The sequence below is a fragment of the Vipera berus genome (assembly GCF_964194415.1).
Source record: "Vipera berus genome assembly, chromosome: 2".
Classification (NCBI taxonomy): Eukaryota; Metazoa; Chordata; class Lepidosauria; order Squamata; family Viperidae; genus Vipera; species Vipera berus.
Window position 1 is genome coordinate 277,964,640 of NC_138203.1, and position 279,711 is coordinate 278,244,350.

Sequence of the window (279,711 nt, forward strand, 5' to 3'; positions counted from 1 at the left end):
TTGTTGTTGTTGTTGTTGTTAGTTGCGAAGTCGTGTCCGACCCATCGCGACCCTATGGACAATGTTCCTCCAGGCCTTCCTGTCCTCTACCATCTTCTGGAGTCCATTTAAGCTCACGCCTACTGCTTCAGTGACTCCATCCAGCCACCTCATTCTCTGTCGTCCCCTTCTTCTATTGCCCTCAATCTTTCCCAGCATTAGGCTCTTCTCCAGTGAGTCCTTCCTTCTCATTAGGTGGCCAAAGTATTTGAGTTTTAGCTTCAGGATCTGGCCTTCTAAAGAGCAGTCAGGGTTGATCTCCTCTAGGACTGACCGGTTTGATCGCCTTGCAGTCCAAGGGACTCGCAGGAGTCTTCTCCAGCACCATAGTTCAAAGGCCTCAATTCTTTGGCGCTCAGCCTTTCTTATGGTCCAACTTTCACTGCCATACATTGCAACTGGGAGACCATAGCCTTGACTATACGCACTTTTGTTGGCAGGGTGATGTCTCTGCTTTTTAGTGTGCTGTCTAGATTTGCCATGGCTTTCCTCCCCAGGAGCAAGCGTCTTTTAATTTCTTGGCTACAGTCCCCATCTGCAGTGATCTTGGAGCCCAGGAAAATAAAATCTGTCACTACCTCCATTTCTTCCCCATCTATTTGCCAGGAATTGAGAGGGCCAGATGCCATGATCTTGGTTTTCTTAATGTTTAGTTTCAACCCAAGTTTTGCACTCTCCTTCTTCACTCGCAACAAGAGGCTCTTTAGTTCCTCTTCACTTTCTGCCATTAGAGTGGTATCATCTGCGTATCTTAGGTTGTTGATGTTTCTTCCGGCAATCTTAATTCCAACTTTTGATTCATCTAGCCCTGCCTTTCTCATGATGTGCTCTGCATATAAGTTAAATAGGCAAGGCGACATTATACAGCCTTGCCGGACTCCTTTCCCAATTTTGAACCAATCAGTGGTTCCGTGTCCAGTTCTCACTGTTGCTTCTTGGTCCGCATATAGATTTCTCAAGAGACAAATAAGATGGTCTGGTATGCCCATCTCTTTAAGGACTTGCCAGAGTTTGTTATGATCCACACAATCAAAGGCTTTAGCATAGTCAATGAAGCAGAAGTAGATGTTTTTCTGGAACTCTCTAGCTTTCTCCATGATCCAGCGTATGTTAGCAATTTGATCTCTAGTTCCTCTGCCTCTTCGAAATCCTGCCTGTACTTCTGGTAGTTCTCGATCCACATACTGCTGGAGTCTAGCTTGTAGAATTTTAAGCATAACTTTACTAGCATGAGAAATGGTGCGATAGTTTGAACATTCTTTGGCACTGCCTTTCTTTGGAATTGGAATGTAAACTGATCTTTTCCAATCCTGTGGCCACTGTTGAGTTTTCCAAATTTGCTGGCAAATTGAGTGTAGCACTTTTACTGCATCGTCTTTTAAGATTTTGAATAGCTCAGCTGGAATACTGTCACCTCCACTAGCTTTGTTGTTGCTCAGCTTTTCTAAGGCCCACTTCACTTCACATTCTAGGATGTCTGGCTCGAGGTCAGTGACCACCTCATTGTGATTATCAGGGACGTTAAGCTCATTCTTGTATAGTTCTTCTGTGTAATTTTGCCACCTCTTCTTAATCTCTTCTGCCTGTGTTAGGTCCCTGCCATTTTGGTCCTTTATCATGCCCATTTTTGCATGAAACGTTCCCTTCATCTCTCCAATTTTCTTGAAAAGATCTCTGGTCCTCCCTATTGTATTGTTTTTTTCTATTTCTTTGCATTGTTCATTTAAGAAGGCATTCTTATCTCTTCTAGCTATTCTTTGGAATTCTGCATTTAATTGGGCATACCTTTCTTTTTCTCCCTTGCCTTTCGCTTCCCTCCTTTCCTCAGCTATTTGCAAAGCTTCCTCAGACAGTCATTTTGCTTTCTTGCATTTCTTTTTCTTTGGGATGGTTTTGGTTGCTACCTGTTGTACAATGTTGCGAACCTCTGTCCATAGTTCTTCAGGCACTCTGTCTATCAGATCTAATTCCTTAAATCTATTTGTCACCTCTACTGTATATTGAACAGGGATATGATTTAATTCATACCTGACTGGCCTAGCGCTTTTCCCTACTTTCTTTAATTTAAGCCTAAACTTTGCAACAAGAAGCTCATGGTCTGAGCCACAGTCAGCTCCTGGTCTTGTTTTTACTGCCTGTATAGAGCTTCTCCATCTTTGGCTGCAGAGCATATAGTCAATCTGATTTCTGTGTTGACCGTCTGGTGATGTCCATGTGTAAAGCCGTCTCTTGGGTTGTTGGAAAAGAGTGTTTGCTGTGACCATCGTATTCTCTTGACAAAATTCTATCAGCCTGTGCCCTGCTTCATTATGTACTCCAAGGCCAAACTTGCCTGTTATTCCGGTTATCTTTTGGCTTCCTACTTTAGCATTCCAATCTCCCATGATGATAAGGACATCATTTTTGGGTGTTAGTTCTATAAGGTGCTGTAGGGCTTCATAGAACCGGTCAATTTCATCCTCTTCAGCACTGGTGGTTGGGGCATAGACTTGGACTACTGTGATATTGAATGGTTTGCCTTGGATTCGAACTGAGATCATTCTGTCATTTTGAGGGTTGTATCCCAGTATTGCTTTTCCTACTTTTTTATTGACTATGAAGGCTACTCCATTTCTTCTGAGGGATTCTTGCCCACAGTAGTATACCTGATGGTCATCTGAATTAAATTCACCCATTCCTGTCCATTTTAGTTCGCTGATACCTAAGATGTCGATGTTTAGTCTTGTCATCTCTTGTTTGACCACATCCAGCTTTCCTTGATTCATGGATCTTACATTCCAGGTTCCTATGGAGAAAGAATCTTTACAGCATCGGACTTTCCTTTCACCACCAGACATATCCACAGCTGAGCGTCCTTTCGGCTTTGGCCCAGTCGCTTCATTCTTTCTGGCACTACTAGTACTAGCCCTCTGCTCTTCCCCAGTAGCATATTGGACGCCTTCCGACCTGAGGGGCTCATCTTCCAGCGTCATATTGTTTTGCCTTTTGGTACTGTCCATAGGGTTTTCATGGCAAAGATACTGGAGTGGTTTGCCATTTCCTTCTCCAGTGGATCACGTTTTGTCAGAACTCTCTGCTATGACCTTTCCGTCTTGGGTGGCCCTGCACGGCATAGCTCATAGCTTCATTGAATTACGCAAGCCCCTTCGCCACGACAAGGCAGTAATCCATGAAGGGGATTATTATTATTATTATTATTATTATTATTATTATTATTATTATTATTATTATTATTATTATTATTATTAGAGATGAAGATTTGTCTGAAATGGTATAGGGTTTCCTGCCTTAGCAGGGGGTTGGACTAGATGACCTCCAAGGTCCCTTCCAACTTATTATTATTACTTATTATTATTATTATTATAAGCAGCTGTTTCATATGTTAAAACTTGTGTATTGCTTTAAGAGATAGGGTTAAGGCTGGGAGGAGGAAGATTGTACCTCAAGGCCCTCTGAAATTAAAGAAGATAAGAACTTGGGTTGTCTAACGGAAGAGAAACTAATTCTTTAAGTTAATTGGAGAATATGATTAATGACAAAAATAGGTGGAGAATTGTGTTTAATATATTGTGCAAGGGGGCGGAGATTTATTTATTTATTTATTTATTTATTTATTTATTTATTTATTTATTTATTTATTTATTTATTTATTTATTTTCTACACCACCCTTCTCCCGAAGGACTCAGGGCGGTACACAGGGCAATGAAAATACAATAAAAATACAATATACAAAAGTTAAAAATAAGATTAAATAGAACTAGCCCATTACAATAAATAATTAACAATTACTAATTAAAATACCCCAAACCCATTAGACCAGGCCGGCTTGTTCAAATAGGTAAGTTTTCAGATCACGGCGGAAAGAGCGAAGGTCGGGAGCCATCCGGAGCTCAACTGGTAATTGATTCCAAAGGCCTGGCGTGCCCACAGAGAATGCTCTCCCCCTGGGGGCCGCGAGCCGGCACTCTCTGACCGGCAGCACCCTGAGGAGGACCTCTCTGTGGGAGCGCACAGGACGAAGGGAAGATGACGCCGGCAGCAGGTGCTCCCGTAAGTAATCCGGACCCATGCCATTTCAGATTCCAGCTTCCTTCAAGCAAGCATTTGCCGGTGTATTGGGCTAATAAAGGACCTTTAAGGTAAACAATGCCTCAGAGTCACTTGAAAAGCTCATACGTCGGAAACTTGACGTAAGGGTTTTCTAGTCCATAAGGATTTTCCCTCTTGTCCTTGGGGCACTGTGGAGAATTAACCCCAACCTTCTTCCCTTCGAATATTGCAAGACTGATGTCTCTCCTTAGCTTTTGCTTTTTTCAGCCGTTCTTCATCGGATTTACAGGGAGTCCTGGCCGTGCTTTTTGACCTCTTTCCGAATGAGCTAAGTGTTGTCATGTTTGGCGAGCAAATTTCCTAAACATACTCTTAAAATCCAAGAGTTTGGGGGAAATGAAGAATCCCTGTTTCTGCCCAGAACGAATTGACTTAGATTTTTCCCTTGTTGGAGAAGGAATGGCAGAATGTGGGGACGGAGCCAAAACTGGAATCAGCCTAGAATCAGTACATAGCCACAAATGGTCTTAAGTCCAACCCCTCTTGAATTCTGTTGACCCTTATCTAGTGCGAAAATAGTGCTATCCGTTAACTTGACTAGATTCCTGTGCATAGGCATGAGCAATAAGTCAATTTAATGGGTGGCCCTGATATTTCGAGCCTGACATTACCCTTTTCAGACAGAATTAGGTTTCAGAGATAACTACAGGGGTGCCTACAATAAAATCTTGATTGTTGTTGTTGTTAGCTGCGAAGTCGTGTCCGACCCATTGCGACCCCATGGACAACGTTCCTCCAGGCCTTCCTGTCCTCTACCATCTTCTGGAGTCCATTTAAGTTCACGCCTACTGCTTCAGTGACTCCATCCAGCCACCTCATTCTCTGTCGTCCCCTTCTTCTCTTGCCCTCAATCTTTCCCAGCATTAGGCTCTTCTCCAGTGAGTCCTTCCTTCTCATTAGGTGCCCAAAGGATTTGAGTTTTAGCTTCAGGATCTGGCCTTCTAAAGAGCAGTCAGGGTCGATCTCCTCTAGGACTGACCGGTTTGATCGCCTTGCAGTCCAAGGGACTCGCAGGAGTCTTCTCCAGCACCACAGTTCAAAGGCCTCAATTCTTTGGCGCTCAGCCTTTCTTATGGTCCAACTTTCACTGCCATACGTTGCAACTGGGAAGACCATAGCCTTGACTATACGCACTTTTGTTGACAGGGTGATGTCTCTGCTTTTCAGTGTGCTGTCTAGATTTGCCGTGGCTTTCCTCCCCAGGAGCAAGCGTCTTCTAATTTCTTGGCTGCAGTCCCCATCTGCAGTGATCTTGGAGCCCAGGAAAATAAAATCTGTCACTACCTCCATTTCTTCCCCATCTATTTGCCAGGAATTGAGAGGGCCGGATGCCATGATCTTGGTTTTCTTAATGTTTAGTTTCAACCCAACTTTTGCATTCTCCTTCTTCACCCGCAACAAGAGGCTCTTTAGTTCTTCTTCACTTTCTGCCATTAAAGTGGTATCATCTGCATATCTTAGGTATGGAGACGTATTATAAAAAAGGTCCTTCTTCACGAGTCATTTTCCTGCCCCCCCAAAAAAAATAGTTAAGAAGTGGCACTCTGAATACTATTTCTTTTACCTTACTGTGCAATTTGTATGCCCTTAGAAAGCCAATCAGTGAACAGTTGCCTCAGTTAGAACTGTCAGACCTGCCACCACTTAAACTTCTAAACAGAAAGAATCCTTGGCTCCATTTGCTGAGAAAGGCATAGTTTTATTACAAGTCAAGTGTACTGTAGTAGTAAAAAGGTAAAGGTAAAGGTTCCCCCGCACATGCGTGCTAGTCGTTTCCAACTCTAGGGGCCGGTGCTCATCTCCGTTTCAAAGCCGAAGAGCCAGCACTTGTCCGAGGACATCTCCGTGGTCATGTGGCCGGCATGACTAGACGCCAAAGGCGCACGGAGCGCTGTTACCTTCCCACCGTAGTGGTCCCTATTTTTCTACTTGCATTTTTATGTGCTTTCGAACTGCTAGGTTGGCAGAAGCTGGGACGAGTAACAGGCGCTCACTCTGTTACGCGGCACTCGGGATTCGACCCGCCAAACTGCCGACCTTCTGATCGACAAGCTCAGCGTCCTAACCCACTGAGCCACCGCGTCCCTTATTGCAGTAGTGCTTAGCCATAAATGAGAATCTCGCACCAAAATCCCTAAGTTCAACGTTTCCCTCTCTTATCTGCCTCCCATCGCTGAAACCCTCCTCCCCTCAATGACCAATCCGGTTCAAGTAAGATGTTTTCAGAACGGTCATTTCAAGCATAGGTTGGTATTTAGCTGCCTTTGTCTCCCAGCCGGGTGAAGTGACCTTTAAGTAGCATCTCGGGGACATACAGCAGTTACTTTCGTTTGCCCCCAAGCATCCACCCTCCCCAGAGTTCATGGCATGGTAGCGAAGTGTAAGGTGACGGGGCAAAAGACATTTAATACTACTTCTATTCTATACTCGCGTTGCCTTTACATTGCTGTTGCTCATTTTATGCTCAGACGTATAAGATGGTTCAATAAAACATTTTATTTTCTCGGATTTTATTTTTGTACTAGTTCTCTCGCTCACCGGTTTGGGTCCAAACTCCTGGATGGAAGAAGAAGACCAAGCTGTTTTGGGACTACGCTCTCAACTTTCTGAGAAAGGGGACAATCAGGAAGTCGGCATTACAGGTGGGAAAAATGAAGCTATGGATCATGTTAACATCAGCTTAGGGTAGACTGTCCCCAAGAAGACAGGAATCTGCCCAAAGGCTGCGTTTGCAATTGTTTGAATGGGAAATGATGGGGATCAGCAAAGGAACTAAGTAAGGGTCTATATTTAGGCAAGAAAAACCAAATGTACAGGTATAGTATAGGTGGTAACTTGCTCAATAGTAGCAATTGTGAGAGGGATCTCGGAGTCCTAGTGGACAATCACTTAACTATGAGCCAGCAGTGTGCTGTAGCTGCCAAAAAAGCTAACACAGTGCTAGGCTGCATTAACAGAGGGATAGAATCAAGATCACGTTAAGTACTAATACCACTTGACAATGCCTTGGTAAGGCCACACTAGTTTTGGTCACCACGATGCAAAAAAGATGTTAAGACTCAGAGTACAGAGAAGAGCAACAAAGATGATTAGGGGATTGGAGGCTAAAGCATACAAGGAACGGTTGCTGGAATTGGGTAGGTCTAGTTTAATGAAGAGAAGGGCGAGGGGGGACAGGGTAGCAGTGTTCCGATATTTCAGGGGCTGCCACAAAAAAGAGAGAGTCAAACTGTTGTCCAAAACACCTGAAGGCAGGACAAGAAGCAACGGATGGGAACTAATCAAGGAGAGAAGCAACCTGGAACTAAGGAGAAATTTCCTGACAGTTAGAACAATTAACCAGTGGAACAACCTGCCTCCAGAAGTTGGGAATGCTCCAACACTGGAAGTTTTTAAGAAGAGACTGGACAACCATTTGTCTGAAATGGTATAGGGTTTCCTGCCTGAGTAGGGGGTTGGACTAGAAGACCTCAAAAGTCCCTTCCAACTCTATTATTGTTATTATTATTGTTAACCTGCAGCTAACAAAGGGTGTTTTCCTCTGCTCTGGCTTGCTCTAATTTTGCATGAGAGGTAGGATGTTTCAAACTCGAAGTCATATCTTTCCGATTCAAAGTGTCGATGAAGTTTCTCAGTGATAAGGATGTGCAGAGTACCTCTTGAGCTAACAAGAGCTTGCACAGAAAAAAAGAATACTGAGAGTAGTCAAGTTTACGCAGCAACCACACAGATACACTGAGGTGTGTAAAAAATTTTTACTTGTGGAATAATACAATAGCACAGTCCAAGAAAAAAAAATCAGTCCAGGTCATAAATGAGTAAAGAGATGATAGCAAATAACATTAGTCCAAGGATTATCCAATACAAAATCTTCTTACCAGTCGGTAAGTCAAAACACAGTTCTTCAGGTTTAGCAAACAGTAGCAAACCCACAAACCACAATAATCAGTAAGTAACAGCAAACGTAACAGAGAGAAAGAAGCTATGTCTCTAGCTCCCTCTTATGGCCGTTGGAAAAACAGTGTTGGCCAATCATCACACATTTAAAGTGATACAATACAGTTCTATTACAACAATACAATCATAGTTTATTTATATTGCCAACCCAACCAGTTAGGCCATAGTCATCTACCTAACACTCAGTCACCCAGCTAGAGTTGTCTGGAAATTGAGTCATGGCAACTGGACTTCTTTTCGTGTTGATTCAAAACATTGCGCTGCTTATCCAAGAAGAAGCTGCTTCTCTGAAGAAGCTACTTGGATAAGCAGCAAAACATATTAACCGACAAGAAAAGAAGTCTAAAACAGAACAGAATAACAGAGTTGTAAGGGACCTTGGAGGTCCAACCCTAGTCCAACCCTCTGTTCAACCAGGAGACCCTATACCAGTGATGGCGAACCTTTTGGAGACCAAGTGCCCAAACTGCAACCCAAAAGCCACTTATGTATAGTCGGGTGCTGGGTGGGTGTGGCCCATTGGGTGGGCGTGGTAACGGCAGACTGGGTGGGACTAAAAAGTTCAATCAATCAATTCCAACTTTCCGAGATCTTTTTTTTTTCCTGCGAGAAGTTGAAATTGATTGATTGATTGAAACTTTGTTTTTTTTTGCACATGGCGTCAGAGGCCTAAAGCGAAAAGGTTTTATAAAACCCAGCTGAAAGTCTAGGACTGGGCCGATGGCGTGCATGCCCACAGAGAGGGCTTTGCGTGCCATCTGTGGCACCCGTGCCATAGGTTCACCACCACGGCCCTATATCATTTCAGACAAGTATCTGTCCAGTCTCTTCTAAAAAGGCCCTAGTGACTACTTCTGAAGGCGAAGCTGTTCCACTGGTTAATTGTTCTAACTGTCAGGAAATTTCTTCTTAGTTCTAGGTTGCTTCTCTCTTTGGTTAGTTCCCATCTATTGCTTCTTGTCCTGCCCTCAGGCTGTTTGGAGAATAGCTTGACTCCCTCTTCTTTGTGGCAGCTCCTGAGATATCGGAACACTGCTATCCTGTCCCCCCTCGCCCTTCTCTTCTTTAAACTACACTTACCAAATTCCTTGGACCATAAGAAAGGCTGAGCGCCAAAGAATTGAGGCCTTTGAACTCTGGTGCTGGAGAAGACTCCTGCGAGTCCCTTGGACTGCAAGGCGATCAAACCGGTCAGTCCTAGAGGAGATCAACCCTGACTGCTCTTTAGAAGGCCAGATCCTGAAGCTAAAACTCAAATCCTTTGGGCACCTAATGAGAAGGAAGGACTCACTGGAGAAGAGCCTAATGCTGGGAAAGATTGAGGGCAAGAGAAGAAGGGAACGACAGAGAATGAGGTGGCTGGATGGAGTCACTGAAGCAGTAGTCTTGAGCTTAAATGGACTCCAGAAGATGGTAGAGGACAGGAAGGCCTGGAGGAATGTTGTCCATAGGGTCGCGATGGGTCGGACACGACTTCGCAGCTAACAACAACAACACACCAAATTCCAGCAGCCGTTCCTTATATGTTTTAGCCTCCAGACCCCTAATCATCTTGGTTGTTCTTTTCTGCACTCCTTCCAGAGTCTCTACATCTTTTTTATAACATGGTGTCCAAAACTGGATGCAGTATTCTAAGTGTGATCTTACCAAGGCATTAGCAACGTCCATTTGCCATGGCTCAACTTACAGACTGATTCAAAGTGATTTGAATTTAAAGCACTTTGCATACCCTTAAGAAATAGCTGGAAGTGATAAGCTCTGATAGCCTAGTGCGAATGAGCTAAATCGCTTTCAGCTCCTATATGAGATTTGGGTGTCAACTAAATCCTGGGGTGACCAATGGGGTGAACTTACTCACTGAGTTTTTTTCTCCCCCCCCCCCATTGTTTATGGTAGTATCCCAGGAGCAAGAGAAGAGCAAGGAGAAGGGAAAGACAGAGGAAGAGATGGAGAAGGAGAAGTCAGAGAAGGAGAAAGAGAAAGAGAAGGAAAAAAAGGAGACAGAGAAGGAGAAAGAGAAGGAGAAGAGGCAGAAAGAGATGGAGAAGATAGAGAAAGAGAAGGAGAAGATGGAGAAGGAGAAAGAGGAGAAGAGGCAGACGGAGATGGAGAAGATGGAGAAAGAGAAGGAGAAGATGGAGAAGGAGAAAGAGGAGAAGAGGCAGACGGAGATGGAGAAGATGGAGAAAGAGAAGGAGAAGATGGAGAAGGAGAAAGAGGAGAAGAGGCAGACGGAGATGGAGAAGATGGAGAAAGAGAAGGAGAAGATGGAGAAGGAGAAAGAGGAGAAGAGGCAGACGGAGATGGAGAAGATGGAGAAAGAGAAGGAGAAGATGAAGGAGAAAGAGAAGAAGAGGCAAAGGGAGAAGGAGAAGGAGAAGATGGAGAAAGAGAAGAAGAAGAGGCAGACGGAGAAGGAGAAAGAGGAGAAGATGGAGAAGGAGAAAGAGAAGAAGAGGCAAATGGAGAAGGAGAAGGAGAAGATGGAGAAGGAGAAGAAGAGGCAGATGGAGAAGGAGGAGAAGGAGAAAGAGAAGGAGAAGAGGAAGATGGAGATAGAGAAGATGGAGAAGAAGAAAGAGAAGAGGCAGACGGAGAAGGAGAAGATGGAGAAGGGGAAAAAGAAGGAGAAGAGGCAGACGGAGAAGGAGAAGATGGAGAAAGAAAAGGAGAAAGAGAAGGAAAACAATCTCCAGCCAGCAAATGTTGAGGAAATGGTAGCTCAAGGTGCTTTGAGAAAAGACGCGGGGCTTCGCCCAGAGGAGCCCACAACTTATCCTCAACGCAAATCTGAAAGACAGAGGGAAGCTGGACAAAGGACCAGAGAAGAGAAATCAATTCTTTCTCCCATTGACCAACAAAATACCAGCGAAGTCCTCCTTCGGCCAGGAATCGGCAAAGGAAGGAAACCAAAAACGTGTCCCAAATGTGGGAAAGTGTTTAATCAGGGTATCCCCTTTCTGAAACACAAGCAGATGCACCAAAGGACCACCCCCTATCAATGTTCGGATTGCGGGAAGGTCTTCAGCCAGCCGTCCCATCTTACCGAACACAGGAAAGCGCACAAAAAGGAGAAACGGTTCAGCTGCTCCGACTGCGGGAAAACCTTCCACCGGAGCTCCCATTTCTATTCCCACCAACGGACCCACCGGGGGATCAAACCTTTCAAGTGTTCGGCTTGTGGGAAAAGCTACACCCGGATGCCCGACCTTCGGAGGCACCAGAAATCCCACACGGGTGAGAAGTCGCACAAATGTTCCGACTGCGGGAAGAGCTTCGGCTTGTACTCGTCCCTCGTCAAGCACGAGAGGATCCACACGGGAGACAAGCCGTACAAATGCTCCAGCTGCAAGAAGAGCTTCTGCCAGAGGACCCACCTCATTGTGCACAGGAGAACCCACACCAAGGACAGGCCCTTCAAATGCTTGCTTTGCGAGGCCGGCTTTGTTCAAAAGGCGCACCTGATTTCTCACCAGAGGTCCCACACGGGAGAAAAGCCCTTTCGTTGCCACAGCTGTGGCAAAAGCTTTAAGCGCAACTCCACCCGCGTGAAACACGAGAAGAGGCACGAGGAGGAAAGCGTGGAGCCTTCACTTCCTTGCAGCCTCTCCCCGTCACGTGGTCCTCCAAGACCAGACTGGAGGTCCAGATTGAGAAATGTGGGAAGACTTGAAAAAGCTGCTGCTTAGCCCACTTCTTAGCAAAAAAAGAGATGGAAACGAGAATGGCAAGTCTGACCGAGGGATAGCTTGGACAGGATTTCCCAGTTAATTTTGGGAAACCTGAGAGGAACAGTGGGAGACCTCAAGTAATGTCTGGAAAAGTCGACGCTAGAGGAAGGGAAGGGTTATGACCACGGAGATACTCAGCCCTCCAAGTCACGGTTGTCCCAAAGGTGCTTTTTTCAGGAGGCAACTGGATTTTCTTGTTTTTCTTTTTGCAGACGCTTCACTTCTCACCCGAGAAGCTTCTTCGAAGAAAACAAGAAAGTCCAGTTGCCTCCTGAAAAAAAGCAGCTTTGGGACAAGGGTTAGGGTTTGCCTTTCTTCTCTCCTGGGTCACTTCCTGGATCAAAATGGTGCGTCTTCCCTGCCAAACTGCAAAGAGATGCAAAGAGCTGGGGAAAAGTCCTGGAACAGGTGTCCTCCGCTCATTTTTCCACCGCAAGCCTCCTACCAGCTTTGTAGGATTTAAATCGGGGAAATTACTTTGTGGAGAATGGGTTAGACGACTCTGTTCAGATCCGTCTTGAAGAATCTCGGGTTGATCTTTATGCACAAATTATCTCCCAAACATTGAGCAATTCGGTGATTGACTAGGATGTGGAAGGAAGGAAGGAGAGGGAGGAAGGAAGGAAAAGGAAGGAAGGAAGGAAGGAAGGAAGGAAGGAAGGAAGGAAGGAAGGAAGGAAGGAAGGAAGGAAGGAAGGAAGGAAGAAAGGAAAGTGAAGTCCCATCCACACACATGTGGAGTCCAGGCAGTGCATGAAACCACACACACACATGTGCAACAAAGGTCGTAAAATGGGGCAAACACACTTAGCAAATGTTGCACTTAGCCACATCAATTTTGCCCTCAACTGTGGTCCTAATTCAAGGACTACTTGTACGTTACGACATCCTATGCATGTACAAAAGGGATAGAGAGCTGCTGCTTTCCACATTTGGGCCCTGCATGGACCTCCGGAGTCTCTTGTGACTTTTGGTGTTTGGTCTTCCCAACACCACTAAACAAATAACTGGCTTGGATTCAACTCTGGAGTTTATTTCCTTCAGTTTGACTTGAAGGGACATGGGTACCCAGCCACCTTGATCTCGTTTACTGTGTTGGGTGAATCCCATGAATTGTGACTTATTCAGCACGCCAGGGTTCAGCCGTGGAGTAGCACGATACGTGACTGTATCCTATTTATTCATTTCATCCTAACGTAATGAGTAGAAAGCAGTTTTCTGGTCTGGCGCTGAGTGGATAGAAGTCTCTCTTCTGCTCAGCTTTTGAGGAGACTGAAAAGCTTCACAGCTTTATAGCTGCATCTCTTTTGGAAAAAATTAATACTGTACGTGCATTCTGTTGCTGGATTTTTTTTTCACAAGCGGGCCAGTTTTATAGAAGAAGGAATGTTTTGACCTGTAGAAATTGCAATAACTTGATTCTAGTGGCCTTTTTGTATGAACTGTCATAGAGAAGATGTTAGAAAAGTTGGGATTTAGGCAGCTAATTCTAAATGACATCAGGACTAGACCACAGATTCAGGCTTTATTAAATTTCAAATTCAAGGGCCCGCATATTAGATCTGAAGGCGGCTGGCACGAAGCAAAACCAATGGATTTACTGCTCAGGGTTGGAGAGTTATTAAAATGCCATTTTTAAAATCTAGCTTTCAATTGGACCGCTCTTGAATGTAGCCACTCCCTTGTGATGAATCGGAACATACTGTAGCTTGAATTAATTATAAATATCCGATGACCATTTCATTATATGCGTTCTGTACGGTACGTTTTTAATTGTCCCGTATTTCTCTGGGACGTGGTGGCTCAGTGGGTTAGGACGCTGAGCCTGTCGATCAGAAGGTCGGCAGTTTGGCGGGTCGAATCCCGAGTGCCACGTAACAGAGTGAGCGCCTGTTACTTGTCCCAGCTTCTGCCAACCTAGCAGTTCAAAAGCATGTAAAAATGCAAGTAGAAAAATAGGGACCACTACGGTGGGAAGGTAACAGCGTTTCGTGCGCCTTTGACGTCCAGTCATGCCGGCCACATGACCACAGAGACGTCCTCGGACAAGCGCTGGCTCTTCGGCTTTGAAACGGAGATGAGCAGCGGCCCTTAGTCGGAAACGACTAGCACGCATGTGCGGGGGTACCTTTACCTTTACCTATTTCTCTGGTAGCATCTTGTAAGTGAAGGATCCTTGTTACGATGCCAGTTCGTTGCCTCTTGGTAATTATATGAGTTTGTGCCTTGATCCGAGGCAATCGATTCAAGGATGTGTACAGAATTGTCCTCGACTTACAACATTTTGTTTAGTGACTGTCCAAAGTTACAACAACAGTGAAAAAAAGTGACATGACCGTTTTTTGACAAGACCATTGCAGCATCCCCATGATCAGGGGTAGGTCACCTTAGCCCTTTTATGACTTGTGGACTTCAACTCCCAGAATTCCTCAGACCATAAAAGGGCCAAGACCCCTGCCCTATACCAGGGGTAGGCCACCTTGGCTCTTTTATGACTCGTGGACTTCAACTACCAGAATTCCTGAACCAGCCACACTGAGGGGAAAGGGAGAGGTTTCCAAGCTGAGCCATGCTGGCTCAGGAATTCTGGGAGTTGAAGTCCACGAGTCATAAAAGAGCCGAGGTGGCCTACCTACCCCTGGTCTAATGGTCATCTGATCAAAATACATATGCTTGGCAACTGGCATGTCTTTATGAAGGTTGCAGTGTCCGGGGGTTGTGTGTGTGTGTCACACAATCCCCTTTTGCGACTTTCTGACAAGCAAAAAGTCCATGGGGAAGCCAGTTTCACTTAACAACCGGGCTACTGACTTAACTGCTGCAGTGATTCACATAACAACACCATGGGAAGAAAAGTCGCAAAAGTGGGGCAAAGCTCACTTGACGAACTGTCTCACTTAGTCACAGAAATGTTGAGCTCAATGGTGGCTGTAAGTCAAGAACTGGTTGTACACTGTAACTTGAATTAATTATAGTATCCTATAATCCATTTCGTTATAGGCGTTGTGTACAGTTACGTGTCTTCTTGTTTTCACCTTGTCCATGTTTTTAAGTGTACTGTACTTCTCTAGTAGCATCTTGTAAGCACAGGATCCTTGTTACAATGCCAGTTGCTTGTCTGTTGGTAAATAAATGGAGTTTCTGCCTCCATCCGAGGCAGTAAATTGAAGAGGGTGTGCCGCTGTATTCCTTTCTGTTTCTTTTCTCGGCTAAATACAGCATCTTCCCATTAGAATAACAGTTTGAGCCTTTGGCACCTCTCCATATGTCAAAGACACACTGTTGTGCTCCAGAGAATGCCTCTGCGGTGTCTTTACACCACAAAAAATTCCCGAACGTCCCTTAAAGCAGTGCTCCCCAATTTTCCCAGCTCTGTGGGACTAGCACAGGGGTAGGCAACCTTGGCTCTTTTATGACTCAGGGACTTCAACTCCCAGAATTCCTGAGCCAGCCACGCTGAGGGGAAAGGGAGAGGTTTCCAAGCTGAGCCACGCTGAGGGGAAAGGGAGAGGTTTCCAAGCTGAGCCACGCTGAGAGGAAAGGGAGAGGTTTCCAAGCTGAGCCACGCTGAGGGGAAAGGGAGAGGTTTCCAAGCTGAGCCACGCTGAGAGGAAAGGGAGAGGTTTCCAAGCTGAGCCACGCTGAGGGGAAAGGGAGAGGTTTCCAAGCTGAGCCACGCTGAGGGGAAAGGGAGAGGTTTCCAAGCTGAGCCACGCTGAGGGGAAAAGGAGAGGTTTCCAAGCTGAGCCACGCTGAGGGGAAAGGGAGAGGTTTCCAAGCTGAGCCACGCTGAGAGGAAAGGGAGAGGTTTCCAAGCTGAGCCACACTGAGGGGAAAGGGAGAGGTTTCCAAGCTGAGCCATGCTGGCTCAGGAATTCTGGGAGTTGAAGTCCACGAGTCATAAAACAGCCAAGGTGGCCTACCCCTGGCCTAGGCCGCTTTATGACTCGTGGACTTCAACTCCCAGAATTCCTGAGCCAGCCACGCTGAGGGGAAAGGGAGAGGTTTCCAAGCTGAGCCGTGCTGGCTCAGGAATTCTGGGAGTTGAAGTCCACGAGTCATAAAACAGCCAAGGTGGCCTACCCCTGGCCTAGGCCGCTTTATGACTCGTGGACTTCAACTCCCAGAATTCCTGAGCCAGCCACGCTGAGGGGAAAGGGAAAGGTTTCCAAGCTGAGCCGTGCTGGCTCAGGAAGTCTGGGAGTTGAAGTCCACGAGTCATAAAAGAGCCAAGGTAGCCTACCCCTGGACTAGCAGCAGAAGGGGGGGGGGAGAGAGAGGATGGTTTTGTGAGCACGCGCGCTGCTTGCCACAAATGCAGCTTCGTGCTCATGCACTCACCCACTGCTTGGGGGGACCAGTGGGCTGTGGCCTCACTCCAGGACACGGACCTATGATGTCTCCCTTGGGCAACTCCCCAGATTCCTCCTCCGAGTCAGTTCAGAGGAGGCTGAGCGCATTCCTGGCACGTCAGGAATTGATTTCATTAATGGCTCTGAATGGCCATCCAAAAGATATTTGGGGGAGGCTTCAGCTGGGGAAAGTTGCAGTGGCAGACGGCCAGCAAAGATCCGAGAACAATATGTTCCAATAATCTCAGGGGCTGCCACAGAGAAGAGGGAGTCAAGCTATTCTCCAAAGCGCCCGAAGGCAGGACAAGAAGCAACGGATGGAAACCAACCAAGGAGAGAAGCAACCTGGAACTAAGGAGAAACTTCCTGATAGAACAATTAATCAGTGGAACAACCTGCCTCCAGAAGCTGTGAATGCTCCCAACAGTGGAAGTTTTTAAGAAGAGCCTGGACAGCCATTTGTCTGCAATGGTATAGGGTTTCCTGCCTGACCAGGGAGTTGGACTAGATGACCTCCAAGGTCCCTTTCATTATTATTATTATTGTTGTTGTTGTTGTTGTTGTTGTTGTTGTTGTTGTTATTATTATTATTATTATTATTATTATTATTATTATTATTATTATTATTACAATTAATCAGTGAAACAACCTGCCTCCAGAAGCTGTGAATGCTCCAATACTGGACGTTTTTAGGAAGAGACTGGACAGTGATTTGTCTGAAATGGTCTAGGTTTCCTGCTTGGCCAGGGGGCTGGACTAGATGACCTCCAAGGTCCCTTCCAACTACTACTACTACTACTACTACTACTACTACTTATTATTATTATTATTATTATTATTATTATTATTATTATTATTATTATTATTATTATCACCCAGGGGTAGGGCCTTCTCAGTGGGTGCGCCTGCCCTTTGGAACCAGCTGCCCGTGGAGCTTAGGACTGCCCCCGACCTCCGTTCATTCCGCCGGGACCTGAAGACCTGGCTCTTCGAGCTCTCTGGCCCAGGCTGAGAATTTTAATTTTAATTGGGGTTTTTTATTTTTTTTCAGGGATTGATTTAATCTTTTTTAATTGTTTTTAACTTTTGTACTGATTTTCTTTTAAATACCCTGTAAACCGCCCTGAGTCCTTCAGGAAAGGGCGGTATATAAATCCAATAAAATAAATAAATAAATTATTATTATTATTGTTGTTGTTGTTGTTGTTGTTGTTGTTATTATTATTATTATTATTATTATTATTATTATTATTATTATTATTATTATTATTATACCACAAAGGGCAGAGAAAAGGCAGGAGCAGCCGAGGACAGCCAGACTACTCGAGAGGAGAAAACCCTGCCCATCTTGGATTATTAGGCCATAGCTCTGTGGACTAATCTTGACCTGCTCATGGCTGAACTTAATTGGGACAGTTCTGAGTTTTGGGTGAAGGGAATTGCTAGGGAATATTAATAAACTCACTAAACCACAGTTACATGAGTGAGCGAGCACAGGACCAGGGATTGGGGAACCTCTGCCTTACGGTCGTCATTGGCTCTCAGCTACTTGTTTAAGAACCATCTGAACCACATTGGGTTTAACAGCAGCATCTCTTCACAAAGAATCTTCCAGTTGGTACTGTGGTTGTAAGTCAAAAGACTACGACTTGTATTAGTTGTAAAACAATTCTTCCCCTATCGAGGGATCTCCTTTTAATATGGACGTATCCTTTAAATATCTTTGATCTGCATTCAGTAGAAGACCCTGGAGGGCCTTGTTTTTGGTTTTCCTAAGTGAAGAAACTGGTGATTCGTTCTAAGCTGCTGGCTTTGGAAATCAAAACCATCGTTGGATCTTCTCCTGTTGTTGGTGTTTATTGGGCGAGTTTATTTATTTAAGATTTTTATTCCGCTGCAATTTAGGAGAGTCTCCGCAAGCTTAGAAATACAACAGAAAGCCAATAGAAAATAAAAATGCAAAGATACAAAGAAAAGCTGGCAAATGGTCTAGCTCGAGGTAGGCAACCTCGGCTCTTTTAATGACTCGTGGACTTCAACTCCCAGAATTCCTGAGCCAGCCACACTGAGGGGAAAGGGAGAGGTTTCCAAGCTGAGCCATGCTGGCTCAGGAATTCTGGGAGTTGAAGTCCAGGAGTCATAAAAGAGCCAAGGTTACCTACCCCTGGACTATACCATTTCAGACAAATGGTTGTACATTCTCTTGTTAAAAATCTCCAGCAATGGAACATCTACAGCTTCTGGAAGCAAGTCGTTCCACTGATTAATTGTTCTGTCAGGAAATTTCTCCTTAGTTCCAGGTTGCTTCTCTCCTTAATTAGCTTCCATCCGCTGCTTCTTGGCCTGCCTTCAGGTGCTTTGGAGAATAAGTTAACCCCCTTTTCTTTCTGGCAGCCCCCTGAGATACTGGAACACTGCTGTCATGTCACCCCTAGGTCCTCAATGGAACTGCATCTACATGGAAGGAAGTGTGTAGTGTGTAGTGGGGTGCCCCAGGGCTCTGTTCTGGGCCCAGTGCTCTTCAACATCTTCATCAACGATTTGGATGAGGGGATAGATGGGGAACTCATCAAATTTGCAGACAACACCAAGCTGGCAGGAATAGCCAATACTCCAGAAGACAGGCTTAAGATACAGGAGGATCTGGACAGACTTGAACACTGGGCACTATCTAACAAAATGAAATTTAGTTGTGAAAAAAGTAAGGTTCTATATTTAGGCAGGAAAAATCAAATGCACAGGTATAGTATAGGTGGTACCTTGCTCAATAGTATCAACTGTGAGAGAGATCTCAGAGTCCTAGTGGACAATCACTTAAATATGAGCCAGCCGTGTGCTGCAGCTGCCAAAAAAGCCAACACAGTGCTAGGCTGCATTAACAGGGATAGAATCAAGATCATGTGAAGTACTAATACCACTTTACAATGCCTTGGTAAGGCCACACCTGGAATACTGCATCCAGTTTTGGTCACCACAATGTAAAAAAAGATGTCGAGACTCTAGAAAGAGTACAGAGAAGAGCAACCAAGATGATGAGGGGACTGGAGGCTAAAACATATAGGGAACGGTTGCTGGAATTGGTGGCTCAGTGGGTTAGACGCTAAGCTTGTCGATCAGAAGGTCGGCAGTTTGGCGGGTCGAATCCCGAGTGCCGCGTAACAGAGTGAGCGCCTGTTACTCGTCCCAGCTTCTGCCAACCTAGCAGTTTGAAAGCACGTAAAAATGCAAGTAGAAAAATAGGGACCACTCCAGTGGGAAGGTAACAGCGTTCCGTGCGCCTTTGGCGTCTAGTCATGCCGGCCACATGACCACGGAGACGTCCTTGGACAAACGCTGGCTCTTCGGCTTTGAAACGGAGATGAGCACCGGCCCCTAGAGTCGGAAACGACTAGCACGCATGTGCGGGGGAACCTTTACCTTTACCTAGTTTAATGAAGAGAAGGGCGAGGGGTGACATGATAACAGAGTTCCAGTATCTCAGGGGCTGCCACAAAGAAGAGGGAGTCAAGCTATTCTCCAAAGCACCTGAAAGCAGGACAAGAAGCAACGGATGGAAACTAGTCAAGGAGAGAAGCAACCTAGAACTAAGGAGAAACTTCCTGACAGTTAGAACAATTAACCAGTGGAACAACCTGCCTCCAGAAGTGGTGAATTCTCCAACACTGGAAGTTTTTAAGAAGAGACTGGACAGCCATTGGTCTGAAATGGTAGAGGGTTTCCTGCCTGAGCAGGGGGTTGGACTAGATGACCTCCAAGGTCCCTTCCAACTACTTCTTCTTCTTCTTCTTCTTCTTCTTCTTCTTCTTCTTCTTCTTCTTCTTCTTCTTCTTCTTCTTCTTCTTCTTCTTCTTCTTATTATTATTATTATTATTATTATTATTATTATTATTATTATTATTATTATTATTATATTATTATTATTATTATTATTATTATTATTATTGTTGTTGTTGTTGTTGTTGTTATTAATATTATTGTTGTTGTTATTATTATTATTATTATTATTATTATTATTATTATTATTATTATTATTATTATTATTATTATATTCTTCATCAAATCTGGAGAGGACTCAGTTGAGGTCCTCCACTCATCCTTCTTTCTGTTAAAGTTGAAGAGGGGAAGGGAAATGCCTTTTCACCTTTGCAGAGTGTGAAATTTAATCAGACATAAATTTCATTTATAAAAACACAAAAGAACTTGCATCAAAGAAATGAAATCTACAAATTCAATCAATGGACCTATACATCGGTGTCAATTGTATAAATGTAAATTGCGTTTGTATAAATCAATAATAAAAATTTATCAACGTAAATATATCCGATATAAATACAAAGCAAGATGAATTATATAAATATAAATCAATTTATTTATTTTTTATAAACCAATAGAAAACGTGTCAGTTTAAAACAAACACTCAGCATTCACAGATCTGGCAGCTAATTCTCTCCCTGTCCCATCCCGCCCCCACCTGTAGAATCATAGAGTCGTAGGGCTGGAAGGGACCTTGGAGGTCCATCCTGCATAACTGCTTTGTCCAAACGTCCGGCCCCCTCCCAGCAAAACTGCACCCTTTGCATCTTGCATCTTATTTTTGAAGGGGCGCATGGCAGCCCAGCACTATTATTCCAAAGACATCCGGGCATTTTCCAGGCTGACTTCCGCTGCCGCAGCGATGCTGCCAGCGCGCAGACGCAGGAATGGGAAGCCCGAAAGGAGAGCAGCAGTCACGCCGGCGTTTCTGTAGTGTAGTGGTTATCACGTTCGCCTCACACGCGAAAGGTCCCCGGTTCGAAACCGGGCAGAAACAGCCCTTGAATTTTTTTGCTTTTCCCCTTATTTATTTCTCCTTTTCCCTAACTTAGAATGGCGCCCCGTCAAAATAACGAGAGGAATCATCATTTCAACTTCGCTAACCACGATGATTCCTCCAAAACAGAGGTCTTCAAACTTGGCCCTTTTATGACCTGTGGACTTCAATTCCCAGAATTCCTCAGCCAGGCACACTGGCTGAGGAATTCTGGGAGTTGAAGTCCACGAGTCAAAAAAGGGCCAAGTTTGAAGACCCCCTGCTCCAAAACGAAGCAGGGTTTTTCAGCCACTTTCAGGAGACGTTCAAGTCCAGCACATGTAAAAAAAGCACTCGGACTGGTGGAAGTCTGGGAGTTGAAGTCCCCGCAGGTCAAAGTTGCCAAAGTTAGGAAACACTGATCTAAACTGAGAAAAAAATCCTCCATTGGTTTGCTTCATCTTAGCCTGCTGTACTGCTAGACCAGGGGGGGTCTTCAAACGTGGCCCTTTTATGACTTGTGGACTTCAACTCCCAGAATTCCTCACTCAGCATACCTGGCTGAGGAATTCTGGGAGTTGAAGTCCACGAGTCATAAAAGGGCCCAGTTTGAAGAACCCCCCCCCCCCCTGGTGTAAGCAAAGAAAGACAGAACAGATCCCTGCTGTGACGAGCACACAGATGAAACAGCGGAATGGATGTAAAAGAGAAGAGAGAGACGAATGAATGTGAGAATGAAGAGGAAAGGGGTCGGAGGGAGGAGAGGGAGGGAAGAATAAGAAGGGGAGGGGGGAGATGGAAGGAGGGAAGGGCAATGAAGCCAAACAGAGAAAGTCAAGAGCAGGGGTCTTCAAACTTGGCCCTTTTAAGACTTGTGGACTTCAACCCCCAGAATTCCTCAGCCAGCATGCCTGGCTGAGGAATTTTGGGAGTTGAAGTCCACAAGTCATAAAAGGGCCAAGTTTGAAGACCCCTGGTCAAGAGCTTTATGGCGAACTACCCAACATTAACTTCATAAGGATGTAGCAATGTACAGATCTGTCCTGGGGTGGTTGACCACTGTAGTACACAGTGCTTTTTTTGTAAAAGAAAAAGGTGCCGGAACTCACACGTCATACAACCTGCCTTGCCTACCCTATAAGGTTCCATCCAAAAAAGGTGCCGGAACTTCGTTCTGAGCGTTCTATGAGAAAAAAAGCCCTGGTAGTACATGGCAAGATTTCAGTTCAAATCCAGCCTCTCCCCAATCCCAGCCTTGCACCTCAATATCTGAACCACACTGGCTTCTTTTGTTGTTGTTGTTGTTAGCTGCGAAGCCGTGTCCGACCCATCGTGACCCCATGGACAACATTTCTCCAGGCCTTCCTGTCCTCTACCTTCTCCTGGAGTCCATTTAAGATCACGCCTACTGCTTCAGTGACTCCATCCAGCCACCTCATTCTCTGTCGTCCCCTTCTTCCCTTGCCCTCAACCTTTCCCAGCATGAGGCTCTTCTTCAGTGAGTCCTTCCTTCTCATTAGGTGGCCAAAGGATTTGAGTTTTAGCTTCAGGATCTGGCCTTCTAAAGAGCACTCAGGGTTGATCTCCTCTAGGACTGACCGGTTTGATCGCCTTGCAGTCCAAGGGACTCGCAGGAGTCTTCTCCAGCACCAGAGTTCAAAGGCCTCAATTCTTTGGCGCTCAGCCTTTTTTATGGTCCAGCTTTCACTGCCATACATTGCAACTGGGTGCTTTAAATGCCTCTCACTGCAGGGCTGGAGAAGATCAGCGCTAACCTCAAAGAGGTCTGAGGTTTCTTGCGGTCCAAAGAACATGGGAAGAAGAGTTGAACCTCTCTGCCTCTTTCTGCTGGCACTGAGATCCTAGAGCAGCCCAATGAAAAGGAGCCCGTCTGGGAATGCCTTCTCTTTCATTAAATCCCCTTGGTTGGCAGCCCTTTGCTCTCCCAGGCCCAGGGGAGGATCAGAGAGGGCCACTCAGAAATGGGGCAGGCTTACCTATGTTGGAAAGTTTGGGGTATGGGGGAAAGAGAAGTTGGAACTGAATGCATGAGCTAATATTTTTACACAGGTACCTACCACTGGTTTAGCAAGGAGCTTGGTGGCACAACCTTGTGCAAAATTGAGGCACACTGCGACAAAAGAGTTCCACGCAGCTGGTTTTTTGAACAACGCTAACCCCAGAAATCTTACCATTGCTTTGCGTTGTGGAACTGCCACACGGTACTTCTTCCGGGTCATCAAAATGAGTCTACGCACCACAGCGAGCTTAAACAGGAAATTCAAAACTGGAACGGTGCCATCCTCATCATATTTTTGATAAGGTAAAGGTAAAGGTTCCCCCGCACATGCGTGCTAGTTGTTTCTGACTCTAGGGGCCGGTGCTCATCTCCGTTTCAAAGCCGAAGAGCCAGCGCTTGTCCGAGGATGTCTCCGTGGTCATGTGGCCGGCATGACTAGACGCCAAAGGCGCACGGAACGCTGTTACCTTCCCACCGTAGTGGTCCCTATTTTTCTACTTGCATTTTTATGTGCTTTTGAACTGCTAGGTTGGCAGAAGCTGGGACGAGTGACAGGCGCTCACTCTGTTACGCGGCACTCGGGATTCGACCCGCCAAACTGCCGACCTTCTGATCGACAAGCTCAGCGTCCTAACCCACTGAGCCACCGCGTTCCTTGATTAATTCTATTCTGGTTGGATTGTTGCCTACTCAAGTTTAGAGGTATTTTTTTGGGGGGGGGGGAAATGGCATCCAACCACAGAAAACAGGGGTCTCCAACCTTGGCAACTTTAAGACTTGTGGACTTCAACTCCCAGAATTCCTCAGCCAGCAAAGCCAAGATTGAGGACCCCTGGCCTAAAACACATTGACCTAAATGACCAGGCTCAATTTATCCTACCTGAGACACATTATTAATAGACCCAGCTGTCTTAAAGCCCAGAATACTGGGCTTGGAACTTTGCTCTTACATATGTTGACAGCAGCAAGATTATTGTATGCACAAAAATGGAAGGACATTTCGATTCCCACTATGGATGAATGCCTACAGAAGCTGATGGGAGTTGTCAGAGATGACTAAATTGACCATTTTGATTAAAGTAAAGAATATAAGCGTTTTTGTTTCTACTTGGGAGACCGCTTCTGGATTTTGTGCTTGAGGTGGGGAAAAAAAAACAACTTTTGATTTTAGGTTTAACTGATTAGATTGATTTGTTATAGAAATGGCTGGTTTATACTATTATGGAAAAGTAAAAAGTTGGCTCTAAATGCTCTGCTCTATTCTACTTCGACAGAGATCAGAATTCAACGCCTTCTCTTTTCTTTTTCCCTTCTCCCCCTCACTCTTCTTTCCCTTTTCCTCCCCCGCGGTGTCCTATTTGCTTTTGTATTTTTGCATTTTATAATCTCATAAAATGTTATGAATAAAAAAGAAAAGGAAGAAAGACCCCAGAATGCTGGCAAGGTGAAAGGAGAATGAAGAAGAGGATGATCAGCTGCAAGGGATGGATTCAGTACCGTAGTGATGGCTGCACCATTGGAAGACCCAAAGGAGCCAGTTGGGGACAAGAGCGTCTTGGAGTAAATCTCAAGCTATGTAGTTACTAGGGGCGCGGTGGCTCAGTGGGTTAGGACGCTGAGCTTGTCGATCAGAAGGTCAGCAGTTTGGCAGGTCGAATCCCGAGTGCCGCGTAGCAGAATGAGCGCCTGTTACTCGTCCCAGCTTCTGCCAACCCAGCAGTTCGAAAGCACGTAAAAATGCAAGTAGAAAAATAGGGACCACTACGGTGGGAAGGTAACAGCGTTCCGTGCGCCTTTGGTGTCTAGTCATGCCGGCCACATGACCACGGAGACGTCCTCGGACAAGCGCTGGCTCTTCGGCTTTGAAACGGAGATGAGCACCAGCCCCTAGAGTCGGAAACGACTAGCACGCATGTGCGGGGGAACCTTTACCTTTTATGTAGTTACTAAAACTCACACCGATCTGATGACTGATGGATAATCAATCCATCAGTCCCAGGACCCATTCGTTGTATCTCCAGCATAACGTTGTCGAAAAGGATCTTGTTCCACCCAACTGTGGTTACGCTGGCTGAGGAATTCTGGGAGTTGAAGTCCACAAGTCATAAAAGGGCCAAGTTTGAAGACATGGTTTAAAGCAGGGGTCCCCAAACCCCGGTCCGTGGACCAGTACCTGGCCACAGCTTACCAGCAACCGGTCTGCACAAAAAAGCAAAGCCACATCCATGAGATGCAGGCAGCACACGAAACCACGGACCCTCCAGTCTGCGGAAAAAAACCTCTCAACGGAACCGGTCCCTGGTGCCCAAAAGGTTGGGGACCTCTGATTTAAAGTACAAGTAGTCCTTGACTTACAACCTTTCATTTAGTGCCCATTCAGAGTTATGACGGCATTGAAAAAAAATGACTTAGGACCGTTTTCCCCACTTACGACCATTGCAACATCCCCAGTGTAATGTGATCAAACTTCAGACGCTTGGCAATTGGCTCGTATTTATGACGGCTGCAGTGACTGCAGGAGTGTGTGTGTCATGTGATCACGCTTTGCGACCTTCTGACAAGAAAAGTCAATGGGAAAGCCAGATTCACGTTAACAACGGTGTTACTAACTTAACAGCTGCAGTGATTCATTTAACTGTAGCAGGAGAGGGCGTAAAATGGGGCCAAATTCACTTAACAAATGTCTCACTTAGCCACAGAAATTTGGGGCTCAATTGTGGTTGTAAGTTGAGGACTACCTGTAACCTGATGTTCAAAAGTACAGCTCTGGCTGTCAGTTTTGACAGCCTTCTGGCTTACCCAGATGTATAACCATAATTCAACAGTCTTTATTTTAGTATAACATGTTGTTGTTGTTGTTAGCTGCAAAGTCGTGTCCGACCCATCGCGACCCCATGGACAACGTTCCTCCAGGCCTTCCTGTCCTCTACCATGTTCTGGAGTCCCTTTAGGCTCACGCCTCCTGCTTCAGTGACTCCATCCAGCCACCTCATTCTCTGTCGTCCCCTTCTTCTCTTGCCCTCAACCTTTCCCAGCATTAGGCTCTTCTCCAGTGAGTCCTTCCTTCTCATTAGGTGGCCAAAGTATTTGAGTTTTAGCTTCAGGATCTGGCCTTCTAAAGAGCAGTCAGGATTGATCTCCTCTAGGACTGACCGGTTTGATCGCCTTGCAGTCCAAGGGACTCGCAGGAGTCTTCTCCAGCACCACAGTTCAAAGGCCTCAATTCTTTGGCGCTCAGCCTTTTTTATGGTCCAACTTTTCACTGCCATACATTGCAACTGGGAAGACCACAGCCTTGACTATACGCACTTTTGTTGACAGGGTGATGTCTCTGCTTTTTAGTGTGCTGTCTAGATTTGCCATGGCTTTCCTCCCGAGGAGCAAGCATCTTTTAATTTCTTGGCTACAGTCCCCATCTGCGGTGATCTTGGAGCCCAGGAAAATAAAATCTGTCTAACATGTACTCCGGATAATTCTATCACACACACGCATACAGCTGTTGACGTGTAGAGAAGCAGAGGCACACATACCCAGACACGTTAAGAAACATGCACAAAAACTGACTACAGAGAAGCATGTAGATATAGACCAGGGGTCTCCAAATTTGGCTGCTTTAAGCATGGCTGGCTGAGGAATTCTGGGAACTGAAGTCCACAAGTCTTAAAAGAGCCAAGTCTGAAGACCCCTGATATAGACCCTCAAAGTGGGCATAGCACCCAAACAGGCCAATTGAGAAAGATGACTCAAAAGGTAACAATATATTTAAGATGTTCTCCAGCCCTCTGAAAATCTGCCCTATGTCAGAATGCACCCACATACAGGTAATCCTTGACTTACAACCATTCCAAGTTACAATGGCACTGACTTATGGCCGTTTTTCAGCCTTACGACTGTTGCAGCATCGCCATGGTTAGGTCATCAACGTTTGAATGCTTGGCAACTGATTCATATTTATGACCGTTGCAATGTCTGGGGGGGTGTCACGTGATCCAACTTTTGCAACCTTTTCACAAGCAAAGTCAATGGGGAAGCCAGATTCACTTAACAATTGTGTTATTAACTTAATAACCGCAGCGATTCACTCAACAGCTGTGGCAAGAAAGGTCGTAAAATGGGGCAAAACTCACTTAACAACTGTCTCGTTTAGCAACGGAACCTTTGGGCTCATTCATGATCGTAGGTCGAGGACCACCTGCACCCTAGGAATCTTATTACAGCTTCTTCTCTTTTGTTCTGATCATCCTACTGCACCCTCTGAATGAACTGCAGATCGGTCGTCCCCAAACTTGGCACCTGTTGCGATTCCTCGCCAGGCAGGGGATCCAGCAGCTGAGTCTGAGGAATCAGATGAGGAGGAGGAGGGGCCTGGAGTGACATTAAGAGTCAGAGGGAGACTCTGGGAGCTCCAAGACTTACAGTCGGACAAGGAGCCTGGCCCCTCTACTCCCGCTCAGGCTGAGACACAGCTGTGCTGGGAGTCTGAGTTGGACAGTGATGAAGCACAGTTGGGACAAATCCAGGATGCATGAAAGCACTGGCAAGAGAAGCGAGTAGGACAGAGGAACGCAATGGGGCGGCTCCAAAGGCAAAGGAGAAGGCATTAGGAAAGCCACGCCTTGGCTGAATTATAAAAGGGAAGGTGTGGGAGGTGCTGGTTGCCAAAGGCAACCGTTCGTATTGAGGATCAAGTTTCTGTGAACTGTGTTTGTTTGCCTTGGACATTGACTCAGGTCTGTGAATAATGAAAAGGGTTGGTTTTTTCCTGCGGTTCCTGCCTGTTTCTTGGAAGAGGGGTTTCTCCTTGTGAACATAACAAGGACTCAACGTAGGCTGGAACAGAACAGTACCTTCTAAAGGTGTGGATTTTCAGCGCCCACCATTCTCAGCCATGGTTGAGCCATCAGGAGGAGTTCCAAGGTTGGGGGAAACCCTCGTCCACCATCAAGTTTTAGCCTAGTGGTTTGGTTTCCTTCCTAGATTTTCTGAACACAGCTAAGAAACACGGACACGTAAGCGTATCAGCGAAGAGAATTCAAGGAACAAGACTTGAAATAAAAACCAAAACGTGTGGGACCTGAAACAGTTATGACGATTAGTGTTGTCCTTCATTTTATTCTCTCTCTCTACGCTCAGTTCTCTACACCCTCCCACTAGTATCCCCAATAATCACCGAGTATGCTTAGTTCTCTCATTCAGCTGTTTGGGAGGTGGGATTTTCCCATTCCTGGGTATCTCCACCTTCCAAGATTTCTGTCCTTCTTCAAACAGGGATCTTCTGCTGGGCTGAACCTCCCTCTTCCTTCCACAGAGGTGGCGCTACCTTAACTGCAACGTTCAGACACTCTGAGCCCGGATGCCTGCGGAGATTCTCTATCATCCAGGTCACCGGTTGTCTCACAGGTGCTAATGACCCATCAGATGACTGCAAAGAACATAAATCTTTCCATTCTCCGCCATTCAAGTCAGAACTGAAGAAGCTTCCTTGGATGAGGAGCGAAATGTTTTCAAGGAAAAAAAAACCCAAGTCCAGTTGCCTTTTGAAAAAAAAAGCACCTTGGAGAGTCTTGAGTGTGAATGATGAAAACAGGAGACTTGGTGCAGCGTCTTCAAGCTCTCCAAAGATCAATCACTAACCACTGTGATGGAGAACATTTTGAAGGGTCCTCCCTGATCTGACAAAACACCTGTCTAGTTCTAGTTCTCTGGCCAGGGCAGAAAATTGGTTGTCCACATCCTGGATCTCTTACGGTGACGGTTCTGATTTCGGCGTGAGCTTTCACATGTGCGGAGGACGCAAAGCCAAAAACGTACCTATTTTCCCCCTACTTTATGGATTCCCTGATGTCTAATAAGGGTGGATTTGTGGCTAAACCCCTTTCCACATTTGGAGCAAATGTAAGGTTTCTCTTCCGTGTGATTCCTCTGGTGCCTAACGAGGTGATGGCTGTAAACGAAGCCTTTCCCACATTCCGAGCACTCAAAGGGTTTCTCTCCGGTGTGGATTCTCTCGTGCGTCTTCAGCTGCGATGGCCTGTTGAAGCTTTTCCCACATTCTAAACATTTATGCGGCTCCTCGCCCTTGTGGGTTCTCTCGTGATTGTGAAGGCTTGACGTCTGGTTGAAGCTCTTCCCGCACTCGGAGCATCTGTACGGTTTCTCTCCAGTGTGGATTCTCACGTGGACCACCAGGTTTGATTTGAGGCAGAAGCTTTTCCCGCAATCGGAGCATTTGAACGGTTTCTCTCCCGTGTGGATTCTTTCGTGCCTGCCGAGGCTGGCTTTCTCTCCAAAGCCCTTCCCGCAGTCAGAGCATTTATAGGGTTTCTCCTCCATCGGCATTTTCCCTTCCGGGAGGTGAGTCTGATGATGCTTCATAAAGTAAGAGATTTGCCTGAAGCTTTTCCCACAGTCTGGACACTTATACGGCTTCTCTCCGGTATGAGTCCTCTCGTGTTCTTTCAGGTTTCCGGCCTGGCTGAATCTTTTCCCACAGTCGCAGCATTTGTAGGGTTTTTCTCCAGTGTGAGTCCTTTGGTGGGCGATCAGGTTAGAGCTGGTGCTGAAGGACTTCTGACAGCCTGAACATTTATACGGCTTCTCGCCCGTGTGAAACCTGTAATGGGTAGCCAGCTCGGAGTTCTTTCTGAAACTTCTCCCGCAGTCCAAGCAAGTGTACGGTCTCTCGCCGGTGTGGGTTTTCTCGTGTTCTTTCAGGGACCCAGATCGGCTGAACCTTTTCCCACAGTCCGGGCATTTGTAGGGTTTCTCTCCCGTGTGGGTTCTCACGTGCAAAACGAGGCTTCCTTTGTGGCTGAAGTTTTTCCCACAGTCGGGACACACGAAGGGTTTTTCCCCGGTGTGGATTCTCACATGCGCAATGAGGTTGCCTTTTTGGTCAAAGCTCTTCCCACAATCCAAACACTTGTACGGTTTCTCCCCAGTGTGGATTCTGTGGTGTCTGATCAATTTAAAGTGGGCGTTGAAGGACTTCTTACAGTATAAGCACTGGTATATGGCCTGCTCGTCTTGAGAGGTGCTGCAGACCGAACTCTTCTCGCGCTCACATGCACGGAGTCCCTCCTGGCTGGGGAGTTCACTTCCCCAGGAAGAAACGGAGTTAGCTGCGATCTTTTCCAGACAGTACCCCTGATGCCTCCACAGTTCTTGGGCACCTTTCACGGGTTCTTTGTGCACAACATTGCTGCACCCGTTCTCTTCAGCTGCCCCTTCCTCAGGTTTCCATTGATGGTCCTCACCTTTTACCTCAGACACGTAGCTTTTGCCTGAAAGAATAAAGCAGAGACTTTTTTTAAAAAAAATAATTACAGAATGTCAGTTGTCACCTTATGCTTGCTTGTGTGCTTCACTACCATGTGGTGACAGTCTGCCATGAACTCTGGAGAAGGGAGAGGGGAGGGGGTGATGCTTGGGGGAAAGCAAAAGTAATTGCTGTATCTGCCCAAGATGCTGCTTCAAGGTCACCCGGCTGAGAGAAGAAAGTATCCCCTGTCAAATTTTGAAGCCCAGTTTTGCTGGTGCGACAGACGTTGCTTCTCAACTTGCCAACAAACTCGGGGGGAGGGGAGAGGTTGGAAATGCAAGACTTCAGAGGTCAAAGAAGCAGACTGTGGGAATCAAGGATAATAGCCAGGTGTCTGGCGGGCCCAGAGATGCTCTCTCATAACAAAATTTTCCAACTTGATTGGGCAACGTGACCTGATCCAGAGGGAGAAGGAAGAAGTTAATGCTTTTGGGACGGGACCAGCCAAAGCTGATTTTACTTTCATATGTGCCGATATGGTGTACTCAATAAAGCTTTGCCTTAAGACAGACATGTCAAACACAAGGCCCGGGGGCCGGATCCAGCCCGCAAAGTGGTTTCATGTGGCCCGCGAAGCCATCCTGGAAACAGTGAGGGAACGGCCCCCACTGCCTTGGCCCTGGCCCAGAGACCCTCCTTCTGCCAGAGACCCTCAGATCTGTCCCACTCCTGCCCAGGCCCCCATAGGCACCCTTGATGGGAACGATGTAGAGCTGGCCATGCCCACCCAGTAGGCCATATGCACTCTAGCCATGCCTACCCAGTAGGCCACGCCCACCCTGGCCATACCCACCCGGCCCCCTGAGGGCAACCGCAATGCTGATGCGGCCCTCAATGAAATTGAGTTTGACACCCCTGCCTTAAGAGATCAGAGAGTCTCGAAGATGGTTGCTTGGCTGTGTTTGCCAGTCAGAACTTTGACAGTCCATTCTGAAAACATCTTGCTTGAACCTGATTGGTCGGGTGGGGGAGGCAGAATCAGTGATGGGAGGCAGTTAAGTGAGGGAAAAGTTGAACTTAGAGATTTTGGTGCGAGATTCTCAGCTCCGGCTATGCACTACTGTAATATACTATACCAGGGGTAGGCCACCTTGGCTCTTTTATGACTCGTGGACTTCAACTCCCAGAATTCCTGAGCCAGCATGGCTCAGCTTGGAAACCTCTCCCTTTTCCCTCAGCATGGCTGGCTCAGGAATTCTGGGAGTTGAAGTCCACGAGTCATAAAAGAGCCAAGGTGGCCTACCCCTGCACTATACATTATACCTTTCTCAACAAGCGGAGCCAAGGATCCTTTCTATTTAGAGGTTCAAGTGCTGACAGATCTGACACAGATAGTCCTCGACTTATAACAGCAACTGGAATTTCTGTTGCTAAATGATGCAGTCTTACAGCATAACGACATGACTTAGCGATGACAATCCCCACAGTCCTGGTTGCTGACATCAACCAAATCCCACGGTTGTTAGGCACGGCAACTTCCTGTCAGCTTCCCACAACCAGTCAGTGGGGAAGCGAGCATGAAGTTGCAATGCCCAGGCCAATAGGCATTTCCAATAATATACAGCCACCCAGTCATCTATTTGAGATGGGTGGCCATTTAAATTAAAGGAATACAACATTGCTTCTCTAACTTAAGATCATCTATGGATTTTTTTTCCTCACCTTCAGGATCTTTGGTCTGGTCAAATGTGATGGTTTCCTCTTCCTTTTTAACTCTATCTGGGTCAAAAAGAACAATGCCAGCCTGCAACTTCTGCAAATCTTCCTTTTGACTCATCCTGGACATCTGAACATCTTCATGGAAAATTCTTTTGGAAAGAGGTCACCAGTTTTTCATTCAGCCTGTTCTCAACTTCTTTGGGAGGGCCGTTATTTCACCTATGGCTTCCTAATCAACGACAGGCAAAATTTCTCATCAATGACAGGCAAAACTAAGAGAAGTATTCCCGCAAACATTGTCCCCGGCCACGCCAGACCACCGTGCCCATCAACCTCACCAAAAAGGCAACACCAGCAATAACGGTGTTGTTGGAATAACGGGAGTTTACAATCCCAACAAATTGCCAAAGGGACGATTAGCTGAGATTGATGGAAGCACAACCTTATTTCATTCCGCATATTGTCTGGGAATTCTGGAAGTTGGGGGGGGTGTTTCCCCAAATATTTGGAGACAGCAGGTTAAGAGAGGCTACATCAGACACTTTCAGCTAATAGACAGATAGTCTTCACGTTACAACCGCAACTTGGTGGAGCAGTGGGCTAATGCCTCCTTAAGTAACACCAGCTGCCTGCAATTAGTGCAGGTTCGAGTCCCACCAGGCTCAAGGTTGACTCAGCCTTCCATCCTTCCGAGGTAGGTAAAATGAGGACCCAGATTGTTGGGGGCAATTAAGCTGACTTTGTAATAATGCCGCTTGGGGGGTGTATGAAAGCCCTAATAAGCAGGCATATAGATAGAATGAAGGCTACTGCTAAGCTTGTAAGCCGCCCTGAGTCTTTGGAGAAGGGCGGGATATAAATGGAATTTTTTTAAAAAAAAACTAAGTCCAAAATTTCTGCTGCTTAAGCGAGACCTTCCTTAAAAGTGAGTCTTGCCCCATTTTACGACTTTCCTTGCCACATTTGTTAAGTGAATCGTTGCATTTTGTGAAGTTATTGACATGCTCATTAAGCGAATCCGGATTCCGGATTGACTTTGCTTGTCAGAAGGCCACCAAAGGTGATCCTGGGACACAGCAACTGTCATAAAATACGAGCCCGTTGCCAAGCCTCTGAACTTTCATCACGTGACCATGGGGATGCTGCAACGGTCGTAAGGGTGAAAAATGACCGTAAGTCACTTTTTCCCAGTGCCGACGTGACGTTGAACGGTCACTAAATGAATGGTTGTAAGTTGAGCACTAGCTGTAATATGATGATGGGTGGAGTGAAGGAGTATTAGAGGGGTTCGCACAAGTCAAATCATAGGTTGTAATGTGAGCCTTGGTGGAGCAGTGGGCTAATGCCTCCTTAAGTAACACCAGCTGCCTGCAATTAGTGCAGGTTCGAGTCCCACCAGGCTCAAGGTTGACTCAGCCTTCCATCCTTCCGAGGTAGGTAAAATGAGGACCCAGATTGTTGGGGGCAATAAGCTGACTTTGTAATAATGCTGCTTGGGGGAGGCCGAAAGCCCTAATAAGCAGGCATATGCATAGAATGAAGGCTATTGCTAAGCACATTGGTTTGTGCTTAAATTGTAAGCCGCCCTGAGTCTTCGGAGAAGGGCGGGATATAAATGCGATTAAAATATATATATATATGTGGGAATGACCTTGGGAAAACAGGAGAAACACTGGCTGCCTGGGCAACGGTTTCAGAAGAGGCAGCTCAGGCCTCAGATGACGGAACACGCGGGAAGCATTTCAATTTCCAGAGAATAAAAACTGAGAAGGGGACAAATACTTTCAGTCTTGCAAGATTCTCAACTATATAGTTCAGGGGTAGGCAACCTTGGCTCTTTTATGACTTGTGGACTTCAACTCCCAGAATTTCTGAGCCAGCCATGCTGAGGGGAAAAGGAGGTTTCCAAGCTGAGCCACGAGTCATAAAAGAGCCAAGGTTGCCTACCCCTGGCCTAGGCCGCTTTATGACTCGTGGACTTCAACTCCCAGAATTCCTGAGCCAGCCATCTTGAGGGGAAAAGGAGGTTTCCAAGCTGAGCCATGCTGGCTCAGGAATTCTGGGAGTTGAAGTCCACGAGTCATAAAAGAGCCAAGGTTGCCTAACCTCACAATACAGGTAGTCCTCAACTTATGACCTCAACTGAGCCCAACATTTCTAAGCGAGACAGTTGCTAAGTGAGTTTCGCCCCATTTTACCACCTCTCTTGCCACACTTGTTAAAGTGAACCACGGCAGTTGTTGAGTTAGTAACTCGGTTGTTAAGTGAATCTGACTTCCCACTGACTTTGCTTCTCAGAAAGTCACCAAAGGGGGACCACGTGACACAGACCCACATACCCCAGGACATTGTAGCCGTCATAAATATGCCACCGTAATGTCGGTCACTAAACAAACTGTTGTAAGCCGAGGACTAGCTGTAAAGTAGGATTGATTCATCTGGGTGTGCTTCTGACCTGGACTACCTCACAAGGCCGATGTAGCCCAAGCCACAAACAGAGAGGAAGTTACAGCAAAACAAACGAAGGATATTATTATGGTGTGAGGCATGACAAGTGAGCCCAGCCGCTTTCTGCTGTCCCAAGTTTTGGACAAGGCTGTTTTCACAGTCTGTAGGGAGAAGATCGCGGGTTCAAATCAACACCACAAGCATGCTTCCGAACCAAACGAACCGTTCCCACGTTCCTGTTTGCCTGGGTCCTACTAAGCAGGTCACCTTTGAGCATCCCTGTTCCGCAGGGTGTGCCACGCACGTCTCTGCGCTTCCGTCTTGCAATTCATTCAGCCAAGTGGCCAAGCGCTAAACGACCGGGGAGCCTCCGGGGGGACTACAGCTCCCATCACCCCCGTGGCCGATGGGTTGTTGATCTTCGGCTCTCTCACTCCCTCTGACACACGCACGCCTCTCCGCTCCCGCTCGCTCTACCCAGCCGCCTCCCCGCTCCGGCTTCTTTCTCTTTCCCTCCCGCGGGCTCCATCTTCCCTTTGTGCAAAGGCGAAGAAGCCTCGGCTCACCTTCGCCAGGCTGCGGGCGCCAGGCAGCTCGGCCACGCCCCCACGCCCCCACCCCACCCCCGGAGAAGCAGGAAGAGGGAGGAGCCACCTTCGTTATACTCCGCCGCTCTCAAATGCCGGGGGGCTCTCTAGGAACCGAGGCTCGTTGAATTTAACTCTTAAGGGGTTAAATGTGTGTGTGTGTGTGTGTGTGTGTGTGTGTGTGTGTGTGTGTAATGTATATATATATGTATATATATGTTTTCTGAGGTTTTCTGCATGTATATATATGTATATATATGTATGTGTGGGTGTGGGTGTATATATATATATATATATATATATATATATGTATGTACATCTACATCTACATATACATCATCTACATCTACATCGATCTACATCTACATCTACATCTACATCTACATCTATATCTATATCTATATCTATATCTATATCTATATCTATATCTATATCTATATCTATATATATATATATCCTTCTCCCAGAAGAAGGAAGCTGAAGCCACCAGCCTGAGGATGACGGATGGGACTCCTTCGAAACATTGCTCCTACACCTTCAATTCTACGTAGGAAAAAACCCGAATGACCAAAGGTCCATATATATCTATATCTATATCTATATCTATATCTATATCTATATCTATATCTATATCTATATATCTATATCTATATCTATATCTATATATCTATATCTATCTATATCTATATCTATCTATCATCTATCTATCTATCTATCTATCTATCTATCTATCTATCTATCTATCTATCTATCTATCTATCTATCTAAACTAAAGAGCCTCTTGTTGCGGGTGAAGAAGGAGAGTGCAAAACCTGAGTTGAAACTTAACATTAAGAAATCCAAGATCATGGCATCCGGCCTTCTCAATTCCTGGCAAACAGATGGGGAAGAAATGGAGGTAGTGACAGATTTTATTTTCCTGGGCTCCAAGATCACCGCAGATGGGGACTGTAGCCAAGAAATTAAAAGACGCTTGCTCCTGGGGAGGAAAGCCATGGCAAATCTAGACAGCACACTAAAAAGCAGAGACATCAGCCTGTCAACAAAAGTGCGTATAGTCAAGGCTGTGGTCTTCCCAGTTGCAATGTATGGCAGTGAAAAGTTGGACCATAAGAAAGGCTGAGCGCCAAAGAATTGAGGCCTTTGAACTATGGTGCTGGAGAAGACTCCTGCGAGTCCCTTGGACTGCAAGGCAATCAAACCGGTCAGTCCTAGAGGAGATCAACCCTGACTGCTCTTTAGAAGGCCAGATCCTGAAGCTGAAACTCAAATCCTTTGGCCACCTAATGAGAAGGAAGGACTCACTGGAGAAGAGCCTAATGCTGGGAAAGATTGAGGGCAAGAGAAGAAGGGGACGACAGAGAATGAGGTGGCTGGATGGAGTCACTGAAGCAGTAGGCGTGAGCTTAAATGGGCTCCAGAATATGGTAGAGGACAGGAAGGCCTGGAGGAACGTTGTCCATGGGGTCGCGATGGGTCGGACACGACTTCGTTGTCCATGGGGTCGCGATGGGTTGGACACGACTTCGCAGCTAACAACAACAACATAATTTTATATGCCACCAGAGATGCTTCAACGGGGAAGTGGGGGAAGAAGGAAGGGAGGGAGGGAGGGAGGGAGGAGAAGGAGGGGGAAGGAGAGGGAGGGGGAAGGAGAGGACAGGAGGGAGGGGAGGAGGGAAGGAGAGGGAAGTAGATAGGGAGGGAGGGGGAAAGAGGGAGGGGAGAAGGAAGAAAGGAGGGAGGAGACGGAGGGAGAAAGGAGAGGGAGGGGGAAAGAAGGAGAGGGAGGGAGGGGAGGAGGAAAGGAAGGAGAGGGAGGGTGGGAGGTAGATAGGGAGGGAGGAGAGGGAAGGGGAAAGAGGGAGGGAGGGAGAAAAGGAAGGGGCGGGGGGGGAAGTACCACATCTAAGATGGAGGTTTAAGAGTTCTTCAAACTAAAATCAGAGCGCAACCAAACAAATAAAAGATCAGTGTTAAACCCTCCCCCCATTTGTCAAAGCATGGCTAAATTCTGATTATCCTGTTATCAGCAGTTATCCCACCAAGCTGAGCTAGGCATGTTTCACACAGCAAATTTTTTTTTCAATCTCAGCATTTTTAAAGATGTGTGGACTTCAACTCCCAGAATTCCCCACCAAGACATGTGACATAACAAGGGATCGCATGGGCTGGGATAATTTAAGGAACAATATTCCTTGATCAGGAGGTAGACCGATGATGGACAGCTCACAGAGTCACCCTGTTCCAGTGATGGTGAGCCTTTTAAGAGACCGAGTGCCCAAACTGCAACCCCAAACCCACTTATGTATGTTGGGTGCTGGGTGGGCGTGGCCCATTGGGTGGGCGTGGCTGCGGTGGTAACGGCAGACTGGGTGGGGCTAAAAAATTCAATCAATCAATTCCAACTTTGCGAGATTTTTTTTTCCCCCATGAGAAGTTGAAGTTGATTGATGGAACCTTTTTTGTGTGTGTGCACACAGCGGTGGAGGCCTAAAGTGAAAAGGTTTTATAAAACCCAGCTGATGGCCTAGAACTGGGGCAACAGTGCATGTGTGTGTGCTTCCATAGAGGGCTCTGCATGCCACCTGTGGCACACGTGCCATAGGTTCGCCACCATGGCCCTATTCTGACGTACACACCACTCCCAACAACCTTTTATTCTCATAGAAATTTTGCTGGAAGATCCTGGGAACAATCATTCAGAATGCAGCTGGAAGGGACTTTGGAGGTCTTCTAGTCCAACCCCCTCCTCAAGCAGCACATCCTATTCCATTTCAGACAGGCTGTCCAGTCCCTTCTTAAAAACCTCCAGTGATGAAGCACCCACAACGTCTGAAGACAAAAGTGTTCCACTGGTCAATTGTCCTCATTGTTAGGAAGTTAAGGAAGCACTTTAACCAAACCAGTCCTTCAGTCTGGACATAGAGAGGGCAGTCCTTGGTCTTTCACCATTCCCCCTCCCCCCCTTTCAGGTACTTGGGAATGCTAACTTATTGCCCTTCTGCTTAAAAGTAAGAAAGTCCAGTTAGAGATCTCTCGGAGTCCTAGTGGACAATCACTTCAATATGAGCCAGCCGTGTGCTGCAGCTGCCAAATAAGCCAACACAGTGCTAGACTGCATTAACAGAGGAATAGAATCAAGATCACGTGAAGTACTAATACCACTTTACAATGCCTTGGTAAGGCCACACCTGGAATACTGCATCCAGTTTTGGTCACCACGATGTGAAAAAAAGATGTCGAGACTCTAGAAAGAGTACAGAGAAGAGCAACAAAGATGATTGGGGGACTGGAGGCTAAAACATATAGGGAACGGTTGCTGGAATTGGGTATGTGTAGTTTAATGAAGAAAAGGGTGAGGGGTGACATGATAGCAGTGTTCCAATATCTCAGGGGCTGCCCCAAAGAAGAGGGAGTCAAGCTATTCTCCAAAGCACTTGAAAGCAGGACAAGAAGCAACGGATGGAAACTAGTCAAGGAGAGAAGCAACCTAGAACTAAGGAGAAACTTCCTGACAGTTAGAACAATTAACCAGTGGAACAACCTGCCTCCAGAAGTGGTGAATGCTCCAACACTGGAAGTTTTCAAGAAGAGACTGGACAGCCATTTGCCTGAAATGGTATAGGGTGTCAGAATCCATTTATATCACATTCATAAATGTATGTTTAAAATATTGTGCGTCCCTGGATTCTGCCATTCTCGGGGGGGGGGGGAGAGGTGAAGATGTTTATTCAGCCTGGCCAGAGGCTGCATTCCAAAGACCCCGCAAACCCCTTTGATCTTAGTACAACAAAGGAGGGGAAGGAAGGGAGAAGAGATTTGGTTTGTATCCCCATCTGAAACTGAAAGGAAGAAGGCAATTAGATTCCCCTTTCCCACGAAAGGGTTTGACACCTAAGTTTAATTGATGTGAGTCTGACCAAATGGGGTTGGGGGGGAGGGGGGTTGAAACGGGAATCCTTTATATAGTATCAAAATGTAACACAATGCCAGATCCTGTCTTGTATTTCCACAACCGATTACATCCTAGTAAAATCTCCTTTTTGGACAAACCTGATTCCAAGAGTTCTTATTTCCTAAGATGTGGATTGGGGTGGGTCCTGACATAGGGTTTCCTGCCTGAGCAGGGGGTTGGACTAGATGACCTCCAAGGTCCCTTCCAACTTCTTCTTCTTCTTCTTCTTCTTCTTCTTCTTCTTCTTCTTCTTCTTATTATTATTATTATTATTATTATTATTATTATTATCTCTACAACAAACTATAATGATGCATGCATGCTCTAATTGAAGGTGTCATGTTATAATGTAAACCCATCTCTAGCATTTGTAAGAGAAATGTCAGGATAGGGCAAAGCTTGGATTGCAATGTTGCAATGCGTAACTTTTTAACATTTGCTCTGTTTCTTTAAAAGTCTAATTCAGTTTCTTCCACCTCTCTTTAGCAATATTTCTCAACCTTGGTCATTTGAAAATGGGTGGACATTAAGTCCCAGAACTCCCCAGCCAGCATGGCTGACTGGGGAATTCTGGGAGTTGAAGTCCATCCATCTTCAAGTTGTCAAGGTTGAGAAACCCTACTGTTATATCTTCAGTTCTTTTAGGCATTAAGCGAGATGAAGTGTTGAAACAGCAAGCAAGTTTATTAACTCAGAACAGAAGCAGCCCTAATGGCTGCTGCACAGCTATTTATACTGTTAGCCTCTAGGCAGCAATCAATAGGTTTAAAGTAACAGTTTCCCGCCCCAAGCCTAATTATCAGCTTGGAGACAGCCAGTCTGGCTTTTAGTAACAGCGTTAAGCAATACAGCAATCTAGGTCAGACATTAAGAAAGTGATTAAAACAGTTATGGCCAATACATTACAACTACTTTATGGGAAGTTTAACTCCAGTCCTCTGGAATTCTTCCTCTTTCTCTGAATCCTTGTTAATCCTCAACTTCAAGTAATGATTGGAGTTGAGCAAAGCAGGATAAAATTTAACAATGCTTTCTATGATTGGAAGGTGTTTTGCAATCCACACAGGGAAAAAAATACCATTCAACTTTTTGGCAGTTGCATCATCTTGCTCATATACTCAGATTGTAACCACCTACAATGCCCAAATTTTGTTCCTCAGCCTAGCCAGTTCACAATTCTGCCACAGCAGTCAGTTTCGTTTGAAGTTGAAAAAGGTTCAGCGGTATGGTGGCTGCAAAGGCAACCTAAATTTGAATTTGGGTGTGTCATTCAAATGGTGTGCTAACTAGTCCTTTGCTGCATGGTTCTAAAGCTTCTGTAACATTTTGTTGTGTGACTGCAGCTACTATAGCTTGTTTGACAAATTGTGGTTCAATGTGCTTGGAATTTACTTAGAAATCAAGATGATTCACAGATTTCCGTTCCTTCCTCTCATTTGTGCTCAAATCCAGTTTGCTGCTGGTTAGGAAGTAACCGAGGCTAGATCTCTACCACAGGGGTCCCCAACCCACAGTCCGTGGACCATGCCGGGCCGCGGCATGCCAGCATCCGGGCCGCATGAACAAGCAAAGCCCCATCTGCAGCATGTAGGCAGCACACAAAACCACATCCCCTCCAGTCCGTGGAAAAACCTCTCTCCACGTAACCGATCCCTGGTGCTCAAAAGGTTGGGGACCTCTGCGCTACAAGATCAGGAAGAAGAGGTGTGTTCTGCACAAAAAGTGCCAAGCATTCTAGTTCGTAATGGATGAGATGGACAGATGTTTGTGATTTGGTCACACTTTTGTCCCTGGCAGATTGAGTAGGTTTACATCTAAATGTTAAGGTCTGATCTTGCCTTGTCTTGTAGGTGGTGAGATGATGAACAGCTCAGCAAGGAAGAAGAGTCTTGAAATGAAAAGAGAGGGACAGAAGAGGCGGCCAAAAATGTCCCGGTTCAATTATTCTTTTCCAGATGAGGTACAGATGCAAGAGTGTGATCCTCTTGCCTCCCTCCCGCCCCCGCTCCCACCCCCACCCGGTAAAAAAGCTAGAAGTCCTCCCAAGATCCCAGATGTCTCCTCTTCCAACCGTGGAAGGTCGAGTCATCTCCAGTCACAATTTACCACCCATTAGACCATCTTTCCAGGGCTAGTTTTTTTTACAAGTGTCAGATATGCGGGAAAATCTTCCAGGACAAATTCCAACTCTTGAGACACCAGAAAACCCACACTGGGGAGAAGCTGTACAATTGCCTTCGGTGCGGGAAGGCCTTTAGTCAGAAAGACAAGTTTGTTGAACATGGACGTATTCACAGTAGGAAGAAGACCTTCACTTGCCCTGAATGCGGACAAAGCTTTTCCATTGGGAACTATTTGTTGAAACATCTTTGGACCTGCCATGGGGAGATGAGATTGAACAAGTGTTCCCAGTGCGGGAAGAGCTTTGCTTTGGCTACTAGGCTTAAGAAACATCAGAAGATTCACCGGGGGAAGGAACTGCATCAGTGCCCTACTTGTGGGAAAACTTTTCACTGGAGAAGCGCCATGAGAAGACACCAGAAACTTCACGGATGGACATTACAAAGACTTGAAAGTCTTTCGGGCCAAGAAACAGCCTCAACCGAGTTTAAAAAAACTCCGCATTGGAAGCGTTGGAAGAAAGGTCTTCATCGTGGTTCATCCAAGGTGGGAATAAACATGGCAACTGCTTTGGGAAGAAGGTTGTAGTTTATTGGAGAGGAGAACCAGACAGGAAGATGTCTAGCAGAAAAAAAAGGGACGGAACACATGTAGGGAGTGGGTTTTTATACCCTCTGGAGCCTTTTGTTTGGAGCTGCTTCCTGCTCCTGTTTGAGGCTATTTCCTGTGTCGTGAACTTTTGACCTGAGTCTGAGTGTGTCTTTCTGGTATTCTGATGGTGATGGTTAATCCTATTATGTCCAAAGGTCATGCCCTGCTTCCCTGGGGCTGGGATATGTAGATTTTAGGTCTTTGTCTTCCTAATCTCCTAGCTCCCTGGATTTACATCTGCATCTCTATAGAGCTGGTCCCTGCTTGGGGGAGGGAGACCTGGGGCTATTAAGAAAACTGGGCATGCTTTCCTGCCTTTTCAAGATCCTTTGAGGAAATATATATTTCTTCTGCCCTTTTAACATTTCCTTCTCTGGGGAGCTGACTTTCCACAGAAGGATACAGCAGATGGTCCTAAGGCCTGGAAGCCTTGTGGAGTGGGGTTTCTCCCAACTGGCCGCTTATTCCCAAGCCATATTTAATTCTCACTGCTGTAACCATGATTCCCATTAAATCGGGGGTCTTCAAAGTTGGCGAGTTGAAGACTTGTGGACTTCAACTCCCAGAATTCTGAGGAATTCTGGGAGTTGAAGTCCACAAGTCTTCAACTCGCCAACTTTGAAGACTCCTGCATTAAATGGTGCTGTTTCGTGTTGATTTTTTTTCCTGAAATTATTTCTAGTGGAAAAAAAATAGTGAAATTTAAATTTAAATCATATATCAATAGATTTTAGAAGTGCCATCAAACATTAAAAACAACATGGACATTTTTTTAAAAAAAAAGTTACTGGAAAGGCATACCTAGTACAATGCAGAAAACTTTGGAGTTTAAATTTAAATTCCAAAGTTTTCTGCATTGTACTAGGCACACCTTTCTTTGTTATGTATTGGCCATAACTGTTTTAAATCACTTGCTTAATGTCTGACCTAGATTTCTGTGTTATGTAACGGTTGCTGTTACTGAAAGCCAGACTTGCTTTCTCTAGGCTGATAATTAGGTTCTGGGCGGGGAAACTGTCACTTTGAACTTATTGGTCGTCACCTAGAGGCTAACCATATAAATAGCTGCGCAGCAGCAATTAGGGCTGCTTCTGTTCTGAGTTAATAAACTTGTTTGCTGTTTCAACACTTCCTCTCGCTTAATGCCTAAAGAACCGAAGATATAACAGTGTTGTTGTTTTTTTAAATATCCATGATATTTTTTCTGTTTCATGGCACTTCTAACATCTATTGATATATGATTTATCTATCTTAGATATTATTGATGGAGAGGTATACCATCCGTAAAACATTTTGTACCAATTTTCCCTTAAGCTGTGACTTGTGGTGAATCATATAGATTTAGTCTACTAATACCTCTCACCATTGTGCTCTGTTTTTTTAAAATTTTACATCCATTTTATCATACACTTTTTAATTTGTGTTGTCTCTGCATCGTATCTAAATAAAGGTATATATTAGGTAAAGGTAAAGGTTCCCCCGCACATGCGTGCTAGTCGTTTCCAACTCTAGGGGCTGGTGCTCATCTCCATTTCAAAGCCGAAGAGCCAGCGCTTGTCCGAGGATGTCTCCGTGGTCATGTGGCCGGCATGACTGGATGCCAAAGGCGCACGGAACGCTGTTACCTTCCCACCGTAGTGGTCCCTATTTTTCTACTTGCATTTTTACGTGCTTTCGAACTGCTAGGTGGGCAGAAGCTGGGACGAGTAACAGGCGCTCACTCTGTTACGCGGCACTCGGGATTCGACCCGCCAAACTGCCGACCTTCTGATCAACAGGCTCAGCGTCCTAACCCACTGAGCCACCGCATCCCTTTCAAAAGGTATATATTATACATGCTCTAATAAGTGATGTTGGTTTTGTGTTAGCACAAATTTGTGTTCAAATTTGGTGGGAGGTTTTTTTTCATGTTATTCCTTCCTTAAGATCTGATTTTATCCTCCTGGCTATTTGTAAATGCATTAACCATGGTATTTTTCAGTCTTTATTATGTTGTTCTTGCTCTGTTTTTAATACCTTTGTAGAATCTGAGTGGACCATATCTGCATATGTAATTTATTCCTTTATTTATTATTATTTGCCACCCATCTTGTTTCAAAGTGCCTTCCTTTTACCGTATTTGCCTCGAACAAGAAAAACATTTTAAAGAGAAGCTGGAGGTGAAATTCATGAGCTTATTTTCCCTTTCCTTGTGGCTTGTTTGTTGTTTTTAAACGAAAGGGGATTGGATGCCCCTAAAAATGGGCAGGACGTTGTATCATTTCTCAGTGATTTAGCATATCGTGTGACCCCCCAATTGTACAATCTTCTTTGAAAAGGGGGCCACACAAGCAGTCCTCAAGGCAGAAAGTGGGGATATTGTGGGGCACCCTTTTTCATTTAAAAACTTATAGTCTACCTCATAATACCGACAGACTCGGTGCAGTAGATACGACACCAGTCTGAAAAATATGCTTAGAATATGCTAGAACAATAAGGCACCAATGATTTTAAAATAATATATAAAAGGCATATTGTTGTTGTTAGCTGCGAAGTCGTGTCCGACCCATTGCGACCCCATGGACAACGTTCCTCCAGGCCTTCCTGTCCTCTATCATCTTCTGGAGTCCATTTAAGCTCACGCCTACTGCTTCAGTGACTCCATCCAGCCACCTCATTCTCTGTCGTCCCCTTCTTCTTTTGCCCTCGATCTTTCCCAGCATGAGGCTCTTCTCCAGTGAGTCCTTCCTTCTCATTAGGTGGCCAAAGGATTTGAGTTTTAGCTTCAGGATCTGGCCTTCTAAAGAGCAGTCAGGGTCGATCTCCTCTAGGACTGACCGGTTTGATCGCCTTGCAGTCCAAGGGACTCGCAGGAGTCTTCTCCAGCACCAGAGTTCAAAGGCCTTAATTCTTTGGCGCTCAGCCTTTCTTATGGTCCAAATTTCACAGCCATACATTGCAACTGGGAAGACCACAGCCTTGACTATACGCACTTTTGTTGACAGGGTGATGTCTCTGCTTTTTAGTGTGCTGTCTAGATTTGCCATGGCTTTCCTCCCGAGGAGCAAGCGTCTTTTAATTTCTTGGCTACAGTCCCCATCTGCGGTGATCTTGGAGCCCAGGGAAATAAAATCTGTCACTACCTCCATTTCTTCCCCATCTATTTGCCAGGAATTGAGAGGGTCCCACAAAGAAGAGGGGGGTCAAAGACAAAAAACAATGGAGGGAAACTAATCAAGGAGAGAAGCAACCTAGAATTAAGGAGAAATTTCCTAACAGTGAGAAAAATCAAGCTTTGCCTTCAGAAGTGGTAGGTGCTCCATCCCTGGAGGCTTTTAAGAAGAAATTGAACAGCCATTTGTCCGAAGTGGTATAAGGTCTCCTGCTTGAGCAGCGGGTTGGACTAGAAGATCTCCAAGGTCCCTTCCAAGTCTGTTATTCTTGGGAAGCCCTTTGCAGCATGAAACCTAGCCTTTCACAGAAAATCTTCATAGAAACTCAGCCTGGTCCAGCAGCATGGTGCAAAGCCACAGTTGCCCTGGCCAGTCCCAGCTGCAGTCGCCCTCATCATCCTGCTTTCTGAAGCCTCTACTCTACCACCCCATCTCCCCTTAGCCATCTTCTTGCTCCCTCGGGTGACAAAGAGTGCCCACCTTGTTCTGCAGTGCAACTGCTGGCCACATGAGGCCATCTTCCCCAGGTCTTTCGAGGACACTACCCTGCACAACCTGGAGAAGAAACATTTAATGGGCTCTCGGCAGTGGGGCCTTTTCAGTGGTGGTGCCCACATTGTGGATTGTCCTAGTGGACAATCACTTAACTATGAGCCCGCCATGTGCTGCAGCTGCCAAAAAAGCCAACACAGTGCCAGGCTGCATTAACAGAGGGATAGAATCAAAATCATGTGAAGTATTAATACCACTTTACAATGCCTTGGTAAGGCCACACTTGGAATACTGCATCCAGTTTTGGTCACCACGATGTAAAAAAGATGTTGAGACGCTAGAAAGAGTACAGAGAAGAGCAACAAAGATGATTAGGGGACTGGAGGCTAAAACATATAAGGAATGGCTGCTGGAATTGGGTATGTTTTGTTTAATGAACAGAAGGACAAGGGGGGACATGATAGCAGTGTTCCAATATCTCAGGGTTTGCCCCAAAGAAGAGGGAGTCAAGCTATTCTCCAAAGCACCCGAAGGCAGGACAAGAAGCAAACTAATCCATGACAGGAGCAACCTAGAACTGAGGAGAAATTTCCTGACAGTTAGAAAAATTAATCAGTGAAACAAACCTGCCTCCAGAAGCTGTGAATGCTCCAACACTGGAAGTTTTTAAGAAGAGACTGGACAGCCATTTGTCTGAAATGGTATAGGATTTCCTGCTTGAGCAGGGGGTTGGACTAGATGACCTCCAAGTCCCTTCCAACATCATCATTTTATTATTATTATTATTGTTGTTGTTGTTATTATTATTATTGTTGTTGTTGTTGTTGTTGTTGTTGTTGTTGTTATTATTATTATTATTATTATTATTATTATTATTATTATTATTATTATTATTATTATTATTTCTCCCTTCCACTCTGAGGTGAGATTGGTCTCATCACTTCTGAGCTTCCTTCAGTCCTTTTAACATAGGGGTCTCCTGCCTTGGCAGCTTTAAGGCTTGAGGACTTCAACTCCCAGAATTCCTCAGCCAGCCAAACCCACATCAGAGGATTGTTGTTGTGGGAAAAGAAGAGGAGTGAGTATTAGGTATGTCTGCCGCCTTGAGTTATACATATACTAAAGCTGGGATAAAAATAAACAAATCTATTGTTGTAATATATGGTATAATATATAACAATATTTTTTTAATTGCAAGATGAGTGGCCATAAATTTGATAAAATCAGGGCTTTTTTTGTCATAGAACGCTCAGAACGGAGTTCTGGCACCTTTTTTGGATGGAACCTTGTAGGGTAGGCAAGGCGGGTTTGTATGATATGTGTGAGTTCCAGCACCTTTTTCTTTTACAAAAAAAGCACTGGATAAAATTATCATACACTGTATCTACTATATTTATATACGTACCCTTGTTTGATATATCTACTTTTATTGTTATACTTGTAATATTTTAATACATGCTATAATAATTTACAATGTATTGTCCTATACCGTATGTACTTTTATTGTTAGGTATGATTGAATGGATATCATCATCATCATCATCATTATTATTATTGCTACACTGCTATACCAGTGTTTCTCAACTTCGGTCACTTGAAGATGTGCAGACTTCAACTCCCAGCATTCCCCACCCAGCAAAGCTGTGCGGACTTCAACTCCCAGAATTCCCTAGCCAGCATTGGCAGCTGGGGAATATGGGAGCTGATGTCCGCGCACCTCTTCCAAGTGGCTAAGGTTGAGAAACAGTGTCCTATACCGTATGTACTTTTATTGTTAGGTATGACTGAATGGATATTATCATCATTATCATTATTATTATTGCTACGCTGCTATACCAGTGTTTCTCAACTTCGGTCACTTGAAGACGTGCAGACTTCAACTCCCAGCATTCCCCACCCAGCAAAGCTGTGCGGACTTCAACTCCCAGAATTCCCTAGCCAGCATTGGCGGCTGGGGAATTATGGGAGCTGATGTCCGCGCACCTCTTCCAAGTGGCTAAGGTTGAGAAACAGTGTCCTATACCGTATGTACTTTTATTGTTAGGTATGACTGAATGGATATTATCATCATTATCATTATTATTATTGCTACGCTGCTATACCAGTGTTTCTCAACGTCGGTCACTTGAAGACGTGCAGACTTCAACTCCCAGCATTCCCCACCCAGCAAAGCTGTGCGGACTTCAACTCCCAGAATTCCCTAGCCAGCATTGGCGGCTGGGGAATTATGGGAGCTGATGTCCGCGCACCTCTTCCAAGTGGCTAAGGTTGAGAAACAGTGTCCTATACCGTATGTACTTTTATTGTTAGGTATGACTGAATGGATATTATCATCATTATCATTATTATTATTGCTACGCTGCTATACCAGTGTTTCTCAACTTCGGTCACTTGAAGACGTGCAGACTTCAACTCCCAGCATTCCCCACCCAGCAAAGCTGTGCGGACTTCAACTCCCAGAATCCCCTAGCCAGCATTGGCGGCTGGGGAATTATGGGAGCTGATGTCCGCGCACCTCTTCCAAGTGGCTAAGGCTGAGAAACACTGTACTGCGCTATCCCACAGTACAATGGTCGTCGTCCCTCAATTTCTCTTAGGGCGAATACGATTATGGCCGCCGCCACCGCCGTCATTTCAGTGGTGCCACGTCAGTCCTCCCCAGGCGCTGGCCTCACGAGTCCCTCCCGCCTTCCCGTAGGTGGGGCCGCTGTTTTAAACTACACTTCCCGGCATGCTCTGGGAAAAGGAAGCGACGAGAGAGCGAGAGCGAGCGAGAGGGAGAGAAAGGTCGGTGCGGGCCTAATGGACGTCGCCTGGTGAATTGGATGTGTCCGTTGCCGGAAGAGAGGCGCGTGGGCTCTGCGGCTCGGGGGGGCGACCAGGCCGGGGAGCGCCTTCCTCCTCCTCCTCGCCGCCGCCGGGCGCAGCTTTGAGGAAAGCGAAGGTGAGAACGGCCTTTTCTCCCTCCTTCCCCCGCTTCTTTCGGCGGGCTGCGGGGCTGGTGGGGGCCGGCGGGGTGTTTCCCGCTCTAGGATGAGTCGCGCCTTTGCTTTTTATTTTTTTTTAAATTATTTTTATTTTTAAGGTTTACGCCGCCGCCGCCGCCGTTTTTTCCCCCCCAAGGCCGGGGACATCCCTTCTGCCCGGCGGGAAAAAAAAATGCGTCTTTTTCAGCCATTTTGAAGCCGGGAAAGGGGGAAAGCGGGGCGCCATCAGGCCGAAAAACGTGCTTTATTAGGCCGCCTCGTTTTCTAGAAGGAGGCTTGAGCTCCCGTTCGGAAGGGGATTCGTTTCCCTCCCCGGCCTTGCTGGTTTCTGTCTTGGGGAAAGAGGTTAAAAATTAGGAGGAGGAAGGGAAGGGCCGTGTGTGGGAGAGAAGCGGCCCTACGTGGCTTTATTTCGCCCTACAGGGCCGTCCTCCACTTACGACCACCGTCCAGCCCGACCTTTCTGTTGCTTAAGCGAGACCTTGCCCAAGTGAGGTTTGCCCCGTTTTACGACCTGTTCTTGCCACGGGGGTTAAGTGGGTCGCTTGTTGTTGTAAAATGAATCATAACAGTAACAATAATAATAAGTTGGAAGGGACCTTGGAGGTCATCTAGTCCAACCCCCTGCTCAGGGAGGAAACCCTATACCAGGAGTCTTCAAACTTGGCCCTTTTATGACTTGTGGACTTCAACTCCCAGAATTCCTCAGCCAGGCACGCTGGCTGAAGAATTCTGGGAGTTGAAGTCCACAAGTCATAAAAGGGCCAAGTTTGAAGACCCCTGCCCTATACCATTTCAGGCAAATGGCTGTCCGGTCTCTTCTTAAAAACTTCCAGTGTTGGAGCATTCACCACCTCTGGAGGCAGGTGGTTCCACTGGTTAATTGTTCTAACTGTCAGGAAGTTTCTCCTTAGTTCTAGGTTGCTTCTCTCCTTGACTAGTTTCCATCCGTTGCTTCTTGTCCTGCTTTCAGGTGCTTTGGAGAATAGCTTGACTCCCTCTTCTTTGTGGCAGCCCCTGAGATACTGGAACTCTGTTATCATGTCACCCCTCACTCTTCTCTTCATTAATAACAACAACAACAATAATAATAAAGTTGGAAGGGACCTTGGAGGTCATCTAGTCCAACCCCCTGCTCAGGCAGGAAACCCTATACCATTTCAGACAAATGGCTGGCCAGTCTCTTCTTAAAAACCTCCAGTGTTGGAGCATTCACCACCTCTGGAGGCAGGTTGTTCCACTGGTTAATTGTTCTAACTGTCAGGAAGTTTCTCCTTAGTTCTAGGTTGCTTCTCTCCTTGACTAGTTTCCATCCGTTGCTTCTTGTCCTGCTTTCAGGTGCTTTGGAGAATAGCTTGACTCCCTCTTCTTTGTGGCAGCCCCTGAGATATTGGAAGACTGCTATCATGTCACCCCTCACCCTTCTCTTCGTTAAACTACACATACCCAATTCCAGCAACCGTTCCCTATATGTTTTAGCCTCCAGTCCCCCAATCATCTTTGTTGCTCTTCTCTGTACTCTTTCTAGAGTCTCGACATCTTTTTTACATCATGGTGACCAAAACTGGATGCAGTATTCCAGGTGTGGCCTTACCAAAGCATTGTAAAGTGGTATTAGTACTTCACTTGATCTTGATTCTATCCCTCTGTTAATGCAGCCTAGCACTGTGTTGGCTTTTTTGGCAGCTGCAGCACACTGCTGGCTCATATTGAAGTGATTGTCCACTAGGACTCCAAGATCTCTCTCACAGTTACTACTATTGAGCAAGGTACCACCTATACTATACCTGTGCATTTGATTTTTCCTGCCTAAATGTAGAACCTTACTTTTTTCACCATTGAATTTCATTTTGTTAGATAGCACCCAGTGTTCGAGTCTGTCCAGATCCTCTTGTATCTTAAGCCGATCTTCTGGAGTATTGACTATTCCTGCCAGCTTGGTGTCATCTGCAAATTTGATGAGTTCCCCATCTATCCCCTCATCCAAATCGTTGATGAAGATGTTGAAGAGCACTGGGCCCAGAACAGAGCCCTGGGGCACCCCACTACACACTTCCTTCCATGTAGATGCAGTTCCATTGAGGATACACACACATACACGGTTGTTAAGTGGATCTGGCTTCCCCATGGTCAGAAGGTGGCAAAAGGGGCTCACATGACCACCACCACCACCCCCGGGACACTGCGACCGTCGTAAATGTGAGTCAGTTGTCAAGCATCCGAATGTAAATCACAGGACCGTGGGGAGACCGAAAGGGTCGTTAAGAGTGGAAACTGGTGGCAAATCCCTTTTTTCAGGGCCCTTGTAACTTCAAATGGTCACTGAAAGCAAACGGTTGTAAGTCGAGGACTACCTGTAGAAAATGTGGGTTTCTGCCCTGTTTATTAGTACGGGTAGTCCTTGGTTTACCACTGTGGGTGTGGTGATCTTTCCAAGTTACAACGGCACTGAAAAAAAAGACTTATGACCATTTTTCACACTTATGACCCTTGTACCATCCCTCTAGTCACGTGATCCAAACTCAAATGCTTGGCAACTGACAGTCGCAGTGTCCCGGGGTCATGTGGTTCCCCCTTTGCGACCTCCTAACTAGCAAAGTCGGGGGAAGCCATATTATTAATTTAACCACTGCAGCGATTCACTTAACTGCGGGAAGAAAGGTCATAAAATGGGGCAAAAAATCACTGAACAAATGTCTCTCGCTCACAGAGTGAGTTCAGTTGTGGTCGTAAGTCGAGGACTACCTGTATTTCTCAAAGCGTGCACTTAAGACTCCTGGAGGTCCCCGAGATCCTCTGAGTGCCATAAAACCCATCTACGTTGAAAAATATTAGCATTAAAATCCCACGTAAAAGTAGTGAAGCTGAATGTATCAGTTTTAGTTGTTTCATTTGGTAAATATCCCACGAGGTCACCCATACAAACCGAAGCCCTTTGGGGGTCCTTGATGGTTTTTAAAAGCACGAAAGGGTCAAGAGCAAAAAGTTTTAACTGCTGCATATAAAAGCGAATCCTTCAAAACCTTTAAGCTCCGGTTGAGGAACTGGTTAGACCAGCCATTTGGTCAAGGTTGACTGCATTGTTGATTTATTTAATAAGAGGGTGAAAGTCTTTGATAGCTCTATTTCAGACATGTCAAACACAAGGCCCGGGGGCCAGATCCGGCCCGCGAAGTGGTTTCATGTGGCCCGCGAAGCCATCCTGGAAACAGTGAGGGAATGGCCCCCGATGCCTTGGCCCTGGCCCAGAGACCCTCCTTCTGCCAGAGACCCTCAGATCTCTCCCACTCCTGCCCAGGCCCCCATAGGCAGCCTTGATGCGAACGATGTAGAGCTGGCCACGCCCACCCAGTAGGCTATACGCACTCTAGCCACACCCACCCAGTAGGCCACGCCCACCCAGGTCATACCCACCCGGCCCCCTGAGGGCAACTGCAATGCTGATGCGGCCCTCAATGAAATTGAGTTTGACACCCCTGTTTTATGTATCAAATTTATCCCAAGAGTGCTTTTTCAAAAGGCAACCCAACTTTATTTTTTCCTTGAGGATGTTTTGCTTCTCATTCAAGAAACTTCTTCAGAGCAATGATGGAAATGTGTGTGTGTGTGTGTGTGTGTGTGTGTGTGTGTGTGTGTGTGTGTTTTCATAGATTTTCACGGGTATAGGTATGTAGGTCTTGGCATATTCGGGTCTTTTCACTCTCAATCTTACACGGGAAAAGACCCGAATACGCCAAGACCTACACACACACACACAAATACATATATGCACATAAACACATACATACATGGAATATTTCAAACTTGAACAAATGTGGTTGAGTTTTGAATTATATCTCTATATATCCATATATATATGTGTGTGTGTGTGTGTGTGTGTGTGTGTGTGTATCTGTATACCTATCTATTTGTTGTTGTTAGCTGCGAAGTCGTGTCCGACCCATCGCGACCCTATGGACAACGTTCCTCCAGGCCTTCCTGTCCTCTACCATCTTCTGGAGTCCATTTAAGCTCACGCCTACTGCTTCAGTGACTCCATCCAGCCACCTCATTCTCTGTCGTCCCCTTCTTCTATTGCCCTCGATCTTTCCCAGCATTAGGCTCTTCTCCAGTGAGTCCTTCCTTCTCATTAGGTGGCCAAAGTATTTATTTATTTATTTATTTTATTTTATTACATTTATATACCGCCCTTTCCCGAAGGACTCAGGGCGGTTTACAGGGTGATTAAAAACAAAAATACAAAAGTTAAAAACAAATTAAAAAATTATATTCGTCCCTGAATAAGTAAAACCCCAGTTAAAATTAAAATTAAAACTAAAATTAAAATTCTCAGCCTGGGCGAGAGAGCTCGAAGAGCCAGGTCTTCAGGTCTTGGCGGAATGAACGGAGGTCGGGGGCAGTCCTAAGCTCCACTGGCAGCTGGTTTTAGTTTTAGCTTCAGGATCTGCCCTTCTAAAGAGCAGTCAGGGTTGATCTCCTCTAGGACTGACCGGTTTGATCGTCTTGCAGTCCAAGGGACTCGCAGGAGTCTTCTCCAGCACCATAGTTCTTATCTCTTCTAGCTATTCTCTGGAATTCTGCATTCAATTGGGCGTATCTTTCTTTTTCTCCCTTGCCTTTCGCTTCCCTCCTTTCCTCAGCTATTTGCAAAGCTTCCTCAGAGAGCCATTTTGCTTTCTTTCATTTCTTTTTCTTTGGGATGGTTTTGGTTGCTACCTGTTGTGCACTGTTGCAAACCTCTGTGCATAGTTCTTCAGGCACACTGTCTATCAGATCTAATTCCTTAAATCTATTTGTCACCTCAGTGGGTGAGGACGCTGAGCTTGTCGATCAGAAGGTCGGCAGTTTGGCGGGTCGAATCCCAAGTGCCGTGTAGCAGAGTGAGCAACTGTTATTCGTCCCAGCTTCTGCCAATCTAGCAGTTCAAAAGCAGGTAAAAATGCAAGTAGAAAAATAGGGACCGCTCCGGTGGGAAGGTAACAGCGTTCCGTGCGCCTTTGGCGTCTAGTCATGCCGGCCACATGACCACGGAGACGTCCTCGGACAAGCGCTGGCTCTTCGGCTTTGAAACGGAGATGAGCACCGGCCCCTAGAGTCGGAAACGACTAGCACGCATGTGCGGGGGAACCTTTACCTTTACCTTATTTGTCACCTCTACTGTATATTCAATAGGGATATGATTTAATTCATACCTGAGTGGCCTAGTGCTTTTCCCTACTTTCTTCAGTTTAAGCCTAAACTTTGCAATGAGAAGCTCATGGTCTGAGCCACATTCAGCTCCTGGTCTTGTTTTTACTGACTGTATAGAGCACGGGTCGGCAACCCGCGGCTCCGGAGCCGCATGCGGCTCTTTGAGCCGTCTCCCAGCCGCCCGGTGCGCGCGCACCTCTTCGAACAGGCAGTGGTGCACACGCACCTCTCCAAATGGAGAGTGGCACCGCCCATTTGGAGAGGTGCGTGCGCACCTCCCCGAATGGGCGGAGGTGCGCGCGCACCTCCCCAAACCTTTCGAGAGGTGCGCGTGTACCTCCGCGCAAAGGGGCAGCGGCGCCGCTCTTCGAGGAAGCTGCCGCGGCCCGTCTACAAACCTGCCGAAAGCGGCAGCTTTGCAGACGGGCCGCGGCAGCTTTCTCGAAGAGCGGTGCCCCTGCCCATTCCGAGAGGTGCGCGCGCACCTCTCCGAACGACCGGAGGTGCGCGCGCACCTCCCCAAACCTTTGGAGAGGTGCGCGCGTACGTCTGCGCGAACGGGCAGCAGCGCTGCTCTTTGAGGAAGCTGCCGCGGCCCGTCTGCAAAGCCGCCGAAAGCGGCAGCTTTGCAGACGGGCCGTCACCGTCGGGCAACCGGGAACCGGTTCCATCTCACTTTAAAAAAAATGGCAACCACGTGCGTCCGCGCATGCGAAATTTTTTGCGCATGCGCGTGCATGGACACACGCACGCGGCTCCCACTTTTTTTAATTTGTGATGGAACCGGTTCCCGGTGGTTCTTTTCCTTTTTTAGGTTGCCGACCCCTGGTATAGAGCTTCTCCATCTTTGGCTGCAGAGCATATAGTCAATCTGATTTCTGTGTTGACCGTCTGGTGATGTCCACGTGTAGAGCCGTCTCTTGGGTTGTTGGAAAAGAGTGTTTGCTATGACCATCGTATTCTCTTGACAAAATTCTATCAGCCTGTGCCCTGCTTCATTTTGTACTGCAAGGCCAAACTTGCCTGTTTTTCCGGTTATCTTTTGGCTTCCTACTTTAGCATTCCAATCCCCCATGATGATAAGGACATCATTTTTTGGTGTTAGTTCTATAAGGTGCTGTAGGGCTTCATAGAACCAGTCAATTTCATCCTCTTCAGCACCGGTGGTTGGGGCATAGACTTGGACTACTCTGATATAAAATGGTTGGATTGGAACTGAGATCCTTCTGTCATTTTGTGGCTTGTATCCCAGTATTGCTTTTCCTATTCTTTTATTGACTATGAAGGCTACTCCATTTCTTCTGAGGGATTCTTGCCCGCAGTAATATACCTGATGGTCATCTGAATTAAATTCACCCATTCCTGTCCATTTTAGTTTGCTGATACCTAAGATGTCGATGTTCAGTCTTGTCATCTCTTGTTTGACCACGTCCAGCTTTCCTTGATTCATGGATCTTACATTCCAGGTTCCTATGGAGAAAAAATCTTTACAGCATCGGACTTTCCTTTCACCACCAGATACATCCACAGCTGAGCGTCCTTTCGGCTTTGCCCCAGTCACTTCATTCTTTCTGGCGCTACTAGTACTAGCCCTCTGCTCTTCCCCAGTAGCATATTGGACGCCTTCCGACCTGAGGGGCTCATCTTCCAGCGTCATATCGTTTTGCCTTTTGGTACTCTCCATAGGGTTCTTATGGCAAAGATACTGGAGTGGGTTGCCATTTCCTTCTCCAGTGGATCACGTTTTGTCAGAACTCTCGGCTATGACCTTTCCGTCTTGGGTGGCCCTGCACGGCATAGCTCATAGCTTCATTGAATTACGCAAACCCCTTCGCCACGACAAGGCAGTAATCCATGAAGGGGGAGCACATGTAGGGAGCGGGTTTTTATACCCCTTGGAGCCTTTTTGTTTGGAGTTATTTCCTGTGTCAGGCTTTGTATTTCCTGTGTCACCTATTCTGACCTGAGTCTGGGTGTTCCTTCCTGGTATTCTTGGTGGTGGTGGGTTAATCCTAGTATGTATGTAGATTTTAGGTCTTTTGTCTTCCTAAGCTTCTAGCCTCCTACATCTGCATTTGTACAGAGCTTGGTGGAGGGAGAGCTAGGGCTATTAAGCCAACTGGGCATGCTTTTCTGGTTCTTCAATATCTTTTTAGGAACTATATTTTTCTGCCCTTTTTAATATTTCCTTCTCTGGGGAGCTGACTTCCCCCACACACTGAACCATTACTATGAAAAAGGCTGGAAATTTACATGTATTTCTGCCACTGAGATTGTTGGGGGGAAGCATCAGAACAGAGAAGGTACCAGTCTCACGGTTCCGATAGATGAAACCATTTAAAAGGAACTTCAAGGCAAGGATTTTTTTTTTCCTTAAGAGAACATTTTATTTTGGAAACAAGATATCGGGCAGGTACAAAAGTGAACCCAAGGCTAAATTCCCCTCCCCTAGGTTACAAAGTTGCAAGTTGCATTTCCCGCCCCACCAAACTGCTGTCATAAATCATGTTCACCAATTAGAAAACTCCGGCACTCCTCCCAGCTGCTTCAGCCCGCCCAAATGTTATCAGCAATGACCTTGGTTCCCATACCTTTGAATTGTTTTGGCTAGCTGGGAAATTCTCCCCTCCCTCCTCCTCCTCCTCAACTAAAAAGTGGCAACGGAGACAAAATGAAAATGGCTTCAGTTCGGTTTGTCGCAGCGTTGGCAACCAGTTCTGAGCTGCAGAAATTCTGAAATTTTTGCAGACTTAGGGAAACAAATGCAAATCAAACGCGACAACACTCCTAATCCGACACTAGAGAAAGGCCCACGCGCAGTGTAAAGCAAATGTTAGCAAGGGAAGGTTGCCGGTCGTTACCGACAACTTGTGGGAGGAAGGAAGGATGAGAGGAAGGGGTTGGGAGCGTACAGCCCTACGGTCAGGTCCAGCCCTGTAATTCATTTTATTTGACGCTTCTTTCAAAAATGAGAGCTTGTTTGGAAAGGGTGGCAGACGGACGGCAGACCTATGGCGTAGTTTTAAAAGGGGTGTGTCTGCTGGGAAACCCCCCCCACACACACACACACAAACACACACAAAGGGGAGTTGTAAAAGTTGTAAGGGCCTGCCTCAACTAGGTCTCCCAAGAAAGCAGAACTCTTGAAACAGGCATTGTTTCAAAAGGAACTTTTATTGAGAGTTAGTGATAGCAGTACACTAGAGCAGGGGTCTTCAAACTTGGCTCTTTTATGACCCATGGACTTCAACTCCCAGAATTCCAAAGCCAGGCATGCTGGCTGAGGAATTCTGGGAGTTGAAGTCCACAAGTCATAAAAGGGCCAAGTTTGAAGACCCCTACACTAGAGCAAAGCAACAAGCTCTGAAGATTTCACGCGAAATGTTACATCAAAAGGCTCCTTCAGGTCTCCTCCCCGCTCCCCCAGCGTCCAACCGTCTGTTTGAATTCCAGCCAATCCATAGGTACTAGGTTGTTTTGAGAACCGAGTGATTTAGCGCCCATCTCAAGGTCCCTCTCGGTTTCATTTCCCAACGGTCCCAGCCTCACGTCAACGCTGCTAAACGTCAGATGTTCTTGCTATGACAACAGAGGGAGATGCGGCCTTTTTCTTCCCTAGGCTTTACTCTTTAGAATTAGATGATAGGGAGGAGGAGGAGGAATGTGATGGGAGTTAGTTAGACACAGGGCTTTTTTTCTCATAGAATGCTCAGAACGGAGTTCCGGCACTTTTTTTGGATGGAACCTTGTAGGGTAGGCAAGGCGGGTTTGTATGACGTGTGAGTTCCGGCACCTTTTTCTTTTACAAAAAAAGCACTGGTTAGACATAACAATGTGGTAAGAGTGTGTGAATTTGGGAGCTTTTGAAATAAGAGATGATAAGCTATTCTCCAAAGCGCCTGAAGGCAGGACAAGAAGCAACGGATGAAAACTAGTCAAGGAGAGAAGCAACCTAGAACTAAGGAGAAACTTCCTGACAGTTAGAACAATTAACCAGTGGAACAACCTGCCTCCAGAAGCGGTGAATGCTCCAACACTGGAAGTTTTAAAGAAGAGACTGGACAGCCATTTGTCCGAAATTTATTTATTTATTTATTTATTTTATTTTATTAGTTTTCTATAGCGCCCTATTCCCGAAGGACTCAGGGCGGTTTACAGGGCAATATTTAAAAGACAATATAAATTAAGGTAAAATTAGAATTAAAAAGAATTAAATTAATAATAGCCCAACAATAAAACAATGTTAAAACTTAAAACTAAAAACCCCCTCAGTCCAGGCCAGATAGAACGAAAAGCCCGGTTTTCAGGTCCCGGCGAAACGAGCGCAGGTCGGGGGCAGCTGGGAAATTTGGGGGAAATGGTATAGGGTTTCCTGCCTGAGCAGGGGGTTGGACTTCCAAGGTCCCTTCCAACTACTACTACTACTACTACTTCTTCTTCTTCTTCTTCTTCTTCTTCTTCTTCTTATTATTATTATTATTATTATTATTATTATTATTATTATTATTATTATTATTATTATTATTATGAAATGGTGGGTTGGAGAACAGGAGGGAAAGCTTACGTTTCAAACTAATTGGAGAATGTGATATATGACTGTTAATTGGAGGAGGGAATTGTGCTTTGATATTATGTGCCCAAGGGAGGGGAATTCAGATTTTGGCTTCAACCATGTATGTGCCGATGCCAGGCTACTCGAATAAAGATTCTTTAAGGTAAACAATGCCTCGAAGTTCTTTGGAGAGCTTCATCTGTCGGAACCAAATCTGTTGTCTGGAGACAAGGCAGCTGTTTTCAGGCCACGTTCCTTTCTCACGAAGGGTGGGCATTTCAAAGAGCCAGGCAAATACATTCCCCAAGCAAGCAGGCCCCCTCCCACCAGAACGGCAGACCCCCAAAAAGAATACCTAGGCCAGTGATGGCAAAACTTTGAGAGACCGCGTGCCCAAACTGCAACCCCAAACCTACTTGTAGGGTGCTGGGTGGGTGTGGCCCATTGGGTGGGCGTGGCTGCGGTGGTAACGGCAGACTGGGTGGGACTAAACAAGTTCAATCGGTCAATTCCAACTTTGCGAGATCTTTTTTTTTTCCCCTGCGAGAAGTTGAAATTGATTGATTGAACCTTTTTTTTTCTTTGTTTGTTTTTGCACACGGCGGCGGAGGCCTAAAGCGAAAAGGTTTTATAAAACCCAGCTGAAGCCCTAGGACACAGGTCGGCAACCCGCGGCTCCGGAGCCGCATGCGGCTCTTTAAGCCGTCTCCTGCGGCTCCCAGTCGCCCGGTGCGCGCGCACCTCTCCAAACAGGCAGTGGTGCGCGCGCACCTCTCCAAAGGTTTGGAGAGCTGCACGCGCACCTCTTGGAACGGGCGGTGGCGCTGCCCTTTTGGAAAGCTGCCGCGGCCCGTTTGCAAGTTGCCACCTTCCTCTGAAGGCGGTAGCTTTGCAAACGGGCCACGGCAGCTTTCCAAACCGGCAGCAGCACGTCTGCAAACGGTTGGCGCCGCCGCCCATTTGGGTGGAGGTGCGCGCGCACTTCTCCAAAGGTTTGGAGAGCTGCATGTGCACCTCTCTGAACGGGCGGCGGTTTGGAGGTCCTGGGGGGTGGCTCCGGCAGCACCCAGGCTGAAGGCGGCGCCGCAACCCAGCGCCCGTCTCCAGGGAGACCCGTCGCCGCTCAGGTGCCTCCCGTTTTGCACATGCACAAAACATTTTGTTTTTTGCGCATGCGCGTGCGTGGACGCACGCGTGCGCGCACTTTTTGAGGCTCCCACTTTTTTGTGTGTGTGATGGAACCGGTTCCGAGTGGCTCTTTTGCTTTTTCCGGTTGCCAACCCCTGCCCTAGGACTGGGGTGACCGTGCGCGTGCCCACAGAGAGTGCGCGTGCCCTCTGCGTGCCACCTGTGGCACGGGTGCCATAGGTTCGCCACCGCGGACCTAGGCAAAGCAGTAACATGTAGGCAAATGCATTGGAGGGGGTCTGACAAAAAGTCTTCTGAATTTTAGGCACCCTTACCATTTCTCCCCACCCTGCGGTTATCCCAGTTCCCACACAAACTAGACCTCAAAATTGCTACGTGTTAAACTGATTTGAGAAAACGGGAGTCAGGTTATACGGGTGTGTTTCTCTCAAAACGTTTCTTTTTACTTCCCCCCCCTCTCCAAGTTTTTACAAAAAATCTTTTTTAGAAGTCTTTTTTTTTTAAAAAAAAAAACAAAACAAAACTCATGTTGACAGGCTGTCTTTGTTTTTTTGTCTTCCAGAAACTCCTCCTCACCTCCCTTTTTCCCTTTACGGGGATTTTTTTTTTTTTTTTTGAAGGAGAAAGAGAAAAACGAAAACCCAAACCCCGAAAACTTCCGAAAGACCCGCAAAAGGGCACAGGAGTCGCCTGGGGTGCCTCTCCCATTTCAGAGCGAGGCACGAAACATGGAAAAGGGCTTGGAAGGCTCAGGCAAAGTCCCGCGCATTGTCCAGGTGATGTATTTTAAAGGGATGCCCCGGCAGCTGAATCAACAGCCGGAAGTGGGCTTGCCCCAGCAGTGGGAAGCCCAGTGGCAAGAATTCCTGAACACCCTGCAGCCCCCGGCTCACACGGGCTGGGGAAGCCTCCAGCTAACCGATACCGTGCCCTGGGACGACACCCGGGCCTTTCTGACGGCCTTCGAGCAAGTGGCCGAAGCCTGCCAGTGGCCCCCGGAAGAATGGGTGCGCCAGCTGCTGCCAGCCTTGCGGGGAGGAATGGAGCAATCCTTCTGCAGGCTGGACCCCCGGGACAGGGGCGATTACGGGAAGGTGAAGGCCGCCATCCTGCGGGTGGACGCGCTCCGCCTGGAAATGAAACGCCAGCATTTCCGGCAGTGCTGCTACCAGGAGTTAGAAGGGCCTCGCCGGGTCTACGGCCAGCTCCAGGACCTTTGCCGCCAGTGGTTGAAGCCCGAGAAGCACACCAAGGAGCAGATCCTAGAGATGATCATCCAAGAGCAGCTGCTGGGCATGCTGCCCGCCGAGGTCCAGAACTGGGTGCGGGAATGCGGGCCAAAGGACTGCGTCGAGATGGTAGCGTTGGCAGAGGACTTCCTGACGGGTCACCGCCCCGCCCCCAGGACCTGCGACTGGCAGGTGAGGAATTTACATCGGCGCTCTCCGACCTCGGCAGCTTTACGACCCCGTGGACTTCGACTCCCTTGAATTCCTCAGCCAGCGCAATTCTGGGAGTCGGAAGTCCTCCAGTCGTAAAGCTGCCGCTTCTGCTTCCCATCCAGCCTGTACGGAAGGTGGGAGGAGGGGGTCTCCAAGTTGGGGAAGGCTCTTCTGCTGATTTTAAACCCCTAGGGAGCCAAAACTACGAGACAGCCAGTCCCATGATAATGCTGGAACCAGGTTAATTATGCGATAGTGGCGGATATCTGTAGCTCGGGTGGAGGATGAGGGTGGAGGTTCGTCCTCCGAGCTGGTCAGTGTTGGCGTTCTTCAGCTTCTAAGGCAGGGGTGTCAAACTCAATTTCATTGAGGGCCGCATCAGCATTGCGGTTGCCCTCAGGGGGCCGGATAGGTATGGCCAGGGTGGGCGTGGCCTACTGGGTGGGCGTGGCTAGAGTGCGTATGGCCTACTGGGTTGGCGTGGCCAGCTCTACATCGTTGGCATCAAGGGTGCCTATGGGGGCCTGGGCAGGAGTGGGACAGATCTGAGGGTCTCTGGCAGAAGGAGGGTCTCTGGGCCAGGGCCAAGGCAGTGGAGGCCGTTCCCTCACTGTTTCCAGGATGGCTTGGCGGGCCACATGAAACCACTTCGCGGGCCGCATCTGGCCCCCGGGCCTTGTGTTTGGCATGTCTGTTCTAAGGGCTTCATCACAGGACCCTCACCTGATCTGACCCACACCTGACCCATCACTGGAGCCTCATCTTACATGACACCCCCCCCCCCATCACAAGACTTACTGACCACACAAAGCCCTAGATAGCCAAAGCAGAAGAAAAAGATGTCGAGACTCTCTAGAAAGAGTGCCGAGAAGAGCAAGAGAGATGATTAGCGGACTGGAGACTAAAACAGATAAGGAACGGCTGCTGGAATTGGGTGTGTCTAGTTTAACGAAGAGAAGGGTGTGGGGTGACAGGATAGCAGTCTTCCAGTATCTCAGGGGCTGCCACAAAGAAGAGGGAGTCAAGCTATTCTCCAAAGCGCCCAAAGGCAGGACAAGAAGCAACGGATGGAAACTAATCAAGGAGAGAAACAACCTAGAACTAAGGAGAAACTTCCTGACAGTTAGAACAATTAACCAGTGGAACAACCTGCCTCCAGAAGCTGTGAATGCTCCAACACTGGAAAGAAGAGACTGGACAGCCATTTGCCTGAAATGGTATAGGGCAGGGGTCTTCAAACCCGGCCCTTTTATGACTTGTGGACTTCGACTCCCAGAATTCCTCAGCCAGCATGCCTGGCTGAGGAATTCTGGGAGTTGAAGTCCACAAGTCATAAAAGGGCCAAGTTTGAAGACTCCTGGTATAGGGTTTCCTCCCTGAGCAGGGGGTTGGAACAGTGGAACAACCAGCCTCCAGAAGCGGTGAATGCTCCAACACTGGAAGTCTTTAGGAAGAGACCGGACAGCCATTTGTCTGAAATGGTATAGGGTTTCCTGGCTGAGCAGGGGGTTGGACTAGATGACCTCCAAGGTCCCTTCCAACATTATTACTATTATTATTATTATTATTATAATACTTTTATTCATAAAACATGAAACTCAGTCCGCTGAACACTCAAATTGACTGGCACTAATGGTTGACAAGGGGTGCTGCCAGCATCCTAGGTATCAACCGGGTATCTCCTTAAAATGTGAGATGTTCCGAGTAGCGCAGTTTTTTTGTAGCTTTGCTGGAGTTATTGCAGGAAGCTGTGATTTCTTCATGTATTTTGCAAAGTTTTGCAAAACCTTTTGTCATCATCATCATCATCATTATTATTATTATTAACACTGACGTTCCCTAAATACCTAGTCTGGTCATGAAATGTTGGGGAACCAGCCCGCAAGCTGGGAGAATGTGCCTCCACCCTCATCCAGCCTTAATTAGTTTAGGACTTGCTTGGTTGCACCTGCCCAGGGAACGAAGCCTTCTTAGCTTTAAGCTCGCTTAGCATCCGTCGCGTTGCGCGAGCCTGGGAAATGCTTAATTCAGGAACCAAGCGAACCTGTTGCATCTACCCAGCCAGTGTTACTCAATCTGGATTGTTAACCTTTTTTTCATTGCTGACCAGGTTAAAAAAAAAAATCGGAAAGTGGGGCAGTTGCAACGGGGGGCCGTTATCTGCAGCTCGTTCTTTTGTCCTTTTAGGTTCCTTTGCCAGAGGTCCCAGTTAGCGCCTTGGAGTCCGAAGGGAGGCAGAGGCAGCACCACCCTGGAGGTCAGTTGGAAGGGGGAGGGGGGGCAAAGTTGATTGGGCGGGTAAAGAATTACAAGTAGTCCTCGGCTTACCGACCGCACTTGAGCCCCCAAAATTCTGTCGCTTAAGCGAGACCTTCGTTAAGTGCGTTTTGCCCCATTCCGCGGCCTTTCTTGCCACCGTCGTTAAGTGAATCCCCGAAGTGGTTAAAGTTAGTGACCCGGTTGTTCAGTGAATCTGGCTTCCCCGTTGACCTGGCTCGTCCGAAGGTCGCAAAACCTGATCACGTGATCCCGGGAGACCGCAACTGTCATACATACAAGTCAGTTGCCAAGCTTCTGAATTTTGATCATGTGACCACAGGGATTCTGCAACGGTCATAACTGTGAAAACGGCAACAGCACCATAGCACTTAGACTTATATACCCCTTCACAGTGCTTTATGCAACCCTCTGAACGATTTGCAGAGTCAGCCTATTGTCCCCCCCAACAATCTGGGTCCTCATTTTATCAACCTCGGAACCTTGAGCCGGTGAGGATCGAACTGCTAGCAGTCGGCAGAGTTACCCTGCAATGCTGCATTCTAACCACTGTGCCACCCTGGCCGTTGGCCATAAATCGCTTTTTCCCAGTGCTGTTGCAACTCTGAGCGGGTCACTAAATGAACTGTTTTAAGTAGAGGAGTACGTGCATACTCCATTGTCAGGAAGAAAAAGCGACTTGAGGTCGTCCTCGAGTTACGACAGCAGTTGGTACTGGAATCCATGTCGCTAAGCGATACATTTATAAGACGTGACCGCATCGCTCAGGGTACGGCAATCCTGCCATACCAGTTGCCGTCATCAATTGAATCCTAGATCATTAGGTGAGGTAGCTTCCTACTGGCTTCTTGCAGCCAAAGTCAGTGGGGAAGCCGGCAGGAAGTCGTAAGTCCCAGGCCAGCAGGCTGGTAAATGGCTGCTGCCAGCTGGGAAGGGAGCGAGGGTGGAGGGGGCGCATAGGAGGGCGTGTGAGAGATGGGACAGTTAGGGGGTGCACGGGAAGTGCAACAAGGGTCGGAGAAGGCGTGAAGTGTCCACAAGGGTCACGATACACATGATGGCTTCCCAATGTAACAAGGAATGTCACAAATGACGATCATAACTGGGCGTGTTGTGAAGCACTGAGATCGCAATCACATGGTGGCGAGGGGGCTGGGTGAACTGGAACTCCAAGCACCCAGTCATGACCACCATTTGTTCAGAGGGTCCTTGAATGAACAGTTGTAGGTCAAGGTACTTACCCGTGTGACATTTTTTGCGACGGTAAAAGACCTGTGGGTGGAGTTGCTATTTTCCCCAAGTTTTTTTTATCAACTTGGGTTGTACGTTGTCATAGTGCACGGGTCGGCAACCCGCGGCTCCGGAGCCGCATGCGGCTCTTTGAGCTGTCTCCTGCGGCTCCCAGCCGCCCGGTGCGCGTGCACCTCTTCGAACGGGCAGTGGTGCGTGCACACCTCTCCAAATGGAGACTGGCACCGCCTGGTGCTGCAAACGGGCCGCGGCAGCTTTCCCAAAAAGCGGCGCCGCTGCCCGTTCGTGCGGAGGTGCGCGCGCACCTCTCCATAGGTTTGGAGAGGTGCGCGCGCACCTCCGCTCGTTCGGAGAGGTGCGCGCGCACCTCTCGGAACGGGCAGTGGCGCCGCTTGTTGGGAAAGCTGCCGCGGCCCGTTTGCAGACCTGCCGCCTTCCTCCGAAGGCGGTAGCTCTGCAAATGGGCCGTCGCCGTCGCGCAACCGGGAACCGGTTCCATCACACATAAAAAAAATGGCAACCGCACGTGTCCGCGCATGCGCAAGAAAAAAACGTTTTGCGCATGTGCGTGCATGGACGCACGCACGCGGCTCCCACTTTTTTTTAATGTGTGATGGAACCGGTTCCCAGTGGCTCTTTTCCTTTTTCAGGTTGCCGACCCCTGTCATAGTGGGAGTGGCTGTTGGTTGATTTATGCTCAGACCACAAACCGGTTGGGCATAAAACAGGTGCACACCACCTGACTTGAAAAGAAGATAACCCTGATGAACAAATCCATCGTGGTCTTTTTTTTTGTTCGAAAACGGGGGTGGGGGGGGGAATAGCTTGGCGATTGATGAACTTGCTAACCGAAAAGTATTGATCTGAGAAGTAGGGAACCTGGAGCCAACCCCACGGCGAAACAGGTGGCAAATGAATTTTAACAAATAAACAAAATGTAAGCTTAACGAGGGAGGAGGGATGCTAAGTTTGTAACTGCTATAAAAGAGATGGGAAGTCGCTACCTCGTTTCTGGTTTTTTGTTTTTTTTTACTGTTCTCTGAACTTTTTCTTCACTTTTTCTCCTACTGAATTCCCCCTGTGTATTACCATGTTTATCTTTTAGCTATAGTAGAATTTCTAATAAAAATTATGTGCTAATGAAGACAGCACTGATGAGCTAGGGCAGGGGTCGGCAACCTCGGCTCTTTTATGACTCGTGGACTTCAACTCCCAGAATTCCTGAGCCAGCTATGCTGGCTCAGGAATTCTGGGAGTTGAAGTCCACGAGTCATAAAAGAGCCGAGGTTGCCGACCCCTGAGCTAGGGAGTTTCATGTATTGCCGTTCTAAGATGGCGGCAAAAGCTAAATCGTGTGTATCCCTTTCTCAACTTCTGCATGTATGTGTTTCACAGCCAGTGACGTTACATCCACAAGGAACTCGGCCTTAGCCCAGACATCAGCTGGACTGGAAATGGCTGGGACTGGAACCGCTGAGGTGTGTAGACTCTCCGTATGGATTTGACCAACTGCCCTACCAACTGACTAGGGGGGGGAAAAAGTTGGACTTTTGGCTGAAAATGGGGGGAAAAAAGGAATGGGTGATTGATGGATTTCCTAATTAATGAGAATTATTAATAATGTTGATAATGAGAAGGTAATCTAGAGTAGTTTTAAAACAGAGGTGGGGAACGACGCCTCTTTTATGACTCATGGACTTCAACTCCCGGAATTCCTGAGCTGGCTGGCTCAGGAATTCTGGGAGTTGAAGTCCACGAGTCAGAAAAGGGCCATCGTTCTCCACCTCTGCCTTAAAACAAAGCCAGATGAAATGGAGGTGCTCACGATGGCGAGTCACCATTGCAGAGTGGGTTTAGGTCTTCCGAACCAGGTTACCCTCTTCGAAATGAAGTTGGGTAGCACGTTTGGAAGAAGAAGCTTCTGAACTCGAGATTTCTCTTGTCTCCCAGCCCGAAACAATGACCAAAAAGCATCACTTGTCCATTTTGGTCGCTACGCCAGCTGCGTCTCTTTCCAAAAGAAAATTGATCTTAAAATCACATTGGCATGCTCTGCTAAAACTCATTAGAGCAGACATGTCAAACACAAGGCCCGGGGGCCGGATCCGGCCTGCGAAGTGGTTTCATGCGGCCCGCGAAGCCATCCTGGAAACAGTGAGGGAACGGCCCCCACTGCCTTGGCCCTGGCCCAGAGACCCTCCTTCTGCCAGAGACCCTCAGATCTGTCCCACTCCTGCCCAGGCCCCCATAGGCACCCTTGATGCGAATGATGTAGAGCTGGCCACACCCACCCAGTAGGCCACACCCGCTCTAGCCACGCCCACCCAGTAGGCCACACCCACCCGCCCCCCTGAGGGCAATTGCAATGCTGATGCGGCCCTCAATGAAATTGAGTTGGACACCCCTGCATTAGAGCATAAAGTTCCATTTGGTATACAATCTGGCAGCCAAGTTGATCTCTCTTTTTTTTTTAAAGGCCATGTTAAACTGATCCTCGAAGTATTAACATACTGACTCTGCTTCTGGGTGAAATGGAAATCGCACTCTTAACTGTCAGTTCCATGTTAATTAGAAGGCAAAATCCTGTGCCAGATGCGCCTTTGAAGAAAAGCGTGAGAGATAGTACTGAACCTGGTCTTCCTCCCTCTTTCAGGAGCCTGTACGTATGAAGGATGAGTTAGGTCTTGAACAGAAGCCCATACACTGGGAAGTCATGCAAGAGAGGGCCAGCACCTCCAGTGCTTTGGGTGAGTATCAACTTTGCTTTCCAAGAGTTCACACAACCAACAGCAGGTAAAAATTCTGGAACGGCTGCATGCATTGAAAAGGTCAAGTCCAATCCCTGTCCCAACAGACTGAACCAAGCCAGCTCCTCACAGAGTGATTGGCAGCCTTAATCTCCCTTTGACCTTTTTTAGTGGCTCAGTTTGACATGTTTTAGCCAGCCAAGAGTCACGAGTCTTGGGCTAGAGGTGAAGGGACAGAGAGAGGGAAAAGTGAGAGAGAGAGAGAGAGAGAGAGAGAGAGAGAGAGAGAGAGAGAGAGAGAGAGAAAGTGAGTTTGGAACCAGAGGGAATTGACATTGCTTCCAAAGACTCCTCAGCTTTTGGGAATCTGAAAGAGGTCGGCACTCTCTGCCTTCAGGGGATCCATGAATTGCGTAATTGCTTTTCAGTTCAATATCGAAAAGACAGGACAGGTGAGGGATTACGTGCTAAATTAGGAGACACTCAGACCACCAGTTTCTTAATGAGTTGCCCAGAAATGGAATGGAGAACTGATAGTCCAAGGTGGTCGAGGTGGCCTTAAGCCGGTGTTTCTCAACCTCAGCGACTTTTTAAGAAGCGTGGACTTCAACTCCCAGAATTCTCCAGCCAGCAATGCATTCAAACCATATTCACTAGGGCCGACTTGCCGCAGCCAACTCACCGCGACCCAACTCGGGGACAGCTCGCAATGGGACAAAAGAGTTAACACTAACGTCGAAGAAATGGTGGAATAGAATCATTGAAGAAAGGGGGGTGGCAAAGGAGGGACAAAATGGAAGTGTGAATGACAGAAATTAAAATAGTTTTAAAAGTTATTTAAAATGATAGGCAGGCTCCATTATGGTTGTAAGTCAAGGACTCACCTGTGTGCTGTTTCTATATGTGAAGGCTCTGATCAGCTGGTGCCATCAAAGCTGTTGCCAGCTTGGAATGTGGGGCATTCTGGTTTCAAAGCATCTTGACAATATTGTTTTTAATAATGATTGTTGTCCCATTATTGACGTTAATTCCAGAGTCAGTTCTCTTGTATCCTAAAGAGTTAGAGGAGCGTTATTGTCAACAGCCAGCTCGAGAATCCAAATAAAACTCCAGGTTCATTTCGTTTTCTGAAAAGCTTACTGTTTATCGAATACATAGCTTGGTTATGTCGAAGTAAAACTAGCTTTGAGGTTCCAACACCAATTTGTAGAATAGTTTTATCAGCCAAATCCCCAACATCTTACATCAGACATGTCAAACACAAGGCCCGCGGGCCACAAACGGCCCGCCACATGATTGAATCCGGCCCGCACAACACTCCCAGAAATTACAAAGGTCCGGCCCCCACCACCTTGGTGCCGGCCCGGCTGAGCACTTGCTCAGTAGGAGGCAAGTGCAGTTGGCTGGTGGAACCCAGCACCATTTGCATCTCATTAGTCTCCTGCGGCTCCAAAAAAAAAAGTGGAGTAGGAGGTAAGAGGGAGTGAGGTGGGACGCGGGGGGGGGGGAGGACGAGCAACACCCAGCCGGTGAGGGGGAGAGATGCCCAGGCAGGAAGGCAGACATGAGGTAGCCGGAGAAAGAGGCACAGATGGCTCCTCTGCAGGGCTTCTTTCGTACACAGGCTCCTTTGCCGGGCGCTGCTGAGAGTGAGCAGAGGCGCCCGACCCGGATCCTGCAAGGCCCGGCTGAGATGCGCCCCCAGCAGTGGAGCCGCTCCGGTTTCTCTGCCAGGCTTCTTTCACACACGGGCTCCTCTGCCGGGCTTCTTTCGCGTGCGAGCTACTTTGCCGGGCGCTGCTGAGGGCGAGCAGAGGCGCCCGGCCCGGATCCTGCAAGGCCCGGCCGAAATGCGCCCCCAGCAGCACCAAGCAAAGTAGTTCGCACGCGAAACAAGCCCAGCAGAGGAGCCCGTGTGTGAAAGAAGCCCGGCAGAGGAGCCAGAGCGGCTCCACTGCTGGGGGCGCATCTTGGCTGGGCCTTGCAGGATCCGGGCCAGGCACCTCTGCTCATCCTCAGCAGCTCCCGGCAAAGTAGTTCGCACGCGAAACAAGCCCAGCAGAGGAGCCAGAGCAGCGAGCAGAGGCGCCCGGCCCGGATCCTGAAAGGCCCGGCCGAGACGCGCCCCCAGCAGCGTCAGGCAAAGTAGCTCGCACACGAAACAGGCCCGGCAGAGGAGCCTGTGCATGAAAGAAGCCCGGCAGAGGAGCTGGAGCGGCTCCGCTGCTGGGGGCGCATCTCGGCCAGGCCTTGCAGGATACGGGCCGGGCGCCTCTGCTTGCCGCTCCGGCTCCTCTGCCGGGCTTCTTTCACGTGCGAGCTACTTTGCCTGAGGCTGCTGGGGGTGCGTCTCGGCCGGGGCCTTGCAGGATCCAGGCCGGGCGTCTTTGCTCGCCGCTCCGGCTCCTCTGCCGGGCTTGTTTCACGTGCGAGCTACTTTGCCGGCCGCTGCTGAGGGAAGATCTCTGGAGAGGAGCATAAGGTGGCAGGGACGCTGCATGAGGGAAGGCTGCTCCAACAAGCCAGCATCCTTACCACGCGTGAGTGGAAATGGGGAATCCCTTTCAAGAAGGGCCAGCCTCCCTCATGCAGGACTGGGAAGTGCTGCTCCCTGCCTCCTCTTGCTCTCCAGAGATCTGTCAAGGCAGAAGAAGGAACACACACACACACTCTCTCTCTCTCCAAGCTTGGAGACTAGGAAGCTATCTACATCTGAGCTAACAAACTACCAATCATGCCTGGGCTTGGGAAGAAGGCCCTTTCCATCCTCTGCACATGCTTGGCTGCAGATGTTTGGGGAGGTGAAGAGCTTGTGGGGCAATGAGATGTCCCCACATCAAATTAGCTGGTGCAACTTGTTCTCTCCTGACCCAGGCATTTCGAGTAAGCTGCGCTGAGTGAGCAGCATTGAGCTGGTCACGCCCACCTGGCCACGCCCACCCGGCCCCCTCAGGGCAACCATAACGCTGATGTGGCCCTCAGTGAAATTGAGTTTGACACCCCTGTCTTACATAATCCATGTCAACACGTCCAGTTTGTTATGGGAACCGTCTGCTTCAAATCCACAGCCAATCTGGTGTCCTTGACAAGATTTCAAGCTCTCACGGTCTGCAGCTGAATTGAAGTTTCATTTTCCCATCTACCCACTTGAAAGTAATCTAAAGGCAAGATGAAACGCAGAGGCACATAGCTGCCAAAGTTGACGGTTATCTACTTGTGACTTTCTCAAGTACTGGAGTCTTTTAGGCCAGGAGTCCTGAAATCAGATTTCAGAGCTCCTGGCCTTCAGATGCGACGAGAATTCCCAGTTATACTGACTCCCCATCTGTTTGTTTTCTTTCTCCTCTTTTGTCTGTTCTTCATATATTTCCACCCAAGAGGGACTCCTGGTTCCTACACCTGAACTCAACTCTCAAACTGATCAACCACAAGCCACCTTCCAGGAAAGGCCTGAACACAGGGTCCCAATTCCTGATACCCTCTTTGGTAAGTTGTGTATGTGCGTGCACGTCTGGCTAACAACCACCCAGACTGGGGAAAATATCACTCAAGGTCTTGTTTTATGATCTCAAGCCAACATCTGTAGGTGCTACAAGCCATCTTCAGTCCAAATGTTGATGAGCAACCTGCAAACTCCCAACAACCACCCCCCCCCCACCCCCCAGGGCCAGACTCCATTTCCTGCTCATTAACCTTCTCTAAAATTCAGTAGTGGGATTCGGCGACATCCTTTCCTATCTGGATCATGTTGTCCCAAAAGTGCTTTTTCAAAAGGCAACGGGGCTTTCTTTGTTTTTACTTGAAGACGTTTCGCTTCTCATCCAAGAGAAACTGACCAAATGTTTGGAGGATGGAAGGGATTTATATTTATATTCCTTGCAGTCCTCTGGTCGTTAGCGTTCTTTCTGAGAGCCACTGAGGTTTAATCTGTGCCCTTAAGAGTTGCCTGCATCGTGCAGATCGGTGTGGCACCTTCTTGGATATTGCTGAAAGGACTGTGTTGTGTATAAATCTTTTGACCCTCCTCCACCATGCTGTCAGAGCTGAAGAAGCTTTCTTGAATTTATTTATTTATTTATTTATTTATTTATTTATTTTTCTATACCGCCCTATTCCCGAAGGACTCAGGGCGGTTTACAGGGCAATATTTAAAAGACAATATAAATTAAGATAAAAATAGAATTAAAAGAATTAAATTAATAATAGCCCAACAATAAAACAATGTTAAAACTTAAAACTAAAAACCTCCTCAGAATGAATGAATCTTTATTGTCAAAGTACAACTATGTATACATTGAGATTAGCTGAGCCTCCCTTTGTGCTCCCACCCCCCAACACACAGTGACAACAAACCCTCCATCTTACTACACCATGTGAACCAACTAGACCACACACCGGCCTCCCAAGTCAATTCTGCATAAAATTCACACAAGTTATTTCTCGTTCAAAAGCCTAACAGCCCACGGATAAAAGCTGTTCTTCAGCCTGTTGGTGTGGCTGGCTATACTCCTATATCTCCTACCCGATGGTAGGAGAGTAAAGAGATACCGTCCAGGGTGTGAGTCGTCCCTGAGAATTTTCCTCACTCTTCCAAGGCAATGAGCCCTGGCGAGGTCATCCAGTGGTGTCAGGGGACAGCCCACAATGTCTTGTGCTGTGCTCACCACCTTCTGTAATACTTTCCTATCCGCGGCTGTCAGACCAGCATACCAGACCACAATACCATAGGAGAGGACGCTCTCTATAGGAGACCGGTAAAATAATAATAATAATAATAATAATTTTATTTATATACCGCCCTTCTCCCGAAGGACTCAGGGCGGTGAACAGGGCAGACATATAAAAATACAAAAAATACAAAAGTTAAAAAAGAATTAAACATACGCCCAAGCTAAAAACAGTAAATACATATATTAAAAATGACAATAAAAACCCAACCCATCCCCCATCAGGCCAAGCCGGCTTGTTCAAATAAATGCGTCATTAGCCGTTGTTCTACCCTGTTCTTCCGCAAGACCCTGAGAAAGTGAAGCCTCTGTTGGGCCTTTCTAGCCACCTGGGTTGTGTTAACTTTCCAGGTCAGATCTTCACAGAGGTAGACTCCCAGAAATTTAAAGGAGGAAACTCTCTCCATGCAGTCCTCCCCGATGTAGAGTGGGGCAGGTTCCTCCTTTTTCCTCCGGAGGTCTAGCACCATCTCTTTCGTCTTTCTTGGATGGGAAGTGAAATGTCTTCAAGGAAAAACACAGAAAGTTCAATTAGTTCTTGGAAAAAAACCACCTTTGGGTTACCCTTTCCCGTGATTCTGAGGTAGAAAATAGATCACTGGTGTAAAGCCTAGAACAGGGGTCGGCAGCCTTAAACACTCAAAGAGCCACTTGGACCTAGGGGAAAAAAAAAACCACTGGGAGCCGCAAAATGTGCGCACGCACGCAAGGGGAAGAACTTGATTGAAGAGTTTAATTAAAAAGAAATAGAGGCTGCTGTGCATGAGGTCTCTCTTTCTCTCCCTCTCTCTCCCCCCCTTTTCTCTCTCTCTCCAATCTTCTGCTCACCTGGCAAGCTGGCTTCACGCTGTTCTCGGACAAGCTGACACACGTTCTTATTGGGCTGGCTCTCCTGCTCTGCTTTCTGTGGTGTTGCAGCAAAGGCAGGAGCCTCGCCCAATAAACATGTCAGCTTACACACACACACACACAGACAGAGAGAGAGAGAGAGGGGAAGCACAAGTGCCTCTCTCTTTCCCACTCTCTCCCCTCCCTCTCCAAACTGGGAGCCTCAGGAGAAAGCTGAAAGAGCCATGTGCGGCTCCAGAGCCACGGGTTGCCAACCCGTGACCTAGAATATAAGCTTCATATTCTTTATAAGCTGTAACTTCATATTCTTTATAAGCTGTAGGATTCAGAGAAGTCCCAGTCAGCTCAAAAGTGCAAAAAGATGAGGCAGAGCTAATAAATGTTCTTCCTAGGGGTATTCCCCAGCAATGCAAATTTAAAAAGTATAAAAAGTACAATGTACAGTCATGGCCGAAATTGTTGGCACCCCAGAAATTTTTCCAGAAAATCAAGTATTTCTCACAGAAAAGTATTGCAGGAACACGTGTTTTGCTATACACGGGTTTATTCCCTTTGTGTGTATTGGAACACAACAAAAAAGGGAGGGAAAAAAGCAAATTGGACATAATGTCAAACAGAACTCCAAAAATGGGCTGGACAAAATTCTTGGCACCCTTAACTTAATATTTGGTTGCAGACCCTTTGGAAAAAATAACTGAAATCAGTCGCTTCCTGTAACCATCAATAAGCTTCTTACACCTCTCACCCGGAATTTTGGACCACTCTTCCTTTGCAAACTGCTCCAGGTCTCTCTTATTGGAAGGGCGCCTTTTCCCAACAGCAATTTTAAGATCTCTCCACAGGTGTTCAATGGGATTCAGATCTGGACTCATTGCTGGCCACTTCAGAACTCTCCAGCGCTTTCTTGCCATCCATTTCTGGGTGCTTTTTGACGTATGTTTGGGGTCACTGTCCTGCTGGAAGACCCAAGATCTCAGACGCAAACCCAGCTTTCTGACACTGGGCTCTACAGTGCGACCCAAAATCCTTTGGTAATCCTCAGATTTCATGATGCCTTGCACACATTCAAGGCACCCAGTGCCAGAGGCAGCAAAACAACCCCAAAACATCATTGAACCTCCACCATATTTCACTGTAGGTACTGTGTTCTTTTCTTTGTAGGCCTCATTTCATTTTCGGTAAACAGTAGAATGATGTGCTTTACCAAAAAGCTCTATCTTGGTCTCATCTGTCCACAAGACGTTTTCCCAGAAGGATTTTGGCTTACTCAAGTACATTTTGGCAAACTGTAATCTTGCTTTTTTATGTCTCTGTGTCAGCAGTGGGGTCCTCCTGGGTCTCCTGCCATAGCGTTTCATTTCATTTAAATGTCGACGGATAGTTCGCGCTGACACTGATGCTCCCTGAGCCTGCAGGACAGCTTGCATTCCTTTGGAACTTGTTTGGGGCTGCTTATCCACCATCTGGACTATCCTGCGTTGCAACCTTTCATCAATTTTTCTCTTCCGTCAACGACCAGGGAGATTAGCTACAGTGCCATGGGTTGCAAGCTTCTTGATAATGTTGCGCACTGTGGACAAAGGCAAATCTAGATCTCTGGAGATGGACTTGTAACCTTGAGATTGTTGATATTTGTCCACAATTTTGGTTCTCGAGTCCTCAGACAGTTCTCTTCTCTTTCTGTTGTCCATGCTTAGTGTGGCACACACAGACACACAATGCAAAGACTAAGTGAACTTCTCTCCTTTTTATCTGCTTTCAGGTGTGATTTTTATATTGCCCACACCTGTTACTTGCCCCAGGTGAGTTTAAAGGAGCATCACATGCTTGAAACAATCTTATTTATCCACAATTTTGAAAGGGTGCCAATAATTTTGTCCAGCCCATTTTTGGAGTTTTGTTTGACATTATGTCCAATTTGCTTTTTTTTCCTCCCTTTTTTTGTTGTGTTCCAATACACACAAAGGGAATAAACCCGTGTATAGCAAAACACGTGTTCCTGCAATACTTTTCTGTGAGAAATACTTGATTTTCTGGAAAAATTTCTGGGGTGCCAACAATTTCGGCCATGACTGTATAAAATCAAGGTAGATCCCTGTGAATGAATGGCAGGATCCAATCTGGGTCGGTCACTGGGACCAGAGGTTTTGTAAGGACCTGCCTCATCTAAGCCTCCCAAGAAAGCAGAACTCTTGAAACAAGCATTGTCTGAAAAGGGACTTTTATTAGGGGCTAGTGACAGCAGGGAAAGCAAAGCAAGGTCTGAGGAAAAAACCGCAAAACAGGATGTTAAAAGCAATATTCAAAACTCCTCCCCGCAGGGTCCCAGCGTTCATTTAAATTCCAGCCAATGCACAAGTGGCATAGTGTTTTGGTATAACTGGTTTCGATGGCACGTTCTTCAAGGTCTCTCGCTTTCGTTTCCTTCTGGCTCTAAGCGCAAACCGTCTCCTACATAAGGACGATGCATTCCTTCTCCTGGGGGAAGGGCATAGTGGCAAGACAGTGCAAAGCACCTCCAAAGTGTCCCCCCTCCCAAGAGAATGGCAGGCCCCAAAGAAGGTTTACAAATTCAAGAGCAGTAGGAATAGGGGAAAACAATACATTTCTTTGGGGACCTGACAAACAGCCCCCCTAGAACAGGTGTCAAACTGCCGGCCCAAAAGCCGGATGCGTCATCCGGAAGCCGCGCCCACCCCATTGCCAGCAATGGGAAAACACTCCCGATAACGTTGCGCGATGTCACGTGACGTCGCAAGTTTGACATGTCTGCCCTAGAAGAATGACATATCCACCTGCAAAACACGAGAGGGAGGGAGAGGGGGAGAAAATATTAATCAGGCTTATCAGGAGACTTAGAGTGAAAACGCTTAAGTAACCTAGCAGCTGTAATATGTTCTTTGTATACCCACTCATTTTGAGAAGATGGAAGATTTCTTTCTCCAAGCTGCTAAGTATTGGTTGGAACCATGATGTTTACCGGCGTCTAAAATGTCCCAACTGTTGTTCACCCTCGACCAATATGGGTGTAGTGACTGGAGGTGCCAGAGGTCTAAGATTAAAAATAATCTCAGGTTTGAGTAAACTACAATGGAAAACAGGGTGGATTTGTCGTAGGTTCTTGGGGAGCTCTAATTCAACAGTTACTGGGTTGATGATGCGTTCAATAGGGAAAGGTTCAACAAACTTAGGACCCAATTTTTTAGAAGGGTGTAAAGTTCCGTGCGCCTTTGGCGTCTAGTCATGCCGGCCACATGACCACGGAGACGTCCTCGGACAAACGCTGGCTCTTCAGCTTTGAAACGGAGATGAGCACTGGCCCCTAGAGTCAGAAACGACTAGCATTCATGTGCGGGGGAACCTTTACCTTACCTTTAAAGACTGCAAGTATTTAGTAGAGAGGTAGACTGTCTCCAACTTTAAAAGATTTCTGCTCCACCCTCTTTGTTGGCCTGAGCCTTATAGGCTTCTCTGGCCTCATCTAGTGCTTTTCGTACTACTGGCAAGGTATTTTGAAACTGTTTAATTCACTCTTGCAAAGAGGGAATGTCAGGGTCCTTAACAGGTAGTTCAAGTATGACCTTTGCCAACCTGGAAAGGGGTGTAACCAATACTCGAATGTACAGCATTATTATAAGCAAAAGGCAACAAATCTGCCCAGTTATCTTGTTGATATATGATAAAGCATCTAAGGCAGGGCTTTTCAACCAGTGGTACGGGTACACCTGTGGTACATTGGCACCTACCAGGTGGTACGCAACCATCCTAGAAAAGTGGTAGTGGGGAGGGGAATGAGCTGAACTGGTGGTAGCACCGCATAAGCCTGAGCGAGAGACGGTTGGAGCTGCAGGGCTGTCAGGGCTCAGCGGAAGCGCCAGGATCAGTGCCAGTTTCCAGCTGGAGCTCAGCGCTGATCCTGGTGCTTCTATTGAGCCCAGAAGAAGCGCCGATCAGCAGGAATCTTGCAGCATCTCCAGGGTCTTGTGATTTAAATTCAGATGCTTGGCAACTGATTCATATTTATGACGGTCACAGTGTCCCAGGGTCATGTGAAGTGACCAAAACCTGCTGCAACCACCAACCAAACACCCCTCCACCCCACCCCCGCTGCCAATCCTCAACAGAAATGAAAACCTCGGATAGGAGGGAGAGCGCCGCCAGTCGGACAGGCAGGTGTCTTGCTCGGCTGTGGCTTGGGGGGCACTTATTTCAGTGTCATTGTGACTTCAAACAGTCACTAAGCAAACTGTTGTAAGTCTAGGACTACCTGTACTTTTTTCCCCTTTTTTGTCATCAAGTTTTTGACCCCTTGCTAGGCGATTACTGATACTCGGATGTTGCCATATCCTAAAAGTGGTACAATGGGTGAAAAAGTTCAAAAGCCCTTATCTAAGATACTGTTCTGGAACTGAGTTCAGTCTCTCTGTCCCCCCATTCGTTTGAGGATGATGACTAGATGACAGCCCCTGACTACCATGTTTCCCTGAAAGTAAGGCCCAGTCCGACAGAAAGCTCTAGCTTGATTTTTTGGGGTGAGCCTAATATTAGCCCACCCACCCCAAAGGTAAGCCCTATTTTTGGGTAGGAGGGGTGAAGCTGCCCTGTACGCCTTGCACCTGCTTACCTTACTGGTAGGACCGCCAAAGGCCTCCCACGCCATTGCCATTGTTCGCAGCAGGACGGCACATGGTGCTTCAGGCTGGCCTGAAGCACCACACGGCGTCCTGCCATGAGCAATGACATGAAGAACCATGTGGCATCCTGCCACGAGCAATGGCAACAGCGTGGGAGGCCTGGCTGCAGCAGTTCTACCGGTCAGCTAAGCGGGGAGGCAGGCTGCATGCCCTTCCCGTGCCAAGTCAGCCCCTGCAGGCCCAGGGCGGCCATGGTGGGAGGCAGCCAGGCTGACTAAAGTGGCAGGTGGAGCGGCGGAGGCTCGGGGAGGAAGGGTGGTGAAGTGGGCGGGGTGCATGCCCTTCCTGTGCCAGGCCAGCCCCGCCCGTACAGCCCCTTACCTGACTTCCAGCCCTGTGCTACTTCATGATTCACCGCCGTGGTGTGCAGGGAAACAAAGTTTGAGGGGGGGAGGAGAAAGGTCAATCAATCAATTCCAACTTCTCATGGAAAAAAAAAAGATCTCACAAAGTTGGAATTGATTGACTTTTCTTTCCCCCACCCCCACAAACTTTTGTTTCCCTGTACGCGGTGGCGATGGATCATGAAGGATAAGTGGCACAGGGCTGGAAGTCAGGTAAGAAGATGCAGGGACTAGTCTGGCACAGGAAGGGCACGTGCTCCGCCCATTTCACCACTCTCCCTGCCTGAGCCTTCGTCGCTCAACCTCCCACCCCCACTTCAGCGCCCTTCCCCCCGCCACCCAGCACAGCCACCTCGGAGCTGCATGGGCTGGATTCGCACGGGAAAGGCACGGGCCTCACACACTTGCTTCACCATCCTCCCTCCCCAAACCTTCGCCACTCCACCTGCCGCTTTGGTCAGCCTGGCTGCTGCCCAGCACAGCCACTCTGAGGCTGCAGGGGCTGGCCTGGCACGGGGAAGGACATGCAGCCGGCCTGCCCACTTACCACGGCACAAGCCAGGCGGTGGTAAGGAACCGACATACCGGTACCGTGGGTCAGGAGGGAATCTGCTAGACCTCATGGCAGTGGCATTGGATGCGACGTGCGAGGCGGCAAGTGTCTGCAGCCGGCGGCAAACAGCTGCAGTGCTGCCCACCAAAACCGGCTGTTTGCCGCCTCGCGTATCGCCCCCAATGCCACTGCCACAAGGCCGTAGAACAAGCTAGTAAGGAACCAGTATACCAGTACCATGGGTCAGATCACTCTCCGAGCCTCTGGCACTCCACCTGCCACTTTGGTCGGCCTGGCTGCCCCCACCTCAGCGCCCTCTGTTCAGTCTCAGATAGCTTTTTGGAAATAAGGCCACACTTGGAATACTGCATCTAGTTTTGGTCACCATGATGTAAAAAAGATGTTGAGACTCTACAAAGAATACAGAGAAGAGCAACAAAGATGATCAGGGGACTGGAGGCTAAAACATACAAGGAACGGTTGCTGGAATTGGGTATGTCTAGTTTAATGAAGAGAAGGACGAGGGGGGACATGATAGCAGTGTTCCGACATCTCAGGGGCTGCCACAAAGAAGAGGGAGTCAAGCTATTCTCCAAAGTGCCCGAAGGCAGGACAAGAATCAATGGATGGAAACTAGTCAAGGAGAGAAGCAACCTAGAACTAAGGAGAAACTTCCTGACAGAACAACCTGCCTCCAGAAACGGTGAATTCTCCAACACAGGAAGTCTTTAAGAGGAGATTGGACAGCTATTGGTCTGAAATGGTATAGGTTTTCCTGCCTGAGCAAGGGGTTGGACTAGATGACCTCCAAGGTACCTTCCAACTTGATGATGATGATGTACATGATGATGATGTAATATAAGCATAGGGTTGCAGTTGGCTCTCTTTGTTCCTTTGGAGGAGAACTGCTCTCTCGGCTCCGTCACTAGCGTTGGCCTGAATAACAAAAGCCTTCTCTGGATCTGGGTGCTTCAATACTGGCTTCACAGAGAAAAGTCTCTTTAGTTTTTCAAACACGGCTTGACATTCCCCCATCCATTTCAGTGGCTGGCTGGTTTTTGGCTTATTCCCACCTTTGGTTTTTAACAAATTGGTGATGGGGGAGTACGATTTGAGCAAAAGAGAGAATAAGCTGCCGATAAAAGTTTGCAAAGCCAAAGAAACTCTGGAGTTGTTTTCTGGTGTGTGTGTGGGTGGGGGGGCTTGCGCTTTCTCTGGATCCATCTCCACCCCTTCGCTTGAGATGTGATAACCCAAATAATCAATGTGATCTTTGTGGAATTTGCATTTTGATAATTTGTCATACAGCTTGGCAGGGGGCAGTTTATTTAGGACCACTCTGATCAGTTTGACATGCTCTGTTTAGGTTTTGGTATAGATCAAGATATCGTCAAGATAAGCCAACAACCCCCCCCCCCCGGTACAGATGCTCATGCAGAACCTCGTTGATTAATTGCATGAAAACAGCCGGAGCCCCTTGTCATCCAAAAGGAAGCACCCTAAATTGAAAACAGCCCAGGGGGCAGTTAAAAGCGGTTTCCCATTCGTCCCCCTTCTTTATTCTTATTCGATAATAAGACTCCCGCAAGTCTAGTTTAGAGAAAAATTTCCCTTTTGACCCGTGTGCCAGCACGTCCCTTGTTAAAGGGAGTGGGTACATATTTTCCACGCATGCCGCGTTCAGACCTGTATAATCCATGCACAGACGAAGAGACCTATCTAACTTCTCCCTGAATAGCACAGGGGCGGCTACCCGGGGTCTTGTGGGCTGAATGAAGCCTCGCACGCGATTCTTGTCAATGAACTTGTGAAGTTCGTTCAACTCCCTAGGGCCCATGGAGTATAACTTTGCTTTGGGGAGCTTCACCCCTGGGACAATTTCAATGGCACGTCGGTGGGGCAGAAACTCATCCAATCTGTGTTCACTGAAACAATTGTCATTTGAATTAATTGCAACATAGCATGCATTTCCTCCTGGAAGATATTTGTCTTGTCTTGGAAGTATTACTCCTACAGATCTCTGATATTCCAGACTGGGGATTTTAGAAAAGAATATTGAGTATAGTTTCCTACAACTTTTGGTTGTATATTCAACCTCCATTTTCATCAAACCTACCAGTCTTAAGTTCCAAACCCCATAGTCTTATATAGTTCTTATCTTTCTCAACAATCCAAAATGTTCAACCGCTTAAAAACAGTAGTTCCCACCCGCCTAGAAAAATTGCCAAAAAGTTAAGGTTTTTCTTTCTCTGTCAGAACGTGCACAGTATTATTGTGTAAGATAACCCAGGAGTAAATACAGTAAACGGTGGTCTATATTAAATGGTGGTTTATGTTACACTATCTACAATATCATATACCAGGAACAATATACATACATGTGCTAATATAGCAGGATCCGACAAACCACAATTAAAGCAGGAAACGGAAGAGAGAGAACACGTTAGCAGAGCCTTCCCTTTATAACAGACATGTCAAACTCGCGACACCACATGACGTCACGCAACGTATTGCAGCTTTTTTTGCCATTGCCGGCAATGGGGTAGGTGTGGCTTCCCAATGACGCATCCGGCCCATGGGCCGGCAGTTTAACAGCCCTGCTTTATACAAAGGGTCTTAGAGAAACACAGACCCTGCTGAGTCATTCCCATCATTACATCTTACATTACATACACTGGTTAACTGTTAAATCATTACCTTGAGAAACCTGAGTATCACAGCTCAGTAAGTGTTTATAAACCAAGAGGATCAACAGTTTTTATAACAATTGTGTTTCTAATTCTGCAATAGATAGCCCAGTATATTTTCTTTCCTCTATTCCCAGCTGTTCTCTATTTAGCTCGGAGTCACTGAGGACCAAAGGAGCAAGGTATGCTCTGCTTCTGGGCCTCTTGCCAATTTCTGAGGCAGAACAGCTGTAGTTCTATACTCTGATCCACCACTAGATGTCAGTAGCTATTTATTTTTCAGCTTTTAGGACAAAAAAAATATTTTCTTACAGATTTCTCAATATTCTTTCAAATGAAAAATCATAACAATTTCCATAGTTTTCAGTTTTATCCAGGTTATAGCTTTGCTTTAATCCAGGGCTTTTCTTTTCTTTTTTTTTTCCTTCTGAAGGATTTTCTTTTTATTATTATTAAATTTTTTTATAAAAGTTACAATATAAACCCAGCCCACCCCACCCTTCCCCCTCCCCCTCCCTCGCTTCCCAGAGTTGAATACAGGGTTACAAATAAAATAAACATAATCTAACTAACATTAACCAACTATGTAAGTAACGCGGCGTCGCCTTCCTCCCCCCCTCCGCTCCTTCCCAGCTCACTTGCTGCCGGAAAACATGCTGCTTGGCAGCAGCCTGCAGGAGCCCTACCGAGGGCACGCAAAGAGCGCAGGCGCAGAGCGAGGCCCCGCCCTCCCCGGGGAGTCGTTGTGCAGCAACCAGATTGACTTTTTCTCATGCGGGATCCGTGTCGCCCTTCCCCCCCTCTTCTTACTTCAGAGGGGCGAGTGTCTTGCTCGTCTTCCTCCTCCGCCGCCCAGAAAATAGAGCAGGCCCTGGAGGAAGAGGGGGCCGCCCACTACTAGATAAGGCCTGGCCAGACGGAGGCTCCCGGCCGAGCCAGCGCGCTCCCCCTGCGGTTCCAAGGACAACTGTCACCAGCGATGGGGCCGATGCCTTGCAGCCACCGCTCCTGCCACAGGGCGGAGCACCAGCAGCCATGAGGCTGCACCAGCCCGGAGCGAGTGAATCAGGAGGCTGGCGGCCCCTTCGGCCATAACCGCCCCTTCCCCCCGCTTTGCCCTGCTCCGCTACACCTTCCCAGAGCGAGAAACCGAAAGAGACACCTCCCTTTGCACTGTGCTCACTCCCTGCTGAAAAGGTCCAGGTTTAGTTTGGATCTGAGGCCTGCCAAGGAGCCGATCGGCTTCATCAAATTCCTGCAGTGGATAAGTGAACGGTCTCAGTCGGAGACGCCCAGCCAGCAGGGCCTTGGCAGGCTACATAGCTCAGAGCCAGGGTGCCGCACAGGGCCTGCAGCTGGAGCGGGCTCCCTTGACCCCTCCCAAAGGGTCGAAAACAATGCAAATGAGGCAACCGTGGGGGAGGGGGTGTCACCGCCGTACACCTGGGAGCGCCAGTATCTTCTCCCCGCCACCACTGGCCAGCTGAGAGTCGCCAGCCCGGCCACAGCGCCGCTGAACAGCCGGGAGTGTCAGCATAGTATTGAGACCGCCAATCAGCTGGGAGCGCTGGCAGCCCGGCGTATCTCCGCCAATCAGCTGGGCTTTCCGGAGGCTAGAACTTCCACCTGTTGACCACTGTTCTCTACACCCGGCCTATTGCGGGTGTAGGCTCTGCGATTTCCCACTGCCCCCCCTGTGCCTGCGGGAGGATTGTGGGTGTTTTCGGGGGGGGTGTTGCAGCCAGTTCCTTCCCCCCTTGTCCCGAGCAGGATAGGGTGAACTTTCCTCCTGCTCGCTCTGCTTTTGCCCAGTTTAGCCCCTCCGCCTGCAATTTTCCCCCTATCTCCCACCCTTCCCTTCCCGTTGTTCTCCCCACACCTGCCCACCGGATTTATAAACACAGGCATGGCCTCTGGGCTGCAAAGTTTAATGCTTCGATTCCTTCTGGGAAACGTATTATGGCTTTTCCATACCCTAATCCTCCGGCAGTCTATTTTTGGGAGTTTTTCCTCTCCCCCCCCACCCCACCTTTGTCACATACCGTAGTTGTGCTGTGTTCGCCCCGCAAGCCACGCGCCTAAGCCATGTAATCTGTGGCGAGAGGTCCCGCGGTTCCAATGGGTCACTCTTAAATCCACTAAAAATTCTGCCTGAATCAGTTGGGGTTTCCACACACCCCCACACACACACCTCTTTCCCAGGAACACCAGATCCAAAGTGCCCGTTATGTTGGTAAAGGAATCCAGAGCGGTTTATAATAAGCAGTCTGGGACTAATAGCTGAAAATGGGATCTTTAGCGAAGGGGGGTGGTTTGCAAGGGAAAATGACTGTGTGGGGGTCTGATCCAGGGGGCTGTGGGGAATGAAATTGATATCTTCTCCGAAGAGGCTCCTTCCCCAGGGTGTTCAGTTGAATTCCAGCCAATCCACAGGTGGCATAGTGTTTTGGTAACTGGCTCCGTTGGCGTGCTCTTCAAGGTCTGTCTCGTTTTCATTCTCCAAGCGCAAACCATCTCCTAGATAAGGGTGATGCATTCCTTCTCCTGGGGGAAGGACATAGTGGCAAGACAGTGCAAAGCATCCCCCCCTCCCAACAGAATGGCAGGCCCCAAAGAAGGTTTACAAATTCAAGAGCAGTAGGAATAGGGAAAATAATACATTTCTTTGGGGGACCTGATAGGTTTAGCCTTCTGAGCTTTCAGACTCGTGCTGGAGCCCATCCTGAGGGAACTTCTCTCTGTGCTTTGGGCTATTTTGTGTGTGGTATTTATATAGTGACTGGTTGTGTGGGGTTTTTTAGTTGTTGATTGGGGTGCTGATGGCCGGCTATTAAGCCTATTAAAACGTTGGCTGTTGTTTCCTTGTGCTGCCAAGTTGTTGCCTCCTAAGTACTTGATAAGCTGGTGGTAAGTCAGCGCTCCTGTCACTTCCCTGGCTGTTTTTGTGTCTGCTCGTCCAACAATCTTAGTAGCTCCAAAATTGAATGTCTGTTCTTGTTCATCGCAATGAGAGGCTCCTGATGAGTTCGGGTCTCCTTTTCTGACCCTTCGCTTGGGTTCTTGGACTCTGGTGCTTAGCTTCCTCCGCATCTGTCCTAACGTGCGTGAGTGAATTCATGGCAAACGTTTGCCTGATGTCATTTCACCTCACCGTTCAGCCGAAACAAACTCCAATTGTGCGATTCCTGGTCTGAAAGTGATTTCTCGCGTTTTCTCTTGCCCTTCATACCAGGTGGAAGAATCATAGGGGAGATCAAAATTGAGACTTTTCAGCAGGCCATTTCGGAGGCAGAAGATGGCTTTGCGTCCCTGCAAGGAGAAGAATCCCCAGGCGCCATTTCCTTGAATCCCGAGTCTTCCCCCCTCAAGCCCGAGAAACAACAGGGTGCAAGGCAGCAGGAAGAGGTGCGGAAGAGGAAATGCCCCCGACGTCGGAGAAGAGCCTGTAAGAGAAAAGGCAAACGTTACCCGCTGGAGAAGAAGCACACCTGTCCTGAGTGCGGACATGGAAGTTACTTTTACTCCGACTTGCTTAAGCACATGAAAAGCCACGCAGCAAAAGAGTTGCACAAATGTCTTGAATGTGGGAAAACATACCGGGACAGGTCATGTTTCGAGAATCACCAGAGGACCCACCTAACGCTGGACGATGCCAATGGACTCACGGAAAGAGCCAGGACGAGAAGCTCCGACTGCCAAATGAAAGAGGAATGCACGTGCTTTAAATGTGGAGTCGTTAAAAGTAGCCCATCAGGCCTCACCGAACACATGAAAGTCCACACGGACGAGAGACTTTACGAATGTCCCGAGTGTGGCAAATTGTTCAAGTGGCAATCCAACTTGTCTCGGCATCGGAATCTCCACACCAACAGGAGGTTTTCCTTGCGACAGTTAATGCGCAGAGGTGGGTCTGCGACACCTGGATGGGTGCAATTTATTTAAATGTTATTTATGAGAGACCTGGTCTCAGAAATAGGAAACCTTGCAGCGTGTAAAGCCAAAATTGATCGACTATTACAACTGAGCAATAATGTAGAACTGGCGGAAAGCGTAACATTTTCTTTCTAACAGCGCCAGCTAAATTAACTAAAAAGCATCCTTGACACGTCTGCTTAGTTCCTTTATGCCGGTTTCTCAACCTTGGCAACTTTTAAGGCACATGGACTTCAACTCCCAGAATTCCCCAGGGACGGTTTTCTCCAGCAGTGGTTTTTCCTTGTGACATGCTGCCAAGGTTGGGAAACCCTGCTTTATGTTGTTTGACAGATTTTTGGAGGACTAATAATTTCCCAATGTTATAGCCAGCCTTCCTCTGTTGGGTAGTCTTGATATTTTGCATTTCAGCTTAGGGCATGCTTATTTGGGAACTGCTCCCTCCCTCCCTCCCACCCTCCCTCCCTTCCTTCCTTCCTTCATCAAATCTTTGGCTTTGGCAGCATGCTAGAATAGAATCAGTGGCCAATACTAAATGACGTATATTGTACAGCACTGATGATGTTACCTAGTTTGGTAATCAAACATCTGCAACTAAACAACCAAGCTCAGAGAGCATCAAGGACCCCACAGTTCAACCCTGCCTGAGGTAGAAACATTGTCTTCTATCGCTGCTAAATAATATCTGGGTAAAAATGCTGAAGAGGGACGTGGTGGCTCAGTGGATTAGGACGCTGAGCTTGTCGATCAGAAGGTCGGCAGTTTGGAGGGTTGAATCCCGAGTGCCACGTAACAGAGTGAGCGCCTGTTACTTGTCCCAGCTTCTGCCAACCTAGCAGTTCGAAAGCGCGTAAAAATGCAAGTAGAAAAATAGGGACCACTCCGGTGGGAAGGTAACAGCGTTCTGTGCGCCTTTGGCGTCTAGTCATGCCGGCCACATGACCACGGAGACGTCCTTGGACAAACGCTGGCTCTTTGGCTTTGAAACGGAGATGAGCACCGACCCCTAGAGTTGGAAACGACTAGCACGCATGTGCGGGGGAACCTTTACCTTTACCTTAAAAATGCTGAAGAGTCATTCATTGAAGTTTCTCTGGAAGAGTTCAGTCTTGAAAAGCTTCTGGAAGGCCATCACAGAGAAAGTCGGTCTCCGTTCTGAAGAAAAGCTGTTGCATAATGCAGAGGCCAGGGTGCCAAGCTGCTCGCGTTTTGAATTGCACCTGATAGCTAATGCAGGAACTTCAAGGAAGGTGTCAGACGGTTATAATAACCAGCATCAGTGAAAAACTGGCATTTTGGACCCATTGCAGTGGCTGTTTGAAGGCAGCTCCACATAGAGTAGATGCGCGTAGTTTGAATTCACTCGGGAAAATTAGAATCCCGCAGGCGTTGGCTTTACCTGGGATACGATAGAACTGCAAATGGGATTTTGAAGCAGCAGCACAGAAAAGAGTATGGATCTTTTTGAACTTCGGTATTGGGGAAGACCGTGGAGAATACTGTGCTTGGAAGGAAAGAGATGAAGAAGACGACAGAATGGATGGACTCAGTTACAACTTGCATCGTTGCACCGTTGGAAGACGTGAAGGTTAAGGAGAGACATCACTCTGGATAAAGTCTTGTCTGGTCACTAGGAGTCATCGCTGACTTGCTAGCGCCCAATCAGAGTCTCCTAATCAGAAAGGCACTAGTCAAGTTCTCTTCTTATGGGAATGGAGTCTCTTTCAAAAAAAAGCAAATTCAGAAAGGCTGGGCTAAAGAAAGCAAAGATGGCTCATATGCCCTAAATCTGGAATACTTTTGTGCTCCAATCCAGTACAGGTGAGAGAGTAGATAGCAATAGCACTATAGCGGTTAGACTTAATACACCGCTTCACTGGGCTTTACAGCCCTCTCTAAGCGGTTTACAGAGTCCGCATATCGACCCCCAACAATCTGGGTCCTCATTTTACCGACCTTGGAAGGATGGACAGGCTGACTCCTTCCGCTTTCCAACTCACGAGGCACCTGCCTGGAAAGGAAGAAGTCCAGAAGTTCAGAGCTTGGTTCTGATTCTCCATCAGCTATGGTCAAAGGATCAGCTAGGGCAGAGGTAGGCAACCTCGGCTCTTTTATGACTCATGGACTTCAATTCCCAGAATTCCTGAGTCAGCATAGCTGACTCAGGAATTCTGGGAGTTGAAGTCCATGAGTCATAAAAGCCGAGGTTGCCTACCCCTGAGCTAGGGCCAGAGTTCAACATCCTACATATGTTGTCGGTGATCTTTCTCAGCGGGATAGGAGAGAGTTGATGCTTCTCGCATGTATGGTGGCTTCTGAAGTGGCTGGATGGGGTAAATAGGACATTAGAGAAGGAACACAGGAATCAAGGACGTTGCTGTTGTTCAGGCAAAGCAGTGAATGCCACTCCAAATTAAGAGGTTTTATGTGCATGCGTGTGTATATATCCCTTTCTGGGGATAAAGGTTAAGGAGGATGGAGATTACAAGCCATCAAATCACAATTTCTCAGCCTCAGCAACTTTTAAGGTGGATAGATTTCAACTCCTGGAATTCCCTAGCCAGCTCGACTTGTTCAGTTAATGTTACCGTTTGACTTTCTTTATGTTTGTCTCCATTCATTAAGTTTTTTTTTAAATTCCTTTTTTTGGGGTAGTACGGGTATAAACAAGGGACGCGGTGGCTCAGTGGGTTAGGACGCTGAGCTTGTCGATCAGAAGGTCGGCAGTTTGGCAGGTCGAATCCTGAGGGCCGCGTAACAGAGTGAGCGCCTATTACTCGTCCCAGCTTCTGCCAACCTAGCAGATCGAAAGCACGTAAAAAAAATGCAAGTAGAAAAATAGGAACCGCTATGGTGGGAAAGTAACAGCGTTCCCTTTGGCGTCTAGTCATGCCGGCCACATGACCACGGAGACGTCCTCGGACGAGCGCTGGCTCTTCGGCTTTGAAACGGAGATCAGCACCGGCCCCTAGAGTTGGAAACGACTAGGACACATGTGGGGGGGAACCTTTACCTTTTACAGTTATAAACAGTTTTAGTAACTCATCGCTTTCTCTTAAAATAGAACAAATGTTCTCTTCTTCCCATATCTCGTCTATTAGAAAAAAATAATAAATCTTTAAAGCCTCATTTTTCAGTCTTAGTCAGCAAAAGTCCATTAAGGGTTACCGGAAATAACATATCTGTTTTATTAAATAAATAAAATATTAAATAAAACATTTTTATATTCCTTTTTTTTAACAATCTTGAACTTTTTATTTCCCTTCCCTTTACTTTTAATAATCTTGACACTTAACTCCCCTGATGATAATGTCCTAGAGCTTGATTTTTTCCCCCCTAATTTCTGTTTGTCTCTCCTCACAAAATTTTTCCAAACTTAAAACAAGTCTCTTTTGTAAATCCAATATAAATAAGAAAGTTATCCAGGTCAAATGCTTTTGGCTTGTTTACACATCAGCCAGTTTTATTTGTGTATCCAGTGTAACATCTTTTTTTCACATTCCTGCAGCCTGTTATTTTAAAAGTCCACTTTCAGATCAGTCTTAATCTTTTCAGGTAAAACCTCTTCCATAACCTCTTCTAAATACAGTCTGTCTATAGAAGCAGACCCTTAAAATTAATTTCTCAAGAAACGTGAGCCCGTTGTTCACAAATACTCTTCAATATATCCAATATTAAGGTATCATTCCATTCTATATTAGCAAGTCAAATTTTAAGGGTTTTTCTTAAAGAATTGTGCTATTTGGTTCTGGTTCCTTCTAGTGTCCAATTTTTAAAATGCCATTTTTTTAAAAGTATTCAAAACAATAGCCTTTTCCCACGGGAAGGATTCTTATAATTCAGGGGTGTCAAACTCAATTTCATTGAGGGCCTCATCAGCATTGCAGTTGCCCTCAGGGGGCCGGGTGGGTATGGCCAGGGTGGGTGTGGCCTACTGGGTGGGCGTGGCTAGAGTGGGTGTGGCCTACTGGGTGGGCGTGGCCAGCTCTACATCGTTCGCATCAAGGGTGCCTATGGGGGCCTGGGCAGGAGTGGGGCAGATCTGGGGGTCTCTGGTAGAAGGAGAGTCTCTGGGCCAGGGCCAAGGCAGTGGGGGCCGTTCCCTCACTGTTCCCAGGATGGCTTCGTGGGCCACATGAAACCACTTCACGGGCCGGATCCGGCCCCCAGGCCTTGTGTTTGACATGTCTGACCTATCCGACCTTGACGAATATAATTCACCAGGACCCGACAGATTACACCCCAGAATTCTGAAGGAGCTGGCAGATGTTATCTCAGAAGCATTGCACCATATCTTTCAAAAATCCTGGAGCACTGGGAAAATACCTGAGGACTGGAAAAGGGCTGATGTGGTTCCCATCTTCAAGAAGAGGGGGGGAAAAAAACAGACCCAGGAAACTACAGACCCAATCAAGTCTTAACATCAATACCTGGGAAGATCCTGGAAAAGATAAATCAAAAAACAGATCTGCGAACAATCAGAAGCAAACAAAGATATAACTAGTAGCCAGCCTGGGTTTGTCAAAAACAATCCCACTGGTGACCACTTGTCTTACCATCTCCTCATGTACTACAACTGCCTGGAGCGCATGTGGGCGATCTCAAGCTCTCTTCTTGTCTGGAGAGGAAGCAGTACAAACAGCTGGTTCACTTCCCGGTTCTTCATCCTGCCACCCTTCTTCTTCTTCTCTGCTCTCCATCTCCTCCCCAGAAGTTGTCGCTCTCCTCCTCCTCTTCCTCCTCCTCCTTCCCCCCCGCCCCCCCCTCGCGTCTCCGATTTCTAATGCAGGTGGTTGTACATCAATCTATTTGTTCCCATAGGTGCCAGTGAATCTAATAAGGGCCACAGCAATTCTACGCAGGAGCCAAAGTCCCCGCTGGAATTGCTAGGAGAGCGCTCCACAGTTTTGCTGAGTGCTGTCAGCGATTCTAACCCTGTTTCAAGGCCACATCCGAGGCAGTCTCGAGACGTGGAGCTCTCTCAAATGAATGGGCTGAAAACCTTAAAAGTGATGCTGAAGAAACTCCCAAGCCCTCAGAAAGGGAAATACAAGGGCCCCGATGGTGACCGTAGAGTTACCAAGCCTTCCAAAATCATTAAAGACAGGACAGTCCACACAGGAGAGAGGTCCTACGATTGCTCTGGTTGTGGGAAAGCCTTCAGGAATCCGTATCATCTTTATCGGCATCAGGAAGGCATTGCCTGTCGTAAACAGAGGCCCATTTGTGATTCCATTTTTGCAGATGAGAAAATTACCTGTAGAGGTAGGTGTGATGACCTAGTTAGAGGTAGGTGTGATGACCTAGCTGATAATTAAATTAAACATTCTCCCTTCTCTTACTGCCTTTTATTATGTTGCCCTTTGTACTGCATCTGAGCAATTTGTTTTGCCATTCCACACCAGGAGAGAGAGAGAGACAGAGAGAGAGTGAGGATCTTTGCTAACATTCCTGTTTTCCTCTTTATTATCGAACGATTAGCAGTAAAATGTTGATTTTGGTGGTGAGAAAATCCATCGGTTTTTATGTAGCGGTGTTGTTTATCTTGCACTTTATTTCTCTCGGCGATAAATTATAGATTATATCGGGCAGTGTTGGGTTTCCGGGCTTAGAAGATCAAGACCTTTGAAATGAAATGTTTTTAGCAATCAATAATGGCAGGTAGAGAAATGTATAATCGCTTATATGTTTTTTTTTAAAAAAAACACATTTGATTTATATCGTCCTACCGAATTTTTTTTTTAAAAAAAAATCTTCCCAAAAAGCAAGCGAACGAAGGCCAAGTATTTTTTTTTTCCTTCTTTTGATCAAAAGGTCATTTTATTTTCCCTGGCTTTATTGAAATGGACTTTATTCTGAAATGCAAATACGTGTATCGTTAATAAATTAGAACAATTCCCAAGCACTTTCTACAAGCTTTTAAGGTTCCAGTCAAACCATTTTTGCTCTGTCTTGCCTTGAGAGACAATTGGTAAATAAATAAATAAATAAATAAATAAATAAATAAATAAATAAATAAATATTTTCAGGTTGATACATTCCCAGGTTACTCTATGGAGACTCTCAGCCACCCAGGTCATAGTTGTCCCCAAGATGCTTTTTCACAAGGCAACTGGACTTCCTTGTTTTTCTTTGAAGACGTTTCGCTTCTCATCCACGAAGCTTCTTCAGCTTCTGCTGAAGAGCTGAAGAAGCTTCTTGGATGAGAAGCGAGAGGTCTTCAAGGAAAAAACAAGAAAGTCCAGTTGCCTTGTGAAAAAGCATCTTCGGGATTCCGAGTTTGGTTATGGCATTTACTTCATGGCGCTACTTTCACTCTGATTGGAACCAACAAGCTGATCAGCCGTTACTGGCTGGTATTAGCTGGACTCGATAAGGTTTGCAGCATTGCATATCTAAGCTGTTGATTGTCCTTCTAGGTGAGGGAGAATCCAGAAATACAACTCTTCTGCAGCAAAACATCAAATTGGAAGACGAGGATGGAGCCTATCAAGCTTGCAGTGATCAACCTTCTCTGAGGGGCTATCTGAAGACAGAACAAAGAGAGGGCAGTGCTGCTGGGAACGAGGCCCCCGAACATCAGGACTCCAAAATGCATTCCTGCACAAAATGCGGATACCAGGCGGAAAAATTGTCAGACATTCTTAAACATTTCCGAATCCATAGCAAGGAAAAACCTTACAAATGTTTGGACTGTGGGAAGTCCTTCAGATGGTACTCAGCCCTCATAAAACATCAGCAGAGCCACGTAGCCAGTCAGCCAGCGCCCGTTATTGCCGAATGCGATGTGACACTTAGTGGTAAGTAGAAATTAAGATGTTAAATGTAATATATTATGACCTTGCTGCTTTTTTTCCCTACAAACAAGGCGTTCCAAGCAGTAACGAACGGGAGACCTCTGATCCCCCTTTTCCCGTCCTTTTTCTTCATCTTGTGAGGTAAACAGCAAATCAGGTGTATTGTCATGGTTCTGACTAATGAGACAGTTTAAAGAACATTCCGGCATTGTTTATTCTAAAAAAGTCTATAATAATGAGAACGAAGCATCAGCACTCATGGATCGATGCCAAAATATGAATTCTCCTCCCCTGAACACATCGTATCAAACTCAATTCCCTCCCTTAATTTAACGTCATAAATCACATTCTCCAATTAGTTTAACATGCAAAGCTTCTCTTCCATTTTATTTCGCGCCATTCCTTATGTTATTAAAAAAAACCACCGGGGTAGCATTCTCCTCCCCCTCCCCCCAGCTTCATTTTTCAAAAGCAAAGCAATTTAAAGGAAAAGACTGCCTCTTATATTGTCAAGGCAAAAACGTCCAATGTTTGCAGCGTTGACATCCGCCCCCCTTACAAAAAGGATAGAATCCTGTAATGTAAAGAAAAGCATACATCAGGGATTATCTCTTGGTTTGCTGGGGTTTCTTTCATGAAACGTTTTAATGAGTCAGTCAGCCTTCACATTGCTAGATTTCACCCAAGTAGCTTCAGACAACCAGTACCGCTTCCATTGTACTAGGTCAGGGGTAGGCAACCTTGGCTCTTTTATGACTCATGGACTTCAACTCTATGGTCACATGATCAAAATCCAGACGCTTGCCAACCGACTCACAGTCACAATGGTTGCGGGATCACCTTTTGTGACCTACTGACCAGCAAAGTCAAAGCAGACGCCAGATTCGCTCAACAATCATGTTGCTAAAGTAACAATTGCCGTGATTTGCTTAGCAACTGAGAGAATAAAGGTCGTAAAATGGAGGGGAACTCATTTAAGAACTGTCACTTAGCGACAGCAATTTTGGGCTCCATTGCAATCATAAGTCGAGGACTCCCTGTGCTTTGCAGGTAAAAGAAGTCCATAAACAGCGAGATCTTGGAATAATAATGCCAGTCTGAAAAAAAAAACTTGGCTGGAGTTTGGTTTGACCTCCTCTGGTCTTTGAAGTCAGTAGAGCTTACTGGTTCTACCTGGGAGTGCAAAAAATTGTTGTTTAGGAATTTGATTTATTAATTGATTAATCAAATTTACACGTTTTCTCATCTCCTGGGCAGATTACAACAGTCACCTAAAACAATCCATAAATATTCATGATAGGATAGGATAGAATTAGAATAGGTTAGAATATATTAGAAACAGAATTAGAATCAAATAGAAACCGGAATCGAATCGAAACTGGAATCGAATTGGAATAGAACAGAATAGAATAGAATCGGAACAGAACAGAGTAGAATAGAATAGAATCTGAATGCAATAGAATCAAATAGAATCGGAATAGAATGGAATAGAATCAGAATAGAATAGAATAAGGAATAGAACAGAATAGAATCAGAACAGAACAGAATAGAATAGAATTCTTTATTGGCCAAGTGTGATTGGACACACAAGGAATTTGTCTCTGGTGTATAAGCTCACAGTATACATTAAATAATTGCTAAGAATAAAATGATGGGCTATATACTGTAAATGTCCCATTCTTCTTCAATGATTCTACTATTTCCCATGATAATAAATGAAGGGATAACACCGTGGTGGGTCTCTCCCTGAAGGTGCTTGCTTCCTATCGTAAGAAGACCCAGGGTCACGGTTCCGACTAATGAGACAGATCAAAGAACATTGCATGATTGTTTATTCTAAAAAAGTCTATAATAATGAGAATGAAGCATTGGCACTCATGGATGGATGCCAGAATCTGAATTCTCCTCCCCTTGACACATATCCTACAGAATCTCCCTCCCTTAATTACACATCATGAATCACATCAACCAATTAGTTTAACACACGAAGTTTCACTTCCCTTCTGAAGCGCGCTCTCCCTTATCTTCTCAAAACATCTGGGTTGAATTCCTCCCGCGCTTTAGTGATTCAAAGCCAAACAGTTAAAGCCAAAGGCTGCCTCTTATATATTGTCAGTGCAAAAACATGTCAACGTTTGCAGCATTGATACCCAGTTTGTCGTAGTGGTTAAGGTGCTGGCCTAGAAACCCGTTCCAGTCCCACTTTAGGCATGAAAGCTGTCTGAGTGACTTTGGGCCAGTCATGAGTTTAATAATAATAATAATAATAAAAAAGAATTTTTTTAAAAAAATAAAGCATGTATATGGAAATTCACCATTAGACTCTGTCTCAGAGCCTTTTAATGCAGTTACTATCCAGCAAAACCTCACTACATTCTTGGGAATTTCGGAAGAAAAAGCCAGCAACTCTTAATTTAGGACTCAAGTCTGCACAGTGAATAAGGAGAAAGGCTTGTGAGTTTGAGGGCGGTAGAGTAAAATGCAAGTTCTGGATCTGACCGCAGAGTAATAAATATTAATTTGACTGCTGAGACAAACTTGAAAATCCATGTCTGCTGCTTAACGAATTAATCAAATCCGAAATAGGAACAGGGCTTATTTTGCCGCTGCTGCCTCCCCCCCCCCTCAACCCCCTGTTTTTTCATGATCTGAATCATTTCTGTTTCCCTCACAGATGATGAAGAGTTGATTAACATCTTAGCGAAGAAGCCTTCCCGGCAAGAAGCAGGCGTGCACAACGTTCTAGAGAAGCCATCCAAACGCTCCCCGGCCGCCGTTTGTCCAGTCTCCAAGTCTTCCGGGCTGGAGGCCTCCAGGGAACAGAACGGAAAAGGCAAATCCCCTCGTTGCAGAAAGAAGGTGAAAAAAACCCGATACGAAGGTCTGGAGAAGAAACACGAGTGTCTCGACTGTGGGCATCGCACCTATTTCCTGTCCGACCTCGTGCGGCACAAGAGGGTTCACCAGAACGAAACGTCCTACAAGTGCCCCGAATGCCAGAAGCTCTTCGTCCAGTCCTCCTTCCTCAGAGTTCACCTGAAAATGCACAAGATGGAGGGGAAGACCGTGACGACGCAAAAAGCCCCCCAGGGAGAGAGGAAGTACACCTGCTCAAAATGCGGACACAAAACGTACAAATTCTCCACACACCTCTTGCACCTGCGAGCCCACATGAGCGAAAAAGAGACAGCTTATGTATGCGATGAGTGCGGCAAAGCTTTCAAGTGGAGCTCTAATCTTTCCCGGCACAAGCGGACCCACGCGTCCAACGAAGGCTTGAAGATCAGGAGGCCTTCCTTCACCCGGCGTTACGAGATAAACCGAGGTGGGCACTCCAGATTTCGGCCCTTTGTTAATTTAAGCGTAAGCCGTGGTTTTCTCTCAGTTATAAGCAGGTTGGCAGAATAGCTTTAAAAAAAAGGGACGTACAAGTAAATACAGGTAGTCGTGGACTTAGAGCAGTTCACTGAGCCTTGGTGGAGCAGTGGGCTAATGCCTCCTTAAGTAACACCAGCTGCCTGCAATTAGTGCAGGTTCGAGTCCCACCAGGCTCAAGGTTGACTCAGCCTTCCATCCTTCCGAGGTAGGTAAAATGAGGACCCAGATTGTTGGGGGTAATTAAGCTGACTTTGTAATAATGCCGCTTGGGGTGTGTGTGAAAGCCCTAATAAGCAGGCATATACATAGAATGAAGGCTACTGCTAAGCTTGTAAGCCGCCCTGAGTCTTTGGAGAAGGGCGGGATATAAATGGAATTAAAATAAAATAAAAATAAATTTAGTGACCGCTCAAAGTTACAACGGCACTGAAAAAAAGTGATTTGGGCAAAATGTCCTAAAACCGTGATGGCGAACCTTCTAGAGACTGAGTACCCCAAAACCTCCCCATCCCCGCTCTGCCCCACCCGCCCGCAGGGCCACTCACCGCTTTCACGGCCCGCCGCAGGAGATCGCCTAAGCAGCCCAGCAGCACCATGGCAGCACCCTCCATCCACGCCCCACAGCATCATGGGTGCGTGACGGGGCGCGAGGGCGGAGTCTTGTCCCTGCTGCCCGGCTGCCATATTCTTGGCTGCGCTGCTCCGCGCAGACTGCGCCCTGGGGCTGCTCTCCTCCAGGGGGCGCTGCTGGTGAGAGTGCTGCGGGGGGGGGGAGGCGGGGCTGGAGCGATGGCGCATGTGCCCACAGAGAGGGCTCTTGAGTGCCATCTCCGGCACGCGTGCCATCGATTCACCACTGCTGCCCTAAAACATAGTCACGTGATTGAGGAATGCTGCAAATGGCCTGGTTGCCGAGTGCCCGAAATGTGGTCATGTGACAGGAAGTGGCCCTTGAGTGATACATAATCCCAGGCAGGTCTGCTGTAACTTTGAGAGAGTGGTCGTAAATTGAGGAACACCCATACACTCCTGGACAAAAGGTGAGATATAAATCTAACCAATCGTGTCAGTAGAAGAGAGGTGTTTTTGACACGTGTCCCTTCCAAAAAATCTTCAGTTATGGGAAGTTGCCATTTACAACTAGAGGCAGTCCTCAACTTGCAACAGTTCAAAGTGACCGTGACCGTTCAAAGTTACAACGGTACTGAAAAATGTGACTTACGACCGTTTTTCACACGTACGACCATGGCAGCATACCCGTGGTCAAGTGAGCAGAATTCAGAAACTTAGCAAGTGACTCATATTTATGACGCTTGCAATGTCCCGGGGTCATGTGATCCCCTTTTGCGACCTTCTGACAAGCAAAGTCAAAGGGGAATCCAGATTCACTTAACCGTGTTACTAACTTAACAAACGCAATGATTCACGTAGCAACTGGGACAAGAAAAGTCATAAAATGGGGCAAAATTCACTTAGCAGAAATTTTGGGTTCAATCGCGGTCTTAAATCAAGGACTACCTGTAGTTTTCTTTTTAAAAAAACCTCCCTAAAATAAAACAGGCGTATTGTTTTAAATTGAAAATTCAGATTTAAAATTGTACTAACTGCTATAACCAAATTATTTGTAAGGAATCATTTGGTTGAGTTAGGCAGCTGTAGAAATTAGATTAATAATAATACTAGATACTTAGAACAGGCGTTTGACTTGACTTATTTTGTTTTGTGAAAATACAATGATTGATCTCAATCGTGGCAAAAGGTGTAAAATTAGACATGAATCACTTAACCAGTTTTGGCCCAAATTGTAGTCATAAGTCAAGGACTCCCAGTATATGCCCTCAAGTCATTTAGCAACCAGGTAGATAGATATTCTCCATGAAATACAGCTGATGGAGATGAAGAATATAGAATCACACACGGCTAATGTACTTGATAAGCTTCATGTTAAATGCCATAGTATAATTTTTGAAAGTTTAATAGAAGAGAAATTTAAAACATTTTGGAAATGTTATGCTTTTATCTGCATTTCAGTGGTGCAGTGGTTAGAATGCAGCATCATAAGCTAATTCTGCCGACTGCCAGCAGTTCGATTCTCACCAGCTCATGGTTGCCTTCCATCCTTCCGAGGCCGGTAAAATGAGAACCCAGATTCTTGGGGAGCCAAATGCTGAGACTGTAAACCGCTTAGAGAGGACTGTGAAGCGGTATATAAGTCTTAAGTGCTATTGCTATTGCTATTAATAGAAAGTTCCATTAGGCCTGGGGTAGGCCACCTTGGCTCTTTTATGACTCGTGGACTTCAACTCCCAGAATTCCTGAGACAGGCATGCTGGCTCAGGAATTCTGGGAATTGAAGTCCACGAGTCATAAAAGAGCCAAGGTTGCCTACCCCTGCATTAGGCCAATGTTTCTCAGGCATGCTGTCTGGGGAATTCTGGGATTTGAAGTCCATACCTCTTAAAGTTGCAGAGACACCCCTTCTTTCCCCGGCAGTGTCACATTTAGGCTGTTTCTTTTTCTCGGCAGACGATGAGACCCCAAAGAAAACCGCTCGAGTCCAGCTGAAGAAAATAAGAGGCCGTTTCGTGGGGTCCACCACCTCGGAAATAGAGGCGTTGCGTGAGCATTGGCGCAACTACAAGCGTCAGCAAAGGAAAAAGGCAGCCAGGAAACCCCAGAAAACGGAAGAGAAGGAAGAGAAAGGAAGGAGAAAGGAAGAGCAAGAAAACGTCGCAGAGAAGAAGGTGAAGGAAGAGGAAGAAAGAGGAAGTGAAGAGAAAGAAAACGTCGCAGAGAAGGAGAAAGAGAAAGAAAACGTCGCAGAGAAGGAGAAAGAGAAAGAAAACGTCGCAGTGAAAGAGAAAATTACTCCAGAATTATCACTCCGGGCCCGGCTGGAAAAATTTGCTTATTCCAAAAGTAGAGTGAAAGAGCATAGCCAAGCAGAAGCGGCACCGGATCCGAAAGTCTCAGCACCGGACCTGCCGCATCGTGAATGTACTGTGTGTGGGAAGAACTTCACCTACGACGGTCACCTTGCCAATCACCAGAACCTCCACACCGAAGCGAAACCTCACAGATGCCACGAATGCCAGAAATGATTTCCTAAGAGAGAAGAGTAAGTTGGGCCACGCACCAGATCTCTCCCAACAGGGGTGAATCCACTGTGCTGAGGGTAGGAAAGATTCCTGTCAGGAAGATTACCTCCTGAGGGTGCATTAAAAAAAATTCCAGCCTGTCCCAAAGGTGCATTTTTCAGGAGGCAACTGGACTTTCTCGTTGTTGGGTTTTTTTGTTTTTATTTAAAACATTTCACTTCTTCAGCTCTGACTGGACGGTGGGGAATGGAAGGATTTATGTTCTTTGCGGAGAGCTGGTCCTTTGAGAGAAAGAGAGCGAACCTCATTTTTTTACTGTGGACACAGTGGCACACATTAAAAATGAAATTCTGTTGCTTGCTCTCAAAGTGTACATGTAGATAAAACACACATTTAAACACACTGTATACAACATATGTATAGACCCTGCACCCTTACGTTTAAGTAGCACGTAAATATTAATCACTGTCTATCTTGAATACATAATGGAAGGAGGAAGCTTTAGAGTTCACAAGGTTAATACTGTGTGGAACAAAGCTGTGACTGAATCTGGATGTTCTGCTTCGGATACCACGGAGCCCCCTCCTCCCAGAAGGCAACAAGGAAAACAGGTCGTGAAGAGGATCTGTAGTGTCCCAGACAATCTTACGGGGCCTGTTCAAGCAACGCTTCTGTGCTCTGTCCTGGATGGGAGGGAGGGAACTGCCAATAGTCTTTTCAGCCATCCTCACCACTCTGCACCGCCTTCCTGTCTGAAGCAGCGATGCTTCCAAACCAGACTGTGATGGTGTATGACGGGATGCTCTCGATCGTCCCTCTGTAGAAAGTGGTCAGGACAGGGGAAGGAAGATGAGCTTTTCTCATGCAATGCAGAAAAGGCAGGAAAAGCACATCTTCCTTCCCCTGTCCTTGGTGGAGCAGTGGGCTAATGCCTCCTTAAGTAACACCAGCTGCCTGCAATTAGTGCAGGTTCGAGTCCCACCAGGCTCAAGGTTGACTCAGCCTTCCATCCTTCCGAGGTAGGTAAAATGAGGACCCAGATTGTTGGGGGCAATTAAGCTGACTTTGTAATAATGCCGCTTGGGGGGGTGGGGTGTGAAAGCCCTAACAAGCAGGCATATACATAGAATGAAGGCTACTGCTAAGCTTGTAAGCCGCCCTGAGTCTTCGGAGAAGGGCGGGATATAAATGGAATTAAAATTAAATTTAAAAAATTAAAAAATCCCGTCATACACCATCACAGTCTGGTTTGGAAGCATCGCTGCTTCAGACAGGAAGGCGGTGCAGAGAGTGGTGAGGATGGCTGAAAGCCTTTGTATATTTGTATCCTTTTAGAGAGTCATTGAGGCCACCTGGAGGTTGACCTGTTTCATCAGGGTCACCTGAGTATGGCAAGTGGGTGTGGACCCTTCTTGGCTGCAGGATGTTTTCTGCCCTGTGTCCCTTCACTGAAGAAGATTCTTAGATGAGAAGCGAAACGTCTTCAAAGAAAAAACAAAGTCCAGTTGCCTCCTGAAAAAAGCACCCTTGGGACAACCACGATCTGGATGATGGAGAATCTCCATAGACGTTAGTAGCATGGTTGTTAAGTGAACCTGGCTTCCCCATTGACTTTGTTTGTTGGAAGGTCGCAAAAGGTGATCTCGTGATCCCGGGAGAATGCAACCGTCATAAATACGAGTCAGTTGCCAAGCGTCTGAATTTTGATCTCATGACCCTGGGGAACAGTGGAAAGTGCGAATAACGGTCATAAGTCACTTTTTCCGGTGCCGTTGTAACTTCGAACAGTCACTAAACAAACTGTTGTAAGTCGAGGACTGCCTGTAATGAGGGAGTAGGGTAAGTAAAGTAAAGAAAGGGAGAGGGGCGCAAAGTAAGAGAGAGAAAAAAAACTGGCTTCCAACTTTTTTGGGTGTGGTAAAACACTAATTAGTAAGATAATCGGAAAAGTTATGTTCTTTAATTAAGTTATGTTCTTTAATTAAGTTATGTTCTTTAATTACCCTCTCTGCCTCCTTCATCTCTGGCTTCATGAGCCGTGGTGGCGCAGTGGCTAGAATGCAGCATTGCAAGCTAGTTCTGCCAACTGTTCGCAGTTCAATCCTGACCGGCTCAAGGTTGATTCAACCTTCCATCCTTTCGAGGTGGGTAAAATGAAGAACCAGATTGCCGAGGGGCCCTATGCTGACTCTGTAAACCGCTTAGAGAGGGCTGTAAAAGCGCCGTGAAGCGGTATGTAAGTCTTAAGTGCTATTGCTATCAGTCTTTCCAAATTGGGTTTCCATTTTTACCCATATAGGATTCTTGCTGCAGTCAACCTTACGATAGTTCCACTTTTTATCCAATTTTTTTTTATAAAAAATCTAATAAAAACTTCTGGCTTCAGTTTTATGTTTGTTTTAAGACCCTTCCAAATGAAGGCAAAACTGTGGCCCCAATATTTCCTGTAGGGCAGTGCTCTCGGAAGTAAGCTAAGTGGGGGGATCAGGAGTTGGGACATCACTACACCAACGTGGGAAATGCCTAATCTGGGCGTGCAGAGGTGTGTCTTGATTTTTCTTTCTTTTTTTTCCTCCCTCCTCCCAGTTTGATTTACGCACCTGCTTGCACAGTGTACATCGCTCGTGAAACAAGACAACACTTCAAGATCCCCATTGGACCTCTCTTCTGATGAACCACTCCCTTCGGGCAGCAGAGAAGGCCAACTTGGTGGATCTGCCTGCGAGCACGGTTGGATCTGCAGCGATGAGCAACCCTCCGAATAAGAAGTGGCCGCCGGTTGACCTCTGCAGATGAAACACCCAGCAACAGTAAACTCTCTTGTTTTCGGGCGAGCTGCTGACTCTTTTGTCTTCTCACAGTTGTCTTCTCCCCACTGGTGTTGATGTCCTTTTGAGCATTTGTGAAAACTTTAGAAACGTTCTCCGGAGACCGGAGAACATTGTCGTGCAGGAAGGGGTCAGTCTGTTCTCTGCCGTCAGCCAACAGGATAACAGTATTTCGGATAACACATTTTGTCCCCTTCTGTGTTGCATAGCCCTTCTCATTCTATTACTCCTTTGTGGGAAGAGAATTCACGTCGTTCCACCGCAAGTCTGTTTCTCCGCCTCACAGCAGAATTCAAAACTCACTTTGACTTCAGAGATGCTTCAAGAAAAGGCTCGGGAAAAGTAGTTTCCAAGGATTTGGGGTAGAAGCAAAGGATTACCCACTGAGCAGTGAATTAACAATAATCGTTTAGTATTTAAAAAGGTGAACAGCTTTTTTTTTTAAAGAAATTGATTTTGTGTCATAATAGACTTTTCATGTTTTGTGTTTTAGGTTCCCTGTTGAGTGATGCCACACGATTCCATGTCAAGTATGGATGGGACAGCTGTCCACACAATATACACTGTTAAAAATTTTAACTCCCCCCCACCCACACTTAATCAAAAGTAAAGAAAAGGGCGAAAAGTCCGAGAAAGTAAGAAACGGGAAGTGATGGAGTTGTATTATTAACATGCCCACCCAAGGAATGGTGAAAGGGACATTATAATTGTTGAGCATAAATCTCGGCCTAAACCCCGGTCTTCAGATTGGTTCTTGGACTTGGACTTCGTTACATAACCCAAAGCCTAGTTAAGACTAAGATAGGCTCGCCCTGAAGTGTGTTAGTAAGTGGGTATGTCTCACTCTTAAAGGACCACCCTCTTGGTAAATATACTCCAAATAAAATCTTTCACGGGCTTCATCTAGTAAGGAATTGAGTGTGACACTGGAGGATTGCGGTGGGGAGACTTATTTCAGGTCTACAGCTTCAGCAAAGGCCTTCGGTCTTGTATCTTTCTACAACAGCCTCACCAGGGCACAAACAGGAGTTCCAGCTTCTTCATCTTTATTTTAATCTGCACTGGGTGTTTCTGCCAAGGTCAGTGGCTGTTTTTAGCAGGTGCTAATGCTCTTCTCCTACACAGAAAGATTAATTTCCCCCCCCCCCCCAAGTAGCTTAAAGTCTGAAGAGCAAGCAAAACCAGCCAGCTCAGCTCATGGCTTGGATGTAGCCACCCAAGTCCTACAAGAAACAAGTAAAAAAAAAAAGCTGAGTGGGTTGAGTTGTCAAGGGAAAAGATTGAAGGAATCCAGAGGAGAGATGGCAGAGAGCCAGTTTGGGGCAAAATATTAAGGGAAAAAGCTTTTTTTAAAAATCAAAACAAAACTTTGAGGCAGCGAAGTGGACTGCCTTGAAAAGTACAGCTCCTTGCTGCGATCTGTCAAGAGCAGAGTAATTGTAAAAATGCACAAGGCTGAGTAGGACGGGGATTTATTTAGAAGGACAACCGCTTTAAGTCCTAACTGCTTGACTGGATTTCTAATTCAGATTTGCAACTCCAGACATTTTCCCGTTTTTTAGCTATCCTCGACATCTTTTTTTTTCCCCTTCAATTTTTTAAAACTACTCTCGCTGTAATACAAGAAACAAGAGCCTTCTTTTTTTTAAAAAAAAAAACTTACTTTGATTTTTTTTTTAAAATGGTTGTCAACTGCAAGCAGATTGTGAAACACTAAGCCTGGTTGGATCTGGTTAGTACGTGGAAGAGAGACTTGTTAGAAAATCTCAGGGCTGTAATTTAGGCTGGGGGAAAAGATGAAAAAGTCTCCAATATAGGAAGATTACAGAGAGCGGAAAATATCTGGGGGAATGGACCACTGATTTTTGTAGCCCAGCAGTCTGTTTCTCATAACTGGCTGATTCTAGGAAACCCTCCCAACAAGCCATGAGGCCTACAAGTAGGTTTCTACTGTCCCTGAGCCCAGAAGCTACTGATGTGCACGGGTATACTGCCTCTTTACATGGAGGTTCTTCTTTTCGCCTGACGGCTAAGGTTACAAATATTCAGGGACAAGAGAAATCACTTGACCAAGTTTGTTTTTCATAATTCTGGGAATATGGTAAAACCCATCCTTATCCGGGAAATTCTCAATCCGTTTAATGCAAAGTTTCCCAACCTTGCAAACTTTTTAAGATGCGTGGACTCCAATTCCCAGAATCCCTCTGTACTATGCTGGCTGGGGAATTCTGGGAGTTGAAATCCATACATCTTAAAAGTTGCCAAGGTTGGAAGACCCTGGTCTAATGGGAGCTGCTACTGGGTGAGATCAGGACTGGAGTTACTAGCTTATGCAATTCTTTTAAAAAAAAGTTTGGAAAATTATTAGATTTGAATGGAAACGGGGGGAAAATAGGATGTAGTAGGAGTCACAATCCTGTTTGCTTGTATATTGTGACAGATTTGGAAAAGCTTATTGATGCATTCAACAATAAAAATTTTTTACAACTTTGGAACCTCCAGAATCTTCCTTTCATTTGTAAGCATCGTGTTAGACTGGTTTAGAAGAATAAGTCACCTTTTGGCTTCCATGCTGCAAGTGTGTTGCAAACCTTTTAAACCAGCCCAGTCACCTCAGATGGGTGACATATACATTGAATAAATAAACCTGCAAATATTCTTACTTAATGTTGAAGCACAATAGTTTGTGATGAAATGAATGGCAAACAAATTTAATAAATAATAGGCTTCCAGTGTGCCGACGCAGCCGCCGTGGACGTCTGGAAGCTAATCTCTTTCACGTCCAGTTTCGCTTTGCTGGGGGACCCTGGAAAGGGTTGAAAGCTGCCCTGTAAGGGCGACCAGCAAGGAGGTGGATCCTTGCTTGATCGCAGGAGGGCGGTAGCCCTTCCGCTTGATCCGGGGCAGCCCTCCTAATTGGCGGACGAAAGACCGGCCATAGGAATATGGCTTGTCACTAGCCTGCAGACAGCCAAAGTCACATTTACTATCAGGCAACTTTAAAGCAGCACGGATGACACTGGGTGAGATCTACCTCTCTTAAATCCTAACTAACTTATTTACCTGCATAAGCTGCTCAAAGTACTTTCCCCCCTGTGGAGAGGGAAGGGAGATTCTATCCCTCCCCTTAAAAAACAGTGGCGACTGACTATCCAGGAGAGTTTAAAACATTGCAAGAAGAACTTGATCCTAATTAAAATTTTATTTTTTTAAAGTTTGTGGACTAAAATATTTTTTATTCTTACTGGAGATCTGAGTTTTTACTTACAAAAAAAAAGTAAAGTTGAAAAGATTATAAAAATTTTGGATTTAAAAGAAAACTCTAAATGGTATGGGCAACATCTTGTGGCTAAACCTGAAATTACAATTTGTTATTGCTTAAAAGAGACTTGGCCAGTAGACCAGACTATAGAGAAGACTTTTATAACCTTTTGATATCAGCTGTGAGAAGCCCAGCTATGTTCTATACTCAGTGACATTTTTTTTTACATTCTCTGATTATAAAGCTTTGAACCTAGTACACTACTAAGAGAATATGGGTGAAGATCAGGAATAGATTCTCTTTATGTTGAAAGCAATTTATGAAACACTTCTTACAGCTGCTGATGAAATAAGTTATAGAAAAGAACAAGATGTCAGCCCAGATATACGATCTCAAACTTTGATTACAACTAAAAAAACAACTACACAGAATATAATAGAAAAAGTGGAAAAATTCAATATTATAACAAGATTCAACTGACCAACAAACCCAGTTAATGGAAAACCCAGAAAAGGAACTGAAAACGTGGAAAAAGGAAAAGACTTCCTATATAAATCAGAAGAAACCTGAAGATCAAGAAGAAGTACAGACTGAAGAGAAGATAAACAGTTCAGAACAACTATGTCGAGATGGAAAAATAGACGATTTGTTAATCCTCTCAAAAAAATGGCAACCAGATGGCTTTTTCTACATCAAACAATATACATAACAACACAGGGAAATTTATTTGATGACTCAAAAGCATGGACATGGAAGACGATTTGGCAAAGAAAGAAAGCTAGAATAAGACTAAAGAAAATTGGGATTTTGACTTATTAGTGAGAATTAAAATAGAATATACTCAACTAGATAAGATGTGTACTTTGAATACTAGATATTGTTATGGGTTGAGATAAAGAAAACTGGTCATTTAAAACTTGGAAGTATAGGACTCCCAATTTGCCGACGCGGCTGCCATGGATGCTTGGAAGACAAGCTCCATCTTCCTTGTCCAGTTTTGCATCGCTGGGGGACCCTGGAAAGGGTTGAAAGTCACCCTGTAGGGGCGACCAGCAAGGAGGCACCCTCGCGGGAGAGCAGTAGCTCTCCCGCTAGAGCTGGCAAAACCCTCCAAACCAGCAGACAAAAGACCAGCCATAGTAATATGACTCATCACTAGGCAGCAGACAGCCGAAGTTACACTTACCAGCTTTAAAGTAGCATGGAAGAGACTGGGTGAGATTTTTTTTTACAAATTTTATTAATTTTGTAATATTACTTTCACATATTTGAAAAGCAACATAGTGACTTAAGACGCCCCTGGGTATTTAGTCGCCGCTTTTTCTGGAAGGAGGGCTAAAGTCTCCCTTCCCTCACCACAGGGGGGAGAATGCTTAGAAGCTTAAGGAGGTACAGAAAGTAATTGGTGTAAAAGAAGTAGATCGAGACTGGGTGAGATTTACCTTTCTTAAATCCTAACTAATTTTTGTACCTGTATTTTTCCCCCTGAGGAGAGGGAAGGGAGAATTTAGCCCTCCCTCCAGAAACAGCGGCGACCGAATACCCAGGGGAGTTTAAAATGTTGAAAAAATTAACTGGATCCCAATCGGAATTTTATTTCCTAAAATTTGTGGACCAAACGATTATTTTTTACTCTTACTTTCTATTTTTACTGAAGATCTGGGTTTTTCCTTATAAAATAGAAGCAAAATTGAAAAGATTAAAATAACTTTGTGATTCAAAGGAAATCTTTAAATGGCAGGAGCGACATCTTGTGGCAAAATCTTATACTTCAATTTGTTATTGTTTAAAAGAGACTTGGCTGACAGCCCAGAAAATAGATAAGATACATGTAACCTTGAAACATTAGCTGGGAGAAGTTCAGCTGTGCTCCCTACCTAGTGGAAAGAAAGAAAAAAACTTTCCTTTTGAATTTCCTGATTGTAAAGCTTGTAGTCTAATATATTATTATGGAAGAAGATCAGGAACAGATTTTTCCTATGGAGGAGGTTCAGGAACAAATCCTTTTTATTTTGAAAGCAATTCTTCATACCCTCTTTACAGCTGGTGACGAAATAGTGGGTATAGAAAAAAACAAGGCAGCCCCAATCTGCAAACTCAAACTCTAACTACAACCAAAGAATCACCTATACAGAATACAATAGAAAAAGTGGAACAATCAAATATCATAACAGAAGATTTAACTGCTCAGCAAGTACAGATAATGGAAAATCCAGAAAAGAAACTGACAATATGGAATAAGGAAAAGACTTTCAATATAAATCAGAAGGAACCTGAGGATCAAGAACAAGAACAGACGGAAGAGAAGACAAACAGTTCAGGACAACTACGTCAAGATGGAAAAATAAAGAGCCGACCTGCTAGATCTGCTGGCCCTCTCAAGAAAATGGCAACCGGATGGTTTTTTTCAACATCAAATAATAGACATAATAATACAAGGAGATTTGTTTGACAACTCAAAAGCACGGACATGGAAGATGATTTGGCAAAGAAAGAAAGCTAGAATAAGACTGAAGAAGAATGGGGTTTTGACCTATTTATGAGAATTAGAATATACTTAGTTAAATTTGAATACTGATTTCCTCATAAAGGTTATATTGATGAATGTAATGAGTATGTCTATGTAGCAGTTAGAATAAAAATTATTAGCTTAAACATGAGATAATAGATACAAAGAGGAAGAGAGAGGAAGTATTAAACGGGGGGGGGGGGAAATTTGGTTACTAAATTTAAGATATTTGGAATTATTAGAAAATAAGAATATTATATTGTGTTATTGATTTGTTGATGTAGATGGTGAGAATGTAAATAGATAAGACGTATACTCTGAACAACAGATTTTGTGAGGAATTGTGATAAAGGGAATTGGGGTCATCTAAAATTTGGAAATGATAAATATTAAACATTAAATTTAAATATTAATGGAAAATTAAAATTGGGAAAAAGTCACTAGGTTATTGATTGTCTAAAAGATTGTTAAAAACAATTAAGATACATATAAACTAAACTACTGATAAATGTAAGAAAGTTGCTTTTATTTGATTGTTAAAATAAAATTTGTGTTAATTTAAATAAGAGTACATATTAATGGAAAAGAGAGAAAATATTTACAGTATTAGTTTGAGATTTGTACTAATAATACAAAGGAGCCTTGGTGGAGCAGTGGGCTAATGCCTCCTTAAGTAACACCAGCTGCCTGCAATTAGTGCAGGTTCGCATCCCACCAGGCTCAAGGTTGACTCAGCCTTCCATCTTTCCGAGGTGGGTAAAATGAGGACCCAGATTGTTGGGGGCAATTAAGCTGACTTTGTAATAATGCCGCTTGGGGTGTGTGTGAAAGCCCTAATAAGCAGGCATATACATAGAATGAAGGCTACTGCTAAGCTTGTAAGGCAGTCTTAGTCTTCGGAGAAGGGCGGGATATAAATGGAATTTAAAAAAATATATATTTGTAATTGAATTATTATAATCCAGCCGCCACATTGCTTTTCAAATATGTAATTGTAACAGAAAACCAATAACATTTTTCAAAAATAAAAACAAAACTTGGAAGTATAAATATTAACAGTTAAATTTGAACATTGATTTGTTATAAAGGTTAAATGTAAAGGTAATTAAGATACACATAAGCTAAAAAGCTATTGATAAATGTCATATGTTTTTACTTAGCGGTAATAATAAAAACTACTAGCTTAAATGTGAGAGAGTAGATATTAAGAGAAAAAGAGGAAGTATTAAATGTTAAAATAAAATTTTGGTTACTAAATTTAAGATATTTGGAAATTATTAGAAAATAAGAATGTTATATTGTATTATTAATTAGTTGATGCAAGATGGTGAGAATTTAAATAGATAAAACGTGTATCCTGAACATTAGATCTTGTGATGAATTGTGATAAAGGGAATTGGGGTTATTCAAAACTTGGAAATTATAGATATTAAACATTAAATTTAAATATTAATGGGAAACTAAAAATTGGGAAAAACTAATTAGGACATTGACTAAAAAGATTGAATGTTAAAATAACTAGGATATGTACAAACTAAAAGTTATTGATAAATGAAAGTTATTTTTATTTGATCGATATAATAAGAATTGTATTAGTTTAAATATGAGACAGTAAATACTAAGGGGAAAAGAGAGGAAATATTTAATGTAATAGAACTGTACTAAAGATATTTGTATGTTATTGAATTATTGATCAACTCCACGCTGCTTTTCAAATATTGTAAAATATGTAAAACTAGAAAATCAATAATGTTTTCTTTAAAAAAAAATAAAATGAATAATTTTTTTAAATAAATAATAAAAACATAAGAAATTCCTGATCTAATTAATCCCTTAATTAATTCCACTTTAGCATATTGCTAAATTTCCCTTGGGACGCGGTGGCTCAGTGGGTTAGGACGCTGAGCTTGTCGATCAGAAGGTCGGCAGTTTGGCGGGTCGAATCCCGAGTGCCGCGTAACAGAGTGAGCGCCTGTTACTCGTCCCAGCTTCTGCCCACCTAGCAGTTCAAAAGCACGTAAAAATGCAAGTAGAAAAATAGGGACCACTCCGGTGGGAAGGTAACAGCGTTCCATGCGCCTTTGGCGTCTAGTCATGCCAGCCACATGACCACGGAGACGTCCTCGGACAAACGCTGGCTCTTCGGCTATGAAACGGAGATGAGCACCGGCCCCTAGAGTCGGAAATGACTAGCACGCATGTGCGGGGGAACCTTTACCTTTACCTTTTTAAATTTCCCTTAGGACTTGGTATTTTTCCCAATTCCACCCTGGGCAGTTTCGTGTGTGTGTGTGCGTGTGAGGGATTCTGGGAAATTCAGTCCCAGATCTGTTCTGGATCTCACAAGGACGGGACATCAGGGAAGATTGATGCCGCCTTAGAAAGTAAATCTTGTGATGCATCAGGGATTGTGAAGACTTTTTTTAAAAATAGAATCAGAGGATTAAAAAGGATCATTTAGGTCAACCTGCTGTCCAGAACAAGGGCCAAATTAAAGCCGGTGCAGCAGATGGCTGCTTAACCTCCACTTAGGTCCGCTCTGAGCTTACGCCCACCCGTGCTGGATCACTGGTCCCAGGCTTCAGTGTGAAAATGCTTTCCCTATTTTTTTAAAGAAAAAAATCACAAAAATAGAGTAAGAAAAAGCAGAGCAAAACAAAATGGACGTGTGTAAAGGCTTCTCAGACAACCTTATGTGCATGTAAAGTTTTACAGGTAGTCCTTGACTTACAACAGTTCATTTGGCGACTGTTCAAAGTTACAACAGCACGGAAAAAGCGACTAAAGGCAGTTTTTGACACCGTCATTTGAACATCCCCACGGTCACATTATCAAAATCCAGATGCTTGGCAAGTGACTCCTATTTATGACGGTTGCCGTGTCCCGGGGTCACGTGATCTCATCTTTTGCGACCACCTGGCAAGCAGTCAATGGGGAAGCCAGATTCACTTAACAACCACGTCAGTAACAACTAATCATTTACTTAAAAACTGGTGAGAAAGGTCATAAAATGTGGGAAAATTCACTTACCGACTGTCTCATTTCGGCAATGTAAATTTTGGGCACAACTATGGTCGTAAGTTGAGGACTACCTGTACACCACTGTTTCAAACAAGGATGATCATGTAATCGTCCATGCATACTTTACATCTATAGACCACTCTAGTTTTTTTCCATACGGTCTTTACATGGGATCCACCCGAATTCCTAATCAAATCTTGTCTGGCATGAATTGTGCCCTAACAAGCAAGGATCTGTTTCTGCCATGATACCAAACAGAGAAATGGGGATCTTTTAGGTTTGCATGTTTTTGTGAGGCTGAAACTCACCGTCAGATCACTGATCACTTTGGTGACTTTCGGTCAGGCAGCACAACTGCAGAGCTGAATTTTTTGAAATATTTGAGAAAATAACACACGGACTATTTGAAACTGATTTTTGAACGCCTTTCAAAACGATGTTCTGAGCTGAATTCAGGAAAACTTTACAGATTAAAAAGGATTTGGAATATTTTGGATTACATTTCCCGCAACGGGATTTGCTGATTTTATTTCTGGCAGACACTCATGTTTTGTTTTGTTTTTTTAAAAAATGTGCCAAGGAAAGGTATCGCTTTGATTTTTTTTTTCCTCAAGCTCTTAAACTCTTTTCCAAAGTAGGGTATAAAGGTTCAGTGCTGGACCTGCCTGGACACAAGGTGAGGTTGGTGGAAGAAGCCTTGGAAGATCCCATCAACAGTAGTTAGAAGGGGCAAGCTAGCCTCTCTTGACACACCATGGATAAAAATGCAGGCGCAAAATTGAACAAACTAGCAATCCAGTGATGGCGAACCTTTTAGAGACCGAGTGCCCAAACTGCAACCCAAAACCAACTTATGTATCGTCCATTGGGTGAGTGTGGCCCATTGGGTGGGCGTGGCTGTGGTGGTAATGGCAGACTGGGTGGGACTAAAAAGTTCAATCAATTCCAACGTTGCAAGATCTTTTTTTTTCTCCTGCGAGAACTTGAAATTGATTGATCGATTGAACCTTTTTTTTTTTGCACACGGCGGCGGAGGCCTAAAGCGAAAAGGTTTTATAAAACTCAATTGAAGGCCTAGGACTGGGGTGACGGCGCGCATGCCCACAGAGAGGGCTCTGCGTGCCACCAGTGGCACATGTGCCATATGTTCGCCACCACAGAATCAGGCTGTCGTTGACCACTCTGAAAAGCGCAGGTCTCTCTGACAAACGTATGCCATACTAAACAAACTCAAATTCAAAGGAAAAGAAATCTAGCCTGTGTAACTCATACAATGCCCAACTTCCCTAAACTTAATTACTAGCTTAATTACAATGCTAGTAAATTGACTTTCATTTTCTTTAGACAGTGCACCAGAGACTCATGTTGTCTAGGTAATGTTTAATCGGAACAAAGGACAAACACAAAACGGTTGCAATCAAGTTTTGTTTACAGGGTGCGCAGGTTTTCAGACTACAATTGTTGTCACGTGGACTCGCTGGTGCTTCAGCAGGGCCCCTTTGTGGCAAAAGCTTTTCCCACATTCCAGACACTGATAAGGTTTCTCGTTGACGTGCTTCCTTTGATGGTCGATCAAGCTGTCGCGCCGAGAGAAGCTTCTCCCGCACTCGGGACACACGTACGGCCTTTCTCCCGTGTGGATCCTCTGATGTCGTATCAAATGGGCTCGCTGTCTGAAGAACTGGCCACACTGAGGACATTCGAAGGGTCTCTCTCCGGTGTGAATTCTCACATGCCTTATCAAAGTTTCCCGGGTGGGAAAGTTTTTCCCGCACTCAGGACATTCATAGAGTCTCTTCCCTGCCCGGAGACCCCTCAACAAATGTTCTCTTTGCTGGAATATTTTTCCAATATCGGGGTATTCGTGGGGCATCTCGATCGCGTGCAACTGCTGATGGTGCATTAAATTTTCTTTCTGCCGGAAACATTTCCCACATTCGGGACATCCAAACGGCTTTCCCCCTGTTTGAATTCTCGGACAAGACTCTTGTTGGCCATTTTCCACCCACATTGGACACTCAGAGGGGTCCTCACCAGGGTAACTCATCACAAACCCTGGTTTGTAGTGGTATTTTCTACAATAGTCTGAAACTAAAGGTTCTTCTGCCATAGACTGCAGTTCAGAGGTTTCACTGCAGAGGGCGATAAAATTTTCTAGAGCCTCTCTGGGATCTACATCTAACGGCATCTTCCCCTGTTCCATGCTGGGCTCACAACTTTGCTCGGGAATGGCTGTCGTCGCAGGAATATTCCACTGTGAGAATTCGGTCAGTGTCTCCGTCTCTCCTTCCATCCGGGAGCTCTTCAGCTGCATCCAGGGCCTCTTCACATCACCTGAAGGGGGAGACAGAGAGGAATTTTTGTCTGAATCTGGTCGTCTGTTTCCTATAATCCTTTTTTTTTTAATGGCTATTCTACCTGCCCGCTTCCTTCCTTGCCAACATCCATCTTCTTGGTCGACAATCTGGTTACGTGATACATGTTTACATGCAGGGATTCGGAATGCGGTAATTAAAAGTCAAAATTTATAATGAGGGAATTGCCTTAAGTTGTGCCAGACATACCTGGAAATGTTTGCTTACATCTCACATTGTGGAATTATACCAGGTACAGGTAATCTTCACTTAACGACCGGTCCCCTAGCAACCATCGTTAAGGAGCCCTGATGGCGCAATGGTTAGAATGCAGTATTGCCGACTGTGCCCACAGCCTGGAGTTCAAACCTGACGGATTCAAGGTGGACTCATCCTTCTGAGGTTGGTTAAAATGAGGACCGGGATTGTTTGGGGCAACAGGCTGACGTTGTAAACTACTCAGTGCTTTAAAGCACTATGGAGCGGTGTATAAATCTAAATACTATTGCTATTGCTAACTGTTCAAAGTTACAATGGATTGCCCCCCCCCCGCCCCCCAAGAGCTACTTAAGACCTGGTTCCTTCTGACTGCTGCACGTATCTGCACAATCATGATCACGTTTCAGATGCTTGGCACTTGTATGACCCGTTGCAGCATTCTAGCAATAGCCCTTAGACTTATATACCACTTCACACTCTCTGAGCGGTTTACAATATTAGCATATGCCCTCCCCCAAAAAAGCTGGGTCCTAATTTTACTGAACTCGGAAAGGTGGAAAGCTGAGTCAAACTTGAGCTCGTCAGGATTGAACTGGCTTTGGGCAGAGTAAGCCCGCAATACTGCACTGTAACCACTGCACTACCACAACGCCTGCGTGCTGCATTCACATGACTGTGATTGATGACCCTTTTTGCAGTTTTCCAATCTTTGAGGCTGAATTCTAGCAAAAAAAATGGCTGTAAGAATATGTTGATTTGCTTAACGAATATGTATTCACTAAACAACAAGCTGCAAAATGGTTGCCAAATCAAGCCCAGTTGCACGGGTGCCTCGACGTAGGGACTATCATGACGTACAATCGAAATTCTGTCTCTGTTAACAGTTGTAAGCCTGAGAACGGCCTGTATGCCCTGAGAATCTCTTGCGAGAGCAGTATTGTTTTATTGCAGGAAAAACAGCATTTCTGGGCACCTTAAAGCAAAGGCAGATTTATTATATACGCTGTACATGTTAGAACATTCAAGAGACAAATACCGGTAGCCCTCAGTGGCCACAATTGGAAATGGAATTTCAGGAACTAAGAGATGCGATCGTTAAGCAAGTCATCACATCACCAGACCAGCTTTACTACCATTTTTTACAATGGTTGTAAAGCGAATTGCGTGATTGTGAAGCAAATTGTGTGGTTGTGAAGCGAATCACGTGCTGGTGAAGCAAATCTGGTTGCGAAGCAAATTGCGTGCTTGTGAAGCAAACTGTGTGGTGGTGAAGCAAATTGTGTGGTGGTGAAGCAAATTGCTTGGTTGTGAGGCGAATTGTGGGGTTAATAATAATAAAGTTGGAAGGGACCTTGGAGGTCATCTAGTCCAACCCCCTGCTCAGGCAGGAAACCCTATATACCATTTCAGACAAATGGCTGTCCAGTCACTTCTTAAAAATTTCCAGTGTTGGCGCATTCACCGTGGTTCAGTGAATTGTGGGATTAAGCAAATTATGTGCTTGTTAAGTGAATTGTGTGGTTGTTAACGGGCAGCCATTTGTCCGAAATGGTATAGGCCAGGGGTAGGCAACCTCGGCTCTTTTATGACTCATGGACCTCAACTCCCAGAATTCCTGAGCCAGCCATGCTGAGGGAAAAGGGAGAGGTTTCCAAGCTGAGCCATGCTGGCTCAGGAATTCTGGGAGTTGAAGTCCATGAGTCATAAAAGAGCCGAGGTTGCCTACCCCTGGTATAGGCAGTGCTTTTTTTGTAAAAGAAAAAGGTGCCGGAACTCACACATGTCATACAACCCACCTTGCCTACCCTACAAGGTTCCTTCCAAAAAAGGTGCCGGAACTCCGTTCTGAGCGTTCTATGAGAAAAAAAGCCCTGGGTATAGGGTTTCCTGCTTGAGCAGGCGGGTTGGGCTAGATGACCTCCAAGATCCCTTCCAACTTTTTATTATTATTATTATTATTATTATTATTATTATTATTATTATTATTATTATTATTATTATTATTATTATTATTATTATTATTATTATTATGGATGCCGGTCTTCCCTCTTCTGATAGTTTGTGTCTAACCTCCCTTCCATTTCTTCCCCAGCCGCCCTGCAACTTTTAAACTTGGTAGAAATTTTATTATGGATCAGCTTGATATATAGCCACACATTTCACAAGCGTGACTCTTGGTGATGAACGGTGAAACCAAACATTCAAAAGCATCTTGAATAATCAGCGAGAGCAATTAAACCTAAAGAGGAAAAAAAAAAGCAGCGGAAGGCATCAGAATTTCACACACACCATACAGGAAGTCCTCAATTTATGACCGCAGCGGAGCCCCAAATTTCTGTTGCTAATAGAGACATTGGTTGAGTTTTGTGCCCCATTTTACAGCCTCTCTTGCCACATTTGCTAACGGAATCACTGCACTTGTTCAATTAGTAACACGGTTGTTAAGTAAATCCAGCTTCCCCCATTGACTTTGCTGGTCAGAAAGTCGCAAAAAAAAAAGGGGTGGGTGGGATCGCGTTGATCCCCGGACACTGCAAACGTCGTCAATGTGAGTCATCTGCCAAGTGTCTGAATTTTGATTACGTGACCATGGGGGATGCTGCAATGGTTGGGTGAAAAAAACAGCCATTAAGTCACTTTTCCCAGGGCCGCTGTTTACCTTCGAACAGTCACTAAGTGAGCTGGTCTTAAGTCGAGGACTATCTGTACAAGCAACTCATGGGGGCTCCCTTTTACCAAGGGAGCCTCAGGCCTGCTGGGGGGAAAAAAACACACACCACAATTTAAGAAATTTCTAGAACAGGGGTCTTCAAACTTGGCCCTTTTATGACTTGTGGACTTCAACTCCTAGAATTCCTCAGCCAGCTTTGCTGGCTGAGGAATTCTGGGAGTTGAAGTCCACAAGTTGTAAAAGGGCCAAGTTTGAAGACCCCTGTTCTAGAAGATCATCCCAAAGGTGCTTTTCCAAGAGGCAACTGGACTTTGAAGACGTTTCGCTTCTAGAGAGACAACACAAAACTGCTTGCGCTGTTGTGTTCCCATAAACCCTTCAAGGGCAGCTCCACATCGAAGGCATTGCAGCAGTCCAGGGCACAAAACCTACAGAATACAGGTAGTCCTCCACTTTAACGACCACAACTGAGCTGCTTCAGCTTCCTCAGAGCTGAAGAAGCTTCTCAGATGAGAAGCGAAATGTCTTCAAAGAAAACCAAACGAAGTCCAGGTTGACTCCTGAAAAAGCACCTTTGGGACCTCATCGTGACCCGGATGACCAGGAATCTCTGTAGCCTTCCAGAAATTCACTTAGGATTCTTCTGGCCAATCTCATTTCAGGTGGGGCCCCCCAGAAGAATAAGCTCCTCTCCTGGATTTTGATCAGATGATCACCTGGGATGCTACAAGGGTCGTAAATGTGAAAAAATGATCACTGGTCACTTTTTCCAGTGACGTCGTCACTTTGAACGGTCACTCAGTGAACTGTTGTAAGTTGAGGACCGCCCGTACTGTTCTAGCCTCGTCTGAAGGCAAATCTTGTCAAAAGGTGAGGGTGAAGATCCAAAAAGGCAAGATGGCAGTCAACCGAACCACGATTACGGTTCTTCCGGGCCTCCCGTTAAGGATGGTCTTTGTAATATCTTCCGTTGTACGTGGTTTCATTTATTTATTTGCGCCACATTTAAGTTTTCATATTGTGAGCCACCCACAGGGGATCTGGAATCAGGTGACCCCCTCAATCTAATAAATGACTGGCCGTATGATCAAGCTCAATGTTTTACATATATATGTGACACTGACACCTTCACAAAAAGGGGTGGTGCATTGGCTGCAGAGTGACAATTGTCAATCTAAGACCAGGGGTAGGCCACCTTGGCTCTTTGATGACACGTGTGTGTGTGTGTGTGTGTGTGCCTTTGGTCCCATGGAATCCGTTCAAGTCCTGGGTGATCCTAGGGATCCGCAGAGGTAATTTTGGAAAAAAAAACCTGAGTTAGAGAACCAGAGGATAGCAAGTACCCTTTGCTAATTTTGGTAGTCCACAGTTTGCAACAATGGAGCCCGAAATTTCTGTCGCTGAGAGAGACAGTTGTTAAGTGAATTTTGCCCCCATTTTATGAGCTTCCTTGCCCCAGTGGTTAAGTGGGTCACTTGAGTTATTAGGTTGGTAACATGGTTGGTGAGTGAATCTGACTTCCCCTTTGACTCTGCTTGTCAGGAGGTCGCAAAAGGGGATCGATCATGTGACCCCGGGACGCTGCAACCGTCATAAATACAAGTCAGTTGCCAAGTAGCCGAATTTCGATCACGTGACCGTAGGGCTGCTGCAACAGCCCTAACTGGGAAAAATGGTCACAAGAAGGCTTTTTTTCAGTGTTGTGACTTTGCACCGTCACTAAATGAACTCTTGTAAGCCACCTGTCTGAAATGGTATAGTCCAAGGGTAGGCAACCTTGGCTCTTTTATGACTCGCGGACTTCAACTCCCAGAATTCCTGAGTCAGCCATGCTGAGGGGAAAGGGAGAGGTTTGCAAGCTGAGCCATGCTGGCTCAGGAATTCTGGGAGTTGAAGTCCACGAGTCATAAAAGAGCCAAGGTGGCTTACCCCTGGCCTAGGCCGCTTTATGACTTGTGGACTTCAACTCCCAGAATTCTTGAGCCGGCCATGCTGAGGGGAGAGGTTTCCAAGCTGAGCCATGCTGGCTCAGGAATTCTGGGAGTTGAAGTCCACAAGTCATAAAAGAGCCAAGGTGGCTTACCCTTGCTACAGGTTCTCCTGCTCGAGCAGGGGGCTGGACTAGAAGACCTCCAAGGTCCCTTCCAGCTTCTATTCTATTCTAAGTGAAAGCTGAGGACTGCCCGTGTTCAGAAATCCCATCGGTTCACAAAGGAAGCTGGAAGGTGCCTCCGTTGACTATTGCAGGTTTGGCAAAGCTTGGCCCATGGGCCAAATCCACCCTGCCTGTTTGTGCGTGGCCTGTGAGATACGTTTCTGGGCAGGCAGATGGCAGAGTCAGGCCTGAAGTCCCAGGTGAGGGATGGAGCCACGGATGGGGCATCCTACCATGGCTGGTGAAGTGGCACCATCCAACAGGTGCCGTGGCCCTTGGCTGGTAGGTCTGCCAGATGTGCCCATGGATGCAGAGGAGGGGCAAGATCTGGCCCTTTACGGGAGGAAAAAAATGGCTAACTCCTGGCGTATATGGAAGCTAGTAATTCATTTTGGGGAAAAAATGAGGAAAACCATTCAGGACTGAGAACCACCCAGCTCTAAGTTCTCACCTTAGGATCACAATTGGGGCCAGGATATTCATGGCTAAGCAAAAGACAGTTAAGTGAGTTGTGGCCGATTTGTAATGTTTTTGCCACAGCTGTTCAGAGAATCGTTAAAAACGAATCTGGCTTCCCGCATTGACTTTGCTCGTCGGAAGCCCGCCGGGAAAGTCATAAATGGCCATCAGGATGCGGCAACCGTCACCGAATACGTGCTAGTTGCCAAGTGATGCTGCAAAGATCGTAGGGGGGGACGGACCGTTTGCAAGTCACCATTTCAGTGCCGATAGTAACTTCAAACGGTCGTGAAATGAATAGCTAAAAGTTGAAGACTATCAGGAGTTGCCAGTTTTTAAGGGTCTCTGATATTAACCTGATTTACCTAGTATCAGGAAAGCAGATTTACAGAGTGTTATTTGTCTACTGCAGAGGTCTTCAAACTTGGCCACTTTTAAGACTCGGGGACTTCAACTCCCAGGCTGAGGAATTCTGGGAGTTGAAGTCCCTGAGTCTTAAAAGTTGCCACGTTTGAAGACCCCTGGTCTACTGTAACTGCAGTTAAACCAGTTGTGCTCCTTATGTTGTTACTTTTTTTTCAAAAAAAAAAAAAAAAAGCCAAATTATGCCACCCAAACTCACTGGGAGTTTGATGGCGTATAAATTCAGTAAACTTTTTTAAAAAAAAGGAAAAAAAATTAACAGAACTGCAGAGCTGACCTCGACACCCTGCCTGGATTCCGGGAAGGCTGTCATGTCCTGTCAGGAAATTACCGACACCCCCAAACTCCTCATCGTTCCCCCAAACAAGAAATGACGTTTCATTTATCACGGTTTTATTTCCTCCTGGGGAAGCCAGCATCAAACACACCCCCTCCTTCGATTCCACCACCGTAAAGAAAGAGTTTGTGGGTGTGTGTTTGATCCGACTAACCGGCTAACGCGTGACCCGAAAGGGAAATAAAACCAGGTCAGCACTGAAAGCGGGCCGGGAGAGAACGCTTCCTTTTCAGACGAATGCTTCGGTCCGACAAGCCCCCCTGAGAAGAGGGAGGAAGAGGAGGAAGAGGAGGAGGAGGAGGAGGCGAAGAGGTCGCTGAGTTCTTGCACGGCTCCGAGATTCGGGACTCTGTCGATACTTCAGCGGGCGGCGTCTGGGAAGAAAGAGGGGGCCCTTGGGCAGGAGAAGTAAGAACGGGCAGAGATGCAGCCGTGCGGCCTTTACACACGATGGACAACACATCTTGGAGAATCCCAGTCTGGCTTGAATGCGCAGTCTGGAGTTTCCAGCCTTTCTCTCGTAAGTAGCCTTCCAGCTTCTCCACCGCCTTCCTTTCGCACTCTTCCCACGCCTTCTCGATTTCACTCGAGGGCGCGGGCTTGGCCTTCTGGGGCCCTGGCAAGGCCGGGTCCATGAGAGGGTTTCCCGCCGCCGAGTCCGCAATGCCACCTCGGGATGGACCAACGTCCGCTCTCCTTTCCTGCCGGGCCTTGCGAATGTTTCTCATCCGTTCAGGGCTGGTCAGCGGCGGCTTTTGGCTTCCTGAGGGAGGAAGGGAGAAACACAGGCGTCTTAAAAGGACGGAGCGTGGAGCTCAGGTAGAGACTCGGAGCTGCGTGTGCAAGCATCGGCCCTTTCCTGGCTTTATCAAGGAAAAACAAACAAACACGCAACTAGGTGTGACTGCATGAATGCAGCTGCTTCCTTCGGCTGGCTTTTTAAAAAGGATATTGTGGGAAGAGTCCGAAAGAAGTGGAAGAGCCTAAGACAGGGGTAGGCCACCTTGGCTCTTTTATGACTCGTGGACTTCAACTCCCAGAATTCCTGAGCCAGCCATGCTGAGGGAAAAGGGAGAGGTTTCCAAGCTGAGCCAGGCTGGCTCAGGAATTCTGGGAGTTGAAGTCCACAAGTCATAAAAGAGCAAATGTTGCCTACCCCTGGCCTAGGCCGCTTTATGACTCGTGGACTTCAACTCCCAGAATTCCTGAGCCAGCCACGCTGAGGGGAAAGGGAGAGGTTTCCAAGCTGAGTCATGCTGGCTCAGGAATTCTGGGAGTTGAAGTCTACGAGTCATGAAAGAGCCAAGGTGGCCTACCCCTGGCCTAGGCCGCTTTATGACTCGTGGACTTCAACTCCCAGAATTCCTGAGGTAGCCATGCTGAGGGGAAAGGGAGAGGTTTCCAAGCTGAGCCATGCTGGCTCAGGAATTCTGGGAGTTGAAGTCCACGAGTCATGAAAGAGCCAAGGTGGCCTACCCCTGGCCTAGGCCGCTTTATGACTCGTGGACTTCAACTCCCAGAATTCCTGAGCCAGCCACGCTGAGGGGAAAGGGAGAGGTTTCCAAGCTGAGCCATGCTGGCTCAGGAATTCTGGGAGTTGAAGTCCACGAGTCATGAAAGAGCCAAGGTGGCCTACCCCTGGCCTAGGATAAGTGGCATGGAAAGCAATACAATCTCTTGAGCTTGGTGGTTTTCTTCAGACATTTCATTACCCAACTAGGTAACATTATCAGTGCTGGGTAACGTTGTTAGCAGTGATGATGTTCCCAAGTTGGATAATGAAACGTCTACAAGACAACAACCAAGCTCAGAGCGCAACAAAGACCCCGGAGTTCAACCCTGGGCTACAAATATTCTCTTCTATATTTCCTGTAACCTCAAGAGGATGATAAACCTATACGGCTAGTCCTCAGCTTATGACCAGTCACTTCGCAACTGTTTGAAGTCACAAGGGACCCACAAAAGGTACTTACAACCCAATTCTGCAGTTCCGACGGCAGGGAGCCCCGTTTTGATGCTGGGTAGCCATTTTGTGTCTACGGCCATTTGCAGTCAACCCACGATCATAGGACCTCAATTTATGACATTTTTTGACAGAAGCCGGGGTTTATTTCTGGTTTTTGGCAAAAAAAAAAGTCCCACAGCAAAAAATGGGTTTATTTAATGACCCTAGCATTAATAAGTATGGTGTTCGTTTAACAATCCTAGTCATCAAATCAGATGACCTGCTTTACAAGGATCGTGACTCATGATGATAATGGGCGGGCTCCGTTACAGTCAAAAGTGAAGGATTATCTGTACAGTTTAGTCATTTGGAAGGTATTGAAAGGAATGAAGGAAATTTTTAAGAAGAGACTGGTCAGCCATTTGTCTGAAATGGCACAGGGTTTCCTGCCTGAGCAGGGGATTGGACTAGATGACCTCCAAGGTCCCTTCCAACTTTATTATTATTATCAAACTTTTATTCATAAAACTGGCACTAATGGTTGACACGGGTTGACCTAGGTATCAACCAGGTATCTCCTTAAAATATAAGATGTTCCGAGTAGCGCAGTTTTTTGTAGCTTTGCTGGAATTATTGCAGGAAGCTGCAATTTCTTGATGTATTATTATTATTATTATTATTATTATTATTATTATTATTATTATTACTACAATTATGATTATCATGATTATGATTATGATTATGATTATGATTATTATTAAATAAACTTATTAAATAAGTCCCAAAAATAAATAAATAATAAATTATTATTATTATTATTATTATTATTATTATTATTATTATTATTATTATTATTATTATTAATTGTGTTGAACAAAATTGGGGAAAGGCGCAGCGTTGTCCCTCAGACATTTCAGACCTGGGTTTACTCCATCAGCCCAAGATGAGGTTTTGGAAACAGACATAGCTCGCATTAACTATGAAAGATTGGGCCAAAGGTAAGAAACACATCTGTTTTAGAATAAAATAGGTTGGAGCTCCATTGCTCTTAGCCTACTCGGTTAGAAAGCGCACAGCAGGGTTTCTCAACCGTGCCAGCTTTAAGATGGGTGGAGTTCAAATCCCAGAATTCCCAGAATTAGCGATGCTATTTAGCTAAACCCACACACCTTAAAATAGGTCAGGTTGAAAAGCAGCCCTGAATAGCGGAGAATGTGCTGAATAAGAAGCGCAGAAAATGCTATTGTATTCCACACTCAGCCAGAGCAGCAGTTTGGGGGCAGGATTAGGGGCAGAGAGAGAGACCCAATATCTAGTCTCCATTGAGCTACAGAAGGTCCCTGGAGTGCTCTGAGGCAATAGAATCAAGAATCACGTGAAGTGTTAATACCACTTTACTACGCCTTGGTAAGGCCACGCTTGGAATACTGCATCCAGTTTTGGTCACCACGATGTAAAAAAGACGTCGAGACTCTGGAAAGAGTGCAGAGAAGAGCAACAAAGATGATCAGGGGACTGGAGGCTAAAACATATATGGAATGGCTGCTGGAATTGGGTATCTCTAGTTTAACGAAATAAGGGACGCGGTGGCTCAGTGGGTTAGGACCCTGAGCTTGTCGATCAGAAGGTCGGCAGTTTGGCAGGTCGAATCCCGAGTGCCGCGTAGCAGAGTGAGCGCCTGTTACTCGTCCCAGCTTCTGCCAACCTAGCAGTTCGAAAGCACGTAAAAATGCAAGTAGAAAAATAGGGACCCCTACGGTGGGAAGGTAACAGCGTTCCGTGAGCCTTTGGCGTCTAGTCATGCCGGCCACATGACCACGGAGACGTCCTCGGACAAGCGCTGGCTCTTCGGCTTTGAAACGTAGATGTCGTAGAGTCGGAAATGACGTAGAGTCGGAAATGACTCTACGTCACGCACGCATGTGAGGGGGAACCTTTACCTTTAGTTTAATGAAGAGAAGGACGAGGGGGGACATGATAGCAGTCTTCCAGTATCTCAGGGGCTGCCCCAAAGAAGAGGGAGTCAAGCTATTCTCCAAACCACCTGAAAGCAGGACAAGAAGCAACGGATGGAAACTAGTCAAGGAGAGAAGCAACCTAGAACTAAGGAGAAACATCCTGACAGTTAGAACAATTAATCAGTGGAACAACCTGCCTCCAGAAGCGGTGAATGTTCCCAACACTGGAAGTTTTTAAGAAGAGACTGGACAGCCATTGGTCTGAAATGGTGGAGGGTTTTCTGCCTGAGCAGGGGGTTGCGCTAGATGATCTCCAAGGTCCCTTCCATCATCATCATCATCATCATCATCATTATTGTTGTTGTTGTTAATCCCCACTCTTAGCCCCAGAACAGTGTGGAGTAATAGGGAAAGTCCTGGACTAGGAATAGAAGACCCAATTTTTTCTCACCCCCCCCAAAAAAATCAGGCTCCCTAAAGGACTCGCATTAACCCCCTTCCTCCGTCAGAACAGAGCTGGAAGGGACACTGGAGGTCATCTAGTCCAAACCCCTGCTCAAGCAGGAGACCCTATCCCATTTCAGACAAGTGACTGTCCAGTCTTTCCTTAAAAACCTCCAGGGATGAAGCACCCACAACTTCTGAAGGCAAAGCTGTTCCACTGGTTAATTGTTCTCACTGTTAGGAAGTTTCTCCTTAATTCCAGGTTGCTTCTGTCCTTGTTTAGTTTCCATCCATTGTTTCTTGTCCCGTCCTCTGGTGCTTTGGAAAATAATTTGACCCCCCCTTCTTCTTTGTGGCAGCCCCTCAAATACGGGAATACTGCTGTCATGTCCCCACTAGTCTTTCTTCTCACTAAACCAGCCAAACAGAAAACCTTCATGTTTTACTCTCCAGGCCTTGATCATCTTAGTTATTCTTCTTTGCACTTTTCCCCCCATAAGGTCTCAACATCTTTTTTGCAATGTGGTGACCAAAACTGGGTACAATATTACAGATGAGGCCTTTTGTTGTTGTTAGTTGCGAAGTCGTGTCCGACCCATCGCGACCCCATGGACAACGTTCCTCCAGGCCTTCCTGTCCTCTACCATCTTCTGGAGCCCATTTAAGCTCACGCCTACTGCTTCAGGGACTCCATCCAGCCACCTCATTCTCTGTCGTCCCATTCTTCTCTTGCCCTCAACCTTTCCCAGCATTAGGCTCTTCTCCAGTGAGTCATTCCTTCTCATTAGGTGGCCAAAGTATTTGAGTTTTAGCTTCAGGATCTGGCCTTCTAAAGAGCAGTCAGGGTTGATCTCCTCTAGGACTGACCGGTTTGATCGCCTTGCAGTCCAAGGGACTCGCAGGAGTCTTCTCCGGCACCATACTGTAGTTCAAAGGCCTCAATTCTTTGGCGCTCAGCCTGTCTTATGGTCCAACTTTCACAGCCATACATTGCAACTGGGAAGACCATAGCCTTGACTATACGCACTTTTGTTGACAGGGTGATGTCTCTGCTTTTTAGTGTGCTGTCTAGATTTGCCATGGCTTTCCTCCCCAGGAGCAAGCGTCTTTTAATTTCTTGGCTGCAGTCCCCATCTGCAGTGATCTTGGAGCCCAGGAAAATAAAATCTGTCACTACCTCCATTTCTTCCCCATCTATTTGCCAGGAATTGAGAGGGCCAGATGCCATGATCTTGGTTTTCTTAATGTTAAGTTTCAACCCAAGTTTTGCACTCTCCTTCTTCACCCGCAACAAGAGGCTCTCTAGTTCTTCTTCACTTTCTGCCATTAGAGTGGTATCATCTGCCATGAGGCCTTACTAAGAATTTATAAAGCGGGACTAATGCTTCGCGTGATTTTGATTCTACGTTCTGTTTAGACAACCAAGGATTGTATTGGCTTTTCTGGCTGCGGCCGCGAACGGCGGGCTCACGTTTAAGTGATCGTCCAGTAGGACGTCCTATCTCCGCCCTACCTACCTCATACATTACAGGTAGTCCTTGACTTATGGCTGTTAAGGAAGCCTACCCATTACCGTCATAAGTCGCGACGTCCATAAAATAGATGACCGTGACTGACCTTTTTCTGCGAATGCTGCAGCCGTTAGGTGAATCAGTTTGTTCATTATGGGGCATTTTGGTTAAAAAAAAAGCAATCAAATGCCAGTTTGGGGCAAAAAATGTTCTAAAACATGGTTGCATAACCGCAGAATGCTGCAGATGGTCATAAACACAGCCTGCTTGCCAAATGCCCAAAGTACGGTCATGTGACAGGAAGTGACCGGGTCATAAATAATCCCAGGGAGGTCTGCTGTAACATTGAGTGAGTGGTCGTAAGTCGAGGACTACTTGTACACTCCTGAACAAAAGGTGGGTTATAAATCTAACCAAACAAGTCAGCAGAACAGAGGTGTTTTTTTGACACACGTCAACTTTCAAAAATCTTCCGTTAACAGCAAGTCACCATTTACAACTAGAGACAATCCTCGAATCACAACGGTTCATTTAGGGACCGTTCAAAGTTACGACGGTACTGGAAAATGCGACTTACGACCGTTTTTCACACTTATGACCGTTGCGGCATCCCCAGGGTCACGTGATTTACAAGCGGATGCTTGGCAACTGATGGAGCAGTTACGGTGGTTGCTCTGTGTGTGTGTGTGTGTGTGTGTGAGAGAGAGAGAGAGAGAGAGAGAGAGAGAGAGAGAGAGAGAGAGAGAGAGAGAGAGAGAGAGAGAGAGAGGAGATCCCCCTTTTGCAGCCTTCTGACAAGGGGGAAGCCAGATTCAATTCGCTTAACAACCCTATCACTAACTTCCACAACTGCACTGGTTCACTCAACAGCCCTGGCGAGGAAGGCCGTAAAATGGGGCAGAAGTCACCTAACGACTGTCTCGCTTAGCAACGGAAATGTTAGGCTCGACGGTGGGGGTACGTTGAAGATGGCACAAGTAGCTGTACACCAGGAGTCTTCAAACGTGGCCCTTTTATGACTTGTGGACTTCAACTCCCAGAATCCCTCAGCCAGGCACGCGTGCCTGGCTGAGGAATTCTGGGAGTTGAAGTCCACAAGTCATAAAAGGGCCGCGTTTGAAGACCCTTGCTGTACGCGAAGGAAATGGCAGGCACACATACAGGTGAATGCGCTGTGCGTGTGTGTATTAACTAAGGTTATTTCTGCACAGGTCTTGTGAAAATAAAAAAGAGGGCCTTGCATACACAGGAGAGCCAATGAGCGAACGAAGAAAAAAAAAAAGGAAGGATGGAGAAAGCACGGAAGGAGTACAAACCTGAGCCGGGCGTTCCCTCGGGCAAAAGAGGGTAAGCCTTCGCTTGCTTCCTTGCCTGAAGCTCACGAGCTTCTACCTCCACTTGAACCCGGGCAGCTTTAGCGACCAGCCCGGCTGCGTTCTTCCCCCTTTTGCGCCGGCGGTCGACGAGATGATGCTGGACCTCCTTGCGCTGGATCTCCCGTGGAACCACCAGATCCTGCTCGACGCGCAGGAACTGGTTCAGCTGGTTGAAAAAAGGCCACGTTCTCCGGCCAGGCCCCCACTGGCTGTGCCCTCCCAAGCAGTCCTTGTAGCTTTTCCGGAGATGTTTGGCTTTTTCCCGGCACTGGAGCCAATTCCGGTTGTAACCTCGGGCTTTCATCTGGCTCGAGATCCATTGGAACTGGGAGACGGTCCGGTAGTTTGAGAAGAGGGCGCGTTGTACAGATGTGTCTCCCCAGATCTCAATAAAAGCTCGGATTTCGCCATCTGTCCAGCGGGGATGCTTCCAGTGAGAGACCGTGAAATCCCGCAGAGGGCAAGAGGAGTTCCGGAGGAACCGGGCGCCTCTCGACGGGCTGATCGCGGCCTCCAAAGGCGAAGAGTCCCCGGATCCTAAGTCGAGAAAAATGGTGAACACGAACAGAAAACGAGCCATGTTTCACTCAGGCGTGGCAGCTAGAAGTCTCTCTGTGTTTTGTTTTGTTTTGTTTTAAAAGGCTGGACAGAAGGAAGTGTGGGGAGGCTGTGAAAGTCAGCACAGGTAAGGAGGTGGGCAAACGGAAAGACAACATTGTCGCAGGAGAGAGGTGCGGCAAAGCCGATTCCAAACCGAGCAAGAAGGGTGGTTTTTGGCACCGATTTTCTTTCAATCGGTTCGACACCCGATTTTGGATGTTCAGGGGGGTGTTTGGTTGTTGTTGTTTTTAAATGTTTGTTTGCCACTCAGGGTTCCTTCCCAGGGTTAGACAGGCAGCCGTGCAGATTTGATTAATAAAAGCAGGGCTTTTTTTCTCATAGAGGACAATATGATATATACTGTGTGTGCATATGTATCTACAGCATAGATATAGATATATAGATATAGATATATAGATATAGATATAGATATAGAGATATAGATATACATATACATATACATATACATATAGATATACATATACATATAGATATAGATATATAGATAATAGATAGATATAGATATATAGATATAGATATATAGATAGATATAGATATAGATATAGATATAGATATAGATATAGATATAGATATAGATATAGATATAGATATAGATATAGATATAGATATAGATATAGATATAGATATAGACAGGGCTTTTTTTCTCATAGAACGCTCAGAACGGAGTTCCGGCATCTTTTTTGGATGGAACCTTGTAGGGTAGGCAAGGCGGGTTTGTATGACATGATGTGAGTTCCGGCACCTTTTTCTTTTACAAAAAAAGCACTGGATAAAAGAATCATGTGAACAGAACGACAGCCGTCAAGGGGAACAGGCCTTAAACCAAGAACACATGACCAAGAAATGGGACTGAGCAGTGACAAATTATTGTTTTTATTTGTAATGTGGGAGGGGGGGTTTAGGGTCTCCCGAGTAAAGCACAGGCTATGTTGTTGTTATGTTAGCCTTGGTGGAGCAGTGGGCTAATGCCTCCTTAAGTAACACCAGCTGCCTGCAATTAGTGCAGGTTCGAGTCCCACCAGGCTCCAGGTTGACTCAGCCTTCCATCCTTCCGAGGTAGGTAAAATGAGGACCCAGATTGTTGGGGGCAATTAGGCTGACTTTGTAATAATGCCGCTTGGGGTGTGTGTGAAAGCCCTAATAAGCAGGCATATACATAGAGTGAAGGCTACTGCTAAGCTTGTAAGCCGCCCTGAGTCTTTGAAGAAGGGCGGGATATAAATGGAATTTTTAAAAAAATGTCGTGGATCCCGTCTTTGTTCGTTCTCTCTCTCTCTCTCTCTCTCTCTCTCTCTCTCTCTCTCTCTCCCTCTCTCCCTCTCCCCCTTCTCTCTCTCTCTCTCTCTCTCCCCCTTCTCTCTCTCTCTCTCTCTCTCTCTTCTCTCTCTCTCTCTCTCTTCTCTCTCTCTCTCTCCCCCTTCTCTCTCTCTCTCCCTCTCTCCCCCTTCTCTCTCTCTCTCTCTCTCTCTCTCTCTCTCTCTCCCTCTCCCCCTTCTCTCTCTCTCTCTCTCTCTCTCCCTCTCTCTCAACGTTTGCTCTTGTCAAGAGCCAAGATTCCAAGATTCCTGCAAAATGGACATTCGTGCTAATGCAGGCAGACTCACGCTATGCAATTTCTACCAAACGGATCCATAGTTCACAATCTTATTTTCCTTAGTGGCAGAGGGCCTGATGTTGTGCGTGTGTGCTTTGGTTTTCAAACAAGGCAACCCCAATTCAACAGACGTCCGTCCGACCTAAGACCTTTTCCAAAGCTGCGTGAAATTTTAAAGACAATCGCAATGAATCTTCCTATTTTCTTCCAGAGGTGGACCTTTTGCAGCATTAAAAAAAAAACCTTAAAAAATAATAATAATACAGATAGTCCTCAACTTACAACAGTTCGTTTAGTGACCGCTTGAAGTTACAACAGCACTCAAAAATGTGACTTAGGACCATTTTTCACACTGACGGCCTTTGCGGCATCCCCATGGCCATGGCATCAAAGTGCCACTTAGTTGGCAACTGACTCATATTTATGACGGTTGCGGTGTCCCGGGATCACGTGATCCCCTTTTGCGACCCTCTTGACAAGCAAAATCAATGGGAAAGCCAGACTCACTTAAGAACCGTGTTACTAACTGCCGTGGTTCGCTTAACAACTTTGGCCAGGCAGATACATCGCTGGACCAATGGACAAATGTCTCGCTTAGCAACGGAAACGTTGGGCTCAATTGTGGTCGTAAGTCGAGGACTACCTGTAGCTTTTTACTGACTGTAGGCAGTGGTGGGATTCAGCCGGTTCGCACCACTTTGGCAGAAGCGGTAGCTAATTTTTTTGTGGCCCGGTCCCAGAAAGGACTTCCAGAAGTGGCATCCACACAGAGAACCGGTTGTTCATGTATTTGAATCCCACCACTGACTGTAGGCCTATTGCTCTGGGATCCTGTACTTTTTTAATAATTTAATTTAATAATTTAATTTGTATACCGCCCTTCTCCCGAAGGACTCAGGGCGGTGAACAGGGCAATACATAATAAAAAACAGGATACAAAAATTAAAAAGTAATTAAACAACAATGCCCGTAATAAATTAATACATATTAAAAGTTAAAACCAATTTATAAAACCCAACCCCATCCCATCAGACCAGGCCAGCTTGTTCAAAAAAAAAAGGTTTTGCTGAACAATGCCCTAAAATGCTTTAAATAAGCATACAGAAAAAGAAAGCTGGCTGAGAAAAATTAAAATGCTCTCCAAAACCAACTTGGCTCAAAGGGAGCTCTAAAATTATTCTGGTCTTGCAAGAGTAATAAATTCAGTCTTTCCTCTTACCTGATTCGTGATCCGGAATTCTCTCGCTTTCGACGGGGAACTGGATGAAACCCGGCTCCTCCTCTTCTTCTGGATTGGAAGCAAGATCCGGTTTGGGCACCAAGAGTCCCTCTTAGGATTCAAGACAGAAGGAGACCAGAGAATTAACTGGAGTACAAATTCTGGTGAATTCTTAGCTTCCCAGCTTCCCCGTCATTCGTTTCTGTTCAGTCTGTCTCACTTCAACGGAGCAGCTAAACCAGGCGCTAACTAGACGTGGTCCTTGAGTTACTCACAGTCTCGTGCTTTCTAGTCTGGTGCCTTTACCGTTAGACCAAACGGTCTTAGCATTAGCTAGTCTTTTTTTTTAAATAACCTGAGGCTTACCAGATGCATTCACTTCAAATCCCAGAATTCCTAGCTAGCAGGGGAGGCCTGGAAACGACAGAGCAATATTTCCCCAAGGCTTCCAGGTGAAACGAAGGCCATGCAAGACAGCCTCGTATACGGCATAGATCCTTGTCGTGATTTTTTTATTTGGTTGTTTTTGGTGGGGGGGGGGGACATCTGTCTCCTATGGTATCTATCTGGCTAATCCAACCTGACAGAATCGGCAGGCTCCAGGTTCCTTCAATTAACCCAGGGGTCTCTAAACGTGGCAACTTTTAAGACATGTGGACTTCAACTCCCAGAATTCCTCTGCCAGCATACCTCAGCATGGCTGGCTGAGGAATTCTATCGATCCAATGCCATATTTGGAGACCCCTGGATTAAACACTGCCGCCTATTGGGACCCTGGAAGGGCATCTTCTCTGCCACAGCATCTGCCCTATAGGCTAGGCCAGGGGTAGGCCGCCTTGGCTCTTTTATGACTCGTGGACTTCAACTCCCAGAATTCCTGAGCCAGCCATGCTGAGGGGAAAGGGAGAGGTTTCCAAGCTGAGCCATGCTGGCTCAGGAATTCTGGGAGTTGAAGTCCACAAGTCATAAAAGAGGCAAGGTGGCCTACACCTGGCCTAGGCCGCTTTATGACTCGTGGACTTCAACTCCCAGAATTCCTGAGCCAGCCATGCTGAGGGGAAAGGGAGAGGTTTCCAAGCTGAGCCATGCTGGCTCAGGAATTCTGGGAGTTGAAGTCCACAAGTCATATAAGAGGCAAGGTGGCTTACCCCTGGTCTAGACTAACGTTCCCCTCAAAGGCAGCTCATATCCTACTCCTGTCAACTCTTGAAGACTTGGCTCTTTGTCCAGGCTTTTGCTTAGGGTGGTTCGAAGCCTCTAAGCCAGGGGTCTTCAAACTGGCTGGCTGAGGAATTCTGGGAGTTGAAGTCCACAAGTCTTAAAGTTGCCAAGTTGGAAGACCCCCCCTGCTCTAAGCAGTGAGTGCCTATTTTTAATTATTGTCCGTTTTTCTCACCTTGTGTTCCTCCGTCTTTGCTGTTACATTATTTTACCGTTCTTTGTGTTTTTAACTTTCTGACCTTTTCAGCGACTTTGGACTCATCTTCTTGCAATGGCAACTTTTAAGACTACCAAATGACAACCTCTGCCTGTCCCAGGTCCTTGGGAAGGACTGGGTAAGTGGACAGAAAATGCCAAATCAGTTTAAGCAGTCCATCTGACTGTACGATCAACCATAATAACCTTCCATTTGAATACACAGCTTTCCTAGTTGATAAGCCAGCGGGCCTCAAACGGAAGCCGGATGGCCATATGTCAGAGATAATAATAATAATAATAATAATAATAATAATAATAATAATAATAATAATAATAATAATAATAATAATAATAAGAAGAAGAAGAAGAAGAAGAAGAAGAAGAAGAAGAAGAAGAAGAAGTAGTTGGAAGGGACCTTGGAGGTCATCTAGTCCAACCCCCTGCTAAGGCAGGAAACCCTATACCATTTCAGACAAATGGCTGTCCAGTCTCTTCTTAAATGCTCCAGTGGTTCCTGCACTGAGAAGAGGGTTGGACTTTAGGTCCTCTAGGGACCCTAACAATTCCAGGACCCTTACCCAAAGAATCTGCGTCCCCATCCTCCTCCTGCATGACTTGCCAGAACATGGTCTGCTGGCCCAGTTGGATCGGGGTTGGATCGACCACATTCAATGAAACGCCAGCATCATTCGGGTCCAGGAGATCCTGGAAATGGGAAAAAGTCACTTGCAGAGCATGCGTGTGCATATCGTTCCATGATTATCAATGTCTACAAAATAACGTATGGCATTTGGCAAGGATAAGTGTAATAGGATGCAGAAAGAGAGATGATGGGAAGGAGGGAGGAAGGAAGGAGCGGGAGGGAGGGAGGGAGGAAGAGGGAGAAGAAGGGAAGGAGAAAGGAAGGAGGGAGGGAGGGAGAGAGGAAGGAGGGAGAGAGGGAAGAAAGAAGGAAGAAAACAGAAAGGAAGGAAGGAAGGGAGGAAGGAGGGAGGGAGGGAGAGAGGAAGGAGGGAGGGAGGGAGGGAGGAAGGAAGGAAGGAAGGAAGGAAGGAAGGAAGGGGAGGGAGAGAGGGAGGGAGGGAGGAAGGAAAGAAGGAAGGAGGGAGGCAGGGAGAGAGGAAGGAGGGAGAGAGGGAAGAAAGAAGGAAGAAAACAGAAAGGAAGGAAGGAAGGGAGGAAGGAGGGAGGGAGGGAGAGAGGAAGGAGGGAGGGAGGGAGGGAGGGAGGAAGGAAGGAAGGAAGGAAGGAAGGAAGGAAGGAAGGAAGGAAGGAAGAGGAGGGAGAGAGGGAGGGAGGGAGGAAGGAAAGAAGGAAGGAGGGAGGGAGAGAGGGAGAGAGGAAGGAGGGAGAGAGGGAGGAAAGAAGGAAGAAAAGAGAAAGGAAGGAAGGGAGGAAGGAGGGAGAGAGGGAGAGAGGAAGGAAGGAAGGAAGGAAGGAAGGAAGGAAGGAAGGAAGGAAGGAAGGAAGGGGAGGGAGAGAGGGAGGGAGGAAGGAAAGAAGGAAGGAGGGAGGGAGAGAGAGAGGAAGGAGGGAGAGAGGGAGGAAAGAAGGAAGAAAAGAGAAAGGAAGGAAAGGAGGAAGGAGGGAAAGAGAGAGGAAGGAAGGAAGGAAGGAAGGAAGGAAGGAAGGAAGGAAGGAAGGAAGAGGGAGAGAGGAAGGAAAGAAGGAAGGAGGGAGGGAGGGAGGGAGGAAGGAAGGAAAAAGGAAGGAAGGAAGGAAGGAATAAAGGCAAGAAAGGATACAGCCTTTTTGCACACACAAACACATATTCAGCATTAGAAGCCCAGTACAGGCTTAAACTTTTTAAAGACCACATCAGATCATCAAACTGACAACTGGAAATACTTCCGGCAAGATACACAGCTATTCACAAATCCTAGACTAAAATGATAATCCAGTTTGCGCATCCCATGGCTCCAGCAACTGGGCTAATGCATGAACTCTAGCAGACCACGGGCCAGTATTTCACACAAACATGCCCACACAAGGTATGCTCGAGTTACGATGGTTAAGTGCAACTGGAATTCTCTTCACTAAACGATGCGGTTGCACAGTGTGATGTCACGTGACGGCATCGAATAGGCATGCCCGTCAGGCCCTTCCCATTGCCCTCATTAGCTGAACCCCACCAGCCGTTAGGCGAGGACCCGCCCCAATCCAAGCCACTTCCAGCTTGATCCATCCCAGTCCTGAGGCTCAGTAGGATAAGGAATTGCCACCCCCAGTTCCCCCCCATCTCTTCCCTTTCAGCCATCCTGCACAATGGCAGCCCTAAGTGGCAGTGAGGGGGCTGAAGTAGAGGCCCAAGGCAGGGGTAGGCAAGCTTGGCTCTTTTATGACTCGTGGACTTCAACTCCCAGAATTCCTGAGCCGGCCACGCTGAGAGGGAAAGGGAGAGGTTTCCAAGCTGAGCCATGCTGGCTCAGGAATTCTGGGAGTTGAAGTCCACGAGTCATAAAAGAGCCAAGGTGGCCTACCCCTGGCCTAGGTCGCTTTATGACTCGTGGACTTCAACTCCCAGAATTCCTGAGCCGGCCACGCTGAGGGGGAAAGGGAGAGGTTTCCAAGCTGAGCCATGCTGGCTCAGGAATTCTGGGAGTTGAAGTCCCCGAGTCATAAAAGAGACAAGGTGGCCTACCCCTGGCCTAGGCCGCTTTATGACTCGTGGACTTCAACTCCCAGAATTCCTGAGCCGGCCATGCTGAGGGGGAAAGGGAGAGGTTTCCAAGCTGAGCCATGCTGGCTCAGGAATTCTGGGAGTTGAAGTCCACGAGTCAAAAAAGAGACAAGGTGGCCTACCCCTGGCCTAGGCCGCTTTATGACTCGTGGACTTCAACTCCCAGAATTCCCGAGCCAGCCATGCTGAGGGAAAAGGGAGTTGTTTCCAAGCTGAGCCATGCTGGCTCAGGAATTCTGGGAGTTGAAGTCCACGAGTCATAAAAGAGCCAAGGTGGCCTACTCCTGGCCAGGGCCTTCAGCAGCTGCAGCCAGCAGCCACCAGGCCTCTAGTTCAAGCCCCGAGTACCGCTTCAAGCCCCCTGTCACAACCAGCCTCCCGAGCATCCCGGTTAAAAGCCTCAACAACACCCCACTGTCCTGGGCCACGCAGGAGGCACTGCTTTACACACTTTGCTAAATTACTAATTCCCAAAACACTGTCCAACTACCTAATACCGGGGTTCCCAACCAGGGGTGCTCGCACCCCCCCCTCAGGGTGCGAGACGATATTCCAGGGGGTGCGAAAACTTGGGGCTTTTCAAAATTGTAGTGTATGTGCATGATTTGTTGCCGTAATTTCAAACTTTTGTAAGGGGTGCGAGAAGACATCAGAAGTGTTCCAGGGATGCGGGGTGTAGAAAAGGTTGGGAGCCGCTGACCTAATAGGACTGTATTGTTATTATCCTTCACATCCTTCCTATTGCCTATTCCTTATCTTCTTATGACTGTAACTCTATGGCAGGGGTAGGCCACCTTGGCTCTTTGATGACTCGTGGACTTCAACTCCCAGAATTCCTGAGCTAGCATGGCTCAGCTTGGAAACCTCTCCCTTTCCCCTCAGCGTGGCCGGCTCAGGAATTCTGGGAGTTGAAGGCCACGAGTCATCAAAGAGCCATGGTTGCCTACCCCTGTTCTATTGTGTGTATCTTATGGTTTATATTGTTTTATTTAGTCTCCTAGTATAATTTATGTTGATGGCTTATTTAGTATGCTATGACCATCCTTGGTGGAGCAGTGGGCTAATGCCTCCTTAAGTAACACCAGCTGCCTGCAATTAGTGCAGGTTCGCATCCCACCAGGCTCAAGGTTGACTCAGCCTTCCATCCTTCCGAGGTAGGTAAAATGAGGACCCAGATTGTTGGGGGCAATTAAGCTGACTTTGTAATAATGCCGCTTGGGGTGTGTGTGTGAAAGCCCTAATAAGCAGGCATATACATAGAATGAAGGCTACTGCTAAGCTTGTAAGCCGCCCTGAGTCTTTGGAGAAGGGCGGGATATAAATGGAATTAAAATAAAAAATAAAAAAAAAATCACTGAGTCCCTGTATCTTATGATTTATGATGTAAAAAATCATCGTGGTGACATATGGTCACCGCAATGTAAAAAAGATGTTGAGACTCTAGAAAGGGTACAGAGAAGAGCAACAAAGATGATTAGGGGATTAGAGGCTAAAACATATAAGGAACGGCTGCTGGAATTGGATATTTCTAGTTTAATGAAGAGAAGGACGAGGGGGGACATGATAGCAGTGTTCCAATATCTCAGGGGCTGCCACAAAAAGGAGGGAGTCAAGCTATTCTTCAAAGCGCCCAAAGGCAGGACAAGAAGCAACGGATGGAAACTAACCAAGGAGAGAAGCAACCTAGAACTAAGGAGAAACTTCCTGACAGTTAGAACAACAAACCAGTGGAACAACCTGCCTCCAGTAGTTGTGAATGCTCCAACACTGCAAGTTTTTAAGAAGAGACTGGACAGCCATTGGACTGAAATGGTATAGGGTTTCCTGCCTGAGCAGGGGGTTGGATTAGATGACCTCCAAGGTCCCTTCCAACTTGATGATGATGATGATGAATGTATTTTATCATTAAAAAGGTAAAGGTTCCCCCGCACATGTGTGCTAGTCGTTTCCAATTCTAGGGGCCGGTGCTCATCTCCGTTTCAAAGCCAAAGAGCCAGCGCTTGTCCGAGGACGTCTCCGTGGTCATGTGGCCGGCATGACTGGACACCAAAGGCGCACGGAACGCTGTTACCTTCCCACCGTAGTGGTCCCTATTTTTCTACTTGCATTTTTACTTGCTTTCGAACTGCTAGGTTGGCAGAAGCTGGGACGAGTAACAGGCGCTCACTCTGTTACGCGGCACTCGGGATTCGACCCGCCAAACTGCCGACCTTCTGATCGACAGGCTCAGCGTCCTAACCCACTGAGCCACCGCGTCCCTATTTTATCATTACAATCGTAATTTTATGACTTGTTGCTTGTATACACACCGAGAGCTTCTGCACCGGAAACAAATTCCTTGTGTGTCCAATCGCACTTGGCCAATTAAGAATTCTAATATCCTTCAGCCCAATTTTTTCCAAAGGACCCTTCTCTCTCTCTCTCTCTCTCTTTTTTTTTTTAACGTGTCTTTTGCATTTGTTCATCCGAAATTTCACCTACCTTACTAGGAGAAACTTTATCTGGTTCCCTTCCCTCGGGAGGAAGCAAGGAGCTGGAACCGCCAGATTCTTTATTTCCATTATCTTTAAAAGACAGAATATATATAAGGAAACAAGAAAATACACTACTGAGGAAAAACTGAGTTGTCCCTGGCATAAAAACCTCCCATCGGCAAATTAGAAACAAATTTGGGTTGTTTTGTCCAACTCGCTCCATTTTTTTTGTTTGTTTGCTTGCAGGGAGGGAAAAATCAAACTTCAAACTCTCTTCAGTTAGTTCAAGGAACATGGTCACTCTTCTCCAGCTATACAGTGGTGGTCAAAATAGTGGAAACCTTTTGGGAAAAGTGTACGGTAGAAATGCCACCTTTGGTTAAATTTTCACCAATTTTTCTTCTAATTTCTTTACAACTGGAGCCTTGTTCTCTTAATGTTTCATTTCATTTCATTTTATTATATTTGTATACCGCCCTTCTCCCAAAGGACTCAGGGCGGTGAACAGGGCATATATAAAAATACAGAATACAAAAATTAAAAAGAATTAAATGGTAGCCCCGCTAAAACAATCAATAATAATATAAAAAATATTATTATTCTACATTGCTTTCTGGGCAACCAGCCAACTCTTTGCACTGTTACTTTAATTTTATTACGTTTTACAAGCTCACTAAATGAAAGAACACAAAAAAAACCCAACCTACTTGATGGCGATCGCATAACACACTGACAAATGTCCTCTTCTCAGGCACGTGTAATGGTGGTTTAGTGGGTTTATTAATATTCCCGGGAAATTCCCTTCACCAAAAAACCCGGAAGTGTCCCAACTAAGTCCAGCCAAAAAAGCAGAGCAATGCTAGTCCACAGAGCAATGGCCAAAGAATCCACAAGGCACTTGAAAAGTTTCCCAAACAAGATAAACCCTCTAAACCACTATTCTGTGTGTGTGTGTGTGTGTGTGTGTGTGTGTGTGTGTGTATGAGTGAGCGGGACAGCTTAGTGTGATTTGAAGACAGCCACTGTTCTTTGCGGAAGACCATCTTGACTTTTTTGACGCCCGCCCCCATTATGGAAGCCCTGGCTTTAATGCTTGTCATTTCCTTACCCAACAAATGGATAACTCCATTATTGTTCTGTTTAATGTCGTTATAGATCTCTTCCTGGTCAATCTTCAAAGTAACCCTCTCTTCACCCAGGGAACTCTTGGTGATCGTTTCCTGCGGTGGCTCCTAAAGAAGACAGGAGAATCCAATTTTGGATCAAAACAGGATAATTAAGCTGAAGCGTGAAAAATTCTGCCTACTGGGCACCAAGGCCTTTTCTGCAAGTCGTCCCCAGTTAATGACCAGTCATGCAGTGACTGTTTGAAGTTGCAATGGAGTCAAACGAGTGGTACAGCCCAAAGGCGCTTTTTCGGGAGGCAACTGACTTCCTTGTGCTTTCTTTGAAGATGTTTCGCTTCTCCTCCAAGAAGCTTCTTCAGCTCTGACTGGATGGTGGGGAATGAAAGGATTTATACTCCTTGCAGACAGCTGTTAATTTGCATTCTTTTAAGAGAGTTGTTGAGGTCACTCGGGGGTTTATCTGTGCCCTCAGGGTCACCTGAATCAGATAGATAGATAGATAGATAGATAGATAGATAGATAGATAGATAGATAGATAGATAGATAGATAGCCAGATATAGATATAGATAGAAGATAGATAGATAGATAGATAGATAGATAGATAGATAGATAGATAGATAGATAGATAGATAGATAGATAGATAGATAGATAGATAGATAGATAGATAGATAGATAGGAGGGTGGGTGGATGGGTGGGTGGGTGGATGATAGGGAGAGAGATGGATGGATGGATAGATTAGATAGATAGATAGATAGATAGATAGATAGATAGATAGATAGATAGATAGATAGATAGATAGATAGATAATAGATAGATAGATAGATGATAGATAGATAGATAGATAGATAGATAGATAGATAGATAGATAGATAGATAGATAGATAGATAGGAGGGTGGGTGGGTGGGTGGATGATAGGGAGAGAGAGATGGATGGATGGATAGATTAGATAGATAGATAGATAGATAGATAGATAGATAGATAGATAATAGATAGATAGATAGATGATAGATAGATAGATAGATAGATAATAGATAGATAGTTTAGTTTGTTTTAGTTTAGTTTTATTTAATTTATATACCGCCCTTCTCCCTAGGGACTCAGGGCGGTTCACAGGGCATATAAATAACAATACAATACAATACAAAAATTAAAACAAAGATTAAATCAGTGCCCAATTAAAAACAATAATACTATCCTAAAACAAGAATTTAAAACCCAACTCCCCCATCAGGCCAGACCAGCTAATTCAAATAAATGGGTCTTCAGGCCACGACGGAAAGTTCGGAGGTCTGATGCCATCCGGAGCTCCACCGGCAGTTGGTTCCACAAAGCCGGGGCGCCCACAGAGAAGGCTCTCCCCCTGGGGGCCGCCAGTCGGCATTCCCTGACTGGGGGCACCCTGAGGAGGCCCTCTCTGTGAGAACGCACGGGGCGGAGGGGAGTTGTCGCCGGCAGCAGGTGGTAGATAGATAGATAGATGATAGATAGATAGATAGATAGATAGATAGATAGATAGATAGATAGATAGATAGATAGATAGATAGATAGGAGGGTGGGTGGGTGGGTGGGTGGGTGGGTGGATGATAGGGAGAGAGAGATGGATGGATGGATAGATTAGATAGATAGATAGATAGATAGATAGATAGATAGATAGATAGATAGATAGATAGATAGATGATAGATAGATAGGTGGGTGGATGGGTGGGTGGGTGGGTGAGTGGGTGGGTGGATGATAGGGAGAGAGAGATGGATGGATGGATAGATTAGATAGATAGATAGATAGATAGATAGATAGATAAACCTTTATTGACATTTTTTAATGTGGGCACAATGGCACACATTAAAAATGAAATTTATTTGTTTCCTCTCAAAGTATATACGTACATAAAGGTAAAGGTAAAGGTTCCCCCGGACATGCGTGCTAGTTGTTTCCAACTCTAGGGGCCGGTGCTCATCTCCGTTTCAAAGCCAAAGAGCCAGTGCTTGTCCGAAGACGTCTCCGTGGTCATGTGACGGCATGACTAGACACCAAAGGTGCACGGAATGCTGTTACCTTCCCACCGTAGTGGTCCCTATTTTTCTACTTGCATTTTTACGTGCTTTCGAACTGCTAGGTTGGCAGAAGCTGGGACGAGTAACAGGCGCTCACTCTGCTACGCGGCACTCGGGATTCGACCCGCCAAACTGCCGACCATCTGATCGACAAGCTCAGCGTCCTAACCCACTGAGCCACCGCGTCCCTATATACGTACATAACACACATTTAAAACATACTATTAGAATGGAAATGGGTGTGGAGCCTTCTTGGAACTGCTGAAAGGACTGAGTTGTAAACTGGAGATAGATGAGGTCGTATCCCTCCCCCTCTGTTGAGAGGAGGGTGTTCAGTTTTGACTCAGATGGCCTCTTTGACCTCTCATTCAAACCAGCGGTCCCCTCTGTCCAAAATGTGGAGACTTTGCTGTCTTCGAAAGAGGGGCTTTTGTCTTTTAAACGCAGTGGTATATATCATAAGAGTAATCGTAAGAGTGGTGTAACCGTTCCTCAATATTCCAGCTGCTGTACCACCACCACAGTCGTGTGTTCACAATCTGGGCGCTTGACAATTGGCTCGCACCTACACAATGCTTGCAGTGCCCCACGGTCATGTGATTCCCATTTGCAACCTTCCCACAAGCAAAATCAATGTGGGAGCCAGCCGACAAGCTTGCAAGTTGCGCCCGCTGCCTTTTCTCCTGAGGAGCCCTGTGGCAGAGTACTCCGTAGCATACATTTGTGCAGCAAACACCCCCTCCCTAGTGTGCACACATTTAATACCGAGCACACCCTCGCCTCACTCTGTAGTGCCTACCCGCCCGCCGGCTTGCTTGCAAGCCGTCTGGGACTTGCAACGTCCAGCTGGCTTCCCCACTGACTTTATGGGAAGCTGGCAGGAAGTCGTCAGTCAAGGGAGGTCCTCGCTTACCAATCTGTGATTTTTCACTTACCAAACGGCGGATGGTGGTTTTGCCGTCACTAGGCGATGAAGTCATGTAACGTCGTACTTTATGAATACATCATTTCGCGATGGAAATGCGGGTCCCAATTCTCGTCATTAAGCAAGGACAACCCATGCTAAAGCTTAACTTTGCCTAACTTTTCACACCCCCATCCTGCAGAGAAGGTTCAAATATTACAGGCCTGCCACCTCCCTACCTTAACCTCTTGCCGGCTCAACAGGAAATTCTCTATCAGGGCCACCGCCTGGGAACAGGTGTCCGGTCCTCCGGCTCGGATCCAGCTCTGGAGCTCCGGTGGGAGGCTGGCCAGGAACTGCTCCAGGATCAGAAGCTCCAGGATCTGCTCCTTGGTGCGCCTCTCCGGCTTCAGCCACTGGCGGCAAAGCCTCTGCAATTGTCCGTAAACCCTGCGCGGGTCTTCAATCTCCTGGAAGCGGAACTGGCGGAAGTGCTGCCGTTGCAGCTCGATCCTGATGGCTTCCCCTCTCAAGATGGCCGCCTTCACTTTCCCATAATCCTCCTTGTCTCTTGCTTCTAGGCCACTGAAGGCCCGCTTTGCTTCTCCGCTCAGGGCTGGCAGGAGCCGAGGCACCCACTCGCCTTTGGGCCACTGGCAGGCTTGGGCCACGTGCTCAAAGGAGACCAGGAAGGCCTTGGGGTCATCCCAAGGGGTGTTGCCCAGCACTTCAGAGTCCTCCTCCCATCCCACGTGGGGACACGGCAAGGTCTTCAGAAAGTCCCGCCACTGGGTTTTCCAGGGTTGGTGCTGCATCCCTCGGAAAGACTCTCGTTTGATTCCTGGCGACAGCTTCCATCCTAAGGCCTCCGTCTCCGTGCATTTGGGAAAATCCTCACTGCAGGCTTTCCTTACACGATCCAGACCGTCTTCCCCTTGCGGACTTCTAAATTTTGGCTCCATGTCTACCCCAGCTGTCAAACAACCAGTTTCGAACTGGATCGCTTCTTAAAAACGCCCGACTCCGATTGAGCTAACTGGAGGGGGGAAGCCTTTTCCCACTTTTTTTTTTGGGGGGGGGGGGGGTCAAATGCTCGTTTGAAATCCAAGACACATTTTCTCCTCTGGACTGGCAAGAGTGGAACCCCAAGCTCGGAGCCGGTTAGCTTCCAGGTTACAGGTGACGCTGTGAAGCCCTTGGCCAAATGTTGACCGTGTTGAGCTCTCTTGATTTGCAGAGGGAACTCCTTCCTAAACAAACACAAACCAAACAGAAGAAAAAGTGCGATATATGCAAAAAGAAAAAAGAAAAAGAAAAAAAGAGAACTTTAGGGACCACCTCAGTGGAGAGAAGGAACCTAGAACTAAGGAGAAACTTCCTGACAGTTAGAACAATTAATCAGTGGAACAACTTGCCTTCAGGAGCTGTGGATGCTACAAAGCTGGAAGTTTTTAAGAAGAGACTGGACAGCCATTTGTCCGAAATGGTATAAGGTTTCCTGCCTGAGCAGGGGGTTGGACTAGATGACCTCCAAGGTCCCTTCCAACTCTGTCATTCTATTCTATTCTATTCTATTCTATTCTATTCTATTCTATTCTATTCTATTCTATTCTATTCTATTTTATTCTATTCTATTTCTATTAGATTCAATTCCATCTCTCTTCATTCTGTTCTGTTCTATTCTATTCTATTCTATTCTATTCTATTCTATTCTATTCTATTCTATTCTATTCTATTCTATTCTATTTCTATTCTATTTCTATTCCATTCCATTCCATCTTCATTCTATTCTATTCTATTCTATTCTATTCTATTCTATTCTATTCTATTCTATTCTATTCTATTCTATTCTATTCTATTCTATTCTATTCCTATTCCATTTCATCTTCATTCTATTCTATTCTATTCTATTCTATTCTATTCCTATTCCATTCCATCTTCATTCTATTCTATTCTATTCTATTCTATTCTATTCTATTCTATTCTATTCTATTCTATTCTATTCTATTCTATTCCTATTCCATTTCATCTTCATTCTATTCTATTCTATTTATTCTATTCCTATTCCATTCCATCTTCATTCTATTCTATTCTATTCTATTCTATTCTATTCTATTCTATTCTATTCTATTCTATTCTATTCTATTTTCTATTCTTATTCCTATTCCTATTTCCAATATGCTTCCTTCTATTCTATTCTATTCTATTCTATTCTATTCTATTCTATTCTATTCTATTCTATTCTATTCTATTCTATTCTATTCTGTTCTCTTCTCTTCTCTTCTGTTCTCTTCTGTTCTGTTCTGTTCTATTCTTTATTCTATTCTATTCTCCAAGGTCCCTTCCAACACTGTTATTCTGTTATAATAATTCATTTTATCAAAAATGTGCACACACACATACACGCACACCAAAGAGCTGGGGCACTTTAAAGATTAAAAGAAAAAAGGATTTAAAAAGGATTAAGTTTTCTTAGAATGCAGTTATGTTGAGGCTGACGTGTCAAGGGAATGTAAGGAGTCCAATAAACACCTTTTCCAGCTAAGACATTTTATGAAGAGGTAGAAGCTTCTGAAGGGCGGGGAAGCTGGTGGAACTTTGCAGTTGTGAATTGCATGCAAAACAGATTACAAGCGCCTTATCGATTAACTCCAATGAACAATTGCAAGGCATTAAAAAAAAACCAGTGTGTTAACGGATTCCTTCTGAGAGTGCCAGAGACCCTTTGAGAGACATCAGGTTCAGTAACTCTGTCCCTCCGTCGTGCTTGGTTGAAGGGAAAGGAAAAAAAGGCACCATGGATCATGAGGAAAACTGCATTCCATGTGTGGGCATTGCAGGCAGTCCTCAACTTACCACCACAATGGACCCCAAAATTTCTGTGGTTAAGTGAGACAATTCGTGAGTTTTGTCCCATTTTGCGACCTCTCTTGCCACAGTTGTTAAGTGAATCACTGCAGTTGCTAAGCTAGTAACCCGGTCGTTAAGTGAATCTGGCTTCCCCATTGACTTTGGCTTGTCAGAAGGTAGCAAAAGGGGATCAGATGACCCCGGGACACTGCAACCGTCATAAATATGAGTCAGTTGCCAAGCGGCTGAATTTTCATCACGGGACCGTGGGGGGGATGCTGCAAAGTTCGTAACTCTGAAAAACAGCCATAAGTCACTTTTTTTTTCAGCGCCACTGTAACTTTGAATGGTCACTAAATGAACTGTTGTAACTCGAGGAGGATTTCAGGACACTGTCTGCAGATCACAGCACGCCAGGCTGCCCTCTTTGAATTCGGGCAAGGACATTACAGCGTTGGAGCCCAATGTATCTGTTATGGTTTTGAGGTCCCTTTGTTAAAACATTCTTATTTTGGGGTGTTTTATATTTTTATTAATAAATAATACATAAAATATATTATTATTATTATTATTTATAATAATAATAACAACAACAAACACAAAGACCTACAAATAGAAATAGAAAGACTGTGGCAAAGGCAAGCAAGGGTAGTACCAATAGTAATAGGCGCCTTGGGTGCAATCCCAAAACAACTGGAGCACCACTTGAACACCATCAAGGGCATTGACAAATTTGCCATTAGTCAATTGCAAAAGGCGGCCTTACTAGGAACTGCTTCCATCCTGCGATGATACCATCAAACATCCACATCTGCCAATCCCAGGTCCTTGGTAAGGACTCGATGGGTAGACAAAAATGCCAAATCCAGTCTGAACATCTGGCTGACTGTGCGATGATCAAAATAACAACAACAACAATAATAATAATAATAGCATGGTAGTTTACTGGTGAAGACGCTTGCCTAGGTAGCAGCAGATGTTTCTCTCCTAAGGCACGAAGAAAAAAATATCTGCTGTGAACTCCACATAGGCATCAGAAAGGGCATCCAGCCAGTAAACGCTTAGCTCCATCCAGTCGCCCTGACTCTATCTCAAATTAAATATTACAGGATCATAAAAGGGAGTTTTTAAAATATTTTGTATTAATATTAACACATGTATAATTATCTTGCTTTCAACAGCTTATTGGAAGAATCAGCTTTGTCAGAGGTTGCACAGTCTTATTGCGCTGAGGTAACCCAGGAGTAAACACAGTAACCAGTGGTCTGTATTAAATGGTGGTTTATATTACACTATCTACAAATATACACTAGGAAGAAGATACGTACACGTGGCCATTCAGCAAAGCCCAATACACAGCAATTACAGCAGGAAACAGGATGAGAGAGAAAGACTCCAGCAAGGCCTTCCCTTTTATACTCAAGCTCTTAAAGGGACAGAGACTCCCGATGAGTCATTCCTAACATTGCATCATTCATCTCACATTATACCAGCTGGTTTGCTTCTAAATCATTACCTTGAAAAGCTTTATATGCTGAAAGCTCTAATGATGGAAAAGGCAGAAGAAAAGAGATGAGCAGGACCAACAGCAGGATGGATGGATGGATGGATGGACGGACGGACGGACGGACTCAATTACAGGTAGCCCTCGACTTACTGTCATTCATTTAGTGACCATTTAAATTTATACGGGGAATGGAATTAGTGACTTACCACATTTTTTTCACACGTGTGACCGTTGCAGCAACCCCATGGTCACATGATCAAACTCTGGACTCTTGGCAGCTGGCTTGTATTTATGACGGCTGCTGTGTCCCCAGGAGTCCCGTGGTGCCCTTTTGCGACCTTCTGACAAGCAAACTCAAAGGGGGAGCCAGGTTCACCAAACAACCCACGTTACTAACTTAGCAACTGCAGTGATTCACTTAACAACTGTGGCAAAAAAGGTCGTAAAACGGGGCAAAACTCAATTAACAGCTGTCTTGCTTAACAACAGAAGTTTTGGGCTCGTAATTGCGGTTGGGAAACCAGGATTGTCTGTACGGTGGCAATGGGAGAATATCGGGAGAGCTGAAGGACCAGGATGGGGGCAGATCATCACTGAGATGATCTATCTATGGAGCTACTAGGTGTCCACAACAGCTTAATGGAAAACAGTCATCATAATCATTAATTAATACCTTAATTTGTTTATGGATTGTGTCAAGGTTCCCACAAATGAACTCTTCAAAGAACTCTGAGGCATTGTTTACCTTAAAAGTCTTTATTAGAGCAATATAACATGGCAATACTTGGTTAAAGCCGAAATCTGGAATCCCCTCCCCTGGGCACAGTAATATTAAAGCATAGTTCCCTCCTTTGCTTAACCGTCATAAATCACATTCTCCAATTAGTTTGAAAGGTAAGTTTTCCCTCCTTAGCATAACCCGCCAGTTCGTAGGGCCTCTTGTTGCATACAACCTTGAAAATGCTCTGCTGCTATGTTATTATGTCTAACTAATCCCCCATGCATATCCTTCCTTCCCCCTCCCATCTTCATCTAACTTTAACTCTAAAAGTGGTTGTTGTTGTTGTTAGCTGCGAAGTCGTGTCCGACCCATCGCGACCCTATGGACAACATTCCTCCAGGCCTTCCTGTCTTCTACCATCTTCTGGAGTCCATTTAAGCTCACACCTACTGCTTCAGTGACTCCATCCAGCCACCTCATTCTCTGTCGTCCCCTTCTTCTATTGCCCTCGATCTTTCCCAGCATTAGGCTCTTCTCCAGTGAGTCCTTCCTTCTCATTAGGTGGCCAAAGTATTTGAGTTTTAGCTTCAGGATCTGGCCTTCTAAAGAGCAGTCAGGATTGATCTCCTCTAGGACTGACCGGTTTGATCGCCTTGCGGTCCAAGGGACTCGCAGGAGTCTTCTCCAGCACCATAGTTCAAAGGCCTCAATTCTTTGGCGCTCAGCCTTTCTTATGGTCCAACTTTCACTGCCATACATTGCAACTGGGAAGACCATAGCCTTGACTATACGCACTTTTGTTGACAGGGTGATGTCTCTGCTTTTTAGTGTGCTGTCTAGATTTGCCATGGCTTTCCTCCCCAGGAGCAAGCGTCTTTTAATTTCTTGGCTACAGTCCCCATCTGCAGTGATCTTGGAGCCCAGGAAAACAAAATCTGTCACTACCTCCATTTCTTCCCCATCTATTTGCCAGGAATTGAGAGGGCCAGATGCCATGATCTTGGTTTTCTTAATGTTAAGTTTCAACCCAAGTTTTGCACTCTCCTTCTTCACCCGCAACAAGAGGCTCTTTAGTTCTTCTTCACTTTCTGCCATTAGAGTGGTATCATCTGCGTATCTTAGGTTGTTGATATTTCTTCCGGCAATCTTAATTCCAACTTTTGATTCATCTAGCCCTGCCTTTCTCATGATGTGCTCTGCATATAAGTTAAATAGGCAGGGCGACAGTATACAGCCTTGCCGGACTCCTTTCCCAATTTTGAACCAATCAGTGGTTCCGTGTCCAGTTCTCACTGTTGCTTCTTGGCCCACGTATAGGTTTCTCAAGAGACAAATAAGATGGTCTGGTACTCCCATCTCTTTAAGAACTTGCCACAATTTGTTATGATCCACACAATCAAAGGCTTTAGCATAGTCAATGAAGCAGAAGTAGATGTTTTTCTGGAACTCCCAAGCTTTCTCCATGATCCAGCGTATGTTGGCAATTTGATCTCTAGTTCCTCTGCCTCTTCGAAATCCTGCCTGTACTTCTGGTAGTTCTCGATCCACATACTGCTGAAGTCTAGCTTGTAGGATTTTAAGCATGACTTTACTAGCATGAGAAATGAGTGCAATGGTGCGATAGTTTGAACATTCTTTGGCACTGCCTTTCTTTGGAATTGGAATGTAAACTGATCTTTTCCAATCCTGTGGCCACTGTTGAGTTTTCCAAATTTGCTGGCAAATTGAGTGTAGCACTTTTACTGCACTGTCTTTTAAGATTTTGAATAGCTCAGCTGGAATACTGTCACCTCCACTAGCTTTGTTGTTGCTCAGCTTTTCTAAGGCCCACTTCACCTCACATTCTAGGATGTCTGGCTCGAGGTCAGTGACCACCTCATTGTGATTATCTGGGACATTAAGCTCATTCTTGTATAGTTCCTCTGTGTAATTTTGCCACCTCTTCTTAATCTCTTCTGCCTCTGTTAGGTCCCTGCCATTTTGGTCCTTTATCATGCCCATTTTTGCATGAAACGTTCCCTTCATCTCTCCAATTTTCTTGAAAAGATCTCTGGTCCTCCCTATTCTATTGTTTTCTTCTATTTCTTTGCACTGTTCATTTAAGAAGGCATTCTTATCTCTTCTAGCTATTCTCTGGAATTCTGCATTCAATTGGGCATATCTATGTTTTTCTCCCTTGCCTTTCGCTTCCCTCCTTTCCTCAGCTATTTGCAAAGCTTCCTCAGACAGCCATTTTGCTTTCTTGCATTTCTTTTTCTTTGGGATGGTTTTGGTTGCTACCTGTTGTACAATGTCGCGAACCTCTGTCCATAGTTCTTCAGGCACTCTGTCTATCAGATCTAATTCCTTAAATCTATTTGTCACCTCTACTGTATATTCAACAGGGATATGATTTAATTCATACCTGACTGGCCTAGTGCTTTTCCCTACTTTCTTCAGTTTAAGCCTAAACTTTGCAAGGAGAAGCTCATGGTCTGAGCCACAGTCAGCTCCTGGTCTTGTTTTTACCGACTGTATAGAGCTTCTCCATCTTTGGCTGCAGAGCATATAGTCAATCTGATTTCTGTGTTGACCGTCTGGTGATGTCCATGTGTAGAGCCGTCTCTTGGGTTGTTGGAAAAGAGTGTTTGCTATGACCATCGTATTCTCTTGACAAAATTCTATCAGCCTGTGCCCTGCTTCATTTTGTACTCCAAGGCCAAACTTGCCTGTTATTCCAGTTATCTTTTGGCTTCCTACTTTAGCATTCCAATCCCCCATGATGATAAGGACATCATTTTTTGGTGTTACTTCTATAAGGTGCTGTAGGGCTTCATAGAACCGGTCAATTTCATCCTCTTCAGCACTGGTGGTTGGGGCATAGACTTGGACTACTGTGATATTGAATGGTTTGCCTTGGATTCGAACTGAGATCATTCTGTCATTTTGAGGATTGTATCCCAGTATTGATTTTCCTACTCTTTTATTGACTATGAAGGCTACTCCATTTCTTCTGAGGGATTCTTGCCCGCAGTAGTATACCTGATGGTCATCTGAATTAAATTCACCCATTCCTGTCCATTTTAGTTCGCTGATACCTAAGATGTCGATGTTTAGTCTTGTCATCTCTTGTTTGACCACGTCCAGCTTTCCTTGATTCATGGATCTTACATTCCAGGTTCCTATGGAGAAAAAATCTTTACAGCATCGGACTTTCCTTTCACCACCAGACATATCCACAGCTGAGCGTCCTTTCGGCTTTGGCCCAGTCGCTTCATTCTTTCTGGCGCTACTAGTACTAGCCCTCTGCTCTTCCCCAGTAGCATATTGGACGCCTTCCGACCTGAGGGGCTCATCTTCCAGCGTCATATCGTTTTGCCTTTTGGTACTGTCCATAGGGTTTTCATGGCAAAGATACTGGAGTGGGTTGCCATTTCCTTCTCCAGTGGATCACGTTTTGTCAGAACTCTCAGCTATGACCTGTCCGTCTTGGGTGGCCCTGCACGGCATAGCTCATAGCTTCATTGAATTACGCAAGCCCCTTCGCCACGACAAGGCAGTAATCCATGAAGGGGCTAAAAGTGGTACACAAGTAGAAATATAAAATAACTGCTTCTTCATCTTTTGTCAAAGCAAGAACATCCGATGTTAGCAGCGTTGACACATTGTTCACTAGGTGCCTAGACTTACATAGGGGGTCCTCGACGTCTGACTGAAATGGAGCCTGCCCATTACTGAGGTAAACCATGATGATCATAAACAGGGTTGCCACATAATCAGACCCATTTTTTTATGATGTTTTTGCTGCGGTCACTAAGTGAACGCTGTGGTCACAAAGGGAACCCATTACATACCGTGGATCTTTTTTTGCCAAAAACATGGAAGGAAGTGACGGTTTTCAGCAAAAACGTCGCAAAAGGCGGTTGTGTCAGCACAGGATACTGCAAATGGCTGTAAATGAAGGCTGGCTGCCCTCTGCCCACCACCTGGTCACATGACTGGGGCAGGGGTGCAGCCGTCACAACTTTGGAACATCATAATTATTTCATCATAACTTCAAACAGTTGCTAAGCGACCGGTCGTAAATCGAGGACTAACTGTACAGAGCCCATATCAATTTTCAAAGTAAATAAATAAAATTTAGGGGGAAATTGGAAGAATTACCATAGGTAGCCTGATCATCTAGCTATTTAAAAGAAACTCACTTAACAACTGTCTCCCTGAGCAACAGAAATTTTGGGCTGAACTGTGGTCCTAAGTCGAGGACTATCTGTATGGGGCATTTTTGCGAATAACCAGAAGCAAAACTGTCATAAAGTCATGCTCATGTGACTGAAGGACACAGCAAATGCCTGTAAATGCGGGCCATTACCTAAGCGCCTGTAATGTAGTCACATGATCCTGGGGGAGCATCCATCAGAATTGGGTTGTAACTAGCTTTTGGGGATTCCATTGAATGTTTGAACGGTTGCTAAGCAACCGGTTGTAACTCAGAGACTACCTGTACAATTACCCGCCAGATGCAGTCACAGTTTCAGAAGGCCAAAGACCCCTAGCTCCTGACTTCGTAGCTAGGTGGGCAGCAAATAAATGTTAGTTAGTTAGTTAGTTAGTTAGTTAGTTAGTTAGTTAGTTAGTTAGTTAGTTAGTTAGTTAAATAGATAGATAGATAGATAGATAGATAGATAGATAGATAGATAGATAGATAGATAGATAGATAGATAGATAGATAGATGATAGATAAAAATAAAAAATAAAAAATAAAAAACAAGGTTTTTAGTGCCCCAGAAATATTAACAGGCCAGAGTAATTTTTCTGCCTCTCCCTCTTTTTATTTAAAAATTCGCACAGAGCAGAAGACATTTTTCTCCTCAGAAGGCGTAAATGAATTTAGCTCATGGATAAGCACATTTCAAGATACATTTCCATTGTTTTTCTAGTTATCGATCTTTGGGGGGTCAAGTAACTATCTCCAAATGTGACAAAAGACTTATCTCCACAGATTTCCCCTTTCCAAAACAGCCAAGAAAAAGAACAATCAAAGAAGTAGTTGAGGGAAGGCCAAATGTTAACAATTTAACCAATTGCCAACATTACCTAACCAAAAGTATCATATGAAGGTAATTCAACCCTGCAGTTAAAAAAACATCCTTATGGAAGCTGTGGAAAAAAGGCCGACACAACCTTAAATCATAGGAGTTTGCCTTTACCTGCTAAATAAACTTATCCTTTATGGCTTTTAAATCATAGTTCAGATTACTACAGTGAAAGATCACGCTCATTATTCAGCACAGCATTATTAAACACACCCTAGTTAATTAAGACTAGGTTCAAATTATGTTTCCAGGACAAGAGAGACAGACAGAGAGAAAAGGGATTATTTCTATCTTGATAAGCACCCAGAGTTGTGTTTTTCGATGAGTGCAAAGCTTTTAAATAAATAAATGATTGTTTTAAATAAGGCTCTCTAATTCTATTAGGTACAGAATAGGCGGTACCCTGCTCAATAGTAATAACTGTGAGAGAAATCTAGGAGTCCAAGTGGACAATTACTTAAACATGAGCCAGCAGTGTGTTGCATCTGTCAAAAGCGCCAAGGCTGCATTAACAGAGGGACAGAATCAAGATCACAAAAAGTGTTAGTACCACTTTATAAAGCCTTGGTAAGGCCACACTTGGAATACTGCGTCCAGTTTTGGTCACCACGATATTAAAAAAAACATGTTGAGGCTCTAGAAAAATGGGAGAGAATAGCAGCAAAGCTGATTAGGGGACTGGAGATTAAAACATAATAATAATAATAATAATAATAATAATAATAATAATAATAATAATAATAATAATAATAATAAGAAGAAGAAGAAGAAGAAGAAGAAGAAGAAGAAGAAGAAGAAGAAGAAGAAGAAGAAGAAGAAGAAGAAGAAGAAGTTGGAAGGGACCCTGGAGGTCATCTAGTCCAACCCCCTGCTCAGGCAGGAAACCCTATACCATTTCAGGCAAATGGCTGTCCAGTCTCTTCTTATGAAGAACGGTTGCAGGAATTGGGGTATGTCTAGTCTAGCGAAAAGAAGGACTCAGAATCAGAATAGAATTGGAAGGGACCTTAGAGGTCTTCTAGTCCAGCCCTTTGCTCAAGCAGGAGTCAGGGTGACACAATAGCAGCGTTCCAATATCTGAGGGGCTGCCACAAAGAAGTGGGGGTAAAGTCAGGACAAGAAGCAACGGATGGAAACTAACTGAGGAGAGAAGCAACCTTTAAAAAAAAAGAGAAATTTTCTGAACAATTAATTAACGAAAGGAGTTGCCTCCCAGAAGTTGCGGGTGCTCCAACACCGGAGATTTTAAAGAACAGATTGGACAGCATTTGGTCTGCAAGTGGGATAGGATTTCCGGCTTGAGCGGGGTGGGGGTCGGGTCAGACTAGAAGACCTGCAAGGTCCCTTCCAACTCTTGTTATTCTGTTAACGGAGTGGGAGATGCCTGATTTCACCCAGAATTCCCCTAGTCTCCGGGACATCTAAATTAAAGGACTTCATTCCCTCCCCCTACCCCCGCTGCCTCCTTTTGGGGAAACGTTGCTTTCTCCATCCCCGAGTCTAGCCTGCAGCCCAGGGCATAGGAGCCTTGGTGGAGCAGTGGGCTAATGCCTCCTTAAGTAACACCAGCTGCCTGCAATTAGTGCAGGTTCGCATCCCACCAGGCTCAAGGTTGACTCAGCCTTCCATCCTTCCGAGGTAGGTAAAATGAGGACCCAGATTGTTGGGGGCAATAAGCTGACTTTGTAAAAACGCCGCTTGGGGGGGGGGGCGAAAGCCCTAATAAAGCAGGCATATACATAGAATGAAGGCTATTGCTAAGCACATTGGTTTGTGCTTAAATTGTAAGCCCGCGAGAAGGGCGGGATATAAATGGGATTAAAATAAATAAATAAATAAAATAAAAATGAATTTCCTCGTGGTCTCCACTCCGAGCGTTAACCACGCCTCCTCTCTTGCCGGCTTTCTAGCGGAAAGCAAAGACGGAATGGCGGACAACAAAGATTCACACACACACACACACACACACACACACACACACACACACAACCTCCCCGCCGCCTTTTGTCCCGCGAAGGACCTTTGCAAAGGCGGGAGCAGCGCCAAGCGGGTCTCCGGGGCGCAGGAGATGGCAGACGGCTGCAGCGCCCCGGGATTCGCTCCTGCGCCCGCCGGCTCCAGCCGGAGCGCCGGCCGGAGGGCGGCGGAGGCGGCCGGGCCCTCCTCCGTCTCCCGGGGCCAGCATCAGGCCGGGGCCAGGCGGCGTCCAGCCCTCCCGTGCGCGAAGGGACCCGGCGCCTACCTGCAATCCCGGTGCAAGCGGGACCGCCGCTCTGCGGCCCGCTTGCACCCTGGCGCCCCTCCGCCAAGCGGAGCCCCGTCCCCGGATGGCGGGCTGGGGAAATCCGACGGCGGCGGCGCCGCGCCTTTTCTCTCTTTTCTCTCTCTCTCCTTCTCTCCTCTCCGATCCCACCGGCTGGGCGCTGGATTAATGGCGGAGCCGCAAAGCAGGCGAGGCTCCTGGCCCCACCGCCCCCTGCCGGCGGATCCGCGTTGGCTCCGCCTCGACAAAAGAGGCCGCCGTTCGCACGACGCCCCGAACCTGGAATCGGAGTTCTCCCCCCCCCCCCGCCGCCGCCGCCGGCTCCGCGGCTTGAGCTCGCTGCCCGTCCAAGAGTCGCTTTCTAACTTGGGGAGGGGTGTGTGTGTGTGTGTGTGTGTGTGTCCCGCAAACGTCCTGAGGGGTGTGTGTGTGTGTGTGTGTCCCGCAAACTGGTCCTGCCCGTCCCAGAGTCGCTTTCTAACTTGGGGAGGTGGGGTATGTGTGTGTGTGTGTGTGTGTGTGTGTCCCGCAAACTGGTCCTGCCCGTCCCAGAGTCGCTTTCTAACTTGGGGAGGTGGGGTATGTGTGTCTGTGTGTGTGTGTGTGTGTGTGACTTGGGGAGGTGGGGTATGTGTGTGTGTCCCCCGCAAACTCGTCCTGCCCGTCCCAGAGTCGCTTTCTAACTTGGGGAGGTGTGTGTGTGTGTGTGTGTGTGTCCCGCAAACGTCCTGAGGGGTGTGTGTGTGTCCCGCAAACTGGTCCTGCCCGTCCCAGAGTCACTTTCTAACTTGGGGAGGGGTGTGTGTGTGTGTGTGTGTGTGTGTGTGTGTCCCGCAAACGTCCTGAGGGGTGTGTGTGTGTGTGTGTCCCGCAAACTGGTCCTGCCCGTCCCAGAGTCGCTTTCTAACTTGGGGAGGTGTGTGTGTGTGTGTGTGTGTGTGTGTGTGTGTGTGTCCCGCAAACGTCCTGAGGGGTGTGTGTGTGTCCCGCAAACTGGTCCTGCCCGTCCCAGAGTCACTTTCTAACTTGGGGAGGGGTGTGTGTGTGTGTGTGTGTGTGTGTGTGTCCCGCAAACGTCCTGAGGGGTGTGTGTGTGTGTGTGTCCCGCAAACTGGTCCTGCCCGTCCCAGAGTCGCTTTCTAACTTGGGGAGGTGGAGTATGTGTGTGTGTGTGTGTGTGTGTGTGTGTGTGAGACTTGGGGAGGTGGGGTATGTGTGTGTGTCCCCCGCAAACTCGTCCTGCCCGTCCCAGAGTCGCTTTCTAACTTGGGGAGGTGGTGTGTGTGTTTGTGTCCCGCAAACTGGTCCTGCCCGTCCCAGAGTCGCTTTCTAACTTGGGGAGGTGTGTGTGTGTGTGTGTGTGTGTGTGTCCCGCAAACGTCCTGAGGGGTGTGTGTGTGTCCCGCAAACTGGTCCTGCCCGTCCCAGAGTCACTTTCTAACTTGGGGAGGGGTGTGTGTGTGTGTGTGTGTGTGTGTGTGTGTCCCGCAAACGTCCTGAGGGGTGTGTGTGTATGTGTGTCCCGCAAACTGGTCCTGCCCGTCCCAGAGTCGCTTTCTAACTTGGGGAGGTGGGGTATGTGTGTGTGTGTGTGTGTGTGTGTGTGTGTGTGTGTGTGTGTGTGTGACTTGGGGAGGTGGGGTATGTGTGTGTGTCCCCCGCAAACTCGTCCTGCCCGTCCCAGAGTCGCTTTCTAACTTGGGGAGGTGGTGTGTGTGTTTGTGTCCCGCAAACTGGTCCTGCCCGTCCCAGAGTCGCTTTCTAACTTGGGGAGGGTGTGTGTGTGTGTGTGTGTGTGTGTGTGTGTGTCCCCCGCAAACTGGTCCTGCCCGTCCCAGAGTCGCTTTCTAACTTGGGGAGGGGTGTGTGTGTGTGTGTGTATGTGTGTCCCCCGCAAACTGGTCCTGCCCGTCCCACAGTCGCTTTCTAACTTGGGGAGGTGGGGTGTCTCTGTGTGTGTGTGTGTGTGTGTGTGTGTGTGTGTCCCCCGCAAACTGGTCCTGCCCGTCCCAGAGTCGCTTTCTAACTTGGGGAGGTGTGTGTGTGTGTGTGTGTGTGTGTATGTGTGTGTGTGTGTCCCGCAAACTGGTCCTGCCAGTCCCACAGTCGCTTTCTAACTTGGGGAGGTGGGGTGTGTGTGTGTGTGTGTGTGTGTGTGTGTGTGTCCCCGCAAACTGGTCCTGCCCGTCCCAGTCGCTTTCTAACTTGGGGAGGTGTGTGTGTGTGTGTGTGTGTGTGTGTGTGTGTCCCACAAACTGGTCCTGCCCATCCCAGAGTCACTTTCTAACTTGGGGAGGTGTCTCTGTGTGTGTGTGTGTGTGTGTGTGTGTCCCGCAAACTGGTCCCCGTTGCAGGATTGTCAGGGACCCCGGGCCCTGCTCTTTTGCCAGCCAGCAGGGATGGAGGCGTAGGTGGGTGATTGACCCAGGTTTGTCCCCGTCCCCACCACCACCACCACCATGCCGTGAATACGCGGAAAGGGCATGCAAGGTTTTGGGAACTCGGGTTGGCAGGAGTGTGCTGCGTCCGACTTGTCCCACAGTTGAAAAGGGGGCATCCTGAGGCTTCTGGAGGGCGTGAAGGAAGGAAGGAACGAAGGAACGAACGAACGAATGAACGAATGCAAGTGGGGCTTTACTTCCTTCGGTCAAACTCAAAAGGCGCTTTTCTTGATTTCTTTTTACCCACCCCCGCTCTGCGTCAAAAAGAAGGTTTTCTGGGTCTGGCTGGCTCTGGTTTTTGCACGCCTCTTTTGCACGCCACCCTGCATCCATCCGTGCACCGTGCACGACTTCCTGCCCTGGCCTTGCACACCCAGGCAAGCTCACCCCAGGGAAAATTGGCCTTGGCTGGGTTCCGTTGGTAATAAAAAGAGTGAAAGTTGGAGCGCTTCACAAAATAAAAGCAGGAGAAATTGACCAGGACAGAGTTAGGCAACCTTGGCTCTTTTTATGACTTCTGGACCGATACCCAGAATTCCTGAACCAGCCATGCTGACTCAGGAATTCTGGGAGTTTGAAGTCCACAAGTCATAAAAGAGCCAAGTGTTGCCTACCTCTGGCCTAGGCCGCTTTATGACTCGTGGACTTCAACTCCCAGAGTTCCTGAGCCAGCCATGCTGAGGGGAAAGGGAGAGGTTTCCCAGCTGAGCCATGCTGGCTCAGGAATTCTGGGAGTTGAAGTCCACGAGTCATAAAAGAGCGAAGTGTTGCCTACCTCTGGTCTGTGGGGATTTTCAGTTCTCCATCCAGGTCACAGTCCGTCCCAAACGTGCTTTCTTCCCAAAGGCAACGGGACTTTCTCGTTTTTGGCTAGAAGAGGTGTCGCTTCTTCATCCAAGAAGCTTCTTCAGTTTTGACCATTCTCCACCGTTCGGACAGACTTTCAGTCTTCCAGCACAGGGCTTTTCAACCAGTGGTAGGGGCACCACCTGTGGGACATTGGCACCTGGCAGGTGGTACGCGACCATCCTAGAAAAGTGGTAGCGGGACAGGGGAATGGGCTGAACCGGTGTCAGCACCACACAAGCCTGAGCGAGAGACGGCTGGAACTGCAGGGCTGTCAGGGCTCAGCGGAAGCGCCAGGATCAGCGCCAGGATCCAGCTGATCCCGGCGCTTCTGCTGAGCCCAAAAGAAGCGCCGATCAGCTGGAATGTTGCAGCATCTCCAGGGTCTTGTGATTTACATTCAGATGCTTGGCGACTGATTCATATTTATGACGGTCACAGTGTCCCAGGGTCATGTGAAATGACCAAAACCTGCTGCAACCACCCAGCAGAGGGGAGGAAATAAAAACCAAACACCCCCCACCCCACCCCCGCTGCCAATCCTCAACAGAAATGCTCACAACAATGAAAACCTCGGACAGGAGGAAGAGTGCTGCCAGGTGGGCAGGCAGGTGTCTTGCTCGGCTGTGGCTTGGGGGGGGCACTTTTTCCAGTGCCATTGTAACTTTGAACAGTCGCTAAGCGAACTGTTGTAAGTCGAGGACTACCTGTACTTCATCACTTTTTTTCCTTTTTTGGGGGAAGGGGGGTCATCAAGTTTTTGACACCTTGCTAGGCGACTGGTGGTACTCGGATGCTGCCAGATCCTAAAAGTGGTACAATGGGTGAAAAGGTTGAAAAGCCCTGTTGTAGCAAGATTGGATCCATCGCCATTAGTTCCACAGAGGTGAGTACTTGGATTTATATATATATATATATATATATATATATATATATATATATATATATATATATATGCTTCTCCCAGAAGAAGGAAGCTGAAGCCACCAGCCTGAGGATGACGGATGGGATTCCGTCGAAACGTTGCTCCTACACCTTCAATTCTACGCGGGGAAAAACCCGAATGACCAAAGATCCATATATATATATGTGTGTGTGTGTGTGTGTGTGTGTAAATTACTAACAAAGAATTAAGGGAGACTGAAATGCATTTCTAACTTATTAGTTTTCATCATTAGAAATGCATTTCAGTCTCCGTTAATTCTTTGTTAGTAATTTACACAAATATATGAGCTGTCCGGTGTGACTACTGCCTGTTCGATGGCCTTCAAGATAGGCTGAAAACAGGAAATAAAGATTTGCCCCATGTTTGGGGCCTAGCAAGGTAATCTAAATAGTTAACATTTGACACACACACACACACACACACATAATAGATAGATAGATAGATAGATAGATAGATAGATAGATAGATAGATAGATAGATAGATAGATAGATAGATAGATAGATAGATAGATAGATAGAGTGCTTTTTTTGTAAAAGAAAAAGGTGCTGGAACTCACACATGTCATATAACCCACCTTGCCTACCCTACAAGGTTCCATCCAAAAAAGGTGCCGGAACTCCGTTCTGAGCGTTCTATGACAAAAAAAAGCCCTGAGCGTAACACAAAGCACTAGGTTCTCTTTATTTTATCCAAGAAGAGCAGTGTTTGTTTGTTTTTTAACCCGGGCAACTTTTTTGAGATACGCGGACTTCAACTCCCAGGATTCCTGGCAGTTGAAGACCGCAGAGATCAAGTTAAGAAACCGGATCAAAAAAAAAAACAAAAACCTTTTCACTGCTTGGCTTTCAAAAGCATCACTTAGCTGACTGGGCTTTTTACCAATCGCCTGATTGAAATTGTTCATTTTCCAATTTCACCGTTTTGTTTTACCGCTCCCTTTCTGATCTTGCTAAATTCTGCATTCGCCCGTTTCCTTCAACCTTGGCCCGCCTTTTGAAATCAGCGTCCCCTCGCCCCCCCATCAAACCCCTTTCATTTTTTGCACTTGGGCCTCACTTTTTGCAGTGGCTTTCCTTGTGCACACTCGACACCTTCAACCCCATCCCTCTTATCGTGGAGAGGCAGAGAGGCTCTGTTGCAATTTACAGAGTTCAAATGGCTTTTTATTATTCTCCTTTCCTTCAGAACCTCCCTCATCTTGGCGTCCTTCGGGGGAACCCGGATCCCAACATCGACTGCGGGAAAGGCTGGCTGAGGACGACGGGATTTACAGTCAGGTTTGGAGTGGCTTTTAAAAGCAGGATGCCAAGAACAGAGCTGTTCGCGTAGCGTTCTGCAAGGGGAGCTCTGTGCCGATCTGCAAATTTTCTAACCTGAAAGCTTTGTTTTCCGCTTGGACCGCCCGTAGGAGCTTGTCCTAACCCTGACAGGCATTGGAGGTGAGTGGGACCCCTCTGGTAAAATGGGCCGCAAAAGAATGACGCCAAAAGTCTGTCACTGGCCTTCAAAGAGACTCTGATGTTTGAGCACAGCTGCCTTCGGATCAAAGCTCTTCCCGTGTTCGGCGTGGGCGTAAGACCGCTGGCCTCTGTGGATGCGCTGATGCCTGATCAGTTTATCCCTCCGAGAGAAATTTCTCCCACATTCGGGACACTTAAAGGGTTTTTCTCCCGTGTGGGTTTTTTGATGACACATCAAGTGGACTCTCTGCCGAAAACATTTCCCGCACTGGGAACATTCGTAGGGTTTCTCCCCCGTGTGGATCCGCTGATGTCTCAGCAGAGGTTCTCGCGATGTGAAACCCTTCCCGCAGGCCAGACATTCGTGCAGCTTCTCGCCCGTGTGGATCTTCTGGTGTTTTGTCAATGTCTGTCTGTGTCGAAAGAATTTTCCACACTGGGCACACTGATACCGCCTCCCTTCCGTCTGAATGCCTTGATCTCTCTTGACGGCCTTCCGGTTATTACCGTCTTTCCCGTCCTCTAAGTGCTCAAGGAGTTTCTCGTCTGGTTGATTTTTCGAGTACCCCATCAAATCATCTCCCAGGATCTCTTTCCTCACCTCTAAGGCTTCGGCTTCTTGCTCAGCCGAATGGCTCTTCGGATGTTTCTCCAAGTGACGTTTTTGCTGGACCTTCTCCTCCAAAGAGGGACACGCGCAGGATTTCCCTTGCGTCTCAACCAACCCTGATTTATAGCAGCATTTTTGTCCATGCTTCGACAGCAAAGCCTTTCCCCCTTCAGTCTGCATGGTGTGGTTGTTCTCCACAGCCACTGTAAGATCATCGGAGAGGTCACACCATTCATTCTTCCCCTTGCTCGGCGTCTTATCCAGTTGGAATTCCCACCTCAGCCCATGAATGTTAGAGGAGGCAGGAAACATCCACTGGGAATTGTCTGCTAAGGTCCTCGGTGTTTCCTCCAGCACGATCTGAGAATGTTCCATCTTGATCCAAGTTCTCTGGTCACCTGAAGAAAGAAGAAAGAGGAATATCTAAAGAGAAAAGCTCATCTTCCTTCCCCTTATCCTGACCACTTTCTCCAGGGGGACGATCGAGAGCATCCTGTCATACGGCATCACAGTCTGGTTTGGAAGCATCCCTGCTTCGGACAGGAAGGTGGTGCAGAGAGTGGTGAGGACGGCCGAAAAGTTCATGGGCAGTTCCCTCCCTCCCATCCAGGACATAGCACAGAAGCATTGTTTGAACAGGGTCCGTAAGATTATCTGGGACACTACACACCCTCTTCACGACCTGTTTTCCTTGTTGCCTTCTGGGAGGAGGGGGCTTCGTGGTATCCGGAGCAGAACATCCAGATTCAGCCATAGTTTCATTCCATACAGCATTAACCTTGTGAACTCTCTGGCTTCCTCCTTCCGTTATATATTCAGGATGGCCAGTATTTAATATTTTATTGTTATGTACATGTAGGGGTGTGGGTCTATACATATGTTGTATGTAGTATGTTTTAGGTGTGGGTCATGTATGTTTCACTTTGAGAGCAGGCAACTAAATTTCATTTTTGACGTGCGCCGTTGTTCCCACAGTAAAAAAATGACAGTAAAGGTTATCTTATCTTATCTTTATCTTAATCTTAATCTTAATCTTATCTAGATTCACAATCATCCAGGTCATGGTTGTCCCAAAGGCAACTGAAATTTTCTTGGTTTTATTTTTCTTTGAAAATATTTCCCTCTCCCGGTTACTGTTTTTGAGCCCTGTCTCGCCTAATCTGTACTTATACCTTTGATTTTTTTCCCCTGCCTAAATACAAAACTTTGCTTTTCTCCACATCAAAACGCATTTTGTTGAATAGGGCCCATTGTTCAAGTCTGTCAAGATCTTTTTGGATCCTGAGTTTGTCTTCTGGGGTGTCGGCTACTCCTGTCAGTTTAGCGTCATCTGCAAATTTGATGAGCCCCCCCCCATCTAAGTCATTTATGACGACATTGAAGAGCAGTGGGCCTAAGATGGAGCCCTGTGGCACCCCATTGCTTACTTCTCTCCGTGTGGATGTAGTGCCACTGAGGACTACACGCTGAGTACGGTTTGACAGCCAGCTCCAAATCCATCTGGTGATAACCCTCAAGTAGCAACCACAATGCATCCTTTGCAGGTCAGGATGATTGTTAAGCAAAAACACCTATATGATTGCCTCGCTTAAGGTCCTCCATGCCTGCTCTCCTCGATGCAAACATTAAATGGAGCATTGAGTACCACAGGATTTTTTTTGGGGGGGAGGGGGGCTAGCACAGGCTGAGCCCACATTACAGCTCCTCCCAAGCTCACACATGTCCTGCCTGCGGTCTCCCAAGGCCTCCCCCAGATAAGAGATAGGTGGGGAGGAAGCAAGGCAGCATCCCTGTGGATTGCCAGGGGGCCAAAATTCTCCATGGGGCCATGGGGGTGCTGTAGCAGTTGTAGCTTTTTGAAATCGGGTTGTAACTATATCTACAAACCCCTCACATCCTGGACATAAACTGTTTTCAACTTCTCCCTGCAGAACGCTACTATAGATTTATGATCTATGACCTATCCCTTTGTTGTTTATGTGTACATTGAGAGCTTATGTACCGGAGATAAATTCCTTGTGAGTCCAATCACACTTGGCCAATAAAGAAGTATTGTATTGTATTGCATTGCATTGCATTGCATTCTATTCTATTCTTATCCTATCCTATTATAATTCTATTCTTATCCTATCCTATCCTATCCTATCCTATCCTATCCTATTCTTATCCTATGCTATGCTATGCTATGCTATGCTATGCTATTCTTATCCTATCCTATTCTATTCTATTCTTATCCTATGCTATGCTATCCTATTCTATGCTATGCTATCCTATCCTATTCTAATTCTATTCTTATCCTATCCTATCCTATTCTATTCTTATCCTATGCTATGCTATCCTATCCTATTCTTATGCTATGCTATGCTATGCTGTTCTATCCTATTCTTATCCTATCCTATTCTTATCCTATGCTATGCTATCCTATACTATGCTATCCTATTCTATGCTATGCTATGCTATCCTATTCTAATTCTATTCTATTCTATTCTATTCTATTCTATTCTATTCTATTCTATTCTATTCTATTCTATTCTATTCTAATTCTATTCTATTCTATTATTCTATTCTATTCTATTCTATTCTATTCTATTCTATTCTATTCTATTCTATTCTATTCTATTCTATTCTAATTCTATTCTATTCTATTCTAATTCTATTCTAATTCTATTCTATTCTATTCTATTCTATTCTAATTCTATTCTATTCTATTCTAATTCTATTCTATTCTATTCTATTCTATTATTCTATTCTTATTCTATCCTATCCCATCCCATCCCATCCCATTATTCTATGCTATGCTATGCTATGCTATGCTATGCTATGCTATGCTATGCTATGCTATGCTATGCTATCCTATGCTATGCTATCCTATCCTATCCTATCCTATCCTATCCTATCCTATCCTATCCTATCCTATCCTATCCTATCCTATCCTATTCTATTCTATTCTATTCTATTAATTCTATTCTATTCTAATTCTATTCTATTCTATTCTATTCTATTCTTATTCTATCCTATCCCATCCCATCCCATCCCATTATTCTATTCTATGCTATGCTATCCTATTCTATTTCTATTCTATTCTATTCTATTCTATTCTATTCTATTATTCTATTCTTATTCTATCCCATCCCATCCCATCCCATTATTCTATTCTATGCTATGCTATGCTATGCTATCCTATTCTAATTCTATTCTATTCTATTCTATTCTATTCTATTCTATTCTATTCTATTCTATTCTATTCTATTCTAATTCTATTCTATTCTATTCTATTCTAATTCTATTCTATTCTATTCTATTCTATTCTATTCTATTCTATTCTAATTCTATTCTAATTCTATTCTATTCTATTCTATTCTATTCTAATTCTATTCTATTCTATTCTATTCTAATTCTATTCTATTCTATTCTATTCTATTCTATTCTATTCTATTCTATTCTATTCTATTATTCTATTCTTATTCTATCCTATCCCATCCCATCCCATCCCATTATTCTATTCTATTCTATGCTATGCTATCCTATTCTAATTCTATTCTATTCTATTCTATTCTATTCTATTCTATTCTATTCTATTCTATTCTAATTCTATTCTATTCTATTCTATTCTATTCTATTCTATTTCTATTCTATTCTATTCTAATTCTATTCTAATTCTATTCTATTCTATTCTATTCTATTCTATTCTATTCTATTCTATTCTATTCTATTCTATTCTATTCTATTCTATTCTATTCTATTATTCTATTCTTATTCTATCCTATCCCATCCCATCCCATCCCATTATTCTATTCTATGCTATGCTATGCTATGCTATGCTATGCTATGCTATCCTATTCTAATTCTATTCTATTCTATTCTATTCTATTCTATTCTATTCTATTCTATTCTATTCTATTCTATTCTAATTCTATTCTATTCTATTCTATTCTATTGTAATTCTATTCTATTCTATTCTATTCTATTCTATTCTATTCTATTCTATTCTTATTCTATTCTATTCTATCCTATTCTTATGCTATGCTATTATATTCCATTCCATTCCACTCCATTCCTTATCCTTCTCTATCCTATCCTATCCTATCCTATCCTATCCTATCCTATCCTATCCTATCACATTACATCTATTCTATTCTATTCTATTCTATTCTATTCTATTCTATTCTATTCTATTCTATTCTATTCTATTCTATTCTATTCTATTCTAATTCTATTCTAATTCTATTCTATTCTATTCTATTCTATTATTCTATTCTTATTCTATTCTATTATTCTATTCTTATTCTATCCTATCCCATCCCATCCCATCCCATCCCATTATTCTATTCTATGCTATGCTATGCTATGCTATCCTATTCTAATTCTATTCTATTCTATTCTATTCTATTCTATTCTATTCTATTCTATTCTATTCTATTCTATTCTATTCTATTTCTATTCTATTCTAATTCTATTCTATTCTATTATTCTATTCTTATTCTATCCTATCCCATCCCATCCCATCCCATTATTCTATTCTATGCTATGCTATGCTATGCTATCCTATTCTAATTCTATTCTATTCTATTCTATTCTATTCTATTCTATTCTATTCTATTCTATTCTATTCTATTCTAATTCTATTCTATTCTATTCTATTCTATTCTATTCTTCTATTCTTATTCTATCCTATCCCATCCCATCCCATCCCATTATTCTATTCTATTCTATTCTATTCTATTCTATTCTATTCTATTCTATTCTATTCTATTCTATTCTATTCTATTCTATTCTATTCTATCCTATCCTATCCTATCCTATCCTATCCTATTCTTATGCTATGCTATTATATTCCATTCCATTCCACTCCATTCCTTATCCTTCTCTATCCTATCCTATCCTATCCTATCCTATCCTATCCTATCCTATCCTATCCTATCCTATCCTATCCTATTCTTATGCTATGCTATGCTATTGCATCTTTTGGAGGGTCCATCCTAAGCTGAGGACTACCTGTACAAACAGCTCCAGGTTTTCTGAAAGGCTTGCTGGATTTATCCTGCGTTTCTAGAAGTTCTGCTCCCTACCGGCTGTTTGACTCACATCCTTCCTTCGGCATGTCATCCTCCACTGACACATTCTCTGGGTTTATCTGGGCCATTGTGCTGGGCGTCTCCTCTGGATCGCTTCCTCCGTACAAAGAAGCCTCCATTTTGATCCAGTTTCTGTTCTTGACACCTGAAGGGAGAAGGAAGGGGATATTTTGAAGCCTTCGGTTCTGATCACTTTTGATAGCGCCGTCAGCTTTTTTTGCACTTTATTTATTTATTTTTATTTTAATTCCATTTATATCCCGCCCTTCTCCGAAGATTCAGGGCGGCTTACAAGCTTAGCAGTAGCCTTCATTCTATGTATATGCCTGCTTATTAGGGCTTTCACACACACCCCAAGCGGCATTATTACAAAGTCAGCTTAATTGCCCCCAACAATCTGGGTCCTCATTTTACCTACCTCGGAAGGATGGAAGGCTGAGTCAACCTTGAACCTGGTGGGATGCGAACCTGCACTAATTGCAGGCAGCTGGTGTTACTTAAGGAGGCATTAGCCCACTGCTCCACCAAGGCTCTTATGTCTTCCCTGGTTGCAAGAACGCAGCCACTTACCTATTGGAACATAATCAAATCGTGGATAGAAAAGATGATACGACGACGTATAGAATTTAGACCAGAAATATTCCTGTTGGGTATTTTACCAGAGAAATACAGCAAAGAGAACACATATTTGATTATTCGTATAACCACTGCAGCTGGGATTGTGTTTGCACAAAACTGGAAGGCACCGAAAGCTCCTCCAGAAGAAGAGGTGATCCGAGAAAATAATGGAACGTGCGGAAATGAATAGATTAACAATGATAATTAAAGATAAGACAGAGTCAGAGTATTATGAAATTTGGGGAAAATTTTACGAGTGGGTGAAAAAGAGAATAGGCTTAAAAGAGCCTTGGTGGAGCAGTGGGCTATTGCCTCCTTAAGTAACACCAGCTGCCTGCAATTAGTGCAGGTTCGAGTCCCACCAGGCTCAAGGTTGACTCAGCCTTCCATCCTTCCCAGGTAGGTAAAATGAGGAGCCAGATTGTTGTGGACAATAAGCTGACTTTGTAAAAACGCCGCTTGGGGGGGGGGCGAAAGCCCTAATAAAGCAGGCATATACATAGAATGAAGGCTATTGCTAAGCACATTCGTTTGTGCTTAAATTGTAAGCCGCCCGGAGTCTTCGGAGAAGGGTGGGATATAAATGGGATTAAAATAAAATAAAATAAATAAATAAATAAAAATAAAAGACAGCTAACACTAATTTAGATGGAAGTGAGGAGATAAGGATATTATCATACCTAATATAGACATTGAAAATCTAAGGAGAGGAGCTGCTCAGACATCATCCCTCAATTGTATCGGAAGAGGAATGGGGGGGAAGAAAGGAAAGGAGAGTGTTGTGATTCAGGGTCAGCCTGTGGGTTCGGCAGTTGGGTCGGACGACTCAGAGGAGGAGGAGGGGGGTGTTGAAGACCTTGCTGAGGGGGTTGAAGATCTTGCTGATGAGAGCCCTCAGGCAGGCCCCTCCCACCTGGTCACCACGGAGACCCAGCTGTGTGAGCCTGACAGCGTGGATGAAGATGACCCACAGCTGGCCCTGTTCAAGGACGCCCGACGCAGGAGGCAGTCAATTAGGAGTAAACAGAGGAAGGCAATGGGGCTTCTCGGAAGGAGGCAGAGAGAAGCCACGCCCTGAACTCTATATAAGGGGAATGTGTGGGGAGGGCTGGTTTGCTGAAGGCAACCGCTTGAATAGTTCGTGTTTCTTAAAGCTCCTGTTTCTTGGTTCGTGTCTTGTTTATTTTTGTAGCTATAAATTTGGCAGGCGTAATTCCAGCCTCTTGCTGTTTGTAAAGGGGTTGTCCCTGCCTTTTCTGCAGGGCCGGTAGCAGGCTGGTACAGAACAGAGAGGAGAGAGGGAAGAGAGGAGAGGAGGGGGAAGGAAGTAGGAAGGTTAGAGGAAAAGAGGAGGAGAAGTGGAGAGAAAGGGGAGGGGAGTGGTGAAGGAAGAGGAGAGGAAGAAGAGGGAAGTAGGAAACAAAGGAGAAAGGGAGAAAGAAAGCAGAGAAGAGGGAAGAGAGAGGAGGAGGGTGGATACGGTGAAAGGGGAAATGGACGAGCAGCACCCAAACATACGTGTATGTATTTATGTATGGCGATACATAATACCTACAGCATTACTGATATAACAAATGTTCAATACTTGAAAAAATGTTTATATTTCATTGGTTAGTTTGTGGTATATTAAAGGAACTGTGAAAAATAATAATAATAATAATAATAATAATAATAATAATAATAATAATAATAATAATAATAATAATAATAATAATAAACCAAAAAAAAGAACGCAGCCACTTGAGCTGACGTTCGGTGCGCTCACAAGCACCTACCCAAACAATCCGTGTTGCCGTTCTCCTCCTGCAGGACTTGCCAGAATATAGTCCGTTGTCCCGGCTGGATCAAGCCATGATCCATTGTCTGCAGAGGAACACCTGTCTTTTGGAGGCTCACTGATCCCTACAAACAAGGATATAACCATCACTTAACTCAACGGCTCTACAACAGGTGCTGCGCTGCAGATAGCTGCTGCTTCCTTTGCTCTCTGTGTATATGTGTGCTTCACACACACACACACACACACACACATGTTCAACATCCATTGCAAACTCTGAATAAATTCAAGATCGCCGTGTGTTTCTTTCAGAGCTGAGATCATCCAACACAGATGTTTTGAACTCAGAGCCCTGCAAACAACATTCCACCACCAAGCTACTGCATATTTGCAAAGAGCCTTGGTGGAGCAGTGGGCTAATGCCTCCTTAAGTAACACCAGCTGCCTGCAATTAGTGCAGGTTCGCGTCCCACCAGGCTCAAGGTTGACTCAGCCTTCCATCCTTCCGAGGTAGGTAAAATGAGGACCCAGATTGTTGGGGGCAATTAAGCTGACTTTGTAATAATGCCGCTTGGGGGGGCGAAAGCCCTAATAAAGCAGGCATATACATAGAATGAAGGCTACTGCTAAGCACATTGATTTGTGCTTAAATTGTAAGTCTTCAGAGAAGGGCAGGATATAAATGGGATTAAAAAAAAAAGACAAAACACCCCAAAATGTGCAGAGGGTCATCAGAGAAAATGCCTTCTTTTTGGTCTTGCACAATTTAATGCAGTAAAACACGGAAGCCGCCCAAACTTACACTCCGCTAAGATGAGTGGCCCATAAATTTGACACACAGATAGATAGATAGATAGATAGATAGATAGATAGATAGATAGATAGATGGATGGATGGATGGATGGATGGATGGATGGATAGATAGATAGATAGATAGATAGATAGATAGATAGATAGATAGATAGATAGATAGATAGATAGATAGATAGATAGATAGATGATAGATAGATAGATGATAGATCAATGGATGGATGGATGGATGGATGGATGGATATAGATAGATAGATAGATAGATAGATAGATAGATAGATAGATAGATAGATGGATGGATGGATGGATGGATGGATGGATGGATGGATGGATGGATGGATGGATGGACGGACAGACAGACAGACAGACAGACATGATAGCTAGATAGCTGGATGGTTGTATGGATGGATGAAGAGTGAGAGAGAAAGATGAGAGAGAAAGAAAGATGATAGATAGATGAGAGAGAGAGAGATGAGAGATGAGAGAGACAGTCAGACAGATAAATATCACCTACTTCATTTTGTTCAGCTTCACTCGTTTCTGGTCCTTCCAGAGAAAGCAAGGAACTAGCATGACTTGGGCACTTAATTCCACTGTCTGTGAAGGATGGAAAGGAATTTTAGAAAGCAAAACCAGACATTCTATTCATTCCTTGGTTGACTAGACAGGAGACGCTAACCCCCTTGAGCTCTACACAACCTGTACAGCTGTACGTAGCTTTACACAACTAAGAAGCGCTTCACACGCCACTGGCCCTCTCCACGCCACGCCCCCACCCAGCCCCGAGCATTGCCGGCTGGGGAAGTCTGGGAGTTGAAGTCCACCCATCTTCCAGTTGCCACGGCTGAGAAACACTCGTCCAAAGACATCTGCTTAGGGAACTTTACCCAGCAAACTGGTCTCCCCGCTACTGTTCAGCTCGTCTTCTTTGTAGATCGGCCCATCTCCAGGGTCCAAGTCCTCTTCCCCCTCCACTTCGAGAGAGCCTAGGCAAACCTCCTGCAGTGATCGGAAAAAACAAGGGATGGGGACGGGGGAACAGGGGGACATTAAAAAAAAAGACAACGGACTTGTCTGCACCGCTGAACCCCAAATTTCTTGGTTCCCAACTTTTAAGCAAATAGCTGCTTTATTTTTTTTTTTATTGAAAAGTTTTAAAAATACAATTTTCCTTTAAGAGTCCCCCCTTCCCCCTCCCTCCTCCCCCCTCCCTCCCTCCCCCCCTCCCCCCCTCCCCCCCCCCCGACTTCCCAGAGCTAAATACAAGGTATATGTATAAAAAGCAATCATAAACAATCATATACTAACAATTATAAACTCTAAAATCCATCACTCTCTAGCTTATATAGGATAAAACAAATAATAATAATATTGAATATGTATAAAAAGAAACTAAGATAATAAAAGAAAAAAAAAAAACGAAAGAAGACTTATTCAAATGCTACATAAAACTTCTTAACCCTATACTTGTTCTGGATAAAATCAATCCATTTTCTCCATTCCATAATATAGCGTTCTTGCGAATGATCTTTCAAATAGGCCGAAATCTTCGCCATCTCTGCCAGGTCGGAAACCTTTAAAGTCCACTCCTCTATGGTCGGCAATTCCTCTTTCTTCCAATATTGGCCTATCAAAAGTCTTGCCGCCGTAATTAAATTCAACATCAACTTGATGTCCACAACTGTAGCATCTGTAATTATTCCCAACAAAAAAAATTGCGGACAAAACTTTAACCTCTGTTTAAAAATCTTCTGCATGTTCCACCAGACTTTTATCCAAAAAGCCTTAACCTTTTTACAAGTCCACCATATGTGAAAATATGTTGCGTCTTCATCACCGCACCTCCAACATTTAGGCTGATAATTCAGATACATACTTGCAAGCTTTTTAGGATCTAAATGCCATCTATAAAACATTTTGTAAAAATTCTCTCTTAAATTTTGAGCTTGTGTAAATTTTACGTTCCTCACCCAAATCTTTTCCCACGTGTCCATTGTGATGACTTCCTGGATATTTTGGGCCCAATTTATCATACAATCCTTAACAAGCTCTGTTTCTGAGTCAATCTCTATCAATGCAAGATATATCCGTTTGATATGTGCTGGTCCCTGGTTCCTAATTTGCTTTATCAAATTTTCATCAGTCATTGTAAATCCATTTTTCTGGTCTTCTTTCCACCTGGCCCGTAACTGAGTATATTGAAACCAATTTCGAACAACCTTCTCTTCTCGCAAGAGGCTATATGATTTCAAACACCAAACGTTTCTTTCCAAACTGAGAATCTCCTTGTACGTAGTCAAATCATGTTTGAAGCCAGCATGTATATTTTCTATTGCGTGTTTTGGAATTGCCCACAATGGTATCTTGCAACTTAACTTATGTCTGTACTTCTTCCAAACTCTCAGCAATGCCTGTCTTAAAATATGCACCCTAAACACGTTGTCTACCTTCTTATCATACAACAAATATGCATGCCAGCCAAACAACAAATCGTGGCCCTCTAGATTTAATAACCTCCCTTGCGTCAAATTAATCCAGTCACTTATTCCTACTAATGCAGCAGCTTCATAATATAATTTAAAATTAGGCAATTTAAGGCCACCTCTCTCACGAGTATCCTGCATAATCTTAAATTTAACTCGTGGTTTTTTCCCTGCCCACACAAATTTATTGATACCTCGCTGCCATTCCTCCAGATTAGAATCTTTCTTAAGAATCGGTATCATTTGAAATAAAAATAAGAATTTAGGCAGGACATTCATTTTTACTGCTGCAATCCGTCCCAACAAAGACAATTGCAATTTTTTCCAACTCTCCAATTCTCTTTGAATTTTCCCCCATAATTTTTCATAATTATTTTTATATAGGTTTGTATTAGAGGGCGACAAAATCACCCCCAAATATTTAACCCTTTTAACAATCTCAAATCCAGTTAATCCTTCCAAAAGGGCCTTTTGCGGTGTTGTCATGTTTTTGGCCAAAATTTTTGTTTTTTGTACATTAACCTTAAATCCAGAAACCTTCCCATATTGTGTTATTATCTCCACCAGGTCCACAACAGAGTTCTCTGGCTGGGTCACTGTAACAACCAGATCGTCTGCGAATGCTCTCAATCTATAGTCCTGATCTCCAATTTGAATCCCCTTAATTTTTTCCGAATTCCGAATTTTAACCAATAATATCTCTAATGTTAACACAAATAACAAGGGCGATAACGGACACCCTTGCCTTGTGCCCTTCTCAATATTACATACTTCTGTCAAGCTATTATTAACTATAATTCGGGCAGTTTGTTTTTGATATAATGCCCTAATTGGTTGTAAAAAATTTTCCCCAAAATCCATTTTATCTAAAACTTTCAACAAAAATTTCCAATTCAATTGATCAAAAGCTTTTTCAGCATCTAAAAAAATTAGCACCGCAGAGATCTGGTTGTTCCTTTCCAAAAACTCTAACACATCAACTATATGCCTCACATTATTTTTCATTTGCCTACCACTAATAAACCCCGTTTGGTCCCCATGAATCACCTGTTGCAGAACCCTCATCAGTCTATTAGCCAAAACCTTAGCAAATATCTTGTAATCTGTGTTTAAAAGCGATATCGGTCTGTAATTTTTAACTTGAGTAGCATCTTGGTCTTCCTTCGGAATCAAAGAGATAAAAGCTGTTCTCCAAGACGGTGGCACCTTTCCCCCCCTCTGGATTGTCTGGAACAGTTCCTTTAACGGTTTCTTGGTTCCCAACTTTTAAGCAAATAGCTGCTTTATTGAAAACTATCTGGGCCTGTTTTTATAAAAGCTACGAATGAGCAGGATCTGCGGATCCCCTGGCAAATGCGCCCTGCGACTTGGCTTCCAGGGGAATCCTGCTGCTGTTCATGGAACCCCAAAATTATTTACAGATTTTTTTAAAAAAACCTTTGATCTCCGACTTTCATTGAATATCACTAGATTTGAGCGTCCCTGAAATCTGTTAAGGCTTTGGGGAACGGGATGAGATTTGGGCTGTTCTGAACAAATTAATTTTACAAGTAGTCCCCAGTTAATGACCACTTGGTTCAATGATGTTATGACGGGGTTGAACAAGTGAAATGTATGACCGGTCCTCGATGTTACGGCCACTGCAGCATCCCCACACTCATGTGATCGCGATTGGCAACCTTAACTGCTGATTTCCCAGATGCAAAGTCAGTGGGGAAGCTGGCAGGAATTCACACATCGCACTTACTGACTGCAAGGAATTTGCTTAACAACAGCAATTGGAATTGCCAGAACTGCTGTTGTAAGTCAGCATGGTCACATGGTTTTCCGTTTTATGTCCATGTGGCTTTAATTATGATTTCCCAGTCCTAATTACCCTATATTTTGATTGTACCTTATTTCAGGATCCACTAGCAGTACCTTCACCCACCACCAGAGGACTCCAGACTCTAGAATCTGTGGTCTCTCACAGCATTATTTCCAGTAATCCTTTTTACAAAAATTCTTTTATATGTGTGTGTGTGTGTGTGTGTGCGTGCATGTGTATATGTATATATGTGTGTGTATATATGTGAATGTGTATATATGTGTGTACACACACACACACACATACCCCAAGATCATGGCACCCAGCCCTCTCAATTCCTTGCAAATAGATGGGGAAGAAATGGAGGTAGTGACAGATTTTATTTTCCTGGGCTCCAAGATCACTGCAGATGGGGACTGTAGCCAAGAAATTAAAAGATGCTTGCTCCTTGGGAGGAAAGCCATGGCAAATCTAGACAGCACACTAAAAAGCAGACATCACCCTGTCAACAAAAGTGCGTATAGTCAAGGCTATGGTCTTCCCAGTTGCAATGTATGGCAGTGAAAGTTGGATCATAAGAAAGGCTGAGCGCCAAAGAATTGAGGCCTTTGAACTATGGTGCCGGAGAAGACTCCTGAGAGTCCCTTGGACTGCAAGGCGATCAAACCGGTCAGTCCTAGAGGAGATCAATCCTGACTGCTCTTTAGAAGGCCAGATCCTGAAGCTAAAACTCAAATACTTTGGCCACCTAATGAGAAGGAAGGACTCACTGGAGAAGAGCCTAATGCTGGGAAAGATTGAGGGCAAGAGAAGAAAGGGACGACAGAGAATGAGGTGGCTGGATGGAGTCACTGAAGCAGTAGGCGTGAGCTTAGATGGACTCCAGAAGAGGGTAGAGGACAGGAAGGCCTGGAGGAACGTTGTCCATGGGGTCGCGATGGGTCGGACACGACTTCGCAACTAACAAGAAATACGTGTTTGTGTGTGTGTGTTTGTGTGTGTGTGTATGCATGTATATGTATATGTGCATGTGTGTATATACATACATACACACACACACACATATGTTTTCATAGATTTTCATGGGTATAGGTATGTAGGTCTTGGCGTATTCGGGTCTTTTCCCGTGTAGGATTGAGGGTGTCTTGGTGATGTTTCGACGAGGTCCCACTCGTCATCTTCAGGCTGGTGTCACAAGCATGAAACCGAAGACACCAGCCTGAAGATGACGAGTGGGACCTCGTCGAAACGTCACCAAGACACCCTCAATCCTACACGGGAAAAGACCCAAATACGCCAACACACACACACACACACACACACACACATATGCAAGCTACTGTCTTTCTTTCTTCTTTTCTTGAGGGGGATACAGGGCTACTGTGAGACAAAGAGCAATGTTATGTTGGCCAGGAGCCTTAAGAGAAATCGTCGCGTCACATCTGGAGGGTGGAGAAGTTGCATTTGGCACTTCCAAGACTGGACTGGAGAGCTTCAGCAGGGATTTCACTGATTCCATCCATCCTTAAAATATAATGCCAAAAAAACTAACTTCTGGCTGGGTTGGCAGGGAACATCATGCTTAGCTCAGTAAACTACTGTTGGAGGACCATGCAAGCCACTGACTGAGGTAAAGGTAAAGGTTCCCCCGCACATGCGTGCTAGTCGTTTCCGACTCTAGGGGCCGGTGCTCATCTCCGTTTCAAAGCCGAAGAGCCAGCGCTTGTCCGAGGACGTCTCCGTGGTCATGTGGCCGGCATGACTAGACGCCAAAGGCGCACGGAGCGCTGCTACCTTCCCACCGTAGTGGACCCTATTTTTCTACTTGCATTTTTACGTCCTTTCGAACTGCTAGGTTGGCAGAAGCTGGGACGAGTAACAGGCGCTCACTCTGCTACGCGGCACTCGGGATTCGACCTGCCAAACTGCCGACCTTCTGATCGACAAGCTTAGCGTCCTAACCCACTGAGCCACCGCGTCCCTAAGCCACTGACTACTAAGCCATAAAATACACTGGCCAATCCTTTGCCAATTGTCTATGGAGAGTCTCCATCCTCCAGGTCGTGGTTGTCCCAAAAGTGCCTTCTCAAAAGCCAACTGGACTTTCTTGTTTTTTCCTTGAAGATGTTTTCGCTTCTCATCTAAGAAGCTTCTTCGGTTCTGACCGAATGGTAGAGGATGGAAGGATGGATAGTTATCCGGTTGTTATATTCTTCCTGAGAGTCACGGAAGCCGCTTGTAGGTTTATCTTTGGGGACCCCTGAGTGGTGTAAATTTAATTTAATTTAATTTAATAATTTAATTTGTATACCGCCCTTCTCCCGAAGGACTCAGGGCGGTGAACAGGGCAATACATAATAAAAAACAGGATACAAAAATTAAAAAGTGATTAAACAACTATGCCTGTAGTAATTGATACATATTAAAAATTAAAACTAATTATAAAAAACCCAACCCCATCCCGTCAGACCAGGCCAGCTTGTTCAAAAAAGAGGGTTTTGAGATCGCGCCAGAAGGAGCGAAGGTCGGGGCCCATCCGGAGCTCGACCGGTAAGCGGTTCCATAGGTCTGGCGCGCCCACAGAGAACGCTCTCCCCCTGGGGGCCACCAATCGGCATTCTTTGATCGGAGGCACCCTGAGGAGGCCCTCTCTGTGGGAGCGCACTGGATGGAGGGAAGTTGACGCCGGCCACAGGTGTTGCCGTAGGTAATCCGGACCCATGCCATGAAGGGCTTTGTAAGTCATCACTAACACCTTGAACCTCACCCGGAGAGCAACCGGTAGCCAATGCAGCTCGCGGAGCAAAGGTGTAACATGGGAGTATCGGGAAACCCCCAAGACAACTCGCGCGGCTGCATTCTGCAGCCCCATGCAGAGAGCATTACAGTAGTCTAGCATTACAGTAGTCTAGACGAGAAGTCACGAGCGCATGGGTGTGGAGCCTTCTTGGCACTGCCGAAAGGACTGTGTTGCAGACTGGAGATAGATGAGGTCGTAGCCCCCCCTGCACCCCCCACCCTCGTTGAGAGAGGGCTATTCAGTTTTTGACACAGATGGCCTCTTTGACCCCTCTTTCAAACCACGGTTTCAAACGTCTTCGAGCAAAACAAAGGAAGTCCAGTTGCCCGTTGGAAAAAAAGGCACCTCTGGGACTATCCTTTGCCAAGTTATGCGTACAAGCAGTCCTTGACCTTTACACAAGGTTTTAAAACAAGGTTCTGGACAATGAAAAAAAAAATTTCTGAGCTTAGAAAATGAAAGCATGATGGAAGTCAATGCAGCTGCCCCAAGCCTTTACAAACACTTAACTCCTATTCATTTTAATTAAGAAGGTCTTTGCTAATCAAGTACTGCTGGGCAGGTTGAATCAATGATATTGCAAAATAAGTTTAGGCCAGGGGTAGGCAACCTCGGCTCTTTTATGACTCATGGACTTCAACTCCCAGAATTCCTGAGTCAGCATAGCTGACATTGTGGAAAAATTTATTTATTTATTTATTATTGGGACTTATATGCCGCCCTATCTCCCGAAGGACTCAGGGCGGCTAACAACAATAACATATAATAAATACAGAAGTTAAGATAAAATTAAAATTAAAGGCCTCTGTACAATAAATTAAAATTAAAATTAAAATAAATTAAAAATTAAAGTTAAAAATTAAAAACATAATTAAAATCCCTGTCACTCCAGGTCAGCCAGGTGGAAAAGGAGTGTTTTGAGGCCACGGCGAAAGGACTGGAGATCTTGGGCCATCCGAAGCTCAGGGGGGAGCTGATTCCATAGGGCTGGCGCCCCCACAGAGAAGGCTCTTCCCCCTGGGGGTCGCCAGCCGACATTGTCTAGCCGACGGTACCCTGAGGAGGCCTTCTCTGTGTGAGCGCACTGGGCGATGGAAATTCGTTCCCGGCAGCAGATGGTCCTGCAAGTATCCCGGGCCTAAGCCATGTAGGGCTTTAAAGGTGAGTACCAGCACCTTAAATCTCACCCGGAGGGCAACCGGTAACCAATGCAGCTCACGTAGGAGGGGTGTAATATGGGAGTATCGGGGTGCTCCCATCACTACCCGTGCAGCCGCATTCTGCACCAGCTGAAGCCTCCGGGTGGTCTTCAAGGGCAGCCCCATGTAGACAGCATTGCAGTAGTCTATACGGAAGGTAACGAGTGCGTGGGTGACTGTACGTAGGGCATCTCGGTCCAGAAAGGGGCGCAACTGGTGTACCAGGCGAACCTGGGCAAATGCCCCCCTAGCCACGACTCCAATATGATCTTCAAAACTGAGTCGTGAATCCAGGAGGACGCCCAGATTGCGTGCTCTATCAACGGGAGGTAAGATCTCTTCTCCTATAACCAAGGATGGAACCTCTTGGACTAAACGAGATGCCGGTACGTAAAGCCACTCAGTCTTGGCCGGGTTGAGCCGGAGCCTGTTCTTTCCCATCCAAATCTGTACCGCTTCCAGGCAACGGGACATCACAGCGAGGGCATCACTGGGTTGGTTCGGGGTGGAGATGAAAAGCTGGGTATCATCAGCATATTGATGATACCTCACCCCGAAGCCACGGATGATCTCTCCCAGCGGTTTTTTTGTAATGGTTGACATGGGGGAAAGGAAAAAAAAATCCCAATTTAATTTGATAGTTATTTCCATCTAGGGCTGATTTTCAGGCAGGGTGATTTGAATGTTTTTTTTTTCAAAAACTGTATTTTGATTTATTTATTTATTTTTTTAAACAAAATGAATGGAATCCCTTTGGTGCGTCTTAATTTCTCAGCTTGGCTGTCCTGGCGAACCAATAGTGCAGCATGCAAAAACTTCACAAAAAGAGGGAAGAACGATTACTTGTTTAATGATCGTTCAAGGTTACGAGGGCACTGGGAAAAGTGACTAATGCAGACACGTCAAACACAAGGGCCGGGGAGGGGGGGCTAGATCCGGCTCGCGAAGTGGTTTCATGTGGCCCATGAAGCCATCCTGGAAAGAGTGAGGGAATGGCCCCCCAGGCCAGCTGGGAGCCAATGTACAATTTCATGGTGGCCATCTATGATGAAATGCATTCAGTCTTAGCTCCACAAGGCCGTCTGGACACAGCTAGGGACCGGCCCCTGCCACATTGGCCCCTGGGTGCACGCTGGGGAGGTATCACCCTTTGCGAGGAATGAAGAAATGCACCATCGCCTGGAAGTGGCCAGCACATGGCCCTGCCTACTTCAGACAGGCTAGGGCAGGGGTCGGCACGCAGAAAAAGGAAAAGAGCCACTCGGAACCGGTTCCGTTACACAAACAAAAAAGTGGGAGCCACAAAAGGTGCGCACGTGTATGTCTACGCACACGCATGCGCAAAAAACATTTTGCGCATGCGCAAAATGGCAGGCACCTGCGCGGCGATGGGTCTCCCCTTTGGAGAGGTGCGCGCGCACCTCCGCCCGAACGGGCAGTGGCGTCGCTCGTTTGGAAAGCTGCCGCGGCCTGTTTGCAGGCTACCGCGCGGCAGCTTTCCAAACGGACGGTGCCACTGGCTGTTCGGACGGAGGTGCACGCGCACCTCTCGGTACGGGCGGTGGCGCCATCCATTTGGAAAGCTGCCGCGGTAGCTTTGCAAACGGGCCGCGGCAGCTTTCCAAACGAGCGGTGCCACTGCCCGTTCGGGCGGAGGTGCGTGCGAACCTCTCCAAAGGTTTGGAGAGGTGCGTGCGCACCACTGCCCGTTCGGAGAGGTGCATTTGCACTTGGCGACGGAGCCGCAGGAGACGGCTGAAGAGCCGCATGCGGCTCCGGAGCCGCGGGTTGCCGACCCGTGGGCTAGGGACTGGGTAGCGTTGCGCAGGTAACATTGACTCACGCTGCTCATGGCATCCCCTCCCCCAGAGTCCACCAAGCCGGTTATGTGAAGTAGGCGAGGGCCATGTGCTGGCCACTTCCAGGCGATGGTGCATTTCTTCATTCTTCCCGAAGGATGACACTTCCCCAGCTGCGTTTCTTGCCTGTTTTTCTCCCTCCCTCATCTCACATATTTTCCCACCATTCTTATAGTGTCACTGCACGTTTTTTTTAGTTCGTCCGAAAAGCTCAGCTCTAATTGTACATTTCCTTCCGTTCTGCACCTGTCTTGATAACCTATCTGGTAACCACAGTGAATGTCATGTGGTCTAGCTATGTATGTTATGAGTTAGCTTTGCTGTGTGCGCAAGCGTAAAACGTTTTTCTAGTCTTTACTTTTTCTTCTTTTCTTTCTACTGTCTGATGAGAGAGGATGTAGTCGGTTAGCTTTCTTTGTTTATATATATACTGGTGGAGCAGTGGGCTAATGCCTCCTTAAGTAACACCAGCTGCCTGCAAATTAGTGCAGGTTCGAGTCCCACCAGGCTCAAGGTTGACTCAGCCTTCCATCCTTCCGAGGTAGGTAAAATGAGGACCCAGATTGTTGGGGGCAATTAAGCTGACTTTGTAATAATGCCGCTTGGGGTGTGTGTGAAAGCCCTAATAAGCAGGCATATACATAGAATGAAGGCTACTGCTAAGCTTGTAAGTCGCCCTGAGTCTTCGGAGAAGGGCGGGATATAAATGGAATTAAAAATTATATATATATATATATATATATATATATATATATATATATATATATATATATATATATATATATATATATATATATATATATATATATATATATATATATATATATATATATATATATATATATATATATATATATATATATATATATATGTATATATATGTATATATATGTATATATATGTATATATATGTATATATATGTATATATATGTATATATATGTATGTATATATATGTATATATATGTATATATATATGTATGTATATATATATGTATGTATATATATATGTATGTATATATATATGTATGTATATATATATGTATGTACCGTATATACTTGAGTATAAGCCGAATTTTTCAGCCCACTTTTTGGGCTGAAAAACTCCACTTCGGCTTATACTCCAGTCAACAAAAAAATTTTACCGAGGACTTGCGCGCGGCCGAGGCTTCGCTGCTTCCCTCCAGAGGAAGAAGGCGCTGGATGCGGCCGGCTCTGCGGGGAAGGGGGAGCGGCGGCGGGGGCGACGGAAAAGCCGCAAAAACGGTAGGAGAGATGCTGACTGGCGGCGGCCTCGGAGGAGGCGGAGGGGGAGGAGGGAGGGAAGGGTGACCGGGCGGGGGAGGGGGGGGTGAGCCAGAAGGAAAAGGGAAAGTCATCCCGCAGAGTGGTTGCGAAAAGAGGGAGGAGATAAGCCAGCCCGGTACCTGGATCCGCTTCCTGTGTCTCCTCTGCTCTGCCATGATGTCCCCGTTTTGGTCTCCTGGTGACGTGGGGCTGAGCCGGAAAAGGGGGAGGGGGAGACCGAGGGAGGGAGGAAAGAAGAGAGAGAGAGAGACGAGCTAGCGTCAGCCAGCGGTGTCACGCGGGGCAGCAAGCCATTAGGAGCCCTTGGGGAGGCAGCGCAGTCTGGCCGCTGGGCTTGTGTGTGTGTGTGTGTCCCATCTGCAAAGCTTCTGAGGAAGGAGAAGCGGGATACTGGTTGGGGGGGGGAGCGGCAAAAGCGGGGGGGGGAGAGAGAAACGGCTCCGCCTTTGGTTCCCCCTCCTAAAGCACAGGGGCGCTAGAGAAAGTTTGGAGTTGGGTAAGGAAGCGCAAAATTCAGGAAGAAAAGCGGGGCGGCGGGCAAACGGGAGACCTGTACAAGGGGGAAGGGGAACTCTCTGCTGTGTGTGTGTGTGTGTGTGTGTGTGTGTGTGTGTGGCCCATCTGCAAAGCTGCCGAGGAAGGAGAAGCAGGATACTGGTTGGGGGGGGAGCGGCAAAAGCGGGGGGGGGGAGAGAGAAACGGCTCCGCCTTTGGTTCCCACTCCTAAAGCACAGGGGCGCTAGAGAAAGTTTGGAGTTGGGTAAGGAAGCGCAAAATTCAGGAAGAAAAGCGGGGCGGCAGGCAAACGGGAGACCTGTACAAGGGGGAAGGGGAACTCTCTGCTTTGTGTGTGTGTGTGTGTGTGTGTGTGTGTGGCCCATCTGCAAAGCTGCCGAGGAAGGAGAAGTGGAGGAGGCAGTGGCGGCGGAGGCGGCCGCAGCACCGGCAGCCTTCCGCTTTTGCCGCTTTTGTGTGTGCGTGTGTGTGTGTCCCATCTGCAAAGCTGCCGGGGAAGGAGACACACAAAGACACACAAAAGCGGCAAAAGCGGAAGGCTGCCGGTGCTGCGGCCGCCTCCGCCGCCGCCACTGCCTCCTCCATTTCTCCTTCCTCGGCAGCTTTGCAGATGGGACACACACACACACGCACACACAAAAGCGGCAAAAGCGGAAGACTGCCGGTGCTGCGGCCGCCGCCGCCACTGCCTCCTCCACCCAACCAGTATCCCGCTTCTCCTTCCTCGGCAGCTTTGCAGATGGGACACACACACACACACACACACACACACACACACACAGACACACACACAAAGCAGAGAGTTCCCCTTCCCCCTTGTACAGGTCTCCCGTTCGCCCGCCGCCCCGCTTTTCTTCCTGAATTTTGCCCTTCCTTACCCAACTCCAAACTTTCTCTAGCGCCCCTGTGCTTTAGGAGGGGGAACCAAAGGCGGAGCCGTTTCTCTCTCCCCCCCCCCCCCCCGCTTTTGCCGCTCCCCCCCAACCAGTATCCTGCTTCTCCTTCCTCGGAAGCTTTGCAGATGGGACACACACACACACACACACGCACACACAAAAGCGGCAAAAGCGGGGGGGGGGAGAAAGAAACACCTTGTTCTCTCGTCTCAGCGGAGACTTGTTTCGGGGGATCCAGCCTCTGTCACCCCCTTCTCTCAGCTGGGCAGCTGACAGAAAGGGGCGGCAGAAGCTGCATCCCCCGAAAGAAGTCTTCGCCGAGAAAATGGGCGCTGAGATTTTCTCGGCGAAGACTCACCTTCTCCCGTTCATCACATTCTTCGGTAAAGAGATTCACTCGATCCATGGTTTCAAGGTTGGGGTAGAGAAATCCCGGTTTGTTTCAAGAAACCGGGGTGGTTTATGAGCCTATAGATTTTAGACTTTGCATCTTGTTTTGCTTCCTCGGTTCCCACGAAGCCCGAAATTCTTTTTTCCCCCCTCTGGTTTCTGCCCAACTGTCAACTCGTGGTAAAACAAACAAACAGAAAGCCCCCCCCCCTCTCTCTCTCTCTAACGAATTGAACAGGCACCCAAGCTATCAGGTGATGGCGTTCACGCTTGGGTGTTTGCGCGGATCAGAAACGGAAGGAGAAATTCATTTCTGCTTGCAATTCACTATCTCGGTCATCCCTGAGAGAAGAGAGCTTTTAAAGAAGCAGCTGCAAAATTCGTTCATCCTCATCCTCTTCCTCATCCTCATCCTCTCTCTCTCTCTCTCTCTCTCTCTCTCTCTCTCTCTCTCTCTCTCTCTCTCTCTCTCTCTCTCTCTCTCTCTCTGTGTGTGTGTGTGTGGTGTGTTATCTCGAACCAGATGGGATGGCAAAGTCAAATGCAAATGGGGATCTTGCAGATCTTGCCCTGCCTTTCACCCCACGGTTACCTTCTGTTCTTGATGAGCTCACGAGTGCTCAAGGACAAAATAGGGCAGGGCAGAGCCGGCAGTTAAAAATAGGATGCAGATAAAAGGAAAGGTAAGGAGGGGTTCAGGTTGAGAGGAGAGGCTGCATAGCCTTAGTGTAACTCCTGTTTGGGCTGACTGGGTTGCCTCCGATGGGCTCTGACAGTGGAACAGAATGGAATAGAAAATATGGAATGGAATGGAACAGAACGTAGAACAGAACAGAACAGAACAGAACAGAACAGAACAGAATAGAATAGAATAGAATAGAATAGAATAGAATAGAATAGAATAGAATAGAAAAGAAATATAGAAAGTGAATGGAATAGAATAGAATAGAATAGAAATATAGAAAGTGAATAGAATAGAATAGAATAGAATAGAATAGAATAGAATAGAATAGAAATATAGAAAGTGAATAGAATAGAATAGAATAGAATAGAATAGAATAGAAATATAGAAAGTGAATGGAATAGAATAGAATAGAATAGAAATATAGAAAGTGAATAGAATAGAATAGAATAGAATAGAATAGAATAGAATAGAATAGAATAGAATAGAAATATAGAAAGTGAATAGAATAGAATAGAATAGAATAGAATAGAATTATAGAAAGTGAATAGAATAGAATAGAATAGAATAGAAATATAGAAAGTGAATAGAATAGAATAGAATAGAATAGAATAGAATAGAATAGAATAGAATAGAGCTGGAAGGGACCTTGGAGGTCTTCTAGTCTAGCCCCTTGCTCAAGCAGGAGGACCTATACCAGTGGTGGTGAACCTATGGCACGCCTGCCAGAGGTGGCACTCAGAGCCCTCTCTGTTGGCACGTGCGCCACCACCGCTGCCAGCAGCAGGTCCTTGTCGGTTGGTGGACTGGAAGAAAAGGGAGGGGGAAGCATTTTACATGCGTGCATGCGCGCACGGGGCCACGAGCAGGCACATGCTGCAAAGGGGGCGGGGCTAGTGCCTGCGTGATACTCACTAGCCCAGCCCCGTTCTCACGTGGTGCGGTGCCTTGTATCTGCACCCTGCGGCGCGGCGGTTGGCATTTTTGTGCCTTGCGGTACGGTGGCCCATTTTTTGCTCCCCCTTTTTTTCGTGCCAGAGGCGGCACTCAGAGGCGCCTCCCTGTCCCCTCCCCCGAGGGCACCAGAATGCCGATGCTGCCTTGGCACTTTGTGATAAACAAGTGGGTTTTGGCTTGCGGTTTGGGCACTCGGTCTCTAAAAGTTTCGCCACCACTGACCGATACCATCTCAGACAGGTGAATGTCCAGTCTCTTCTTAAAAACCTCCAGTGATGGAGCACTCTTGATTTCTGGTGGCAAGCTGTTCCACTGGGCAGCTGAGAGAAAGGGGCGGCAGAAGCTGCATCCCCCGAAAGAAGTCTTCGCCGAGAAAATGGGCGCTGAGACGCCTCATTCTCTCGCTCAGCGGAGACTTCTTTCGCGAGATCCAGCCTCTGCCGTGCTGCACCGAGAGAACAGCAAGCCGCCCCATTCTCTCGGCAGAGCACTCCACCGCCCCATTCTCTCGGCGGCTTGCCACCCCGTTCTCTCATCTCAGCAGAGACGTCTTTCGGGGGATCCAGCCTCCAGCTGCTGCATTTCCCAGCCTCGGCTTATACTCGAGTCAATAACTTTTACCAGTTTTTTGGGGTAAAATTGGGGGTCTCGGCTTATACTCGAGTCGGCTTATACTCAAGTATATACGGTATATATATATATATATATATATATATATATATATATATATATATATATATATATATATATATATATATATATATATATATATATATATATATATATCTTTTGTGATTAAAGGGTTTTACTAGAATATGCGTCGGGCTTTGTTTTTCCTTCACCCACACACATTATGCATCATCTGAAGCACGGTCCATCGCCCTCTGATAGGAAGAATTATGCCTTGACACGAAGGAAGGAAGGAAGGAAGGAAGGAAGGAAGGAAGGAAGGAAGGAAGGAAGGAAGGAAGGAAGGAAGGAAGGACAGGGAGGGTCTGAGGGAAGTCCTGCCTTAGTCCTTCCCTGCTGCCCTTTCTCCATCCCCTTGCCCCCTCCTCCTGGCCTAACCTGGGTGGTCTCCCATCCTATTGCTAAGGAAGCTTTGGATACAAAGCCAGGTCTCCTCACATGGAGGGGAAGTGGGCCTCCCTCTTGACATTGCCCTCATACCCATCATGAGCAACCTGGCTAAGGAGAACAAGCACAGCAGCCTTGAGGAGGAGGTAAGTGCAGCTGAGCACCCCCTTGGGGAAGTGGGGCTGGACTTAGCGCCGTGGGCGCTTGAGGGCCAGGCTAGGTGTTTGACCTCCATGCCACCGTCCAGCCCGCCCCCCCCCCCCGCATGGCCTGAAAGGAACAGTGAGGCTCTTCCAGTGGACCATGCCTTGGCACTTGCCCCGGTCTCACCCCCTTCTGCCAGAGACCCTCAGATCTGCCCCACTCCTGCCCAGGCCCCCATAGGCACCCTTGACACGAACGATGTAGAGCTGGCCATGCCCACCCAGTAGGCCACACCCACTCCAGCCACGCCCACCCAGTCGGCCGCACCCACCCTGACCCCCGGAGGGCAACCGCAACGCAGATGCGGCCCTCAATGAGATTGAGTTTGACACCCCTGGACATTAGTGTGGCAAATTCTCACACTTACGACCATTGCAACATCCCCACAGTCATGTGAGCAAACTTCGGGTGCTAGCAAACCAGCCTCCTGGGGTCCTTTGCAATCCTTCTACAGAGCATCTGACCAGCAAAGTCCGGATTTGCTTAACAACTGCATGCTTCTCTTAACAACTGCAGTGATTCGCTTAACAACCACGGGCCCCCCCAAAAAAAGGCTGTAAAATGGGGCAGGACCCACTTAACAAGTGCCTTGTTTAGCGACGGGGAATTTGGGCTCAGTTGTGGCCATAAGTTGAGGACTACCTATAAGTCCAACTCTGGGTTGTAACACAACTCCGGAAATGAAAAACCGACCTGCCATTTCCTTGTTTCGTCCTCCTGCTGGCTTGTCAGGAACTCTTCCACCAGGGCCACCGCCTGGGAACACGTGTCCGGTCCTCCTGCCCGGATCCAGCTTTGGAGATCCGATGGGAGGCTGGCCAGGAACTGCTCCAGGATCAGCAGCTCCAGGATCTGCTCCTTGCTGCGTCTCTCCGGCCTCAACCACTGGTGGCAAAGCTCCTGGAGCTGGCTGTGGATCCTCCGGGGGTCTTCCGTCTCCTGGCAGCAGAACTGTCTGAAGTGTTGGCGTTGCGCCTCCATCTTGATGGCTTCCTCTCTCAAAATGGCGGCCTTCACTTTGGCATAGTCTTCCCGATCTCCCGGTTCCAGGCTTTGGAAAGCCTCCTCAGCTTCTCCGCTCAAAGCGGGGAGAAGACGGGCCGCCCACTCTCCTAGGGGCCAACGGCAAGCTTGGGCCACCTGCTCAAAAGAGGCCAAGAAGGCCTTGGGGTCCTCCCAAGGGGAGGCCTCTGAGGGAACAGGATTTCCCGCCCCTGGTTGACTGGGTTGCAGTGTCCTCAGGAACTCCTGCCACTGGGTTTCCCAGCGCTGTTGCGTCGCCTTGCAAGTCTCCCTTTGGCCCTCCTGGGAGCCGGCCCCTTGGAAACCGCCTGCCATATATTCCAGCCGAACAGCACAGCTCAAGTTCTCGGCCTCTTCCCGTCGTTCCTGATGGGACCGGGTGGATCCTTGCCGTTTCATCACTTCCCTGCTTCGCTCAGTCCTTGCTAAACTGTGATTTAGCCACAGGTTTTCTGGAAAGCAAGATTGAAGGTGTTACATATTCACACACACAACCCCCTCACATGCATAAGGAATCCCCGGCAGCCATTGACAGCCGTCAAAAGGCTGCCGCGGCATTCCCCCCCCACACACGCGGCTAGCGGCCGATTCTGACAGCTGTCAAACTGCCGCGCATGCGCAGTACACTGACAGCTGTCAAACCGGCCGAGCCCGACAGCTGTCAAACTGCCGCGCATGCGCAGTACACTGACAGCTGTCAAACTTCAGAGAACCGCGCATGCGCAGCTCAGCCGGAGCTGTCAAAAGCTGCCAGCTGGCCCCGGCAACAAGCCGCTGCAGACGCGCCTACCTTTAGCCGGTCTCCCTCTTATTGGGCGTCCTTGTTAGGCGGGAGAACCCCGCCTGTTTATTGGTTATTGATGTTGTTGTTGTTGTCCCTGTTCACTATAAATACGGGGGATTCCCGGCGATGTTTTGCCCGGGACCTCTGCCCAATAAACGCATTGTTTGGACCGTGCCTGCTGTCTCCTGTCGTCCCTCAAGACAATCCAGAAGGGAAACGGGATCACTTGGGGGGGTGGGTCTTCCGAATGGTGCTGCAGTTCTAGCCCTACCAGGTAAGCCTGCCCTTGCCAGCCCAAGGTTCCCATTTGCTAGGCCAAGTGGCTGTTAAGTGTTTTGCCCCATTTTAATGATTTTGAACATGTGACCATGGGGATGCTGCAACGGTCGCTAAACAAACTGCCGTAAGTCAAGGACTACCTTATTTGCAAACCTTGATGGCCCGTGGAAGTAGTTCATTTGTTTAGTGACAGTTCAAAGTTACATCGGCACTGAAAAAGGTGACTCAGGACCGGCTTTTATGCTTCACCGCCACTGCAGCTTCCCCAGGGTCACATGATCAAAATTCGGACTGACTCACATTTATGACGCTTGCAGTGTCCCAGGGTCATGGGACCCCCTTTTGCGACCTTCTGACGAGCCACTTAACAACCATGTTACTAACTTAACAACTGCGGCAAGAGAGGTTGTAAAATGGAGCAAAATTCACGGAACGACCGTCTCGCAACCAGTCTGCACCAACAAGCGAAGCCCCATTTGCAGGATGCAGGCAGCACACAAAACCACGCACTCTCTGGTCCGTGGAAAAACCTTTCTTCATGAAACCGGTCCCTGGTGCCCAAAAGGTTGGGGACCTCTGGTCTAGTGGTTAAGGCACCAGGCTAGGAAACAGGAGATGGTGAGTTCTAGTCCCGCCTTGGCCATGAAAGCCAGCTGGGTGACTTTGGGCCAATCACACTTTCTCTCAGCCCAGCCCACCTCACAGGGTTGTTTTTGTGGGGAAAACAGGAGGAGGCAGATGTGCTGGATATATGTTCGCCTCCTTTAGTTATTGGTAAAAATAATAAAGGCGGGATACCCAATAAATAAAACAAGCAACATCAATGGGGAAAGCCAGATTCAGTTAATAACCTCAGCAAAAAAGATAGTGCAATTGGATGTGACTCATTTAACAGCCGCCTTGTTTCGTGATGGAAGTTCTGTGGTCCCAACTGCGGTTGTAAGTTAAAGACAACCTGTACCTTACCAGGGTGGGCAAACTTGGCTCTTTTATGAGTTGTGGACTTCAACTCCCAGAATTCCTGAGCCAGCCATGCTGAGGGGAAAGGGAGAGGTTTCCAAGCTGAGTCATGCTGGCTCAGGAATTCTGGGAGTTGAAGTCCACGACTCATAAAAGAGCCAAGGTTGCCTACCCCTGCCAGGGGTATACCAATTTCTTAACCTCAGCAACTTTAAGAGGTGTGGACCACAACTCCCAGAATTCCCCGGCCAGCATGCTTTTCAAGTTGGCCAGCTTGAGAAACACCGCGGTATACCAAGCCATGTCAAATCATGGCTTGAGACAAACGAGAGTTGGATAATATGTGCAATACTCTAAAGCCGCAAAGCCAGGTTTATATGCCACGGTGGCCAGAGATACACCATACCTTCTGCCAAACCTACGCACAACCTATTATGGTTTGGAGCTCACTTCAAAGAATTAAGATGCAACACCATCTGGCTTTGGCTTTGCCGTTGCGGTCTGCAAACCGTGGCTGGCCAAGAGTTTTGCAGCACGTTCGTCCAAATGGCCTCGGACCCTGACATGGCTTGGCTGGACAAATGCAGCAATTGGGAGTTGAAGAAGCTTCTTGCATGAGAAGTGAAATATCTTCAAGGAAAAACAACAGAATAACAGAGCTGGAAGGGACCTTGGAGGTCTTCTAGTCTAACCCTTGGAGGTCTTCTCAGGGTGCCGCCGATAAAAGATTGTCGGCGGATAACACCCAGGGGAAGGGCCTTCTCTGTGGGGGCTCCTGCCCTCTGGAACCAGCTGCCCGTGGAGCTTAGGACTGCCCCCGACCTCCGCACATTTCGCCGGGACCTGAAAACCTGGCTCTTCGAGCTTTCCGGCCCAGGCTGAGAATTTTTAACTGGGGTTTTTAATTCTAGGGATGATTTAATCTTTTTTTAATTTGTTTTTAACTTTTGTATTGGTTGTTTTAAATGCCCTGTAAACTGCCCTGAGTCCTTCGGGAAAGGGCGGTATATAAATTTAATAAAATAAATAAATAAAATAAACCCCCTGCTCAGGCAGGAAGCCCTAGACCATTTCAGACAAATTGTTGTCCAATTTCTTCTTAAAATCCTCCAGTGTTGGAGCACCCACAACTTCTAGAGGCAAGGCCTTCCACCGGTTAATTGTACTCACTGTCAGGAAATTTCTCCTTAGTTCTAAGTTGCTTCTCTCCTTGATTAGAAGAGAATAGAATAGAAGCTGGAAGGGACCTTGGAGGTCTTTTAGTCCAGCCCCCTGCTCAAGCAGGAGAACCTAGACCATCTCAGACAAGTGACTGTCCAGTCTCTTGTTAAAAACCTCCAGTGATGGAGCGCCCGTGATTCCTGAAGGCAAGTTGTTCCACTGGTTAATTGTCCTCGCTGTCAGGAAGTTTAGTTTCCATCCATTGCTTCTTGTCCTGCCTTCAGGTGCTTTGCCGAATCGTTTCACCCTCTTCTTTGTGGCAGCCCCTGAGATACTGGAACACTGCTATCCTGTCACCCCTAGTCCTTCTTTTCATTATTATTTTTTTATTTTATTTTTAATTCCATTTATATCCCACCCTTCTCCGAAGACTCAGGGCGGCTTACAAACTTAGCAGTAGCCTTCATTCTATGTATATGCCTGCTTATTAGGGCTTTCACACACACCCCCAAGCGGCATTATTACAAAGTCAGCTTAATTGCCCCCAACAATCTGGGTCCTCATTTTACCTACCTCGGAAGGATGGAAGGCTGAGTCAACCTTGAGCCTGGTGGGATGCAAACCTGCACAAATTGCAGGCAGCTGGTGCACAAATTGCAGGCAGCAGGCAGCTGGTGCACAAATTGCAGGAAGCATTAAACTAGACCTGCCCAATTCCAGCAACCGTTCTCTATATGTTTCAGCCTCCAGTCCCCTGATATCTTTGTTGTTCTTCTCTGCACTCTTTCTAGAGTCTCAACATCTTTTTTACATCGTGGCAAGTAAAACTGGATGCAATATTCCAAGCACGGTCTTACCAAGGTCTTGTAAAGCGGTATTAATACTTCACGTGATCTTGATTCTATCCCTTAATCCCTGCCTTGGCTTTTTTGGCAGCTGCAGCACACTGCTGGCTCACGTTTAAGTGACTGTCCACTTAAATATGAGTTGAACCGGACTAAGTCCAGTTGCCTTCTTTTGGACAAAGCATCTTGGGGGCAACCATGACTAGGATGCCTGAGAATCCCCATAGACAAGCGGCAACGGGGAATGAAGATGCTCACTCTTTGTTGTTGTTGTTAGCTGCAAAGTCGTGTCCGACCCATCGCGACTCCATAGACAACGTTCCCCCAGGCCTTCCTGTCCTCTACCATCTTCTGGAGTCCATTTAAGCTCACGCCTACCGCTTCGGTGACTCCATCCAGCCACCTCATTCTCTGTCGTCCCCTTCTTCTCTTGCCCTCAACCTTTCCCAGCATCAGGCTCTTCTCCAGTGAGTCCTTCCTTCTTATTAGGCGGCCAAAGTATTTGAGTTTCAACTTCAGAATCTGACCTAAAGAGCAGTCAGGGTTGATCTCCTGTAGGACTGACCGGTTTGATCGCCTGGCAGTCCAAGGGACTCACAGGAGTCTTCTCCAGCACCACAGTTCAAAGGCTTCAATTCTTTGGCGCTCAGCCTTTTTTATGGTCCAACTTTCACTGCCGTACGTTGCAACTGGGAAGACCATGGCCTTGACTAGACGCAGTCCTTTTTTTGTAAAAAGAAAAAGGTGCCGGAACTCACACATATCATACAAACCCGCCTTGCCTACCCTACAAGGTTCCATTCCAAAAAAGGTGCCGGAACTCCGTTCTGAGCGTTCTATGACAAAATAAAGCCCTGAGGTCTAGACGCACTTTTGTTGACGCTCACTCTTAGGAAGGCCAATGAACCAGTGGAACAGCTTGCCACCAGAAGTTATAGGTCCTTCATCACTGGGGGGGGGGGTTAAGAGCCTTGGTGGAGCAGTGGGCTAATGCCTCCTTAAGTAACACCAGCTGCCTGCAATTAGTGCAGGTTCGCATCCCACCAGGCTCAAGGTTGACTCAGCCTTCCATCCTTCCGAGGTAGGTAAAATGAGGACCCAGATTGTTGGGGGCAATTAAGCTGACTTTGTAATAATGCCGCTTGGGGGTGTGGGGTGTGAAAGCCCTAATAAGCAGGCATATACATAGAATGAAGGCTACTGCTAAGCTTGTAAGCCACCCTGAGTCTTCGGAGAAGGGCGGGATATAAATGGAATTAAAATAAAAATAAAAAATAAGAAGAGACTGGACAGCCACTTAATAATAATAATAATAATAATAATAATAATAATAATAATAATAATAATAATAATAAGTAGTTGGAAGGGACCTTGGAGGTCATCTAGTCCAACCCCCTGTTCAGGCAGGAAACCCTCTACCATTTCAGACCAATAGCTGTCCAATCTCCTCTTAAAGACTTCCAGTGTTGGAGCATTCACCACTTCTGGAGGCAGGTTGTTCCACTGGTTAGTTGTTCTAACTGTCAGGAAGTTTCTCCTCAGTTCTAGGTTGCTTCTCTCCTTGACTAGTTTCCATCCGTTGCTTCTTGTCCTGCTTTCAGGTGCTTTGGAGAATAGCTTGACTCCCTCTTCTTTGGGGCAGCCCCTGAGATATTGGAACACTGCTATCATGTCCCCCCTCACTCTTCTCAATAATAATAATAATAATAATAATAATAATAAATAATAATAATAATAATAATAATAATAATAATAATAATAATAATAATAATAATAATAAAGTTGGAAGGGACCTTGGAGGTCATCTAGTCCAACCCCCTGCTCAGGCAGGAAACCCTATACCATTTCAGACAAATGGCTGTCCAGTCTCTTCTTAAAGACTTCCAGTGTTGGAGCATTCACCGCTTCTGGAGGCAGGCTGTTCCACCGGTGAGTTGTTCTAACTGTCAGGAAGTTTCTCCTTAGTTCTAGGTCTTGTCTGGAATAGGACAGGCTCTCCAAGCTCCAGCAGGGTTGGGGGGGTTGGACTAGATGACCTCCAAGGTCCCTTCCAGCTCTTATTCGTTTCTATTCGGATGTTGGGCTGAAACTGGGGGGAGGGGGGGCTGGACTAGATGACCTCCAAGGTCCCTTCCAGCTCTTATTCGTTCCTATTCGGAAGTTGGGCTGCAACTGCTCCGCCCGCCCGCGGGACCCAAACCAAGGCGGGACAGGCGAGGTGACAGCCCGGCGCAACCCACGTGAGGCTCCGGCCGGCCCCGGGCGCGTCCCAGGGAGCCCACCAAGCGTACCGGAAGCGTCGGGAAGCCGGGACGAGCCTGGCCGGCGAACGAGCGAACGCGGCTGGGCCTGCCCGGGCTTGCTGTGCACCGTCTGCCGGGGAAAAGATCCGGACGGGACGCGGCGGCTGCTGCTGCTGCTCCGCGCGGGACGGCGGGACGGAGCTCGTCCCGCTCTTCGGCGCGCCAGGCCCGGCGGCTCCTCCGCTCCTTTCGCCCTTGGCCCGCCGCCCCTCGGCGCTTCAATGGCGGCGGCGGCGGGGCGGAGAGTCTTCCGCGGCCGCCCTCTCCTGGCCGGCGGGAGCAGCAGCTTAGCTTGGCCGAGGCCCGCCTGCCCCGCTGGGCTCCCCTCGGTTTCCTGGAGGGGCTTCCTGGAGGGCGGATCTGGAGGCCGCCGGCGCCGACCCTGCTGGGCCGATCTCAGGGCAGGCTTACGCCTGAGCACGCTTGTCCTTCTTTCTTTCCTTCCCTCCCTCCCTCCCTCTCTCTCTCTCTCTCTCTCTGTCTCTCTCCCCCCCCCTCCGGGGAGACATGATAGCAGCCTTCCCGTCTCTGACGGGCTGGACTAGAAGACCTCCAAGGTCCCTTCCAGCTTCTATTCTATTCTATTCTATTCTATTCTATTCTATTCTATTCTATTCTATTCTATTCTATTCTATTCTATTCCATTATATTACATTACATTACATCTCTTCATCCTATCCTGTCCTATCCTATCCTATCCTATCCTATCCTATCCTATCCTATCCTATCCTATCCTATCCTATCACATTACATCTATTCTATTCTATTCTATTCTATTCTATTCTATTCTATTCTATTCTATTCTATTCTATTCTATTCTATTCTATTCTATTCTATTCCATTCCATTCCATTCCATTCCATTACATCTCTTCATCCTATCCTATCCTATCCTATCCTATCCTATCCTATCCTATCCTATCCTATCCTATCCTATCCTATCCTATCCTATCCTATCCTATCCTATCACATTACATCTATTCTATTCTATTCTATTCTATTCTATTCTATTCTATTCTATTCTATTCTATTCTATTCTATTCTATTCTATTCTATTCTATTCTATTCTATTCTATTCTATTCTATTCTATTCCATTCCATTCCATTCCATTCCATTACATCTCTTCATCCTATCCTATCCTATCCTATCCTATCACATTACATCTATTCTATTCTATTCTATTCTATTCTATTCTATTCTATTCTATTCTATTCTATTCTATTCTATTCTATTCTATTCTATTCTATTCTATTCCATTCCATTCCATTCCATTCCATTACATTACATCTCTTCATCCTATCCTATCCTATCCTATCCTATCCTATCCTATCCTATCCTATCCTATCCTATCCTGTCCTATCCTATCACATTCCATCTATTCTATTCTATTCTGTTCTGTTCTGTTCTATTCTATTCTATTCTATTCTATTCTATTCTATTCTATTCTATTCTATTCTATTCTATTCTATTCCATTCCATTCCATTCCATTCCATTCCATTTCTTCATCCTATCCTATCCTATCCTATCCTATCCTATCCTATCCTATCCTATCACATTACATCTATTCTATTCTGTTCTGTTCTGTTCTGTTCTATTCTATTCTATTCTATTCTATTCTATTCTATTCGACTTTGCCCTCTCTCCTTTTCCTTCCTTCCTTCTCTCCTTTTCCTCCCTCCCTCCCTCCCTCCCTCTCTCTCTCTACCTCGGGGGAGACATGATAGCAGCGTTCCCGTATCTTGAGGGGCTGCCGCAGGTTCAGAAGAAGCCAGGTCGTCGTTCACCGGAGGAGGGTGGGACGAGAAACCACAGTTGGAAACGGATCAAAAGAGAGAAGCAACCTGGAATTAAAGGGGAAACTTCCTGACAGTGAGGACGATCGACCAGTGGAACAGCTTTGCCTCCAGAAATCGTGGGTGCTCCATCACTGGAGGTTTTTAACAAGAGACTGGACAGTCACTTGTCCGAGATGGTCTAGGGTTCTCCTGCTTGAGCAGGGGGCTGGACTAGAAGACCTCCAGGGTCCCTTCCAGCTTCTATTCTATTCTATTCTATTCTATTCTATTCTATTCTATTCTATTCTATTCTATTCTATTCGACTTTGCCCTCTCTCCTTTTCCTTCTTTCCTTCCTTCCTTCCATCCATCCATCCATCCATCTATCTATCTATCTATCTATCTATCTATCTATCTATCTATCTATCTATCTATCTATCTATCTATCTCTGTCTATCTATCTATCTATCTGTCTATCTCTGTCTGTCTATCTATCTATCTATCTATCTATCTATCATCTATCTATCCAATGCATTATTTATTTATTGGCTCATTCATTCAGAGTTTTGGCCACCCAACTCCAGTGAACTCTGGGCCACACACAAAACGGAAAAAGGCATAGACACAGGGAAGATATTAAATCATTATACTGAACTGTAAATTTACTTACAGGTTGGTGATAAATGCATTTGTTACTAGCAGTAGTGAGTACAGCTGCTCTCAGATAGCAGCCCTGCAGAACAGCATCATTTACATACAAAACTGTCAGTTACCTCTCATCTCCAGCCCTAGAAACATTTCAAAATGGCAGCTTTTCTGCCTAGCAATTTAAGAAAATAATAATAATAATAATAATAATAATAATAATAATAATAATAATAATAATAATAATAATAATAAAGTTGGAAGGGATCTTGGAGGTCATCTAGTCCAACCCCCTGTTCAGGCAGGAAACCCTATACCATTTCGGACAAATGGCTGTCCAGTCTCTTCTTAAAAACTTCCAGTGTTGGAGCATTCACCGCCTCTGGAGGCAGGTTGTTCCACTGGTTATTTGTTCTAACTGTCAGGAAGTTTCTCCTTAGTTCTAGGTTGCTTCTCTCCTTGCTTAGTTTCCATCCCTTGCTTCTTGTCCTGCCTTCGGGCGCTTTGGAGAATAGCTTGAGTCCCTCTTTGTGGCAGCCCCTGTAGAAGAACAGAGAGGCTTCCTCTTTTGTTGAATCTTTCTTAGCTGTAGCACCCATAACCAGACACATTACTTCATGTGTGGTTTGACCAAAATGAAATAAAATGCAACGATTATTTCCCATAATTTAGAAATTGTGCGTTCATGGAGCCTAAAGTTACATTTTCCTATCGTGTAGCCATCCTACGCTGTTGACTTATTTACAGTCAATGCTAGTCTGAGATACATTTCTGAAGTAATTTTAGCAAACCAGATATTCCCCGTTCGTTTATATGCCCATTTCTATTTCTTAATTAAAGCTTCTTGGTGAACAGGGTGATAATTAACCTAGGAACCAAAGTGATAAATGGTACGTTTTGTTCTATTATTTCCAGCCCGTTTCTTTAACCTACCATGAGGTGTTTTTTTTTGAAGTTTTACTTCTATCTTAACAAGACATTAGCCTTCCAACTGTTTTATGTCATCTGCAGATTTGATGATCCTTTCAATCTCTTCTTCATAAAAATCATTAGTTAAAAAAAATTGAAAATTATACAGTGCAGGACTGAAATCTTTGTTACGTCCCAAAAATGCCATTAAATGAAAAAACCATTTAATTAGCTAGTACAGGACAAGTTTCAGGTGGAATTGAAAGTGCTGGTTATTATCTATAAAACCTTATGGGGCGTAGGACCAGGTATCTGAAGGACTGTCCTACTGACATTGATTCTATCTGTCCATTTGGGGAATAGGTAAAGTAAAGGTAAAGGTTCCCCCACGCATGCGTGCTAGTCGTTTCCGACTCTAGGAGCCGGTGCTCATCTCTGTTTCAAAGCCGAAGAGCCAGCGCTTGTCCGAGGACGTCTCCGTGGTCATGTGGCCGGCATGACTAGACGCCAAAGGCGCACGGAACGCTGTTACCTTCCCACCGTAGTGGTCCCTATTTTTCTACTTGCATTTTTTATGTGCTTTCGAACTGCTAGGTTGGCAGAAGCTGGGACGAGTAACAGGCGCTCACTCTGTTACGCGGCACTCGGGGTTCAACCCGCCAAACTGCCGACCTTCTGATCGACAAGCTCAGCGTCCTAACCCACTGAGCCACCTGCATCCCTTATTTGGGGAATAGGAGGGCCTTAATCTGGGTCTCATCTGTCAGTGGGACCCAGGAATAGTTGGGCTGCCTTCTGGAACGCCTTGCCAACCATGGTTAGGTTACTCCTAATTCTGTTCACCTTTTGAAGACCTGGCTGTTCTCTCAGACATTGGGGTTGGGAGACTAACTGAGTCCCCACTGTTGGCCCATAGTATCTTCAGCAGCCACGGATGGATTAACTGATTGATTTAATTCAGGGGTCTTCAAACTTGGCCCTTTTATGACTTGTGGACTTCAACTCCCAGAATTCCTCAGCCAGGCATGCTGGCTGAGGAATTCTGGGAGTTGAAGTCCACAAGTCATAAAAGGGCCAAGTTTGAAGACCTCTAAATTTAATTTCTCGTTTCAACCAAATGACCATGGGCTGTTTACTGCTGTAAAACTACTGGTAGCTTCAGCTGGTTGGAAAGTCCTTGTTCTAATTTATTCTGTCTTTTGTAAGAACATTTCCCACAGAATATGACCTCACATCCTTGTCATCTATCGGCGTACTTTGGTTTACCATATGAAGCTCCGTGGTGGCTGTTCTTGTTCACTCAATCTGTTTTGCACATTTTTTCCCAGAATTAGCAAGAAATTTCAGTCGTTTTGATCTATCTCATTTCCTCACAAGCATCTCCTTAAGAACATAAGCAGCGCCCTGCTGGATTGGACCCCTGGCGTACGTAGGCCAGCCGTCTGTTTTCACAGCGGGCCACCAACTGCTCAAGAGAGCCCACTCATTTCCCAGCAGATGGCCCTCAAAGGCAGTCCCACGGCCATCAAGGCTAATAGCCACTGATCTTCAGGATTTCCAGAAATCAGCCTAACATTTGCATCCAGTTTTGGTCACTGCATCCAGTTTTGGTCACCACGATGTAAAAAAGATGTTGAGACTCTACAAAGAGTACAGAGAAGAGCAACAAAGATGATCAGGGGACTGGAGGCTAAAACATATAAGGAATGGTTGCTGGAATTGGGTATCTCTAGTTTAATGAAGAGAAGGGTGAGGGGTGACATGATAGCAGTGTTCCAATATCTCAAGGGCCGCCACAAAGAGGAAGTTAAGCTATTCTCCAAAGCACCTGAAAGCAGGACAAGAAGCAACGGATGGAAACTAATCAAGGAGAGAAGCAACCTAGAACTAAGGAGAAACTTCCTGACAGTTAGAACAATTAACCAGTGGAACAACCTGCCTCCAGAGGCGGTGAATGCTCCAACACTGGAAGTTTTTAAGAAGAGACTGGACAGCCATTTGCCTGAAATGGCATAGGTTTCCTGCCTGAGCAAGGGGTTGGACTAGATGACCTCCAAGGTCCCTTCTCCTCCTCCTCCTGCTCCTGCTCCTCCTCCTCCTCATTATTATTATTATTTTTTCTGAAGCCACTTTAGCTGGTAGTCACTACTATTGTATCTTAAATGGGCCACAGCAGCAAAAATGTCTCTCAACTCCATCATGTAACCAAGGCAAAGTGTATATTACACAGTTACTCTTCTCTACCTGCTCTGGGCTACAGGTGGTTCTCAATCTATGATCAGAATTTCCATCTGCACATTTGAAACTTGCCCTCTTTGGAATCATTCTGCCTTTGTTTGTTTTTGTCACTGCGTGTTTTTTAGTTTTGCCAGCTTCGCTCATTTCTATCTGTACATTTTCCCCTGCTCTCTGCACCTGTGATTCCGCGACAGTTTTTTTATTGAAACGACTAACACAAATTAAAACACACACAGGGGCACTGAATTGTCCAAAAGATAGGAAATAAATGCAACCAAATATCAAAGCTAATACTTAGCAGGTAAATGGATACCCTTTTAAGGTATACAAACATCTATTTGTGAATATCTAAAAGATAAAATACAGATACAAAAATTTTAAACACTCAATATTTTTAGCCCAAAAGATATTTATATATGCAAAAGTTTTCTTCTTATTAGGCAAAATGGTGTTAATGTAGCTAAGAAATAGTGACAAATTCAAAAACCAAGATCATGGCATCATGGCATCTGGCCCTCTCAATTCCTGGCAAATAGATGGGGAAGAAATGGAGGTAGTGACAGATTTTATTTTCCTGGGTTCCAAGATCACTGCAGATGGGGACTGTAGCCAAGAAATTAAAAGACGCTTGCTCCTCGGGAGGAAAGCCATGGCAAATCTAGACAGCACACTAAAAAGCAGAGACTTCACCCTGTCAACAAAAGTGCGTATAGTCAAGGCCATGGTCTTCCCAGTTGCAATGTATGGCAGTGAAAGCTGGACCATAAGAAAGGCTGAGCGCCACAGAATTGAGGCCTTTGAACTGTGGTGCTGGAGAAGACTCCTGCGAGTCCCTTGGACTGCAAGGCGATCAAACTGGTCAGTCCTAGAGGAGATCAACCCTGTCTGCTCTTTAGAAGGCCAGATCCTGAAGCTAAAACTCAAATACTTTGGCCACCTAATGAGAAGGAAGGACTCACTGGAGAAGAGCCTCATGCTGGGAAAGATAGAAGAAGGGGACGACAGAGAATGAGGTGGCTGGATGGAGTCACTGAAGCTGTAGGCGTGAGCCTAAATGGACTCCAGAAGATGGTAGAGGACAGGAAGGCCTGGAGGAACATTGTCCATAGGGTCGCGATGGGTCGGACACGACTTCGCAACTAACAACAACAACAAAACAGATCTTCAAAACTCTTCAGTGCTGTATTCATTCAGTTGTGGCAATTTCCCACCCTTCTAAATATTGCCAATTCCACCCACCCCCATTTAAAACTTAAACCCTTTGATTTCCAAACTTTTGCGACAACCTATCTAACAGTAACACTTTGCACCAATGTTTAAGTTAGGGAAAATAAAATGTAGACCAAATAGCTGGATTAATTACAGAAAACTGTTGAATTTCTCTTCCCCCCCCCCCTCCCCAATCTAACATTTCCAAGACCGTCTAGAAAACTTATCTTAATAGGCAATAATTTTCTGTAAGAATCAAATTTAAATTCCTGAACTGAAAAGGAATTCGATGCCAGGAAGAATCCTAAACAAACGAGTGTTTCAGCTCAGCATTATCTTCCCAAACTTTCTTCTGAAGCTTTGAAGAGACTCTGCCTGATTGGTGTAGGAATGTATACAACACTAACAACGTTCTTTTAATTTAAAATAACTGTAAGGAGACTGTCTAGTTTCAGTTATTTCCAGATATTTCCATATGTTCACAATGAAGTCTTATCGTATTATCTTAGTTGTAAATGTCAACCGAGTTTGTTCATGGAGATTCTCAAGTCATCCAGGTCTTGTCCCAAAGGTGCTTTCTGGGACAACCATGCCTTGGAAGAGTGAGGAAAATTCTCAGGGATGACTCGCACCCTGGACGGTATCTCTTTACTCTCCTTACCATCGAGTAGGAGATACAGGAGTACAGCCAGCCGTACCAACAGGCTGAAGAACAGCTTTTATCCGTGGGCTGTTAGGCTTTTGAACGGGAAATAATTTTTATAAACTTTATGCATAATTGACTCGCGAGGCCGGTGTGTTGCGCAATTAGCTCACAGGGTGTAATAAGATGGAGGGTTTAATAAGTTGGGTGTAATGGTGTAAGGGACGCGGTGGCTCAGTGGGTTAGGACGCTGAGCTTGTCGATCAGAAGGTCGGCAGTTTGGCGGGTCGAATCCCGAGTGCCGCGTAACAGGGTGAGCGCCTGTTACTCGTCCCAGCTTCTGCCAACCTAGCAGTTCGAAAGCACGTAAAAATGCAAGTAGAAAAATAGGGACCACTCCGGTGGGAAGGTAACAGCGTTCCGTGCGCCTTTGGCGTCTAGTCATGCCGGCCACATGACCACGGAGACATCCTCGGACAAGCGCTGGCTCTTCGGCTTCGAAACGGAGATGAGCACCGGCCCCTAGAGTCGGAAACGACTAGCACACATGTGCGGGGGAACCTTTACCTTTACCTTTAATGGTGTAATAAGTTGCGGGTGGGGCAATCTCAATGTATACATGGTTGTACTTTGACAATAAAGGTTCGTTCATTCATTCATTTTCAAAAGGCGACAGGACTTGGTTTTTCCTTGAAGACGTTTAGCTTCTCGTAACAAGAAGCTTCCTCAGTTCTGACCGAAGGGCGGAGAATGGAAGGATTCATATTCTTTGCAGTCATCGGATTGTTAGCACTCTCTCTGAGAATTGTTGAGGCCCGTCGGAGGTTTATCTGTGCCCTCAGCGTCACTGGAAATAGTGCAAGTGGGTGTGAAACCTTCTGGGAGCTGCTGAAAGGTCTGTGTTGCAGACCGCGTTGTCAACTGAATTATCTCTCACTCTAAGAACATTGATAGGGTTTCTCTCCAGCATGAGTTCTTTGATGGCTCTTTAGGTTTCCAGCTTGCCTAAAACACCTCCCACACTGAGCACATTTGTAGGGTTTCTCTCCAGTATGAATCATCTGATGCCTCTTCAAGTTTATTCCCGTACTGAAGCCCTTCCCGCACTGTGAACATTTGTAGGGTTTCTCTCCGGTGTGGAATCTTTGGTGGGTCTTCAGATATCCCGACTGACTGAAGTATTTATGGCAGTGAGCGCATTTGTAGGGCTTCTCTCCCGTGTGAAACCTTTGGTGGGTCTTCAAATATCCCGCCTGCCTGAAATATTTTCCACACTCAGCGCATTTGTAGGGCTTCTCTCCGGTGTGAAATCTCTGGTGGGTCTTCAGACACCCGGCCTGGCTGAAGCACTTCCCACACTGAAAACAGGCGTACGGCTTTTCTCCCGTGTGGCTTCTCTGGTGTAGTTTCAAGTTCCTTCTTGTGCTTAAGCATTTCCCACACTGAGAGCATTCGTGCTGTCTGCCTTCTGACGGACAGGCTGGGATCCCACTTGGCGGGTCTGCGAAATTAAGGTTTTTCTCGTATTCGGAGGACTGACGGGGTTCTTCATCTTGGCAGCCACTTTCTTTCCCGTGTTGAAAGAACGTGTGCTTTTTCTGACTTATCTTGGCTTTCTCCGGTAGCCTAATTGAGGAATTATGCTGGACTTTTTCTTCTGAATTGGGACCTTCTTCATAGTCCTCTGTGGAACGGATCACGTCGAATTCTACTCTGTAGCGGTACCTTCGACCGTATTTGGAGAACAGAGGCATTTCTTCCTTACTGGGCTTACTGGTATTTTGGATAATGGGTTCTATACATTCGTTCTTTCTCTCCTCTCTTTCTGTCCTCTGTTGGTCTTCAGACTCGGCTCCTTCACCCTGCATTTCTGCAGCCTCTTCATTGATCCCGTAGCTCGTCTCTGGAGGTATCTCACATTTTCCTTCCAATGCATTTTGTCCGTAATAGGGAGGCTCTTCATTAACCTCACACTCTCTTGCGTCATCTGCAGAGAAAGACAAGAGACATTTTAACCAGTCCTCACTCCTTTATCCGCCTTTTCTTTCAAATATCTGGTTTCTCCTACCGCATCCATCTGCCGACTACCGTACAGGTAGTCCTCGACTTTATGGCCATAATTGACCCCGACAGTTCTGTTAGGTGAGTGTTGCCCCATTTTGTGACCTTTCTTGCCACGGTTGTTAAGTGAATCGCTGCAGCTGCTAAGTTAGTAACACGGCTGTGAAGTGAATCTGCCTTCCCCCGTTGGCTTTGCTTATCAGAAGGTCCCAAAATAGCAATAAGCACTTAAGACTTATATGCCGCTTCACAGTGCTTTACAGCCCTTCTCTGAGTCTAAGCGGTTTACAGAGTCAGCCTATGGTACCCAACCATCTGGGTCTTCATTTTACTGACCTCGGAAGGATGGAAAGCTGAATCAACCTTGAACTGGTCAGGATCGAACTCCTGACTGTGGGCAGAGTTGGCCTGCAATACTGCATTCTAACCACTGCGCCACCACAGCATCATCCAAAGTGATCACATGACCCCGGTACCCTGCAACCATCATAAATACGAGTCAGTTGCCAAGCTTCCAAATTTTGCTCACATGACTATGGGGATGCTACAATGGTCGTAAGTGTGAAAAAAGGGTCATAAGTCAATCCTGACGGGGTTCAAGGTTGACTAGGCCAGGGGTAGGCAAACTTGGCTCTTTTATGACTCGTGGACTTCAACTCCCAGAATTCCTGAGCCAGCATGACTCAGCTTGGAAACTCTCCCTTTCCCCTCAGCATGGCTGGCTCAGGAATTCTGGGAGTTGAAGTCCATGAGTCATAAAAGAGCCAAGGTTGCCTACCGCTGGACTAGGCCTTCCACATCCTTCTGAGGTTTGTAAAATGGGGACCGAAAATATTTGGGGCGATATGGAAATAGTGCTTCTAGTTTGTAAACCACCATACAGAGAATGCTGTAAAGAAAAAAAAAATCCAGATAATAAAGGCTAAGAAACCTTAGAATGGCATTCCAAGCTTGTATTGCAGGTAGCCGTCGAGCTACTACCCTTCACTCAGTGTCCATTTAAAGTTACAAAGTCACTAAACAACTGTCCTCACACTTATAACCATCACAGCATTCCCACAGATACCTATCAAACTTCGGATGGTTGGCATGGGTTTACAATGGTTGCAGCATCCTGGCGTCACATGATCCCTGTTTGCAGAGCTTCCTAGCCAAGCAGTCAATGAGGGAAGCCAAATTCATTTAACAAACGTATAACTCACGTAACCGCTGTGGTAATGCGCTTACCCAACAGTGGGGAAAAAAAAGATAGTAAACTCCGGCATGACTCACTTAATGACCGCCTCGCTTAGAAACAGAAATTCTGATCCCAGTGGTGGTCGTAAATTGAGGACTTCCAGTATTACAATAAAGATTGGGTTTCATGGGCCATTCATGGGTGTGTTACGATTCCTCGCCAGTCAGTGGATCCGGCAGCTGAGTCTGAGGAATCAGATGAGGAGGAGGGGCCTGGAGTGACATCAGAGTCAGAGGAAGGCTCTGAGAAGCTCCGAGACTTACAGTCGGACAAGGAGCCTGGCCCCTCTACTCGCACTCAGGCTGAGACACAGTGTTCTGTACCAGCCTGCTACCGGCCCTGCAGAAAAGGCAGGGACAACCCCTTTACAAACGGCAAGAGGCTGGAATACGCCTGCCAAATTTATAGCTACAAAAACAAACAAGACACGAACCAAGAAACAGGAGCTTTAAGAAACATGAACCATCCGAGCAGTTGCCTTCAGCAAACCAGCCCTCCCAGACATTCCCCTTATATAGAGTTCAGGGCGTGGCTTCTCTCTGCCTCCTTCGGAGAAGCCCCATTGCCTTCCTCTGTTTACTCCTAATTGACTGCCTCCTGCGTCGGGCGTCCTTGAACAGGGCCAGCTGTGGGTCATCTTCATCCACACTGTCAGGCTCACACAGCTGGGTCTCCGTGGTGACCAAGTGGGAGGAGCCTGGCTGAGGGCTATCATCAGCAAGATCTTCAACCCCCTCAGCAAGGTCTTCAACACCCCCCTCCTCCTCTGAGTCGTCCGACCCAACTGCCGAACCCACAGGCTGACCCTGAATCACAACACACAGCTGTGCTGGGAGCCTGAGTTGGAGAGTGATGAAGCACAGCTGAGGAAATATCCAGGATGCACGAAAGCGCCGGCAAGAGAAGCGAGTAGGACAGAGGAATGCAATGGGGTGGCTCCAAAGGCAAAGGAGAAGGCATGAGGAAGCCACGCCTTGGCTGAATTATAAAAGGGAAGGTGTGGGAGGTGCTGGTTGCCGAAGGCCGAAGGCAACCGTTTGTGTTGAGGATCGAGTTTCTGTGGACTGTGTTTGTTTGCCTTGGACATTGACTCAGGTCTTTGAGAATAAAAGGGGTTGGGGGGGGGTTGCGGTTCCTGCCTGTTTCTTGGAAGAGGGGTTTCTCCTTGTGAGTATAACAAGGATTCACATGGGCTGGGACAGAACAGGGTGGGAGGGGCAGGTTAAACCTGAATATAAGAAGAGTCGGGAGGGAGGAGAGAACAAGGGCTAACTTCATGAGTTATTGGAAATTAGCCTTCTGACCTACGGTTGATGTGGCTTCTTTCTTAACGTTTGCTCTGCATTTGTTCCCTCTTTCGGTCGCTAGGAATGGATTAAAACTCTAAACATCTTGCTTTGCCAGAGATGGAAGATGGCGGATGTGAACTCTGACAAGCAGCTTTTTTTGCAGGTAGCAAATCATATTGGCTGATCTTTATATGTGGGACTTGAAGGACCTCCCTTACCCGACAAATCTAAGTTTCCACCCTGAAGCTGGTCTGTCGGGAGGGCTGGCTCAGCCCCCGCTTCGTGGTCTACAAAGAAAAGAAGAAAAAGTTGAGGAATAACAGCATAAGAGAGCTAGGAGAGATAAGATCATCTTTATTGTCATTTTTTTTTACTGTGGGAACACTGGCACACATTAAAAATGAAATTCCGTTGCTTGCTCTCAAAAGGGTACACACACATAACAGACATATAAACATGCTATATTCTACTTATGTATAGACCAGGGGTAAGCAACCTTGGCTCTTTTATGATTCATGGACTTCAAGTCCCAGAATTCCTGAGCCAGCATGGCTCAGCTTGGAAACCTTTCCCTTTCCCCTCAGCATGGCTGGCTCGGGAATTCTGGGACTTGAAGTCCACGAGTCAGAAAGCAGCCCAGGCCAGGGGTAGGCAAACTTGGCTCTTTTATGACTCGTGGACTTCAACTCCCAGAATTCCTGAGCCAGCATGGCTCAGGTTGGAAACCTCTCCCTTTCCCCTCAGCATGGCTGGCTCAGGAATTCTGGGAGTCAAAGTCCACGAGTCATAAAGCGGCCTAGGCCAGGGGTAGGCAAACTTGGCTCTTTTATGACTCATGGACTTCAACTCCCAGAATTCCTGAGCCAGCATGGCTCAGCATGGAAACCTCTCCCTTTCCCCTCAGCATGGCCGGCTCAGGAATTCTGGGAGTTGAAGTCCACAAGTCATAAAACAGCCAAAGTTGCCTACCCCTATAGACATAGAAGGAAAGGAAAGGAAAGAAGGAAAGGAAAGGAAAGGAAAGGAAAGGAAAGGAAAGGAAAGGAAAGGAAAGGAAAGGAAAGGAAAGGAAAGGAAAGGAAAGGAAAGGAAAGGAAAGGAATTTTAGGAGAGTTTTACCCTCCTCTATCTCACCATTTTCTCTCCTCATAGCTTCCAGAGGTGTCTCTTCTGTGTGTAAGAAATCCATCCGCTCTTCCTTTAAGGAACTCTGGAAAAAAATTGAGGATGCTGCAGTTCAGAGTGAAAGGACTGATTTTACACTTACACACACACACACACACACACACACACATCTCAGCCTTTCTCTATTACACAAGCCCAATAAGTTACATTGCCAGTTGCCAAGTGCCTGAAATTTTGATCACAGGACCATGTTGATGATGTGACAGTTGTCTGTGCGAAGTCAGCCTGTTACTTTTTTTCAGCGCTGTTCTAACTTTGAACAGTCGCTAAACAAATGTTGTAAGTTGAGGACTGCTTGTACTGTAAAGGCTTTTGTCACACAGTGTGGGTAGAAAATTCCCACGGCTGCCACTTAAGAAAGTGAAATTAATGTGTCAGTAAAATCCAACAGTATAGTTCATTTAAAAAAAAAAGATAAATCTGGGCAAGCTACAGGGAACAAGCTATTATAACAACAAGTACATATGTTGTATGTAGTATGTTTTAAATGTGTGTTGTGTATGTGTACACTTTGAGAGGAAGCAACTCAATTTCACTTTCAATGTGTGCAATTGTGCCTACAGGAAATAATGACAATAAAGGTTATCTAATCTAATTAAAGGTTATCTACACTTGGTTCAGATTTTGGACTTGCCTATCCAAGAAGCCCTCGACTTACGACCTCAACTGAGCCCGATATTTCTGTTGCTAAGCGGGACAATTGTTAAAAGAGTTTTATTTATGTCAAGAATACTATGACAGCGGAGTTAATTGAAGCAGATAAACAAGGAAGATATGTTATAATAGATTTGTTAATAGAAGGCAAAAAAACGCTTTTGGTTGGATTATATGCTCCTAATCAACAACAAGCAGACTTTTATAGTTTATTACACAGTAAGATCACTCAGTTGGATTACAAATCTTTTATTTTTATGGGAGACTGGAATGGCGTCTTGGATGTACAAATGGACAAGAGTGGTTCTTTTAAAAGTACTCCAAGTCATGCTAAATTGCCTAAATCTTTTTTTGAGATGAAGGATGATTTGGAGCTGCGAGATATCTGGAGAGAAAGAAATTTACAAGAAAAGGATTATACTTTTTTTCTGATAGACATCAATCTTTTTCAAGGATTGATTTTATATTAACTACTAATGATTTTTTTCTAGGATTAAGAAGATAAAGATTTGTCCAAGAACTATGTCTGACCATAGTCCAGTCTGGTTAGAGATTGATAAGGATAATAGAGATAGGCGCTCCTGGCGTCTAAATGAGAACCTGTTTAGAAATCAGGAAAATGTGGAAGAATGTAAAAAACAGATGGTCTTTTTTGAAATTAATATGAATAAGGGTACTTCTATGGAAATGGTTTGGGATGCCAGTAAGGCTTATATGAGAGGTGTGTTAATATATATGAATAATAAATACAGACGTAATTTGGAATTTAGGAGGAAAGAATTAGAGAATGAAATTAGGGAAAAAGAAAAGGCCTTAATTTTGAATCCATCGGATGCGAAGATTAAAGAGGTTATTAATTTATTAAGGGGACAGTTTGATAAGTTAATGGCTGATCAGGTGGCAACTAATTTACGGTTTGCTAGACATAATACTTTTTGTAATGCCAATAAACCAGGTAGATGGTTAGCTTATATGTTAAGGAAGAAGCAAAGGGCTTCTAATATAGATAAAATAGAACATAAGGGTAAGGTTGTGTATCAACAGAACCTTATTAAGGAAACTTTTGTTGATTTTTATTCTAAATTGTATGCTAGAGATAAGATTAATGAAGCAGATATTGATGTATATTTGAGGAATGCTAGTATTCCGGTTCTTACATAAGAACAAAAGGAAGAGATGAATCAATTGATAACCGAGGAAGAAATTTTTTAGCAATTAAAGAGTTGAAAGTGGGTAAAGCACCAGGCACGGATGGACTGACTGCTGTGTATTATAAAAATTTACAGTCTGAGATGATAAAGCCATTAAGGGAATTGTTTCAGACAATTCAAAGGGGAGGAGGGGTGCCTCCGTCTTGGAAAACTGCTTTTATCTCTCTGATTCCGAAGGAAGATCAGGATGTCACTCAAGCAAGAAATTATAGGCCAATATCACTTTTGAATACGGACTACAAGATATTTGCTAAGGTTTTAGCGAATAGATTAATGAGGGTATTGCAACAGGTAATTTACGGTGACCAAACTGGGTTTATAAGTGGTAGACAAATGAAAAATAATGTGAGGCATATAGTTGATTTGTTGGAATTTCTGGAAAGAAACAACCAGATCCCTGCAGCGCTGATTTTTTTGGACGCTGAAAAAGCTTTTGATCAACTGGATTGGCAATTTTTGTTGAAAGTATTAGATAAAATGAATTTTGGGGATAAATTTTTACAACCAATTAGGGCATTATATCAAAAGCAAACAGCCCGTATAATAGTAAATAACAGTTTGACCGAAGTATGTAATATTGAAAAGGGTACAAGGCAGGGGTGTCCGTTATCACCTTTATTATTTGTTTTGACACTGGAGATATTATTGATTAAAATACGGAATTCAGAAAAAATCAAGGGAATTCAAATAAGAGATCAGGATTATAGATTGAGGGCGTTTGCAGACGATCTGGTTGTTACGGTGACCCAGCCAGAAAATTCTGTTGTAGAACTGATGGAGATAATAACGCAATATGGGAAAGTCTCAGGATTCAAGGTTAATATACAAAAAACTAAAATGCTGTCTAAGAATATGACAGTACCACAAAAGGCTGTTTTAGAAGGGTTAACTGGATTTGAAATTGTCAAAAGGGTTAAATATTTGGGGGTATATTTGTCACCCTCAAATGCAAAGTTATACAAAAATAATTATGAGAAGCTATGGGGAAAAGTTCAAAAAGAACTGGACAGCTGGAAAAAATTACAGTTGTCCTTATTGGGAAGAATTGCAGCAGTGAAAATGAATGTCTTGCCGAAATTCCTATTTTTATTCCAAATGATACCTATTCTCAAAAAGGATTCAAACTTGGAGGAATGGCAAAAGGGTATTAATAAATTTGTTTGGGCAGGGAAAAGGCCACGAGTTAAATTTAAGATTATGCAGGACACGCGTGAAAGAGGTGGTCTCAAGATGCCCAACTTTAAATTATACTATGAAGCTGCTGCTTTGTCAGCGATAAGTGATTGGATTAATTTAACACAAGGAAGATTATTAAATCTTGAAGGTCATGATTTGTTATTTGGATGGCATGCATATTTATTGTATGACAAGAAGGTAGATAATGTGTTTAAGGTGCATATTTTAAGACATGCTTTGTTGCGAGTTTGGAACAAGTATAGATATAAGTTAAACTATAAGATACCTTTATGGGCAATACCGAAACACGCAATAGAAAACATAAATGTTGGGTTTAAACATGATGTGACTACATATAAGGAAATTTTAAGTTTGGAGAGGAATGTATGGCGTTTGAAGCCGTATAATTTTTTACGAGGAGAAAAGGTTGTTCAAACCTGGTTTCAGTATGGGCAACTACAGGCCAGGTGGAAAGAAGATCAGAAAATTGGTTTTTCAATGACTGATGAAAATTTGGTAAAGCAAATTAGAAATCAGGGTCAAGCACATATCAAACGGATATATCTTGCATTGATAGAAATTGATTCAGAAACAGAACTTGTTAAAGATTGCATGATAAAGTGGGCTCAGAATATTCAAGAAGTCATTACAATGGATACTTGGGAAAAGATCTGGGTGAGAAATGTAAAATTTACGCAAGCCCAAAATTTAAGAGAGAATTTTTATAAAATGTTTTATAGGTGGCATTTAGATCCTAAAAAGTTAGCAAGTATGTATCCGAACTATCAGCCTAAGTGTTGGAGGTGTGGCGCTGAAGATGCAACGTATTTTCATATATGGTGGACCTGTAAAAAGGTTAAAGCATTTTGGATTAAAATCTGGTGGAATATGCAGAAGATATTTAAGAAAAGGATAAAGTTTTGTCCACAATTGTTTTTACTGGGCATTATTACTGATACTACTGTTGTGGACACTAAGTTGATGTTGAACTTAATTACGGCAGCAAGACTTTTAGTAGGGCAATACTGGAAGAAGGAAGAACTGCCGACTATAGAAGAATGGACTTTAAAAGTTTCTAACCTGGCGGAAATGGCAAAGATCTCGGCGTATTTGAAAGACCATTCGCAACAACGATATATTGTGGAGTGGAGAAAATGGATTGATTATATCCAGAACAAATATGGGACTAAAAAATTTCATTTAGCATTTGAATAAGTATTGGCGTGATATTTATATTTATATCTATATTGCTTGTAGTCATTTTATAAGAGCTAAAGTGCGATAGACCTAATAGTTCATTGTTGTTAGCAGATGGTAGTTTATGTTTGTTTTTACATTTATACCTTGTATTTAGCTCTGGGAAGTCGGGGAGGGGGGAAGGGGAGGGAGGGAGGGTTGGGTGGGGTTGGGAAGGGGGTGGGTGGGTGGGGAGGGGTTGTTTTGTTATAGATAAAATGTATTGAAAAACTTTTCAATTAAAAAAAAAAGAGTTTTGCTCCATTTTACGACCTGTCTTGTGAAATGTATCCCTGCAGTTGTTAAGTTACTAACATGGTTGCTAAGCGAATCTGGCTTCCCCGTTGACTTTGTTTGTAAAGAAGGTTGCCAAAGGGGATCATGTGACCCAGGGACACGGCAACAGTCATAAGTACATGCCAGTTGCTAAGTGTTTTAATTTTGATCGTGTGACCGTGGGAACGCTGCCCACGGTCGTAAGTGTGAAGAACAGTCACAAGTCACTTTGTTCAGTGCCGTTGTCACTTCAAATGGTCACTAAATGAATTGTTATAAGTCGAGGACTACCTGCGTAGTACAAATGCAATAAGCTGGCAACTGAAACTGGAACATGACTATGGCAACCCCCTTTATACAGGGGTAGGCCACCTTGACTCTTTGATGACTCGTGGACTTCAACTCCCAGAATTCCCGAGCCAGCCATGCTGAGGGGAAAGGGAAAGGTTTCCAAGCTGAGCCATGCTGGCTCAGGAATTCTGGGAGTTGAAGTCCACGAGTCATAAAAGAGCCAAGGTGGCCTTAAGTAAAGGTAAAGGTTCCCCCACACATGCGTGCTAGTTGTTTCCGACTCTAGGGGCCGGCGCTCATCTCCGTTTCAAAGCCGAAGAGCCAGCGCTTGACCGAGGACATCTCCATGGTCCTGTGGCCGGCATGACTAGACGCCAAAGGCGCACGGAACGCTGTTACCTTCCCATCGTAGTGGTCCCTATTTTTCTACTTGCATTTTTACGTACTTTCGAACTGCTAGGTTGGCAGAAGCTGGGACTATTAACAGGCGCTCACTCTGTTACGCGGCACTCAGGATTCGACCCGCCAAACTGCCGACCTTCAGATCGACAAGCTCAGCGTCCTAACCCACTGAGCCACCGCATCCCAAAGGTGGCCTACCCCTGCCTTAATAGAAACCCTCTGAATTAATTCTTGAAACTTTACCTGCCATGACCCGGATCTGGTCTGTTCCTGGCTCCGCAAAAAGTCCTCCACCAGAGCCACCGCCTGGGGACACGTCTCCGGCCTCCTGGCTTGGATCCAGCTCCGCAGCTCCGGCGGGAGGCTGGCCAGGAACTGCTCCAGGATCAGCAGCTCCAGGATCTGCTCCTTGCTGTGTCTCTCCGGCCTCAACCACTGGAGGCACAGCTGTTGGAGCTGGCCGTAAAGCCTCCTGGGGTCTCCTACCTCCTGGCAGCAGAACTGCCGAAAATGTTGCCGTTGCATCTCCATTCTCAGGGCTTCCCCTCGCAAGATGGCGGCCTTGACCTTCCCATAATCCTCTTGGCCTTTGGTATCCAGGCTCCAGAAGGCCTCTTCCACCCCTCCGCTCAGAGCTGGCCGGAGACGGGCCGTCCATTCTCCACTGGGCCACCGGCAGGCGGTGGCCACCTGCTCAAAGGAGGCCAGGAAGGCCTTGGGGTCTTCCCAGGGGGAGGCCTCTGATGTCATCACGGGGTTTCCTCCCCTTCCAGGATGGAGCGTCCTGAGGAACTCCTGCCACTGTGCCTCCCAGCGCTCTTGTCCCGCGTTACAAGTTTCCCCTTTGCTCTCGCCGGACGCTCCCCAGCCTGGCTGCTTGATCATGCCTTCAATCGTAAGAGGGCTGCCGGCTTTTCCAGGCCCTACTGGTCCCCCTTCCAATTTGGGCTCCACTGAAACACCCTCCTTCGCCGCTTTCCTTCCCGATGGAGGACTTCAGGGCAGGCCTAACAAAACATGGAATACGCACAGTTGTCCACCTGCAATTTCATGGGACTGTAGTCATTGTAGTGTTAGACTGGCAGCACAGAGACTCAGGATCTGGTCCTCACTCGATCCCTGAAGATCTCTAAGGAACTCCGGCACTAAAGTACTAATACCACTTTACAATGCTTTGGTAAGGCCACACCTGGAATACTGCATCCAGTTTTGGTCACCACGATGTAAAAAAGATGTCGAGACTCTAGAAAGGGTACAGAGAAGAGCAACAAAGATGATTAGGGGGCTGGAGCCCAAAACATATAGGGAACGGTTGCTGGAATTGGGTATGTGTAGTTTAATGAAGAGAAGGACGAGGGGTGACATGATAGCAGTGTTCCAAAATCTCAGGGGTTGGCCACAAAGAAGAGGGAGTCAAGCTATTCTCCAAAGCACCTGAAAGCAGGACAAGAAGCAACGGATGGAAACTAGTCAAGGAGAGAAGCAACCTAGAACTAAGGAGAAACTTCCTGACAGTGAGAACAATTAACCAGTGGAACAACCTGCCTCCAGAAGTGGTGAATGCTCCAACACTGGAGGTTTTTCAGAAGAGACTGGACAGCCATTTGCCTGAAATGGTATAAGGTTTCCTGCCTGAGCAGGGGGTTGGACTAGATGACCTCCAAGGTCCCTTCCAACTTATTATTATTATTATTACTTAGCTAGGATGGAATTAGCTAGTGCTGGGCTAAGGACGATTCGACTCAGATCCCCATCATCACAAAAGCTCCCCGGGGGATTTTGGAGCCATCGTTCTGAGCCCAGCCTACCTCATAGGGTTGTGGTAGGGGGGAAATATGAGGAAGAAGTACAGGTAGTCCTCGACCTATGACCACAATTGAACCCAAAATTGCTGTTGCTAAGCGAGATAGTTGTTAGGTGAGTTTCCTCTCCCTTTTATGGCCTTTCTTGTCACAGATGTTAAGTGAATCACTGCAGTTAGTAACCCGGTCGTTAAGCGAATCTGGCTTTCCCCATTGACGTTGCTTGTCAGAAGGTCGCAAAAGGGGATCACGTGGCCCCGGGACACTGCGACCGTCATAAATAGAAGTCAGTTGCCAATTGCGACCATATGGCTGTGGGGATGCTGCAACCGTTGCGTGAAAACTGGTCATCAGTCACTTTTTCCAGTACTGTTGTAACTTCAAACGGTCACTAATCAAACGGTTGTAAGTCAAGGACTACCTGTAGAACGCAGACAGGAATTTTGATCTGCCAGGTTGAAATTTCTCAACCATACCAGGTAAGCCAGACTAAAACATGCAAAATTAAGTGAGTTTTGCCCCATTTTAGGACTTTTCTTGCCAGAGTTGTTAAGTGAATAATTGCAGTTGCTAAGTTACTAACCCTGTTGTTAAGTGCATTTGGCTTTCCCCAAAAAATGAGTTTCAATGTGGAGAAAAGCAAAGACTTACATTTAGGCAGGAAAAACCAAAGGCACAAATACAGATTAGGTGAGACCTGGCTTAAAAACAGTTAACTGAGAGAGGGACCGCGGAGTCCTAGTGGACGATCGCTTGACTATGAGCCAGCAGTGTGCAGCAGCAGCCAAAAAAGCTAATACAATCCTGGGTTGTGTAAACAGAGGCATAGAATCAAGATCACGAGAGGCGATCTTGATTAAATAAAAATAAAAATTAAATTATTATAATTATTATAATTATAATTATGATTAAATAAAAATAAAAATAAAATAAAATAAAATATTAGTACCGCTTTATAAAGCCCTAGTTAAGACCACACCTGGAATACTCCAGCCCATTTTTTTTATCTTAATTTCTCTACTTATTATATGTTATTGTTGTTAGCCGCCCTGAGTCCTTCGGGAGATAGGGCGGGATATCAGTCCCATTAATAAATAAATAAATAAAAATAAATTTTGGTCACCATGTCACAAAAAAGACGTTGAGAGTTTGGGAAAAAAAAATTCAGAGAAGAGCAACTAAGATGATCAAAGGCCTGGAGGGCAAACATACGAAGAATGACTCGGGTTTAAAGAAAAGAAAAAATAGGGGCGACGCGATCAGCGTTCCAGTATCTGAGGGGCTGCCACAAGGCTGAGGAGGCCAGGTTCTTCACCCAAGCACCAGAGGCAAGGATGAGAGAAACAAATGGTTGGAAACTGACCAAAGAGAGAAGCAACCTGGAATTAAGGAGAAACTTCCTGACGGTGAGGACAATCAACCAGTGGAACAGCTTGGCCTCCAGAAATTGTGGACGCTCCATCACTGGAAGTTTTTAAGATGAGATTGGACAGCCATTTGTCTGAAACGGTATAGGGCAGGGGTAGGCAAGCTCGGCTCTTTTATGACTTGTGGACTTCAACTCCCAGAATTCCTGAGTCAGCTATGCTCATGGACTCAGGAATTCTGGGAGTTGAAGTCCACGAGTCATAAAAGAGCTGAGGTTGCCTTCCCCTTGGTATAGGCAGGGCTTTTTTCTCATAGAACGCTCAGAACGGAGTTCCGGCACCTTTTTTGGATGGAACCTTGTAGGACAGGCAAGGCGGGTTGTATGACATGTCTGAGTTCCGGCACCTTTTTCTTATACAAAAAAAGCACTAATAATAATAATAATAATAATAATAATAATAATAATAATAATAATAATAATAATAATAATAATAATAATAATAATAATAATAATAATGGGTTTTTTTGTCATAGAACGCTCAGAACGGAGTTCCAGAACCTTTTTTGGATGGAACCTTGTAGGGTAGGCAAGGCGGGTTGTATGACATGTGTGAGTTCCGGCACCTTTTTCTTATACAAAAAAAGCACTAATAATAATAATAATAATAATAATAATAATAATAATAATAATAATAATAATAATAATAATAATGGGTTTTTTTGTCATAGAACGCTCAGAACGGAGTTCCAGAACCTTTTTTGGATGGAACCTTGTAGGGTAGGCAAGGCGGGTTGTATGACATGTGTGAGTTCCGGCACCTTTTTCTTATACAAAAAAAGCACTAATAATAATAATAATAATAATAATAATAATAATAATAATAATAATAATAATAATAATAATAATAATAATAATAATAATAATAATGGGTTTTTTTGTCATAGAACGCTCAGAACGGAGTTCCAGAACCTTTTTTGGATGGAACCTTGTAGGACAGGCAAGGCGGGTTGTATGACATGTCTGAGTTCCGGCACCTTTTTCTTTTACAAAAAAAAAGCACTGGGTATAGGGTTTCCTGCCTGAGCAGGGGGCTGGACTAGAAGACCTCCGAGGTCCCTTCCAGCTCTATGCTATTCTAAAAGCCTGGATTTCTCCTGCCCTGACCCAGGACCTCTCTCAACTTCCCAGCATCTACCTCAGGCCTCCCATCCAAGTCCAAACCAGCCTCGGTCCTGCTTAGCTTACAGACGTCTTCAAACTCGGCCCTTTTATGACTGGTGGACTTCAACTCCCAGAATTCCTCAGCCAGGCACGCTGGCTGAGGAATTCTGGGAGTTGAAGTCCACCAATCATAAAAGGGCCGAGTTTGAAGACCCCTGGCTTAAGCCACCCACCCTCCACTCTCAGCCCGCAAAGCTTTCTGCGGTCCCCAACGCCAGGGCAAAGAGGCTCCAAGCACCCCACACACCACCACCCCCAGCCCATTTCCCCATAGCCGGCCGGGCCTCGGCTGTGGCTTATGGGCAAACCCGTCCCAAGTCTCCAACCCGAAGCCTGGCAGCGGGCTAGGACGCACCTGTCCGGCGTCCAGAAGTGGCCCGCGGGCGCCAGGCCAAGAGAGCTACGGGGCGTGCTTCCTCCTCCTCCTCCTCCTCCTCCTCCTCCTCCAGCCGCTGCAACACCGCGGAACGGGAGCGATGGAGAAGCCGGCTTGGTCCCTCCGGGCTGGGCGCCTCGGAGGAGGAGGATCGCCGGCCGCCTCGGGATTCTCCGGCGGGGGGACGAAGGGCGGCGAGCGGCATCCGCTGCTCGGCTCCTCTCGGGCGGATCGCGACGCTTCTTCGCTTCGCCCTTCTTTTCCTCGGGTTCCGGGGCGGACCCGCCCCGAGGCTTTTTTTCTTCTTTTCTGCCCGTGGCTGGCTCGCCCCCTCCTGGGCGCCTCCGGCCTTCCGCGCCGTCCCGCTGCGAAGCCAAGGAGGCCAGGAGGAGCGGCTGGGTCGAGGCGGGCTGCCGGCGCCGCGCGTTGGCCCCGGGAGTGGATAGGATAGGATGAAGAGATGGAATGGAATGGAATGGAATGGAATAGAATAGAATAGAATAGAATAGAATAGAATAGAATAGAATAGAATAGAATAGAATAGATGTAATGTGATAGGATAGGATAGGATAGGATAGGATGAAGAGATGGAATAGAATAGAATAGAATAGAATAGAATAGAATAGAATAGAATAGAATAGAATAGAATAGAATAGAATAGAATAGAATAGAATAGAATAGAATAGAATAGAATAGAATAGAATAGAATAGAATAGATGTAATGTGATAGGATAGGATAGGATAGGATAGGATGAAGAGATGGAATAGAATAGAATAGAATAGAATAGAATAGAATAGAATAGAATAGAATAGAATAGAATAGAATAGAATAGAATAGAATAGAATAGAATAGAATAGAATAGAATAGAATAGAATAGAATAGATGTAATGTGATAGGATAGGATAGGATAGGATAGGATGAAGAGATGGAATAGAATAGAATAGAATAGAATAGAATAGAATAGAATAGAATAGAATAGAATAGAATAGAATAGAATAGAATAGAATAGAATAGAATAGAATAGAATAGAATAGATATAATGTAATGTAACAGAAGATAAGAGATGTAATGTAATGTAATAGAATAGGAATAGGAATAGAATAGAATAGAATAGAATAGAATAGAATAGAATAGAATAGAATAGAATAGAATAGAATAGAATAGAATAGAATAGAATAGAATAGAATAGAATAGATGTAATGTGATAGGATAGAATAGGAGAGGAGAGGATAGGATAGGATAGGATAGGATAGGATAGGATAGGATAGGATAGGATAGGATAGGATAGGATGAAGAGATGTAATGTAATGGAATGTAATGTAAGAGAAGAGAAGAGAAGAGAAGAGAAAAGAGAAGAGAAGAGAAGAGAAGAGAAGAGATGTAATGTAATGTAATGCAATGCAGTGCAGTGCAATAGAATAGAATAGAATAGAATAGAATAGAATAGAATAGAATAGAATAGAATAGAATAGAATAGAATAGAATAGAATAGAATAGAATAGAATAGAATAGAATAGAATAGAATCTGGAAGGGACCTTGGAGGTCTTCTAGTCCAGCCCCATGATCAAGCAGGAGAACCTATACCATTTCAGACAAGTGGCTGTCCAGTCTCTTTTTAAAAAGCTCCAGTGATGGAACACACACAATGTCTGAAGGCAAGTTGTTCCACTGGTTAATTGTCTTCACTGATAGGAATAGAATAGAATAGAACAGAACAGAATAGAATATCGCCATTGTGTAACTCACAATGAAATTGAGTGCTGTCCACTATGCACATTACACACAAGTAAAAACATACATTATACGGACACATCCTTCATATTCTATTCACCATTGTTCTGCCCCTAATATTGCACTTCAATATAAATACATATAAAGAAGGATTGCTGGAATTGGGTATGTGTACTTTAATGAAGAGAAGGGTGAGGGGTGACATGATAGCAGTATTCCAGTATCTCAGGGGCTGCCACAAAGAAGAGGGAGTCAAGCTATTCTTCAAAGCACCTGAAGGCAGGACAAGAAGCAACGGATGGAAACTAACCAAAGAGAGAAGCAACCTAGAACTAAGGAGAAATTTCTTGACAGTTGGAACAATTAATCAGTGGAACAACCTGCCTCCAGAAGCTGTGAATGCTCCAACACTGGAAGTCTTTAGGAAGAGACTGGACAGCCATTTGCCTGAAATGGTAGAGTGGTTCCTGCCTGAGCAGGGGGTTCGACTAGATGACCTCCAAGGTCCCTTCCAACTCTGTTATTCTGTGGGGCTACATTTGCTTCAGGTGTATGGGACTTCAATTTCTAAGACTGTCCAGTTGCAAAGGACTCAGAGCTACTTCTAAAAAAAATCCTGGAAAAGGCGAAACAAACTTTGGCTTCAGCTTCTGCACGATGCAGAAATCCGAATTAAAGCACCCCTATTCAAGGACAGCATCCACTGCCTTCTCTTTGGAGGACAGCTACAGGGATTCACTAAACAATTTTGGCAAGAAAGGTCGTAGAATGGGTCAAACTGTGCTAAGCACATTGATTTGTGCTTAGATTGTAAGCCGCCCTGAGTCTTCGGAGAAGGGCGGGATATAAATGGGATTTTAAAAAAAAACACGTATTTAACAACTGTCTCTGTGGCCCTAGGGATGCTGGTTGCAAGGACGGATCCCAAGTCACTTTTTTTTTTTAGTGTCATTGTAACTTTGAACAGTTGTTAAAGAAACAGTGGTACGTTGAGGACTACCTGTATAGAAAATAGGAACTAAGTCAGGAACGTTCAGGTGATCCAAAAGGTTTTGGACTTTGCAGCATCGTTGCAAAGAAAAGCTACATCTGTCGTTGTGTTTCCCCCCCCCCCTCTCCATCATAGTTGTTATAGAAGTGACATTGTTCGGCCCTTTTCTGGTTCAGCGAAAGTTAATCTAACAAGCGGCTGTCCAGTCTCTTCTTGAAAACCAAACCTCCAATGATGAAGCACCCGCAACTTCTGAAAGGCAAGCTGTTCCACTGGTTGATTGTTCACATTGTCAGGAAAATGTCTCATTTCTAGGTTGAATCCCTCTCACAGTTACTACTATTGAGCAAGGTACCACCCTCGGCTCTTTTATGACTCATGGACTTCAACTCCCAGAATTCCTGAGTCAGCTATGCTGAGGGGAAAGGGAGAGGTTTCCAAGCTGAGCTGTGCTGGCTCAGGAATTCTGGGAGTTGAAGTCCATGAGTCATAAAACAGCCAAGGTTGCCTACCCCTAGCCTAGGCCGCTTTATGACTCGTGGACTTCAACTCCCAGAATTCCTGAGCCAGCCACGCTGAGGGGAAAGGGAGAGGTTTCCAAGCTGAGCTGTGCTGGCTCAGGAATTCTGGGAGTTGAAGTCCATGAGTCATAAAAGAGCCGAGGTTGCCTACCCCTGCCCTATACTATACCTGTACATTTGGTTTTTCTTGCCTAAATGTAGAACCTTACTTTTTCCACCGTTGAATTTCACTTGGTTAGATAGCGCCCAGTGTTCGAGTCTGTCCAGATCCTCCTGTATCTTAAACCTATCTTCTGGAGTATTGGCTATTCCTGCCAGCTTGGTGTTGTCTACAAATTTGATGAGTTCCCCTTCTATCCCCTCATCCAAATTGTTGATGAAGATGTTGAAGAGCACTGGGCCCAGAACAGAGCCCTGGGGCACCCCACTACACACCCCACACCCCACTTCAATTCTTTGAGGATAGATCTGAGAACAGTTCCCCTCTCACCGCCTGCAGTTCTTCCAACTAGTAAAGGTAAAGGTTCCCCCCGCACATGCGTGCTAGTCGTTTCCAAATCTAGGGGCCGGTGCTCATCTCCGTTTCAAAGCCGAAGAGCCAGCGCTTGTCCGAGGACGTCTCCGTGGTCATGTGGCCGGCATGACTAGACGCCAAAGGTGCACGGAACGCTGTTACCCTCCCACCGTAGTGGTCCCTATTTTTCTGCTTGCATTTTTACGTGCTTTCGAACTGGGACGAGTAACAGGCGCTCAGTCTGCTACGCGGCACTCGGGATTTGACCCGCCAAACTGCCGACCTTCTGATCGACAAGCTCAGCGTCTTAACCCACTGAGCCACCTGCGTCCCTTCTTCCAACTACATCCAGCTAAAATAAGCTAAAATCCTGTGGAAACTGAAACCTTTTCTCCAATTCCCCACTCAGTGCCACAGTCCTACTCTTTTTTGGCCCTCCCATCCAAATAGCATCCTTACAAGATCCTACTTAGCTTTGCAGGAGAGCCAAGGTCAATCCTGTAGTGCCGCCTACTGGTCAACGTGTGAACTGCAAAAGCTTCTTCACAAAACAACTGGATTTAAGACCCTTAGATGGGGATAGGGAGGGAAGAGTTCCTCAGGCTTGCCAACTTTAAGCCATGTGAATTTCAACTCCCAGACTTCCAGAAAACCTATAAGCCACCTCTCCATTCTTGAATCATGATGGGAATTTGTTTCCAGTTTTTCAATAATCTTTGTTACAGGTCTCTGAATTGTTCCAGTCTGTCTAGAGCAGGGGTCTTCAAACTCGGCCCTTTTATGATTCATGGACTTCAACTCCCAGAATTCCTGAGCCAGCCATGCTGAGGGGAAAGGGAGGGGTTTCCAAGCTGAGCCATGCTGGCTCAGGAATTCTGGGAGGTGAAGTCTACGAGTCATAAAAGAGCCGAGGTTGCCTACCCCTGGCCTAGGCTGCTTTATGACTCGTGGACTTCAACTCCCAGAATTCCTGAGCCAGCCATGCTGAGGGGAAAGGGAGAGGTTTCCAAGCTGAGCCATGCTGGCTGAGGAATTCTGGGAGTTGAAGTCCACGAGTCATAAAAGGGCTGAGTATGAAGACCCCTTGTCTAAAGTTTCTCAACTTGAGGACTTTGAGGATGGGTGGACTTCATCTCCCAGAATCCCCAATCTTCTTCACCCAATATTCCCCAGCTGGAATGCTGGCCAGGGAATTCTGGGAATTGAAGTCCACACTTCTTTAAGTTCCCAGGTTACAAAATGGGTGCCAAGCGGTTGCAACACCCATTTTGTGCCCTGAGTAGCACAAAACGTTCTGGTTTAAATCTTTCTTCAGAGCTGAAGCCCAGAGTGGAAAAACAGCATGTGAAGGAACCGGGCAGCATCTCAGCCAAGCAGAATAATGATTTTCCATAAATTTAAAAAAAACAGTGATTGAAAGGTTGAATGTGAAAATTAGTCAGATCCTGGTTCAAAAATTAGGAAAGATCAGAACGTTTTGTGCTACTCAATTCTTCACAGAACGGGTGTTGCAAGGACTTGGCGAGTCAGCGAGGATAAATCTCCTCGTCTGAGGATCGGAGTTTGCCAAAAGCTGGATCTGAATCTTGAGGACAAGTATTGTACGGTATTTGGTTCCACAGAGCTAAAGCAAGGGTTCATATCACAGATCACCATCTAACTAAGAAATTAAATTACCACACACAGGCACACCCAAAATGTTACATGTTGCTTTTTCCTGCTATCTAAATGTTGCCTTGAAGTGCTGTAGCCTCCTGAGGAATTAGAAAAAAAACCTTTGAGGGGATTTAAGGCCGTGATTTTTAAGGTTTTGTTGACAAAGCAACACAACCTTGGGTGAGCTGAACCATGGTTTACTGAATTAACCCTGTTGCTATTGCTGAATCGTTCGTCGCTTAAGTAAGCTAGTTGAAACAAAACAGAGCCAACCCCATGTTAGAATGGCATTTGATGAAGTAGACCACAACCTACTACTGGATAAGATAGTCCTCCTCGTTTCTGCTCTGTTTCCCAGAATTCCTCTCCAGCCTCCATTCAGGGAATGCTGGGAGTCTAGGGCCAGCTGAGTGTTGCTCCTCCCTCTATGACTGATAAGTCTCCAGAGCAGCATTTCTCAATCTCAGTAACTTTTAAGATGCCTGGACGACACTGCGGGCTGGGGAATTCTGGGAGTTGAAGTTCACACATCTTCAAGCTGCTAAGGTTGACAAACACTGATCCAGAACATGTTAATAATGATGATAATGATGATAATAGTGATAATGGTGAGAACAACAATAATCATAAAGTTGGAAGGGACCTTGGAGGTCATCTAGTCCAACCCCCTGCTCAGGCAGGAAACCCTATGCCAGGGATAGGCAACCTTGGCTCTTTTATGACTCATGGACTTTCACTTTTCAGACCTAAAGTGAAAGCCTAACTTTTTCTCCAACTTGCCAAGCTTGGGGTAAGGTAAAGGTCAAGGTTCCACCGCACATGCGTGCTAGTCGTTTCTGACTCTAGGGGCCGGTGCTCATCTCCGTTTCAAAGCTGAAGAGCCAGCGCTTGTCCGAGGATGTCTCCGTGGTCATGTGGCCGGCATGACTAGACGCCAAAGGCACACGGAAGGCTGTTACCTTCCCACCGGAGTGGTCCCTATTTTTCTACTTGCATTTTTTACGTGCTTTCGAACTGCTAGATTGGCAGAAGCTGGGACGAGTAACAGGCGCTCACTCTGCTACGCGGCACTTGGGATTCGAACCGCCAAACTGCCGATCTTCTGATCGACAAGCTCAGCGTCCTAACCCACTGAGCCACCACATCCCTTAATTTGCCATTAGTCAATTGCAAAAGGCGGCCTTACTAGGAACTGCTTCCATCCTGCGACGATATCTGTAATACCATCAAATATCCACATCTGCCTATCCCAGGTCCTTGGTAAGGACTCGATAGGTAGACAAAAATGCCAAATCCAGTCTGAACATCTGGCTGACTCTGCTATGATCAATAAATGACAACAACAACAACAGAAGATGATAATGATGATTTTGGAAGGGATCTTGGAGGCCATCTAGTTCAACCCCCTGCTCAGGCAGGAAACCCTATACCCGTTTCAGGCAAATGGCAGTCCAGTCTCTTTAAAAATTTCCAGATGTGAATCACTTAACAACTGCCTTGCTTAGCAAAGGAAATTGTGGTCGTTAAGTCAAGAACTGCCCATACAGGCATTCAAACAGCTACACTGTGAAGAGTGAGACAAAGATGGCCGAGTTGACACTTCATCATGTAAATTCCTTCCATTTTTATTTATTATTTATTCAATGTTTATACCGCCCATGTCTCCTTCATTGTACATTTCTTTCATCTTCCCGGAGGGTGTGAAAGCCTAGAAGGATTTATGCTTGCTTATACAGTGACCCCGAGCACACAGCAAACTGATTTTCACCTCGCAGGGGGGGGGGGGAGATCAGAAAATGCAGTGAACCCACAGCATTCTTTGTGTTTTCATTCTTAATGGAGGGATCTGGCACATTTCCAATCGGTAGCAGTTGGAAGCGCGGAGACCGCAAAGCATCCAGAAATCCACCAGGAATCCTGCCAGTGAGAACAGATTTGGGTGAATCCCACACCCGGCGTGAATTAACAAACTAAGGGCTAACACCAACGGCCTTTTACTCCAGTACATAGTACCGTGCTTCTTTATTTAACGCACAAAGAAGAGATTAATCGATAATAAGTCCACCAACTTTCCAAATGAAGTTTCAGCTTGAAGCAATCCTGGACTGGCTTCGTAGGCAACTCTGTCTGAGCAACACGGTTCTTGGGAGAAAGTGTAAAGCTGTTGTACTACTATAGTAGTAATAGTATAAAGCTATCACAACACAACTTTTACACCACTGTTTCTCAAACTTGGCAACTGGAAGATGTATGGACTTCCATCTCCCGGAATTTCTCAGCTGACAGTTACCAAGTGTGAGGAAAAAAGTTTTACACCAATCCTCTTAAATTATCCAAAAAATTCCCATTAGCGATATTGTTTCATTGACACTTCTCAACCAAGCTTAGCCCATTACAGCTGCCCAATTTCTTCTTGATATTTTTGTTCATAAAATCATAGTGGCTGTTAAATTGTTTTTTTATATATATTTTAACTGAAAGCATTAAATTATAATTCCTTTTATGCAAGTGTAAGGACTTGGATATATATGCTTATTTCTACTGTTAATCCCTGACGTGTTTATATATTTCATATATTTGCACTGTTTCTGAACAGGTTGGCAAATTTGTAAATCATGAAACCGAACAGCTACAAGTTCTATCTTATATTATAAATTTGTAAACAATTTAAATATTTTTTAAAAATATAAGAGGAACAAAACCTACTATAGCCAGAACTCTTACATTAAGGATTCACAATGAATTTCTCTTTTTCCACCTCATGGGTGAAGAGTTTAAATAGAGTCCATGCTGAAAACGGAAATGTAGATTTTGTTACAGACTTCCTAAAGCATACATATTGTACAGAAAGATTAAAATAAGTAACTTAATTAAAAGGTGCGAGAATTAGCTGGCTTGTGTATGAAACAATGCAGAAATTCTAAGAATATTTTTCTAGTAAAATTAGAAAGAGGTTGAAAAAGATTTCCAACTGCTTTAGATTAAATCTACTAAGCTTTAAACAAGTTGTACGATTTCAACTTTCTTCACTTAATTTTTCCGAATGTTAACGACTTGGTCACAAAAGAACTCTCCTTTAATCAGAAACATAAACTTCCAATTTTGAAATGTTTGCCACACTTGAAAAGATATTTGCGGTAGCCAATCCATTTACCCAGCCTTAAAGAGGTTTTTTTTTTTTTAGTAAAACATTATGTCTCGGAATTATTTTCATGTTCAATTTTAATGCTTAGAGACCTTCCCAAGAGTTAGGCAAGGTTTGAAAGCCAAACACAGGGGAATGGATGAAGTTACCTTGAAGGCGACAAAAATGTGATGGGTAGATTTAGGACACCTGGCTCTGAATACTGTCTGAAAATCTCAATCAGAGAAGGCAATTAAGGAGAATGGAAACCAAAAGAAATGATTTGGCTTTTTTAGTCTGATGAGCAATTTAACGCGGGCAATTGTTTCTGACTAGAGATATGTCAGAAAGGCATCTCGGAGGGAGGGGTGTGCTAGAAAGTGACTGAGAAATTGGAGATGTCTTGGGTGTTAATTTAGGCACTCGCTATTTCTCCAATATTTTCTATTTTTCTTTATGCTTTTGAGGAACCTTCTTAAAACAGAGTTTAAAACAGCTTTTCCCTCAATTGAATAGAAGACTTTTGATCTGTTCATTGGAGTAGCAGATGGGATTCGTTACCTCGGTTTCCCCGGAATACTTAAAATGCTTCTAATTATCTATAAACAGAGGTGGGCAGGATTTGGTGTGCTTCTACTGCAGGTGTTTCGGCACAGCAAACGCTGTGCGCTTCTGGCACTGTGACAGATTCATTTGTAACGGTTTAACCTTTTTTTAATATATATATATACACATATATATATATATGTGTGTGTGTGTGTGTGTGTGTTTTCTGAGGTTTTCGCGGGTGTTTGTATGTGGATCTTTGGTCATTCGGGTTTTTTCCCGCGTAGACCTTCAATTCTACGCGGGAAAAAACCTGAATGACCAAAGATCCATCCATATATATATATATATATATATATATATATATATATATATATATATATATATATATATATATATATAAAATTTTACATAGTGTTTCCCCTTGCTTTTCTACATTTGCCTATTATTTGAGTTTCGGGGGTGCATGACGGATTTAATCCACGAATTAAAACGGGTTACGCTACCAACTGTCCAGCACTGGGGCCCTACAGATGCTCACAGGAGCAACCGAAGATCAAAGGAAGGAAAAAGCCGGCTCTCATTCGTTCATTCATTCATTCATTCATTCATTCATTCAATTCATCAGAGCTCAAGTTCACCCTGGCAGGGGGTCCTGGGGTCTGAAGCATCCCCAAGGCCTCCTCCCTGCAAGCCTGATACAGGGAGGGCACGATCTGTCTGCTGAAGGCGGTCCCGGTTGGGATCCTATAGTTGGGGGCAAGCAACTTCAGGAGATGCTGGAAACCGGCTTCTTCCACCATGTTGAAGGGCTGGTCGTCCAGAGTCATCATTTGGGCAATAGCCCGGGTCACTTCCGATGGTTTTGGACCAGCCTGCTTTTTCCCCGGCGACTTCTGCTTCATCCAGCACTGGGGCAAGGCGCTCGGCGTCAGAAGAGGTCCGTTCGACTTACCGCCGGTCGGCAACATGGCTCGCGTCGTGGCGATGGCAGCCAGAACGATGTTGCCGTGATGCCTCTGCAGGTGTTTCAGCAACCCCGAGGTTGAGAAATGCTTGGAGTTCTTGCCTCGGCTGACCCGCCTCTTGCAGTGCATGCAGATGCCATAGCAGGGGTCCTCTGAATCCAGCTCAAAGTGGTCCCACACGACGCTGTGCTCCGGACCGTTGCGGGGTTTCTTCGCCGGAGGTGGGTGGCTTGGGAGGACCTCCAGGATATCATGACCAACCTCTCGAGGAAGACGGGAGGAGCTCAATCCGGGGTTCCTCTGCCATCTTTGCCAGGGAGCTTCTCCCAGCTCAAAACATCCCTTTCCTGCCCCAACTGGCGACCCCTCCTGGGGGTCTCGCGGCTCAGAACTTCCTTCCAGCCTCTCGCGTTTTACAGGCACGCCGTCGTAGCTGATCTCTAGTCCCGTCCTGGAGCTATTCTCCGTTTGCCCTTCTCCGCACTGAGGGATCTCCACCTTGATGTAGTTTCCCACTTCCTCCCCTAAGGAGACAAAGAGGTGCTTTAATCATGCTGTCCTCATCTCTTTTCACAGGAAGCAACAAACCCCACTAACCCTTCCAGGTCAGTGATGGAGAACCTACGGCACGCGTGCCAGAGGCGGCACTCAGAGCCCTCTTTGTGGGCACGCGGGTCGTGTCCCGGAGATGGCAACCGCCCCTCTTCGACCAGCTGCCCGAGGTCCCACGTGGCCGGATGCATCCCGCCACAGCTGGTTTCCCTCCCTCGCCCCCCTGTCCCGTCCCGGCCTCGCATGCTCTCCTTTTCCCGGGCACGACCCACTGCATTGCCTCCTCAGCTGTTGGCTAGCTGTCCAGAGCGTGCCGGTTGAGGAGACGGCAGGCTGTGGCTGCTGACGGACACCGTCGGCCCCCATGCGCTCGCTGGCCTCTGCGTAAGGGGGGGGGGCTGATGGTGTCAGGCAGTAGCTGCCCTGGCCCCTACCTCACCTTGCCTTGCCCCGTGGCAATTGGCACACCCACCCTGCCTCGCCCTGCAGGACGAGCCTGTGGCCAACCATCCCACCTGCCACAGACCCCCTGGATCTCCCCCAACCCTGCCTGGTCCCCCACAGGCATCCCTCTCCGTGAGCAACATCGAGGTGACCATGCCCACTTTGGCCACACCCACCCAGTCTGCCATGACCACCACAGTCACGCCCACCCAGTGGGCCACGTCCCGCCTGGCACCCGGCGATACATAAGTGGGTCAGACTAAGTTTAAAAAATGGTAGACCTCCAAACATCCCGGTTTTTTTTATTTTGCTGCGGTCTGTTAATGAATCCGGGGGTTTGTTTTGTTTTTTGTTTTTTGGAAACCCCCGTAAGATTTGTCTTGAAAGTTTGGTTTGCGTCTGAGGAAAACGAAAGGACGACGGTGGAAACAAAGCAAACAGGCAGAGGTGGAAAAAGGCCGTCCCAATTTCTTAAATGAAGTTAGCGCTTTTTGCTAATTTTACGGGATGGGCACCTTGAGGTGGGGAGGGACTGGGCTGAGCGTTGTTTGTGCGGAACGGTGGGGTTTTGCGTATGAGTGTGTGTGTGTGTGTGTGTGTGTGTGTGTGTGTGTGTGTGTGTCTTTTGAGTCAGTGTTGACTTCTGCCTGGATAAGTCCCTGCAGTTTTCTTGGCAAAGATTTCAGAAGCGGTTTGTCGTTGCCTCCTCCAAACCGTAAGGAGTAGCCAACACCCAACTTGAACAATGGGCCCTTATCCAACAAAATGAGTTTCAGTGTGGAGAAAAGCAAAGTCTTACATTTAGGCAGGAAAATCCAAAGGCACAAATACAGATTAGGTGAGACCTGGCTTAAAAAGAGTTAACTGTGAGAGGGACCGTGGAGGCCTAGTGGACGATCGCTTGACTATGAGCCAGTAGCGTGCAGCAGCAGCCAAAAAAGCTAATACAATCCTGGGTTGTATAAACAAAGGCACAGAGTCAAGATCACGCGAAGTATTAGGACCGCTTTACAAAGCCCTAGTTAAGACCACACCTGGAATACTCCAGCCCATTTTGGTCACCGTATCACAAAAAAAGACGTTGAGAGTTTGGAAAAAAAAAATTCAGAGAAGAAGAGCAACTAAGATAATCGAAGGCCCGGAAACTAAAACATATGAAGAACGGCTGCAAGACTTTGGGTTTGGCTAGTCTAAAGAAAAGAAGAAATAGGGAAGACACGATAGCAGTTTTCCAGTATCTTGAGGAGCTGCCACAAGGGAGAGGGGGTCAGGCTGTTCACCAGAGCACCAGAGGGTGGGACGAGAAACAATGGTTGGAAAGTGATCAAGGAGAGAAGCAACCTGGAATTAAGGAGAAACTTCCTGACAGTGAAAACAATCAACCAGTGGAACAGCTTAGCCCAGGAAATCGTGGGCGCTCCATCACTGGAAATGTTTAAGAGGAGGCTACACAGTCACTTGTCCGAGATGGTGTAGGGTCTCCTGCTTGATCAGGGGGCTGGACTAGAAGACCTCCAAGGTCCCTTCCAGCTGTATTCTATTCTATTCTGTTCCGTTCCGTTCCACTCCATTCCATTCCTTCCTAGGGCTGAGGGGGAATGACTGGCCCCCAAGTCACCCAGCTGGCTTCTTGCCTAAGGTGGGACTAGAACTCACGATCGCCTTGTTTTTAACCTGGTGCTTCCCTGGCTACATCGAACTGGCTCTCGCTGTCTTTTGTTTTTTTTCTTTAGTTCTGTGAAATCGCATCAAGTCGTTTCGAGTGGGCCAGACTAGAAATTGAAGGAGAAGAACGGAAAGAGGGAAGAGAAAAGAAGAAAGATGGAGGAAGAGAAGAAGGAAAAAGAAACTGCTCTGGTTGTTCAAACGTCTCAGAGAAGGGGAAAAAAAGAGAGGAAAATTTCCTTGTCTCTACCCAAGATGCCACATTAGAGGAAGGAACAACTCAACAACAGCCACCCATCCAAACAACCCGACACCAGACCGACACCAGACCTTGACTTGGGAGGCAACCAAATGAACAAACGAACCATTTGCATCACACAGACGGTACTTAAACACCAAGGACTGTATCAGGGGTAGGCAACCCTGGCTCTTTTATGACTCCTGGACTCCCAGAATTCAGCTCAGCTTGGAAACCTCCCCCTTTCCCGTCAGCATGGATGGCTCAGGAATTCTGGGAGTTGAAGTCCACAAGTCATAAAGCGGCCTAGGCCAGGGGTAGGCAACCTTGGCTCTTTTATGACTCCTGGACTTCAACTCCGAGAATTCCTGAGCCAGCACGGCTCAGCTTGGAAACCTCTCCCTTTCCCCTCAGAGTGGCTGGCTCAGGAATGCTGGGAGTTGAAGTCCCCGAGTCATAAAGCGGCCTAGGCCAGGGGTAGGCAACCTTGGCTCTTTTATGACTCCTGGACTTCAACTCCAAGAATTCCTGAGCCAGCACGGCTCAGCTTGGAAACCTCTCCCTTTCCCCTCAGAGTGGCTGGCTCAGGAATGCTGGGAGTTGAAGTCCCCGAGTCATAAAGCGGCCTAGGCCAGGGGTAGGCAACCTTGGCTCTTTTATGACTCCTGGACTTCAACTCCAAGAATTCCTGAGCCAGCACGGCTCAGCTTGGAAACCTCTCCCTTTCCCCTCAGAGTGGCTGGCTCAGGAATGCTGGGAGTTGAAGTCCCCGAGTCATAAAGCGGCCTAGGCCAGGGGTAGGCCACCTTGGCTCTTTTGTGACTCGTGGACTTCAACTCCCAGAATTCCTGAGCCAGCACGGCTCAGCTTGGAAACCTCTCCCTTTTCCCCTCAGCGTGGCCGGCTGAGGAATTCTGGAAGTTGAAGTCCATGAGTCATAAAGCGGCCTAGGCCAGGGGTAGGCAACCTTGGCTCTTTTATGACTCGTGGACTTCAACTCCCAGAATTACTGAGCCAGCTTGGAAACCTCTCCCTTTCCCCTCAGCATGGGTGCCTCAGGAATTCTAGGAGTTGAAGTCCACGAGTCATAAAGCGGCCTAAGGCAGGAGTAGGCCACCTTGGCTCTTTTATGACTCGTGGACTTCAACTCCCAGAATTCCTGAGCCAGCACAGCTCAGCTTGGAAACCTCCCCCTTTCCCCTCAGCGTGGCCGGCTGAGGAATTCTGGAAGTTGAAGTCCATGAGTCATAAAGCGGCCTAGGCCAGGGGTAGGCAACCTTGGCTCTTTTATGACTCGTGGACTTCAACTCCCAGAATTCCTGAGCCAGCACAGCTCAGCTTGGAAACCTCTCCCTTTCCCCTCAGCATGGCTGGCTGAGGAATTCTGGGAGTTGAAGTCCACGAGTCATAAAAGAAGCCAAGGTGGCCTACCCCTGGACTATATGGTCCAGCAACAACCGGCCAATCAAACAGCCCAAAACCAGACCATGACTCAGCAACATCTGGAGGAGTAACACCCACCCCTCAATTTACCTCACACAAAAAGCTATTGAAAAGGCACAATTCAAAGCTGCACTGAAGATGTCCCCCCGTCACCCGCCCCCCAAAACGTTTGCAGCCAAATTGCCAAACTTGGAGATCAAACCAACAGCCCAACAACCGTCTGGGTGAAGAATTCTGGGATGTCTTGATTTTTTCTCCACCAAATGGCTCAATTCTCCTGGCTTCTGAGGCAGGAAAGAGCTCTGAATGACTCCGCAGAGGAAGGGGAACGTGGCACCACTAATGATTACTTGATGTACCAAGGCGAAAACAGCTCCTCAATCTGAGAAACATATGGTGCTCCTGCAGTAGCCTCCTTGGCGCCAAGAACAACATGGCCTTTCCAAACGAGGACGGAGGAATCCGCCCCAAGGAAGGAAAGTAGATGATCCCTGAGCCTGCGATGACTATCCGACTATCCGACGTCTCTTCCCCCTCAGCTCCTCGGTCGAGAGCACAGCACCTGAAGGCATTTGACAGATGCTGAGGTTCCCATCACACCTCCATGGACCAGCTCTTGGCCAGACCAAATGCTCTGCCGGATGACGGGAGCCCCGTGCTTGAGCCCAGCGAGAGGACAGTGGGAAACCAGACACTCTTTGCATCATAGCAAGAGCACTTAAGACTTATATACACCGCCTCACGGTGCTTTACAGCAGGGGTCCCCGACGCCCGGTCTGTGGACTGATCCTGGTCCGTGGCATGCCAGAAACCGGTCCGCCCTTGGCACTTCTCGCCTGGATTACTGCAATGCTCTCTACATGGGGCTGCCCTTGAAGTGCACCCGGAAGCTTCAACTGGTGCAAAATGCGGCTGCGCGGGTGCTCATGGGAGTATCTCGGTACTCCCATGTTACACCACTCCTGCGTGAGCTGCATTGGCTTCCGGTTGCCCTCCGGGTGCGATTCAAGGTGCTGGTAACAACCTTTAAAGCCCTGCATGGCTTAGGCCCGGGGTACTTGCGAGACCACCTGCTGCCATTGTCAACCTCCCATCGCCCAGTTCACTCCCACAGAGTCGGCCTCCTAAGGGTGCCGTCGGCCAGGCAATGCCGGCTGGCGACCCCCAGGGGGAGAGCCTTCTATGTGGGCGTGCCGACCCTCTGGAATGAGTTGCCTCTGGAGCTGCGGATGGCCCCTGACCTTCGGTCCTTCCGCCGTGACCTGAAGAACTGGATGTTCCAACAATCGGGCCTGGACTGACTATAGTTTTAAATTTGGTTTTATTGGGTTAATTGTTATGTATTTATTACATTTATTTTTTAATTCTTTTTAAAATTTTGTATTTTATGTTTTTAACTTTTTATTGTTGTGAGCCGCCCTGAGTCCTTAGGGAGAAGGGCGGCATATAAATTTAATCAATTCAATTCAAACAAGCAAAGCCCCATCGGCGGGATTGAGGCAGTACATGAAAACGCGCTCCCTCCGGCCCGCAGAAAAACATCTCTCCAACGGAACCGGTCCTTGGTGCCCAAAAGGTTGGGGACCTCTGCTTTACAGCCCTCTCGAAGCGGTTTACCGCTTTACAGAACCCTAGTTAAGACCACACCTGAAATACTGCAGCCAATTTTGGTCACCGTATCACAAAAAAGATGTTGAGAGTTTGGAAAAAAAAATGGAGAGAAGTGCAACTAAGATGACCAAAGGCCTGGAGACTAAAACATACAAGGAACGGCTGTGGGACTTGGGTTTGGCCAGTCTAAAGAAAAGAAAATATAGGGGAGACACGATAGCAGTATTCCAGTATCTGAGGGGCTGCCACAAAGAAGACGGGGTCACGTTATTCATCAAAGCACCAGAGGGAAGGACGAGAAACAATGGTTGGAAACTGATCAGAGAGAGAAGCAACCTGGAATTAAGGAGAAACTTCCTGACAGTTAGAACAATTAACCAGTGGAACAGCTTTGCCTTCAAGATATCGTGGGCTCTCCATCAGTGGAGATTTTTAAGAAGACAGTCACTTGTCTGAGATGGTATAGGTTCTCCTGCTTGAGTAGAGGGCTGGACTAGAAGACCTCCAAGATCCTATTCTATTCTATTCTATTCTATTCTATTCTATTCTATTCTATTCTATTCTATTCTATTCTATTCTATTCTATTCTATTCTCACTCCATTCCATTCCATTCCATTCCATTCCATCACCTGCCGCTTTTGGAGGTACACCCTATTACCAGGGGTAGGCAACCTCGGTTCTTTTATGACTCATGGACTTCAACTCCCAGAATTCCTGAGCCGGCCTTGCTGAGGGGAAAGGGAGAAGCTTCCAAGCTGAGCCATGCTGGCTCAGGAATTCTGGGAGTTGAAGTCCATGAGTCATAAAAGAGCCAAGGTTGCCTACCCCTGGCCTAGGCCGCTTTATGACTCGTGGACTTCAACTCCCAGAATTCCTGAGCCAGCCATGCTGAGGGGAAAGGGAGAAGCTTCCAAGCTGAGCCATGCTGGCTGAGGAATTCTGGGAGTTGAAGTCCATGAGTCAAAAAAGAGCCAAGGTTGCCTACCCTTGCCCTATACCTTTCCTATTCTCCTTCCGTAAGGCGGTCAAGACGGTGTTTCTTGAACAGGGATTCAAAATTTAGGCACCAGCTCCTTTGACTAGTCTCACAATTGGTATCCTTTAAAAAACTATTTATTTACCACTAGATTTATCACCTGCTTTATTTTGTACAACTCACGGTGGCACACTAATGTTCCTGCCTCTCATTTTCCCAACACCAACCTTTTGGTGAGAAGGTTAAGAGAAGAGAGATGGGTGAAAGTGCTCACGTTTTATCTTCGTTTAAGCCGTCAAGGGAGAGTTTTTACCAAGCCGAACAGCACAAAAATGCGCAAATCAGATAGAAGGATCGGGACGGAACGACAACCCACCTACGTGTCAAGGCTTTCGCCCTGCCCGATCTGTCATGGAACAAGGCGGGCAGGCCGACTAGATTCACTTTCTTTTTTTTTATTAAAGTTTTTACAAAAAAAGATTTTACAATACATATCCCCAAAACCCACCCACCCCAAACCACCCCCCTTCCCCCCCAACTTCCCAGAGCTAAATAGAAGGATCATTCACAGGAAAGATATATTTCAGTTTGGAGGAGATGGATAGATTATATTCAGAATAAATATGGGACTAAAAAGTTCCATTTAGCTTATGAGTAGATTTTAGAGGGATGTTGTTATTAATTTCAGTGTTAGTACTTTGTATGTATTTATGTTAAAGGGGAGTTAAAGCACATTATGAATTTGGTTAATTTTATATTATGGATAATTTTTAGTTAGATTCACTTTCTTGACAAGCTAACAATACAGACATTAGAAAGGCAATTCGGGTGAAGGAAGAAAACCAGAAACCCCAACCTGCAAATGTCTTTTTCTCCCATCTATGTTTTGACAGACCGGAGGAGAGGAGAGGTGGGGGAGGCATTTGTTTCGTGGTGTGAAGAGAAAGCTGCCACCTCTCCACGTTACTATAATGGATTAGTCTGGTCTCCTCGGGGCCTTTTGCTTTTGATCTTGCCCGTTCTAAGGTTCTCCCTACGAAGTAAACCCCAAATTCCGACCAACTCTTTCCATTCTAAAAAGAGATGCTTGGATAAAGTCGTGTTTCTGGAGCCTAGAAGACTGAACGGCTTTTCCTCACCCAAAACATCCGCATTGGCATCCTCGTCCTCCTGCAAGACCTGCCACAGCATCGTCTGCCGGCCCGGCTGGATCACGTTCTGCTTTACGATCTGCAAAGACCCTCCAGTTTCCTTCAGATCCTTGGATCCCTGCAAAGAGAACACAATAATTCCTTCCGTAAAAAGCTCTGGGAAGAGTTGAACTTCTCCTTGAGATCCATTGCACATTTAAAAAAAAAAAACAACCAACCCCAAACTAACGGCTCTTCTCCTATCGGATTCTACAGAAGAAACTGTGGCAAAGCAAAAGCTGCAGATGGTCTTAAAAAAAAGGGGGGGGGTTCTTTCTCTTTCACCAGTAGCCCTGATTAACCATCCACCTGCACCCTAAACGTAACATGACCCCGTACCTCTTTCCCACCAGTCTGGCCCACTTCTTCTCCTTCAGGAGGAAATGGCAAAGGGGAGACACTCTGGTATTTTGGTCCACTGCCTAATAAAGAAGACACAAAAATTCAGTAGAATTTCAAAATAGGAAAAAATTTCGTCTCTCCGATTTCTAAGGAGGCATTCATTCATTCATTCATTCATTCATTTATTTATTTCAATTTATTTATTTCAATTTATTTATTTCAATTTATTTATTTATTTATTTATTTAATTTATTTATTTGATTGATTGATTGATTGATTGATTTCTATACCGCCCTCTTCCCAAAGGACTCAGGGCGGTTTACAGGGCAAAGTTAAAAAACAGTTAAAAACAGTACAAAAGTTAGAATATGAGTTAAAATTAAAATAGAATTAAATAAGGTTAGCCCAAATTTAAAATTTAATTTAAAATTTAAAAATTTAAAAACCCTCAGTCCAGGCCAGCTAAATCAAGCAACCAGGTTTTTAGATCCCGGCGAAACGAACGAAGGTCGGGGGCGGTCCGGAGTTCCACAGGCAGGTCGTTCCACAGGGCAGGCGCGCCCCACAGAGAATGCCCTCCCCCTAGGGATAACCCGCCGGCACTCACTGACCAGCGGCACCCTGAGAAGGCCCTCCCTGTGGGAGCGCACAGGACGAAGGGAACTTGATGCTGGCAGCAGGTGTTCCCTCAAATATCCTGGACCCATGCCATTTAGGGCTTTATAGGTCATCACCAGCACCTTGAATCTCACCGGAAGGGCAACCGGAAGCCAATGCAGCTCGCGGAGGAGAGGCGTTACACGGGAGTGTCGGGAAACTCCCATCACAACTCGCGCGGCCGTATTCTGCACCAGCTGAAGCCTCCGAGTGGTCCTCAAGGGCAGCCCCATGTCGAGAGCGTTGCAGTAGTCTAACCGGGAGGTCACGAGCGCATGAGTGACTGTGCGTAGGGCATCTCGGTCCAGATAGGGGCGCAACTGGTGCGCCAGGCGAACCTGGGCAATAGCCCCCCTGGTCACGGCTCCTTTATGATCTTCCAAACTGAGCCGTGAATCCAGGAGGATGCCCAAGTTGCGAGCCCTATCAACGGGGGGTAACACCTCACCCCCCATAGTTAGCGATGGACAAAGCACAGCCACTCAGTCTTGGCGGGATTGAGTCGAAGCCTGTGGCTAATAGTTTCTGCGAGGCCTTGTTGAGGAACATTATGACCAGAAAGATGCTTGATGATACAGGCACGCTTGGCTTTTGTACTTATTTATCCAGTTCAGAAACCGCCCATCTCCTTTACGGAGATACAAAGGTGGTCACGGTTAAGATAGGCCAAAGCCAGAGTTTTACACAGACGCGAGAATAGCGTATATGTGCATTTGGTTCTTCCAGGACCCAGTTGGGGTAGATGTCGATTGGAGATTTTCAACCATCCAGGTCATAAGTTATCCCAAAAGGGCTTTTTCACGAGGCAATTGGACTTTTCTCGTTTTTCTTTGAAGGCGTTTCGCTTCTCGGATGAGAAGCGAAACGCCTTGAAAGAAAAACGAGAAAAGTCCAATTGCCTCGTGAAAAAGCACCTTTGTGGTCAGTTGGGGTAGCTTCCCTGATCCTTGACCATCAAGCTACCTTTCTCAAATTATTTCCTCCACAAAAAGCTGAGGAGGTCGAAGGAATCTCTCCCCCTCCCCGCTACACAGCCAAACGAAGCAAAACAAAACCCCACAAAGGGAAATGGAGGAGAAGAAAATGTAAATGTCCCGTGCATTCTCACCCAGCAAATTGCCATCCACGTTTAGATCACTTTCGCCGTAGACGGGTCCCGTCACGGCATTCGGCGGCTCTTTCTCTGCAACTAGGAAATCCGCGGGTTGTTCCTTTAAACGCCCCTGAAGCGAGAAATGGTAATCTCAACATGGGAAAAGAGAGGCTCGGAAGGTAAAACGTATTTATTCTGATTTTTTTTTCCTACCGAAAAAGAGATTCCCCCAGCGGTTCGTTGTTTGACTTAAATCATAATCATAAAATAGTAAAGTTGGAAGGGACCTTGGAGGTCATCTAGTCCAACCCCCTGCTCAGCCAGGAAACCCTATACCATTTCAGACAAATGGTTGTCCGGTCTCTTTTTACAAAACTTCCAGTGTTGGAGCATTCACAGGTTCTGGAGGCAGGTCGTTTCACCGGTTAATTGTTCTAACTGTCAGAAAGTTTTTTCCAGCTTGTGGGTTGGTTTCTGAACATGTCGTTGCCAGGCTAGGTAACTTCTTCAGCGGAGTTTAGGGCAGGGCTAGGCCACCTTGGCTCTTTGATGACTGGTGGACTTCAACTCCCAGAATTCCTGAGCCAGCGTGGCTCAGCTTGGAAACCTCTCCCTTTCCCCTCAGCACGGCTGGCTCAGGAATTCTGGGAGTTGAAGTCCACGAGTCATAAAAGAGCCGAGGTTGCCTACCACTGGACTAGGCCAGTGTTTCTCAACCTTGGCAACGTGAAGACGGGTGGACTTCAACTCCCAGAATTCCACACGGCTTCACACCTTGCCAAAGGTACAAAATGCTGCTGTTAACCTGCTGCTTCTCTCCAGCTAAATTCGGGGGGAGGGGTGGGGGCGGCAAACATGACACCCCTTGCGAAGGCTCAGTTTCACCGCTGACCCTGACCGACCTCTCTCCTCACCTGCCGTTCCCGCCGCTCGGTCCCTTGCTGACGCCCCAGGAAGTCCTCCGCCAGGCTAACGGCTTGAAAGCAAGTCTCCGGATGCTTGGCTCGGACCCAATTCTGCATTTCTTCGGGCAAGATGGTCAGGAACTGCTCCAGGATCACCAGCTCCAGGATCTGGCTCTTGGAACGCCGCTCCGGTTGCAGCCAGCGATGGCACAGCTTCCAGAGCATGCCGTTGGTTTCTGAACATGTCATGTCGTTGCCAGGCTAGGTAACTTCTTCAGCGGAGTTTAGGGTAGGGCTAGGCCACCTTGGCTCTTTGATGACTCGTGGACTTCAACTCCCAGAATTCCTGAGCCAGCGTGGCTCAGCTTGGAAACCTCTCCCTTTCCCCTCAGCACGGCTGGCTCAGGAATTCTGGGAGTTGAAGTCCACGAGTCATCAAAGAGCCAAGGTTGCCTAGCCCTGGTTTAGGGGGTGTCCGTGTGCTTTTGACATCCCCTAAACTCCGCTGAAGATGTTACCTAGCCTGGTAACAAAACGTTTGGAAACCAACCCGCAAGCTCGGAGGACGAACCTCCAGCCTCATCCTACACCCGAGCTACAGATATTTCACCACTATTGCGAAGTTCTTTGTTTTCTTGAGATTCTTCCAAGATCAGTTAGCTAAAACTAGCAGTCCACATAGTTGGGAAATAAAGGTAAAGGTTCCCCCGCACAAGCGTGCTAGTCGTTTCCAACTCTAGGGGCCGGTGCTCATCTCCGTTTCAAAGCCAAAGAGCCAGCGCTTGTCCGAGGACGTCTTCCATGGTCATGTGGCTGGCATGACTAGACGCCAAAGGCACACGGAACGCTGTTACCTTCCCACCGGAGTGGTCCCTATTTTTCTACTTGCATTTTTTTACGTGCTTTCGAACTGCTAGGTTGGCAGAAGCTGGGACGAGTAACAGGCGCTCACTCTGCTACGCGGCACTCGGGATTCGACCCGCCAAACTGCCGACCTTCTGATCGACAAGCTCAGCGTCCTAACCCACTGAGCCACACCGCGTCCCTGCTCGTTGGGAAATGCAGCCACCTTAATCTCGGTATTAAAAACCCGAAAAGACTTAATATAGAAGGAAAGAATGAGGTGCCTTCACCGACCTGGGCGTCTGCTTTGTGAAACTGCATCTCTCTAGAGTAGGTTTTTTTTCCCCTTTCAAACTTGGCAACTTTTAAGACATCTGGACTTCGACTGCCAGACATCCCCAGCTGGCCTTGGCAGTATTTCTGGGAGTTGAAGACCACACATCTTAAAAGCTGCCAAGGCTGAGGAACATTGCTCAGATGGCCTTGCTAGTAGGCTTGGAGGACCAGGCTGTTCCCATCCGCCCCCGGTGCTGGGGACATGGAGCAAACTCTTCTAGTTAATTGTGTTCCCCCCACCCACCCACCCCCCGCTATAATTGGAATGGTTTCTTTGACTTCAGACGTGGGCTATATTGTATTTGGATTGCTGGTTTTTCTTGTTGGTTTTAATCCTGGCGCACCACCTGGAGTCACTGCTGAGAGATGGGCAGCCGTATGAATCATTGAAATGAAAAATAAAAATTACTGCCTCTTACCCCAGGGCATGCTAAAAGAGCTAGGTTTTTACAGCTTTGGCAAAGCTTAGCAGGATCAGGGCCCTCTGGACCAGATGAGGAATGCTGCTGCACAGGGCTGACCCAGCTTCAAGGGGAACACATTTTTGAAGTCTCATAAAATGTCAGTCCTTCACTGCTGAGAGATGGGCAGCCGTATGAATCATTGAAATGAAAAATAAAAATTACTGCCTCTTACCCCAGGGCATGCTAAAAGAGCTAGGTTTTTACAGCTTTGGCAAAGCTTAGCAGGATCAGGGCCCTCTGGACCAGATGAGGAATGCTGCTGCACAGGGCTGACCCAGCTTCAAGGGGAACACATTTTTGAAGTCTCATAAAATGTCAGTCCTTTACTGCTGGGATCTGGAGCATCTAAACTGCTATGATAGCGGTGTTCCAGTATCTCAGGGGTTGGCCACAAAGAAGAGGGAGTCAAGCTATTCTCCAAAGCGCCCGAAGGCAGGACAAGAAGCAACGGATGGAAACTAACCAAGGAGAGAAGCAACCTGGAACTAAGGAGAAACTTCCTGACAGTTAGAACAATTAACCAGTGGAACAACCTGCCTCCAGAAGCGGTGAATGCTCCAACACTGGAAGTTTTTAAGAAGAGACTGGACAGCCATTTGTCCGAAATGGTATAGGGTTTCCTGCCTGAGCAGGGGGTTGGACTAGATGACCTCCAAGGTCCCTTCCAACTTTTATTATTATTATTATTGTTGTCGTCGTCCCAGGGCATGCTAAAAGAGCTAACTTTTTACAGATTTGCCAAAGCTCAGCAGGATCAGGGCCCTCTGTACCAGATTAATTAATTAATTAATTAATTAATTTTATTTGTATACCGCCCTTCTCCCGAAGGACTCAGGGCGGTGAACAGGGCAATACATGTTAAAAACAGAATACAAAAATTAAAAAAAGATTAAACAAGTGCCCAGAACTCTTAAATAGATTCAAGGGGAACACATTTTTGAAGTCTCATAAAATGTCAGTCCTTTACTGCTGGGATCTGGAGCATCTAAACTCTACCAGATCTAAATCTTGGACAGAAATTAAAAGGACCAAAGCATTCCAATAAGCAATCAGCTCCTTGTAACAATTAACAGTTTAAACCTACAAATACAATGTACTTAACTACTGTTAATGGTAACCGCAACGTTGTTGCACAGCTGGAGATTACATTTTTATCCTGTTGGTTTTTTTTGCATGAACTCAAGGCTTTCAATCCCACCTAATGCTCCTGCCTCCCATTTTTACACACACACCCCGTAACAACGACCCTGTGAGGTTGGGAGGGCGATGAGAAAGTAAGTGACGGGCTCCGAGTCACCCAATCCCTTTCGTGTCGTAAAGCAGGCCTAGAAATCCAGAGTCTTTCGGTCTCTGGGCCGGCACCTTCACCATACGGGTTCTCCAGACACCGTGAATGCATTCTGCTGGGCCGTGAACTTTAAAAAAGGACAAGGTGCATTTCATCACCGTAAGCCGATTTTCAATTAATAATGGAGGGTGATTCGATACCAGTTCTGCGCGAACGGAAAAGAACTTGTGGTCAAGTTTGCTTCTGGGTCTAATTCAAGGTGCCGGTTATCACTTTTAAAGCCCTTCGGGGCAAAGGATTAGGGCAGGGGTCTTCAAACTTGGGCCCTTTTTATGACTCGTGGACTTCAACTCCCAGAATTCCTCAGCCAGGCACGCGCGTGCCTGGCTGAGGAATTCTGGGAGTTGAAGTCCACGAGTCATAAAAAGGGCCCAGGTTTGAAGACCCCTGGATTAGGGTCCCTAAGAACCTTTCCCACCCAGTCAATCAGAGAGGGTGTGCTGCGAAAGCCGTCCGTTTAAAGAATTTTGACTGGCAGGATCTAGAAAAAGGAGTTTTTTTTCCTCCTCTGCTTTGGCCTCTGATCTTTGGAACATCTAACCTTCAGAGAAGAGATGACACCCCTCCAGACACACTTTTGGTTTTCTGGAAATGTGTTAATTGCTGGGTTTCCCAATTAGCATGGGATCGGGGTGTGTGTCTGTGTATGTGTGTGTTGTCTAAGAAGGTAACCCAACCCTGGGGATGGTTGGTGGCTTGAGGGCCACACCTACTGCCTTGCAAACCTTTTGGCTTTCTGAATGTGTCAGCGCTGACTGCCACTTTTCCCGTGTTTTTCATTTTTTAATCCCATTTATATCCCGCCCTTCTCCGAAGACTCAGGGCGGCTTACAATCTAAGAAGCACAAATCAATGTGCTTAGCGATAGCCTTCATTCTATGTATACTGTATGCCTGCTTATTATTAGGGCTTTCGCCACCCCCGCAAGCGGCATTTTTACAAAGTCAGCTTATTGCCCTCAACAATCTGGGTCCTCATTTTACCTACCTCGGAAGGATGGAAGGCTGAGTCAACCTTGAGCCTGGTGGGACTCGAACCTGCACTAATTGCAGGCAGCTGGTGTTACTTAAGGAGGCATTAGCCCACTGCTCCACCAAGGCTCTTTTGCATTTAACTGTGTGCTTTTTAGTTTTGTACTGTTATTATTGTATTATTATGCCTGTGTTTAGGGACGTGGTGGCTCTGGGGGTTAGGACGCTGAGCTTGTCGATCAGAAGGTCGGCAGTTTGGCGGGTCGAATCCCGAGTGCCACGTAGCAGAGTGAGCGCCTGTGACTCGTCCCAGCTTCTGCCAACCTAGCAGTTCGAAAGCACGTAAAAAATGCAAGTAGAAAAATAGGGACCGCTCCGGTGGGAAGGTAACAGCGTTCCGTGCGCCTTTGGCGTCTAGTCATGCCGGCCACATGACCACGGAGACGTCCTCGGACAAGCGCTGGCTCTTCGGCTTTGAAACGGAGATGAGCACCGGCCCCTAGAGTCGGAAACGACTAGCACGCATGTGCGGGGGAAGCTTTACCTTTATGCTGTGTTTTAGTTTTGTATTATTATCGTATTTACAAATTGGCCCGAGTCACTGAGGTGAGATGGCCGGTGTCGAAATTTGATACCAATTGATTGGATTTTTATCCCACCTTTGTTACAAATTCACTCAAAGGAGCAAATTTACCTATGACCTCCCCTCCTTCTTCCTATTTACTTCACAACAACAACATCCCCATGAGGTGAGTTGGGCTGAGACAGTCGCTGGCCCAAAATGATCCATCTGGCTTTTGTTGCCTAAGGCGCGACTCTCCTGGTTTCTAGGCCGGAGGCCACCAACCTTTTCATGCTGGTGGCCCGGAGGGAAAGGGGACAGCTGGGAAATTTGTGTGCAAACACCGTGCGTACAGAAACATCGCCGTGCGCACCAGCACAGCGCTAGCGGTCCCGTTTGTGCAGGTGCGCAGGCGCTAGCCACCACCACTGGCCCTAGCGTGGGGGAGAGTGTGCGCACGTGTGCGCACGGACTAGCCAGCCTGTCCGGTGGCCTGGTTCCAGTCGGTCATGGCCCAGTACTGGGCCGCGGCGCATAGTTTGGGGACCCCCATTCTAGGCCAGCACCTTAATTACTGCAACACACTGGCTACATAAATAAACGTGAGGATCTGGATAGGAAAACTCACCTGTGGTGTCCTGCTCTTGGCCTCCTGTTGGCTCATCAGGAAGTCCTCCACCAGGGCCACCGCCTGGGGACACGATTCCGGCCTCCTGGCTTGGATCCAACTCCGCAGCTCCGGCGGGAGGCTGGCCAGGAACTGCTCCAGGATCAGCAGCTCCAGGATCTGCTCCTTGCTGCGTCTCTCCGGCCTCAACCACTGGCGGCAAAGCTCCTGGAGTTGGCTGTGGATCCTCCGGGGATCCTCTACCTCCTGGCAGCAGAACTGCCGAAAATGCTGCCGCTGCCTCTCCGTTCTCAGGGCTTCCCCCCGCAAGATGGCGGCCTTCACTTTCTCATAGTTTTCCTGGTCTCTGGCTTCCAGACCTCGGAAGGCCTCTTCCGCTTCTCCGCTCAGGGCCGGCAGGAGGTGGGCTGCCCACTGGTCCCGAGGCCATCGGCAAGCTTTGGCCACTTGCTCAAAGGAGGCCAGGAACTCCTTGGTGTCCTCCTCCCAGGGAGAAGCCTCGGACATCCCAGGGCTTCCTCGTCCTGTTAAAATGGGCTGCAGAGATTTCAGGAACTGCTGGAGCTGGCCTTCCCAGCGCTCGTGCATCCCGTGGCAAGTCTCCCTTCGGCTCTCTTGGGACGCTGCCCATGCCAGGCGCTCCTTCTTCTTATCCTGGCGATGAACCGCCCTGGAGGTTTTTCCTGTTCCTTCTGGCTCCCGATCTGCCCCAGCAGGTCTTGGCTCACTCATTGCTTTTCACGGCCGGTTGTACCCTTCCAAATTCAGAATTAAGACTTTCAGATCACATTATCGATGCCAAAAAGGGCTTTCAAGAGCAACAACAAGATGTTCCTGACATTTTCTATTCAGATATTACCACCTTTTTTTGGAAGGACGCGAAGGAAGAAAAAGGCAACCCTTTTAAAAATAGGTTTAAAAAAAACACAACCCTTTTCAATCATGCCATTCAATGGCTATTTTGGGGGAAGGTCTCTATATGGGTCCAAGAAAAGGAAGGGAGGTTGCAAGACTCACCCTTGACTGAGAAAGTCCTGGGTCAAATCTTTGCACAACTGAGGCAGGAGGCTTCAATCAAACCACCTCTGCAAAAGCAAAGAAGAAACACGCAGGTAGACCTCAACGTACGAGCCCAAAATTTAGGTTGCTAAGTGAGAAATTTGTTACGCGAGTTTTGCTCCGTTTTACGACGACTTTCCTCGCCAGGTTTGTTAAGTCAAATCACGGCAGCTGTTAAATTAGTAACACGGTTGTTAAGTGAATCTGGTTTCCCCATAGACTTTGCAAAAGGTGACTGCCTGACGCCCGGGACACGGCAACCATCCTAAATATGTGTCAGTTGTGGATATAAATCACATGACCCCGGGGATGCTGCAAACGGTTGTGAAGTATGAAAAATGGTCATGGGTCACTTTTTTCAGCGCTGCTGTAAGTTCGGTCACTAAATAAAACTGCTGTAAGCTGAGGACTACCTGTATTTATGAATGCTTTTATTTATTTACTTATTTAAATGAGCAAACCTGTGCCCATCTCACCCCAGGAACTCCAGGCACAGAAAATGCAGAAAGAACACCTCCATTTCAGGCAGAGGCTGTACCATCCCGCTCGGAGGCCTTTTCCACCAGAAAAGGACCCGCCTGTGGAACTGCTGCCTGTCTTGAGGCTGTTCAGGCACTACAGGTAGTCCTCGACTTACGACCCACAATCGAGGCCAACATTTCTGTCGTTAAGCAAGACCTCTGTTAAGTGAGTTTTGCCCCATTTCACGATCTTTCTCGTCCCAGGACTTAAAACGAATCACTGCAGTCGATTAGCCAGACGGTTCTTAAGATGAATCCGTGACTTCCCCATTGACTTTGCTTTATCAGAAGGTCGCCAAAGGCGATCCCACGGCGACCGTCATAAATAAGAGTCTGTTGACAAGCTTCTGGATTTTGATCACGCGACCAGGAAGGGGAAGAATGCCGCAACGGTCGTTAAGTGCGGGGGAAAAAAAAACACAACGGTCCTAAGTCACTTTTTTTCAGGACCCGGTTGTTCATTTGAACCTGGCTTCCCCACTGACTTTGCTGGTCAGGAGGTCGCCCAAGGGGATGGATCCCACGACCTTGGGACGCAGCACCCAGCAACGGCCATTAAACGTGAACCAGCTGGCATGCCTTTGGATTTTGATCACACGGCCCTGGCCCTGCTGCAAAGGTGGCGGCTGTGGGGAAAAAAAACAAAAACCGGTCCCAAGTCCCTTTTTCCCAGGGCCGTCGTAACTTGGAGCGGTCACTAAACGAGGACTAGAATGTAGCAGCTCAAGGTGAGGTAGATGGGTGGGGGGGGGGCGCCAGCCAAAGCCCCAGAGGCGGGAATGGGGGGAGGGCATCATCCCCACCTGCCTCTCTCTGTCCCAAGAACCCCTGCCGCGCGGGTCTCCCTGTTGACAGGAGTGCGCCCAGACTTTGGGGGAAAACCCCCCCCAAATATATCTATCTATCCATCTATCTATCTATCTATCTATCTATCTATCTATCTATCTATCTGTCTACATCTATCTATCATCTACCTACAGTATCTCTATCATCTATCTATCTACAGTATCTATCTATCTATCTACCTACCTATCTACATCTATCATCTACCTACAGTATCTCTATCATCTATCTATCTACAGTATCTATCATCTATCTATCTATCTATCTATCTATCTATCTATCTATCTATCTATCTATCTATCTATGTATCTACCTACCTACCTACCTACCTATCTATCTACATCTATCATCTATCTACAGTATCTATCTATCTATCATCTATCTATCTATCATCTATCTATCTATCTATCTATCTATCTATCTATCTATCTATCTATCTATCTATCATCTATCTATCTACCTACCTACCTACCTACCTACCTACCTATCTACATCTATCTATCTATCTATCTATCTATCTATCTATCTACCTACCTACCTACCTACCTGTATATACACACACACCCACACAAACACACACACCCACACACACACACAGACACACCAAGCAGGGAAGCTGCCCTCCTCCGTGGGGCTCCCCACCAGGCCAGGGGTAGGCAACCTCGTCTCTTTGATGACTCCTGGACTTCAACTCCCAGAATTCCTGGCTCAGGAATTCTGGGAGTTGAAGTCCACGAGTCGTCAAAGAGCCGAGGTTGCCTTACCCCACCCCCCGCGCGCCAGGCCCAGGAGAAGCGAGGCGAGTGGGTTTTTTTCTCCCCCTCCCTCCTCCTCCTCCTCCTCTCCCTCCCCCCCCCCGCAACGAGGCCGACCAACGGTCATGGCCCACCTCCCCCGTCACGCGCCTCCCCGCCCGCAGTCACGTGACGCTCCTGCCGCGCGACCCTTCCCTCCTCCTCCTGCCCCCCCACGTACCGGAAACGCCGCGGGACCCTCAGGCCCGCGCAGGGAGGGAGGGGCGGGAGGGATGTGAGGCGGAGAGGCTGCGCTGCTCCGGCCGCCGCTTCGGGCCGTGGCGGTTCTGCCGCCGCGGTCTTCTCCTCCTCCTCCTCCTTTCCTCCTCCTCCTCCGTTCCTGGCCGGGCCTGAGGGCGGAGCGGCGGCTGGAGGCGCCTTCGTGGCAGCTCCGCCCTTGCCGAGGAGGGGGGGGGAGAAACCGCGGAAGGATGGGAGGCCACGCAGAAATCGCGGGGTCGGGAAAATGGCGGCGGCGGCGACGGCCGAGGGAGGTCTCTTTCCTCGCTGCCGGGCCTGCCTTAATGCGCCTTTCGGCCCAGGCGGGCCTGCTCCTCCTCCTCCTCCTCCCCCAGGAGATTCAGGGCGGGAAAGCGGAGCTTCGCGGGCCACAGCGAAAGGGAAACGGCCCTTTGCGCTCCGAGGAGGAAGGTCCCGTCTCGTTGGAGAGAGCGGCTTTGCCTCCTCTTCCTCCGGTGATTTTGGGGCCGCTGCGGGGAAGCCCGAACCCTTTTCCCCTCCGTCCGAAGGGGCCAGGGAGGCCCGAAGAAACGTGGGGTCCGCCCTCCCTTCTCCTGCCCTTCCCTCCCTGCATCGCTGGAGCAGAAAGTTCCTTTTATTGCAGGGGGTAGGCCGCCTTGGCTCTTTGATGACTCGTGGACTTCAACTCCCAGAATTCCTGAGGCAGCTTGGCTCAGTTTGGAAACCTCTCCCTTTCCCCTCAGCATGGCTGGCTCGGGAATTCTGGGAATTGAAGTCCGTGAGTCATAAAAGAGCCAAGGTTTGCTTACCCCTTGCCTAGGCCGCTTTATGACTGGTGGACTTCAACTCCCAGAATTCCTGAGCCAGCCACGCTGAGGGGAAAGGGAGAGGTTTCCAAGCTGAGCTATGCTGGCTCAGGAATTCTGGGAATTGAAGTCCACGAGTCATAAAAGAGCCAAGGTTTGCTTACCCCTTGCCTAGGCCACTTTATGACTCGTGGACTTCAACTCCCAGAATTCCCGAGCCAGCCATGCTGAGGGGAAAGGGAGAGATTTCCAAGCTGAGCCATGCTGGCTCAGGAATTCTGGGAGTTGAAGTCCACGAGTCATAAAAGAGCCAAGGTTTGCTTACCCCTTGCCTAGGCCACTTTATGACTCGTGGACTTCAACTCCCAGAATTCCCGAGCCAGCCATGCTGAGGGGAAAGGGAGAGATTTCCAAGCTGAGCCATGCTGGCTCAGGAATTCTGGGAGTTGAAGTCCACGAGTCATAAAAGAGCCAAGGTGGCCTACCCCTGCTCTAGGCCGCTTTATGACTCGTGGACTTCAACTCCCAGAATTCCCGAGCCAGCCATGCTGAGGGGAAAGGGAGAGATTTCCAAGCTGAGCCATGCTGGCTCAGGAATTCTGGGAGTTGAAGTCCACGAGTCATAAAAGAGCCAAGGTTGCCTACCCCTGTCTTGTTGTCACGTTTTTTTCTGTCTCTTGAGGGAATCTCCTCTTCTCCCCCCCCCCCGCCCTGTCCGTCCCCCATTACAGCTTATCTTCGACTTAACGGCTGCAATCGAGCCCCGCATTTCTCTCGCTAAGTGAGATGTTTGTTAAAGGCATTTGACCCCATTGGACCAATTTTCTTGCCCCGGTTGTTAAGTGAAGCACTGCGGCTCTTAAGTTAGGAAGCCCGCTGGTTAAGTGAATCTTAAGGCTTCCCCCCTTTGGCTTGGCTTGTCCCACCTTTGCAAAAGGAGATCACGTCACCTCTGGAATGAATGAATGAACCTTTATTGTCAAAGTACAACCATGTATACATTGAGATTAGCTGAGCCTCCCTTCATGCTCCCACCCCACAACCCACAGTGACAACAAACCTCCATCTTATTACACCATGTGAACAACACACAACACACCGGCCTCGCAAGTCAATTCTGCATAAAGTTTATAAAAATTATTTCCCGTTCAAAAGCCTAACAGCCCACGGAAAAAAGTTGTTTTTCAGCCTGTTGGTGTGGCTGGCTATACTATATTCCTATATCTCCTACCGGATGGTAGGAGAGTAAAGAGATACCGTCCAGGGTGTGAGTCATCCCTGAGAATTTTCCTCACTCTTCCAATGCAGCGAGCATACATACATACATATGAGTCGGTTGCCCAGCGTCTGAATTTTTGTCGCCGGACTGGTTGGGACGCGGCAATGGCCCTGTGAAAATCAGTCACCTAACTTTGTAACTTCAGTCACTAAGCAAGCTGCTGTAAGTTGAGGACTATCTGCACACAGGCAAAGCAAAGCAAAGCAAAATAAAACGCAACCATCAAACGACATTCCCCAAATTATCGACTTTTCTTGCCCCCGTTGTTAAGTGAATCGCTGCAGTTCAAGTTCGCAACTTGGTTGTTAAAAGTGAATCTGGCTTCTCCATGGACTTTGTTGATCAGAAGGATACCAAAGATGATCCCGTGAGGCTGGGACGCTGCGGCCATTGTAAATAGGAGTCAGCTGCCAAGGGTCCGAATTTTAATTACAGCTAGTCCTCGACTTACAACAGTTCATTTAGCGACCGTTCAAAGTTACAACAGCACTGAAAAAAGCGACTTGAAGACCATTTTTCACAGTTACAACCTTTCCAACGTCCCCATGGTCGTCATCTTGTGCCATATCCGTTATCAGGACGTTGGCGATCACGTTGGCGTCCCAATTCGTAGTTTTGAGTTTATCATGCTTCTAGCGGACCGGGAGATTCTTGGCACCCCTGCCCCATTTAAGGGGTGCCCATACTCGGGGCCATTGTTAGGTTTTGCCGCCATTAATATGATTTTCCTGGGAAATATACAGTGTTGTAGTCTTCCCTTTGCTTTCTACACCGCCGTGCACAAACTGTTCAAGTGGCTGCCACCATACCGTGTGCTGATCTTCTGAAGCCGTTCCAACCAATATGGTTTCCGCCTTCAGTCGAAACTGGGGAGACAGCTGCCACTCACCAGGCCTGTTGGTCCACGGGAGGTATTTGATTATCTCCAACCCGCCATTACAGCATAATAGCCATAAGAGCCTTGGTGGAGCAGTGGGCTAATGCCTCCTTAAGTAACACCAGCTGCCTGCAATTAGTGCAGGTTCGAGTCCCACCAGGCTCAAGGCTGACTCAGCCTTCCATCCTTCCGAGGTAGGTAAAATGAGGACCCAGATTGTTGGGGGCAATTAAGCTGACTTTGTAATAATGCTGCTGGGGGGGCGTGAAAGCCCTAATAAGCAGGCATATACATAGAATGAAGGCTATTGCTAAGCACATTGATTTGTGCTTTAGATTGTAAGCCGCCCTGAAGTCTTCGGAGAAGGGCGGGATATAAATGGGATTAAATAAATAAATAAATAAAATAAATAATCCGCCACCTGGAGACCCGCTCTATGGCGGTTCCAGGCTCCCACTAAGAGTCCCCATGGTCACATGATCAAAATTAATTGTTCTCTCTGTCAGAAAATTTCTCCTCAGTTCTAGGTGGCTTCTCTCCTTGATTAGTTTCCATCCGTTGCTTCTTGTCCTGCTTTCAGGTGCTTTGGAGAATAGCTTGACTCCCTCTTCTTTGGGGCAGCCCCTGAGACATTGGAACACTGCTATCATGTTCCCCCTCGTCCTTCTCTTCATTAAACTAGACAAACTCAATTCCAGCAACCGTTCCCTATATGCTTTAGCCTCCAGCCCCCTAATCAGCTTTGTTGCTCTTCTCTGTACCCTTTCTAGAGTCTCAACATCTTTTTTGCATCGTGGTGACCAAAACTGGATGCAGTATTCCAGGTGTGGCCTTACCAAGGCATTGTAAAGTGGTATTAGTACTTCACTTGATCTTGATTCTATCCCTCTGTTAATGCAGCCTAGCACTGTGTTGGCTTTTTTGGCAGCTGCAGCACACTGCTGGCTCATATTGAAGTGATTGTCTACTAGGACTCTGAGATCCCTCTCACAGTTGCTACTGTTGAGCAAGGTACCACCTATACTATAGCTGTGCATTTGGTTTCTCCGGCCTAAATGTTGAGCCTTACTTTTTTCACCATTGAATTTCATTTTGTTAGATAGTGCCCAGAGTTCAAGTCTTAGTTGCCTTAATTCTTCCTGTACTTCAGATGGTCCTTGACTTGCAACCATTTGGTGTAGCGACCATTTGAAGTTTGAATGGCACTAAAAGGGACTAACAAGTCTTCACATTTAATGACCGTTGCAGCATCCCTCAGCATTTGATCCAAATTTGAGCACTTGGCAACTGGCATGTATTGATGACACTTGCAGCAGCCCGGCATCATCCGATTTCCATTTGCAACCTCAGTTGGCTTCCAGCAAGCCAGTGGGTTTGTTTAATGACCACGGCATTCACTTAACTGCAGTGTTTCACTTAACAACCATGGCCAAAAAATTCATAAAATCAATGGACCACTCACAATCGCAGCATTCTTAGCAATGGAAGTTCTGGTCCCAACTGTATATTTATAGACAGACATACAGACTGGTTCCACGGAGAGAGGTTTTTCCGTAGACTGGAGGGGCCTGGTTTCGTGTGCTGCCTGCATCCTGTGGATGGGGCTTTGCTTGTTTGCACGGACCCGGGTTTTGGCATGTCATGGCTGGTGCTGGTCCGCAGACTGGGGGTTGGGAACACCTGCCTTAACATATGACATCTGGCCCAATTCCTTTAAGGCGGCTGTCTCCAAACCTGACAGCTTTAAGACTTGTGGACTTCAACTCCCAGAATTCCTCAGCCAGCTAGTCTTAAAGCTGCCAAGTTTGAAGACCCCTGAGGAACTGTGGGAGTTGAAGTCCACAACTCTTAAAGCTGCCAAGTTTGAAGACCCCTGAGGAATTCTGGGAGTTGAAGTCCACAACTCTTAAAGCTGCCAAGTTTGAAGACCCCTGAGGAACTGTGGGAGTTGAAGTCCACAACTCTTAAAGCTGCCAAGTTTGAAGACCCCTGAGGAATTGTGGGAGTTGAAGTCCACAAGTCTTAAAGCTGCCAAGTTTGAAGACCCCTGTGGGAGTTGAAGTCCACAACTCTTAAAGCTGCCATGTTTGAAGACCCCTGAGGAATTCTGGGAGTTGAAGTCCACAACTCTTAAAGCTGCCAAGTTTGAAGATCCCTGAGGAATTCTGGGAGTTGAAGTCCACAACTCTTAAAGCTGCCAAGTTTGAAGACCCCAGTGGAACTGTGGGAATTGAAGTCACAAGTCTTAAAGCTGCCAAGTTTGAAGACCCCTGAGGAACTGTGGGAGTTGAAGTCCACAAGTCTTAAAGCTGCCAAGTTTGAAGACCCCTGAGGAATTCTGGAAGTCCACAACTCTTAAAGCTGCCAAGTTTGAAGACCCCTGAGGAATTCTGGGAGTTGAAGTCCACAACTCTTAAAGCTGCCAAGTTTGAAGACCCCTGAGGAATTCTGGGAGTTGAAGTCCACAACTCTTAAAGCTGCCAAGTTTGAAGACCCCTGAGGAATTCTGGGAGTTGAAGTCCACAACTCTTAAAGCTGCCAAGTTTGAAGACCCCAGTGGAACTGTGGGAGTTGAAGTCCACAACTCTTAAAGCTGCCAAGTTTGAAGACCCCTGAGGAACTGTGGGAGTTGAAGTCCACAAGTCTTAAAGCTGCCAAGTTTGGAGACCCCTGAGGAATTCTGGGAGTTGAAGTCCACAACTCTTAAAGCTGCCAAGTTTGAAGACCCCTGAGGAATTCTGGGAGTTGAAGTCCACAACTCTTAAAGCTGCCAAGTTTGAAGACCCCAGTGGAACTGTGGGAGTTGAAGTCCACAAGTCTTAAAGCTGCCAAGTTTGAAGACCCCAGTGGAACTGTGGGAGTTGAAGTCCACAACTCTTAAAGCTGCCAAGTTTGAAGACCCCTGAGGAACTGTGGGAGTTGAAGTCCACAAGTCTTAAAGCTGCCAAGTTTGGAGACCCCTGAAGAATTCTGGGAGTTGAAGTCCACCACTCTTAAAGCTGCCAAGAAGTGTGGAAATGGCAAAGCAATTTGGAATTTGGGACAATCTTACCCACAGCATGAACAGAGAGAGCAATTGCTCTAGCTGAAAAAGCATGAAAAAACGTTTCCTCAGTTCCTTGTACTTCTTTATTATATACACACAAACAAAAAAGATTGATCAATGTGCAGTCTACCAAACCTCTCCCCGTCCACTCCCAAAACTATGGATCCAGAAAGGAAAGGGGCTATAATTTTATTGGCATTTCTCAACCAACTCTAAACCCTGATTATCTGCCAAAATTCTTCATTTTTGCTACAGACTTTAAAAAGTAAAATACAAATATATACCTCACCTTGGTGAAGAGTCTCATTTGTCCAAGATTTTTGATGTGTCTTTTTAATGCATGGGAAAAATGGCAAAGGGACACCCATGAGTGTATAAACTACATTTCCCAATGTCCTTCCTATCTGCAGTCATGTTATCTAGGATACCATAACCAATTGTGGGCCACCTGTGCTGTTTTAATTGCTTTTTTTCTATCTTAATTTAAAACATTACACTGTTGTTGTTTTTTTCTTTTACAATGCGGGGACATTGGTGTATTTCTATTATCCCTTCATTTATTTATATGCCTCCAAAATCGTGCAAGTCAAATTCTGAGTTATACTTATGTGTTTCAGATACTTGCTTCGTGTTTGAAGAGGTGGGCAACTATGTGATTTACAAGTTGTTTTATATTAGGAAAATCTAAACAAATTTAAATAACACAACCATACAAGAATCAAACTCCTGCTCTAAGGGACTTCAGGAAGGATTAATTAAGAGCTACTTGAACCATAAATCAAGGCTATAAGGAAGCTAATGCAGGAAGTTTTAGAATGAGGAATTAAACTAAAACAAATAAGAAAATAGGAGAATTTAGCTGACCTGTCCTGATCTTCACAAAACAGGGTGGATTTAATTAAAACTCTTGTTTTGTAAAAAAAAAAAAAGACAAGTAGACAAAAGATTTTAAGCAATTTGAGATTAAATCCTTTTTTCCTTTAGGCAGTTGTTACTTTGACTTTCTTTAACCCAGACATGTCAAACACAAGGCCCGGGGGCCAGATCCGGCCCGCGAAGTGGTCTCATGCGGCCCGCGAAGCCATCCTGGAAACAGTGAGGGAACGGCCCCCACTGCCTTGGCCCTGGCCCAGAGACCCTCCTCCTGCCAGAGACCCTCAGATCTGTCCCACTCCTGCCCAGGCCCCCATAGGCACCCTTGATGTGAACGATGTAGAGCTGGCCACGCCCACCCAGTAGGCCACACCCACTCCAGCAGGCCATATGCACTCTAGCCACGCCCACCCAGCAGGCCACGCCCACCCTGGCCCCCTAAGGGCAACCGCAATGCTGATGCGGCCCTCAATGAAATTGAGTTTGACACCCCTAACCAAACTCTTCTGAAATTCTTATCTCGGTCTTCCTTTAGTTTAGTGGGTAAACGGAGAAGTATAAGCGTACATGTTTTATATCTTTGGGAATGAGCAGTGCTTTTTTTTTGTAAAAGAAAAAGGTGCCGGAACTCACACATGTCATACAACCCGCCTTGCCTACCCTACAAGGTTCCATCCAAAAAAAGGTGCCGGAACTCCGTTCTGAGCGTTCTATGACAAAAAAAGCCCTGGGAATGAGCATTTGTTTTACTAATCCATCCATCCAACCAGCATTGATGTTAGGTTTTTTATTAGGGAAATGTTACACTTCGGGATTGTTTTCATCTAACGCTATCAATTTTCATTCTTACCACTTCCAAGTTCTGGTTAAGGCTTGAATGTCAAATCAAGAGGGGCTAAGTGGTCACTGCCTTCTCAGCCAAGAAAGAAATCTTCAGGCAAGTGGAGGAGGTGGTAATTAAGAGGGAAAGTGATCGAAGAAGTTAAATTTTTTTTGTCTAGTAAATAAAGTCCTTGAGGATTTTACTCCGTTGAGCTCAAATGGACTCCAGAAGATGGTAAGAGGACAGGAAGGCCTGGAGGAAGGTTGACCGTGGGGTTGCGATGGGTCGGGCACGACTTTGCAACTAACAACAAATAAGGGGTGGTGCTTCATCTCCGTTTCAAGGCCATCGTGCCCTCCCCACAACTTGTAAGTCACCAGTACAAAATGTGTATCAGTTGGGACAAAAGTATTTATATCTCCTTACGGCCAGGGGTCTTCAAACTTGGCCCTTTTAGGCCTTGTGGACTTCAACTCCCAGAATTCCTCAGCCAGGCACGCTGGCTGAGGAATTCTGGGAGTTGCAAGTCCACAAGTTTGGAGAACTCTGCCTTACTGTGTAAGCAATGTCATCAGGGTATTTGAGAGAGCTCTAGAAAGGGTGAGAAAACGCCGATGTGGGATACACATTAGGTATCTGGAAGGTGATGGCACCCAGAATATTGCAGTTTCCTTCCTCTTAAGTAAAATGGGCAACGGTTGTTCTTTTCTGACTGCTTTATAGGAGATTTCTTCCGTAGCTTTGCTGTTTTCCATATTTTCTTAAAACATTTTTTTTTCTACCTTTGAACCGGGATGTGGGAATTTGTAATGAATACACCAGGTTTCCCCCCCCCCACACACACACACTGGACAGAAGGTAAGTATCTTTGCTTTATCCATTAGAGTGGCAGATGGGATTTGTTACCTGTCTGCACCAGAATACTTAAGTTAAACAGTGGGAGAAGTTTAGGGATTTCTAAGCTTCTTCTAAGTTTGCCGCTGATTAGTTAATTCATATGAGCAATAGCACTTAGACTTATACACCGCTTCACAGTGCTTTACAGCCCGGCTCTAAGCACTTTACAGAGTCAGCTTATTGCCCCCCCCCACTCCCTCCAACAATCTGGGTCCTCATTTTACCAACCTCAGAAGGATGGAAGGCTAAGTCAACCTTGACAAGCAAGGTCAGAATCGAACTGCTGGCAGTGGGCAGAGTCAGCCTGCAATCTTGCATTCTAACCATTGCTCTTTTATTAATAACGCTCTTCAGTCCCGACACCGCAACCGATTCTTTTTTTTTTTATGGTCTAACTACTCTCTTTTTTTTTTTAATACAAGGCATAGTTTGTTTCACATTGTATTTCTGCTTTTCTAAGTTTCGCTGACCCGTTCGCCTATTATTTCAGTTTCGGGGGGGTGTGACGGATTCAATCCGCGAATTAAAACGGGTTACGCTACCAACCGTCCAGCACTGGGCCCCGACAGATGCTCACAGGAGCAACCGAAGATCAAAGGAAGGAAAAAGCTGGCTTTCATTCATTCATTCACACATTCACCGGAGCTCAAGTTCACCCTGGCAGGGGGTCCTGGGGTCTGAAGCAACCCCAAGGCCTCCCCCTTGCAGGCCTGATACAGGGAGGGCACGATCTGTCTGCTGAAGGCGGTGCAGGACGGGATTTTATAGTTGGGGGCAAGCAACTTCAGGAGGTGTTGGAAACCGGTCTCTTCCACCCGGCTGAAGGGCTGGCCGTCCAGAGTCACCATCCGAGCACGGGTCACTTCCGATGGCTTTGGACCAGCTTGCTTTTTCCCCGGCGACTTCTGCTTCGTCCAGCCCTGGGGCAGAGCAGGTCCCTTTGCCTTCCGGCTGGCCGGCGACACAGTCCGCGGCGTGGCAACGACAGCTGGAACCAAGTTGGCGTGATGCCTCTGCAGATGTTTGAGCAACCCCGAGGTGGAAAAACGTTTGGAGTTCTTGCCTCGGCTGATGCGTCTCTCGCAGTGCGCGCAGATGCCGTAGCAGGGGTCCTCCGAATCCAGCTCAAAGTGATTCCACACCACGCTGTGCTCCGGGCTGGTGCGGGGTCTCTTTAGGGAGGGCGGTTTGCTGGAGAGGGTTTTCGGCGCCCCGTGACCGCCTTCTCTAAGAAGGGAATCCGGAATGGGAGTTTTCCGGTATCTCTTCCGATGAAACTCTGCCGGCTCGTTACATTCCTTTCCTGCCCCAACTGGTGGCGTTCCTCCTCGTGGCTCAGATCTTCCGAACAGCCTCTGGTGTTTTGCAGGCACACAGCTGTAGGTGGTGCGTGGTTCCATCCTGCAAGTATCCTCGGCTTGGGTTTCTCCATCCTGAGAAATCTCAACTTTGATGTAATTTCCCACTTCATTTCCTGGGGAGACAAAAGGGGGCACTTTAATCACGCCGCCCGAGGACAAAGGAGGTGCTGAGGTTTCAACTTGCTCGCCAGTTCTTGCAAAACCATTAAAACGAAACCGTAGTGTAGGAAGGCTCCAGTTGGCACCAGGGCCAAAGTACAGGGAGTCCTCCATTTACGGACCACAACTAAGGCCAAAATTTACGCTGCTAAGTGAGAAGTTTTGTTAAGCCCCATTTTACCACTTTCCTTGCCACGTTTGTTAAGCCGATCACTGCATCTGTTACAATTAGGAGCATGGTTGTGTGGGAGATGAAAATACAGTCCCCTCCTCCTATAACAAGGTGAGGCTGAAGCAAACCTGAGATGGGCCCCAGAGTAGGGATTTAAAAGAAAGCTTTAACTCGAACTCTATACTGTTTCAAAATACGGACGTATTATTTGCAATCCGCTGAGCTTTTGTGCAATATGAAATTGCAAAGTAGTTCTATGTATATTTGGAACATGAGTATTGACAGTAAGAAATAGGGAGCTGAAAGTAGCTGGTGGATGCGGGTTCCAATGTACACGGGTATATGTGGAAAGTTATGTTCAGCCGAAGGTCAGTAAGAGGTCAGCAAAAGTCAGCAAAAGTCAGCGGACCATCCGGCTACAGCCTTAGAACAAGAAAGGGTATAAAGGGTTGGGACTGGACCTGATTGATTTGCCATTGGCCTATAGCTGTCCTTTTGGAGTCTGCTATGCCATGTGGGCAGAAAGTGAAGAAGAACTAGAGAGCCTCTTGTTGCGGGTGAAGAAGGAGAGTGCAAAACCTGGGTTGAAACTTAACATTAAGAAAACCAAGATCATGGCATCCGGCCCTCTCAATTCCTGGCAAACAGATGGGGAAGAAATGGAGGTAGTGACAGATTTTATTTTCCTGGGCTCCAAGATCACTGCAGTTGGGGACTGTAGCCAAGAAATTAAAAGACGCTTGCTCCTCGGGAGGAAAGCCATGGCAAATCTAGACAGCACACTAAAAAGCAGAGACATCACTCTGTCAACAAAAGGGCGTATAGTCAAGGCTATGGTCTTCCCAGTTGCAGTGTATGGCTGTGAAAGTTGGACCATAAGAAAGGCTGAGCGCCAAAGAATTGAGGCCTTTGAACTATGGTGCTGGAGAAGACTCCTGCGAGTCCCTTGGACTGCAAGGCAATCAAACCGGTCAGTCCTAGAGGAGATCAACCCTGACTACTCTTTAGAAGGCCAGATCCTGAAACTAAAACTCAAATATTTTGGCCACCTAACGAGAAGGAAGGACTCACTGGAGAAGAGCCTCATGCTGGGAAAGATGGAGGGCAAGAGAAGAAGGGGACGACAGAGAATGAGGTGGCTGGATGGAGTCACTGAAGCAGTAGGCGTGAGTCTAAATGGACTCCAGAAGATGGTAAAGGACAGGAAGGCCTGGAGGAACGTTGTCCATGGGGTCGCTATGGGTCGGACACGACTTCGCAGCTAACAATGCCATATGGTCCTCATTGCAATGGGTTATTAATGTAAGTGATGTTGTGTTATTATGCTTGCTATGTTCCAAGTCATTAGCAAAACAAACCTCTGAATCTTAAAGTAAGAATTATTGTTTTGTGTTGCTGTCTCTCGTCTTTTCCAGTGGCTTTCCCCCCCCCCCACGACAGTTGTTAAGTGAATCTGGCTTTAACTTTGCTTGTCAGAAAGTCACCGAGAGGGATCACGTGACCCCGGGACACGGCAAGCGTCATAAATCGGTCGTCAAGCATCCAAATGTAAATCACATGACCCTGGGGATGCTGCAACGGTCTAAGTCCGGAAAATGGCCATAAGTCACTTTTTTCACCACCATTGGTAACTTCGAATGGTCACTAAGCAAACCGTCGTAAGTCGAGGACGGCCTGTGCTTTGGGCTAGAGAAGGGAAAAGGAGAAGGCCGAGGTGCATCACTCTCATTGGGGCACCTTTTCGAAACACAAGGAAGTCGCTTCCAACTTCTTAAGTACTCCAAACCGTAAACGATCCACGTAGGAAGAGTGGAAAAGGAAAGACGGGTGGTAGCAGCAGAGGTAGGCCTTAAGACCCACGTATCCGTGGGCCCTGCACAATACAGGTAGTCCTCAACTTACGAGCACAATAGAGCCCGTCGTTCCGGTTGTCAAGCAAGATACTTGCTCACTGAGCTTTGCCCCATTTTACGACCTTTCTTGCCACAGTTGCGGCGAGTGAATCACCGCAGCTGATCAGTGGCACAGTTGTTAAAGAGGAATCCGGCTCCCCCCCATTGGCTTTGCTTGTCAGAAGGTCACAAAACGGGACCCTGGGACGCCGCAACCGTCATAAATATGAGTCTGTTGCTAGGCGTCTGAATTTTGTTCACGTAACCAGGGGGATGCTGCGACGGCCGTTGACTGTGAAAAAAGGTCGTCAGTCACTTTTTCCCAGGGCTGTTGTAACCCAGTTGTTAAGGTGAATCACAGCAGCGGATAAGCTACCATGTTTCCCCAAAAATAATACTTTACTTTTTACTTTTTTACTTACTTTTATTAAATTTGTATACCGCTCTTCTCCCGAAGGACTCAGGGCGGTGAACAGGGCATATATAAATAGCAAGTACAAAAATTAAAAAGGAATTAAACAAGTGCCCAATTAAAAATACAATAACAATAAAAAACCCATTAAAAAACCCTTACGTCCCCCATCAGGCCAGACCAGCTAGTTCAAACAAGTGGGTCTTCAGGCCGCGCCGGAAGGAGCGAAGGTCCGATGCCATACGGAGCTCAACCGGCAGTTGGTTCCATAGTGCCGGAGCGCCCACAGAGAAGGCCCTCCCCCTGGGGGCCACCAGTCGACATTCCCTGACCGGAGGCACCCTGAGGAGGCCCTCTCTGTGGGAACGCACAGGGCGGAGGGAGGTTGACGCCGGCAGCAGGTGGTCCTCGAGGTACCCCGGACCCATGCCATGTAAGGACTTGAAGATCATAACCAAAACCTTGAATCTCACCCGGAAGACAACTGGTAACCAATGTAGCTCGCGGAGCAAAGGTGTAACATGGGAGTACCGGGAAACTCCCAAGACAACTCTCGCGGCCACATTCTGTACCAGTTGGAGCCTCCGAGTGGTCTTCAAGGGAAGCCCCATGTAAAGAGCATTGCAGTAGTCCAGGCGAGAGGTCACGAGCGCATGAGTGACCGTACACAGGGCATCCCAGTCCAGATAGGGCCGCAACTGGCGCACCAGGCGAACCTGGGCGAAAGCCCCCCGGGTCTTATATTTATTTTTGCTCCAAAAGACCCATTAGGGCTTATTTTCGGGTGATGTTTTATTTATTTTTTTCATGTACAGGAGGCGGCAAACGGGCTGGGGCCGATGGTGACCGGCGGCAGCTACAGCCTGCCGGCCCCCTCGGCCAGTGCACTCTGGGGCTGCAAAGCTCGCACAGCGCAGGTGAGTGGGACCGCTGTTACTGCCGGCCCGGCCCTCGCCATCCCACCGTCTGTTTTCCTGCAGCCACGATGGGACAGGCAGCTGTGCAGGGCAGTCCGGCGGGCTGGGGCTGCCGCCACAAGGTGAGGCGAGGTGGGTGGGTGGTGGGCGGGTGGAGCTGCCCCACGCCCTGCACCCGCATACTTTGGGGCCTCACAGCCAGGCCATCCCATCCCAGCCCTGCCCCTTGCCTTGCCCCATGTTGTGATTCAGGGTCAGCCTGTGGGTTCGGCAGTCGGGTCGGATGACTCAGATGAGGGGGAGGAGGGGGGTGTTGAAGAACTTGCTGATGATGGCTTTGAGGCTCCGCAGAGCCCCCAGCCAGGCCCCTCCTACCTGGTGGAGACCCAGCTGTGTGAGCCTGACAGTGTGGATGAAGATGACCCACAGCTGGCCCTGTTCAAGGACGCCCGACGCAGGAGGCAGTCAAGTAGGAGCAAGCAGAGGAAGGCTGTGGGGCTTCTCGGAAGGAGGCAAAGAGAGGCCACGCCCTGAACTCTTTATAAAGGGAATGTTTGGGGAGGGCTGGTTTGCTGAAAGCAACCGCTCCGTTAGTGTTTCAAAGCTCCTGTATCTTGGTATGTGTTTTGTTTGTTTTTGTAATAAATTTGGCAGACGTATTCCAGCCTCTTGCCGTTTATAAAGGGGTTGCCTTTTCTGCAAGGCCGGTAGCAGGCTGGTACAGAACACCCCACCTCACAATGGCAGCAACAACCGCAGTAGCCCCATCCAGCAGGAGCCCTGCCCCCCCCAGCCTTCTCCCCCCAGCCTTCTCCCCTTCTTCCCTGACCAGGAAGCTCAGCGCAAAGGAGAGCAAGCACAGCAGTAGCTCAAGAGACCCCTGGATTCCCCCCCCAGCCCTGCCCGAGCCCCCACACTGGGACAACCACAATGCCTAACCCTAAACTCCCTCCACAGGGCATCCACAACAACTAACCCTCACACACACGCACACACACAAACGGGCAACCGCAATGCTGATGTACAACAATCTACGTTTATTCAAATACGGTCATGTCGTCTTCCTCTGCAACGTCGTCGTAACTCTCCAAACCCCGAATTCCGGCCTGGATTTCTCGCGACTCCATTTCCTCTAGAACCATCGGCCCCAACCTCTCGTGCCCAGCCACGGAGCTCTCCTTAAAGGAGCACTTCTTGTCCACGTAGCCTGCCCGGAGCGCGCTGGCCACGCAGCTGCCAGTGATTTTATCCCACGAATTCTTCACCCACGTCACGACCTCGGGCAGGCCAGGCTTCGCAATGTTTCCTCCTTGATTTCTCTCCCTTCTAGTTTCAAGGTAGTCGTGGATTTCCGCCTGCAAATGGTCCTTGAACGGCTTGCTTATCGCGACATCCAGAGTCTGGAGATAGGCAGCCATTCCGGCGGGAATCATTATCTGATCTATTCCTCTCTCGGCAAGGAACTTCTTCATGTCTTTTGCGCGGTGAGTGCTGGCTGAATCCCAAACTAGCAGCCCTCTTTGCCCACCTCGCAAAACAAGTGGGAGCATCAAATCGACCCACGTCCTTATCACGGCTTGCGTGCACCAGGCCTTTTCGGTTTCGAGAACATAGACGTCCGAAATACATTCAAGCTTGTCTTTCGCGCCCTTCGTCACGATCAGAGGCGGGGCTTTTGTTCCATCCAGGCGAACAGCCAAAATGCAGGTGACCCGGGCGCTTTCGTAACCGGCGGAGGGAACGTAGGTTGACGGGGCACCCCTCTGATCAACTGTCGTTTCGGATCCTTGGCCCACAAACACCGCCGTTTCATCCATGGCGATCATGTTGGAGAGCTGGTACCTGGAAAAGTCGATGCCATCGACGTAGGACCTGAACGCAAGGGCGCGTTTAATCAGTTGGGCGTCTTCCGGCTTGAACGGGGCTGTCGATCTTCTGAGGGACAGCTCGTATCGCTGAAGGAAGTCATCCAGCCAATGCTGCGATGCTTTGAATTCCGGGGATATCTCTAACTGGGACGCCATCGCGAGGGCGAAGGCTTGAATGTCGGCCCTGCGCACGACCAAAGCCTTTGCCCTCCTGTCGGCGATCCATTCGCAGACGTTGTCTTCCAGCTCGGGAAATAACGGATGCCGACCGGACCCGCACTTGCGCTTCTTGGCGTTTCCCTCGTCTACCTGCTGGCTGAGGTTCTCGTACTCTGCTCGCCATTTCCTGACCATTCGGAGCGCCAACTTCCTCTCTTTGCAGAAAGCCGTGAGATTCTTGCCCCGGGAGTCCTCCACGATGCCTTTCTTGAACTCGACGGAATAGCTCTTTCTTTTTGCACTCATCTTGTCTGGGGGTCAAAATATTATTCCCTTTAAATCTACCATTAAATCAGGGGGTTTTTTTTTGTGTGTGTGTGTGTCAAACTCGATTTAATTGAGGGTTAGGCATTGTGGTTGCCCTGGGGGGGGGGCAGGTCTGGGGAGGGATCCAGGAGTCTCCAGCGGGGTGGGCTCCAGGACCTGATCCACCTGAGGAGCCTTGCCGATCCTCTCGGCCCGGCCCTTGAGCTCTTGCTGTTCTCCCTCTCTTTGCCTGGGCTGGGCTTCCCGGTTTGGGGGGGTGGGGAGGGGGGCTGAGGAGTGGTAGGGCTTCTGCCGTATGAGGCTGCTGTTCACACCGCGGCAAGGCGAGGCAGGGCGGTGGGGGTGGCATGGCTGCAGAGCCCTGAGATGTGTGGCCGTGTGGGCACATGGGGCAGCTCCACCCCACACCCCATTTGCCTCATCTCGTGGTGGCAGCGCCGGCCCGCCAGACGCGTCACGCAGCCGCCTGCCCCATTGCAGCCTCCGGCAAGTAGACAGTGTAATAGAGCGGGCAGGTGGCTGCGCGGCGTGTCCGGTGGGCTGGATTGCATGCCTCCCCCCCCCATGCCTCTACCTGCTGCTTGGAGGGCTGGGCCGGCAATAGCAGCGTTCCCACTCACCTGCGCTACCTGGGCTTCTTAGCCCCAGAGCGTGCCAGCTAAGGGGCTGGTGGGCTGCGGTTGCTGCCGGACACCGCCGGCCCCCCGCGTGCTCGTTGCCGCGAGTTCATCGGTTTACATACGGTACCTTTGCCCCTTGCCCAAAGGCGCCCGCTTGGGGTACAGTATGTAGAAATACTTAATTATAATTTACATTATCATTTATTTGAAGCATAGATGTACCTGCTGCCGGCGTCAACTTCCCTCCGCCCTGTGCGTTCCCGCAGAGAGGGCCTCCTCAGGGTGCCTCCGGTCAGAGAATGTCGGCTGGTGGCCCCCAGGGGGAGGGCCTTCTCTGTGGGCGCCCGGCTTTACGGAATCAGCTGCTGGTTGAGCTCCGGATGGCACCTGACCTTCGCTCCTTCCGACGCGGTCTGAAGACCCATTTATTTGAACAAGCTGGCCTGGCCTGATGGGGGATGTGCTGGGGTTTTTATTGGGGATTTTTATTATTCTACTGTTTTTAGCTCGGGCTCTTATTTAATTCTTTTTTAATTTTTGTATTCTGTATTTTTATGTGCCCTGTTCACCGCCCTGAGTCCCTCGGGAGAAGGGCGGTATATAAATATAATAAAGATAAAGATAATATATATTTACAGTATTTGTATTTAATTATTATTTTAAAATTCAATATGTCCCGTCATGCGTTGCGACGGACGCCTGGCTGGCAATCTTAAACGGGCTTTTATTTTGGGGGTGGGGGCTTCTATTACGAGCACCCTGAAAAAAAAGCACGTTGGGGGCTTATTTGCTGGCTGGGTCTTATTTTCGGGGAAACACGATGGCAATCTGGTTGTTAAAAGAGAATCTGGCTTCCCCCGTTGACTTCGCTTGTCAGAAGGTCAGCCAAAAGGGGATTCCGTGTCCTCGGGACACAGCGACGGTCATAAATGTGAACCAGCCGCCAAGCACCTCAATTCTGATCCCGTGACCGTGGGGGATGTTGCATAGATTGTTAATTGTGGAAAAAGGTCATCCGTCTCCTTTTCAGAGCCGCTGTAATTGTGAATGGTTGCTAAATGAACTGTTGTAAATTGAGGACTACCTATCATCTATCTCAGGGGTCCCCAACCCCCGGTTCATGGTTTGGTACCGGGCTGTGGCATGCCAGCAAACGGTCCGCACAAACAAGCACAGCCCCGACCGCGGGAGGCAGGAAGCACATGAAACCACGCCCCCTCCGGTCCGCGGGGAAAAAAAACCTCTCTCCATGTAACCGGTCCCTGGTGCCCAAAGGGTTGGGGACCTCTGATCTATCTGATCTGTTCGCACAATGCAAGACTTATTGAGATTTCAATAACGAGATGGGAGAGAAATAGAATTTCTCTAATTCCTGGGATGCCAAGTGTATTAGTAAAGGTTCCCCCCGCACGTGCGTGCTAGTCGTCTCCGACTCTAGGGGCCGGTGCTCATCTCCGTTTCAAAGCCGAAGAGCCAGCGCTTGTCCCAGGACGTCTCCGTGGTCATGTGGCCGGCATGACTAGACACCACAGGCGCACGGAACGCTGTTACCTTCCCACCGTAGTGGTCCCTATTTTTCTACTTGCATTTTTTTACGCGCTTTCGAACTGCTAGGTTGGCAGAAGCTGGGACGAGTCACAGGCGCTCACTCTGCTACGCGGCACTCGGGATTCGACCCGCCAAACTGCCGACCTTCTGATCGACAAGCTCAGCGCCCTAACCCACTGAGCCACCGCGTCCCTTTTGCCAAGTCTATTACTGTTAGTCTATTATTCTTTGAAGGCCTAAGCGGCCCAAAGTGGATTTCCTAAATTCTCTCGTCTTCTGAAAACCCGGAGCTGACAGCGACACTGTCCCAGTTGATGACCACTAAAGTGGAGTATCCCAAACACGCGGGTGACCTTCCACCATCTCTCATCAGCAATTTCCCGGTCCTTCTTAGCCTCGCATAGACACGCTCAGATGAGGGTCCCTGAACCGTTCAGGATGACTGAACATACGGGTGGTCCTCAACTTAAATGACCCGCCACTGAGCTCAGAATGTCTGCTGCTAAACGAGTCGGAGGCCAAGTTAGTTTGGCCCTGCTTTCTGCCCCCACTTCCTTGCCACAGTCCTTAAGTCAAATCACCGCGACTGATACGTTAGGAGCAAGGCTGTTCAAGTGGATCTGGCGTTAACTCCACTGACTTGGCTCATCAGAAAGGTGGCAAAAAAGTTGATCGCGTGACCCCGGGGACACTGCAACCGTCAGTTGACAAGCGTCCGAATTTTGATCACGTGTACCCTGGGGATGCTGCGGTGGTCTTTTGAGTGAGGAAAATGGCCTTCGGTCACAAATGGCCATCTGTAACTTCGAACGGTCTCTAAACGAATGGTTTGAAGGTGAGGGCCACCCGTATCGTATCCTCCCAGATTAACCAGACCAGGGGTCTTCAAACCTGGCCCTTTTAGGACTCGTGGACTTCAACTCCCAGAATTCCTCAGCCAGGCACGCGTGCCTGGCTGAGGAATTCTGGGAGCTGAAGTCCACGAGTCCTAAAAGGGCCAGGTTTGAAGACCCCTGAACTAGACTTAAGTGGGAAGAAGTTAACAACCCTTTATGTCGGAGGATTTTATGAATTCCCTTCCCTTCTAAAAATGAGAAACGAAATCTAATCAAGTTAGATCTGCGGGCTGTTGGGGGGAGGCTCTGCATCCAAGGAGAAGACTGCCTTACCCGAAGCGTCTCTGTCCGTGGGGTTGCCGGCCTCCTGCAGGACTTGCCAGAGCATAGTCTGTTGGCCGGGTTGGGTGGCACCGTGCTGGACGATTTGCAAAAGTCCTCCAGTTTCCTTCGGTTCCCTGGATCCCTGCAAAACACCGAGAGACACCAAACTTTTCAATATTTGGCTGTTCGACTACCCTGTTTTCCCCGCAAAAGTAAGCCCTACTCCGAAAATAAGCCCTAGTTTGGGAGGGCGGGTGAAGCACACCCCTAAAAATCAAGCTAGGGCGGGGGTGGGTGGGGTGGGAGGAGCTGCCCCACGTGCCCCGCCCCCACTCCCCTTGCAGCCAGGCCTCTCCTCGCTAGCCCACGTCTTCTGGGCCCCTCTTCTGTAGCCAGGCCTGCATTTCTCAAGTCACTAGGCCTTGCCGGAAGGCCACCGCAGCCGAGAACCGAGCGCATGGATTGAATCCATCGCTCGGTACTCGGCTGCAGAGGCCTTCCGGAAAGGCCCGACTGCCAAATGCAGCTGCAAGAATGAAGCTGTTCCTTCGGTCGGAAGGACGGGGGCCAAATGGGCAGGGCTGTCGGTGCCAGAGTTGAGGATAAAAGACACCCCCTGAAAATAGGGCCTGGTGCCTCTTTTGGAGGCAAATAAAATAATAAAATAAATAATAAAATAAAATAAAATAAAATAATAAAATAAAATAATAAAATAATAAAATAAAATAATAAAATAAAATAATAAAATAAAATAATAAAATAAAATAAAATAATAAAATAAAATAATAAAATAAAATAAAATAAAATAATAAAATAATAAAATAAAATAAAATAAAATAAATAAAATAAAATAATAAAATAAAATAATAAAATAAAATAAAATAATAAAATAAAATAAAATAATAAAATAAAATAATATAATAAAATAATAAAATAAAATAATAAAATAAAATAATAAAATAAAATAATAAAATAAAATAAAATAAAATAATAAAATAAAATAAATAAAATAAAATAAAATAAAATAAAATAAAATAAAATAAAATACATACATACCCGGTCCTATTTCCAGGGAAACACGGGTATCAGCAAAGATAAACCCACTTGACTATGAAGATTCTCAGTCATCCAGGTCATGGTTTGTCCCGGATCAGGAGGATCTTCAGCCAAAAACCACACACGTGCGCACCCAAGAATACAACACTTTAAGTCGGAAGCTTGTCCATCCCGAGGAAATAATTTTATAAACTTTACGCATACTTGACTTGCGAGGCTGGTTTGTTGTGTAATTAACTCACATGGTGTAACAAGATGGTGGGTTTGTTGTCACTGTAAGTTGGGGGGTGGGGGCACGAAGGGAGGCTCAGCCAATCTCAACGTATACATGGTTGTACTTTGACAATAAAGGTTCATTCATTCATTCATTCATACATAAAGCACCCAGACACAAACGGAGCAATGTGGCATTCGCAGTACAATGCAGTGAGCCATGTGCAGATCTGTACATCGGGGAAACAAACAACAAAGAAACGCCGCTTCAAAAACGCGTGGCACGACACGAGGAGAACAAACCCATCGGGAGAAGATTTAGCATTCCATCTGCACTTAAAAGACAAAAGCCCCTCTTTTGAAGACAGCAAAGTCTCCACATTTTGGACAGAGAGGACCGCTGGTTTGAAAGAGGGGTCAAAGAGGCCATCTGTGTCAAAACTGAACACCCTCCTCTCAACAGAGGGGGAAGGATACGACCTCATCTATCTCCAGTTTACTACTAACAGTTCCAAGAAGGCTCCACACCCGTTTGCACCGCTCAGGTGACCCTGAGGACACAGATAAACCTCCAAGTGGCCTCAACTTGACTCTCTAAAAGAATGCAAATGGCCAGCTCTCTGCAAGGAGTATAAATCCTTCCATGTTGTGATTCAGGGTCAGCCTGTGGGTTCGGCAGTTGGGTCGGACGACTCAGAGGAGGAGGAGGGGGGTGTTGAAGACCTTGCTGAGGGGGTTGAAGATCTTGCTGATGACAGCCCTCAGCTAGGCCCCTCCCACTTGGTCACCATGGAGACCCAGCTGTGTGAGCCTGACAGCGTGGATGAAGATGACCCACAGCTGGCCCTGTTCAAGGACGCCCGACGCAGGAGGCAGTCAATTAGGAGTAAACAGAGGAAGGCAATGGGGCTCCTTGGAAGGAGGCAGAGAGAAGCCACGCCCTGAACTCTATATAAGGGGAATGTGTGGGGAGGGCTGGTTTGCTGAAGGCAACCACTTGGATAGTTCCTGTTTCTTAAAGCTCCTGTTTCTTGGTTTGTCTTGTTCCATTTGTTTTTGTAGTAATAAATTTGGCAGGCGAAATTCCAGCCTCTTGCCTTCTTGTAAAAGGGGTTGTCCCTGCCTTTTCTGCAGGGCTGGTAGCAGGCTGGTACAGAACATTCCATTCCCCACCATTCAGTCAGGGCTGAAGAAGCTTCTCGGATGAGAAGCGAAACCTCTTCAAAGAAAAACAAGAAAGTCCACTTGCCTCCTGAAAAAGCACTTTTGGGATACACACACTTCCCTGAGGCCAAGGGCAGATCTAACCAACTGACCATCCTATCAAACACACACACACACACACACAAACCAAAAAAACCCACCTCAGTCTGAAAGCAAAACTTCAGACTTCCTCAGAACATGTGGTTTTCTTATAAACAATTGCCGGGATGTCTACAAACGACTGTTTATGTATAGGTAGTCCTTGACTTACAACAGTGACTGTTGGAAGTGACGGTTAGAAGTTAGTGACTGTGGGTAGTTACAGTGGCGTGGGGGGAAAAAAAGACGACTGATAAGACGTTTTTCACGCTCATGAACCGTTGCGGCATCTCCATGGTTCACGCGATCAAAATTCAGCCGCTTGGCAGCTGACTCGTATTTAGGACGGGCCCCGTGTCCCTGGGTCAGGTGATCCCTTTTTGGCGACTCTCCGACCAGCAAAGTCCGTGGGGAAGCCAGATTCACTTAACAACCGTGTCACTGACTTAACCGCCGCCGTGATTCATTTAATTATAGAAAGGTCATACAATGGGGGCAAAATTGACTTCGCTGTCTCACTTAGCAACATAAAACTTTGGGCTCCATTGTGTTCGTAAGTCGAGGACTACCTGTACACGGTCAACGCGACCCATACCTCTTTCCCGTCAGTCTGGCCCACTTCTTCAGGAGGAGATGGCGAAGGACAGAGGCCTGGAGTTTGGAATCCATTGGCTAGGCAGAACAAAAAAAAAGAGAGATAGAGATAGAGATTTTAATAGGGAATTTCAAAATGGACAGCCTTTTACTTGTTTGTTCCTTAAAAGTACATACATCAAGAAACTGGAGCATCCAGCAGTAACTCCAACAATGCTACAAAAAACTGCGCTACTCGGAACATCTTACATCCCAAATATTCTATTCTATTCTATTCTATTCTATTCTATTCTATTCTATTCTATTCTATTCTATTCTATTCTAATTCTATTCTATATTCTATTCTATTCTATTCTATTCTATTCTATTCTATTCTATTCTATTCTATTCTCTTCTCTATCCTTCTCTATTTTATCCTTTCCTATCCCAAATATTCTGTTCTGTTCTATTCTATTCTACCCTACCCTATCCTTCTGTTCTGTTCTGTTCTGTTCTGTTATTCTGTTCTGTTCTATTCTATTCTATTCTATTCTATTCTATTCTATTTCTATTCTATTCTATTCTATTCTATTCTATTCTATTCTATTCTATTCTATTCTATTCTATTCTATTCTATTCTATTCTATTCCATTTTCTATTCTATTCTATTCTATTTCCTTCTATTCTATTCTGTTCTGTTCTGTTCTTGTTTGTTCCTTAAAAGTATCATAAAAGAGGATAGAGGACCAGTTCCAAGGAGAAGCAGCTTCTAAACCAATGACAGAAGATGTCTCTGCTGAAATCTCCAAGAGCTTCTAGTTGCTCAGGATTCAGGAGGAATCATAATGGTATGTAAGGAGAAGGAGAAGTGGAGGAGAAGGAGGAAGAGAAGAGGAGGAAGAGAATGAGAAGGATGAGGAGAAGAAGAAGAAGAAGAATGATGTCCAAAATCTTTGCAAAATACATCAAGAAACTGGAGCATCCAGCAGTAACTCCAACAATGCTACAAAAAACTGCGCTACTCGGAACATCTTACATCCCAAATATTCTATTCTATTCTATTCTATTCTATTCTATTCTATTCTATTCTATTCTATTCTATTCTATTCTATTGTAATTCTATTCTATTTGTATTTGTATTTCTATTCTATTCTCTATCCTTCTCTATTTTATCCATTCCTATCCCAAATATTCTGTTCTATTCTATTCTATTCTATTCTATTCTATTCTATTCTATTCTATTCTATTCTATTCCATTCCATTCCATTCCATTCCATTCCATTCCATTCCATTCCATTCCATTCTCTATTGCATTCTATTATCTCTTCTCTTCTCCTCTCCTCTATTCGATCCAACCAACTTCAATCCTGCACTCTTTGCAGGAATGATCTTGCACAGACTTCAGAAAAATGAACTGCGCCAGCTAAGAATTAAATATCGAGAAAGATTCTAATCATAAAGACATGCTTTGAAATCAGAGTTGTCTATGGCTAAGATTCATCGAGAGCCCCTCTGGGAAGGAGATGGGAGGTTAAATTTTTTTTGTACTGCTTGGTTGATGGATTGATTGATACATACATACATCCATCGTGGCCAAAGTTTTACAGCTCTGACTAGTTGCAAGAATAGAAGAGAGGTGCAATCGGTGATTCCAGAACTCAGTTGGCACAGCGTTTCTGATCCTCGACTGTCGACTAATAATTCCCAAACTATCTCCTTCGCCGGGCTGAAGAGGCCCAAGGGATTTTGCCCCTGCTCCTCTCCCCCACATTTAGGTAAAGGTAAAGGTTCCCCCGCACATGCGTCCTAGTCGTTTCCAACTCTAAGGGCCGGCGCTCATCTCCGTTTCAAAGCCGAAGAGCCAGCGCTTGTCCGAGGACGTCTCCGTGGTCATGTGGCCGGCATGACTAGACGCCAAAGGCGCACGGAACGCTGTTACCTTCCCACTGTAGTGGTCCCTATTTTTCTACTTGCATTTTTATGTGCTTTCGAACTGCTAGGTTGGCAGAAGCTGGGACGAGTAACAGGTGCTCACTCTGCTACGTGGCACTCGGGATTCGACCCGCCAAACTGCCGACCTTCTGATCGACAAGCTCAGCATCCTAACCCACTGAGCCACCCGCGTCCCTTATTTGGGGAATAGGAGGGCCTTAATCTGGGTCTCATCTGTCAGTGGGACCCAGGAATAGTTGGGCTGCCTTCTGGAACGCCTTGCCAACCATGGTTAGGTTACTCCTAATTCTGTTCACCTTTTGAAGACCTGGCTGTTCTCTCAGACATTGGGGTTGGGAGACTAACTGAGTCCCCACTGTTGGTCCATAGTATCTTCAGCAGCCACGGATGGATTAACTGATTGATTTAATATCAGGGGTCTTCAAACTTGGCCCTTTTATGACTTGTGGACTTCAACTCCCAGAATTCCTCAGCCAGGCACGCTGGCTGAGGAATTCTGGGAGTTGAAGTCCACAAGTCATAAAAGGGCCAGGTTTGAAGACCTCTAAATTTAATTTCTCGTTTCAACCAAATGACCATGGGCCGTTTACAACTGTAAAACTACCGGTAGCTTCAGCTGGTTGGAAAGTCCTTGTTTTACGGAGCCACCGCGTCCGTAAAAACTCAGGAAAGGAAAAGGAGAGGAAAAAATAGAAGAGCTTCGGATTTCTGACCCAGCAATTTGGCATCCACATCTGGGTCAGCTTCCCCAGCGACCGGTCCCTTTGAGGGGTTCCGCGGCTCGTTCTCTGCTACTGGGAAATCCATGGGCTCTTCTTTTAAGGGACCCTGAAAGAAGAAAACAGAATGGCGAGATGGAGGAAAGAAGCTCAGAAGCTTAATGTGGTTTCTGATTTATTTATTTTTTAGCGGAACAGGAGATCCGAGCAGCTTTCTTTTTTTTAAAAAGTGGCTCTTTGAAAATCAATTAGCTATCTAATCCAGGGCTCCCCAAGCTTGGCAACTTTTTAAGACCTGTGGACGTCAACTCCTGGCTGGGGAATGGCTGGGAGTTGACGTCCACAGGTCTTAAAAGTTGCCAAGCTTGGGGTAAGGTAAAGTTCAAGGTTCCCCCGCACATGCGTGCTAGTCGTTTCCGACTCTAGGGGCCGGTGCTCATCTCCGTTTCAAAGCCGAAGAGCCAGCGCTTGTCCGAGGACATCTCCGTGATCATGTGGCCGGCATGACTAGACGCCAAAGGCGCACGGAACGCTGTTACCTTCCCACCGGAGCGGTCCCTATTTTTCTACTTGCATTTTTTACGTGCTTTCGAACTGCTAGGTTGGCAGAAGCTGGGATGAGTGACAGGCGCTCACTCCGCTACGCGGCACTCGGGATTCGACCCGCCAAACTGCCGACCTTCTGATCGACAAGCTCAGCGTCCTAACCCACTGAGCCACCGCGTGCCTTGGGGACCCCGGGTCTAATCATTAGAGTAGGATTGCCAAGTTCCCTGCATCAGTGCCAGGATATATTTAGGGTGAACGCAGCTCTCCAACTATAATTGCACGTACACCCCTTCTTTGTTTATCTTAACAGCCCATGTTAGGCACCATAACTCTGGGTGGCTCAGAACTGCAACGGTGTTAGAAAGAGAGACTTCCGTTTGGTCCTTACGCTTACAAGGGGTTGCAATGTGTTCCTTAGGTCAGGTAATCTGATTTCTGATCACGTGACCGTAATCAAAATCTGGGCACTTGGCAACCTGGAATTAGGGAGAAACTTCCTGACAGTTAGGACAATTAAGCAGTGGAACAGCTTTGCCTCCAGAAATTGTGGGTGCTCCATCACTGGAGATTTTTAAGAAGAGACTAGACCAGGGATAGGCAACCTCGGCTCTTTTATGACTCATGGACTTCAATTCCCAGAATTCCTGAGCCAACATGACTCAGCTTGGAAACCTCTCCCTTTCCCCTCAGCATGGCTGGCTCGGGAATTCTGGGAGTTGAAGTCCACGAGTCATAAAAGAGCCAAGGTTGCCTACCTCTGGGCTAGACAGTCACTTGTCTGAGGTGGTACTATAGGTTCTCCTGCTTGAGGAGGAGGCTGGACTAGAAGACCTCCAAGGTCCCTTCCAGATTCTATTCTATTCTCTACCACGTATTTCAGACCGTCCCAGGGTCATGTGATCACCATTTGCAACTTTCCCAGGGGGTTTAGAGCAAGGAAAATCAATGGGGGGAAGCCAGACTGGCTTATCCACCCCAAGTCACTTGATGGCCATAGCAACGATAGTCATGAAATTGTGTGTAAGTCACAAAACGACTGCACTGCTTAGCAACAGATGTTCTGGTCCCAATTGTGGCTGTAAATCGAGAATGACCTGTGCTGTAAGAATTCAGCCTCCGTAGTTCAAAAAAGTCAAGGCCAGGGGTCTTCAAACTTGGGCCTTTTATGACTTGTGGACTTCAACTCCCAGAATTCCTCAGCCAAGCGTGCCTGGCTGAGGAATTCTGGGAGTTGAAGTCCACAAGTCACAAAAGGGCCAAGTTTGAAGACTGGCTGAGCAATTCTGGGAGTTGAAGTCCACAAGTCAACAAAAGGGCCAAGTTTGAAGACCCCTGGTCAAGGCCTTAGGATGGCACATAATTAATGTGGGCTTGTTCACAAACTGTGGTTATATAAAGGAGGAAAGCTACCCCTAACAGTTTGTCCCCACAATCTCTGTTCAATATTCAAAAACGCAACCTTGAACTGCGTTGCAAAACTCTAGGAACATTTAAGCTTCAACGCCTTTGACACACACAAAAAGCTGCCAAAGGAAGTATATTAAAATTTATATTTGCTGCATGACTGTAGCAACTATGATACACGCGGTCAACATCATTGCAGGTTGCTCGGGGTGAAATCGTCATACTTTTTTTCCTCACAAACTAGTGAAATCGAAGAAGTGATAAATAACATTGAAATGAATTGTTTACATATCACCTTATTCAAAATATTATGGAACTGAGCAAGCTAGAGCTAATTATCGACAAACTGATGAGAATACAAAGACAGACATTGCTGATGTGTTCTTATTTAGGTAAAGGTTCCCCCGCACATGCGTGCTAGTCGTTTCTGACTCTAGGGGCTGGTGCTCATCTCCGTTTCATAGCCGAAGAGCCAGCGCTTGTCCGAGGACGTCTCCGTGGTCATGTGGCCGGTATGACTAGACGCCAAAGGCGCACGGAACGCTGTTACCTTCCCACCGTAGTGGTCCCTATTTTTCTACTTGCATTTTTACGTGCTTTCGAACTGCTAGGTTGGCAGAAGCTGGGACGAGTAACAGGCGCTCACTCTGCTACGCGGCACTCGGGATTCGACCCACCAAACTGCTGACCATCCGATTGACAAGCTTAGCGTCCTAACCCACTGAGCCACCGCGTCCCATTTGTGTTCTTATTTACAACGATCTTAAAAATAACCTCTTAAATTATTCAGTGCTCTCGAATGTCAATTAATACCTGAAGGTGATTCAACACCAGCTCAGTGCAACTTTTTTCGAAAGGTGAGGATCTGGATAGGAAAACCCACCTGTGGTGTCCTGGTCTTGGCCTCCTGTTGGCTCATCAGGAAGTCCTCCACCAGGGCCACCGCCTGGGGACACGATTCCGGCCTCCTGGCTTGGATCCAACTCCGCAGCTCCGGCGGGAGGCTGGCCAGGAACTGCTCCAGGATCAGCAGCTCCAGGATCTGCTCCTTGCTGCGTCTCTCCGGCCTCAACCACTGGCGGCAAAGCTCCTGGAGTTGGCTGTGGATCCTCCGGGGATCCTCTACCTCCTGGCAGCAGAACTGCCGAAAATGCTGCCGCTGCCTCTCCGTTCTCAGGGCTTCCCCCCGCAAGATGGCGGCCTTCACTTTCTCATAGTTTTCCTGGTCTCTGGCTTCCAGACCTCGGAAGGCCTCTTCCGCTTCTCCGCTCAGGGCTGGCAGGAGGTGGGCCGCCCACTGGTCCCGAGGCCATTGGCAAGCTTTGGCCACTTGCTCAAAGGAGGCCAGGAACTCCTTGGTGTCCTCCTCCCAGGGAGAAGCCTCGGACATCCCAGGGCTTCCCCGTCCTGTTAAAATGGGCTGCAGAGATTTCAGGAACTGCTGGAGCTGGCCTTCCCAGCGCTCCTGCATCCCGTGGCTAGTCTCCCTTCGGCTCTCTTCGGACGCTGCCCATGCCAGGCGCTCCTTCTTCTTATGCTGGCCATGAACCGCCCTGGAGGTTTTTCCTGTTCCTTCTGGCTCCCGATCTGCCCCAGCAGGCCTTGGCTCACTCATTGCTTTCTCATCCTTTTGTCTTTCAGTATATCATCTTGCAGTTAAGATATCTAAGGGAATTTATAAGTACAGTTACGTTTACAATTATGGAACGAAGCTGGTATTTTTTATCTGAATGCTTAGCTGTTACGTTGATGAACGTTTTAAATATTTAATTTTTTTAAAAAAAATATTTTTTTTTTGCTTTTATTCCGTTTATCCAATAGGTGGTACCTTGCTCAATAGTAGTAACTGTGAGAGGGATCTCGGAGTCTTAGTAGACAATCACTTCAATATGAGCCAGCAGTGTGCTGCAGCTGCCAAAAAAGCCAACACAGTGCTAGGCTGCATTAACAGAGGGATAGAATCAAGATCAAGTGAAGTACTAATACCACTTTACAATGCCTTGGTAAGGCCACACCTGGAATACTGCATCCAGTTTTGGTCACCACGATGTAAAAAAGATGTCGAGACTCTAGAAACGGTACAGAGAAGAGCAACAAAGATGATTAGGGGGCTGGAGGCTAAAACATATAGGGAACGGTTGCTGGAATTGGGTATGTGTAGTTTAATGAAGAGAAGGGTGAGGGGTGACATGATAGCAGTGTTCCAATATCTCAGGGGCTGCCCCAAAGAAGAGGGAGCCAAGCTATTCTCCAAAGCACCTGAAAGCAGGACAAGAAGCAACGGATGGAAACTAGTCAAGGAGAGAAGCAACCTAGAACTAAGGAGAAACTTCCTGACAGTTAGAACAACTAACCAGTGGAACAACCTGCCTCCAGAGGTGGTGAATGCTCCAACACTGGAAGTTTTTAAGAAGAGCCTGGCCAGCCATTTGCCTGAAATGGTATAGGGTTTCCTGCCTGAGCAGGGGGTTGGACTAGATGACCTCCAAGGTCCCTTCCAACTTTATATTATTATTATTATTATTATTATTATTATTATTATTATTATTATTATTATTATTATTATTATTATTATTATTATTGGAAGTAATTATATTTTACCCTCCTGTCGCACATCCGAAGAAAGAAAAGGTTAAAATATTCTCATGAATAAAAAAGGAAGCTTAAAGGAAAGCTACTTTTCTTTCCCAAAACGTCAAAAGAAAAAAAAGATACGATGCAATTTAACCCAGAGCAATTAAGACAGGGGTCTTCAAAGTTGGCCCTTTTATGACTTGTGGACTTCAACTCCCAGAATTCCTTAGCCAGCGTGCCTGGCTGAGGAATTCTGGGAGTTGAAGTCCACAAGTCATAAAGGGGGCCAAGCTTGGGGACCCCTGCCCTATATCACCCAGCGCAGCCCTCAAGCCTGTCAAAAGGCCCCTTTAAGGCTCCAAGGAAAAGCCGGGGCGCCCCTTGAGGCTCCTTGCGGAGGCCCCTCGCCCCCTTTCCGCGCGGCCTCCTTCTCTCCACCCCGCCTGAGTTGTTCCATCCAGGGACCCAGGACGTCAGAAGAGTCCCCCGCCCCCCCCACACACGAAACAACCGTACCGGAAGCCACCAGAGGGTCAGCGGAAGTCCAGGCCGCTGCCTTTCCCTCTGTCGGCTGCTCAGCAACGCCCGTAGGAGACGAGGAGGATGAGCCGGGGAACCCCGTAGCAGCCTAGCAAAACTCTCTTCCGGCTTGCAAAGTAGCCGCTCTCGGGAAACAACAGGAAGTAGGTTGCACTTCCGGAAGGTCCACTCTGACTTTGGTCCGGCCCTTTCCCTTTCCGCTTCCTGCCCTGGTGGCGGTGGTGGGGGGCAAGCTGCGCGCTACCGCCCCTAGTGGTTCTCTCCTGTTTGACCGCTCTTCTCCTTATTAAATCTGTAGGGAAGCTGATGGTGGAAGTTTAGGGAGGATAGAAAACTTGGCTTCGGGCTCTTGGCTTGGGTTCAGGCCGTGATAATAGAGCAGCGCTTTCCGAAACTTGGCAACTTTAAATTCAACTCCCAGAATTCCCCTGTCGGCATTACAAGTGCCCAAAGTGTTATTGTGTGTATGTGTGTGTGCAGCTGTCGGGACCCACCCCAAACCACGTCTTAGGAAGGCAAAACTCTTGGAGCCAAATCTTAGTCCAAAAGAAATCTTTACTATGACATGCTTGGTTGTAGGAATACAAGACAGGACTTAATATTGTCCTAGTATAGGTGGTACCTTGCTCGATAGTAGTAACTGTGAGAGGGATCTCGGAGTCCTAGTGGACAATCACCTAAATCTGAGCCAGCCGTGTGCTGCAGCTGCCAAAAAAGCCAACACAGTGCTAGGCTGCATTAACAGAGGGATAGAATCAAGATCACGTGAAGTACTAATACCACTTTACAATGCCTTGGTAAGGCCACACCTGGAATACTGCATCCAGTTTTGGTCACCATGATGTAAAAAAGATGTCGAGACTCTAGAAAGAGTACAGAGAAGAGCAACAAAGATGATCGGGGGACTGGAGGTTAAAACATATAAGGAACGGTTACTGAAATTGGGTATGTCTAGTTCAGGGGTCGGCAACCTAAAAAAGGAAAAGAGCCACCGGGAACCGGTTCCATCACAAATTAAAAAAACTGGGAGCCGCGTGTGTGTGTCCATGCACGCGCATGCGCAAAAAATGTTTTGCGCATGCGCAAAAAGGTTTTTTGCGCATGCGCGGACGCACGCGGTTGCCATTTTTTAAAAAAGTGAGATGGAACCGGTTCCCGGTTGCCCGACGGCGACGGCCCGTCTGCAAAGCTGCCGCTTTCGGCAGCTTTGCAGACGGGCCGCGGCAGCTTCCTCAAAGAGCGGCACCGCTGCCTGTTCGCCCGGAGGTACGCGCGCACCTCTCCAAAGGTTTGGGGAGGTGCGCGCGCAGCTCCGCCCATTCGGGGAGGTGCGCGCGCATCTCTCGGAACGGGCCGCGGCATTGCTCTTTGAGGAAGCTGCCGTGGCCCATCTGCAAAGCTGCCGCTTTCGGCAGCTTTGCAGACGGGCCGCGGCAGCTTCCTCAAAGAGCGGCACCGCTGCCCGTTCGCCCGGAGGTACGCGCGCACCTCTCCAAAGGTTTGGGGAGATGCGCGCGCAGCTCCGCCCATTCAGGGAGGTGCGCGCGCACCTCTCCAAACGGGCGGTGCCACTCTCCATTTGGAGAGGTGCGCGCGCACCACTGCCCGTTCGAAGAGGTGCGCGCGCACCGGGCGGCTGGGAGCCGCAGAAGACAGCTCAAAGAGCCGCATGCGGCTCCGGAGCCGCGGGTTGCTGACCCGTGGTCTAGTTTATTGAAAAGAAGGACTAGGGAAGACATGATAGCAATGTTCCAGTATCTCAATATCTTGCCACAAAGAAGAGGGAGCCAAGCTATTCTCCAAAGCACCTGAAAGCAGGACAAGAAGCAATGGATGGAAACTAATCAAGGAGAGAAGCAACCTAGAACTAAGGAGAAACTTCTTGACAGAACAATTAATCAGTGGAACAACCTGCCTCCAGAAGTGGTGAATGCTCCAACACTGGAAGTTTTTAAGAAGAGACTGGACAGCCATTTGTCTGAAATGGTATAGGGTTTCCTGCCTTAGCAGGGGGTTGGACTAGATGACCTCCAAGGTCCCTTCCAACCTATTATTGTTATTGTTATTGTTATTGTTATGACCTGGATGACTGAGAATCTCCATAGACATTTTTTTAAAAAATGTTTCGCTTCTCATCCAAGAAGCTTCTTCAGTTGGATGAGAAGCAAAACGTTTTCAAAGAAAACACCAAGAAAGTCCAGTTGTCTTTTGGGAAAAGCACCTTTGGGACAACCAGGACCTGGATGATTTCAGAGTGATGCAGTGGTGAAGGAAAAGGATTAGGCCTAGCGTCATGCCTCCCCTCACCCTTGGGAGCTCCCCAAGTAATTGTGAGTCAGCTCTTTTCTCTCAACCAAACTCAAATAGAGTTGTTATGGTGGGATTGGAGAAGGGGATGCTATAGGCTGGCACACCAATTTTCATAAATATCTAAAGGTAAAGGTAAAGGTTCCCCCGCACGTGCGTGCTAGTCGTTTCCAACTCTAGGGGCCGGTGCTCATCTCCGTTTCAAAGCCGAAGAGCCAGCGCTCATCCGAGGATGTCTCTGTGGTCATGTGGCCGGCATGACTAGACGCCAAAGGCGCACGGAACGCTGTTACCTTCCCACCATAGTGGTCCCTATTTTTCTACTTGCATTTTTACGTGCTTTCGAACTGCTAGGTTGGCAGAAGCTAGGACGAGTAGCAGGCGCTCACTCTGCTACGCGGCACTCGGGATTCGACCCGCCAAACTGCCGACCTTCTGATCGACAAGCTCAGCGTCCTAACCCACTGAGCCACCGCGTCCCTCATAAATATCTACAACGCCTCAAATTCCTGAGAGAGAAAAAAATAGACGAATGTTTATTCAAATAACAAATAGAATTTATTGTGAGCTACCCGGTTCCTTAAGATGGGTGGTCAGATGTATCTTTTAAATAAAATAAAATCTAACAAGTAAAAACTGCAAGAGAACTACTTAAGAAGAGTCCCACGATGTGCCAACTTGAAGGCCCATAATCAAACAACAATCCATCTAAAACAGTGTTTTGTTTTTTCTCTGGGGAGAAAAAAGAATCCCAGAAGACCTTTGGTTTGTGTTATATTGATCAATATTTACTGCACTAAAAAATAAAATTGATGGGTTCACTTGGCTACTGCTTCTCACGATTGTTTGGTGGGATTCTAATATTGTAAGGTTTTTCGACGTAGACTGGCAAATAATTTTGATTTTGTAAACCTTTGAGAGAATCTTGGGGGACCCACAGATCACATTTTGAGAAACACTGATCTAAAATATTGTCCAAGGATGTACAACATGACTGGTTCAAACACGGTGGCTGGTTTAAGCAAGGACTGCAGAAAAGGACCATTGGCTGACTTCACTGAATGGACTCCATGAAAAGCAGGCTGGCAGCATTTTGTCTTGGCCCAGGCTGTAATCCTGGTTTGTCTCTTTCAGGCCACCTGACTGCCAGTACTGTTGGTTGCCAGGCTGGGTTGCCCATGAACACAAGTCAAACTAGTGAAAAAACTCAAAGAAATTAATGCTATTACAGCTAGTCCTCCACTTACGACCTCAACTGAGCCCCAAATTTCTGTTGTTAAGTGAAACATTTGTTGGGTTTTGCTCCATTTTATCACCATTCTTGCCCCCGTTGTTAAGTGAGTCACTGCCGCTGTTAAGTTAGTAAAACAACTGATAAGGGAATCTGGTTTTCCCCTTGACTTTGCTTGCCAGAAGGTCGCAAAAGGGGAATCGCATGACACACACCCCCTCCCAGGGCGCAGCTACCGTCATAAATATGAGTCAGTTGCGCAAGTGTCTGAATTTTGATCACGTGATCGTGAGGATATTGCAACGGTCATGAGTGCGAAAAACTCACGACATAAGTCACTTTTTTAGTGCCATTGTAACTTTAAGCGGTCAGTAAATGAACTGTTGGACTACCTGTACTAAAACAGGGCTTTTCAACCAGTGGTACGGGTACCACCTGTGGTACATTGGCACCTGGCAGGTGATACGCGACCATCCTAGAAAAGTGGTAGCAGGGGAGGGGAATGAGCTGAACCGGTGGCAGCACCGCACAAGCCTGAGCGAGAGACGGCTGGAGCTGCAGGGCTGTCGGGGCTCAGGGGAAGTGCCAGGATCAGCGCCAGGCTCCAGCTGGAGCTCAGCGCTGGTCCCGGTGCTTCTGCTGAGCCCAGAAGAAGCTCCGATCAGCTGGAATGTTGCAGCATCTCCAGGGTCTTGTGATTTAGATTCAGATGCTTGGCAACTGATTCATATTTATGACGGTCAGTGTCCCAGAGTCATGTGAAGTGACCAAACCCTACTGGAACCACCCAGCAGATGGGGGGGGGAATAAAAACCAAACAACCCCCCCACCCCACCCCCGCTACTAATCCTCAACAGAAATGCTCCCAACAATGAAAACCTCGGACAGGAGGAAGAGCGCCGCTGGGCAGGCGGGCAGGTGTCTTGCTCGGCTGTGGCTTGGGGGGGCACTTTTTTCAGTGCCATTGTAACTTCGAACAGTCACTAAGCGAACAGTTGTAAGTCGAAGATTACACTTTTTTCCTTTTTTTTTTTTTGGTCATCACGTTTTTGACACCTTGCTAGGCGACTGGTGGTACTCGGATGCTGCCATATCCTAAAAGTGGTACAATGGGTGAAAAGGTTGAAAAGCCCTGGTCTATGCGGCTAATCAAATCCTTTGGCCACCTAATGAGAAGGAAGGACTCACTGGAGAAGAGCCTAATGCTGGGAAAGGTGGAGGGCAAGAGAAGAAGGGGACGACAGAGAATGAGGTGGCTGGATGGAGTCACTGAAGCAGCAGGCGTGAGCCTAAAGGGACTCCAGAAGATGGTAGACGACAGGAAGGCCTGGAGGAACATTGTCCATAGGGGTCGCGATGGGTCGGACACGACTTCGCAGCTAACAACAACAACAATGTAAAAAAGATGTCGAGAAGAGAAGAGCAACAAAGATGATTAGGGGGCTGGAGGCTAAAACATATAGGGAACGGTTGCTGGAATTGGGTATGTGTAGTTTAAAGAAGAGAAGGGCGAGGGGTGACATGATAGCAGTGCTCCAATATCTCAGGGGCTGCCACAAAGAAGAGGGAGTCAAGCTATTCTCCAAAGCACCCGAAGGCAGGACAAGAAGCAATGGATGGAAACTAGTCAAGGAGAGAAGCAACCTAGAACTAAGGAGAAACTTCCTGACAGTTAGAACAATTAACTAGTGCAAGGGTAGGCAACCTCGGCTCTTTTATGACTCATGGACTTCAACTCCCAGAATTCCTAAGCCAGCCAAGCTGGCTCAGGAATTCTGGGAGTTGAAGTCCATGAGTCATAAAAGAGCCGAGGTTGCCTACCCCCTGCCTCCAGAAGTGGTGAATGCTCCACTGGAAGTTTTTAAGAAGAGACTGGACAGCCATTTGTATGAAATGGTATAGGGTTTCCTGCTTTAGCAGGGGGTTGGACTAAATGACCTCCAAGGTCCCTTCCAACTTATTATTATTATTATTATTAACAACAATGCGGCTAAACCAGGGGCCTTCAAACTTGGCCCTTTTATGACTTGTGGACTTCAACTCCCAGAATTCCTCAGCCAGGCACGCCTGGCTGAGGAATTCTGGGAGTTGAAGTCCACAAGTCATAAAAGGGCCAAGTTTGAAGGCCCCCTGGGCTAAACGCTCCGCCACGTTTCCCAGCAATTTTCGGGCTACAGGGAGGTATGGAAGAGTCAAAACGATCGAGTTGGCTTCCTAGACCTGCCCACAAAGACAATTCTTGCTCAACCTGATCTTAAGAGGCATAAGCGTCTTTTTTTCCACCCCTTTTTTTTTAGTCGGTCGTCCTCGGTGGGTCCCTGGGAATCCGGGAGGGGAGAGAGTCGCTCGGGAGCGAGAGCCTTGGAAATGGCTGGGTGGCGTCCTGCAAAAAGCGAAGGGCTGAGCCCGCTGCGCCGCCACTACGAGTCAGGTAGATTTCTTCTATCCAAGGAGGCTTTCTTCGTCTTCACACGGTCCAACAGGCATTAATAGGTTTTTACCGTCTGCGAAGCGACGCGTGTGTTTTTAAGGTAAGGTAATCTGGAGTCGATTGCTGTGAATGACACACACCGGTCCTGTTTCGAGGCTTGGCGCTTTGGATTTCTGATTGTTTTAGGGCTATTTTCTCACCTGGATTCCTCGGTGCCTTCAAGTTAAGGAATGGCTGAGCTTCTTAATGCACTGGAAAACTTTTTTAAAAAAAAAAAATTCAGGGAGATTCAGAGATGTATCTGCCTTGAAAGTTAGACCAGGGGTTCCCAATCCCGGGTACCGGGAGTTGGGTCAGTTAGGAAGCGGGCCGTGCAGCTGGAGGCATGCAGCGAGTCTGCAGGGGTCGTGGGGAGGGGCAGAGTGGCAAGGGCTATGTGCAAAGGTTCCCCAGCGGCTGTGCTTGCAACCTCTGAGCTCCGCGTCCTTCCTCCTGTTCCTCTTCCTGCTTCTTGTGCTATCTCTTCTTCTGCCTCTTCCTCCTCCTCCTCCTCCTCTTCCTGCTTCTTTTTCCTCCT

The 279,711-nt window shown here is 46.4% G+C and overlaps 11 protein-coding genes across 30 annotated transcripts in view; 4 read left to right on the top strand and 7 right to left on the bottom strand.

Moving 5' to 3' along the window:
• The window catches only part of LOC308661159 (uncharacterized protein), a 46,214-nt gene extending 31,213 nt beyond the window's left edge, over nucleotides 1–15,001 (top strand). For 4 of the 7 annotated variants that reach the window (XM_081315970.1, XM_081315969.1, XM_081315972.1 and 1 more), the window contains 2 exons: nucleotides 6,676–6,792; nucleotides 10,004–14,997. In XM_081315970.1, coding sequence (XP_081172096.1) covers nucleotides 6,676–6,792; nucleotides 10,004–11,796 — 1,910 coding nt within the window. In that variant the 3' untranslated portion in view covers nucleotides 11,797–14,997. Of the gene's footprint in view, nucleotides 1–6,675; nucleotides 6,793–10,003 lie in introns of all 7 variants that reach the window. The other 3 variants (XM_081315975.1, XM_081315974.1, XM_081315973.1) reach the window with 3 other exon arrangements.
• Nucleotides 15,002–28,095: 13,094 nt separating this feature from the next.
• On the bottom strand, nucleotides 28,096–35,031 carry LOC308661195 (uncharacterized protein). 3 transcript variants are annotated; one of them, XM_081316047.1, is made up of 3 exons: nucleotides 34,994–35,031; nucleotides 31,983–32,208; nucleotides 28,096–30,282 (listed from the first exon to the last, which is right to left on the bottom strand). In XM_081316047.1, the coding sequence occupies exons 2-3, from the start codon at nucleotides 32,104–32,106 to the stop codon at nucleotides 28,811–28,813; spliced, it is 1,596 nt and encodes a 531-aa protein (XP_081172173.1). In that variant the 5' UTR covers nucleotides 32,107–32,208; nucleotides 34,994–35,031; the 3' UTR covers nucleotides 28,096–28,810. The 3 variants fall into 3 exon arrangements, with proteins under 3 accessions (XP_081172173.1, XP_081172172.1, XP_081172174.1); XM_081316046.1 differs by lacking the exon at nucleotides 34,994–35,031 and adding an exon at nucleotides 34,695–34,942; XM_081316048.1 differs by lacking the exon at nucleotides 34,994–35,031 and adding an exon at nucleotides 34,319–34,448.
• A 13,121-nt stretch (nucleotides 35,032–48,152) lies between these two features.
• LOC308661157 (uncharacterized protein) lies at nucleotides 48,153–103,366 on the top strand. 3 transcript variants are annotated; one of them, XR_014024901.1, is made up of 11 exons: nucleotides 48,153–48,332; nucleotides 59,829–60,687; nucleotides 62,896–62,965; nucleotides 65,632–65,714; nucleotides 66,890–66,983; nucleotides 70,362–70,469; nucleotides 91,190–91,570; nucleotides 94,242–94,892; nucleotides 97,472–98,063; nucleotides 100,630–100,853; nucleotides 101,365–103,366. XR_014024901.1 is itself a non-coding variant. In XM_081315966.1 (10 exons), the coding sequence occupies exons 2-9, from the start codon at nucleotides 59,995–59,997 to the stop codon at nucleotides 98,044–98,046; spliced, it is 2,655 nt and encodes an 884-aa protein (XP_081172092.1). In that variant the 5' UTR covers nucleotides 48,153–48,332; nucleotides 59,829–59,994; the 3' UTR covers nucleotides 98,047–98,063; nucleotides 100,630–103,366. The 3 variants fall into 3 exon arrangements, 2 of the variants coding, with proteins under 2 accessions (XP_081172092.1, XP_081172093.1); XM_081315966.1 differs by having other exon boundaries at nucleotides 100,630–103,366; XM_081315967.1 differs by lacking the exons at nucleotides 100,630–100,853; nucleotides 101,365–103,366 and adding an exon at nucleotides 99,379–100,377.
• Nucleotides 103,367–111,037: 7,671 nt separating this feature from the next.
• On the bottom strand, nucleotides 111,038–112,308 carry LOC308661243 (uncharacterized protein). Its single transcript, XM_081316157.1, has one exon. The coding sequence runs from the start codon at nucleotides 111,975–111,977 to the stop codon at nucleotides 111,111–111,113; it is 867 nt and encodes a 288-aa protein (XP_081172283.1). The 5' UTR covers nucleotides 111,978–112,308; the 3' UTR covers nucleotides 111,038–111,110.
• A 5,772-nt stretch (nucleotides 112,309–118,080) lies between these two features.
• On the bottom strand, nucleotides 118,081–152,142 carry LOC308661165 (uncharacterized protein). The gene is made up of 8 exons (XM_081315994.1): nucleotides 152,005–152,142; nucleotides 139,849–140,859; nucleotides 136,631–136,754; nucleotides 135,530–135,612; nucleotides 130,947–131,073; nucleotides 128,950–129,060; nucleotides 125,456–126,052; nucleotides 118,081–119,044 (listed from the first exon to the last, which is right to left on the bottom strand). The coding sequence occupies exons 2-8, from the start codon at nucleotides 140,569–140,571 to the stop codon at nucleotides 118,473–118,475; spliced, it is 2,337 nt and encodes a 778-aa protein (XP_081172120.1). The 5' UTR covers nucleotides 140,572–140,859; nucleotides 152,005–152,142; the 3' UTR covers nucleotides 118,081–118,472.
• Nucleotides 152,143–156,916: 4,774 nt separating this feature from the next.
• LOC308661170 (uncharacterized protein) lies at nucleotides 156,917–190,426 on the bottom strand. 2 transcript variants are annotated; one of them, XM_081316003.1, is made up of 7 exons: nucleotides 190,130–190,426; nucleotides 183,480–184,261; nucleotides 167,497–167,608; nucleotides 167,124–167,206; nucleotides 165,798–165,924; nucleotides 163,415–163,549; nucleotides 156,917–158,727 (listed from the first exon to the last, which is right to left on the bottom strand). In XM_081316003.1, exons 2-7 carry the CDS (start codon nucleotides 184,206–184,208, stop codon nucleotides 157,754–157,756), a joined length of 2,160 nt encoding a protein of 719 aa, XP_081172129.1. In that variant the 5' UTR covers nucleotides 184,209–184,261; nucleotides 190,130–190,426; the 3' UTR covers nucleotides 156,917–157,753. The 2 variants fall into 2 exon arrangements, with proteins under 2 accessions (XP_081172129.1, XP_081172130.1); XM_081316004.1 differs by lacking the exon at nucleotides 190,130–190,426 and adding an exon at nucleotides 186,283–186,375.
• LOC308663010 (uncharacterized protein) lies at nucleotides 186,086–192,596 on the top strand (the record flags this gene model as incomplete). The annotated part of the gene is made up of 5 exons (XM_081319154.1): nucleotides 186,086–186,121; nucleotides 190,000–190,470; nucleotides 190,710–191,729; nucleotides 192,175–192,244; nucleotides 192,589–192,596. The coding sequence occupies 5 exons, from the start codon at nucleotides 186,086–186,088 to the stop codon at nucleotides 192,594–192,596; spliced, it is 1,605 nt and encodes a 534-aa protein (XP_081175280.1).
• A 5,237-nt stretch (nucleotides 192,597–197,833) lies between these two features.
• On the bottom strand, nucleotides 197,834–216,917 carry LOC308661186 (zinc finger protein 202-like). 3 transcript variants are annotated; one of them, XM_081316028.1, is made up of 5 exons: nucleotides 216,801–216,917; nucleotides 208,822–209,821; nucleotides 203,282–203,357; nucleotides 202,366–202,434; nucleotides 197,834–199,547 (listed from the first exon to the last, which is right to left on the bottom strand). In XM_081316028.1, the coding sequence occupies exons 2-5, from the start codon at nucleotides 209,461–209,463 to the stop codon at nucleotides 198,499–198,501; spliced, it is 1,836 nt and encodes a 611-aa protein (XP_081172154.1). In that variant the 5' UTR covers nucleotides 209,464–209,821; nucleotides 216,801–216,917; the 3' UTR covers nucleotides 197,834–198,498. The 3 variants fall into 3 exon arrangements, with proteins under 3 accessions (XP_081172154.1, XP_081172153.1, XP_081172155.1); XM_081316027.1 differs by lacking the exon at nucleotides 216,801–216,917 and adding an exon at nucleotides 213,326–213,408; XM_081316029.1 differs by lacking the exons at nucleotides 203,282–203,357; nucleotides 216,801–216,917 and having other exon boundaries at nucleotides 208,822–209,420.
• Nucleotides 216,918–223,038: 6,121 nt separating this feature from the next.
• Nucleotides 223,039–243,202, bottom strand: LOC308662632 (zinc finger protein with KRAB and SCAN domains 7-like). 3 transcript variants are annotated; one of them, XM_081318691.1, is made up of 7 exons: nucleotides 243,067–243,202; nucleotides 240,686–240,753; nucleotides 239,669–240,423; nucleotides 233,627–233,741; nucleotides 231,859–231,941; nucleotides 231,469–231,598; nucleotides 223,039–223,923 (listed from the first exon to the last, which is right to left on the bottom strand). In XM_081318691.1, the coding sequence occupies exons 3-7, from the start codon at nucleotides 240,398–240,400 to the stop codon at nucleotides 223,040–223,042; spliced, it is 1,944 nt and encodes a 647-aa protein (XP_081174817.1). In that variant the 5' UTR covers nucleotides 240,401–240,423; nucleotides 240,686–240,753; nucleotides 243,067–243,202; the 3' UTR covers nucleotide 223,039. The 3 variants fall into 3 exon arrangements, with proteins under 3 accessions (XP_081174817.1, XP_081174818.1, XP_081174819.1); XM_081318692.1 differs by lacking the exon at nucleotides 240,686–240,753 and having other exon boundaries at nucleotides 243,067–243,195; XM_081318693.1 differs by lacking the exons at nucleotides 239,669–240,423; nucleotides 240,686–240,753; nucleotides 243,067–243,202 and adding an exon at nucleotides 234,526–235,234.
• Nucleotides 243,203–249,267: 6,065 nt separating this feature from the next.
• LOC308661163 (uncharacterized protein) lies at nucleotides 249,268–273,351 on the bottom strand. 4 transcript variants are annotated; one of them, XR_014024911.1, is made up of 7 exons: nucleotides 273,142–273,351; nucleotides 270,935–271,716; nucleotides 268,093–268,207; nucleotides 265,449–265,525; nucleotides 262,292–262,424; nucleotides 250,458–253,161; nucleotides 249,268–250,098 (listed from the first exon to the last, which is right to left on the bottom strand). XR_014024911.1 is itself a non-coding variant. In XM_081315990.1 (6 exons), the coding sequence occupies exons 2-6, from the start codon at nucleotides 271,664–271,666 to the stop codon at nucleotides 257,638–257,640; spliced, it is 2,358 nt and encodes a 785-aa protein (XP_081172116.1). In that variant the 5' UTR covers nucleotides 271,667–271,716; nucleotides 273,142–273,351; the 3' UTR covers nucleotides 257,618–257,637. The 4 variants fall into 4 exon arrangements, 3 of the variants coding, with proteins under 3 accessions (XP_081172116.1, XP_081172118.1, XP_081172117.1); XM_081315990.1 differs by lacking the exons at nucleotides 249,268–250,098; nucleotides 250,458–253,161 and adding an exon at nucleotides 257,618–258,938; XM_081315992.1 differs by lacking the exons at nucleotides 249,268–250,098; nucleotides 250,458–253,161 and adding an exon at nucleotides 257,618–258,938 and having other exon boundaries at nucleotides 273,127–273,351.
• A 5,619-nt stretch (nucleotides 273,352–278,970) lies between these two features.
• LOC308664164 (uncharacterized protein) overlaps nucleotides 278,971–279,711 on the top strand; it is a 35,801-nt gene continuing 35,060 nt past the window's right edge. For both annotated transcript variants that reach the window (XM_081321183.1, XM_081321184.1), the window contains exon 1: nucleotides 278,971–279,234. The gene's annotated coding sequence lies outside the window, so the exon portion shown is untranslated. The remainder of the gene's footprint in view (nucleotides 279,235–279,711) is intronic.

Bases quoted from the DNA above. Each gene is read 5' to 3' on its own strand.
- LOC308661170 (XM_081316003.1), bottom strand. From the start codon at position 184,208: ATGAAACGGCAAGGATCCACCCGGTCCCATCAGGAACGACGGGAAGAG. The intron at 167,207-167,496 runs GTAAAGTTCCCT...CATCCTTCACAG, and splicing joins CGGGGAGACCAGTTTGCTGG to ACAGTGGAATTAAGTGCCCA. The intron at 158,728-163,414 runs GTGAGTCAAACA...TTCTTTCTTCAG, and splicing joins TGACATGCCGAAGGAAGGAT to GTGACCAGAGAACTTGGATC.
- LOC308661157 (XM_081315966.1), top strand. From the start codon at position 59,995: ATGGAAAAGGGCTTGGAAGGCTCAGGCAAAGTCCCGCGCATTGTCCAG. The intron at 60,688-62,895 runs GTGAGGAATTTA...TTGTCCTTTTAG, and splicing joins CCAGGACCTGCGACTGGCAG to GTTCCTTTGCCAGAGGTCCC. The intron at 65,715-66,889 runs GTGTGTAGACTC...TCCCTCTTTCAG, and splicing joins CTGGGACTGGAACCGCTGAG to GAGCCTGTACGTATGAAGGA.
- LOC308661163 (XM_081315990.1), bottom strand. From the start codon at position 271,666: ATGAGTGAGCCAAGGCCTGCTGGGGCAGATCGGGAGCCAGAAGGAACA. The intron at 262,425-265,448 runs GTATGGGTCGCG...GGTGTTTTGCAG, and splicing joins GCCAGACTGACGGGAAAGAG to GGATCCAGGGAACCGAAGGA. The intron at 258,939-262,291 runs GTAAGGCAGTCT...TTTGACCCCCAG, and splicing joins CACGGACAGAGACGCTTCGG to ACAAGATGAGTGCAAAAAGA.
- LOC308661186 (XM_081316028.1), bottom strand. From the start codon at position 209,463: ATGATCAAGCAGCCAGGCTGGGGAGCGTCCGGCGAGAGCAAAGGGGAA. The intron at 203,358-208,821 runs GTAAAGTTTCAA...ATTTTTTTCCAG, and splicing joins CCAGATCCGGGTCATGGCAG to AGTTCCTTAAAGGAAGAGCG. The intron at 199,548-202,365 runs GTAAGGGAGGTC...CTTTCTCTGCAG, and splicing joins TGGAAACTTAGATTTGTCGG to ATGACGCAAGAGAGTGTGAG.
- LOC308662632 (XM_081318691.1), bottom strand. From the start codon at position 240,400: ATGAGTGAGCCAAGACCTGCTGGGGCAGATCGGGAGCCAGAAGGAACA. The intron at 233,742-239,668 runs GTGAGTTTTCCT...TTCTCGCTTCAG, and splicing joins CCAAGAGCAGGACACCACAG to GGGCGTTTAAAGGAACAACC. The intron at 231,599-231,858 runs GTACGGGGTCAT...TTCTCTTTGCAG, and splicing joins GCCAGACTGGTGGGAAAGAG to GGATCCAAGGATCTGAAGGA.
- LOC308661165 (XM_081315994.1), bottom strand. From the start codon at position 140,571: ATGGAGCCAAAATTTAGAAGTCCGCAAGGGGAAGACGGTCTGGATCGT. The intron at 136,755-139,848 runs GTAGGGAGGTGG...TGTCTTCTTTAG, and splicing joins TGAGCCGGCAAGAGGTTAAG to GAGCCACCGCAGGAAACGAT. The intron at 129,061-130,946 runs GTAAGGGTCCTG...TTGAATCCTAAG, and splicing joins TGGGGACGCAGATTCTTTGG to AGGGACTCTTGGTGCCCAAA.
- LOC308661243 (XM_081316157.1), bottom strand. From the start codon at position 111,977: ATGCAGCTGAAGAGCTCCCGGATGGAAGGAGAGACGGAGACACTGACC.
- LOC308661195 (XM_081316047.1), bottom strand. From the start codon at position 32,106: ATGTCCAGGATGAGTCAAAAGGAAGATTTGCAGAAGTTGCAGGCTGGC. The intron at 30,283-31,982 runs GTGAGGAAAAAA...TTATTCTTTCAG, and splicing joins CCAGACCAAAGATCCTGAAG to GCAAAAGCTACGTGTCTGAG.